Raw genomic sequence first — 288,358 nt, forward strand, 5'->3', positions numbered from 1 at the left:
TGTTGTTTAAAGTGATGAGAATAAAGCTTCACTGGTGGATAGGAGTGCACTAATCAATTAAGTGGATAAGATGTATATGACTGCTCTTAAAGAGTGGCAGCTTAATAGCAACATAGATTTCTGGCAATTATGTTAATTACTTCATTAAATTTACAGAGGTTTGTTGCAGACATTGCATTACCATCGTGGCTAACAGGAAAGGAGGACGCAGTGAAATAAATATAATTAGATCTGACAGTAAGCACAGTGTTCGATCCCGATTTTAATATGCTGCTAAAAGTACAGCACTGTTTTCTGAATTCTTGCCCAACATCATTATGGATTGTGAATTTAATAAGTATTAATTCGTCCAAAGATTTCCTTTCTGTGCTTTCAGTGTCATGCTAATGAGCAGGGGGAATGTGTAAACCTAATCCATAAAATAATTTTAGACAGTTAGAAACATGTCTATCTGGGGAGTAAAGCGATGAGATGGACAATCATGTCTGCATGGTATGTGGAAGGAAACTGGAGTAAACTCGTGCCAGGTGACATACTGTTAGTTTAAATTTCATCACTAGAACAGAAAATCTGAGGTAATCTTTTTAGAAACTGCGAAGAAGTAATGTGAAGTAATGAAAGCAGCCATGCTTGAAAAGGACCTAACATTATCATCTTGAGATGATTACTTTAAAATATCAAAAGAATGGAAAATTTTGTTTGTTTTTTTTTTGTTTGTTTGTTTTTTTTTTTTTAGACAACGAGGACTGTTTTCCTGGGGTGAGGGAGTAGCTCATGTTGCTATTTTGATGATAATTTTGTTTTCCATAGAAAATAATTTTTTTTTTTTTTTTTTTTAAAGCTATTATAAACCAAAGAGGTCTTTCTTTTTCAGAGTAGAGGAAACTGACTGAAGAAAGCAAACAGAATATCACATGCATGCCTTAGCTTACTGTCATAGATTCTGACCAACAGCAAAAATGAAAAGTTTGGTGCAAACTGCTCATTTTCCAACTAACTTTGTGCATCTCGAGATTTTGAGAAAACCAAGCTCATTATCTAGATAACAAGTTACAATGGGCAGTTATCATAAGAAAACAGAAAGGAAGATTTCTTAAAAATAATGAGATAAATGAACTTGTTCTCACTTGAACACAAACTTTATGATCTTGAGATAACCAAATGAATGAATGAATAACAGAGGTATAGCTATAATAGTGGCATTAACTTAAATAATTGCAGCTACTACCATAGACTGTAAAGATGGACAAAACCTCCGTGATGTCACCTATAAGTTTCTGAAGAGCAAAAGTGACGCTCGCTGGGCGGTTCCTACCATCGCCATCTTGGTAGCGTCACGTGTGTTGTTAGTCCTGGAAAATCCCAAAAAGGGCAAAGAGGTGGAGCTGAAGAAGGACTGTGAAGGTGGGGTTGGATGATTGACAATCAAGATTGACAAGAGCTAAGGATAGCTAACCAGCTAACGGAGGTAGGCGGGCTAACGCTAAGGTGCGCTGTTAGCCGGCTAAAAACCACGGTTGTACTGCCCTCTTCTATCTTTCCGTGCAATATGGATACCTGTCAATCAAAAAGACACATCCCTAATTATGCCGAATTTTAAGATTAAATAACATCCAAATGGACGCGTTAGAAAAAAAATTCACCCCCCTCACAGTTGTCATGAAGGTAAACCTGACCTATTAATCCTAAAATGTTTTTTATACCAGGATTTAAACATGTTTATTTCTGCTGTGAAGTTGGTCTTTTTAACATGGGAGTCTATGGGGATTTGCTGTGTTTTGGAGCCAGCCCCTAGAGGATGAAGGGTGAACTGCAAATTTTTTTGCACTTCGCTTAGGCTTCACATTTTAAAAGCAGAGGTTGCCACTTTGCGACTACCAGTCTGAGATTTTCAGTAACTGCTTTGAAATTAATCATCTAGACTGTGTGGTCTCAACCCAGCCGAAGGTGGGAGTAGAGGCTACATTGCTAATGCAGTATTAATCCTTAAAGGAAAAGAAAAAGAAAAAAAAAAAAACAGCAACGATGTTGGACATCCAAAAGACAAAAATGGAGAGAGCTCTTCTGCAGGGATTCATGTAATCTCTAGGATGGGCTGTCCCAATCTGGTTGGTGAGTCATGTCATTTTAATCTTTGCCAGATAAGATGTGATTCATAAAGATTTTTCTTTAGCATTGAAACTGGCGGAGAAACAAAAAACAAAAGGGTGTGTGAAACCCTTTATGGATTTTCTATTTTTATCAGCTCCATTCTTCTTTTCTTATACACATACTAAATGCGAATCAAAAACAACAATTCAAATTTGATAAATGAGCCGATCAGCAGGTTTAAACTCTGAAATTTGATGCTGTGAAGTAAATGCACAAGCCATTATATGAAAATTACTGACCGAGCATTAACATGTTAAACTGGATACTGAGTGCACAGTGACAGTAACTATCAACAACCTAACTTTAGACTTAAACATATACTGTTTTGTTTACTTTATGAGCTAAAGATCATGTAGCTGTTTTGTTTTTAGGCTGAAGTCGCGTTTTGTAATGTATTTAAACTGTCCACATATAACTTGGACTATTTAAACAGAATAAATTAAATATGTTATGTCACATCAAAAAGAATGACGTGAAAACACTTTATCAATCCCTAAAGGGAAATTATAATGTTGTAGTATGGTGTGATAGAGGTCATTATCAGTATTGTTCTATCAATTTATTCATTATCAGCATCCTCATTCCTTCATTCTTCGAGTAACCATTATTCTAATCTCATTCAATGCTCTGAGGAACTGCATTTCATATCCTCAGTAACTCAACTATTAAATATTTATTGAAGTTTTATAGTCTGCCTTACTGTGTTAAACCTAATTTTGCTAAAAAAATAGAAAACTTTTTTTTTTTAGAAAAAAGAAACAAAAAACTCTAGCCATTTGCAAGTTCTGTGGATTAATACAAAACACAAATGTGGAGGGGTAATGACTATTTCAAATCAGACCTCAGGGACTGTACTCAGCTCATTTAGTACTGGCTGAGCTGTGTAAATGGTCTGATTAAAGGTCCAGCATCCACCCAAAACTCCCATTGGGCTATATGTACCATAGGTCGCAAATATCAGCTACAGATAATATTATATGGATCAGAACGGTTGCAGAGTAATGAAAAAATATTAAAATCTGATATGACATAATATCTTGCTATTTTATCACTTGAGGTAAATGCCACTAAAATAAGCAAGCATTCTTGTACAAGATTTACTGCTTAATACCCCGTTCAGTCATAACATTAAAGTTACTCACATGTGAATTGCGCATATTATCTTTGCTAAGACACATTGAGTCACTTATTTGTTTTATTTTTATGTTTTTAATTTAATCTTTTATTTTTTTTTTTATATTCTTAACTTGTCCTGTCCAGCATTGTAGCAAATAGAATAATGGTCTGGCTGCTGTGTTGTGCCGAGGGGAGGTTTATGGGTATAAGACTCCTCTTGATAAAACATTGAGTCACTTACATGTTAGTCCTTATCTGTGCATGTCTGTGTGATTATGTACCTAAACTAATAGTTCAAGTTTGGATAATATCCTGAAAGTGAAAGTTCTGCCCAGGGGTTATGCAACAAAATTGGTCATGTTGACAGTAATTCCCTGTGAACAAATTCAGTAAGTAATAAAATAGTAAAGTTAAATTCTAAATTAGTAGATGTTAAAAGACATTTTTCCAATGAAAGTATAGACATGTGTAATGCTGATGGAGGTCTGACTTGGATGACCCCTATTGATCCCATTAGTTATGGTGCCATAGGCTCAGACTGCTGGGGTGTCCCATGATGCACTGAGCACTTCCTTCCACTTGTCTCTCGTTGCTCTGTATTTTCCATTTATAATCATTGGAAATTATTATTTTCATTAAAGGGGTTGTGAACCAAAAAAGTTTTTTTTTTTTTTTTTTTTTTTTACTTAATTGTGATAAAAAAACAAAACAAAACACCTATACTGTTGATAAAATTTGTAATTTTCTTTAAAAAACTGGATTTTGTGCAAAAAAATGGCTCATAACGCCTCCTACAGGGTGAAACCAGGTTTTGCATTTTGTGATTAAGAACGGTACTTGGCTCTTCTCTACTTCACAAGAAAACTTTAAAAGCCCCACAGCCCCCTCCTCGCCATCCACGGCGCCACACCGGGGCTAGGGGGTGCTACAGCCCCGTGATAAATCTGTGTAGCCCCATTAAGCCCCCCCAAGAAATTAGATTATAAAAAATATAATTATGAATTTATATATAATATTATAATAAAGGAATGTATTAGTTTAAAAACAGTTTGCGGAGATTCTCCGCTTGCATGTTTCTTCTGTGCACTGATTAAGAGGGGACAGAGGGCGGGCGGAAACTTTTTGTTGAAACTCACGCTAGGCTGAGGTTAGCTAGCATACAGTGTAATGGATCGTTTCGTCATAAAGAAAAAAAGAGTGCTGGTCGAAAATGAAGAACGAGATCCAGTCTCCCAGAGGGACAAAGAAGAAGGAGATTCAATAAATAAATTAACAGGTACGGAGTGTTGCACTTCTCGCTGTGGCTTTGGTATTATTATCTCCATTTTTTACCATGTTGTGGTCCGAATCATTAGATACAAATTGTTTGCACTTCTCGTTGCGCCTGCACTGTGTAGTATGTTAAATTTATCTCGCAATCAGTAATTTCTTAAGTTATGTTGTGATCCGAGGCAATAAAAGCAATGCATAGTTGATTTCATTAATTATGCATGTAGAATAAATGCGTTTGTTGCATTCTGTATGTGTTGCTTGTTTATCACATGGTCGCTGTCTGGTGCTGAATCTTGCACCTTTCCACGTGAAAACATTTTTGCCGTTGCTTTGTGGCTCGTTGTAGGCCTGGTTATTTTGCTGAATGTTCTTTGGCTAATTCAGTTAAATTGCTGTGTATCTTAGCCACTTTTATTGAAAAAATCGATAACCTATGTATAAAGTTACCTAAGTCATGGAAATCTGTTATTTTCTTAGCACCCCCACGTATTGGTCAAGTCCCTCATTAGCACCAGGAGAAAAAAAATCCTGGCGCCGTGCCTGCTCCTCGCCTTGCAGGCATGGAAAACCACGCCTACAAGCACATATGAAGGGATGTGATGTATGGTGTAGATTTGCTAGATTCAGACTTCTATTCTTTCACAGAGTTTCAGATTAAATATTTCTGCAATGGGATGGATTTGTGCCTTTAAGGGATGTAAAAGTAACACAGAACTTTATTCTTTACCTGCTGAACTCATTTAGCTACAGACAGCAGCTCAAATCGTAGCAGCAGCAACTTCCAGCAGCACTTCCTGCAGTTGCCACAACCTGCCGTGAGTTTCCACAGCTTTTCAGAGCTGCTGGCGCTGTTGACAAGTCAGCGTAACAACGCTAACGGCTCAGACTGATACGGTTCAGGACCATCTTGGTAGTGGCCGCTGAGCTGCTGTCTGTCAATCATTTCTGCCTGTGTATCCTGACCCTCCCATTTTTCGCTCCCTGATCACCCCACAGCTCCCACCCCAACCCTTGCAGTTTCAGGCATATTTCAAAATTTGGCCGTGGGTGGACTTGTGCAAAAAATAGGGGGTGCAATTACACTTTAACTTGTATTGCACTTTTCCTTTCTTACTATGTATTTCTGACTTAGATTCAAGATTCAAGATCTTTATTGTCATTATGCAAGCATAACGAAATTTTGAGGAGTCTCTAGGCTTAAGCACGCATAAACAAGAAAATAGAAATATAACACGCACATATAAAAAAGTAAAATGTGAAGATATAAAATATATAAAAGATACAAGAACACCTCTATATTTACTGAAAATGAGAAAGAATTCACATCGGACAGCAACATTTACAGGGTGGATAAAGTACAAGGTTGGAGGTCTGTGTGTGTCTGGGAAGGTGTGAATTTTCAATGTGTGTGGCTGTGGAGAATTGGGTGCATGTGTGTGTGGGGTGGGGACAGGGGGCTATTGCTTTCACAGCTTTGGGGAAGAAGCTGTTTCTGAGTCTTTTAGGATCCTTTAGGAGTATCGGCTCGAAACACTTCATGATGACTGGGGTGAAAGCGATGGTGCAGCAATCATTGAGGCAGGTAATGGCTGTTTTTTTTTTGGGGGGGGGGGGGGGGGTGGCAGGCACAATGATGGAGGACTTCAGACAGATAGGAACCATGTAAATCCTGGAATCCTGGAATATAATAGTATACCTGGTCCAATATATTAAAGTCTCCTGTCAGAAAGTGTATGAATTTGTGGAATTTGGGATGGACAGACTTTAATTCCATGTGTTTAAAGTACTCAGCCACTATCACAGCGTTCATGGATTAGCGTTCATCTGCCCAGTGATCTGGCAGTACAGCTCCTCCAGTGCTAACTTAACATTAGCTCGCGGTGGTATGTAGGCAGGTATGATCATGACCGAGCTGAGTTCTCTAACCAGTTTAAACGGTCTGCATTTTACTGTCAGATATTCCAGATTGGGGGAGCAGAAGGTTCCACTATCGTTCATAGCTGTACCCCACAAGCTGTGAATGTACAGTGTCAAACCTCTGCCTTTGGTCTTACCCAAAGCTGCAGTTTATTCGGCATGGGACTGAACTTTACATTCAATGTGTATATTGTTATTTCCTATAATGATTCCTGGCTTCCCCAGGCAATATGTTGAAGCATCCTCTGGCAAGACACTGAATCCCACATTACCTCTAGTGTGTTTATTGGGGTATCTATGTATTTGGATGATAGATAAATTGCTTAGTATTAACTAAGAAGTGCTGTACAAATGCATAGGTAAAAATTTAATTGGAGATGTTGTCCCTATTAAATATTTTGCCTGAAAATAATAAAGCTTTAGTTGATCCGTATTCCTACCAGGTCATTCAATACACTCTGCCTCAAACTGCTCATTTGTGTTTCATTTTGATTGACAGAACAAAGATTGAGCTCTACCAGTCACTGGCAGTGAACTTTAACACTGTCACAGATAGTCCTCCACAATGTGATGCAAATGCACGCCTACATTCCCTCACCCTAGTGGGCAAGTGTCAACACTTTCAGTGGGTATTGATCTTCTAGTGAGACTGGATTTAATATGCTTAGACTTGTCAGCAACTACAAGAGAAGAAGGCCTCTTCCTGGCTCTTCCTGCAGTGATCTGACAAACTTCTAGCCTTAAGAGTAACGGGGAGAATTTTGAAGAGGAGTTGTACATAAAATGGCACCAATGAGCTTACATTAATATGCCATTTTAAATATAAATATATTGATCTAACTTTTTCTATTACATAGTGATTCTGAAACCTAAGCTTTGGGTTTTGATCACATCAAGTCTCTTACTGCTGTGTGTGGTGTAATCAATTGTAATTGATAATTCTTGGATATAAAACTGAAAGCTCTTATAAGCTTAGATTTTTACAGTTTTTTTTTTCTATGTTGAGCTGGTCTTGATACAAAACTCGAGTTTTAGGTTAGATAGGCCTGTATTCATCTCTCAGTGGGGAAATTTGGTGTTGCAGACAGCTGTACATTGTATGCACAGTATGCACAGAACCACAATGGAAAAAACAAATGCATCTATATTTACATATTTACCATCCAAAATTAATAGTGCAATGAAGAAAAATATTTATATAAAGAAAAGCCATGTATTGAAAATAATGCAAGGTGACAGTTATTGACCACATAAATGAGTATAAATGTGAATATGTACAGTTATTATTATCAGATATTGCACAATGGTGAGCTTTGTTGTGGATGTGTGGATGATCAGCTCTGTTGGAGCAGGTCTGGTTATGGAGTCTGACAGCAGAGGAAAGGAAGGATCTGCGGTAACTCTCCATCATGCACTATGGGTGAAGAAGCCTGCTGCTGATAGTGCTTTCCAGGGCTCTAACAGTCACATGAAGGGGGTGGGAGGAATTGTCCATGATTGATGACAGCTTTGCCATCATCCCCCTTTCACACACCACTTCCACAGGCTTGAGACTGCAGCCCATTTCAGAGCCGGTCTTCTCCACCATTTTGTTCAGTTTCTTTCTCTCTGCTGCCATGATGCCATTGCTCCAGTAAGCCATACCATACAAGGTCCTCAGGAGGCTTTCCTGCACTCTGAAGAACCTCAGTCTTTGGCCCTTCCTAAGTGCCTCAATGTTGGTAGTCCATTCCAGAATGTTGTTCAGGTGAACACCCAGGTATCTGTACAAGTCCACCATCTCAATGTCTATACCCTAAATGTTTATTGGGGCAGAAAGGGAGATTTTATGCCAGCAGAGGTCGACCACCAGCTCTTTGGTTTTTCCGGCCTTAATCTGGAGGCAGTTCTCTTCACACCAGGCTACAAAGTTACGGTTAAGCAGTTTATTCAATCATAAATGAATCATGGCAGCAGCGTCGATGAATGGGTTTCGGTGGAAAATTTTCACTGGCAGACTAGGCTAAGTTGAGCATGTATTTTTAATCCTTTGGTCATATTTTGGGCATGTGTATGTTCAGGGTGGAGTATTGCACTCCAGGTGGACCTCATCCACTCTGGGACCCTGCCACAGAGGAGTTTTTTAACCACCTTAGTGACCTCAGCCCCAGAGATAGAAGAGCCCATCCCAGGGTGCCCCAACTCTGCTTCATTATTGAAAGACGTGTCAGTGGGTTTAAGGAGTTCTTCGAAATATTCCTTCCACTGAACCACAACTACCTGAGTTGAGGTCAGCAGTCCCCCCCATCCCCATTGTACACAGTGCTGATGGAGCACTGCTGATGGAGTAAAGCCACAGTTACCAAAATAAGAATGTTGTTGCTCTCTGCTTTTTTAGAATAATTGATTCCACAGTTAGCAGTTTATCTCTGCAATGCATAACCCTAAGTAGATCAGAAAGTGTTTGCTGCTGGTTGGTAAATCTTCTGAGTCTAAAAGCATTCCTTTTAATTTTGTAATTATTGATGACAATAACCAAACAACAAGCTCACAATGTTTTGCTACATGTTGAACTTATAGATCTGTTATTTTTTTGTGTGACCTTTTTGTATGATGAAGTAGGGCATCAATTCATGAAAAAAGGTGAAATATAGAAATCAAAGGTTTCTGCCCAACAGCAGTTAAGTATAGCTCGGCAGCATTGCATCCCTGTTGATGGTAAAGTCTCGGCTACAGCCATCAGTCTGGTAAAGGATCTGGTTATTATGCAAAAGCATTAAGATGAACTTGTTTTATGAATTGCAATACTTGTTATAACCTGTCAACCATGATTCCACTTTTTAATACAAATTATTGACCTAAATTAATTTGTTAAAAACTAATACTTTTTTGAAACCTTTTTGAGTTTTTGTCGACTAAAACTAGACTAAAACTATCAAACTTAGAAATGACTAAAATGTGACTAAAACTAATAAACATTTTCATCGTGAAGACTAAAGCTAAGACTAAAACTGAGATGCCTGCCATAAATAACACTGGGCTGGATGGTATTGAAAACACTGGAGAAATCATAGAACATGATTCTCACAGTGCTTCCAGACTATTCCAGGTGAGACATTAGGAAAGTGATCGCATCCTCAACCCCAATGTTTGGCTGGTAAGCAAGAGGTTCGGTTAAACATCTTACCAAAGGATGCAGGAGGTGGACGACCAGCCTCTCCAAGGTCTTTACTAGGTCAAATGTCAGGGCCACAGGTTGATAGTGATTGAAGACAGTGGTTCGAGATGACTTGGGCGGAGGGATTATACAGGATGTCTTCCACAACTGTGGAACCCTGTGCAGCCTGAAGCTCATGCTAGAGATGTGCTCAACAATCCCACACTGTTGCTTAGCGCAGGATTTGAGGAAGCTGGAGATGATGCCATCTGGACCCGCTGAGCATCTTGAACCTGGCCAGTTCTCTCTCTACCTGGGCTGTGGCACTCTGATGCTGTGATGCTGTCTAAAACATGACTGGGAGATATCATAGCAGTTATTTTTTTGTTAAAAAGTCATTTAGCTGATGAAAAACAGCTTTTTTTTTGGATAATCTTACTTAAAAATGGAAGATTTGAGATTGGTCTGTGGACTTGTCTACGCTGTCCCTTTATAGCAAAAGCTTGATTACAGCTGTTTTTAAAAGCACTGGGAAGATGCCTGAAATTAAAGACAAGTTCACAGTCTGTAAAAGATCTGGCTCCAGAGTCATTAGACCTTAAAAAAAAAAAAAAAAAACATGGGTAGGATGTCCAAACAGCAAGTGGACGAGTTCAGCTGACGTAAGATGTCCCCCAGAACTTTGCTGTTAATGGGATTAGCTTTGATTACAGCAAACATTCAGTGAGGCATTGGTTTAATGAGCTTCTGCAAGTCACAAAATTTATTTCCATCCAGTGTTGCATTAATTTTTCAACAAGATCTTGTGTTGTTGATGGAAGAGTGTAACCACTGTGCAAAGCCGTCTCCAGCACATCTCAGAGATTCCAGGGTCCAGGTCTGCACTCTGTGGTGGCCAATCCATGTGTTAACATGATGTCCCATGCTCTCAGAACCACTCTTTAACATTTTGAGCCCTATGTATCCTGACTTTGTCATCTTTTAATACTGCAGTGCCACTTGTAAAGAAAAAGCTGACCTCTTTCTTTGGGATCATAATGTTGCTGAACCTGGATCTGACCAACTGCAGCAACCCCAGATCATAGCACTGTCCCCACATGCCTGAACAGCAGGCACTAAGCATGATAGCTGCATCTGCCCTCTTTTTACCCTGATATTCCCATGACTCTGGAATATGATAAATCTGGACTCATCAGACCATATGACTTTCTTCCATTGCCCCAGAGCCTGTCTGTCTGTCTGTCTGTCTGTCTGTCTATCTACAGTATCTGTCCGTCCGTCCATCCATCCAAGTTATTGCTGCAGGTGGTGGGAAACTCAACAAGGGCACAGTGGGTGATGATTGCAGGCTACACAGATGAAGGTAAAAATCTCTACAGATTAAGCAAGCAGATGCATAGTTCTTGCTGTGTCAATGTGCTGTCAGCTCAGTGTGATGATAAATGTTTACAGCACTACATAAAGAGGAAATTACCTCTTTTTGCTAGGGGCCAGATCATTCATTTTCAGTCGTAGCAGGCCTATCATCAACCCTGTCGTAAATTAGTCTGCACCTTTCAGGAGGAAGAAAGGTGGGGAGGATTAGGAAGATCAATCTTTTAGACGGGCAGTTAAATTCATTATTTGGCTTCCTGCAGGACACGGGTTGCGGTAAGGAGTGACAAATCATCCCATGCTGTTATAAACATCACTATTCACGGGAACCCTGGAGTATGGTCGCTTTGGTATACTCGGTATGGAGATGACCAAAGTGACAGAAGGGAAGAGGGGATACTGAGTTAGTGAAGTTATTAAGGCTGCAGACCTCCACAGTTATTCATGAGGAGAGACCATAACAAGCCCACAGTGGCTTACCAAGCCAAAGATTTACAGTAAGCTTCAAAAAAATCCAGCCATATCCCCACAGAATCTATTATTTCAATTCCCTCTCCTCGATCAAGGCTGGAAGAAAGATGAAGTCTTTCTGAGGCATGGCATCCATGCATGCATCTGCTTTGTGTATCTGTCCAAAAATAATCTCAAATTGTTGCCTGTAATATCTCTTTTGTCATGTTGGAAGTTTACATTCATGTTCTAACATAAGGGAAGATTTACATTTTTAGTAAATATAGATCTAAACAGTTTACATGACATGATTTAAACCTTCAGTGATCACTGTTTGGCTGCATCATCTGGTTGCTAATCCAGTTAATCTTCTCATTGGCAAGTGTTCCAAGGATGTTTCTGTTATTTTAGGGGGAACGATTAGGCATTGTAGTATTAACAATGACTTAACCTCTTCAGAGGATTTCTTTAAATCCTGCCTCCAGAAGGCTTGGTGGAGAAAAAATGTCCATGGGAAACTCTGCTACTCTCCCTCACTGCAGAAAACACAATGGGAACCAAGATGTTCTGACTAATTATCCAGATATCATTCACTGAATAAATTATATTGTTAAAAAAAGAAAAGTAATTTCCTTTCTATTCTATTGTGGAAGCTTGAATTCCAGTTCAGCATTTACTGGGATGGTATGTATCACCTGGTATTCCTGTCAGCACATAAAAAACAACCTTTACCTGCTTAGTGAGGTTTTAATGAGGCAGAAGACTCCTGAAATCTCTTTTTAATTACCAGATGGGCCCATTTCCTCTTCTGTTTTCCGAGTCCAGGAAATCAATTTCTACATTAAGAGTGGTGTTACATTTATTCCATGGGCTGAGAAATGTCAAAAAATTTTGCAAATGTTGCACAAAGACCAATGCCATAAATTTGAACTGTTCCAAGCATCTTAAAAAGACTACATGGAGTTAGATTTCTATTTCTTGTGTGCTGAATATGCTAAGTTTGATGACTCATGCAGCTATTCCGCTGTCCTTTTGACATGTGCACAGTCCAGGGCCGGATTGGGATAAAAAGTCAGGCCGCCCTAATTCATATACTGCACACATATGCTTACATACAAGTACACACACGCATGCATGCATGTACACACACACACACACACACACACACACACACACACACACAAACTGGTCTATAGAGAGCAACACTCACACACAACAATAAGCCACCAGTCCAGTCCTTTTCTCTATCCTATTTTCATCAAAAGATTAACAATAGTCACAGCAGGACTCCATTATTCATCTTATGATAATATGTTAATCTGAAACATGACTGTGTCATTTTGTCAGCAAATAACTGAGATGCTAGTTTACCATAACCTCCCTCGGGAGCCCGGCCTGGATGTGGGACATGGAGGTGAGTGTCTGGTGGCTGGTCCTTTGCCCATTAGGCCCTGTCGGGCTCAGCCCAAAAGGGTAACATGGGCCCTCCACCTGTGGACTCACCACCTGCGGAAAGAGCCATAGGGGTTGGGTGCATTGTGAATTGGATGGTGGCCAAAGGCAGGGACCCTGGCAAACCAATCCTCAGCTGCAGAAAATAGCTCTAGAGACATGGAATGTCACCTCTCTGGTGGGGAAGGAGGCTGAGCTGGTGCACGAGGTTGAGCCGTTCCGACTAGATATAGTTGGACTCACCTTGACACATGGCTTAGGCTCTGGAACCAGTGTCCTCGAGAAGGGCTTGACCCTCTTTCATTCTGGAGTTGCTCCCAATAAGAGGTGCCAAGCAAGTGTGGGCATGCTCATTGCCCCCCAACTTCGTGCCTGTACGTTGGGGTTTACCCAGGTGGACGAGAGAGTTTGGAGATGCCATAGAGAATGATTTCTGGACAACTTCAAGGAGATTCTAATCCAACGGCTCAGGATGGGGAAGCAGTGCTCCACCAGCACTGTGTACAATGGGGATGGGGGGGACTGCTGACCTCAACTCTGGGTAGTTGTGGTTCAGTGGAAGGAATATTTCGAAGAACTCCTTAAACCCACTGACACGTCTTTCAATAATGAAGCAGAGTTGGGGCACCCTGGGATGGGCTCTTCTATCTCTGGGGCTGAGGTCACTAAGGTGGTTAAAAAACTCCTCTGTGGCAGGGTCCCAGAGTGGATGAGGTCCACCTGGAGTGCAATACTCCACCCTGAACATACACATGCCCAAAATATGACCAAAGGATTAAAAATACATGCTCAACTTAGCCTAGTCTGCCAGTGAAAATTTTCCACCGAAACCCATTCATCGACGCTGCTGCCATGATTCATTTATGATTGAATAAACTGCTTAACCGTAACTTTGTAGCCTGGTGTGAAGAGAACTGCCTCCAGATTAAGGCCGGACCACTGTCTTCAATCACTATCAACCTGTGGCCCTGACATTTGACCTAGTAAAGACCTTGGAGAGGCTGGTCGTCCACCTCCTGCATCCTTTGGTAAGATGTTTAACCGAACCTCTCGCTTACCAGCCAAACATTGGGGTTGAGGATGCGATCACTTTCCTAATGTCTCACCTGGAATAGTCTGGAAGCACTGTGAGAATCATGTTCTATGATTTCTCCAGTGTTTTCAATACCATCCAGCCCAGTGTTATTTATGGCAGGCATCTCAGTTTTAGTCTTAGCTTTAGTCTTCACGATGAAAATGTTTATTAGTTTTAGTCACATTTTAGTCATTTCTAAGTTTGATAGTTTTAGTCTAGTTTTAGTCGACAAAAACTCAAAAAGGTTTCAAAAAAGTATTAGTTTTTAACAAATTAATTTAGGTCAATAATTTGTATTAAAAAGTGGAATCATGGTTGACAGGTTATAACAAGTATTGCAATTCATAAAACAAGTTCATCTTAATGCTTTTGCATAATAACCAGATCCTTTACCAGACTGATGGCTGTAGCCGAGACTTTACCATCAACAGGGATGCAATGCTGCCGAGCTATACTTAACTGCTGTTGGGCAGAAACCTTTGATTTCTATATTTCACCTTTTTTCATGAATTGATGCCCTACTTCATCATACAAAAAGGTCACACAAAAAAATAACAGATCTATAAGTTCAACATGTAGCAAAACATTGTGAGCTTGTTGTTTGGTTATTGTCATCAATAATTACAAAATTAAAAGGAATGCTTTTAGACTCAGAAGATTTACCAACCAGCAGCAAACACTTTCTGATCTACTTAGGGTTATGCATTGCAGAGATAAACTGCTAACTGTGGAATCAATTATTCTAAAAAAGCAGAGAGCAACAACATTCTTATTTTGGTAACTGTGGCTTTACTCCATCAGCAGTGCTCCATCAGCACTGTGTACAATGGGGATGGGGGGGACTGCTGACCTCAACTCAGGTAGTTGTGGTTCAGTGGAAGGAATATTTCGAAGAACTCCTTAAACCCACTGACACGTCTTTCAATAATGAAGCAGAGTTGGGGCACCCTGGGATGGGCTCTTCTATCTCTGGGGCTGAGGTCACTAAGGTGGTTAAAAAACTCCTCTGTGGCAGGGTCCCAGAGTGGATGAGGTCCACCTGGAGTGCAATACTCCACCCTGAACATACACATGCCCAAAATATGACCAAAGGATTAAAAATACATGCTCAACTTAGCCTAGTCTGCCAGTGAAAATTTTCCACCGAAACCCATTCATCGACGCTGCTGCCATGATTCATTTATGATTGAATAAACTGCTTAACCGTAACTTTGTAGCCTGGTGTGAAGAGAACTGCCTCCAGATTAAGGCCGGACCACTGTCTTCAATCACTATCAACCTGTGGCCCTGACATTTGACCTAGTAAAGACCTTGGAGAGGCTGGTCGTCCACCTCCTGCATCCTTTGGTAAGATGTTTAACCGAACCTCTCGCTTACCAGCCAAACATTGGGGTTGAGGATGCGATCACTTTCCTAATGTCTCACCTGGAATAGTCTGGAAGCACTGTGAGAATCATGTTCTATGATTTCTCCAGTGTTTTCAATACCATCCAGCCCAGTGTTATTTATGGCAGGCATCTCAGTTTTAGTCTTAGCTTTAGTCTTCACGATGAAAATGTTTATTAGTTTTAGTCACATTTTAGTCATTTCTAAGTTTGATAGTTTTAGTCTAGTTTTAGTCGACAAAAACTCAAAAAGGTTTCAAAAAAGTATTAGTTTTTAACAAATTAATTTAGGTCAATAATTTGTATTAAAAAGTGGAATCATGGTTGACAGGTTATAACAAGTATTGCAATTCATAAAACAAGTTCATCTTAATGCTTTTGCATAATAACCAGATCCTTTACCAGACTGATGGCTGTAGCCGAGACTTTACCATCAACAGGGATGCAATGCTGCCGAGCTATACTTAACTGCTGTTGGGCAGAAACCTTTGATTTCTATATTTCACCTTTTTTCATGAATTGATGCCCTACTTCATCATACAAAAAGGTCACACAAAAAAATAACAGATCTATAAGTTCAACATGTAGCAAAACATTGTGAGCTTGTTGTTTGGTTATTGTCATCAATAATTACAAAATTAAAAGGAATGCTTTTAGACTCAGAAGATTTACCAACCAGCAGCAAACACTTTCTGATCTACTTAGGGTTATGCATTGCAGAGATAAACTGCTAACTGTGGAATCAATTATTCTAAAAAAGCAGAGAGCAACAACATTCTTATTTTGGTAACTGTGGCTTTACTCCATCAGCAGTGCTCCATCAGCACTGTGTACAATGGGGATGGGGGGGACTGCTGACCTCAACTCAGGTAGTTGTGGTTCAGTGGAAGGAATATTTCGAAGAACTCCTTAAACCCACTGACACGTCTTTCAATAATGAAGCAGAGTTGGGGCACCCTGGGATGGGCTCTTCTATCTCTGGGGCTGAGGTCAGTAAGGTGGTTAAAAAACTCCTCTGTGGCAGGGTCCCAGAGTGGATGAGGTCCACCTGGAGCTCCTTAAGCTCTGGATGCTGGAGGACTGTCTTGGCTGACACACTTCTGCAGCATCGCATGGACTTCAGGGACAGTGCCAGCAGACTGGGGTGGTGGTCCCTTTTTTCAAATAGGGGGATCGGAGGGTGTACTCCACGTACAGGGGGATCACTCTTCTCAGTCTCCCTGGTAAAGTCTATTCAGGGGTCCTGGAGAGGAGGGTCGGTCAGATAGTTGCATCTTGGATTGAAGAGGAGCAGTGTGGTTTTTGTTCCGATTGTGGAACATTGAAGCAGCTCTACACCCTATTTAGGGTCTTGGAGGGCTCATCAGAGTTTTTCGAACCAGTCTATATGTGCTTTGTGGACTTGGAGAAGGTATTTGACCGCGTCCCCTAGGAACTCCTGCCGGGGTGCTCCTGGAGTATTGAGTGCCAGATCCCTGTGTATTAGTGCTGTTCTGTTCATAACTTTTATGGACAGAACGTCTGGGTACAGCCAAGGTGTTAATCAAATTAAAGTTTGGGTGTGCCAGAGCTTCCTTCAGTTAAATGAAGACAAAACTGAAATAACAGTTTTTGGAGCCAAGGAAGAACGATTAAAAGTCAGCACTCAGCTTCAAACAGCAAAGTTAAAAACTAACAACCAAGCCAGAAATCTGGGAGTAGTCGTGGACTCAGACCTGAATTTTAGCAGCTATAGTAAGACAGTTGTGGAATCAGCCTATTATCACTTAAAGAACTTATCAAGGATTAAAGGACTGATGACTCAGCAGGATTTAAAAAAACTGCTCCATGCATTTATCTTTAGTAGATTGGACAACTATAATACTGTCCTCACATGTCTCCCTATAAAGTCCATCAAACAGCTGCAGTTAGTTCAGAGCGCTGCTGCTCCAGTCCTCACTAAGACCAGGAAAGTAGATCATATAACTCCAGGATCTTCTGGTTGTTTTTTGGTAAACACCTGGAGACTCAGGCTCTTAAAATCACCAACCAAGTTCGTAACCTGGGAGTGTTGATAGACTTAGATCTGACTTTCAGCAGCCACATCAAAGCTGTCACTAAGAAGCTTTTTACCAGCTCAGAAACATCAACAGAATTAAAAGTTTAGTCTCCCAGAAAGACCAAGAGAAACTCATCCATGCATTCATCTCCAGTAGACTGGATTACTGTAATGGTCTTTTAACAGGACTTCCTAAAAAGAGCATTAAACATCTGCAGCTCATCCAGAACGCTGCTGCTAGAGTTTTAACCAGGACTAAGAGATCTGAACACATCACACCAGCAGAGCTCTTAGATCCAAAGACTCTGGTCAAATAGTCCAGACCAGAGTCCAGACTAAACATGGAGAAGCAGCATTTAGCTGTTATGCTGCAAACAAATGGAACAAACTGCTAGTGGAGATTAAACTTTCCCCAAATGTAGACATTTTTAAATCCAGGTTAAAAATATTTCTTTTCTCATGCACCTATGCATGAAATCTGCACAGCAACTTTTTTAACTTATCTTGCTTTTAATCACTTTAATGTAATTTATTATTTTATTGTAATCATGTGTTGATGCCTTTTACTATTCTAACTATCTGTAATGTCTTTGTTTTAGGTAAAGCACTTTGAATTGTCCTGTACATGAAATGTGCTATACAAATAAACTGCCTTGCCTTTCCTTATGAACATCCAGATCACTCAGGTCATCAAGGTCAAATCTACTTTCTGTTCCCAGAGTCAGAACTATATGGAAAGCCGTTTTATTCAAAATTAAATAAATAGAAAAATAACTAAATTATTGAATATATATATATATATATATATATATATATATATATATATATAAATAAGTAAATATATATATAAATAAATATATAAAAATAAATATATATATAAATATATATAAATATATATATATATAGATATATATAAATATATATATATATATATATATATATATATATATATATATATATAATTTATTTAATTGGGATCATGAGGACACTTTTATTTTGGAGTAATTTTTGGGAGCAACATATAGTGCAGCACCACATTGTGCTGCGCCTATTTCGTGCTTCTGTTTTATTTCGGATCCTTATATTCAAATTAAGGGGCGGGGCTTCTAGACGTGGGCTGAATGTAGTAGGGGCAGAGCAGAGTGCCTCTAGAGAGAGAGTGGCGCCACCGGAAGCTCAAAACGCTTGCCGATCACGTGGTCCACGTAGCCTCCAAAAGTTCCAGGAAGTGCTTGGCGGCCAATACAAAATAATAAGAAAACTACGATAATCGGTAAATAATGATCAATGAAGGCTTTGCTTTGCAATATTTTTATAGTTGTGTTCATTGATATGAATCATGTTAACTAAACCTGTATGACATCAACAGCAATGTAAATCGTAATATTTTGTTTTTTTAACTTTATCTTTCAGACTGAGGCATACCAACAGGTGATGACAATGATTTACCAAGTGACTACACAATAAATCTAGGCTCACAGCATAATGATAACTGTTCTTACAGGAAATCTATATCCAATAAATAAAATTTAGATCCCAATTCATTTCAAATAAATGGGTCATCTATTCTTACTTATTACTATCTACTTGTGTGAATTGCTTTTAAGTCTTAAGACTTATTTTGACTGAGGCAGACTGATAACTACACAAGTCTGGACTTACAATATAATGTGTTATTACAGAAAATCCATGGCAAATAAATAAAATTTTGATTTCAATTCATGGAAAATACATGGCTTTCTATCACTATTTGTTAACTATCCCAAGACTTACTCCCTACATATACACAATAAATCAGACAAACACCCTTTGTTTTCCAAATGCATTTAATACCTAAAAGAATTCCTTTACAATAAAACTCGACTAGATCAGCATATCTAGCCATTTCTTTTCTCTGCTATCCTTAACCATGGTACAGTCTTAACCATGGTATGCTGTGCTGCATGGGGATGCTCCACTCGCTCAGAGAAAGGCGTGCATATGTATGGCTTCCCCAAAGACAGGGACAGAAGGAAAATATGGATCGCCAAAGTCAGCAGGATACATTTGACCACCATCAGGGACTGTAAAAACAAAAAAATATGTGAGGTAATCATATTAAAACAATGCATTTACACATTTTCAAAGACCATATCATTGGGAAGTTTAATATTTTTAAATTAAACACAGAGAACACATCACAGGGAGATTTATATGGTTGAGGTTGCAGAATGTAGAAAAAAAGACAGGAAACAACACTTAAAAGTGGCCAAACCAGGAAGGTGAAGAAGAACAGTATCCCAATTAACGTCAGGCAACCCCAGAACTGCTGAAAGTTCTTCAGGACAATGCTGCACGAGGGAAGAGTGATATACTTCCCTTAAGCATCTCTCTGCTTCTCTGCTCTCATCCTGCACACTGGGAGAGTGCTGAGTGCTGTCTAGTGCAGCAAATGCACTCAAGTACAATCAGCCACTTATTTTGTATATGTATATTTTGTTAAGTTCTTAAGGTTAACATGTTTGTTACATTTAACAGGTTAGGTTTTATAGTTGCAAAGATTGTAAACATATATACTAAGAGTATTGTGCTATCTAATACTGTGTATTCATTTTCATATCTTTGTCCATTATTCCACAGCCTTATAAATACATTAAAATTAAATAAAAATGTAACTACAATCGCTCTCCCTACACATTAACCTCGCTATCAACGGCGTTGGATCAATTTATATTGACGAACAGAATTTACATTCATCAGCCTGTGGCATCTGTTGCTATCAGTGTGCTAGCATAAACTTTTATCGGTTTATAATCTCTAAATATATTAATCTAGACGGGGACAATCCGTCGACATATTTAATTACTCCTGTCAAGTTGATTTCGATGCACAACTGATATGGAAATATGACTGTTAAAACACCTTACCTTGAAGAAGTGTAGCTCCGACAATCTGCTCCATTGAAATACATTGACCGTCGCTTAGCTTTTGCTAACTACCGGGAACTTTTGAGGGGCTTCATACGCCGCCATTGCTATGAAAAAACTGAACCATTGCAGTGAACGGAGATGGCGCCACTCTCTCTCTAGAGGCACTCTGCTCTGCCCCTACTACATTCAGCCCACGTCTAGAAGCCCCGCCCCTTAATTTGAATATAAGGATCCGAAATAAAACAGAAGCACGAAATAGGCGCAGCACAATGTGGTGCTGCACTATATGTTGCTCCCAAAAATTACTCCAAAATAAAAGTGTCCTCATGATCCCAATTAAATAAATTATATATATATATATATATATATATATATATTTATTTATATATATATATATATATATATATATTTATATATATATATATATATATTTATTTTTATATATTTATTTATATATATATTTACTTATTTATATATATATATATATATATATATATATATATATATATATATATATTCAATAATTTTGTTATTTTTCTATTTATTTAATTTTGAATAAAACGGCTTTCCATAGAACTAAACATGGAGAGGCAGCGTTCAACTTTAATGCTCCTCAAATGTGGAACAAACTCCCAGAAAACTGCAGGTCTGCTGAAACTCTCAGAAGTTTTAAATAAGGATTAAAAACTTTTTTATTTGTTTCCTTTTATCAGAACAACTTAATTTCCCACACTGGAAATATATTTTGTGCTTTTTATCTATGTTATTTTAGGTCTTTTAATCTATTCTTTTCCTGTTTTTATTTAATTTATTTTATTTCTTTTAAAGTTTGTTTTTAATGCACTTCCTTCTTGCACTCCGTAATGCTTTTAAAGCACTTTGAATTTTCTTGTACTTGAAATGTGCTTTATAAATAAAATTGCCTTGACTTGCCTTGAGTGGATTGGATTTGGTGGCCTCAGGATTGGGTCTCTGCTTTTGCAGATGATGTGGATCTGTTGACTTTGTCAAGCTATGATCTCCAGCTCTCTCTGAAGAGGTTCGCCGCTAGTGTGAAGCAGTCGAGATGGGAATCAGCACCTTCAAATCCAAGACCATGGTCCTCAGCCAGGCTCTCGGGTCTGTAATGTTTGTAATGTTTGATTAAAAAAATATCTAATGTATTGTGCTCACAAACTCCAGTATGTTGTGATAACATTAGAATCAATATGCAAATGATCACAAGCTCTTTTCTGTTGTGGAAATAAGATTTATTGAGCAAATTTTAAAAATACTAGAATTGATGACATGTAATGCACATTGTGTCTATGTATTTGTATTCGTGGAAGTATAAAGATGTGGTAGATATATACTGTCACTTAGTTACAAAATGTAGTAAGTACATTTAGCCTTTTAATTTCATTTCATTTCATTTAATTTAATTTCATTTAATCTTATATTTAGTGTGCCAAGTAGAATCACTAAAATGTACAAAATGTTTACAGTATACATTTAATATCAAATGTTGACTGTAAATAAAGACTTTTTAGATAAGTGAGAATACAGTATATTACCATAAAACTCCTTGTTTTTGTAATTTAAATAACCTTTAACTCTTGTATCTGATTACTTTATATTGTTAATTTTCATACATTTATTGCATGTGTGGACCTTCCACATACTCATTTAAATAAAGATGGCAGTCAGTAATCTAAACATCCCTCCTTGTTTGCTTCCTCCAGTCCAAACACAGTGGCACACTCACAGTGTGAAAGTTGCCCAGGGGAACTGCCTTGTATTTTATGCATTCACACAAACTTGTTGCTGGTCCTTTACAGCAGCTTCCTACATAATAGATGTGGAACGCAGCAGAGGGAATATAAACTAACCGTCACAATTGTACCAGCAACAGTCATCGGCAATAACAGCCTCATTGTATATATTAATTATGGCACACAGAGATTTAAATAATTCATGAATTTTGATATAATATTTTTAGGAATCGCCCTGGGAAAATCTGACCTCAAAAGATATTTTGGTTTAAAACTATTTCTTTTTTTGATTATTTAACAACCTGTTAGCCTCCCCAGAACTGGGCCCTGACAGCAGTGTTAAACCCCTCTACTGTTCAGGCTTTTCTACAGAAGCTTATACTACACTACTTACAAGAACTCTGGAAGATTTCATACTGATGTTCCTGCAAATGTGTTACTATGTTTGTCAACTGTTTCAGTTTGATACCCTGACTTGTATGCTTTGCATGTCCAAATTGTCCCTGTCAGTTATCCCTGCAAACTCACCTATGGTTTCTGTTCCAAGATTAACGTTTAGCTTACGAATAAACTTAAAAAAAAAAAAAAAACTCAGTTTCCTACCAAGCAAGCACATATCGTGAATAATCAAGGATATGGAAATTTCCGAGTATACCATATAGATCATTTGTATACAGTATGTTACAGTATAATGACTTTCCTGGTTTGACCTGAAATGGATTCCTTTTTCCACAGCATAAGTTATGTTTTAGGCAGCATACATTTGTCTGTCTGTTTATTAGCAACGTAACTCAAAAAGTTGTAGACAGATTTTGATTAAATTTTCAGGAAATCTTCGAAATTGAACAAGAAATAGCTGATTAGATCTGGATCACCTCCTGGAACCAAGATTTTCTTTTAACACTAACCGCCAACATTCCAATACCCCCTAGAACCGCCAGAGGGGTCATTTTGACACTCTGTTGAAGTAGCATAAAAAACGACTTTAAAACCCGCTTGTCTGTGTGCCAGTGGATGCAGCAACATGTCAAGAAAAAGGTGCCTTCATCAGCTGCTGTGGATGATGATGATAGTGGTGGATGTTCTGAATAAAGAGACCCAGTAAACCCAGTAAATCTGATATATATGAGCAAATTAACAGTGAAGATGCTAAGAGTTAGCAGTGAACAAGCTAGCTGTTTACAAAGTTATGATAAGGTGATGAAAACACACTAATAAAAATCTCTTTTAAAACCTCTTTTAACACATGGTTAACTGTGTTCACTGGTTAACTGGCTGTGTTCACGTTGAAGATCAGATCTTCAATTTAGCCCTTTAATGTCTTTCTGAACTAATTCATTTTACTGAAAGTGAAAACATTTTCTAACTGTGGCCAGAGATTGTCTCTCTCCTGGCCACTACGTGGCACTGTGCCAGTCTTGCCAACCACCCTGATTAATGGGCGGCGATGTGTGTCTTTTAAAGGCAAATGTGTTTGGCCAGCCAGGCTCTTTCCCTTCCATCTTCTGAGGTGGCTATGGTTTCGTGTGGCCAAGTCTTTTTTCTTGGCGTGCCAGTCGGTAAGGTGCCAGCCTTGTCCATGCAGCACGGCTGGCTGCTGGGGCTGTGGAAACTGACTGCTCTGCTGTGCTTACTGCTAAATGTCTGCTCCGATCACGACAAAAATTAAGCCCCAACATTAGAGGGTCTCCTCTACATGCTTTCCAGAGCTGTGCCCATGCCAATGAAGTGAGGCACCACATCTTGGGCTGCTTTTGGCCACCACTCCTTGTAGTACTGCTGGTGTTTTGGCTCTTTATAGCTTACTGCTCTGTGGTTCGGCCTGTACTCTGCTTGTTCGGGCTCTGACATACAGGGTGTGCAGAATTATTAGGCAAGTTGTATTTTTGAGGATTAATTTTATTATAGAACAACAACTATGTTCGCAATGAACACAAAAGACTCATAAATATCAAAGCTGAATATTCTTGGAAGTTGGAGTGGGGCTCTTTTTAGTTTTAGTATCTTAGGAGGATATCTGTGTGTGCAGGTGACTATTACTGTGCATAATTATTAGGCAACTTAACAAAAACCAAATATATACCCATTTCACTTATTTATTTTCACCAGGGAAACCAATATAACAACTCAAAATTTACAAATATATATTTCTGGCATTCAAAAACAAATCAGTGACCAATATAACCACCTTTCTTTGCGAGGACACTCAAAAGCCTGCCATCCATAGATTCTGTCAGTGTCTTGATCTGCTCACGATCAACATTGCGTGCAGCAGCAACCACAGCCTCCCAGACACTGTTCAGAGAGGTGTACTGTTTTTCCTCCCTGTAGATCTCACATTTGATGAGGGACCACAGGTTCTCTATGGGGTTAAGATCAGGTGAACATGGAGGCCATGTCATTATTTTTTCTTCTTTTAGACCTTTTCTGGCCAGCCACCAGTGATGCCACAGATTACTTGGAAAAGTAATCTGACCACTGATTACTGATTACTTCTTTAAAAAGTAATCTAGTTACTTTACTGATTACTAAGGTTTAGAAGTACCTACCATCATATACATTAATTCAAATGAATAACAATAAAATAAAGCAACATCTCTCGTTAAGCATAAGACAAATCTGCATTATGTTTTACGTTTACACATGAGAAAATAATGAAATAGTAACGGACTTATTAAAAAAAAAAAAAATCAATTCGGTTTGGAATAGGCTCTGATGAGGGAAGTGGAGAGGCGGACCTCCCATCATGCACCAGGGTAATAAGTTTCTATATCATATTTTTTTCTAAAGTCATGTGCAGTGAATGATTTGTGTTTGTCGATTTAAAAAAGGTCAAGTTTCAGCGAAGAAAGGTAGCTGCATGCTTACGAGTACATAAAATTTCTGTACCACCGTTAATGAGAAGGTGTGTTGAGTTAGATAAATACACTTTCGTCCACGGCGCTTGATTTCAAATCATATGTGAAAGGAGTGGGGAGTGCCGAAGTAACGCAGGACGAATATGAAGAGTAACGGTAATTTGATTACATTGTAGGACATCCTAACGCGTTAGATTATATTTTGTTAAAATATGTAGTCAGATTACTGTAACGCGTTACTTTGTAATGCGTTACTGGCATCTCTGCCAGCCACGCAGTGGAGAACTTGGATGCGTGTGATGGAGCATTGTCCTGCATGAAAATCATGTTTTTCTTGAACGATGCTGACTTCTTCCTGTACCACTGCTTGAAGAAGGTGTCTTCCAGAAACTGGCAGTGGGACTGGGAGTTGAGCTTGACTCCATCCTCAACCCGAAAAGGTCCCACAAGCTCATCTTTGATGATACCAGCCCATACCAGTATCCCACCTCCACCTTGCTGGCGTCTGAGTTGGAGTGGAGCTCTCTGCCCTGTACTGATGCAGCCACGGGCCCATCCATCTGGCCCATCAAGACTCACTCTCATTTCATCAGTCCATAAAACCTTAGAAAAATCAATCTTATGATATTTCTTGGCCCAGTCTTGTCGTTTTATCTTGTGTGTCTTGTTCAGTGGTGGTCGTTTTTCAGCCTTCCTTACCTTGGCCATGTCCCTGAGTATTGCACACCTTGTGCTTCTTGGCACTCCAGTGATGTTGCAGCTCTGAAATATGCCAAAACTGGTGGCCAATGGCATCTTGGCAGCTTCACGCTTGATTTTCCTCAGTCCATGGGCAGTTATTTTGCTCCTTGTTTTTTTAACACGCTTCTTGCGACCCTGTTGACTATTTTGAATGAAACGCTTGACTGTTCGATGATCACGCCTCAAAAGCTTGGCAATTTTAAGAGTGCTGCATCCCTCTGCAAGACATCTCACTATTTTTGACTTTTCAGAGTCTGTCAACTCTCTCTTCTGACCCATTTTGCCAAAGGAATGGAAGTTGAATAATAATTATGCACACCTGATATAGGGTGTTGATGTCATTAGACCACACCCCTTCTCATTACAGAGATGCACATCACCTGATATGCTTAATTGTTTGTAGGCTTTCAAGCCTGTACCGGTTGGAGTAGAACAACATGCATAAAGAGGATGATGTGATCAAAATACTCATTTGCCTAATAATTCTGCACACAGTGTAGGCTTGCGGCCGAATGGACCGCTGCGTGCGCAATGTCAACTTTGCTGCGCTGTTTAGAGCATGGACCAAATTTCATATTGTTGTAAATAATTGTTCATTTAATTTCCCTCGTGTTTTGTATTTATTTGTTTGCTTAATTGTTTACATTACTTCATACTGGCTTCTTATTTTCTGTTGCATGTTAATTAATTTGGATGTTTTTTGGTCCACAAATGTGTTGTCCTGTGGCTGTTTTTTAAATTGTCTTTCCCTTTCTTGTCAGGTGCTGTGGGCCCAAGGCGGCAGTTCAATCCCTGGTAATGGTGTTGCTTCATGACCTCCCCTTTCTGCTGTGTGTGTATGTGTGTGAGTCATAACACGGGTGAGTAGTGTGAGGACCCCTTCCCCCTTTTGGTTTTTTGGCACTGGCTTAGGGTAAGCCCCAGCCCTGATGTGCTTTCCCTCTCTTGCCTCAGCGCCAACTTTATTCCTGGACCCAGCATGAGTCTGTTTAGTTTTTTAATTTATACATTTTTGGTTAAATAAAAATGATATAGTTTTTTTTATATGAACATGTCCCTGGCCCGTGGTATATTTTAAGAACTTGTGACTTTCTTCAGAGTAGTTGGTTACCTTTTGTGCTGTACACACACACATCAACATTAACAGTGAATCAGCAGCTTTCTGCTTTCTTATCAACCTATCTGTTATTGGTCGTGAGCTAATAGTTGGATATTTTTTGGCTCAAATTTGTTAGAGGCACCTTCCATGCAGGTGTTTATAGACAATATACAGAAATAAACACTATTTATTCATATTTTTGTCCATGTACTAATAGAGTTGATTGTCTCTTTACCAGAGAATCCAATAACTCTGGACCAGACTGAATCATTAAAAAAACATTAAATCTTCAGTTAAACCTTGTTGAGATAACAGAAGAGAAGAGCAGGCAGCAGGCACATAGACACTGTTTCTACACTTTAACAGGAAATAGCTTTTATCTGGTCCTTCATTTCTAATGTCTATTATTTCTGTTTTATTTGTCCTTAAAACACAGATAAATGCTGCTCTAACATCCATCAATGTTCTGGGGTATAGATTTCTATTTTATTAACAAATTACACTTTTTGGAAGGATTTAACATATCTACTCTAACTGATTTCTGCTAACTAACTACATAGTCTTAATGGTTTTAAGGAATTACATGTTTGATATTTGCATTTAAGGGAGCTCAAACATTTGTGGTGTACGTGATCATATATGGGCCGGTCTGGGCCAGAATGCCAGGGCAAAATTTTGTGTCCCAGTCTGACCCTGCATTCAGTGTAGCAATATCCAAAACATTATAAAACACCACAAAAGGCCATCTTCTAGTTGCAGCTCGAGATGAATAATGGCTTGGCATCTTCTGAAGATGGTCTACTCTTAACTTGGTCCTGTTGTAGTTCGAGGAGCTGATCATTTCTCCTCCATCTGAGTCTTCCTCTTTCATTTATTGGAGCATGTCTGAAATGGAGTGAAGGATCAAGTGATCACCGTCTGGATCCAAGATTTTTTTAAGGATTCTTTACTAATGGGAGATATTGATAATTTTGCCATTACAGCTTCTAACTCATCAAATAATGCCCAGAATCCCAGGAAAAAAAAACATAGTTTACTTGGATCATGTTCTGTATTTGGTTATCCAGAAGGTTCAAAATATAGGTAGTACTGGGTGGGCTGTTGGGCCTTTTGGGGTTTTTCTCGGGTGATTGACCCTATGACTTGGCAGAGGTCTGTGCTCTGTGAGTGCTTCTAGTTTTCTTTCTTTTTCTCTTTTTTTTTTTCTTAATGAATTAAAAATAATTATATGATTTATGTTAATTTTAGAGTGCAAATTCTTAAAATCAGGATAGACCTATATTAACATCCCTTCCAGCACTGCAATTTACAATGAACCAGAGTTTATGATGGCAGTAAAATTACTCATCTAATTTCATGATGTGGCATCAGAGATTGGCAGCCATATTAACTATGAACTATGACCTAATTTATACAGTATTTTGTGCCACCATTTTTACTATGGTGTCTTTGTATGGACAAAGAACTCTGTGTGAAGATCTAAAACTGCAGTATAGGCTTTGTTTGATAAAAACTAGAGCATCATTTGGGATAAGTAACACCTTAAAAAGCATATAGAAGAAGACAGTACACATGTACACAATGCTGAAATATTTATTTATAATTTATTGTGGAGTTTTAGCAGCCAGGATAAACAACCTCCTGAGCCTCTTAGTCCTGCAGTGTATGTAGAGCAATCGGTCACTGTGGCTGCTTCTTTGGGCAACCACAGTGTCATGCAGGGGGTGACTACTGTTCCTGAGGATGGTCTGTATCTTGCTCCTAAAGCGCTTCTCCACAAGTCCTCCAACATAGTCCGTCTCCTTCTTTTTAGTCATTTCCCCTCTCTGGAGACAACTGACTGATAGAAGAGGTACAGCATTTCATTGAAGCTTCCTGAGAAAGAAGAGTCTGCTCTGACCTTTTTCATATGCTGCAACTACATGCACCAACCAGTCCAGGTTATGATCCAGATATTTATTAATCTGGACCACTTCAATGTCCTCCCCCTCATTTACCATAGGTAGGTGACCTGCCTCCTCCCAAAATCCAACATCTCCTTGGTTTTAGATGTATTAAGGATCAGTCCATTGCACCTGCACCAGTGTGTAAAGTCCAAGATGACCCTCCTGTATCCCCCCTTGTCCCCTTCATGCAATCCACCACAGCCGGCTCCCTGTCTGCTTGCAGAGGAACATTATCAACGAGCCACATCTCAGTGAAGTAATATACACTGTACTCTCAATAGAGCCAATCAGTCTTAACCAAAGCCTCCAACTCTTTACACTTATTAGGAAGACAGGTGACGTTTAGCATTATTATCAATGGCAAAAATGGCTCATAACGCCATCTCCTAGCCCTTAAGCTTGAAAAGGCATAGCACCCGCAGAAGGGTCTTTTCAACTCGAGCGGTATTAAGTGAATAATCCCAACAGTTTTCCCCCCTGGTCGAAAGTGAAGTAGTTTGGCACACAAGTATATTAATCACATTTCAAAGACCTTTGAAAGACACATTTATCCAGCACAAACACAGAGCTTTCTGGACTTGCTGCCAGCACGGTTGGTGCTTCAGCATACCGAAAGACTTTGAACAATTCCATGCTTCCAAATTTGTGGGAACAGTTTGGGAATGACTTTTTCCTGTTCCAACACGACTGTGCACCAGTACACAAAGCACAGTTCATAAAGACATGGATGAGCAAGTTTGGTACGGATGATCTTGGTTGGCCTGCAAAGACTCTTCACCTCAACTGATAGAGCACCATTGGGATGCAAAGAGAATGAAAGAGAAAAACACGGAGAGCTAATTTACATTAGCATAAAATACAGTGTAAACAAATGCTACATTAATCAACAATTGCCACGCAGCAGCAGTTTTCCCTTAGTCTCACTTTATAAATTAATTTGACAGTAATTTCAAAAGTTTATAAGGACAAACACAGTATTCACTTGGCCCAAACATCTTTGCATTTGTTGTTGTAAACTAACAGGCCACCAATTAACTCCACTAATACATCCATACAGTCACATAAATTAATTTAATGAGTACCGAGAAATCAAGATAAACTTTTCGGTTAATTTAAGCAAAATTACGATGCTTACCTGTCGAGGAGAAACTTTGCCAGCTCAGACTTCTCCACCTTTCAAAAGATTCTCCAATATTGATCCTCGTTTTATTCCGTTTTTGGTCGTTTGCTTTGTTAGCAGGATGCCGAGGCTTTTTAGGTTTTTCTGAAACTATTTCTGGTCTGCTTCTTTTACTAGCTTCTATACCTGCATGCTGCTGCTCTTTTGCCAACATAAAATACCCAAACGCCGCCTTGTTGTTGTTAGGCAACCGTGGGAAGTTGCATATGATTGGTTAAGGAACCAGGAAGTTGGAAAGAGCAACACAGTGCACCCAAGTTATTATGGCACAGCGCTCTTATTTTGAAGGAGAAAAACTTGACAAAAACATTGCTGATGTAGGAGACAGATTGTTTATAGGGAAGCTTCTTTTTATCCCTCGCAGCAAATGAGAAACTTTTTAAATTATTTTTAAGGAAAAAATCCTAATTATTCAGCCTTTAAGAATCAGATGTCTATTAAGTTCATATGAGAGTCAATGCAGGTGAGCCAATCAGCTGCTATGTATGTGGACACATGGCAAGTAGGCATAAATAGCTCATTCTGAGAGAATGAAAACACAACAGTTATTTTAGTAATTAGGTAGTTTTGATTGACCTTTGATTTTGTTGCACACTGCACCTTTAAGGAAGTACTTGTGCTCCAAAACATAATCAATTTACTTTTGTGCCAGATATTTACCAGAATACGGTCACATTATACAAGGCTATTTTGTTATATTGCTGGTGTTTAAAACAGTTCATTTGTGGCATCCTGCTGCTTATTGTCTTGTAATGGGACAAAGTTACACACTGAAAACCTTTATGGTTGACAAGGTTGGACTTGTTAGATTGCTCAGAGCACAGATTAACTACTCTTTCAGGTTAGAGTAGAGAACTGAACTGACCTGGACGTTCAGCTGTTTTGTTGCTGAGGCTGGGGCAGCTATTTCTGGACAGTCTCTTATGATTCATAAGAGGCGGTTTGGAGGGCTGACGTGTAAAGATGTGTCATTGCGCCAATTGTCACTCTGAGTTATCCTAAGCCCTCTGCAGCCTCTGAGCTCTTCTCTGACTAGGGAGATTATTTTAGCACAAAATATGAAGGAAGAATGAAGAGAAGGCACATAAGCACAATGAGGTGTTCTGACTTTTTTTTTTTGTTCATATTTCACACATTTCCCTCCTCACCAGGTAATGTCAAGCTGTGCAGCCAAAAGGCACTTATTAGAGTGTCACATTCTGTACTTTTCCAATCATTACACACTTTTCAACATGTGAGGTGAAAAGATATCTAAATGTTCAAATGGTGTGATTTCTATTTTGTGTCTAGCTTTATTCTTGAATATCCCAGGCTAAGTTCAGAGCATTTTTAGCCCAAGCAGTTAAGTTCTCATTAATACTTAAATTATATATCACGCCACAAACTGTACATATGTAAGATGCACACCTATCTGTAAATCATGATAAAACTATAGCACAAACCTTTAAACAGTAACTTGGCTGAAACTGAATTGTAGTCTTAACAGCTAAGTTTTCACAACTTACTACTCGGTTCCATCGAAGGTGAGCTGAGTTGAACTCTGTTCCATCAGGAGCTTTTCTGCCATGGCTGGATTCTCCAGGTCACTCAATCACGTGAATATTGCAACATTGCGTGATAGTTGGTGCACTTATGGGTATTTAAAGAAAGCCTCAAATCAGCTGAAACACTTAGTTTATTTAAATCAAGGTTGAGGACCCACCTGTTCTCTGCTGCATTTCACTAGTTTTTATTTAGAAATCCAGATCTGCATTTGGTTCTTTTACGCTGAAATCTTACCTTTATTTTGTTATCTGAGCTTTTTCCTGCTGTTTTTATGTAATCAGTTTTATCTTTTTTAATCTTTGTTTTTCTTTTTTTCTTTTTTTCCCCTGCACCTTGCTGTAATGTTTTTATGTTTTATGTAAAGCACTTTGAATTGTCTTGTAAATGAAATGTGCTATACATATAAATTTGCCTTGCCTTGCCTAAAGAGAACAATAAATCAGCAAAAGGTTATTTGTTCAGTCCGACTCTATCTCACATTCTTGCTTTTTATTTGATAATTTTTCCTTGTTTTTTGTGCATGTACCATGGGTGAGATCATTTTTCTTTTATAATTCTTGGTTCAAATTGTATTTAATGTTGTTTATTTTGGCTGTTTTGATGTGCTGTAATGGACATAATATGTCATTACATTAAAGTCTAGTTTGTAAAGACTCAGATCCTGATAACTTGCCAATCAAGTTACTCAGAATGATTTTTATGTAATGCAATATTAAAAAGGAAAATAATATATTGTTATCTATATTTCCCAGTGCCTGTTAATAGAAAGAGAATTCTTGCATTTCTTCTACTTGCAAGACTGCAGAGAGGGGGCTGTAAGAAGAATCCACAGGTAAGGCGTGCTTCAGTACTTAGACAAATGCTCACAAGACAAATGCCCACAACACTAATAGAAAAAGATGCAAATACTCACAAATTTAGAAGAAAAAAAATGTGAACATTCTGGTGCATGTCACATAAGACATATTGTAGGTCTAAGCATGTGAGAGGGATCATATCTCCCTGACAAATGAAATAGTGATCTTAACGATAACCATGATAATGAGATTATCAATTACTGTGATTGCGGCTGTCATTGCAACACCTAAAACAATAGGTGTGATATGTGATGAAGTGTGAAATAGGGTCTGAAAGACAAACCAAAGAAAGCCCTTTATGGTTTCCCAGGGGCGTTCTACAAAAAGTTTGAGACAAATAAGTTCCTTTTCTTTTAAACATGTTGAATGATTCTCTGGACTGGAAAGCTTTGCCTCAAACTTGCACTAAGGCATCAATATCTTGTTATTGAAGCCAGGTAAACATCCTTCTCTTTGAAGCTCATACCATCTTATTTCACTTCTAAATGTAGATTATAAGACATTAGCTAAGCTACTAACTCAAAGGCTAGAATAGAAATGTTCCTCCATACCAAACTGGCTTCTTAAAAAAATCACCACGCCAACCCCAATGTCTGCTGCCTTCTCAATATTCTTCTTTCTCCTACATCCACTGATGTAAGTGATGTGGGAATGGGATCTAAAAGACAGGGTTTTGGGAAAAAAGTTTAGTTGGGAAAAAATGTGACCGAACGTCTTTGCATCAACCAGGACAAAACTCCAGTGTTTCCTCGGGTAAAAACAAAGCCTCAAATCAGTTAAAATCAACATTTTGTTGAGGACTGGATCTAATAGCATTGATTTTACCTCTGAAGTGGTCTGTAAAGTCTTCACATGCAGTATATGATGCTGTCATGGAGGACTTATTAAAATCTGTGTTAATTAAAAGATCAATTGGGGTTATTCTTGTTTTCTGTAATAAGATTGAAATGATGAAATGTTCCGGCCTGTTTAACTGTTTCATCGTAGATTTTGAGTTGTTCTTTAAAAATTCCTAAATGAATACTTGATTTTGTTTTCCTTTATTTCCGCTCTGCTGTCCTGCAATTTCTTTTGAGGTATTGGATTTGTTCATTTATCCATTGTGGTGTGGGTTTGGATTTTATTATTTTAATTTTGAGTGGAGCTACAGCATCGATGACTTAAGTTTGCTGTTAAAATTATCTACAAATAAATCAGAGAGAAAACGGACTTTTAAAAGAGCCATGTTGAAAGTTGTGAGTTCTTTTGTTGAGTAACTGATTTAGAATTTGTAGGGACTATGGGTTTAGTACGAACACATGGAATGATAGGGGTGTCTGACTGAATGTGTTTGTCATGCCTGTTGGTGAGAAATACTGGTATATCATAGTGAGGAAGGGAGGGAATAACTGGCGATGTGTTCTGGCTGTGATGTCAATCAGAGAATAATTTGCAAAAGCAGAGTGTGAGTTTAATATTCATGGAAAAGAGTTGTGATCCTGTTTGATTTGGATGAATACCATCTGATTTAAAGAGATATGGTCTATGTAAAAGGATGTGAAGTTGTCGACGTACGGAATGTTAATGGAGTTGCAGAAACCTTTAAGCCAAGTGTGGAGCTGCTGGAGGCAGCTGAATGTGACATCTCCACAATGGGGGGAGAGCAGTGTTTGATGCTGTGGATGAGGTGGATGAAGTGTTGTTTAAGAGTCTCTGCTGTAATTTCAGGTCGTGTGTACCTGCATGGACAATAAATGTGGAAACAGAGGGGTGTTGATGGGAAAGAATGTGGGTGGAGTTAGTAATGTCATTAACAAGTGCACCGGGGTAACAGATTGTGGGGCACCTGTTGACTCGGACATGCCGGACCATAGATGATTCCACGATTAAGGCATGTGGGCTATGGCCATTGGACATGGTTCTGACAGCTGATGCACTCTGGACAGCAACCAAAGGTGACACTGGCGGCCCCCGCTGCAACAGCAGAAGTGGAGGAGGCGTCTTCGCCATGGAGGTTCCTGCTGCAGGCATGGAGCTGGGTGTCCTCATGGTGGAGAAACCTCTGCGGGTGCAGAGGAAAATGCAGTGGTTGTAGCCCCTTCAGAAGAACATTCCCAGGCAGAGCAATGTTGAGTTCCAAAGTGTTCACTCACTGCATCTCTCAGGAGTTGCTGACGTTTTGCTGAGGACAACCTGGTGAGAAAATACGTGGCATTTAAAGACACGAACATGGCTGTCTGCACAACCTCGTCCTGCCACACACGAAGTTTCTCATTAATTATGAAATAATGTAGTCAATTGTTCAGACAAATACATAGGTAATGTATACCTGATTGTCAACAGGTTTTGAAACAATACACTAGGCTTTTAAATCTTTTGCATATCATCCTGAGACTAGTGAACATCAGAGAGTAGAAAACTGACCTTTAAAGCAGTTTCATTTTTTGCTTTTTTCTTTTTTTTTTTTTTTCCTGCTTACAGGGCATTTTTTACAGGATTTTGCTAGGCTATTAGTTAGATGACCAATTTCCCTGTGTGTCAGTTAACGTGGTGAAAATAATTTGAAAGTGCTTCCTATGTAGAAAATAAATTTACTTTGGATATATGAAAGTATATTAATTCTAACCAAAAACATAATGAAGTTTGAAAGAAACTCCTCTTGACTTAGAAACCAACTTTTCCAGTGTTAATGTAATGCTGCAAAGCAGCCAATCAGGACAATTTTATCCGATCCTGTGATTGGTAGCTCTGCACTGACTTAAGTGGGTGTGTTGACAGAACTGAGCAGGCGTGTGTTACATTACACAGAGGAGACAACAGTGAAGGAGCAGATGAATGAAACGGAAAAATCTTGGGTTGTGTTTTACTTCTTGATATGTCCATTATGTACTTAATTTTTAAAATTCTACAAGAGCATATGGTCAATAGCCTGTTTCAATTTATTGAAGTGTGGTTGAGTAACGAAGAAGCCTGCCTTCTGCTGGGAATGTAAAAGATAATAAATAAATTAACTCTCTCAAAGCCCAGATTTTGAATTCTACAGTGCTATCAGGCTAAACTTTCCATCACCACTGTCACCCCTCATATGATTTGTATGGTGAGCAACAGTGCCTGATTAGTGCTGCATTTCATCAGTACCAAAAATATGTTCCCATCAACAATGACGCACTGCTTAAGGTTATAATGAAGGTATTTTTATGCATATTTACAACCCCAGATTATTCAGGAGGTTCAACATTTCCATTCGGGGCATGAAAACATCATTCCCCATCTGCAACAAGCTCCCATCATGATTATGTGCAGGGAAATGTTCATATTGCTCAGGATATTCAATTTAATGTTATTTTGTGGTCACACTAAGTTCTTTTTCCATAATAATATCCAAAGTACTTAGTTTAATTATGTATGCTGGGGCATTTGTGATTAGGGTATGAATATGCATATAAACTGCTTAACCCAAATATGACCTTAACTGGAGTATTAGCTGGTATCCACAGTATCCTTTCTGAGAGACTATGCTCGCTGGTGCGACATCACTTTCACTGGGATTTGTCAACCAGCCTGACTTTTAATAAGTCTACTTTAGTTGTTGAATACTGAAAACAGACCCATCATTTTCATAGTGCTCATTCCTCAGTGATGTCTTGATATTGGTGTTTACCATATTAAAGTCAGATTTGATTAGATTAATAATCTTCTGGTTACACATTAAGCACTTTCTTCATATAAAGTGGATCCAAAATGAATAAGGTACAAAAACCCCTTGTGAGCAGACGGTATAAATTAATCCAGAAATATACAGTAAATCCTACTAATAACACACTGGCAGGGGAAACAATAAGATAATGGATAATGGCAGATCATAAACAGGAAGCAAATAACTGTGATAAAGATCTTGCCATCAACAAAGGAAATCAAGCTAAACAAACAATGTAGAAAGTAATAAGAAACTGTGGTCTGATCGAATCATCTGTTTTGTTTAGGAAGGTTGTTCACTGAGTGTTGTTCGCTGAATGTAATGACCTACTGTAGCGTGTATTTAAATTACAGCCATGATAAAACTTCCTTCATTGTCCCTCTTTTAGAGCAGGTAAAACTGGACCTTCAGAAAAGAAAAGAAAAGAGCTATGTCTGTCCCACAGCTTTGTTTGGCTGAACTCTGTAAAGCTTCTTTTGATTGTTATTATATTATATTAATATTATACTCCCTCCAGTCAATAAATATGAAGGCATTAGGGTTCATTTAAGACATTATTTACCTATTTACCACTCTTTGCATAGTATTTTTGTTTTACATAATACATAATTCCACTATTGCAGAACCAGATCACATCTTAGTGTAATTATCGTCTGATTGTCATTGTTTATCAAACTCTCCTACCATCTTTACTTAACAACTTTCAATTATGTCAAGGCAAAGTGTTTGGGAAAAGGTTATAGGAGTCCTCTTTCTTCTTCTTTTTTTTTTTTCTAATCTGTTGCACCCTGACGTAGAAAAAAATGCAGAATATATATATATATATATATATATATATATATAGGAATGGTTGGGGATGTTTTCCTCCCAGCAGAGGCTAGGAACGTGGGTTGGTTCAATTTCACTTCACCTGTTATCTTTACCTTAGCAGTAAAGAGAGGCAGCAAAAGCCTTTGAAAGGTTCAGATAAACCCACATTAAGTCTTTCAGACCTCTATTAGGTCTCAATTTATTTATTTATTTATTTATTTATTACATAAAAGTGTGGGCTGCCTGGCTCTGGCTTTAACTTTTCAGAACTTATCTGTATCTTCTTCACAAACCTTTAACATCTTAAAACATCTGGAAGGTCCCAAAAGTAATTGTATTTCACTTAGTGTAGGCCTACTGGTCTTTTCCCTAAAGGGGGCCTTAAATAAATTCCCATCCCTGGTGGAGCAGAAATGTGGATCCCTTCAATCTTATCAGCGCCCGTGTTTGAGGGTTCCAGTCTTTGAGCTGTCACTTATGTTTTACTTTTTTTCAACCTAAGATGATGTGCTCTGTCTTGCGATGACAGGTGAATCTAGAACCGTGCGTGCCACGCATGCACCGCTGGAGCGCACCAACCGCATCGCGCCGCCCTCTCTTGCCCGCCAGCTGCCGCGAGTAGCAGAGGAGAGAGCAGACCGGAGCGCGGCGTCAGGAGTCACACAGCCTTTGGGATCCGGTGATGATTTCCACAGCTTGAAATGCCCCGCGCGATTCTCAAAGTTTGGCTCCCGTGACAGCAGAGATCAGGGAAAAACAATTCCCGTGGAGGCGAATCGGCTGCTACATAAATTTCCTGGCGGTGCCGCCTGCCTAAGCTGTGTTGACGATTACGAAGCGCTTCGGAACTGATGCTTGCGTCGGTCTAACCGTCGGGAGACAAGAAAGAGAAAAGAAGAGAAAGAAATATAGTTCATTTTCCTCCAGATCGCCGCTGCCACCAGCGCGTGGACCCTCGCGGCGTCTGCTGATGTGGAGGTGAGTGTATGTCATGTTGTGTGATGTTGGCTGGATTTGCAATGAGTTAAAGTGAAGGTTGCTGACGGATTCCCAGGTAAGACCACGTGGTTGACTGATAACTGCACGCCTGTTCCCGGTCTTATCGTGCGCTGCACACCCCGATGGAGACCGACTCATAACTTTCTGCGCCTTAGGTTGCAGCTTCCATCACCGCACGGGCGGCACAGCGTGTGTGTGGCAGGGAGTCTGATATCATCAACAATGTATTAGGCCGAAGTCACACTCAGAGAGCGTGCATCCAATTTCTATCTATCCAGCAACCTGGCAACAGCAGGCAACAGCATCTGTACCTGGCTTTATGCGGGTTAGAGGTGTTTATCTGAAGGAAACCTGACTCTCACCTTAAATTAATGTATAAAACCACATCAAAGCCTTATGCTCACTGATTTGTATTTAAATGACATGTAGTACTAGGCAAGTCTCCACGTCTGTATAGATTCCCAGTGAAAACAAGAAATAGGTGCAGACTTAGGCTACAGCAGAATATACAGGGCAAAAACAGTTTAATCAATTCTGACTAGCTTCAAAGTAAATAATTGGTTCCCTCCTGGAGAAGCTTTATGTTAAGTTCTTTATGAGGACTTCAGAAAAAGGTCTGCAGAAGAACATTGGAGGACTTTTCAAAGCTCTTCTTTGGATGTTGACTACTTCTTTTTTTCATTTTTTCAAGAAGATTCACACACTGTTTCAGTAAGATTGAGGTCTGGATGATGAGGGATTTTTCCCTTCCTTAAGAAAGATTTTTTGACAAGCACCCCTCCAGACCATTTCTGATGAGGCTTCAGTGAAGCTGGATCAACTGAAGGTTCAGATGGATTAAATAAACATGAACATCATGGCGAGATATACCAAGATTTCTTGTAGCCCTTTGCATGTCATTGGTGCAAACATACAATTTTTTTCTTGGTATTTTACACAGATGCAATTACAGAAATAAAAACATATGTTTAACATACTGATAGTAACAAAGCTAAAAAAAAGTCCACTTAAAACATTTTCTTTGTCAAGTTGTCTGTTATGGACAGACACATTTATTCATTCTTTTAGTGGACTCGCTTGTTTTGTGCTTGAATGATTCACAGTTTAGTTTAAGTGGCTGAACAAAAGAACACATTCTTCTGAAAATTTAAGGTACAAGGACTGAACTGAAAATGAATGAAAAAGCAGTAAATTACCAAAGCTGAGCTAGAACACCTGGAGAACTTTTGCTCTGGACTTCTTAAAAAGACTTTTACAAAGTCTGGCCAACAAGAAAGAACGAAAGAAGGGACGGCTTAGGAGTTTTGCACTTTTTATGTTTGGTAAAACACAGATTAAAAGAAGAATGAGCTGACGTTTTAAAATGAAATCTAAAAGATAAACACAAACTGCACACATGAGGGCTTTCTTTGTGTTTAAATAATTTAAACTTCTTTTATGATTTGTACTTGTGGTCAACAGCACCTCCACCACAACAAGCAAGACTTTTTTTCTTTCCAAACTGGATTATCTGCAACATGAAAATCATAGTATTTGAACATCTGAAAAGATTACACCTCATGGAGGCCACAGTCAAACTGTAACAGTGAGGCATCACCAAAGGCAGACATTGTCCTTTAAAAAAATGGCCACAGAATTACATCATCTGCTGGAGCTGCTCATGTCCTGCGGTGCGAATGACAGCTCCATGGCTCATCTGAAAGGCCTCTAGCAAAACAGCAGCTCATTACAAGTGCAGCAGCTCAGGCTGCCTCTGGCAGGAGGCTGCTGGCTCATTAGGGGTCACTGAGGGGCGAGTCTCACACTATGAGCCTCGCTTGTTACCAGAGCACGCCGTGAAACCACCACTATTTTGAATGAATTCATTTTTGCTGACAGATGAAAAGACAAACAAGAGTAAAAATAGATCTGTGCTTGCAGTTGCACTAATGATTTTATTTTTTGCTATATTCTCGAAAGCAGCAATTAGTGAGATTATAAGGATGTGTCTGATTCCCTCAGTAGAAAAAAGGAAGACGCTTTTGCGGCGCTATTACAAAAAGGCATTGATCGCTTGACTGACCTGAGCTTCAGTGTTCACCTGAAAGACATTTTGGCATTTCCAGGCAATACAGTCTTACAGTGCAAGTAATGTTAGAATTGCAACTCGCTGCAAAGAAAACTCACAAAGCAGAAAAGATGATGCCCAACCACGACCCATAAAAGAGCTTCAAGATTAATTCTAGTAATTCTAAACCTACCAATACAAAGGAATAATGTTTTTTTCTTCCAGAACAGATTTAATAATGACAATGATTTAATATAGTAATAAAGACATCCTTTAGCACAGGATGTTGTTGTTTATTTAACCCTTAAAACCCCAGTAGATCCCCGTCACCCCCTGGGGTTTTGCATTGTCAACAATTGCTCAAGAATGACAGTATTTAACTTTGTGAAGTTATTGGGATCAATGATGTACCCTTTAGGTGATCTATGGAAGTTTTCCAGTCATTTATATCATGTTCAGGAGGTTTACAATCCAGCTGCAAAATGTAGTGTTTATGAAGAGACTCTATATGGAAAATCCACAATTCGTGATCCACAATAACACAATTATGACATTTTTCACAATAAAAAAGATCATTATCACCACTATGCTGCTAAGAGACTTCTATTTTGACCCAGAAAGTATGATGAAGCCACTTCCTTTCAAACTTTCCACTAATTAAATAGCTTAAATTCATGGCAATGTCTAGTCAGGAGCAGCCAAAGTTTAACAAGTGATAAAAAAGTTCTATCCCTGTCTGAAAAGAACAAAAATAATGGCCCTCTATGGCTGGATTGGGGGAAAAAAAAACGAGCTTAGCTGGAGTTGGTTTTGTGAGGATAAACAATAAATATTAATATAAATACATTTAAATAGCAAACCTGCAGAAAAAATTGTAAATATGTAAACGATTTCTGTTTTCACTGCCCATATTTTTTTTCTTTAAAGCCAAGACTTGAGAGTTTTCTTGGTTGGCCTGTCCCATATACTGAGACCTACTCCCTTCCCCCTTTCATTTTTATATATTTGTATTTGCTCTGCATTGTTAGGTGTTTTTTTTTGTATTGCTGTATTGTGGTTCTTGTGTATGCACAGTTGTATGTTTGTATGTATGTACGTTATTTATTCCTGCTGGGGCCTCTTGGCCAGGTCATGTTTGCAAATGAGAACTGGTTCTCAAACATTTTTTTTTTACCTGGTTAAATAAAGGTTGTATGTATTATGGTGCCATATCTATTGAGACACTCATTTTCCATCATTTTAGCCTTGAAATCAGCATTTTGACATTAAAATAACAGATTGACCAAAAATATCAAAATCTAGCTTGAGGTTTTAAGGGTTAATGTTCAGCTAACACTTTCAGTTGCCGAACATCTGCAAAGTGCAACTGTGTCCATTGGAGATCTCATGATAACGTGATTTAAAGGGACGTTCTCGAGGAAAACACCATCGCAACTGAACAGGGCTGGAGTAAAAATCCAGCACACCCCGCTAGCCGCTTGGTCGCCTGGGTAGTAAATCGTGTGAACCCACAGTTCACACACACTCTCGTCAGGTTCATTGAACTTGGTCTCATAAGATGCTACTGCTGTGCCAGACTGCAGTGCCTTTAAGTAAAAATTGGCATCAATATTCAACAGTGAAAAGAATGCAAATCAAAGAAGCTGCGATTTTGTCTCAACTAAATAGTTTTTGGGTCTGTACCTTACTGAGCTGTTTTGCTGCCTAGACCTTATTAAACAGTCATGATTAATGAAATAAAGAGAAATAACAGTTACAAAATAAACAAAATTAAGCGAAAAAAAAAACAAAAAAACAGTGTCACAGGAGAATTTCAATTAAACCATATTCTCAAAGGCAAAACAAAGGGTTTGAATGGGAACTGAAGCCATGTCTCTACATTTCAAAAGCAGGTTTTGCTCAGGGTGTCAAAGATCTCTGCATCACCATCACTAGAGGACACTTTCTGCCTTTCCCACTCACAAACCTCTTTGTCTAAATGGCAGCATCTGAAGCTGTTGGAGTGAATTGGTTCATCACATACAGGAGCTGGCAGTAGTACAAGGCTGGGATGTTTTAAATAAATCAGGATATTTAGATTTGACAGTAGTTTTCAAACCCACCATTGCATAACTCTGAGAAGGGTTCAGATTTTCTTAGCTATTTCGAAAAACAAAACAGGACAAGCCTCCCATACATGATAGTTTTGTATTTGTACGGCCCATTCATAAATAATTAGCACTGGAATATAAGTTTGAGTATTATATAATGACAGTCTTGAATAAATTAACCTTTAAAGTACAGAAAATGTATAATGTACACTTTACAGGAGTTAGTTAGGGTGTTCAGCGCGTGATTGCACAAAGGGCAAAAATAACACAACCTTTGTATCTGAGGTTTGGACATAAAGGTCACGTTAGACCAACCATTTCCTGCAGGACTATGGCCCATTTCAGGACCATAGTCCTGCAGGTTTTTGACGTTTCCCTGCTACAACAGACCGGACTCAAAGTAATGAGTGATTGTGCAGAATAGGTTGTTGGATCCATTTAATTTGAGTCAGGTGTGTTGGAGCAGGGATACACTGAAAACCTGCAGGACAGTAACCTTCCTTTTTTTTTTTTGGCACCCCTGCATTGGACGATGACTACAAGCGCAAAATAATCTGGTAGAACTGACAAAAGGCCCACATATTTATTTATTTATTTATTTATTTATTATTAAGACTACACTCTTAGATAAACCTGAGTCATACTTTTACATTCTTGCATACTGTACAAGTAATTTAAATGAAGTAATTTTTCTGTAAAAGATGGAGGGAGTGTGTGCTCAAGCAGGACATGAAGCTAAAAAGCTTTAATCCTTCATAGTTTCTGAATGGAATTACACTTAGGCTTATTTCTGTTGCATTGACACATTTAATATAGACAATTTATGTTGTCAAGTTGAATGTATACAGCTCAGGAAGGCAATTAAAGTGTTAATGTTTTATGTTTAATGTTCGATAAATTCACGGTTGCTGTTTGTACTGCGAACATCCTATCAATATATTGTTTTCAGAATTATTTATCAGTTGAAATCCATTAAGGAGCAAAAAAAAGGTGGTGGTGGTGGTGGTGGTGTGGGGGGGCATTTCTTGATGTAAGAGGCAGTGAACTTTTCGCTGAGAGACCTTGGTGACTGCAACAGCATCCACTGAGGTATTCCCAGCAGCCACTCTCTTGAGTTATCCCTGAAAGGTTAGACAAATGCCACAAATAATTGTTGGTTTGTCTCTTGACTGCCGTTTCTCTCCATGTGCGTCTCATCATGTTTATTTTCCGATGTGGTGCAGGTCAGGAGTTTCTGGGCAGCTGGGATCTACCGGGTGGCCGTAAGGCTTTACTGTTGACGTGTAGGATGTGATGTGTAGGCTTCAGAGAGTAAAAACGCATCAGTAACAGCAGGGTGTGAGCTTTTGTCTATGTTCGGCAGCTGGCGACAGAGCTCCATACTCACTTCCTGCCTGGCCAAATGACTCAAAGGATGGCCTTTACAGTACTTGTAACACACTTGGCATTGATGCCAAGATTAGCACAGGAAGAAGATGAAACACTCCAGGCATGAATCCAGACTGTATATTCATACACCCAGAGATGCATTGATGTTGCTGTCAAGTGCTTAGCTGGTTCAGTAAGCACTGTGAAGCAAAGCTTGAATATCATGTTTAATAAGAGAGAGAAGAAGAAGGGTCTAGGGCTGTGGGTAGACTATTCAGCCCCATATGCTCAACATAAGGTTTCCCTCTACATCAGGATAACAGTCGGTTGTAGTCAGCCACCTAGTGTGTTTTAATTAAGTTCACCTTGGACACATATAGCTGTTGGTGAAGTTGGTGGAGTTACTTTTAAAGCCGGAGCTTTTTTCTTTCTTATAAGAAAGAAAGAAAGAAAAAAAGAACCATGATAATACATCAGGGATTCACTTCTTGCTTCAAATCTGTTGTAAAATAATTGGGTTTCAATTTGCAGCTTCTGCCATAAGTACATTTTCCTCCAATTTTACATCCATTTTCATTTGAAGAATCCATTTACAATGAAAGGTGCATTACTGTAACTACAGTCTCTCTAATAGCAACCAACATTTCTGACATCCACTGCAGGAATCTTACAAGCTTAGTTATAGTCATATTCCGGATTAACATAGGTCCAGTATTCTTTGTAGGGTTTATTAATTTCAGCTAGTTATCTGATATCTGAACTTTAAGAATATTTAGATCAACTCCACTAAGGAAGTCCAACTTTATTCGTGTGATCAGGACATGCCAGAAGTTGGACTGTTGTCTGTGCTCTGTGTTTTTTTTCTCTCAGTGTTTCAGTCATATGAAAAAATAGTCTGTGGTGAGGTTTGAGAATACAATGTGACCTCACAGTGTAGCTGTCACGTGATCCTTAATGACTATGGCACAAGAAAGACTAGACAATACAACTGAAGCTAGTGGATTTGCTAAACCATGGATGCTGTTAGTTCGAAACCTTGATTAGGTGCAGTGTAACATGAAAATGATTTTAGATGTAAAAATGATTAATTGTTCAGCCCTATTCTAGGTAGGGAACATTTGGCTCTGTTAAAACTCGACACCAGTGCTCTTTGTTTGACCACTTTAGATCTAGAATATAGACAGCCATCTTTGTCATGTTGAGCAAGTCTTCTGGTCATGTTGCAGTTAATGTTCAGCATATTTGACACAAAAAAACTGTATTAATGTCAGTGTGAACAAAGTAAGACTTTTGAAATTAATATAAACGTTTAAGCCTGAATGAAATAATATTGAATCGTAGTTCTCAAAACCAAACTTGTGATTGATTTGACACAGAGTGAAGCATTTCCAGACTCTATCGTGTAGTGATCTACCATCATTAAACATTAATAATGTTTAGATAAAATATTAATTTTAATAATTATCCATCCATCCATCCATCCATCCATTTTCTTCCGCTTATCTGGAGTCGGGTCGCGGGGGCAGCTGCCTAAGCAGGGAAACCCAGACTTCCCTCTCCCCGGCCACATTCACCAGCTCATCCGAAGGGATTCCGAGGCGTTCCCAGGCCAGCCGAGAGATGTAGTCTGTCCAGCGTGTCCTGGGTCTGCCCCGGGGCCTCCTTCCGGTGGGACGTGCCCAGAACACCTCACCAGGGAGGCGTCCAGGAGGCATCCTGACCAGATGCCCGAGCCACCTCATCTGGCTCCTCTCGATGTGGAGGAGAAGCGGCTCTACTCTGAGCCCCTCCCGGATCACCGAGCTTCTCACCCTATCTCTAAGGGAGAGCCCGGCCACCCTGCGGAGGAAACTCATTTCGGCCACTTGTATTCGAGATCTCGTTCTTTCGGTCATTACCCACAGCTCATGACCATAGGTGAGGGTAGGAACGTAGATCGTAGAATTTTAATAATTAATAAAATATATTCATTATTAATTTTCCTTGGAGCACCACTAAGTTTTTCTCTTAATGGAACTAGTTAAATAAATGTGGATAGTCTAAAATGCGAAATGTCACAGGAGTATTAACGGGAAACATAAATAAAAAACATGGTAAATGCAAGTGTGATGTTCAAACCAGACTCTTATGGTAAGGCAATGTAAGATGTGGAGCAAAAATGAAAACGGAAGTTAATTAACCTGTGGTGTTAATTAAACTAATGTTTAAAGAGGCTAAAAAGATTTCTGAATCCTATGGAGCTAAATGGCATCGTTTGTTTATGATGGAAGCTTAACTCAATTTCTGCAAAAGGGCAAATTAGTTTACTATTACTGATTCTGCAAGACGACTAACCGTTGAGCCCAGATGATACTGGTAGCACTCGTCCGTTTCCGTTTGGAATGAGTTGACCCACTTACGACTGTTTCTGATGGACATCTCCGGCGTGAAGAGGAAGCCTTGCCGGTGGTTGAGTCCTGACGAAAGCTCCAATGATGGCCAAAGGTCACTTGTGGTGGTCTGCAGATTTGGGTCTGAAGGATTCTCTCTGCTTATTCAGTCTTGTCCGAGATGCTGCTGGATCGGAGGTGTCAACAGAATGGTGGATAGTTAAAGATGTCATGCAGTAATATCAGAAAATCAAGAAAATCCAGCTTTGATGAGCAGAAATGGGAAAAACTTAGTAAACTGAATCTAAAGTGTGCAGGCTTGATTTAACCAGTTACTAAAGTAAAATAAAAGGAAAACATAAGAGAGTTTAACTAGTTACAAAGGAAAAAGTAGAAAAACGTAGACTTAGAACAAAAGACTTGTGCGGGGGGGCATATGATGGCATATGACAAGCTCTGCACAAGTCTGCTAACAAGCCATTTATTTAAATCAGGTGTGTTGAAGCAGGGAGACATCTAAGACCTGCAGGATAGTGGGCCTTGAGGACCAGGGTTGGGGACCTCTGGTTTAAAGGATGTCTGACTTTTACTCCTGGCAGAGAAGGAAAAAATGATCGGTATGACTGTGAACATCAGACCAGGTCATAAATACCTGAGTGGGGACGGGGGCTCACAAGCCAGGTTCTACTCCCCTTTGGGGAGAAGTTTCTTGTCTGTAAGAAAAATCCATCAGAGATGTTAATAGAAAATTAAAGCAAAATTCTTAATACGCCCCATCTGTTCCTTTGACGAAGAGACAAAAAAAGCTACAATCACTATTTAAGTGACATAAGAAGAAAAAGTGCAATGTATGATCTTCCACAGAGAAAGTTAGAAGCGACAGAATATCTTAAAAGTTCTCTCTCACAGTCCACAGTATTGCAATGTTGATCATACTTCAGAGTCCAATGTATGTATGCTGGAAGAGGGATGGATGTCAAACACTAACCATTGCTCCACTCAACCACACAGATTGCAACAGCAGTAGGTTGTACGGATATTTTAAATGACCAAACAATAAGTTCAGCATCTGGTTTTAGTGTCACCATGCACCAGCTTTAGTACAGACAAAAATAGGAAAGTGCATCACGACTGCAGCAGTTAAATGACTACCACTAGTTACCAAATTTATTTTCTGGAGTCCATATTAAGAGCACAAATTAAATAATAATCAATAATTTAGAATAATTGATGTAATAGTTTATACTTCACATATTTCTGAAAAACTGCCTGGGAGGTCTTCCTAAAAAGTCCCTAATGCTTTATGCAATGGGGGTCTGAATCCTGATCACAGGAAAAAAATTAGGACCTGGAGGCATGACATGAATTTCAGGGAACATTTAAGTTATGAAGCTGCAAGGTATAGATTTTAATGTCATGCACCTTAAAGTGTTATACAGTAAAGTTGCAGAGCTCCACATTTATGCCTCAGACTTTACATGTTTTTAAGTTTAGAGCCATTTTTCTTTGTTCTTGAATATAAAGAAAAATGCAGATGTTAGAGATTAACTTCTTACTGTGTTGCATCTATGCTGTAAAGGTCCCAAATTATACCCTTTTTTTTTAACAATTTCAGATGGGTGCCAGAGGTCCAACAACATTGTTTTCAAAGTGTATTACCCCAAATTCAGCCTTGGTCCTTAATTTTGGGTGAGATGTATCCACTACCTGGGGTAGTGGTTATTTCCCTTTGTTAGGTCACAAAGGGAAAGACTCCCCATTTGAGTGCACATTTGCTAAAAAGTGGAGCAAGTGAGAGAAGAGACAGAATTTTCTCATTTTTGGGCCTCATACACAGGCTATGAGGACACATATGACTGTTAGAAAACCTTTTGAAAGTGAGTTTTGCATAATATGAGACCTTTAAGAGTTCCCTTTTACCGCACTGTGTTCGATTTCTCTGCCCATTTTGACTTCATTTGAGAAGGGGCTCAAAATCGCATTCACGCTATGTTTTAGCTGAAAAGTTTTCACCAAATGCTCAAAAGAAGCTTTGATTTTCACAGTGAGTCTCAAATGTGGAAATCTGATGGCGGTTTAGTCTCCTTCTGTCAGGAGACAAACCGAACCACTCATGCAATAGTCAATACGAAGTAGTTCATTAAGACTGTGGTTGGGTAATAAATTTACATTTACATGATAGTGTAGTTAAAGAGGTTTCCATTATCAGTTTGGGTGATTGTTGTACCAATTTATTATTCCAAGCAGTTTTAAATTGTCTTTTTTTGTGAAAATGACGTATTTCATGAATTTAAATATATGCATATATTTTCCCTGGGGATTGTATTTAGAGTAATTTGCTTTGCACAGTAAGTTTATATAATACATAAATACCTCACAGTGCAGTAATTATTTTATGGAAAATTAGAGGGGGATGTGAGACCCCCCCATAGGATAAGAGTAGACATTTTCAAATGTGTTCACATGACGACAGATGTGCAACGGTTGTACTTTTTGATTTAGTAGCAATAAATACTAAAATTTAGTATGTCTGTCATTGTTAATTTTTTTTTTGTTGTTTGTTTTAAATGTACCCTTATGTTGTTTTCTGACCAGTGAGTAAAAAGCAGGAAAAAAAGGAGGACAATCTAAACTCAAAAGCTGAATTTGTAAGTTTTATTACACTAGATTCTTTTAGGTTATACTAACCTTCTAGCTGTAGGACTTAAATATTTCTAAATGGTAAATTAAACTGATAATGAATTGAATTAAACCAAGGAAGTGGATACATTGCTTTCCAAAGCCATCTGATGGGGACCTAGCTGCTTGTTCAGATGTAAACAGACTGCCAGCAGTTAACATGGCTGCAATCCATGGGTCATGAACCAGCGCCAAAAGCATTCTTCCATGTATCTTGGAAATGTCAGGGGCTTTGATGTAGCAGCAGGAAAGGGTGAACTATTTTACAGGAGCTAAAACGGGTCAAATACAAACACTCAGCACCACCTCTGTCCATAACGGGAATAAAACTGTGTATATAGCAGCCTTAAGTCTTCATGTGTTCTGATGTGGAATGATCCTACAGTTAATGAAGTGTGCTTTGCCTGCTTCATCTTTGTCTCCATGGACATTTTCTCCTCCTGTCTCTCCCCTCGTTGATTATTTAGCATAATTTGAACTCCCACCATTAGTGTCCAAGAATGGCTGCGCTCTCACATTTAGTTTAGCTGCTGATTTTAGATTCACACAGATTTTGTTTCTTTAAGTTTTAATTTAAACTGCGGAATATATGTATATATATATATATATATATATTAATTAGAGGATTTGTAAGTAATTAATCCAGATTAATAGCATTTTAATCACATAATATTTGCACTAAAAAGCAATGTTTTTTAATTTAAATGGATTTTAGTGAATGGCTGAATCAATAGACACAGACATTAATATTGTTAACTCAAGCTCTAGTAATGTCTGGAAAAATGCATTTAATTGCATTTCAGTTCAAAGAAAATATCGTGACCTTTATTTTTACATACTTTATATCTGGCTGTTGTCCAGTGTTAAAAATATTAACACAGTTTATATATATATATATATATATATATATATATATATATATATATATGTAGATATGTATGTATGTATATTAGGGTTGCAACTAATGACTATTCTGATATTCAATTTTATTGTCAACAACGTCAACTAATCGCCGCATCCCTAATGTATATACATATAGATATATATGATTATATGTAGGCCTATATATATATGTATATATGGTTATATTAGTGCTGGGCACGTTAATGCGTTAATCGCTCGTTAATGCAACGCTTAATTAATGGCGTTAATATTTTTAATAGCTTGTCAATGTTTTTGTTTTTTGTTTTTTTTTTGCCGGCCACTAGCTTTGATGACAGAAACATGGCGTCCCTGTCTACCTTCCCTGCTGCAGCGGTGCGTCTGATGTAATGAGGAGAGAGCGGGATTTTTAAAATAAAGAGACGTTTTCTGTCTGAAACTTAAGAAAGAAGAAGAAGAACCGACGTTTCTCTTTGTCTGTTAAAACCCATGCAGATGGCAGAACATTGTGATTTTTGGACGGGAAACTGCTCCCAAAAGACAACAAGAAACTTTTTATTTATTTATTTATTTTTAAATAAATGCGGCTTTAATTTATGCAAGACAGCAAAGGTAAGACATGTTTTCTGACTTTTACAAATGTAATGCATAAATCGGGTCTTCTTCTGCCTCTGGTTCGGTGAATCTTGGTCAAAGCAAGATGAAACTTCCAGCTGTGGAATCTGTGAGATGTGAGCTTTCAGTAGAGGAGTCGTTTGTTCATGTTCATGGGGAAACATCATCTGTGTTTACATGTGTGTTCGGACTTTGTGTACCTGGTTTTTAACTTGTTTTCTTAACTGTGTTTGTTGGTGATAGACATGGTTTTGCTGAGCTGGTAGCTGAGATTCTGGACTTTCTGTGGATACCACACATGTTTATAGTTACATCTACAGACCTGACGTTACACCCGGAAATGAGACGTTAACCCCTTAACTCCTGGTAGCGGAGGCTGAAAATGAAAGTTTAGAGAAATTATAGGCCAGAAATCTGGATAATGAAGCACTGAAGGTGAATGGATGTAAGTTATTGTGCATATTGTGAATATTTCTCTCTCATCTAGAAGCTGTGAGATTCTCATCCTGCTTTCTGTCTGTTCACCTGATGCTGATATTCATCACATATTGTTCCTTCTGTGTTTAGAAAGAAGCAGCTTCACAGCTTTAAATTCATCCTGCTGACTTTTTACCTTTTAGTTAGTAAATACTGAACATTTCATCCTTCTTTCTCATAAATATTTGATTTTATTAATATATATAAAGAAATATTTTAACTGTTGCTGTTTAAAGAGAAAACTGCTGCTAAACCTGTTTATGTGTTTAGTGCAGGGGTCTGCAGCCTTTCCAATCCAAAGAGCCATTTTTCCCTCAGCCAGCTAAATAAAACTACTTTAAAGACGCAAATGTTACGAGAAGCAACTTTATATATATATATTTTTTTAGGATATTTGTTATTTCTGAAGAACCACATTTTTATTTCCCTTTTTAGGTTTTAAAATAAATAAAAACATAAACCCTTTATAAACGGAGGATAGACAGACTTTCTTCTGTAAAGTAAAAGAAAAAAAAGTACCTGGTTTCCAATGTAATGAGAAGAAAGATAGATTTAAAAAAATATTTTAGCCAGTGTTTGTAAATCACAATTTACTGCATTTTCTTTATAAAGCCGTAGGCCTTCATTTAAAGGAAAGAGACATTTTGTGCGTAACAGTGCGATTAATCATGATTAATCGCAGCATGTCATGCGATTAATTGTGATTAAAAATTTTAATCGTTGCCCAGCACTAATATATATATATATATATATATATGTATATGTGTGTGTGTGTGTGTTTGTGTATATTGACATATAGCAGTGAAATATAGACCAAAGACAAGCTCTCTTTGGAGGGATGAAGTGATGGAGGGATGATTAAAATAGGTTGAATAACCACACCATGTTGCCATTCCTCTTTTTTTGTTTTCCCTTCTTCACACCAGCTGTTGATGAAGGCATGAAGCAGCTTTGATCAGTGAGAGTAGGTGTGATGAAGCTGACGTTACAGATGTGGACTTGAAGGCGACAGGAGACTTCTTTCTCGATGAATATACATATTCATTTTTCATAAAGGAGTTTTATTTCCTGGAGGCTTTATTTGGAAGATAAAGAAGTGTCAAGTTTTGGTGCAGCTTTATCTCTAAAATGCTTTACCACATCAGACGACACAATTAAGAGTGTCAGCAAAGGTTTAATTTATTTTGTACCAGTTCATCCCTTTAATAATTGGATGGATTTATCGCTGTAATAGAACAGAAAGCCACTAGTGTGTGCAGGTGTTAGCTGAGCCGTCAAATTCTAATAGACTTCAGGAAACAAAGAAACCTTTAGGAATAGTTAAATGGAGGCACCAGGATTCCCAATGAAAGACTAAAGATGAGGCTGGCTGTGTTGGTATTTACTCCCCTACCGTTCCACTCTAGTTAATGCTCCTCAGTGAGCTATTAAACTCTGAAAACTCAAAATGACTAAAATACAAAGTTTAACAGTCAGCATTTGTACAGAGCGCCTTGGGAAGGAAATTGGGAAGGCACAGTTGATGCACCTGCAACTGTAGCTGTTTATGGTCGTCATTCATTTATCGCTGCAACTTCAGGCAATGCAGGTGCTCTGACAGTAGCTCCAGGTCTGCAGATTACTGCTGGAGGAGTTGATTTTTTTGGTGGTCAGGAGCTCAGTCACAGAAAACTGATAGTAAAGTCAGCTTTCTTTTCAGAACTTTAATTATACAGTTATTTTAGATGGTGGTTTTGGTCTGAAAATATGATCAGTTTAGCTTTTTTACAAGTTGCATGAAAAAAAACATAAATGTGTTTAAACTTTAGTGTTGCTTGTGTTTATTATGACCTGTGCTAAATCTTACTTGACACACTGCATTTTGAGTGCAGCCTTGATGTGAAAAACACTTGTATTAGCTTGTACAGTCAAGGATATGCATTACAATAACATCTACAGTTTTTACATTTTACTTAAATCTCTTTAAGATCAGACCTATTTCTCCTCATTCATTTACCATTTGAGATACAGATCTTCACTGTCACCTCTGGATTTGATTACAGATCGCCTGTTAACAATTCAATTTGTCTAAAGATGCATATTGATTGATTGCATCTTTTAAATGATGATGTAAACTATTAAAATGCAGCCTAGCTGCTTTTTCAATATTAAATATCAGATTAGTGTGAATTTCCTTTGTGAGTTGGAAATCATGGTGTTAAAAGCTGCATCTTTTCAGTACCAGTGCTTCAGTGACCCACCTCAGAACTTCGCATTATGCCTCTTGCATAAGAGTCTGCCACTCTTACGTCCATCATGTGGCAGATACTCCACCCTCAAAAGCCCTCTATCTGGGTTTTTAGTTTGGCTGTAAAATGAGGGTATAGTAGTTTATGTAACATGTTTTTCATTGAGGTTCACGGCAGTTTTGGGGACTTCAGCAGCTCAGAAAACTGGGATTTCCTCTGAGTAAATCCGTAGATGGTAAATTTGACAGTTCCCACAGATTTGGTGATTTGGTGAAGTTGCAGACCTCAGTCAGGTCAGAATGAAAACAGCTAATATAGATTCACTGGTCACTTTATCAGGTCCACCTTGCTAGATCGAGGTTGGACTCCCTTTTCTCTTCAGACCTTCCTCATATCTCCATCACATTGTTTCACTAAGGCATTCCTCAGAGATTTGGCTCCATATTGACATGACAGCATCACACAGTTGCTGCAGATTTGTTGCACATCCATGTTGAGAATCAGCCCTTCCACCACTTCCCAAAGATGCTCTTTTGGACTGATATCTGGTGACTGTAGAGGTCATTGGAGTACAGTGAACACGTTGTCATGTTCAAGAAACCAGTTGGAGATGATTTGAGCTTTGTGACATGGTGCATTATCCTGCTGGAAGCAGCCATGAGAAGATGCTGCACTGTGGCCATAAAGGGATGGACATAGAGTTGGACAATATTTTTTTCTTTCTTAAAAAACTTAAACGTAATGCTTTTGCTTGTAAAGCTGTTTTTTTTCCACCATATTAAACGCATAGAGATAGCAACGCGACTGCATCCGTGATCTCTTTTCACCAGGATCCTTTGCCATGATACAGGATCCACAGTGCAAATTATTCCCCTGGAAGTGGTCGTCTCTTGACTGGTGTTTGTGGGCTGAAGCTGTCTCGTGTATTTCAGCACAGCAGCATTTCTCACAGGGGTTTATGTTTAGCTAAAATCCAGCTCATTTCAGTGATGGCTCACTTAGTCTGGTAGTGCTTTCCATTCTGGTTCTAGTTCCATTCGGGAATCTTAGAACCTCCTGCTGCTAACTACAGAGTCCCAAGGAGAGTATTTGCCATGCATATTAAAGAAATCCAGATTTTTCATAACAATAAATTGTCATCAACAGCAAATTCAAATTAATAAAAAAAATCGATTTATTGCCCAGCTCTATATGGACATGGTCAGATGAACAAGAAGGATGTGGTCTTTAAAATATGCTCAGTTGGTATTAAGGGGCCTAAAGTGTGCCAAAAAAATAGCCCCCACACCACTACACCACCAACAGTCTGAACTGTTGATGGAAGGCAGGATGGATCCATGTTTTAATGTTGTTTCCACCAAATTCTGACCCTACCATCTTAATATTGCAGCTGAAATGGAGACTTATTAGACCAGTAAACATTTTCCATCTTCTCTGTTTGAACTTTCATTTTATTCATTTTTTTTTAGTTGACAACAAAGGAACAATCCTTGATGGCACAACTGAAGTGTAAACAAAAAGAGTTGGAGATGTTGTGAAATCCAGAGAAAACATCTTTACACATAGAGGAATAATAAATCAATAAAAAAATAAATCAAAGTAGAGCAGTGTTTGTAGACAGAAAATCTTGCAACACATCACAATTGACAATACAGTCTATTTATTCTCCGAGGTATTTGCTAACACAAGTCCATCCTGGAATGAAGAAGTGCATTCTCAGCTGCAGGCTCACGTCTTGGTCAATGCTTTCTCCTTTTTCCAATAAATTATTATATTATATTATATTATATTATATTATATTATATTATATTATATTAATTTATTTATTGCAATTATTAAGAATTTCTTTAAGGTATCAATTTATTCTGGACTTAGTTTTGTTTTTTGAGCAGCTCCTAACAGAAATAGTGGTGGGTCAAAAGGAATATTTATTTTAAAAAACCTTTTCTATTTCTGCTTTTATATTTTTACAATAATAAAGGGCAGTCTAAGAAAATGTGTCGCATTCCCAACCTTTTAACATTTTCTCCCAAAAAATTGCAGTAAAGGCGTTTGTGGAGAAATGTAGAGATACGTAGAGGGGAATTAAAATATTTGGCTAATTTCTAGTTAAATTCTTTCCACATTTGCCTGTTGAGACCCTTGTGACAAGGTTCACAGAGATCTTCTTAAATGTCATTTTCCTTAATAGTGTTTATTCCAGTTCCCATTTTCCTTTGATGTACAGTGTATTTTTCTGTAGCATCTATCATAAGTCTTTTGGAATTTTCCATCTTCCATTGTCCAGTTTTGGTAAATCTGTGCAAATTTTAGCCTCAGTTTCTTGATCTTAGCTGACAGGAGTGGTGCCCACTGTGGTCTTCTGCTGCTGTAGCCCATCTGCAAAGACGGTATTCTGCATACCGTGTAGGATACATTCACGTTGTAATGTCTTATAACCATTGTTGTGCTAGTTATTGAAAAACAGTAACTAGTTACAGGGTACTAGTTACTTCATTCAAAAAGTAACTCATTGACTTTGTCGATTACTGACACCAAAACGTAATGTGTTACTCTTAAAAGTAACTTTTTAGTTACTTTTGTAAAAGAACATTCTTAAAAATTCTGCCATTAGTATTTTTATAACTGAAAGTGTTGTATGAAATATAAACAAACTTAAACACAAAGTAATTTTTCAACACTAATTTATTTGAGGCAGGCAAGCAGATTATTTAAAAAAATGAAAGAAAACAGGAAAAAAGAAATTTAACAGCTGCTCAAAAAAATAGAATCTATCTTGCATGCTGTGCCCCCATCTTTCTCCTAATTTTAATTGTATATATTTTATTTACATATTTTGTTCGTTTCCGGGCATTGTCACTGCATTGTCTCTCTGTCTAGTGAGGTATTGTGTGTGTGAGTGTGTGGATAGGGGGCTTGTCGGTTCGGATGCCCGAGGTAACCAAGGAAACGGGGCAGTTGACACTAGTTCCTGAAAAAAAGGACTGTTGCGTTCATGTTTCCTGCTCTGCATCCAGGGATTATTGCTTTGTGGACAGCTGGGAAGCCCAAGTAAGCAAGTACACTTAAGAAAAAAAGCCCCAAAACCTGCGACTGACTATATGTACAAGCGACTTCACATAAAAACAAGCCCAACAAGCAGACTTTGCAACCCTGCCCATGCCACTGTAAACAGGAAGGAGCTCACAGCTGCAGGCCTAAATGTAAGAATTTAGCAAATAATGGACAAACGTACCATAGAGTAAATGAGTTACTTTATTTAAAGATGAATGCATTCGAGTATTAGTTACTGATGCCATTACTAGTAATGTGTTACAACCCAAATTTTCACATCTCTGTAAATTGCAAAGTGCATAAATTGTAATTACAGAGTTTGTGTAAAGCACCCTAAGCAGCCCAAACTCCTACAACAATTGTGCCTTTCACTTTGGTAACACTGCATATCTATAGAGACTTTCTTCAGTCACTTTGTGGCGCTGTCCACATTGTTGTCATTTCAAACGTTCAAACCCACAGTACTCCCGAGCTTGTAAAGCTTTTGGTAAAACATGGAAGGAATGTCCAGGGATTAAAAAGAACTAGTTTTTGCATCACTATTTCTTAATATCAGGGAATAGTGATGCAAAAACTAGTCATTGTTGGGGAAAAAGATGTTTTGAGTCTCCTACTCATGTTTTACTTGGCAATTTACACTTATTAAACTTTAGTCTTACTGTAATTGAAGTCATAAAACACCTTTAAATTGCAGCATTGAGACCTTCTGCTCTATTTAACAAGCTTTTCCTGTCTGTTTAAACAATGTTATTACTGTTTGTATCAGAGGCACATATCTCCACTTGTATCTTAGATTTGTTGATGTCATATTTTCTCGGTTGCCAAGAAAAATCAATAAATGTCAGAGTTGACTTAATATACTATTATTTTGGCCACCTTCATCCATAGATACACACACATACAGACAGAAGTGACTCTCAGGTAAAAGAAGGGAAGGAACAAAAGTAATTCAGCTTCTTTTGTAAGCTTCATTTGTTGAAGTAAAATCTGCCTTCAGCCCTTAAATTGAGCTCATGAATTATTGAAGTCTGTCCCACTGCCTTGACCCCAAACTGTAATTAGTTCTCCCTAACACTTCACAAGCTGCAAGAGGGGGAAAGGTGAGCAAGGTTGAGAGGGTGGGAATTGCTCCTTTGGAAACCTGAATAGCGGAAGGTAGTTGGATAGAAAAAACCAATGAAGAAGTGCAGTTTGCAGAGGTTGTTAGTGCTACCTTGGCAAACAGAGCTAAGCTTTAGGGGATAAAGGGAAAGAAGTGATGGGACTTTGGGGATGGGGGTGCTTTTGAGAGAGTTAGTGAATAAATGAGAGTTAAAAAAAAGGTGGGGGAGGAGAAAGAGAGAGGACATATATGCGCAGGAGTGAGAGGACAAATAAAAACAAAGAGAAAACCTACTGGCTGTCTTTACAATGAGTGTTTTTCCCACTTTTCCGAGAGTCAATTATCTGCTCCTGCACATATCATGAAAATCATTTAGACTGTTGGTGAGGGCAGAGAATCAGCGGAGCTCTCCCACCGTACATAAACCATAAACAGGACTGAGCACAGGGATGCGCTCGCATGCTTTTAGCAGGTGAGTGTTTAGATATTTCATGATGTTGCTGCTGTGTGAGGCGATGCAGTTTGATTTGTCCTCTCCGCTTGCTGCTCCGTATGTGTTTATAGCCAGGCTGTCTTAGTGGAGGACTTTCAGGCTGTCTTCTCCTTATCGCCTTTGTGCTCCATCCTCTTTTCTTTTTCTTCATGTTTCCTTTATATGTCTCCCGTTGTGCTGCTAACAGCGAGGAGATGTCACCATGTCTGATCCTGGGAGAATAACTCATCTCAGACATATGGTGCTGTCCATGCTGCAGCAGTCAACCAGCTGTGCCACGCTGCAGTTTGCGATCTCGGGCTGTTTGATTTCCCAACTTCTCAGAACCTCACCAGTTGTGTGGTCTGTTCATGACACTAATTAGCGTGCCTCATAATTAGTCCAGTATTTAGCCTTTTAAATGTGACTGGAGGCATAAACATACAATTGTGTTATTGTGTCATGTTTGCATCCTCCATTTCAATGACGTGTCTTTATGTCCTTCCAGCTCAGTCCCCTTTCTATCCCCTCCCTGTTGGTTTAATTCAAACAGTGAGAAGTTTTGACAGAAGCGCTCCCTGTGCTGGGAGCAGAGGTTACCAAACAGGTAAGCCTCTCCTGTCCCATTTGAGCGCTTTAGCGATAGCAATGAATCGCCTTCCCAGCCCGCTTGGCTCTATTTCACGCTATTGTCTGCTGGCGGTGATTAACTGCCAGCGCTTGTGGCTCGGGTGATTTCTGCTTTGTGTCGAGAGCTTGGCTGCAGCCAGCGGACGGGACTGCGTGGAAGGGGGGCGGCTGCCAGGATTGGGAGGGTCAGGTGATCGGCTCCGAGGTGCAGGAGATTTATGACCCCCCAGAACAAAGCTGTGTCTGCTGAGGGACCATAAACCATAAATCAGGGAGAAGTGGGTCAGAGTGGGTCAGTGCTCATCTGCTCACTGCAGATCTGCTCTTTCTTTTCCTAAAGGTGCTCCTTTTTTTTTAAATTTTTTTTTCCTTTTTTCTTTGTGTTGACACTTTAAGTGACTTTTTCTAGCCTGCGCAGCCGGACAAGTGGACTTGTGGTGTCAATCTCTCAATTGATGTCTTCTTTCCTGCTGATTTGAAGCTGTCGATCACATCCACTAATGAATTCATGTCTTTCATTTAAAAACCCCATTAGCTTCTCTAAGTGAATCACCCCTAATCCTCCTATTATCTCCAGCAATGTTAACACTGTTGGCCTTTAGTCTGTGCTCATCTTAATCATCCTAATTACAAAATGTTTGTCTTTTTAAGAGGCTGAGGAGAATGAAATGGCATATTCCCATTCTGGCAGTGGCTTGTTACTGATTATGCAGAAAGAATTACACTCTCCTCCTTGTGATTCCAGTCTGTTTGATTCTGGTCGCTGGTTTGACTAGTTTTGTGATACGTCTTCCCGAGGGCAGTTGAAGCCAATGTGAAAAATTGATTTTCAGCTAAAGGATTAGCATTGGGGTTATAGCTATAGGCGTGCATTACTTTACAGTGATTTAGACAGCATCTGAACATCAAAGACGGCTAAGCAAGTTCTTTATTAGTATTAGTTGTGTATAAGGCTGATATTATATGAAAACATGCACAGGCGTGGAGCCGACTGTAGTCTTTACTGTCAAAGCAGTGGGCGCAGAGTATGAAAATAGCCATGAATAACTTGAAGCTGTGTTGTCGAAGTTCAGACAGCTTGAGTAAGGAGATAAATAATCTCTGCCAGGAAGGACTGATCTTAATTTATTTGTGTCTGTATTGTTGCACAAAGGGGCATTGCAGACTGCTGCTGGAAATCAAACAAATGCAAATGCAAGCTGTGGAATGAAAATGACTGCGAAACATCAGAAGTCTCTCAGCATGACTGCCATAACAGCGGGGATTTGTACTTGTGTTTACAACAACACTGATAATATTTTTTCCCTTTTAGTTTGAGCAGGAATTAAGCAGGAGTGTGATGCATGTGGTGTTAGTATTTTTCCCTTTTATAATGGCAATATCTGACAGGTTTACACTGCATTAGCCATGTGGGGGAATTGTCAAATGCATTTACAGTCTTGTGTAAAAGAATGCTCGCCCTGTTTCAATTCTATGCTGTATGTATTATGACATAACAAAGAACTGGTATCAACATGTTTTTTTTCCTCAACTGGTCTTAATATGAGGTCAGTTCAATCTAAAATGAGCAACAGCAACATGCGTCAGTATTTTAGGTTTGCTGATGCATGGCTATCTAACTACAGCATTTCATTCAGGTTAAGATCATGTTTCATGGTCTTTTGTGTAACCCAATTTTAGCCAGTTTTTACCTGTCTCACAGATGGCCTCACATGCTTCTAGAATACTAGAAAAAGAGATATTTATTAATAGTGTAAATCAGCTTTTTTTATTATTTACTTTCCTTTTTATTTTTCAGTGATGAAAGAAAAAAAAACTCTTCTTGGTTTCTAAGTCATAAAAAATAGTAGGATGTTTTTGCAATAAAAAGAAAGGCAGGTACAGAAGCCTAAAAGCACAAATTTGTGAACTGATACAGGTTTGTCAAGGCTAGTTTGCACCCATCAGTGCTGCTATATCTAACACAGCTGCACTTAATGGTTTTAACCTTGTCTGAATAGGCCTGAATCTAAATGGAAACTTACGACTTTTCAGATGAAAAAGCAAATAAAAAAATCTAATGTAGGTGCTAATTATCTATTTGTTCAATTTTTGTTCTGAAATCAGAAAACATAACAGGTTGTTATCCAATTTCTCACTTTGGTTTGGGAAATGAAAATAGAAAAAAAGTTTTTCTTTTCACTTCAGAGGAAAAAAAGAGAACTAGGAGTTTGTGGTCAACTCAGAGACTGTAAGAAGAATTCCCATTCCCACAGAATTTTATTCCCAACCTAGAGAAACCACTCCACCCTTTTCTGATAGAGTCTTGGATTTAGAGGTTCTAATTCTTATCCCAATCACTTCACACTTGGTTGCAAATCACTCCAGTGAAAGGTGCAGATCATGGTCTGATGAAGCCAGCAGGACCACATTTGCAAGACCCAATCCTGATAACACCAAACTGGACTTCCTAAACACCTCATCCTAGAAATTATATACATAAAACTTATGAACAAAATCTGTGACAAGGGCAGCCTTAGTGGTCCTATCCTCAACTATAGTCATGAGCTGTGGGAAGTGACCCAAAGAAGGACATTGCAAATACAAGTAGCAGGAATGAGCATCCTCTGCAGGGTGGCTGAGCTTTGCATTAGACATAGGGTGAGAAGCTTGGTAATCTGGTAGGGGCTCAGATTAGAGCCACTTCTCTGCATAAAGAGGAGATGGGATGACTTGGGCCATGGCTTGGGATGCCTTCTGGATGCCTCCTTAGTTAGGTTTTCCAGGCACTGCCCCTTTCGACCCAACCCTGGATAAGAGGTGGAAAATCGATGGATGGATGGATGGATGTTGTGCATGATTGACAAACATCACTAATCTCTTGTCCAAAGGACACTGTTTAAGAAGTTTTCTGAGCTGAGTCAAGAGGCTTTCATCTGATACCCTTCCAAACAAGCCAAACTCTTACTGTGTTTTTGTTATTGTACTAAAATTAACTATAACATTTAGCATGCTTACTGAGGCCTGTGGAGTCTGAAATATAGCTGTAAAGGCCTATTTAAAGTCCCTTTACATGTGCAATTAGGTATGTCTGTTGTCCTCATACTTTTATGCACCCTTTACATTGGCATGTTTGTTAGCCAATACATCCACCAAATGGAAAGGCTGAGTTCAGACTTGACCTCCAAGTTTCAGACAATAGGTTTAGGTTTATTCACTCATCAGGCATCATCCATAATCCAGAACAAAAATACAATCATTGAAGCTAATTTCATGTCAGCCAACTATGAATTCTGCTGAGACTGAATAGGCTGAGGCATTATATGCCTTGCCTACATTTAAATTAAAACTAAGTTTTATTTTACCACTCAAAACTTAAGAATAAAACAGAAAATTATTACTGCTTGTATCTCTGGAAAGTATTTTTTACAAACCCATTAAGAATCTCAGAAACTCAGATATGGTCTTGAGTTCAGTTGGTAATGAATTCCACAACTTTGCACTTTTGTAAGACAAGGCAGAAGCTTACTGTTCTGGCTGATGAAACCTCTGGTGACTGTATTGCTAATCTGTCTCAAAACAAATGAACTAAGTGGCTCTGGTGCTAAATTATTGATACATTTGAATTTTAATTTGATAAAGCACAAGTCACCAAAACTTGCAAAGTTTAGCAATTTATACTTCTTTTTTTAAATTTTGCAGTGGTGGTAGCGGATTAGTTTTTTGTCCATAAGTTGTATGTACAATGACCCAATGCACTTTGTGGCTTAGGGAGGGGCCTGGCCCATGGTGTCATGCAGTATGATACATGTGAAAATATCATAGCATGCATGTATAGGAGGGCGGCCTGGTCTAGGATACAGTGCCTGATTAGTTTAAAACAATTTAAATAGCTTCATGTTGTATTTTAGATTTTCTTAATGTGTTTATCAAATTTCAGTTGAGGGTCAAGGATTAACCCAATATATGAAAATCCTGTTACAGATTGTATGTTTTTTTATTTTGCAAATTATTTGGAAACTTCGTTCTACATTTTGTTTTCTAATAGAAAAACACACCGGTACCGTCTTATATTCAGCACTAACTCATTTTGAGTGAGTCACTCACTCATCTCAGCTGTACAGGAGGACAAAACATCCACTGCTTGCTCCGGGGACCTGGCGGGTGCATAAAAAACTGCATGGTCTGCATAAAGTTGGCAACTGGCATTGGGACAGATTAGGGGTAAGTCATTCATAAAGAGACTAAACAGCATGGGTCCCAGTATGGAGCCCTGTGGAATGCCCATTTGGACGTTTAAAAATGAAGACTTCTCCTGGGCCACTGTTCTCTATCCTAAAGATATGATGCAAATCAGCCCACTGCCTCACAAAAGATACTAAAGAATGACAGTTAAGATAATAGAATAGAATAGAAATACTTTATTAATCCCTTTGGAGAGTCCTCAGGGAAATTTGGGTACCAGCAGCAATACAACACCAACAGTAAAGCAGGACAAGCACAAGACACAATATATACAGGTACAAAGCAAAATAGAGGCAACAAGGTGCAAGAAAAGCACAAATAACAATAACAGCAGGCTGTGACCATTCTAAAAATATTTTAAAGTACTGCTCTGTTACGGCCACTGCCGATTGCTGGCAGCTGCAGCTTACTCTGACGCTGATTGGTGATCTTAGAGCACTGCCTGGATTGGCTGGAGCCGGCATACCTCCGTTTCCGCTCCTCTGGTTGGCCATGTCTGGACCTATCAGGCTGCAGTTTGTTAAGAGCTGAGGCTAAAAAGGCTGCAGCCGAGGCCAGTCTGGAGGGGAAGCTAGAATGGCGCAGGCCGCTTCCCCTCACCTTGTGCACTGTGTTCGTGTTGTAGGAGCGAGGCTGATTTGCGCAGGTGGCCTCGTCTCCGAGTGTGGCAGATAATTGGTGGCATGGTTTACTGGGTGTCCGCTGTGCTATTTGGTAGTCTGTTTGGTGTTTGTCTGTTCGAGTGTGCAGCAGGACATGTCCTGGCTGTTTGTGTGTTCCCAGTGGGGGACAGTAGAACAGACCGTTTAGTTTAGACTTACCTTTTGTTTTACACCCAGTTTCAGTTTTAGCTATGCCGCTTCCTAGCGTGTACTCTGCCTTCGTTATTGTTTGTTTTAAGTTGTGTTGGGCTAGGTTAGGGTTTTGTTTGTGACAGACGTCACATTAGTTTATGGAACTGCTGCTCTTTTGTTTGGTTTGGTTTTCACACCGAGTTCTGTATTTTCTACCACCTGACTCCTATCCAGGGATTTGTTCACGTTCTCAAAAAAAAAACCAGCAATTTGCTATTTCAATCGAATAACTGGATATAAAGCCACTGCTGTGGCTGTGGGTGGAGGAGCTGATAGGCTTCCAAATGGTCAACTAATTGTAAAGCTACAGCTTTCACTATCACTTTTGATAGTAGAGGCAGAATTGAAATGGGCTGGTAATTGTACATTGAGTCCTGACTTCCTGCTTTAAATATTGGTTTGATGACTGCTATTTCTAGCTAGAGGGAAATTTATAGGTTTTTATAGACAGATTGAAAAGATGTTTCAACGGTTTAATCAGAACGCTGCTCTATTTTTTTTATGAAAGCAACTATTAATATTATAAATATCATTTGATTTTGAATTTGAACATTTTCAATAATTTCTGTCACTTTTGCCTCATCAATGGTTTTAATATATATAAAATGCAGACATGCAGAGGCTGAAAAGCCAGACCAGATTAAATGCTCACTAGCCACAAAGTCTTTAGTTAAGTCCTCTACTGATTGTGCAAAATAAGAGTTTAATTTGTTTGCCATAATGGCAGTTAGAGATATATTTGCCATCTATACTAAGTTTCCGCATTCCTTTGTTTTTAGTTGTTTTATTAGTCAGATTATATAAATATTTTTTAGGGGCCACTGTGCTCTTCTTTCTGGTTCTTTAATTCCCTTTCTAATTGCAAAGTTTTGGATTTAGGAATAATCTATTTTATGTTAGTGTTATCAGATTCACAAAAGTATTGTAATATCTTTTTAGTACGTTTTCTAACTGTCAGATTCATGTTGTGGTGTGAGAGTCCTGTTATTAAATTATAAGTCCTTGTAATGCGTTCCGGTCTATCAGTAAAAGCCATGACTATGAGAGTTTTTGTCTGCCTAGTAGTCCTAGTAGGTCCGTTAATCATTTGTTGGTAGTTAAATTTAGTCATTATAATTTTAATTCCTGTCTACAAACTTTATTAGACTAATTAATAATGAAGTCACCATACCATATAGTCTCTATAAACCTCTATCAATTCTTACAAAGAAATGCATGAAATAATATGCCACAGTCTTTAGTCTTTCCTTTACTGGCTGCTACTTATCATTTATAGTTAAAACCATGTCAGTGGCAGGGGGAAAGATAAATTCCTCTGATTTAGTGGGAGGCGTTTAAACCTGCAAACTACGTCAGGTGAGTTGAGCATTTGACAAGACAGATGGTGCTTTAGTAAAATAATTCTGTTATTTATAATAGTTAAGTCATTTACTTCTAAAGAAATCAACAGGATTTTCTTAGTGTTTAGAAGGAGAAGTCCCCAAGTCCCATTATAACTTGTTTGGCTTTATACTGTTAGATGGTGATATTTTGAGACTTACAACAAACTGTGGTCTCTGTTCATTAGCCACCATTGACCATCACCATTACTTGATCATTACCTGGTCAAGCCCAGGGCAAGATATGCAAGATATGCCTCATCATATTTTATTTTTGTTTTGGTAGTTGAAATGTCTGTTTTTAATTTCTCATCATTTGCCCATTGGCACTTTGACAAATTTGTTCATATTTTGTTAGCAGTGCAAAAACTATTATGTTTTATTTAGCCTAGCTGTGCCCCTCCCCTGGCATAACTCTGTTATGTTTGGGAGCCACTAATTTCCACACTGTATAAAAAAAGTTTTTTTTTTTTTTTTTTGTGTGTGTGTCTGCTGTTTCTGACCTTTTTCCAAATACAGTTTACTAACACTCATTATGCAGAAATTTTGGCTTTTAGTGTCACCTCTGCTGAAATAAGCTACTCAAATGGCATAAACAGGGCCCTGGGGTCAGCCATTATTTGACTGGTTTATTCCTGTGGTCCTGTTTGGCTGTGAACATTAGTTGGGACTCAAGACCCAAGTGTAACACTAGTATTGCCTGTTATTATTATTATTATTATTATTATTAATAATAATAACAATAATGATAATATTATTATTATTATTAGCAGTAGTAGTAGTATTATTATTATTAATCGCAATTTCTAGTGTAATGCTAATTTTTTTATTATTTAAATAATTTATAATTTCAGTAATAAAAAGGAAAAAGAAACAATTAGGAAATGTCTATGCCTTTAAAAAAGATTTTATTTGACGTATTTTTGTTGATACATTTTTGTACATAAAAGGGTAAAGATTTCAATACAGGTTCAAGTTCTCAAACTTAAAAATAGAATACTTTTCCACAAATATTTCTCTGTCTTCTATGGTAGGTTTCTCAGACATATGTAATGATGCACAGCTTGAAAAATAACTTAAAATCCCCTTTTAATTGATTTTCCTTTTTCTCATTAAGAACATTTCCAGAGCTGTCCTCTGTACCTTTTTAGCAGTCTTGTCTCCTGCTGGGCTTTGGAGCAAGACATTTGATTGTGCTTTGAATTGAACATCACTTGTGCATCTGCTCTAGGGGGGTTAATGTACAGACACCATCAAGCATTATAATTTCTCCCCAGACAGCCTTGAATGAGCAGTAATGTCATATGCAGCAAATTTATGGTCTTGTGCTTGCTGGAAAATAAATCAGTGTGCCACACAGAGTAAGATTTTAAAATGATGGTATGAGGGAAGAGCTGCCAGAAGTCACTCATTAAAAGGATTTTAGGCATCTTTGCTCACAATAAAGATGAGCATTTGTGGAAAGACATCATGGTGCGTTGCCGATGAATTGAGACTACTTTATTCGCAACTTGTACTCAGCTGAAGATGTCAGATCAACAGGTCAGATGTAATGCACAGTACTGGGCTTTAATAACCCATAAAAAAGTAGGGAGATTAGAAAAAATGACCATCAAAGCCTCATTTTTAAGCATCATCCAACAATCAAGCTGTGACACAGTGCCAGACTTTATTACCTCAGACATTTACTTATTAAGTGAGAGAGAATGAAGCAGAAAAACAAGATGAAGTTTAATGCAACAGTTAAACATGTTCAATTCAGTTGCAGGAACACAAAATGAAAATCTCATTACTATATGATTTTCTTCCCCCAATGCTGCCGTCTTTCACTGAGTCTCTGCATTCTCTGTGATTTTTCAGCTGACATGCAACTGTGAGTCCGGACACGTGAAGCTGACGCTCCCGCTGAGGTTAATGGAATGCAGCAAGATAAATGATCAAGGTGAGGCTGATAGAACACACATATAAATACCATTTTTCTCTCTCTGCGCCATCCTGGCACTGGTCCAGTACTAGTGCTGCTTTGTTCTGTCAGTTGCCAAATTGGATTTGCTCAGTCGCACCACAAACCTCCACATTTAACCACTGTGGAAAAACACACAGCGGCCTGGAGAGCTTTCTGCAGCAGAAATTAAGAAAAGTAATAAAAGCTGAGAAAATTAAGAAAATGTCTTCATGAGTGCATGGTGGACTTGTCCTCAGCTCTCAGTTCTGTTGGTTGATTTTTTGACGTCTGTTCTCACAGAAAGACGGTGAGTTGGTAGCATGTATTTTTCTGTCAGTTGAGCTCCGTTCACCACTCTGAATGAAAGCCTGTCATTATATAAGTTATGTAACAAGAAACCAGTTTTTTAATGTGAAGGATACGTTTATAAATAGTCATTCTCGGAGTCCAAAGTAAATAAAAAAAATTCCACCACCAAAGCTGGTTGATTAGGAAGTTAAATCTCACGTATTTAATACAAGCTGTAAAAACCGCAAACTTGTTTAAAAGGGTGTCATATTTAAATATTTCCTGGTCAAAGCCAGTTGCTTGAGTGTTTTATTAATTTTAATGCATGCAACTGTGTTTAATAACCTGGTTGTAACTTTCCATGTCAGTGTCATGTGTGAATTAAACTCCTGTTGCTTTTCTGTAAAACATTTTGAGGTACAAATGTGACTAAGTTGGACACTGTATCAGGACTTTAAATTCAAAATTTTCATTAATCAATTTTTTTTCAGGGAAAAAAAATCCAAATTATAAAACCAACTAAATGTATTTATTTACACGTTCCTTTAAACAGAACAATATATAAAAATGCAACAGCAACAACAGCATTTTTTCAATATATTTTTTTCCAGCAAGGAACAAAGTAACTTTTGCTCCAAACACATTTAAATCTACTATTAGTCTACTTTAAACTTTAGCTTTATTGATTTTTTTTACATTACTTAAATGAAAAGTTTGCCTCATTTCATTGTCAACACCCTCCATCCTTTTTTCAATTCTTTTAAAAGGCCTCATTTATACTTGCCAACCACTTCTATATTTATCTTTTTAGTTCTACATGTCACTTCTTTTAATTTTGCTCCTCAGCTGCACTTGATTCAGTCAGAAGCGGATAAACGACACCAGACACACTAAAGTAAATGTGCAATTAATGGATGTATGCGAGATCATGGGTTTTCACAAAAATTAATTCTTTAATTTATCACTTGCCAAAATTGTCCAAAAAGTTTTCATTTGTACCCCTAAAATGAATTTTAATTCACATATGTTGGTTGGTGGGTGTTCCTTTAGAGCCCTGCGTAGCAGCAGATATGTATCACTTCTGATATAACCCAGTCAAGAACTCTTATAGCCATGTTAACAGGAGGACAGCAGCAGTGGTTTTTATTTTAAACCTCCCCCGTTTTCATCCACCACTGTCTGTCAGCTTGTTATGAATTTTAATGGCTGAACGACTTGTTTTAGAAAACTTTAGAGCTACTTGCAGAGTTTTGTGTAGCTATGACAGAGCAATTAGTGTGTTCAAGTTAGCTGTCATGTTTTTGTTTTTTTTAATCACAATTACACAACTGCGCTATGGTGTAATTAAACTGTATTTAAATCTCTATCACTATATACCTTTTTTATAAAAAAAAAAGGGATAATTACACATGCTTAATCCACTATGAATTGCTGTTGTTATATGGCATCATTATAAACACTGCAAGTTTGGATCCAAGATGTCTCGATCCAAATTCAAGTATCAGATCAGCTTTAAGGGTCACAGAATGACATTTTCTCACCAGCTATGTTTTTTAAGTCTGCTGGGATGAATTATGTTCATCGTACGGTGATTAGCACATGGATAATTAATAGGGGTGTAACGGTGTGCCAAAATCACGGTTTAGTATGTACCTTAGTTTTAAGGTCATGATTCGATTTCTGTTGGGGTACAGTAAGGGGACATTCAAAACATAAAACTGTTTAACTTTGATATTTAAAATGAAACCAAAAACAAACAAGAAAACTGCTTGCAGTAAATTATCCAATAAACAACATGACTACAGTTTTTATTCACTGTCATGTTGTGGTTTTGTATGGTGGTAAGAGAGCTTAATTATGGCAAACATTGTATGTTGCTGGACACCTGAATTTCCCCAGTTGGGGATGAATAAAGTATGTCTTCGCCTATCTTTAAAGATTCTTAAATAAATAAAAGGATGGCATAAATATAGATAAGCGTCAGGGAAAAAATTTATAAGAAGCAGAGTTGCTTGTTTCACTGCTGTAGTCTGGGCACAGTGAGTTCTAAGGCTTTATTTTATATATTTATTTTAAAGAATAAGATGCTACTTTAATTCTGCAATGTTAGACTAAGCTTAATTAGGATTGTCAAATATATATATATATATATATATACATATATATATATGTTAATGCCATTGTTTTCATATCCATCTATAGAAAATAACAATTTGTGCTAAACTTTCTTGAACTACTAAAAACTTTCTCTAAAAATATTTTAATTCATATTATGCAAGTTTATGATAACTGGACTGTACTTATAGCACATATGTTCACCACTGATATCACTTTTATACTACATGTTACATTCACCCCATCACACACACACTCCTACAGTACCTCGGTTGTCATTATACTAAGTGCTTTTTCTCTAACGCATGAATTCACATGTTGGGAGGCAACACGGGATTCAGTGTCTTACCTAAGGATGCTTGGGCATAAAGTCTAGAAAATCCATCCACTAATCTTCTGGTTGGTAGACAACTACTCTTCCATCTGAGCAACAGCTACAACAATTCAGTCAATTAAATATTCTTTCATGTACAATATGTGGTTTGCAACTGTGTGCAAGAAAAATAAGAGTATGGGTAGATGCACGATCTTTACTGAATCAGATAGGTGTGATGAAGGCATCACTGTAATGTATCTCACGTGGGCTGAGGGCAGACGTTTTCTACGTAACGTAAAAAAGCTTAATCAGTCTACTCATTCCTTTCTCACTAAGTATGTGGACAAGTGTACGTTGAAAATCAAAACACATATCAGTTGTTTTAATTGCTTTCTGCTTCTGCTCAAAGATTTTCAGCCTACAGATCAATAGTTAATTAACTTCTAGGCTGCTGCTTCACTCAGTACAGGACTGTATCTCACCATGTATTTATCTTGAGTGCATGCGAAACACACAGGGTTAAAGAGAAATATTGTAGATTACCAATATCAGGGAGCTTTTGTGAACATATAAATTTGTGTAACACAACTAGACATTGTGCAGACACAGAGGTAAGAAGAGGCACTTAAATCTTTTGTGGCCTCAAGTCTGTTGGACACAGCCAAAGTTAGAGAAGGTTATATGCAGTGTTTCTAGCAGACATGGCTGCACGTGTTGCAGTTGAGAAGTTGTCACCACTTCCAGCGTGAAAAAGTTTGCCATCTTCAAGTTTCAAAGTCATGAACAGATGTGTTCATTTAGATTTTTTTCTGAATTATTTGATTTAATTAATGCTGTAAAGTGAGGAGGCTCTCTGTTCTGCAGGTGTCCGACAGTAATGAGCTGATTGCATGGACTTTCTAAATGTGGCTTAAATGAGTTTTTTATCCACAGCAGAGAAAGCAAACAGCTCTCGGCTTTCCAAATACTCCCTGTCTGCCAGAATGAAAAACTTCCTCTCATCTTGAGAAATACTGGTTTTTACACCGTTAAAAAGAAGCCAGAGTAATATATTTTGAACAAAAAGCTTTTCTCTCTTCATTGATTAGCAATTTATTACGTCTCTGTGTTTCAGCTTCAGTGTTGAATTTTACTGTAGCGGCTTAATCACAGCTCACTCTGAGCTCAGTGAGTTTGGAAACCTTTATTTTCCTTCTGTCAGTCGTTGTAAACCCTGGTCCTAACTTACTGCCTTTTGGAAAGATCAGAATATTCTGTTTTTATTGGATGATATACATATTGAGTTGCTCATTTGTATTTTTTTCTAGTCTTGTTTTACCGTCTAATATCAGACTTCTCTTGTTTAAATACAAATCTGGGTATTTCTCTGCAAAATCATTACATAGTGCTCAGAGCAGCAGCGACATGTTAATGTATTTTATTATTTCTGGTTTAGGAAGATTTGTTTAAACTTAATATTTGATATTTTCACTGAGTGTTCTGGAAACTGAGTCAATAGCAGCGTCATATCTTGTCTCAGTGAAGGCTTTATTTTTAAGTTTTCTCCACACTGTGCCGAAAAATTCTGAACATGTGCCAGCAGTTTTTTTTTTTTTTTTCCAGACATGCATCAGCTCTGCTGGTTTTACATGATGGAGTTGCACAGCAACCATCTGCACAGATCTTATTCCTGGACTTCCTGTTACCTTTGTGTCCAGCGCGGGACAGTGTGAGCAGGTAGATCAGCAGCAGAATGAATGGGCGGCAGAGGCGGTGGCGAGGTGGACCAGAGAGATTAACTGGGGAATTGACACTGACAAATCTCATACATTAAGGCTTCCTGGGAGGCAGCTATCAGTAGAATAGGCAGCATGTACTGCAGCCGTAAATGGCGCTGGGCTTTCTTTAATACTCTGCGAGCAGCGCATCGTAAAGCTGAACCACCCTGTCGTGGAAAGCACGGACGATAAGAAAGCCAGGTGTGCTCAGAGACGTTTCATTTGACTAATGTGTTTACAACTAGAATAATGAATAGAGTGAAGAAGATGAGGGTAATTAATTTGAGCTGAGCTACCCAAATAACAAAGCAAATACGGGCAAAACTGTTTCATTTCCCTTTGGAACTCAAGCTTTCTTCCCCTCATTTGCCTGCTTTAATGAGATAAAGCGAAGCTCCTTTGATAAGGAGACCTAGTTACTGTTGTTAGTTGCCTTTTGATCTGTTCTGAGAGTGTGTGCCTAAATTTTTTTTGTGAAATGAAGGACACAAACAGCATTTAACTACATTTTCAGTGTCCACAGAGCCTGTAAAAACAAAACAAAAAAGAAAAAAAAATGTCTTTTTTACACAATAAAACATGTAATTCACAATCTTATCTTAATCAGATGCTATTAAGACACAAATCATCAAATTCACACTTTTTTCTGTGTGTTTCTGTTCAGAAAAGAGTCATCAGCAAACATCTCTTTGGCCCCAGCAGCAGCAGGACTTCATGTTGACTTAGTGTTATTCCCACAGACTTAACCCTGCTCAAGAGGTTCATGCCGTGTTCCCTCTATCTTTATTTATTTTCGGACGGTGAAGTTGTTTCCCTGAAAAAGTGCCAGTGCCCTTGCCGGTTGCTTAGCAACAAAGCGAGTCCATGGGACTTAACACCTCATGGAATCTTTTCACCTTCCTTGAAACCATCCTCTTCAGATGGAGGAGGGAACTTTATGTCATCGTTCTTAATAACAGGCTCCATTTTAGCTTCTGAAATCATCAAAATGAATTAGGGATGCCAGATTATGTGTGGGTGTGTGAGCTGTTCCTTGAATCATTTGTACAATCGGAAGAATTCCAAAAAAAATTAAAAAAAAATCCAAAAAACTCCTTGCTCTATGATGAATATGCATAAGTTTAGTTTGATGGCAGCAGATTCTTTTGTACTGAGCGGCACTGAACAGCAGCTTCTTGGTTGCAGCAATATTTCGAAGCCCATTTTTCACTCAGAGGAGTGAATTCATCACATTTCTTACTGTTAGCTGTTAAATATTCATGGCAGCATTGTGTTGTTAAAATAAGGCTCATTAGCACTTCCAGCCTCTTTTCAAGTTCCGCCTTTCTCTTGTCACTCTCAAAAGAGCAACACAAACATGTTATTCATCTCTCTCATCTTTGCTCAAAGTGGGTTAAAACTATGACTCTATTTTGAAATTAGATCATCTATTTAACATTATTATGATGTAATAATATTGAAGAACCATAAGGATATTGACCAAATGAATTTGGAAAATTCAGGGAATGTTTTCTGTGTGATGCGTAACTATATGGACATGAAATTCATCACACCAAACTCTTTGAACAAAAGGGGATTTTTGCATTTTTAGTGCAAAATTTTGATATTTTCTTTCAACTTCTAGATGCAAATCAAAAACCGCTGTGGAAAAGTGGTTAATGAGCTAATAAGGTTCATACCCAGTACTTTCATGTTGTGCTGCGAAGCATAAAGTAACTATAAAAAGAGAAAAATCTTACACTAATACACAAAAATGCTAATACGCTTGCTTTAGGTGGCATTCGCCTGTTTTGGAAATGATCCGTAACAGGGCATGACAACACATTTGTGGCTCATTGTCTTTCTTGATACTTTTCATGAGATTGTTTCAGATTTGCTTCACTAATTAAAAGAAACCCAGCCAGCATTTTCATGCGCCTTCGTCTACATTCATGTTTTTTCAAAACTGACCAAGCCCACTTAAAGTGAGGGTGTAAATCTTTTTTTTGTCAGATAAATCAGAAAATTTTAAAATTATGTCTTTTGGAATGGAAACCTGGTGTAATAACTGTAAACAGTAGTGCTGGGCAATGATTAAAATTTTTAAACGCAATTAATCGCATGACATGTTGCGATTAATCGCATTGTTAAGCTCAAAATGTCTCTTTCCTTTAAAAGAAGCCCTACAGCTTTATAAAGAAAATGTAGTAAATTGTGGTTTCCAAACACTACATCAGGGGTCTCCTTCCACAATACCTCAAAATATATGGCTAAAATATTTTTTTAAATCTAACCTAAAAATAAAAATTAAAATGTAGTTCTTCAAAAATAACAAACATCCTATGGTGACTCTTCATTAAAATATATATTATCTTGCCTTTATGAAAAGTCTCGTAACATTTGCATCTCTAAAGAAGTTTTATTTAGCTGGCTGAGGTAAAAATGGCTCTTTGGATTGGAAAGGCTGCAGACCCCTGCACTAAACACATAAACAGATTTAGCAGCAGTTTTCTCTTTAAACACCAACAGTTGAAATATTTCTTCATATATATTAATAAAATCAAATATTTATGACAAAGAAGGATGAAATGTTCAGGATTTACTAACTAAAAGGTAAAAAGTCAGCAGGATGAATTTAAAGCTGTGAAGCTGCTTCCTTCTAAACACAGAAGGAACAATATGTGATGAATATCAGCATCAGGTGAACAGACAGAAAGCAGGATTAGAATCTCACAGCTTCTAGATGTTGAGGAGAGAGAAATATTCACAATATGCACAATAACTTCCATCCATTCACCTTTAGCGCTTCATTATCCAGATTTCTGGCCTATAATTTCTCTAACTTTTCATTCTTAGCTTGACTGTTTAGTTCTCCGCTGCACCTGCAGCCTTCGCCACCAGGAGTTAAGGAGTTAACATCTTGTTTCTGGGTGTAGCGTCAGGTGTGTAAATGTAAATGTAAACATGTGTGGTATCCACAGAAAGTCCAGAATCTCAGCTACCAGCTCAGCAAAACCATTTCTATCACCACCAAACACTTATTTATGCTTTACGTTTGTAAAAGTCAGAAAACATGTTTTACCTTTGCTGTCTTGCATAAATTAAAGCCACATTTAAATAAATAAATAAATAGATAGATAAATAAATAAACAAACAAATGAATAAATAAATAGTTTCTCATTGTGTTTTGGGAGCAATTTCCCGTCCAAAAATCACGATGTTCTGCCATCTGCATGGGTTTTGACAAAGAGAAACGTCGGTTCTTCTTCTTCTTTCTTAAGTTCCAGACAGAAAACGTCTCTTTATTTTAAAAATGCCGCTCTCTCCTCATTACATCAGACACACCGCTGCAGCAGGGAACGGAGACATGGACGCCATGTTTCTGTCATCAAAACCAGCGGCCAGCAAAAAAAAAATAAAGAAAAAAAACAACGTGCGATTAAAAAAATTAATGGCGTTAATTAATCGTTGCGTTAATGCGCGATTAACGCGTTAATGTGCCCAGCGCTAGTAAACAGATAAATAATATTGTTTCAAAATGGATGGAAGAGTTCAAATCTCATCTATAATGACAGTGATAGTGGAAAACTGGATTAGTTTCAGAGATTTCTGATCAACTTTTAAAGGAAACTGAAAATCAAGTGAAACCTTTGCCACTTCTTACTACCTGTTGTGGGTCATTTGATTATGTATGTAAGACTTTTGTTCTAAAATCATTTTATTCATTTTATCATTATCATTTTATGTCATTTTATAGTTTTAGGCTACTGCTTGCAAATGCTGAAATGCATGTCAAATAAAGCTGTTTTTGGTGCGGATGGATTATTTTGACAGGATATCATCAAACTGATGTTGATAGATGCAAAAGTTTGAACAAATATATATTGTGATGTTTTTATAAATTGTACCAGTTTCAGTGTCTTTGAGAGTATCTTTTCTTTTCCATGTGTGACTGCATATTAACCACTGATTGAGAGAAGCTAACAGCCAATTCCATTGTAAGGAGACCTGTAGGTTGTATAAAGAAAAAAAAAAGACATTTAAATGTCCATATTTTTGGGGCTCCAGTGTCTTGATGATAGCCCTGAATCTGTCTCCTTATAAAACTTAGCAGAACCAGGTCTTTTGGTTGTTTGGACTGTAATTGTGTTGGTTATGAGTGGTTCGATCCACCGCTTGCTTCTTTGGACGTAGCCATCACCTCGCAAAACATATCTCCATGTCACATCTGACTTGAGTGTCCTCCATCTTTTCTCAGTTTTACCTGACGATATGGAGGGACCTGATCTTAGTTTTATGTCATGTTTGCGGCTATGTTGGTGCACCAAATTGCTCATATTGCTGCATCTGGCAATAGCTTCACTCAACAGCATTTGCACCAATTAGCTGCTGTTTGGTCCCTGATTGACCAGAGGTTGCTTATTTAAAGGGATGGAAGTTGTATTTTACACAGTGGCAGTATAATTTGAAAGTAAAACTGGTAATAGACAAGTCTGCAGATGTTTCTTTCTTCATTACTATTAATGACACTCTAACTCACGCTTGTTGTTTTTAACTCCTCCCCTTCAGGCTTGTACCACCATAGGTGACCTATTAATGTCCACTCAATCAACACTTTCATTTTTTCATAAACCAGTTAATCAAAGTTTAATGCAATCCCACTTCTGCACGTTTGTGTTTTTAGTGCAAAGTCATGTCTGAATTGATAGTTTTACTCATATGTTTCTTGCTTGAATCTAAAAGTGGAAATTATAGACCTATTCCTATGAAACGCAGTTATTTGTGACCTTCACACGTACATGCTCCAAAAGACCTGGAATGGATTGTGGCTTGTGGAAAGACATCATTAGTGGAGCAAAATGATTTCAGGGAGCCAAAAAGCTGCTGAAAGCAAGCAGTGGGCTGAACGCCTGGGCTCTCTCTCTCTCTTTCTCTCCATGGAGATGGCATTCAGGCTGCAGTGCCACACCAGAGTATTTCTCGGGTAATGTTCTGCCCCCAGCTTGTTGGAATCACACTGAGCCTGTGAGTCGCCCGATTAGCCTGTGCCCAGACCTGATATGCAGTAACCAGGGCCAGGCACCAAAAGATGAATGGAAAGAAATGGGGGGAAGGCTGGAAAGGACAAGAATAGAAAGAATATAGAATGCCAGAGTGTCCATAGTGTGCAGGAAAGGCTGCTAGCACTGGAGAGGTTGAATGCACTAAAACAGAATACATTTGAATGTGAATTATTGGAGCCCAAATTTTTTTCTAGTGACCTACAACTGTATAGTTTCTCCCCCAAAATATTGCCAACCCTCTAGATAGCTCCATTGTACATTAAAACTACTTTAGAAGGGGTAGGTGAATGTGGCAATAACTTACAAGAAAACAAAACATAAAAACTGAAAATTTCATTTCAGCTCCAGATGAGTGTGTCACATTTTCAACAGATTTTCTATGCAAAAGAAGTAATACAAGACTACACATTTAGTCTTTGAACTTCTTACCTAAAATCAGACTTCCTAGATTTTTTATTCTCAGGTTTAAGGAACGTCCCACATGTTTATTTGACTGAAACTTTATCACAGTTTGGTTTATACCATTTACAGAAGAGATGTGTATATCTGACATCAGATCTCACAAATGTCACTTCTGTTCTGAGAGTTAAATGTTTAAACAGACTGAATTAATTAAAGAAATTACTGTAGTTTTCCTCACCTTTTTATAACGTTAGGTATCATTTCATTGAGAGTTAGAGGCATTCTTATTTTGCTATCTTGCTATGGACTGCAGTCAGCCCAGTTTAACACTAGGATTCTGACTTTTCTTTTACCATTGTCATATCTATCTATCTATCTATCTATCTATCTATCTATCTATCTATCTATCTATCTATATATATATATATATATATATATATATATATATATATATATATATATATATATATGTATACACACACACACACAAACACAGGCACACATGGTAACAAAGAATAAGAAATAATTATATTATTGAACCTTCTCTGAAATTGTTTAGCTTTGGAATATACTGAATTTGTTGGAAAAAAAAAAAAACAAAGCACAGAAGATGCTACATTGAAAATATTTCTCAGTTTAATTGTGTAATGCTTGGAAGCCTTTAAAAAATGACCATTGGCTGACTTTTTTTTCTTTTTAACAACCTCAGCCAGACCATCCCCTAAAGGCTCCAAGGTAGAATATGTGAAACCCCCTCAATTCACAAAGGATCATATAGTGTTTCTTCAGTCACTTATATGTGTTGTTATTTGGGAATCTCATGGAATCCACCTGTTCTGCCGTTTCTTTGGTATGAGGATGGCTAATTAATTATTCTGGTAGTCTTAAAAGGGTTTACAGACCTTGTAGAAAGGAAGTACTGTGGTAAATAGGTAAGTTTTGAGGAACATAAGGCTGAAGAGTCACTCATGTCAGCTCACTTTGCTTATCACACTTTTCTACTAAATTGCTTATCAGCTTTTATGAAAGTTGGCTTCCATGTTGATGTGACCCTCTTAACACCTCCATCTTACCTTAATTCTATGCCATATTTTTCACTGTCACTCTGAAGCTTGTATTATCACCACAACATCTCTCTGGCTGCTTGAACCATTAATATCATTTATGGGCTGTGTGCACCATCAGACAGACAGGAAAAAACACAAAAAGCGTTACCACTGGGAACCAAAGGGAGATGCAGTGAAATGATCTGGCCTCCTCCAGAACAAGATGGCATTCAATCACTGAAGACAGTTCGACCCAGAGGAACATGAAAAATGGATCATGTTATTGAAAGAAATAAGGTGACATTCATAGGGCTTCACAAACAAGGTTTAACACAGCTCCCACAAAACCCTCCTACTGCTGCTGTCACCCATTAATTATGAATGTGCGCTCATAACATGGTTGATTACTGCCTTAAATTGTCACTGCCGCCATGGATCCACCGTGCTTTTCACAGAGAAATTATGACCTCGATGAAAAGGGTCACAATCAAGATGATTGATGGTGTTTGTTTTCCTGGAGTCCATCTATCTACTCTGGGTATGGGTGGGGTCTGTAGAAAGGATTTCATTTTACCACCATTTTGTGCAGTGAGCATGTACATTTAATGTGATTATCTTTACATTTTCTTCATTTGCCAGATGACTGCCTGATTTTTCTTTTGCTTTAGTCTTTTAATAGGGAATTCGCTTACCTGACCTAGATTGATGATCTTGTTTGGTGAGCATGACTTCTGCACTTGCATGCCTTTTCCAGCCACTGGCCTCCGCCTGCATGCTTCCTCACGCCTCATTGCCCTCTGGTGGTCCATGGCGTGGTGACTGGAGCGCTACTTCTCATCCCCCATATCCACCTGTGTGGGTGATTGAAACAAGAGTGAGATGTTGTCAGAGCCTCGGCCACCATGTAATCGAATTCCTCCTTGTTTCACAGAGTGCAACAAAGCATAGCACTGGGGAGAGGGTAAATATACTCAGCACTTGGAGACAAATCCAGGCCATGACTGCCGAACAATACACAGGTTATAACTTGGTATCGTTTATACACACAGTGCTACCATGAAGTAACAAGCAGGAGTGCCATGAAAAGGCCTCTTTTATAGCTTGGGATATTTAAAATGAAATTTATTTAGAAAAATATGGATAGAGTGCCCATGATAATTCTTAACATTTGCAGTTTGGAGAGGATGAGAACTCCAAACCATCTAAAAGTGATACCTTCCGAAAAAGAGTGATATGCTTAATCCTGACTGGTTATCAGGTGGAAAAAAAATATTTCTCTATTAGTAAAATAACTATTTAGGGGCTTTTCTGATTATATTTAAAACAGTTCAGGAACTGTTCAGTTTATCTTCTTATAAATTTTAACCTAAATATATAACTTTTTTTAAAATCCTGACATGTCACATTCACATCGTGCCAGAATTATTTTGACATGCTGATACGTAATTTTTTTCTTCTTCATTGGGCAGATACATAATGTGAAACAAAATATTTTGCGTCAAATAATAATTGTTTTCCCAAACCAAAACCTTTAAACTTCAACTAATAGCTTGGTGCCAAACAAAACAACTGTTTTGCATAGCTTAACCTGATTGGTTAGGTGGAGAGTTTGTGATTAAATCCTCTAAGAGCAATTTATCAGAAAAAAAAAAAAAAAAAAGTCCAATTTTACAGATGATTATTTGTAGACAATCGATGTTGTGTCTTGTCGATGAAAAATGTCATGGAAATGGTAATTCTGGCTGGATTATAGTTGTCTTTCAGTTGGAAGATTGATTGGTTTGATCCCAAACCTCTTCATGTGCCAGTGTTCTTTGGGGAGACCCTGAACCCCACATTGCCTCTGATATGTTTGGCATAAGTAATTACAATGAGAATAAGACTAAGCAAATATACAGGCATATACATTATACCTATGCAAGAAGTTCTATGGATATTGGGTAAATATATATATAAAAAAAACTTCTTTGTGAAGCATTTTGTAGAACCCAGATAAAGTTAACAGGGGCTATATGTGTGCAGAACATTTTGTCTCCTAGTTAGACAAAACCTTAAGGGATGGTAGTAAAACATCAAAGCTTATCTTCACTATAGCTGACCATGTAAAAATAACACGAGTTTGTTAAGAAGATGGAAAACTTTCCAAAAGATTTCATAGGAGATTTATAAGATTTATAAGTCAAGATTTATGGTCCAAAAACTGAAAAGCACGTCATTAGCTCCATTTCCATCAAAGTATTCTGCACTTTGTTCAAGCAACTATAGCAAATGTTGCTGTATAGTTAATATATTACATCACACCTTGGTTGTTTGTGTTTCCATTGTGGGCTAAAGCACACAGAAGATTGGTTAAATTAGAAGTTATAGAAGACATATAGGCAATGTGGCGCCCTCTATCAGGGTTGAGTTGAAATGTTTGTCTTTTTGTTTGTGCTTCTGTCAAATAGTTGAATATTTTTTTTTTTTTTTTTTTTTTTTTTTTTTGCATGTTAAATAACATAAAATTTGTTTTACAAAGACAAACAACTATTCCTGCATACATGAAATGGCAACCTCAAAGGATATTTGATACAGATGACAAACATCTAACTAAATCAGTTCAGTAGAATTTTATTTAAATATTGGATTAAAAAAAAACTGCAGCTGCAAATCAAATATACAGGATGTATTTTGGACTTTTGTTTAAAGTATGAAAGAAAAAGACCCTTTTCTGTGTAAATTTTTAAATCTAGTGTGTTCTTTGCATATTCTGAAGTTAGGAATTGTTGAGCTCCAGCCTTTGAAGGATATGTGTGATGGTGTTGCAGACCTCACTCCACTGAGGCGGGCTCCAGGTGGTGGCCTGCTCGCTCTGGGATAATCTAAGGAGATGGCTTCTCAGTGCAGGGTTTACTCCAGCTTTGGTGCTTAATGGGTTTGACTCCCTAGGACATTGTTTCTCTCTACAGATAATCATAGTTTAAGCTCTAGCAGACAACCTCTGACTGATTTTCTCCTCAGCCATCCTTGCATCGTTTAAATGACATAGCATTTTGAGATCTGCACTAATTTCTAGAAGAGAACAGATTATGGACTTCAATATGGACTTTTGGGACCTTTTCATAACTCCATAAGAACTTAGAATCTTCTCAAAGGTAAAGGGAATATTTTGAAATATTGATGTTAAACAGCCCTGCTACCTTGTTGCTGACTTCCTGGGTCAGAAAGTTCTTCGTTCATTGAGCTGTTCAGATTATAAGGATACTGCTAATGCTGCGCTTACGCCAAACAACTTTCACAGTCCCAGACTAAAAACTGAAGGTCTTTAGTAAAGCTTAGGTGTTTTACTTGAATCACAGCGTGCTCACGTCATCTCCATCGTTAAGTTTAAGGTGATCTGCGCTGTTTTGTATTAGTTTTTTCAGTCAGAGGGACGTAACACAATCAACAACCAATAGATCTATAGATAGAGAGATATATAGAGCTCTAACAAAAGCAGCAATGGGAAACCTGACAGGCAGAACAACAACAAAAATGGACAAACAAGAACTGGCGATGAAACGTCGTAGCTGGACCATCCAGAAAGAGGAGCGGATGGTGGAGCTGTGGGCAGATCAGCCGTGCCTTTTCGATATTAACTGTCCAGCATGTCACAAAAAAATGCTAAAAGAATCTTGTGAATAGTGACCCTGCAAGTTTCACAGTCTTTGTAAAATCTCAGTCTGAGACTTAGTTGTGACTAAAAACTCCAAGTACTTGTCCTTAGATGTGGGCAAGTGTGAGCTGTGAGTTTTCCAAGAGTCTTTTTTCCAAAGCTTTTCAGAGTCTTCTGATGTATGGCTAGCATTAGTCTAATTGGAAGCTCAAAGTGGAATATCCCTGTTAGTGAAATCTTTCTCTCTCCACCCATGACTTTGAATCATGCTGCATTCTCTACCTTGAAGGGGCAAGTTGAAACTTCTTTCCTCTTTTGCTTAATTATGAAGTGTAAATTCAAACTACTGAAAGACGTGCGTTCATAATGCTCCACTGGTACTTTCTTTAATGTTTCATAACCTAACTAATTCCACTTTCTTCTTTATAATCTTTTATAATCTTTCCCCATTCAGAATCAGGAATTATACTGATTTCACCATCGTTATTGAATGCAACATCAAAATTGGAACCAGTCATTACAATAGAAAAACAAACCAAACAAACAAACAAACAAACATAAAAAAAAAACATCTGGGAAACATTGAGAATATAGAATGTAGAAAAAGAAAAAAATAATAAAAAGAGAGAAGGTGGGATGACAGTGAGTCCCAGGATGTATGAAGCCTAAATGTGACACAGGCATTAAGACATTTTTTTGACTTGTCTATAAACTGCCAGCTGGATTTCAGTAGTGCAAAATGTAGGAATGACTCAAATGAGACACCCCCATAGGAAGAACTGTAGTCGAGTTTCTCATTTTATTAACTAAAAATAGGGCAGAATGATTAATAGTTTTCAAAATTGCTGTTTAAAACATTGCAATTAGCAAATCACAAAGGAAGGTGATTCATTTTCACATTACACGGCATGTGATCCAGGTTTTAAACCTGCTGCATCCATGGTTTTACAAATCCACCCCTTCAGTTGTAATTCCTGCCATCTTTCTTCTGCGATCAGGTGACAGCTATTCTCAGCTGTAAAGTCACATTGCATTTTTAAACCTCATCACAAGAAAATGAAAAAAAAATCATCTATCCAATTGAAATCAATCTGATCAGAGATTCCAGGTAACATGTTTACATGGACGCTGGATAAAGTCATCTGATTAGTTGTATTTATATAATGGACAGATTCAATACAATCAATTCCATTGACATATGCAATGCCTACCAGTTCAGAAAAAGAAAAAAACAAGACCCTTTGACTGTCAAAATGCCTCATAATCCTTAACTCTTTCAGTTTCTAACAAAGACGTTATATCCGCAAAAGTCCGCCGTTTTGTTTTGCTGCGTCTGTTTGAGCAGACGTTTTGGTCAGAAAGCTTCCACACTTTGCTTTTTATTTATAACCTCCACCAAGGCATACGCACGTTTATCTGTCTGTCTGCTTGCAACATAACTCAAAAAGTTCTGGACAGATCTTGGTTAGATTTTCAGAAAATGTCAGAAATGGAATAAGGAACAAGTAATTAAATTTAGTGTGTGATCCAGATCACTGCCTAGATTCAATAATTTTTCAAAGGATTCTTTATTATGGCGAGATAGGGATAATTTTGCCATTAGAGCTTCTAATTCAGAAATAATGCCCACAGTCACTGGCTAACAAGATAAAAAATAAATAAATAAATAAAAATAAAATAAAATGGCTTGGCAGAGGTCTGTGTTCTCAGTGCATCTAGTTTCCAATGAGCTCTTTAGAGGCTCAGCATCTGAGTGAGCTCATTTGTGTTGAAATATCAATTCATTGCCGGCTCTTCTAATACGTAGATTTGACGGCACGAAAAAAGTTCTGCAGTTCTGCATGTGCGACCATTATTTTTAACCTAAGTATTTTACATGCAACCCTTGTGGAGCTAATCGGACTTGGGAACAAGTCAAGAACAAGTACAAAACAACAAACAAAGCAGTCAGTGACAAGTATTTATTTCTTCATCAAAAGGATGCATCTGTCCCTATAAACTCTCCTTAGCGCGCCTCTTGTGATCTCATCAGATCTTCTAAAAACTGGCTGGCCATTTTCCAAGAGAACTGATTGGTCAGGAGGTGTTGCTTTTATATTTGTTGATTTCTTATCCAAAACATAACCTGTTTCAGAGAAGGTTAGCCGTTCGGCGAACGTTACCATGGTGGTTGACCCTGGGAAGGAGTGAACCAGCTTCGTTGTACAAAAAACCCCGGGTTAACCCTGAAATTACCTGGATAAGAGAAAATTCAGATTTGTCACACAGGCCTCAGATGTGGTAATCCTCCATCTCATGTGATAAATGAAATTCTGTGAGAACACAGAACAAATGCAGGAAATGGCTATTTTTTTCTAAATTGTTCAGGCCTGCTTAAAACTTGCTGTGATGAACAGTGCTGTAAAGATATAACTGAAAATGTAGCGTTTGCACTTTATTCTGGTATGTTGACCAAAATGTATCATGGCCATTTAATAAAGAGCCTAATCTTTACTGTATTGTATTTTTTAAAAAAGGGATAAACAAAGGTGTCATCAGCATCAGGTTATTGCACACTGTAATGTTGGATCGCACACTGACACTTCAGTTTTGGTAATGAAGAAACAAGAAACAAACCATTTTAATGTTGCAACGCAACTGTCTAAGACTGCGTACATACATCTATCTGAAGGCTGATGGTGGTTTTTCAAACAGCCATTAACACTAACTGCCACTTTCTAGAGAGAAAATTGTGACTTAATGAAGCAGAAGGAGAATTTTTTTTTCTCTTGGTATTTCTTTTAATCTTAGAACACAGTAGGCTGACTCACCAGCTGAGCAGATTGAGTAAACACCCTGTGACCCAACACCTCCCAGGGCCACAGTCACAGATAACTGTGTGATCATTTGATTAATTGCACATTTTGTGATAGTGTACAGTACTGTGCAAAAAAATCTTGAACCACCATCCATTTCTGATACATCACCAAGGAAATTGTGAATTACATTAAATACTGTCATTTTTAACAGTCTTGAAAGTCAATACTTTAGATGATTCAGGCTGAACCCTGTTAGAGAAATTTTATTTAATTCCTTTAACCCTTTAATGCTGTATGTATTTGGTATATACAGTTTCTGAGACCTTTTGCATCATTTTATAGTTAAAAACTGTTCAAAAACCTGTTGTGCACAATCAGATACATGCCTTCGGCCCCTGGTGGATATCTTTTCTGCTATGACGTTTGTTAATTATTTTTTTCACATTTTGTTAAAAAGCCAAACAAAGACTTCAGATTAAAAAACAAAATAATAAAAAAGAACAGAATTTTCTTGGCTTGGGCTTTAAAGGATATATTTCCCTAGACTTTGGGGATTTTCCAAAGCTGCTGTATGGATCTTGGCTGCTTTTTGTTCTCTGTAAAAACTATCCCACACTGCTTCACTAATGTTGAGATCTGTTCTCTGGGTAGGATTCATCACTCCATCAGACCTGTTGCCACTGACTTTCAGTCCATTTTGCACATCCCTGTTTCACTTCCTTAAGAATGGTTTATGAAAACTCCCCTTCCATGGAGAGCATTTCTGATGAGGCTTCAGAGAAGAGTAGATGTAACAATTGAAGGTCCAGATCTCTCTGGTCCTGTGTCAGGTCTTACTGGATAAGGGCATCACTTTTAGATACTATTCATCTACTGTGGAAAATTGTGTCCTTGTCAATACAACACTGATTCAATGTCCAAAGAGAAACTGAAAACTCAGAGAGACCTTAAGAAAGACCACTTTAAAAGGTCACAAGGATGTCTTTCTCCTTGGAAACCAAAAATAAAGAAATGAGAGGTAGCTCAAGATATGTGCACAGTCCTGTATGTGACTAAGATCCTATAAAATCTAAAATACAAATTTCCCTGAGTTGTTCCTGAGTTATCATTTTATTTCACATTTAGCTGCTGGTTGATGTGCATGGAAATTTTTTCTTTTGTGATGCCGCTTCCCTTTTGAAAAAGACTTTATTCATCTTTAAACTTTATGGGACACTTTATTTCCCTGGACTGTTTCCAGATTAACGGTCCAAAATCTGCCAGGTTGATTATGTTGTAGCCTCCCTCTGGTGGGGAATTCTCTACTGGGTTTCCTTAACTTTGTCAATATCCCTGTTATTCAAACACACCACTGAACTGCAGGCACACTGTTCCTCTCTCAGTACTCTCCCACCATGGGAAACTCTGTACCTGCTGCTTGGTGATAGATTTCAACTGTTACCTGCCATGTTGTGGTTTCATGTCACCTCTGAGGTGACAGGTGGCTCATCAGGCCTCAGATAAAGCTCTCACAGAGTCCACTCGCCTGCTCTAATTTATCTTAGGGATTTCTTGTGCTGCATATATTTTGTTCTTTGAGCAGCCAAGCATTAAATTGCTTTCCATCGGGAGCAGCTCGTACGCTGGGATCGCCAAAGCTGTGGCTGGTTTCCAATGAGATGGTTTGGCAGCAAAGCCAACACTGTAATTAGGGTCGCCCAGCTCTGGAACTGCTTGAGGGCCAAAGGGTCGTCATGGTTGCATAGCACATTTTGAAAGTCACCACTTAGCTGGAGGATGATAACACATGGTGATGGACTGCATAGATCATAAACTGACTAAGGTGTAATAAAATTGTTTTTTATTTCATACATTTTTGAATAAGTCTCATCAATATACATAATAAATATATATATATGTAGGAAGGTAAGAGAAATTTAGTACAAATTATGCCTTGAATAGTGAGTTGCAAGCGTTTTTCTATTGGGACATTAAAGTCCATCTCATCTTGACAGAAGCTGACATGAGCAACTTTTGCTATTTGAGCTTCAGCCCTGTAGAGTGCCTCCCAGATGTAGCCTGTGGAGTTTAATGCAGAATCGGCACAGTATTATTCTAACTGTACAAAGTTGTCCAAGAGTGTTGGTGGGGGTGAACGGCTTTTTAGAAGTATTTCTAATGTCTTGGGCCTTGTTTTCTGGTTAGTGGCATTGGCACCACTGACTGGCACGGTTCTGCTTCCTGCAAATCTAACAGCTCCAAGTTATTGTATTTTGCTTTTTCATTTGGCTTAAAATGATCCACAGTGTGGAGTGAGGTGGTGTTTGGCTTCGTGATTAACTCCATGAGGTTAGTAACTGCTCATTGAAATGTAAGGAAGCACAGGAGGGTGGTAAACGGCATGGAAATAATGATGGCAATATGACATTTCTGTTATTCACATCCAGCTGATTTCATACAGGTGAATGGAAACAAATCTTCAGGTTATGCAAAGCGTAATGATCAGGTTCAGCATGAATAGTTGCAATCAGGTAGTCACGTTTTAAATATGACGGGCATAGCTGAGACATATAATTTCTCTGTGGAAAAATGTAGCTTTGCATAACTTTCCAAGTAGATATAAGATGTTATCTAAGAGTGTGACTATAAGAAAGCCTAAATTTTATCACAAGCTAATTTAATTTAATATGGTAAACTTTTGGGCACACATGGTTCTGAGTTTGGTTAAAAACTTAGTGCAATGCATCTGTCACGGACAGTGCAATAATCCTCATCCATTTTATGCTGAGGCAAAAAAAAAAAAATTGTCTATTATATACTAGGTATCTTGCTCACATTTAGTAGAATATGGTTGGCTGAAAAGTAATTGTTCTTGTATGTTTATAGGCAAAATACATTTTACATTAAAGAGCCTCACTACAGAGGAGCTATAAAAGTTAGGATGTCAATAAGATGAAGGCAAACAAAATTTAACTGAAAAAGGCTGCTGTTGTCAGCATGTTGTGTTCTTCAGCTTCACATGACAGTGACATGAGTCTGATTGACATGAGACTAATAGATGTAGCTTAGTACTTTTGCAAGTGCGTCCAAAAATAATAAATATGTGCCAGTGTAAACCATGAACCCCTAGTTTCCTCCTTCTCAGCTAAACGACTACATCAAAAGTTTTTTTTTAATTTAATGCAGGAAAAGTGTGAGCGTTAAAACATATATATGTAATTTAATCCCCTTTTTAGGAGTAGAATAAAAATTATTTCCAGGCTCCAACTTCTTTTAAATTAGACTTACTGCCATTTTTATGCAAATTAACATAAATCTTCAGTTGTAACTTCACCCGCTGGTTTTTTTTAAAGTAAATTCTACCATTGCAAAATTTTGAAAAGTGCAAGAGGCTGACGGGCTGCTGGGGGTGTGGGGGTGAGGAGGGGGCATGCTGTAGGTGGGTCACAAATACAGGAAGTAGAATTCATTTAGTGACATGTGCAACAGGCATTTGACAAATTGAGAGGGATTTACCTTACATCTTCCATTTACTTCCTCTCAAAGGCTTCACATTTACTTAGACAGCAGCATGTTAGTGACACTCAGTGTTCTTATTACCTAAGTTTCCAAAACCTGTGCACTTTAATAGCACAGGTTTTGGACACTCAGGGCTTCCATTGGCAGATTTTCTCAGTGACAAGCCCTTAATGCCTGCTAATTCTCATCTTTACCACCAACCGACTTCTTGCATTTCTTTGCTTAATCAGCCACAGTGTGTGCTCAAAAAATATATAATATAATATAATATAATATTATATAATATAATGTAATATAATATAATATAATATAATATAATATAATATAATATAATATAATATAATATAATATAATATAAAATAATATAATATAATATAATATAAAATAATATAATATTATATAAAATAATATAATATTATATAATATAATATAGACAAAGTACTAATAGATTGTTGTTACGTCTTGTCTTACTTAAGTGAACTATATGACTGCCAATGATTATTTGCTTTTAATAGCAAAGCAGAAAGTGAGACCAAAAATAAAAATTGGACTCCCCACTTCTGAGGTGCAGTAAAGGCAGCATGATTTTTATCTTGAAGTTGGTTGGTGATATAGATGAAAAAGTTGCATATGAGCTAGACGTGCGTTGTTAAAATCCACAGCAAATCTGAACTGCTGACTAAATGAAATGTTTTTTTAAACATGGAAATTTCAGACACCAAATACATGCTTCTCTTGGTACTTTTGAGGAATGCAAAACCTTTATCTACCAGCAAAGTCTTTAAAGTTGAGCGTAGTCACTCAAAGACTATCTAGAAAGTGCCTTCAGTAGATTTCTGAGGGCTAATATGAGCTTCCTATCTAAGTAACTGGAGAAAGAACCATAAATGGAGCATCAGTGGTTACTGGACATATAATCCACATAGATCTAAACATCAGTCAGATCTAATATTTACATGTGATATTTTAAACCAAAACAGTTCTACTATTCATACATAAAACATGTATATGTACATTTGTGTGTTGTGATGCAGCCAAGGTGAACAACACCCTAAGGTTGTTATGAAATTCAAATCTTTTAGTAATTCTGTGCATCATACTCTCTACCTTGAAGATTATTTGAAGCTACACCTGTTTGAAGTTCGTGCAATCTCTGCCAAACACAATGCAAAGTGTTTCCAACTTCAGACTGATACTGCTGTGAATGTCTCCTGGTTTGGCAGACGATTGGCACCATTGATGGAAAACTGGAACATGCCTATCAGCACAACTCTGTTGTTACAATAGATTTCTATGTTTGATTTCTGTTCACGATTGTCTTACAGGCACGTCTCTCCTTTTATAATTTATAATCCTTATAACTGAACACCCCCCTCATACACATGATCCAACTGTGCGACATTAGATCTACTATTGTTCAGTTTCAGGCTCTTAAGAATTCTGTGTGCCTATGGGATTCTTTCTTCTCAGTGTAGATAGATAAGAACAGGAAATGGCCTTATTTAGTTCATTTTATTCACTTAAAGCTGCTGCCATTCTGCTGGTATGTGGCAAACAAGTTGGTTAGCAGCACCATTGCTAACATCATAATAAAAGGTAGTTCACTAGATCTTTGCAAGATTATTCGGCAGCTTTAGAATTTACCTCATGTGACTTTTATGTGACTTGAACACAGTAAAATATCAGGGTTATATTACAACCATTGTTCCTAGGGTGGAAAACAAGCCACGTTGCATCGCTCAGAGGTTCTATATATGATTTAGTGCATACTCTGCAAAATTCTATACAAATCCACTAAAAATAAAAGTGATTGATTGGACTTGCTGAGCAAACACTGCATCTACAAATGCATTAAGCTGCACCATCACAACCCGTTTAAATTAGATGAAAGATGCTTTTCAGAGATCTGTAGTTGTAAAGACATTGAACTTTAAAAATGTTGGAAGAACCAGAACACCGCAGTCCAGTTACCATGCTTGCTCTGTCAGTTCTTATTAAATTAAACACCCATTCTTTTTGAATGAGACAGACCATATGTAGAAAATTGTGATTAACTGAAGTTGTTTTTTCCTTCAGTATTTGAAAAATTAAACAATCAAAAAAGCAATCTCACAGCTTCACTTAGAATAAAAAATATATTGTATGTATGGTTCTGGATGGTAAACAGATGCTTACATAAACCACCCCATCCCAAGTGCCTGGCTTGAATTAAGCAGCATTGAGTTAGTCGCTATTTATTTCGCTTTCATACTCACACAGCTACACACCCACACACATATGTCCTTGTAATACACTGTGACAGTAATGGAAAATTTCATTGTCTGGGGAAACGAATAAACCAAAGACACTGCTTTGCATTATTGACAAGTTTATAAAGTTGGCAATTGTGTTATCTCAAGCTCCCAGAACTACTTATCTTCAACATATCTTAGACTATATGGACCATTTTACAGTCAAACTGTGTCCTTGTTGCTCTGCTGCCTGAAATCAAGCATTCAGAATCTGTTAATGGATGTCCTTTTAAAAGATGCTTAGTCCCTCTTGGGTTTTTGTTTTAAATCAAGGAAACCCACTCTATATTCTTTGGTTTGGGATTTGGCCATCTTTGATGTCATGTTGTAGAAATTTGAAAGGAAATTAGGACATTTGGAAGATGTATTGATTTACAAATGTGAATGAAGGATGACATGACTGAATCTCAGCTCAAAGCAAAATGTGACAGACTCCCTGGAAAGACTTCAGATGCAAATATCTTACATTTTTAAGCTTTTGGTTTTTCTTGGACCAAATTGTTGGGACTGTACATTACCAGGTTCAGTGCTGCAGATGCGAGGTGTTATTTATCGCCTCCATTTTTAATGAGAAGTCACCCTGGGAAGCAGATGGTACATTAGCTGTAATAAACAAGAGCTGACTTCAGTGGTTTTGCGAGGGAATGTTGAACTGGACCGTCAGGCCTCACTATTTCACACTGTACATTGTCAGAGGGTCAGAAGGTGTCTGATGTGTATTCGCTCACTTCATACAAACAGATCCCTTTTATAAGCCTGGACAGGTTCTTGTTGTTCCCAGTGAAGCATCGTATATTGATGTGTGGAGAACAAAAATTACTGTAAGCTCTGACCCCTTTGTTCGCGGAGCCAGCATTAAAGTTGCTGAGTGAGGACTTCACATTCAGCTGGGTTTTATTGTTGTGCTCAGCAGAAGTAATTCAAGTGCACACACACACACATACACACACACACACGAGATTCACTGAGTGTACATCAACACCCAGGCTTCCTCTGAGCTGTGTGCTCCGGAAATTAAGTTAACAAGTGGAGGAAATTTGAAGAAAAATCTTTATTTCCAAATTACAGATGGTCTCATTAATCCATAGCTTAATTAGAAAAACAAACAAACAAAAAAACAAATAAATAACAAGCAGCTGTGTGTCATATAAGTCAAAACTGAACAATTATCACAACCAACTACTGAAAAGTACATTTGTCAACAAATAAGACACTGGACTGGTGGCAGCTGCCACTTGAGTCTAAAGTCGATGCTTTTAGGAAATAAATAAGTTTTATCCAACCTTTGCTGAGCAGTAGATGCTTCATTCAAGCCTGGTGAGCCACAGGGCAGCTTGGAGGTCAACACAAGCTAATTTGGGAGGAAGTGGAATTAGGCATATGTAATTATTTTTACATTTTTTGAGTAGTTATAGTCATTAGAAATCAAATTGTTTAGGAAACCGTATCTCAATATCTGATTCTCTTGTTTTAACCAGCACCTGACAGTAATCTGTTACTGCCACAACAAGATGGCATCAATTTACCAAAAGCTGTTTGCCAGTCACCGTTAAAAGAAAAATGGAAATATGCTTCACTATTGCTAGGCTCTGGAGCAAAGTGTGTGGTGCTGTGAGATTAAATGTTAATTGAGTTCATATATAAGAAACATGCAGATCCAACACAACTGGCAAAATGTTTTATGTGGAGCTCTTTTACGAAAATACGTGAAAAATGAGGTCCAGTGGAACCTCGGATGCATAAAGTAGAGCCCAGTCAACATTTAAAGGAAGCACATTCAACCGTTTGTATCCACAATCTAATTATTTTGGTTACTATCCACAGCTCATGACCATAGGTGAGGATACGAATGGTGATCAACTGGAAAATCAAGAGCTTCGTCTTTTAGTTCAGCTCCTTTTTTTACTACGACTTAGGCAGATCTTGCATCACAGCGGATGCTACACCAATCCACCTGTCAATCTCCTGCTTCATTCTTCCCACACTCACGAAAAAGACCTGAGATACTGAAAAGCTGTCTCTCACCACAGATTTACAGACAGTGTTTAATGTGGAGTCTTATGTAACCATCACATGTCAACACACTCTATGTCTACAGACCAAAGCCATGCCAGAGTGGTATACAAGCCACCACTGAACACATGTGGGGGTATTTAAAGTAAGGTAAAATATTTCATTGCAATTTCAAATGGTATTTTTATTTGAAATTCCCAACCCTGGTTGGAAGGCAGTGGCTGGGTTGAAACGATTGTCATCTTGACACAACTAGGTATGTGTATGAAGAAAATAATCATGCATTGCAGCACAACTAATCCTTGCCTGATGAGGAAAAATTAAGCAAGTCAAGAGCTCTTCACTTGTCATGCAGTACGATAACAACAGCTTCAGGATAGCAGATTGTAGGGCTCTCTGCATGTCTTAGATGTCAAACTAATACCATTGTCAGAGGAGCAGAGTAGAGATCTTAAGTTACAGAGTTTCTCAGGAGATGAACCAAGAGTGGGGAAGGAAGAAAACAGTGGATCACCAGTGTGCTCGTTGAGAAGTATGAATGAATAAATTAAAAGTGATGGGTTTTCTGGAGATCTTCAGGGCAATGAGACATTATTGATTTCTAAGGAGAAAATGTATTCATAATGTGTCCTGGGATCTACCCTGTCTTTGGTATACTCCTCCTCACAGCCTAAGTGTGTCCATCTAGCTGTTGGAACAATGAGCATTTATCTAAACGGACAGCAGAAACATACCCCAGACATCTGTATCCCTCTGACAAAATGCAGGGAATCAGCATTTTGTTTTTTTTGAGCATCCAAAATGCAATTCATCTGTGAGAATGAATGCAGAGAATTGCAGTGAAGATGGTAATCTGTGTTTATGTTTGAGGGAAAGGGAACAATGAATTATTTTACAAAGCCGGGGCAAACAAGCTGTCCAGAGGTGTTTTCAAAAATGCCTGTTTCAAACATTATGGCTCATTGGTATTTTGGGTACAACCTGTAACATATCGGAAGAAGATTTGTGCCATTATACATTTTTTTCCCTTATAATAAGTGATGTGAATTAAGCTTATTATCTTTTTTTTTCTTTTCATTATTATCTGCTACAGCCTGCACACTGCTGGGTTTGTATGTGCGGCTGAATGTGTCCTTTAAACAGCTCAAGTTACTATTCTAAGAGACCTTGACATCAAGCAATAGTCATGCTAAGTTACCAGCTTTCTTCATTTTTGGGCTGACAGTGTGGGCTGAGGTGAGGTGGGGAGTGGTGGATTAAAGATCATATCAAAGGCAGCAAATGAGTATGGTGAGTCAGGAGCGATGGCAGAGATTGCACATGAAGCTCGAGTTAGTGGAGCTATGGAGTGCAGCCCCATAGTTGTCATAGAGAGTTCAGGTAGTCAGAAGACAACAATCAAGGGAATGCCTACTGTGGGACATGTGTTTACTTCTATGTTTAATTATACAAAATTGAAGATTTTAAGTAATACAAGGCCTTAGTTAAAGGTTCTATGTCGTCTCTGCAGTTTGTTTTGTACCTTAAAGCTTGACCACAACAATATCTAAAGTTTTTTTTTGTTTGTTTTGTTTTTCCTACAAACCATTTGCAGTGCTGGTTGTGAGTCAGTTCTTTCTACAGTCATTTTTTTTCTCTTTTGACCACTGAAGCTGTTACACCAAAAAAAAAAAGAAAAAAAAAAGAGTGATGTGTTGGAATCAGCTCATTGCTGGGTCAGAGCAAACAACCACTTATATCTGGGCTGGGGGCACTGTTATGGAGACTGACTTTGTTAGAATGAACTTTTTCCTTGCACCCCTGATACTTTACGAAAATTCAGAATGCACTGTAGGGAAGGTCACCAATGTTAGGAGAGATGTTTAAAGTGACAGAAAAATGTGACTCTGTAGTGGTTACCCAGACCAGTTCATTATAGAACTGGCTCTATTACCAGTCCTGAACCAGCACTGGAACCACTTTTGTTGAAAAGAGGTGTTAGTGAACCAGGTGCCATCTTTTAAAGCTAAGCCATGGTGTATTCATTAAGACCTAAAGAATGAGCACAAAGTCTGATATTTGTATTTGGTCCAGTCTGGTGTTTCTGATATTTTGGCTGAGCTGTTTTTTTTTTTGTTTTTTTTTTTCCTGTTGGCAAGGTGGTCCATGAAATGCAATCTGACATCCCAGAGCATCAGGTACTGCTGTTGTGCGTAGCTGCTGTCGCAATGTACACACGATGTCCTATAGTTTCAACTCCAATACTCCTGCCACAGCAATATTATTTACTTTACTAGCTGTTTAATTTTTTTCACTTTCCATTTTAATTGGTTTAGATTAGATATCAAAACTATTTGGGTGGGTTCAGTAAAAGATCATGGCTTCATCATGATAAAAACTTAGCACTGGATAAGGTCGTGGAAATAGACTTACATTAAATTGACTAAGCTTCCCTTTGTGCTGATTTATTACGCCAAGTAGTTTTGAGTGAGTGGCAGACCCGTCGCACAATCTGGAAATATCCATACAAACATGTATGTGGTCTTTGGGAGAACAGAAACAGAACAGAGGAGCAACCAAACTGCTTTAGGTTCCTCTGATGTGATATAAATGGATTTTAAGAAATCTTTGTCAACACAACTAAGAAGTTTGTAAAGTGACTAAATTATTTTTTTGGAATCTAGGAAGAAATCCCTTGTCGTGTTGTGTTTTAGACGGTGAGAAAATTTGTTCCCCTCGAATCCCCTTTCCCTTTATATCCAAGAATCGCTTAGCAAAGAGAAGATTAAGTGCACACATTAATCCAGGAGTCAGAGCAATCTTGTAATCCACTCAGTATGCTAATTGCCTGTTCTTTCTCCAGCAAAGGGGTTTACAGGCCATTAAATGGCACTGAGCAGTTGACAAAGGATAGCCAGCATGGCACCCCCCTCCCCCCAGCCTCCCTGCTCTTTCTATTTCTTACTTGGACAAGCTGTTGAACACCCACTCAGCAGGCTTTTACAGAAATAAAGGAATAATTCCTTTATTTATTTATTTATTTTAAGCGTGTCCCTGTGATTCCAGAACTTTCATTTATGTTGTGCCATTAACGTAGAAATAGCAAGAAATGCCTCATATCCTAATAGATCTGACCATAAAAATAGTGGTTGTAGAATAAACTTATTATCCTCTTGACTCTGACAGGAATGTTTTTTTCATATCTGACAGGGGTACAAGTAAATAATGAAAGATAGTTGAGTGCTATTGTCTACATTGTAGTCCCACCTAATCTAATGCACAACCCTCCTTTCTGCCATTTTGCCCGTACACAAGGGGATCCCTGCAAGGTAAAGTGCAATTCTTAGCGCACTTCTGCCTGTTCAGTCTCCCAAGTGGGCTTTGCAGCCCCTGCATGATGGATGTAGTTTCAGATTTGGCTTATCATACACTGATAAAACAGCCTCGTCAAAATACATTCACTGCAGTGTAAGCAGATAAAGGCAGTTGTAGATAATTAGAAGATTTGTGCTTTGCGTCATTTATGGTGCCAACTGCCAAGGAACGGGGCTATGACGGATGACTCAAACAAGACAATTCGGCATGAAGCCTGACTGCAAATGTTGCTGGTAATGACCAGAGTGTGTTTTTCAGATGCAGCTAATGAGCATGACCATTAGGTTTAAATGACATTTTAAAAACCTGGGGAGTAAGGAAATGAAGAAGTACCAACAGATAGACTGCTTGTCAGCAGCAAATATGGCAAGAGTATCTGCAGGATGCAGTACCCACTTCACATGGATGACCTCTATCCAGAGTGTTGAGACTGTCAGTCTTTCCACCGCTGCCAAGTGTGAGGATGAAGGCTTATTACTAAGGAACTGCCATAACTATTCACAACTTGAAACTCGGGGGGGTGGAGAGAGTTGACACTTTTATATAAGACAGACAATCGTTTCATGTGTAAATTATTTAAGTTTCCCAATGACTGTATTTGCAATGTTTTTGTTGTTTTTTTTAGTTTGGAGGCTTCAATAGAGGGACCAAAGAAATGACATCTTTGACATTGCAAATCACTTTTGTGCCGATATGATTTACTATTGAGCTACAAGATGCTTGGTGAATAAGGTGACAGGTCTTGTACAACAAAACATCAGATAAACATGCTATTTTTTAGGAATTAAAGTATTGCACAATAACATTGATTTACATCGATACATTGATTCAGTGATCAACAACCCCATACAATTAACCCAAAACTAAACCAGTTTGTCCACAGAATGTGGTACTTTATGGTCTATTTTTGTGAATATATCCTCTTCTTATTTGATATGAATGGAGTGATTGTGTTTAATTGGTGAGTCATATTGTCTCATCTCATTAGCTGGCTGCTGACTGAAATAAAAATCATATCAAGGTAGTATTTGTGATATCGGCGAACAATGAATCGCTGTCCAACAAATTGATATATTGTATTTTGATCAAACTTGTTATTTACATTCCAATAAGTATTAATAATAATACTAGTAATAGGTGTCAATAATTAATTATCTTATCTGTACTACTTGCTAAAGACATTGAATTAAAACAAGTGAAAAATTTTAATTTCTTTTACTTTTGTTCTTTGATAGACTATGACATTTGGAAATAAACCTTGTGAGCTGAGCTTCCATTCTCTGTACTTAGTCCTTACTTTTCAGTGACTGGGTTTCTGACTGTGATTTGCACTTGTATGTTTATATATAAAAAAAAAAAAACGAATTTGAAGGCTGATACCACTACTTGAAAAATCTCAAAATGTTCAGCTTGCCATCTCATGCTGTAGCTCAGCCACTGTGCCCAGAATAAGAATATAATCAAGGTACAGTTAAAGTGATTTTGATGTCTGTTTATATCACATTTAATGCAACCTTTTAAAAACCTTTTAAATTTTGCTATTCTCCGGACCCTCCTTTGTGACATTTTTGTTTTAAGGCACAAATCTAGCACCTTGCATGATATTTGGAATCTGATGAAAAATATTTGAAATGGCAGCAATTAAATTAGAAGTTGAAACTAACTGTGAGCTGATCAGGACTTTATGGTGTTTGCATTTTCTTTGTGACAGTCGTTTTCAGCAACTACAGCATGATTGCCCTGCTTAAGTCCCCCCCCAAAACTCAACAGAGTAAATCTACTACTGCTTTATATTATAGCATTGTGTAGTTTGAACACAACTGTTCTAACACTCGTCAGCAGAAAGAAGAGATTGATTGTGTTTGCAGTGCCAACAAATATTGGCCATGTGAACCTAATGTTTGATATATATGCAAACAAATGTTAGTGTAGTGAGTATGTATTATGTATTCTGCTGTGTGTAAGCCAGCCACAGCGAACAGTATGCTGCATTTCCGTCCTCATGTTGACAACTACAGTATTGTTTGCTCAGGTGTTGGCACAGTGATTAGAAATTTCATGTAAAACCCTTTACAAACCTAACTTGATTTCAAAGTTTATAATACAAACACTGAGATATAGAGGTGTTTCTGTTTGTTTTGCTCATGGAGCCCCGGTTAAAAGTTGTTTTCCAGGAAATGATGACCTTGTGGTATTCCCTGAAGGAGAGTCAGGTAAAAATGTTATGTTGCTCTGAAAATGTGGGGGAGTGAAGCTGTGATCAGGTGCAGATGAAATGATAAGGTACAATGGATGCATGTGGGTGGTTGTACCTCAGTTTGAGAATTTTCTTGGAAGCAATGGAGGTCACATTGGAAAACAGGCTGCTTGTTAACAATGAGCCCTTCCCAAAAAGAACCATAACAAAAATTAAAAGAAAAGCAGCTTATTGACCAAAACTTAGCTTAACTTCTTTTCCAAAGTCTGAGATTGTAGGGAAAAATGATTTTTGCACAAACAATTGTACTGTTTAGTCAACAAGAGCAAAGCTTTTCTGGGAATTATTAAGTAATTTAGAAAACAATGCCCAGGAAAAATTATGAGTAGTCTGTATCCTCGCTGCAGTACACAGCATTAAGATAGATCTGTTTGGAGAATCAGGTAAGAAACCTTGTAAGGAGTTTAGCTAGGATCTGCTGAGAAGAGAGCCACAGAAAAGTGAATTTTCACAATGTGAAACAACAAATTTCCCAGGGCATCACTTTCACATCAGTTTTTTACTTACTTCACTAAAGAACATCCTTGTCCTGCATCATTGCATGATCAGTGCACGTCCAAAATGTGGTTAGAATTTAGCCCAATATAAGCTGTTTCTCAGTTTATAGACTTTTTTTTATACAATGAATAGTTTTATTTCACAATTTTTAAATGATGTGTATTACACATTCACATCATTTACAAAATCCACACCTAATGATGGGTTTAGCACAAGGAAGGAGTCTCTTAGAAAAACTTAAATTTGATTGTTTACAGCCACACGAAAAAAAAAAAAAAAAAAAAAAATCAGCAAATGGCATTTTTGGAATTAATTAATTGGTTTTAAGTTAAAAGTGAATTTGGCAACTTCGTGCACCGTCTCTGGCTCCTCATGGCAGCGGGGGGTAATCGGCTGAATGGCTAACTTCAGTGTTCAGGAGCTGTGTAATGGTGTGTAAACTGTACAGTAATTCTGACATAAGAAACTGGTCTGTGCTCACTTTCTTCTAGAAAAGAGAAGAACAGGCAAGGCGACCATGCTATTTCACCTCATGTTCAAATTAAATGCACTAATTCAGATCCAGAATGTGCTACTTACAATATATATATATATATATATATATATATATATATATATATATATATATATATATACGGGAGAAAGGAAAAAATAAAGTGCAACTTAGAATGGATAACAATCTGCTCTCTGTAAAGCTCTTCTAGTAAACGGGGGCACAGAAACCAACTGAGCGAGGAGAACCTCGCTAAATAAGGTCATCTCCACACATCCTTTGATCCCTCCTTTCTTCATCTCAGAGGCAAGTGGCATATAACAGGATCTATCTTTGTGAACAGTTTTGAGCCCCCAAAATTACAAACAAACTAGAGGCGAGTGATCGATAGTGTGTGTCTCACAGAATGATGAACTGGCACTTCAGAGGGGGAAAATCAATGTCGTGTTCCCTCTCCTCTCTCTCTCTCTCTGTGTGTCTGAAACTCTCTTTACAATCCTTATGCTGCAGTGTTTAAGTGGGTTTCCTCAGAGTTGTGTTTCTTTCTGTGATTTAATGCTCCTTTGTTTCTTGTTCCTTTTTAGCTTGGAAGACCCCTGCCACTTTGATGAGTGAACGCACCCACTAATAATGGCACACAGGATACACAGTGGACGTAAGTGCTTCTATTTTGATTTACCATCCTTGTGGCCCTCCATTTCTGCTGCCCTTCTGACCCCTGACTGTTGATAAGTATAGCATAACATTCTTTAAACCATAGCAGGGCATTGAATGAAACTGTCAAAATGAAAAGATCTACTCACTGCAAAACATGCCTTAGACAATTTAATGCATGTTGTTTGTTTTCGTAGTGACACTTTTAGTTTTATGCAGCAGCCTTGGAGGGAAATACAAGTTTTACATCCTCAATAAAAAAAAGAACTTATTTATTCAAAATATAGAATTGAAAAAAGTTCCCAGGTCAGAAAATTGGATTTTAAAAGCTCTGTCTGAAAAATTTAGCTGTTGTACTCAGTCTGGACAATCCTTGAGGATGAAATTCACAACATAAGAAGAAGAATTCACTGGACAAATACTGGCTCAGACCTCAAGCCTCTTTTTTGGTGAAGCATCTGAGACCTTTTGTCCAGAAGCAAGTGCGACACTCTTGATTTGATAACTTTAGTAAAAATTGAGTATTTATCAAGTGATCCTTCCAGAGAATCAGAAGTTATAGCAGTACTTGATGATTAACTCAACAGTTGGGGATTTAACTGATTTTAAGGAGTTCATGTGTATTTGTCTAAGCTGAAAAGGGAAGGATTCTCAAAAACTATCAAAAACTATGCTGCCAACTCTACAGTATTAGATGAATGAATGAATGAATTAATGGTTTATTTCTGTTACAATCTACAGTACAAAACTTGAATTTTGTACATTCAGCTATATATATATATAATAACATAATAACCCCTTTAAATTATTATTCTTAATTATTTGACATCCCAATTATTTTACATTGCAATTCTTAATATTTTACCTTTTAATGTTTTTTTTTTTTTTTAACTCAATAGAGATCTACACAATTGTAGATCATCATCCAGTTCATTTCATAATATAACCAAATATGTAACACATAGCTTTCACAATGCCTCACTCAGCCCTCTTAAATTATATATTTTTTTCTCTTAATTTAAAAAATTGTTTTACAATACAATACAATACATTATACAATATCTAGGGACTTTAAGGTGCCAGACACTATAAAGAAGTTATTAGTTTCATGATAGTAAGCTTTAGTTATTATTCTGATAGCTATTTTCTGAAGTTTAATTATGGGGTCAATATGTTCTGTATTTCCCCAAACCTCAACACAATAAGATACATCACACACACACACATATATATATATATGTGTGTGTGTGTGTGTGTAAAAAATAAACTATACGCAGATATTTCTTATTCAAAAAGTCATTTACTCTGAAAACAATACCAATAGTTTTAGACAATTCCTGTTTTATTTATGTTATACTTGTCTTCCAACTGAATTTATGACCTAAACTTAATCTTAAAAATGTGGTTCCATATACTCATATACTGTAGTTTCAATTTCAACTCCATTTAGGACTAACTGAATTTCATAATTTGCCCTAACACCACCATATCATATTGCTGTAATTTAACTGAACAATATTTTACTTAACTGAACAGCAGGAAACAACACAAATACTGACTTTGTTTCAATATGTCGACATTCAAATGTTCTTAAGAGTAGTCATGAGTGTTTGTAGGATTTGTTCTTAGCTAAAAACAAATCAAAGAAAGTCACATTTGTGTGAATGCCACAATCTTTGTAAAATGTTTGTAAGTAGGACATAAGAATAAATTTGTTGTTAAGAATGGTTGATGAATAAGGGCCATTGCTTCTTGTCCTATCAGCAGAACAGTATTTTCACAGATCCAGTCAACATTTTCATCAACATTTACCTCAACATTTGCATATAATTCTGCATATTGCATTTATCTATAACATTTTAATAGTATTATAAAGGGGTTAACATACTGGGGTTCATGTACAGTCATGTGAATGACTTGTGAAGTTTGGCTTCATTAAGTCTTCAGTTCCAGCCAACAGTTCAACTGCTTGCTTTGTGCTAATCAGCAAATGTTTGATAAACTGAAGTGGCTGGGACTATAACTGCACCACCTATCAGTTTTTTTAGCATTACCATTAACTGTTAACATGCATTTCAACATGCTAGTGTTTAACTTGGATCACCTCTGCAGATACCATCGCTGTAGACTCTTTAATCTCCCTAAAAGTGCCCCAGAGACACATTTTTTTTTCATCCGGTTTCACGGTCTTTACATCACATTTCTCCATACTTGCATGTGTTAGGGTACATGTAATTTGCATAAGCTGGTGTGTTATGTGTTTGAGAGCACTCTGCGTTCAAATCTGTCAGCCTGTCTTGATCGTTACCTGCTTATATGATGTTGGTGAGCTTTCAAACAACCTCTGTTGGTGCTGGAAGGCAGCGCTGTCAGGTGTGGAGAACTCTTCCTGTCAGCCCTGCCTCATGAAATTTAGAGCTGCAAGATGAAGCCTGAGACAGCTATCCATGGGGTGTAGGCAGTGGGAGCAGAGACAGCCGAATCCATATAGATTTTTATCTACTGTATCCATCTATAGAAACTATTTGTCTTAGTTTCTTTGTCTTTGTTTGTCTCCTGGGGTGCAGCTTGGCTGCTGCGTGTCAGTAGCGAAATATTCACAATACGTGTGGGGAGTTTGACAAGTCGCTCTGACACCTCCATCCTCTCCACCCTCATTTTCATTTCCTCTCTGGTGCCGGCTCACAGCTCACAGCTCCACCAGCCTGCCATTCAGCAATGCACTGTATGCTCAGTACAGTCATGATGAAAAGAAGAAACTCAGAGCACATTCCCTTTACATTTTATACCTGAGAAATGGGATTTTAAAAATAGAAAGACTGCACATCCACAGGGAAATATTGGCCAAAAATATTTAGTTTGAGCTTTTATCATTATTCTTTGAAGGCTTTCGTGCTAAAATTGGCACTTGAGAGTATTTTCTTAAAAATTCCTTTTGAGTACTTTTTGTTTTTCATTTGTTTGGGGGTTTTTTTTTATATATTTTTGTGGCCTTTTCTAATTATATATAAATACTTTATAACTTTATAAATAAAGTTTGATTTGATTATTTGATTTGAGATGTAGCTTACTCATGAGAATTTAAAATTTAAAGTTTTTGGATCTGTCTTTAGATTCAAATGTAGTTACGGTGGACAGCAGGTATCGTGACATCTTATCTCAGCACCTGAATTTCAACATTTCCTTCTGAAAATATAAAAAAGAGAGTGATAATGAAAGATAAAAAATATGTTTGCTAAGCTCAGTTTCTTGGAAGAATTATTCCTGGAAAATGTCTGAATAAAAAATAATGCTACCCAGATACAAAGAAATAATGTGTATAGAGCTGTTTTCATGCACAACACATAACTTGTTTGCACTTTGCGGAGCGTGTACAGACAATTTGGTCCAGACTTGTGTTGTAGCCGCTATTCACACCTGAACTTCACAGTGGGAGATCATCTGGTAGATAGGAGTGCTCACAGCTGGCGATGTGAGGAAAGGTTGTGTGGGTAGAGTGCAGAAGATGTAGGACATGAAGTAAAACATATGCTCTGAATACCATTTAGCAACTGGAAAGCAAAAAATAGTTCAGCAGAGAAGAAGCTGCTACAACACAAAACGCTATTTTACACATGGTTTCTTTGTTATTTTCTAAACCTTGTTCTGCGTAGCTGGCTGGAAAATAAACAAAATGTCCTGAGTGATTGTTGCCAACCTTTCCAACAAGCCAACCATGTTTAAATGAGACATGGTTGAATGCACAGCATCTTTGGTAATGGTAACCAGATATCTGTTATTTGTATATCTGCTGTCTACATATATTATCATTTGATGTGTAAAATGCTGAAAAAGTAAAGCTGTAATAATATAGTGAAGTGATTGTTTCTGTATGAGGAATGTTTAGCTGTTTGCATTCCCACCATAGCATGAAGTTCTTAGCATGATGCAAGTGTTTCCAATTTCACGTTCTTGGGAATGTTTAAGAAAAACGCTGATGTTTTCATCGGATTTTCAGGTGGTTGATGTGTTTTCCAGTGTGTGTTCTCTGTGTCCACTAGTGGGAGTGTACTCGTCTGTGTGTTCACATGCAGATGTTACGATGTGTTGTCATGTAAACAGAATAAATAATGTCAGACTGTTAGTTTTTTATGCAGGAGCAAAGTTTGAGCCTGTTCTGACTTTAAATAACTTCTGTTATGTCTTGGCGGAGCAGAGTCACCCCATTAGCCATTTTCCTAAAAGTTTATTTTCAGTGAGAAAAAAGTGCAAATGCTTGGAAAATGTTGAGTTTGTCAAAACTACCATGTACATGTGGACATGGTCTGAGACAGTTGTCCTCCCTGGTGGAGTTGTATGATGTCACTGTGCAACATCCAAATAGCATTTCTGGTCTTTAGCATCTTCTTTCCTATTCTACAGTCATTTAGCAGATGCTTTTACTCAAAGCATCTTACATCTGAGAGTAAGAACAACACAAGCAAGAATTCAAACAAGATAGGACATTCTTTCCATCACTTGTAGTTTTGTATTTTCCTCTTCTTCACCATACAGCATCCCCTATATTCAGTCTTAAAACAGACAACTTCACCTCGACCCCATCCTTATGTAGCTCAGTTTTTAATAAATATAGAACTAAGGTGTGTAAACACTTCTTAACTTCTCATATGTCAAAAACAGCAAAGCAACTGGCTCTACAGGGGGTCTGTGTAAATCCATTCCTGTGAGACAGAACTGATCAGCATCTTTTTCTTCATAATTCACCATCTTCCTGCAACATAATGATGGGCCTCAGGGGAAAAAGGTAAACAGTAAAAAAGTTGCACATCCTCCCATTTTTGCTCAGTTTCTGGAGCCACCCTTGTAAGTCATTATCACAGAGCCGAGGCCTCTATTTCCAAACTCTGCAGGAATATCAATATGGATTTAGGAGTCTCCCTGAAGCAAGGTCCTCAGCTAATTAAATCTGTAATCACTTTGTACTGTAAAAACACAAGCAGAGGAGAGGGATGAGCGGAGGGGGGCTACGTGGCAGTTTAAATGAGGGCCAGTGGAATTTTATTTAACGAAGAGAGCTAATTAGGTCAGAGCTCTTTATCCTCATAAAGTAGAGAGGTTTCCTGTCATCTAGTCAGACAGCTTACAGTTCTTTGCCCTCAAACAGAGATGGACTCCCTGTGAGAGCGTAAAAGTGAGGAAAGAGGTGCTGAGATGAAGACGGAGCATTGCCACTGCTGTCAAGGCTGCACCAGATATTTTACAATGCCTTCATTGTTTGAAGTCTGTTGTACAATGAGAACGATAATGGGATTCAGAGGAGCTGAAAGTGAATTCAAACAGATGCAGGTGCTGCTGAGATGTCCATGAACTTCTTCCATTTTTCATCTCAAGGGAAGCAGGATGTGTTGTTTTTTTTTTTACCAATGCCAAGTGTGAACGTGAAAGTCACTCGTGACAAAATATCAACACACACTTTCTCAAACTCAATTCGTTTTAATGAGTAACAAGACAAGAAATTGGTGTAACATTTTAGCATTGTTGTCAATCATATCCTGGAAGAGTTGCTCTTTGTTAAATATCTTTTATGAATCTGATCAATAAAATAACAATAATAATAATTATAGTCCATGTTTTATGTTCTTGTACATGTTTTGATATGCATGGTTGCTCTCTTAAACAACTAACTAGAGATAAATATTACATACGTTTTTTGCATAATTGAAAATATGAATTCTCATAATATGAAGAGCTCCAAAAGAAATATTAAAGACAGCTTATAAAGATCACTTTCAAATCTGAATTATTGTTTATCTATATGTATAATTTTAAGTGATGTAGTTTAACAGATTGATGCAAAGAAATGATTGTGCTGTTATTATATCCTACATCCTGAAAATAAGGAGATGTCACTTTTGCCAAAAAAAAAAAAAAAAAAGATTAGAGACTGGCATAAAGAAGACAACTAAAATGAGGTCCTGGCACCTCTTGTGCCCTCATGTGGAAAGCTTAAATTTAGTTCTTCTTTATTAGTGAGGTTAAGCTAACACAAAAGCAGATAGCGAAACTGATTTTACATCCCAGCATGTAGTTAACTTGTCATGGCAATGATGAGTCCAGGGACGAAAAAAGCAGTCGAAGGTAGTGACACGTCTGTGATTCGTGTGGTGTTCAAACATTTGTTAATCATTCTGAGGCAGAAATGACCTTATTTTTAATTATATGTATGCACATTTATGATGACCACTGTGTGTATACTGCATTTGTTTGGAGTGTTGGTTCTGCATCTCTTCAGACATCAAACCTGTGTGTATGCATAATTCTATATGGAGGTGTTTGGTGGAAGCAGTGTAGTGATAAATGTGAGTATAAACGTGAACATAAACTCAACGGAAATTTGTGTTTGATTATATATTACCAGCTGGTGTTGTGTTATACATTGTTGGAAAACCTGATTAGTTGGGGTGTTAAATTTAATCGTTTCTATGATGCATCATGGTACGGACATCGACGATTCTACATCGATGGAGCAACAAAACATAATTGATTATAAGAGCGTGATGTATGTATTCTGCTGCTGCTTGCATGTGTGGCATGATCCAGCTGCTGCAGCAGCTCCACAGACTCAAGGCTGAATCCATTTTGAAACCTTCACATAGAAAAACTTTAAACTAAGCAAATATACATACATCAGTATCTCACTGGAAATACATTCATTGTCTCTGGGAAATTATATAAGATTACACATGAAAATGTGTAAAAGCCCATAAGTTAGCTTAAGACTAATGTCTATGGAAAATACCATTGGCAAGCTAGCGGTTAGCATGCAGAAACAAACTAAAGGCATTTAAACAACTTTGTCCATGAATAAATGTTTACCTTTGACAACATTCTCTGTGTTCGGTTACAAATTGACTAGAATATGTACAGACGAATGTTTTCTGGCCATGAAGTAGAACATGAGAAAGATTTTTTTAACTTCCATGTCTGAACTGACTACGGAAAGACTGAAGGGAAAAAACACACTGCTTTACTGCAAGAAATTTTGATGATGTCACATTATAGTAATGTTTCTTGATTTTGTAAAACGTGTATGAGATGTCATTTGTATTTTGTATGTGTTCCATGAATAAGTGTTTTTTACATTTTTAACATTGCGTGGGCTCTAGTGTCCTTTTATTGTTCAGCAGGTAGATGAGAAAGTGGGTCAGGAAGACAGTGCTGTTTTTAAGGATCCCCTGCTATGCTATGTGAGTTAACACCACACAAACAAGTGCATTCAGCAACAACAAAACCAGTTATTTACCTCGTCTTTTTGTCTGGTCTGTTTGCTACTGAAGCAACATTTCTGAGGGTTTAGTATCCGTGGTGGTCTGGTCTGTTGCCTCCACTATTCATGAAAACTCCAAAAAAAAAAAAAAAAACAGCTCGTAAACTTTCCGCTTCCAGAACAAGGTCGGGAGGCGGAGGAGAGATGAAACTGGCTGAAACTGCAACTAGCTTCAGGGTTAGCTGTCAACTTTGTGCTGCGTTTTGACTAATTGATTAGGCCATTAGCTAGTACACATCCCTATTATTGATCAATTGAAAATGTCTTATATTTGCGTTACTTTTTGCCTGTTACAAACATTCAAATTGTGAAGTGGATTGAGGTTTTCAGGTCTCCTTGTCAAACTTTAAAGGCAGGTCCAGCAAAGGATTGTATCAAAAAACTTTGGGAAAAGTTGCTTTGCTTGGATCAAAAACAACCAAGGCAAAGTATACTCTAGTCTGCATTGACCACTTTATTAAAGGTTCGTAAATCACTTTTCTTCATTTGGTTAGGGTCTTTGTTTGTTAGCTTCTGCCATGCTGTGGGTAAAGCTCATGGGGCAATAAAAGCCATAGCTGATATCATGTTTTAATTTTAAGATTGCTGTTGAGCTCAGTTTGGTCACACTGAGACACAAGTTGAGCTCTTTTTAATTTTGGCTGCTATTGTTTTTTGCTTCATTCACCATCATATCCTAGCAATCTTCTTCAAGGTGAACATGTCATAGACTGGGCTACTATAAAGGATTTAGGCCAAAACAGAGAGAAATAGCTGGTTGCAGTTGTTTACATCAAACACACAAAACAACGATGCTATAAAAACACCAAAATGCATACTTAATGTAGCAGAAATTATGCGTGATTTGTCATGAAAAGTCTTAATGCCAACTGTTTTCGCTCATCCACGCACAAAGAATTTATAGACTTCCAAGCTTTTCCATGTTTTCATCTGATTTTTCATTTGATGTAGAGCTTATTTCAACCATCTGGTTTGATAAATCCGGGAACAGAACTGATGGATTTTTCTCCAATTCAAATCTTAAATCTTTCTTGAATAACATAAGTATCTATACCATTGTGTAGTTTAGCTTTTTCTAAAGGTATAAGGTGTGTGAACTTGCATCTAAACTTTGAAAATACTTGGACGTCTAGCATTTTCCTTTCAAAACATAAAAGCGGATTCATACTCATAGTCAGTTAATGAGAGGCTGATGGAATTATTTCGTTGTTTTCTTCCACAAGCTAATAAAGACACTGAACCTACTGGACAAAATATGTACTGGAACTGAAGTGAACCATCAAAAGAACTCTGACCTTGTGAGTTTACTGGCCGATACCACCCCTGCTGCCACCTTCAGATTAGGAGGAGAAACTGCAACATGACACCAAACGCTTGAGTGTGAGAGCAAACTCACCAGCGTCAGCTATATCGTAACCAACGCCGCGAGAGTATAAATCTGCCTTTGGATATTTTGTTTATTTGGCCTATACTTCATTTGAGCCTGCAACGGTCATGATTGAAGCCCTGCCATTGTTCCCTACTGGCAGCGATAAAAAAACAGAGATCAAATTAATTTCCTCCATATTGTTGTAGCCCAGGCCATGATGGGTCAGTGTTACAGGACTGTCTTACCACCATAGGTAGAAGGTTTTAACAACACTTTAACAACAATAAACACAGATTAAAACCATGTCACCCCCTCTGTTGTGGCAAAATATAAGAACACTTTTGTAAAAATGTCACTTAAAGACAGATGAAGAAGAAGGGGACAGCATTGACAGGATGATTCTCATTGTTCTCATTCTTTTTCCTTTTCCCTTTCCCTTGGATTTTTAAACCCAATAAGTCACTGTGAATCTTTTGCTTTTGCACGTTTGAGGTGATGAGTCTTTGCTGCTTCCATCCTCTGTGTTGCTCACATTTCTCTCTGTCCCGAGGGACCTTTGGCTAAAGAGCCTGGACTGAAGAGGCAGGCAGGCCAAGCACAGTATGTCAGGGTTAGCCCTACCCCAGAGAAATATTCACAGTGACTAGATTTTCTTTCCGATGCTCCTCATATTCCCCAGATTCTATGCTCATTTTCACCTGATCCTCTGTCAGAGCCATTTTGTGGGAAAAAACTACTTTAACAGCACAAAAACTCGAACAAGGGCTAAAAGTTCAATAATTGCAAATGCAAGGTGGTCACAGTCCTAGCGCCAGGCAGTTTGCTGGTCTTACAGATTTCATTTCATTTTTAAATCTGGCTGATAATAGCATCCATTATTAGGGTTACTAAACGTGTCCATGTGATCTGATTGCAACTGTTATCATGAAGATGTCACATCACCAATGTTGCTGCAAAAGGAATGCATTGAGGAGAATCTCTCATCCCAGCCTGTCATATTCATCTCACAGCGATCTGAATTAATATTAGTGATTGGTGCCCCAGTCACGTTCTGTCCCGTCTTTTCATTCCAGCATCTGGATTTAATTGGTGCTACGCTGTAAAGCTACAGCTGTTCGGCCTGTTAGGACAATAAATTACCCCAATTAGCAGTTGAACAAAAGAGGCTGCTTGACACCACAGCACATTATCATGCCTGGAGATTGCAGTGCAAAGGAATGAGGCTTCTTTCAGACATGAGGTTGTACCCAAACACCAGCCCCCATCGTCTTACTGATCAAAGCACCAATCTAGTCCTGTGGATGAACAGAGCAGGGCGATATTGTTTTGTTTTTTTTTGGCTTGCATCAGTGGGTATCATTGGTCTCTGGAGCTGCGGGTGTATAAATTAAATAGAAAAAGTGTCAGTGTTTGAAATCAATGCTAGGTACGTTGTGTAATTGCTGGGTGGATGATTAATTGGTGTTTGCATCATGAGTTGTGGATACATCCAGGTTTTCTGGCAGCCTCCTGCCATATCGATGGCACCGGTAATGAAGGCAATAATGAGGGACGGTTCTGGAGGATGTGGAATGGGAGGAACAATAGGAACATCTGCGCCTCTCTATAGTTAGTGTAATTGAGACCATATTTCATTTTGCCGTGTGAAAGCTAGCTGTTGTATACTGCTGTCTTCTTTCCTTGAAAGATGAGACATTTATTTGCTGCTGTTTCACTTTCTGCAACCTTAGCAGCTCAGGTGGTCTACCTACTGAGTGAAATGTAGGCTAGCTGCTGCCTTCGTGGCGGCCTCCATCTTCCACATCTTGGTGTGAGCCGTGCCATCCCTTTGCACCACCACTTGCTGTGAATGTGCCATTAAACCAGCCAAAGTTTGACAAGAAAAATGAAGGGTGCTATTTCCTGTGGCCTCGAGTGTCTTTGTGAATAATGAGCATGTTGCCTGGAACCCTCTTGTCTCTCTGCCTCTCTGTCTCTCTGCTGTCAGTTTTACTCTTCCTCTTGAAGTTGATGAGAGAGTGGACGGGTCTGTAGAGTACCAATAGAAATATATCTGGGAAACCCAAAGGAAGAGGAGTAGCTGCCATGGGAAGTAGATTTTGTGAAATCCTTATGTGTGCATTAGAGAACATGCTATATATAAGGAAATATCTATGACTACATTTATTGTAAGCCTAATGAACTGGTCATGTTTCCCATCTTTTATTAATAGTATTCTAATGTTAAATTTGTCAGATCGTAGGGAAAATGCGGCTTTCACAAGCCGCAGAGAAGAAATGGGGCCACCAGTGCTGCTTCCTCACCCAGCCTCATTTTTCCAATTACTAGTGTGTGAGCAAACAGTCTGACACGACTGACCTTCTCCTTGGAGTGCTGTGGTCATGACTGGAAGGATCTCCCTGCTTATTATGACAGAAGTGTTATGGTAATGGAAGGAAAGTCTGCACTGCGGTGATAGCGCCACAGGAGTGGATAGCCTATTATCCGCCACTGTGTGGTGGTAGTAATGGTGAGACAGAGGGCATTCTATCTGTTATGGTGATGATGCATTTAGAACGGGTGGAGATATTATATATCAGTGGAAGATAATGGCAGGAGAGAGCCTCCTCTGGGTTATGGTCATAATGCTGAGAAAATTGTGAAAAGGTTTGCACAGAATACTGTATACAGTGTGCCAGTGTGGGTTTATGATGATAAATTAGGGGGAGTGTCAGGGTTTTTCTCCCTCTGTTGTAATATTGGTGGGGGGTGGGTGCAGCCTATGCATTCAAAGAGCGTGAATATCCAGGGAATGAAAGACAATGTGTGCACGTGTGCATATGACAAACAAGAGCCAGGCAGTAAAAAGAGAGCCTTAGTTAGCTGTCTGTTCAGCGCTTCACCGCCCCTCTGATGTATGTTTATGGCCCATCATCTCTAGCCAATTACCCTGCTTCAGTGTAGGAGCGCAGCGCCTCCTCATCACAGCCATCAGTGTGCAAGTGTGAAGAGAGACGGCGACAGTTAACATTGCTGGACATCCTTGGCAAAAGCGCTCTTTTTTCCTTAGGGGACCCTGGAGATTTGTTCTAAAAAGTAAGCCAGTGGGTAGCACGGTCCGTCGAGTTTACAGCTGCTTTGGGAATTGAAAGCTTGTTTATTGTCTGCATGTCCGTGGGTGGAACAGTATCTGTGCAAACTTTCTACATCTCATGTTTCCCCACGCACTTTTTGGCTCTGATCATTATGAGCAATATGGATCACTCCCAGGTTGACGTATCGAGGTGTACATGCATTTGGATGCTGTAAATGATGTGTGATCCTGTTGCATTGAAAACTGAACAGCTGTGAAATAACCTTGGCGTGTTGGATCCTTTTGTTTTCTAGGTACAGCTGAAGCAGACGTATTTGTGAATCCCCTCCATGCCAACCTGCAGACTCTGTCCCACAAATCCATCTGAATTTTACAAGGTACCCTTTTTATTTCTATTTCTTTTTTTTTCACCTATTTTTGCATGTGTAGCAAATCTGTTTTCTGCTACTCCAGAGCAGCTGCCTCAGTTTACTTTTACAAAAGAAATGTTCAGCTGAAGTAAAGTGACATTATAAAAGGTAAATGGCATCAAACTCAGAGCTCAGGCAGAATGAAGACCAATTTGCCTTTTTCAGAGAGTTGTTTGTCACACTCTCGACACCGACGAGGAGCCTGCCTTCATCTGAAGCAGCGCTTAAACTTTATATTTGGATTATTTTTCTTTGAAACTGAGAATGGAGCGTGGCAAGACAAGGATTTATAAATATAAATATATTTAGAGTGTTTTTTTTCTTTTTGGATCCACATTCAAACTGTGTGACAGATTGAAACTGCAAAGCTGTGTTTGTGTTGGCTAGACGATGGAGCGCTCCTGCCCAGAGGGTTTATCAGGGAGAGAAAATATTGACCGCCAACAGTTGCACTTTGGTGTTATTGCTTTTCACACTTGTGCGATACAGACAGCAGTCGCCAACACAACAATTGTAAACCCGCATCCATATTGACAGCCGCATTGCTCTTCTGTGCAGGGCTACATATCAAGCTTATGGTGTTTACTTTTTAGTTTATTTCATCAGAGTTCTTTCTGTGCAGGCAAACAGTGTAAAAGTGCTGGAACTCAGTGAGAAGAAAAGAATAATACTTAATGTTTAGGTGGCATGCAAAACCCAAAGGAGCCTTTAAATTTCCATCTGAATTAAAGCTACAGACTGAACAGCTGCTGAATGTGTGTGAAAGTGTGAGTGTCTCTCAATATGCTTGAACGTTTCACTCTCTGAACCAGCCTGTCTTATAATTAGGACACAGTTGAAGTCAATTCATTGCCTCTGTATGAGAGTATAGCTGTCAGCTATCAGCTATCACCACATGGCCCTGTGTTGTTTTAATTATAACCTCGCCAATATCATATTTCATTATTTACATGCCAGTAAAAGCAATAAACAGCGGCAGCATAATGAATTGTTTATGAAGTAATTTGGTGTTATGTTATTAGACTGTTGTGTATAGATGAACTTATTTTGTTTTTCTGAGTTAGATACTTTTGTATTATATCACACAAAATCAAATGTTAAATATGGGAAATAAAAAAGACGCTTTCATTAACTATATTACAAAACTTCATATTCAAAAAGTTTTCTCAAGTGTACCAAAATCTTAAATCTGTAATTAGATTATTTGTTTGATCTTATATTTAACAGACAGTCCAAAGTTTGCATTTAGAAAAGATAAAAAAAAAATCTAGAGTTTAACACCAGCAACACTTTCAGAAAAAGTTAATGCAGAGGCATCTTAACCCCACTTTTCAATGGTGGATAAGAATTGCGCCCATTCCAGCTGAATACAAGATTTAAGCTGCTCAGTAGTCAATTGTTCCATTTCTCTCTCTCATAATGCATTTTCAATAAGAGACTGATCTGGACTGTAGGCAAGCCAGTCAAGCACACACTTTGTGCCTACGATACTGTGCTTCTGAAAAATTGCCACTTACACTCAGAGACGAGTGCTATCATATGCTCTGATATATCATGTCTTTTAAGATCACAATAAGACACCTCTGCATTGACATGGATGCATCTGCATACCATCACAGATGCTGTTTTTTTGCATCTTTTTCTCATAACAGTGACGTAGAACCTAATCTCACTTCCCTGAAGGCAGCTAAAATGTGTACTCACCTGGCAACAGTGCATGTTTCCACTGTCTTTGTGTCCACCTGAGATGAGCTTGTGTCCAGAGAACTTGGCAGCATTAGCATAAAAAGCTGACTTTTAGCCTGCGTCTTGATACACCTTCTGACTGAGTTGAGCAAAAATGGTTTTTCAAGGTAGGGGGTCTGTTATTTTATTTTATTTTTTTTACTCCATGTCTAAATACAGTAAGAGCACTGTTACCACAACTTTTTGTTTTACAAATGTAGCACATTTTTAAGTGGTGGACTCCAGAGAATGAGACGTTAGACATTCTCAAACAGCAGGGACTTGAAACAGCTTATTCAAGGTGATCCACCACATTCTCATCTGTTGAAATGGCATGCGGGTAAATGTTAAAGATTCATGCTAACAGCTGTTTCTTCGACAGGACAGCAGGGCACAGAGCATGACTGTGTGCTTCGATTTTAAAATGGGGGAAGCCCTGCAGAGCTGGATTTCGAAGAATAATGTGTACAGTTAAGGCTACTGTATGAGGGAAGGGAATAAGCACAGGCTTGCCTTAATAAAAAAAAGTGTTAGAAGCACAGTCCTGGAGGTAGGAGAAAACATTCAAACTGTCTGCTGGAAAGAAATTCAACTTGATAACTCAATCTGTGGAACAGTTTGATAAAAACTGAGCCATTAAGAAACTAAAATTTATATGGAGTCTGATACAAAACCAGAGTAAAGCTTGTTCCAAATAGTAAAAAAGGTGCCGGATTAGGCCAAATTATTCATTTCCATAAACCACTTTTACTTGACATTTGCCTGCCTGTTGAATTGTGAAGCAGCACACTCACAAAGGTCTTGAAATATAAAGGTGCGCATGTGTTTCAGCTGACATGTCTGGGATATTTCACAATAGCTGCAGTAATAATGTATTCTATTTGCAGACAGTCATGCATTCAGCATTCAGTAGCACTGTAAGCACATAGTGTATTCACAGCAAAAGTGTTGCTACCATCATTTGCTCTCTCTCTTGAGCCCTCATGCACCCAGACTCTTGTTTATTCCTACATTTGTTCTGTCTCATTTGCACTCTCTCTGTACATATTATGTACTTTTTCCTCCTTTACTCTGTCGTTGAGGGAGGCACCATAGCAAAGGAAAGCTGGGTCATGCCTTCATTAGTGCTGCAGTGAAATGTATACATCATGCAAAAGTTTGTGTGCACTTCTCCCAGTAAGCGAAAACATATACATCAGGTAAACTATATGAGAGTAACATAACAGCTTTCTGTCCTCCACTACGACAGGTCATGGCCTCTTTGCAACAGCATAGTAGTGACCATTTAAATTATAATCTGACAGGTTGATTGCAAATTTACAGCCCACACAAAGGCTTCACCCCCACAAATAAAAGCAGACCTCTGTAGTGTACAACGTGGCAAGCTCCAGCCAGATACTGTTTTTTTTTTTTTTTTTTTTTTTTTATTTCTTTCATTGTCAGAATTGGACTCTAAATCACAGTGTTGGGGAAAAATTATTGGGAACAGCTGCTGCTAAAAAGAAAAAGAAGTGTTGTCACCAATCAGCAAAAAGTTGCACCTTACTCAAAGCTGTCTACCTTTCTAAACAATGTGATGACAAGCTATTCTTGCTGCAGAGCGCAATAATAAGCAGATGATCCCCCCTAGAAACAACAGCTGGATTTTGTTTTTTTTTTTTTTTTTTTTAGGTTAGGCTCAAATGCTGGCCGTCACTCCTCATTCTTCAGCAGCAGGCAGCCATAGCTGTCACTTTCTGGATGTGCTATGTTTTAGTGGCACTTATCAGCTGGGTAAACACATCACAATTCAAACAGTAAGTGTTACTATAAAATCTTTATTGTCAAATTAACTGATGAATGTTACTGACAAAAATAAATTAGTATTGTCATAGAATGTATAAAAGTTTTTTTTTTTACTATTATAGTATTATGAAGATGTTTTATAGTGCTATGGTAAATTGCATAGTTAATAAAATTTGTTCCATTGTATTTCTAGAAGAAACATCTGTTTGAAATGCAGCTGCCACACAGACACCATCAACTCTTCCACCTCTTACCTTCCTACATTTTTTATCTTCATTGTTTTGGTGTAGAGTTCAAGAAGTGTTTTCTTAAATAATTTCAGGCCATTTAGGTTCAGTTCCATAAGGCAGAACAGAAGGAATGTCAGTCTCACTGTAGAATTCAGAGACTGAAGCATTCCCACCATTTGATGTCACCACCCAGATTCCATTGCAACTTTAAACCACAATTTTGATCTGCAGTTAATTTTCCAGCATTAAAAAACTAACATCTCTTGAATCTTTTACATTTTACATCTACAGTCTGTGGTACAGACCAGTCATATTAGTTCAGATTTCTTATTAATAAAATTGGTTTCCAGTCATGTCTTGAGTCGGCAAGCAAAATTACCCAGATAGCTGGAGGTAGGGCGAAACGATATAGAAACAGAACATACTGATTAAATAAAAAGAATAATCACTGATCAATATCAGTAATTATTGATATTATTATTATTATTATTATTATTATCTAAAAATTTAAAAAATATATTTTAACTGCAGCCCTGCCCATTTTGTGCTATTGCTTAATGACCTACTTTTAATAAAGACCACAAAAACACTGAATTCATATTTAACTGCTTATCCAACCACCTTTTTAAGCATAACTGAAAGATAAAAAAAGAAAGAAAAAGAATTCACCTTAAGAGATGTGAGTAATGTCAGTAAATACTGACTGTGGCTAGGACTGTAACCATCATAACAAACACCACTTAACAAGAACAAAACAAACTGTAGGCAAAAATCAACTCAACCTTCAGCCTAGTTTCAATATGGGGTATTTTTTTCCTCACCCCTGACCTCCTTTTTTCGTAACAATTTCGTCTGCCTCTCCTTGCTGCCACATCTTTTGCAGAACATGTGCTCTCTGTTGCGGTTTGATAGGGGTGGGTCTTGGTGACAGAGTGTGCCTGGGTCTGCGTTTGTGATTGTTTGGGAGAAAGTAATGACCTTAGCATTAAGTTACAAATAGGCTATAATGAAAAGGGAAGAGAAACTGAGTTTTTCTACTTAACTTTTTATCAAACCAGTCTTATTTCTATCACACTACACATCTATTGATGGATATATATTGTTATTGAATTATCGCCCAGCCCTAGCTGAAGCTGTACTTTGGTTATTGGCTTATAGCTTATAATAGACATTAAAGCAATATTACATAAGTTTCCAACCTTAAAACCCTGTACTTCTGACTCACGTACAGTGACATTTATTATGAAGATTACTGGGGTCCTCATTACCATGCAACATCCCCAGGTTGAGGAACCACATTTGACACACTAGGAACTAGATATCAAGACACTGGCCATTTTGAACACAGACCATGGGTGTTTCAGCTAAGAAATACAAAGGAAGCAAAGAGACGAAAGAAAATGTGACAGAGGAAGATATGAGACATTGGACTGTCTTCATACTGGTTAGCGAGTGCTCAGAGAAGAGACAGGATGCAAGACGGATATTGAGTTGGCCTTTGTTAGTGGGAGCCACAATGTGAAAATCCTCCATAGCTGCGAAACTTTGATGATGTGAAATTGACTTCATATTGTAAGAGACCCACCACACTGACAGCTAGAACAGAAGGGTGCATGAAAAATGTAACAAAACAGTAATTTCTAGGGGTTTTGCATGGCCATCCAACTCTTCAGTCGTTTAGCCAGAGGTTTGATGAAACATCAAACTCCTGGATTCCATAGCACACCGTTATTTTGCATTATGGCTGCAGCATGGTCACTTGTGTTGATTGTGGTCACTCTGGACAATGATTTTGATTTCATCAGAAGCTGTACCAGATCAGAAAGAGGTCCTAAAAACTTTCTTCTCCAGAAACCTCACAGGGCAGAACCCAGGATTAAGTTAGGAAACCAGATCAAATTTCACCCTCTCAGATTTCAGTATATATCACACCAATACATTAATGAAACCAGTGGCTGCAGGCCAGAAAACTACCATTCAAAGAAACTAAACCATGAATGAAACACAAATTGTTATCACACTGCAAATTTTAAAGAACAACATTAATGTTTTTAAGATTTTTATGCAGGAGTTTTGGTCGTGAAGAGTGGAAGATGGAACAAAGCTGATGTGGTGACGGTGAAACAGACAGGTTGGAATTAAATAAATTTTGTCTCGACTTGGTTGCTTGAAAAATGCTAATATTTTGGTATGATCTGTTCCTGGCATAAAGCCCCCGACACTATAGCCACTAGGATCGTCAGGACGCACAAACTCCTCCACCACGGTAAGGTGGTGGCTAAGGGAGAAATTTCATGTGGTATGTGGTTTTGGTAAAACTGATCTGATATTTCTTTCTGAGGCAATATGATGAAGAGAATTTCAGTTCACTTACACATATGAAGTTCACTTCTCCAAATGGAAGATGTCATCTGTAATGGGCGAACTAGCGGTAAAAACTGTATAACACAGTTAAGGAAATGATTATACTACTAGGCCATACATTTAGTTTAGCTCCAAAATGCACTGGAAATCAATCAATCAAGATATTACATCAAAAACAAGAACTTTCCAGTACAGCAGTGAAGTACACATGTGCTTTGTAAAAAACATAAAAACTGACCAACTACTTCAAACATTGGTCAGCTGTTTTATGAGAAACTTGATATATATGAGTTTTTTATATTGTGGATACATACGTGCATATTAGTCAAGAAGGCTATCAAACTGATGAAATTGATACTATTTCAAGGTTTCAAATGTAATCTTTGTAATTGTCTTTTTCCATCTGAATTTCATTTAGATTCAGACTCACCAGAACCCCTTCATATTTGTGAAGCTTTTCATTTTCTAATTAAATTTGAACTCTACCAGGGGAAGACAGAGGCATACAGTACTGTGGAGTTTGGCAGCTTTTACTTACTCAATCATTTGCAATCCAAACTCCTTCCAACTATTAATTAGATTCATTTTTGTTTTTCTTGCTGGGATTAGAAATTAAATTATAGCCTTCTCTTGGAACTGATAGTTTTGCTAAATGCTATTTTGTCAGTCCTCAAGCATCTGATTTCTGGTGTTAAGTCTCACGAACCTGAGGGCTTCATATTTAATCATAATTCCACAAAAATAAATCCATCTTTAATAGGAATAAAATGCATTATATCTACAAATTTTGCCTTGTACACTCTTGTTGAGTATGTGTGAATCTAAAATAGTCTTGCTAAGAGGCAGGTTTAGACCAACAGTACAACAAAATATAACAATCACAAAATTAAGTAAAATTAAACTTTTTTTTTATGTGAATGAATAAGAATAGACTTTTCTTGGAGCAACTGTATATTACAGAGCTTATCCATGGATTTTTGGTCTAGATGGCACAGTCTTTAGTGTACACCCACTTGTTTTTTTTTTGCAAGCTGGTAACCCACTCAGCATTCTTCAATCCTCTATATGGTGTCAGAAGAAACTCGCACAGCAGACCCCACAGGAATGTCGATTCCCACCAATGCTTGTGGACTTGAAGTGGCTTCTTGCCCCAATGTCAGAAAAGAAAAGAGGAGTAGCAGAGCGAATTCAGGGAAGACTAGGGGCTTAATGTAGATCTGTCATCAGCTGGCTGCAGATCAAAAGAGCAGCATTGGCAGGCGGAGCACAGAATACACCGGAGCCTCCGATCTATGCCAAGCTCCAGCTTCTCTGAGGTAGACAAGCACAGAGGGGCTTGGCTCCAGGCAAGGAGTGTGTTTTTTCTGCCTTTCCTGTGTGGATGTGTGTATTTTTGGGCGGACGATGGAGAGGTGTGGGCACATAAACAATGTCTCAAGGCAAAGATCTGGCATGCGGAAATGTCACCAGAATCTGAGAAAAAGGAAAAGAAGAGAGAAATTGTGATGAACAGACACGTATGCTGTGAGATGTGGGATTTAGGGACGATGGAAAGCAGAGTATTTTTCTCCAAATGGGAGATTGGGCGGAATAAAACAATGGTACAAAGACAGAGTGATGCAAGCTTTCTTTATTGTTCACCTTTGCAGTATCAACATTCAGCTATTGAGGGGATTCAAGGACATATCTCAATAATGGCCTTCAGACACCCCCCTCCCATCTTTGTTGCAGTCATAATAGTTAAAAAATAATGTCTACTGAACATAAAAAAATCTTAAATAAAGAAAACCAGCTAAGTGGTGTTTTTGTCTAAATTGTCATGGCTGCTTGCAGCTAATGACCAGAAAGGCTGGTGGCACTAGGCCAGAACCATGGCTGATAATGGCCACTTGCTCAGTAAACCAGCTGGCAAACAGTGAATTCATAATATTTTTTAAAGCTACAGAAAATGAATACATTACAATTTTGATAATTCCACTCTCATACAACCTCTGTTGTTAAGTTTGCTTCTGTGCTTGCAGTTACAGCTGCAGCAGCCATGGATGCTAACAGCCCTTTAGATCGATAGTAAGGCTTGGCAATAGGGATCCCAAATTATATCTCAATATTTTTTGGTTAAATGATGATATACGGTATACATCTATTCCTTTTTTTTTTTTCTCCCTATAAAGGAATAATGAAAAGACAGTGAAGACACCTTCACCAGCCGAGCAGCAAGGCTCCCTCACATCCATATACATTTGCTGATTAACTTGCAAAGTATTTGCAATGCAGTAATTCTTAATTTGGGTCAAGAGTTTTCAGCAGCTGTATAAAGGGGTGATGTGTCAATCACAAACAAGCTGGTTCTAAGAGCACTTAGAACACAACTACAAAATGACATAGCAAATTATCTGGGATTAATGATTTCTTATTAAGATTTTCGCCTTTATTTCTTTGATTTGTTTGCAGTGCTTCTAGTTTCATTCTTTCATTTAAATGTTTGGTTAAAATATTACATAGTAAGTGTATTTACTAGCAGAAATACATAAAATAAGTTTTTTTTTTTCAAAACACTAAATAAAAATTTTATTACCAGCATACAAACCATTCATAATCGCTACATTAGGCTAAAATAGAAGCTCTGAGTGATACAAAATGAGGAGGTGTTTGGGAGTCTTCACATCACTAGTATAAAGCCATCCTGTTCTGCTGTTAGGATAAGGATAATGTTTTCAGCAATTTGGTAGATTCAGTAATGTCTCACTCTTTCTTTGTATGGTACAAAGGTAAATTAATTTATTGTAAATTACAGTACTTTATTAATAGCCAGAAAACCTTTCTTTATAGCAACAAAATATCTGCTGTGTTAAAGATTATTATTTCTCTTGCAGTAGTTTCAGCATGCATTCACACTAGCCCTTCTGCTTGGAAAGTCCAGTTTGTTTGGGAAGATGTGAATGTGCAACCAAACTCTGATTTACATCAAAAAAGCGAACACTGGTCCACCTAGAAGCATAGGTCTTGGTTTGTTTCAAGTGAACCAAATGTGGGAAGTAGACTACAGCACATGAAATTATTGATCCAATTCAGGGATTTGTGGATAAACACAGCCAGAACAAAGCTTTGAGAAATGACTTAATGCAGAGTGTGAACAAGATAAAAGCTCTGACAGAAATACAGTCAACTGAAGACTGCTAGGACCTGATGCAGGTCTGTGTTTTGCCCTGATGTAGTAAAACAGAAACTAGAGGTGTGCCATCACAGGTACCTAATGATTCCATTTGATTACGATTCAGGATGCTTTGATTAGATTATTAAATGATTTTAAGGATTTTCAAATCACCTTTTTTCCTTCACTCCATGGCTACTTCATGCATTTAAATCTATTCAGTATCCATTAATTCCAGTAACCAAATAAAATCATTCTTTTATTTATGTCAAACCATAACAGATATCCAACATATTTTCCCTGTATGTTCATAACTTTCCATGGAATCTACAGGAAAGATGTGTTAGCAATAGACAGGAGCAAAAACAGGTCTTCTGTCAGTTTCTGTCACATATACGTTGTCAGAATAGCTCCCCTTGGTTAATGAGCATGCATAGCACAGAAAACTGCAAATAACCTATCAATTCAGCACCACTGACCTCCCAGAAATTGCATCAGTATACAGTCAACTGTGACACCACATGTTAGTTTAGTGTATTTGAGCATTGCTCAAGTGCATCTATTGTATGACTAAACGTAAAGGGAAATGAGCTTAAAAACTCAGATGTAGTGTATGAAACTGTACTTATAATACCATTTTTTCTGGTAATCTTTTTGCAAGTAAAGTCAAACAGTCAGCACCGGTTCTTGTTCTCACTGGTTGCTTCTCCTCCTCTAACCTGGGCTGGGAACACATACACATATTTTATTTTGGCTTTAAACAGTTTACATATGGAGTAAGTCTGGTCCAAGCCTTGTTTGTTCTCATGTCTATAAAAACCAAAATGTTTCCAAATGCTCGCCTTCAAACCCAAAGAGTAAATCTCACTCTCAGTAACAGTGGCTGAAAGGCTGGTTGCCGCCTTCTGGTATTTCTGTTGTTTACTGTTTGCCACCCGGACACTTTAGGGGACGCACCGGTCTGGGTGGCACTTGTGATTTTTATGTTCCTGCCACGCTTAACAGCTGTGTTTCCATTATTTAAATATTCTGAAAAATAATTGATTTTGAACATTTACAAATCATAATTGAATCGGCATGTGTCACCTCACGATGAGTCAATAAAATAGTGAATCGGCCCACCCCTAACAGAAACTGCACCGCATTAACCCATAGATAAGCTAGCTTACTTGTTAGCTGTTTGCCTTGTCTTCTCCTTCGGTGAATCTTGATGCATTATTTCATACATGGAGGAAAAAACGTTAATCAAAAGGTTCAGTTTGTTCAAATGCAGTGCCAAAGCAACCTCTGATAGGAAGAATGGTCCAACCCCCAACTGAGCCAAGTTTCCAGTCGTACTGAGCCTAGCAGACTATTAGGTGTGAATACACCTTTAATGTTGTGATGCTGACTAAACAACACAATTATATATTCTGATTAGGTAAATGAAATAAACCCTTTGTCCACAAATGGATCTAAACTACACTGTTTAGAGCAATTTGAGACTGAAAGTCCTCATCTCAGTCAGCCTGTGTCCAAGACCTGCGCTCCTCCTGCACCTCTCTGTCTCTGACACTTCCTGTTTATTATTTAAAATGTGTTTTTCATGTCAGAATGTTGTATTATATATATTTCTATGATATGTCACTCTTAATAGCATTTTATATCAGACCAAGGCATGTATCACACTGCCAGCTATGATTCCAGTCATGGTGAATACAAAATGCATTTTTCATATGCAGTTTATATGTATGTATAACTTGCATGCAAGTGCTGCATGTAAACTCAAGAATATATCCTCTTAAGTAGTAGTTTTGGCTGAAATAGCAAAGCAACATAAATATTTTATGGTTTGCTTGTAGCGTTATCCAAAAACATCTTATTCCTGAATTCCTGGCCAGACTCAGCCACAGCCGCTGTGTGAACCAACGTATGTGTGTGTGTGTGTGTGTGTCAATGTATTTACAACCTGCTAGAGAATCTAATTAGCTTTTAAGATCATGTATGTTTAGTCAAATTTAATTTGATGCTCTTTTTTTTAAGTCTTTATATTATTTATAGCAAAGTGCATGAATGAACTGGTAAAGAACGCAGCCAGGCTGGAGTTACGTTGCAAACACAGATTTTCAGGCTGAAGAAAACCTGAGGCAAATTACAGAGGCGAGCAGAGGAAGAAAATCCTCTCTGACAACAAAGGTGCAAGCAGCACTCACTCTGTGTTTATCTCTCTAGCCTGAAGAGTTTGTAAAGACAGATATGCTGAAACCACAGCCTGACCTTGCTAATTTTACCCTAAAATGGTAGTTCAATGGTATAAGAGTGAGATTAGATGCACAATATAATTCCACTGTTTTTCTCTATGTTTGTTTAGTGTTAAAGGGTGTGTGAATGTCCATGACTGTGTGTGTTCTCACATACCCGAACTCAATGTCAAACCTATTTCCAAACCACTGATTCAGCTAGTTGTTGAGATATACCGTGGTGGCGCCAGTACTAACCTTTAGAGATTACGGTGACATTAAAAGCTGTGTATGGTGAGTGGGGGGACCCAACCTCTCTGCGCCCCATCTGATGCAAATGTCCTCTCTCACCTCTATCAACAAAAGTAATTATGGCAAACCGCTGTGACATCGAACTCTATGCGATTGGGGGGAAGAGTACCAACTGCAGGTGCTAGAAATAAACCAATCTTAGTAGGTAAGGAGGAGACAATTATCTTCCTGTGTGAAAAGGTGGAGTTAGGAGAGGAGCCCTTGACCCTGAAACCCCCAGCTCCTCAACCTGACTGATTGTGTGTGCCAGTATCCTTGAGAGACTTCATCAAGAGATTCGTACTACTGACAACATGCTCGAGGTCTAACGTGTGTATGTAGTTGTCTTTCTTAACAACCAGTTTTCATTAATATGTCAGCTAATATGTGTGTCTATATTTTTTCATGCATTTTCTACTCACTGCACAAATATGAAACTGGTATTGAGATTAGTCACAGCTGCAGTAGTCACAAGAAATCTGTTAATTAAGTGCCCGAGCTACCAAACATGTAAAGGGGCTCATTCATACACAGAGACTTAAGGATTATTGAATTTTGAGATGTATAGATATTGTGATACAAGCATTAATAAAAACTGTTTGGTGGTATTTATGTCTGGTTCTAAATTCATTATTTAAGGTCAAATTCAGATGGACAGTATGCAGGCACTTTTTTTAAAGAATGATTTTTTGCTTTGACCCTTTGCATCAGTTTTCATTGCATAGGGGACCCCTATGCCTTCACTTCCAGACATGTAGGATACTGCTCTACAGCTGCATAGCACTAGTTTATGCAGAGGCAGAACATAATGCAACAGCTGTGCTAATACTGAGGGGTGACAATGTCTTTCTATTGTCCTAGATTATGAGCAATTAACACAGATTCCATTGCAAAGTTAGGAGGGAGGAGATTTAGGCCCTGTTTACACAACAATGTTTCTACTCAAAACCCCAAAACTTTTTCCTTTGCGCATTTAGAAAAAATTGGACTTACACAACAGTGGAAGGAAAACTATCTCTGTGCAGACAGAAAACATAAATAGGACTGGAAGCGATGTAGTGTGCATGCCAGGCTTGGAGTTTGCAGTAAAACTTTGCAACAATACACTGCATGTTTGGCAGACATCCTCATTAGACTGGAAGACACAACACAACTACATAAGATGGCAACTTTGCATTCAAATTTGTGTAGAACGACAAACAAGTAATATTACTTTTTCATGTTCAAATCCTTAAAGTATCAGGAGAATATTCATTGGGAGTCATTCCAGGCAATTCTCATTAGCTTTCGTGAAGAAAGTTCACATTTTAAAACCAAGTGGTAAAAAGTCTGGATGACAGCCAGAGAATGTTGTTACAGGGGGTGCTTTTCTTCTCATGAGGGCGACATTTACTTATCCTTATTATAAAATTGATTTTCAGCCAAAGTCTTTTGACAGCTCAAGTTAACTTTCAGCCAGTCAGCTTTCGACCGAAGTGTAACATCAACTCTCTCTGTTTTGTTAGATTTTTTGGTAGACTGCATCTCTCTCTGATGAAAATATGTCCATTAGAGGAGGCTGAGAGCTACGCAAACAGGTGGCTCCACAAGAGAATAAAACATCCATGAAAAGTCCTTTTTATAGGTTTACCACTGACAGCATTTGCTGTTGCAATATAAACATAGATGTAACTATGCAAATTTTGACTTCAAACCAAGAGATAATGCCACACACTCAGAAAAACACAGTTTCTACTGTACAAACAACAACACTGCAAACAAAGTTTGCAAATATCTTTACTGTGGACAGGCTTTTCTACAAGATTGTAATGTCTCTGTGCCGATTCTTGGACAAACATCCCCCCATATAAATGTAGTTATAAATGTGTAAACTAATAAAATCCCACCTTTTACATAATGGAGCAAGCTACGATCCTCATCAAAGGCTTTTCTTCCTTTTTTATGCTTCAGTTATGTTGTTGTTGTTTTTTTTATTACTTTACCAGACAGAGGGTCTCTGCAGCTCCATAGCTGACCCTGCTATTCAGAGTCAGTGAGCTGTGGTGGCTCAGAGCAGCTATCGCTAACCTCTAACCCCCCGGCTACTGCTCCCTTTACCGAACAAGTCAAGTGGGCTTTGAGCCCAAAAGAGTTGAATAGTGTGAGTGTCATATGCTTCTGTACTGAGATCCCCAGCGCCTCAGGCTGAGCCCCAGCACGTTATCCAGCACACTTCTGAGACTATAGGTCACTTTCTAAGGTTGCTCTTAGAAAAATGTGCTATTTTTGAGTTTTTAGCAGCAACTGCATTAATCTGAAAGTGAAAGCATACAAAATATTTCCATTTTTCATTGGACATGAAAAATGACAGGCCGCTTTGAATTTACACGGCCTATTCAGCATCTACTGGCTATAGATTACACCCAGGGTTTCTGCTACATAAGTGATCATTGCACACCGCCATGGCAAAATAAAAGCCCCCATTATATATATTTTTTTTTCTTCCTTTTTTTTCAGATGTTACAAATGTAAATTATATTGAATGAATGGATCCACATGAACATAAAGTCTATATTTGCACACATTTACAGACCATAATAGGAGTGTGAAATTTTATCAGCTCTGCATAATTTATTTTGAAAAACGAACAATGGAGTCTCAATTTCCGGTCCGATTCTAATTTTTCAAAATTTAAAGTTGTGATAATTTTTTTTCCACTGCTTTCTCCTGCAGCAGTGGAAAAGGAAGGTGGTATGAGTAAATGTAACAATTCTGAATCCTAGATGGAAACTGCATACACATCACCATAGTGCCACCACAACCACTTTCCACTATGGTAGCAGGATATTTTACAGAAGAAAAGCTGTAAAAGTTAGAAGAGGGGCAGCAGCTCAGTGAATTCAAACACAGAAATCATATTGTGTGATATCCATCAGAGACTACTTCATTGCTGTAGCAGAGAACTGGCTTTTGAGAAATGGCATCAGCAATAACATCTATATGCATTGTTAGTCAACCACGTACCAGGTGTTTTTATGCTCATTAGCACTAATAGCACGGCAAAAGTTAAAATGCATAAAATTCTTAAAATCAGTCAATTTATAAAAAATCTGTATCTGACTGCTCATAATGAGAACTTGCTCAGACTTGTATGTTGTGTCTTTTCCAAGTTTCCTTATGTCTGAATTGGAGAATGCTTACTTTTCTGCTCAAATATAAGCGATAAATAGAAGCGATAATATTGACAGCAAACTTTGATTTAGGGTTACAGAATTAACAGCTTTTCTGTTTCTTGTATTTAAACCAGCTACATTTTGATTTCCATCTCAGATTAATGGTTGATTTATTTCAAACATTAACAGCTGTTGCATCTTTAAGCTGACATCCCTGCAAAAGCGCTCTTAGCTCATGATATACATTTAGCTTTAGCATGCTTAGCGTTTTGTGGATTTCAGGTGACCGGTCTGCAAATGTTGATTCAAATTTCTTGTTTTCACCAGTGATATTGGCGCCACACAATATGTGAAGTATCTTGTTTTTTGTTTTGTAATGTGAAACATATCTATATGCCTGTTCTTTTCTTTTTCCCCAGGTTTTTACACTTCATCACATTAGGTTCATGATGGCAGCTCATTGGCTGCTGTCCCTGTATGGCCTGGTCGTGGGGGGCAGCCTCTCCTGGCCTGTCTTGCCCTGGGGGACCTCCTGGGGAGCAGGGCCACTAGAGGCTCAACACCCAGAGGAGTTCGCTTCCCTCTGGATGTTGCTTGGGGTTCGCTGTCCTCTGGTCTGCCGGGGCATGGTGGGTGGGTTATGTTTGACGTGACTGTGTGATGGTGAGTGTTTGTGGGTACGGCACAGGGGGAGGGTGTGAATGTGGGGTTATATGGGGTGCAGATTGGAGTAGGTGGAAGGTGGGGGGGAGGGGGTCGATGGCGCCCTGGTTACCGGGGTGTGCGGCTGGAACATCGGGGTGTGTGCTGGCCTACGCCGGGTGGTTGTCTGGGGGGGCCTGTTCCTCCTTGGCATGGTGCGGACCCTCTGCCTTTGGTGAATGGGGCGGCCGCCTCTGGGCTCCTGGGGCCCTGGGCCCTTTGTTTGGGCTGCCCTGGGTGGCCGGTCCCTGGTGGGGACATGTGCCCCAAGACCGTGGGGGGCTCTTGCTGGGGTTCTCCTCTGCCGCCCTTCGGGTGGGGCTGGAGTCGTCTTCGTGGTGGAGTAGCTTGGGTTAGTGCTCTGGGGCTCTCTGGGCTGCCCTGGTCTGTCTCTGACCTCCGTAGAGGCGTGGTCGCATTTGCACGATCTCATTCACCACTCTTCATCACTGATCACTCCTTGTTTCTCATGCTCTGCATGCTGACACAGTCACTGAGTTGTCCAGTGGGTTTATACTAAGAGATAATTCTTCTTTTTATTTTTTCTGTGAGTGAGTATCTGGTGGCTGTTATGCTACTTTCATGATATGTCTTTTTGATTTGGTTATTATTTAAAAACTCTTAATGACTAGCAGCTCTGTTTTTTTTTTTTTTTTGTTGTTGTTTGTTTTTTTGTGTGTTTCTGTTTTTGTTTTTTGTAAAAGTTGTAGGAGATTTTCTGGTGTGTTTATGTACAGGTGTAACAGATTGTTGTCTGGTGATGGTGTGGATTGAAGAGTCGTTTCCTTCTGTCTGTGATGTTTTTGTCTCCTTTCTTCTTTCCCTTTTGCATCTTTTTGCTATTTTCCATCTTTTTCTGTCCCCTCCGGTCAGGTCCAGCAAGATTACATAGATTCCGTGATTCAAAGTAAATAAATAAATAAATGAATCAGATTATCAAGAGGAGCCCTACCTATAGGCCTCCCCTGTAATGTCTTTGTTTTATGTAAAGCACTTTGAATTGTCCTGTACATGAAATGTGCTATACAAATAAACTGCCTTGCCTTGCCCTTGGTAGAGCAAATTTGTTCAGCACAATACAGCAACCAGATTATAATTTTGCTTGCTATGATGCTGGACAGGACAGGTTAAAAAAAACAAAAAACCTTAGGTTCATGAGACTACTTTAGAGCCAATTCTACCATCTTCCCAGGATAGATCAAATGTGTGTGCCTTTAGCTTTACTCTACATGCAGCTGAAGTCTCATTGGATCTTTTCTCAACTTGTCTTGCCTATCCACACCACTAAATTGGGTTTGACTGAATCTTATCATGTTTTCGGCAGGTCAAAACAATCATTGAGTAAAACTATCCCTGTGCTAAGTTAACTCTGATTTAGAGTTCCCCAATGTAAACATATTTGCTATAATGTGTATGCATGGCATCTCGCCAGGTAATCTGGCTTCCTCCCACAGTACAAAGACATGTATGTAAGATTACTGTAAATTCTCCCTAGGAGTGAATGTAAGCGGTCGTTTGTCTCTATGTTGGTCCCGGCATGGACGGGCCACCTGATCAGGGTGTACCCTGTAGGGATCAACCAATATGAATTTTTTAGGGCCGATACCGATTTTTTTCTCATCAGCCTTGACCGATGGCTGATACGGGCTGCTGATTTTCTTGAGCCGATACTGCTTTTGTTCCCTCAATTTACATCATAAAAAAGACAATAATGCTACAAGTTTTGTTTTTTTAAAAAAGAAACATTTATTCAAAATAAAATTTTTAAAAATCTTATATTCCCCTTCAGTTTAGGAGCTGCAGGTTATAATGGAGGAATCAGAGACGCTCTGCATTTTCTCCCGTCAGCCTGTACCAGCTCCCGTAGGTAATGATCCAGCTGCGTGAACTGCTCCTCCTCCTCATCAGTCTCCTCAGAAGTTGGTCTGTGTGCCATGGATTTCCTATTAAATAACATAACATGTATGAGGTGAAAACACTGCAGTCTGAACGTTTAGAGAACCACCAATGAGTGAACAGCTGCTGTTCACACAACTGCACCTACGGAAATGCTCCCTGCTGACTTTACCTTCAGGTTAAATCTGGAGTGATGAATATATCTGTTCTAAATCTTTATTCTGTATACATTAGATGCGTTAGATAGACCTTTTCCTGTGCATATTCAATATTCGCTTGCCAAATAAAATCATGATGCCCTGCTAGTCCCCAACTTTTCCTAAAACTAGATTAATTTTTATTAAAACAAGTTTTAATAATTAGGATGTAAAGAACAGAAAAAACATAACCATATTTTGGCCACAGGTGGTTATTTTCATAACTCAGGATTTTGCGTTGTTCTGTTTTTAGTCTCCCGACGTTCTGGATCAGATAATGTGGACATATTCTGTAAAGGGTGGGATCGATGCTGTATTTTACATCATACTGTAGCTTTCAGTTACGGAAAGTTAACCGCTGACATCAGTTTAAAAAGATAGCTGGTATAATTGAAATGTCAGTATTACGAATGTGCATGACTACTCGAGTAAACAGTTAGTCGAAATGGCACACAAAGTTGACGGCATTTTTTAAAACTCAAGTTTTTGTTTATACGACAGTTATGTCTCATTGCACAGAGACATGGTGCTGTCTACAGCACTGTGTTGAAAGAACAGTGGGTCCCCTTTAAGTCCAGAGAGGGGGAGCAAGGTCGACACACAGCCCAGGTCAGATTGGGGCAGACGGAGCAGAACAAGTCGCCTGTTTAGTGGTGAATGTTTTGCTACAAGCTTTAGCAACAAACACCAGACAGCTCTTCTACAAAGTCTCATGTCTGCTTTGCCACTGCTACGTAAATTGAAGGGAGCTAAGCTCGAAGCTAGCTGCAGCTTTATCCAGGAGGAATCACCTTTCCTCGGCCTTCCCCACTCTGTTTGGAGGTGGAAGCAGGTAAATTTAACAGGCGTTTTTGTCTGAGTTTATGGATAGTGGAGACAACGGATCCGAGCTGTGCAGTTACTAAATCATTACAGAAATGCTTAACTTTAGAAAGTGAAAGACCAGACAAGGAAAAAACAGTATTTAGTTCATCGTATATAACAGCCGCCCCATAAACAAAGCCAGCCCAGGTTCAATTTTGACATTTCCCTGACCCACTTTCTCATTTACCTACTGGACCAGTGGTTTTCAAACTGGGGGTTGCGAGATTATTTTGAAAAATACATAGCCTACATTTAATAAATTTGGGTAAAAATTTCATAAGAATTTGGGATTTTTACCAGGGCTGTCAAAATAAACCATTAATGAAGAGATGAATCTTTGAATTTAGCACCTTAACTTTTAGCACATTAACTCATACACAACAAAGTTAATACACATGCCAGAGTCTGATTTTGGGCATGTAGGTGCCTTGTCACAGCGGTAAACTGCCAAAAACCACTTTATCCTCCTTATTTATGACGATTTTAACAGCTTTCTAGCCTTACATTTAAAGGATGGCTACAAGATGACTTATTTGATGCATCACAAAATTAATCACATCTATGTTGTCAAATGGGGGTGGGGGTCCACACAATGTTAAAAATAAAACAAACAAAACAAAAAACACTTATTTATGTAACACACACATTATACACAAAGATCTTATGTGTTTTACAGTTTCCCTTCAGAGACAAACTATTTCTCATTTCATTATTGATGATGTCATGATGATGTCGTAATTATCTATCAAAAAGTAATCAAATTTGATTGGCCTGACTGGTCAACATTAACATATCACCTAAGATGTCCATTTCTAGTCCCTATGTTTAGCTGTAAAGTGTCATAAGAGAAGTGAAATATTTCTTCTATTCAGTATGTCAGTGTAAAACAAACAGATTAAAAACTTGCAGTTTTAACTCTTCAGGATGTGTGGGCTGAGTGGGGGCGATCATCCATCCTGTGCAATTATTTATTGCACTGAGGGAGGAAAAGCATCACATTCATTATGTGAAAATATGGCCACCATGAAGAAGCCTCTTGAATTATAATGAAGAAGGCCGCTTGATAACCATGAATTCACCAATTAAGGTTCTCGTATAATGTGATTATATGCATTTAATCGACTAGTTTCTGCAACAGAAACACTTGCACTTTCTTTTGGTTTCAAGGAGCTTCCTGCTTGCAATTCAAGGAGAAATTAAGATAATTAAAGCCTTTGATGTTCTACATATAATCCGACGCGGAGCAATGTAGAGGAAATAGAGGGACGAAATTTGTAATGAAATTTAAGACTTTGTCCTCGATTCTCTCTTTTGCTCTCATTGTTTGAAATTATAGTTGGGGGAAAATAGCCTGTTATTTTTTCAATTTTTTTAGATTTAACAAATTTGCCAGCTTCACTTTTTAGCTATGTTGCTGAAGCAACCGCATCAGAAGAAACTCAACAGGAAGGTCCCTTTTCTGTTAAACTTTCTTTTATGATAAAATGTTTCTGAGAGCACTCACTGGCCCTCGTAAAGGATGCCATAAACAAATGTTGTTCTTAAAACAGAAAAAATAACCTAATACTAATGATATATATACAGTATATAAACCCTAGGTTTCACAGTGTGTTCTTGATACTCAGAATTCTTTTTGCTGATGTGACCTTATTTCCATTTCAACAAAGGACTTTAAAAACATGACTGTTATTTTAAAGCAGGAAGTAATATCTCCTTGAGATCGACGGAATGCACGTGCCTGCATTATGTATGATGTATGTATGAGAAAGAAAAAGGGTGAACATAGAATAAGGAGGAATAGCTCCCTGACTGAGCTTTTATCATCCTTAAATGTACCAAAATGAGTCTTGGGGAAAAGAAAGCCGTGTGGCTTTTGAAGAATTAATAAACCTGTCTCATTTGAATGTGTCTTGTGACTCGGACAGCCTGTGGAAGTCCCAGTTCCACACTTTCCTGACAGTGCCTTTGATGATGGTAGATAATGCGCAGCGACTCCCAGGGAGCGAGGCATCCAACAATGGGGTAGAGCCAATTGAGGCTGGCTTCGTTGATCCTGATGGAGCTTTATTATCTGGCCCCCTCTCCTTCAAAGAAGTGCATTAGGTATTGCTGAGACAAAGCTGTTGGGACAGTATATATGCCTCTTGTTTTGTGCTTGTAGGAAAGGAAATCTTGTGTTTTGACGAAGGTCACAGGTTTACTAATCAGGCGGTCTTCGCTTGACTCGGATCAGTTTGAGACTTTGGGGTATTGTATATATGGTATGATTTAAAGAAGCAGGTTCATCTTCTTAATGTTATTTTCCAGTAATATTTGAGGTGTAGCTTTATATTTAGTCCTGTTGATCTGATACCCCATAATTACAAATGGTGAGGGATGTAAGATTAATCTTAGGAAGTGACTCAGCTCATCCCGGATACACTTAGTTCCACGTCATAGTTCGCATCCACTTTGATCCAACCAGTTTTCCCACTTGTCATGTCTCTTTCATGTCTGAGGACGTAAGAGTGATCAGTGCTACTGTGATTTAATAAATAATAAATAAATAATAATAAAAAAAAAACACCTTTCAGAAAATTTGATGAAAGCCTGTGAGCTAGAGCATCAAAAATAGGATTTGACAAACAAAATAATTGGGCAGAGGTGCTACAGAAGCAGGTACGTACATATGAGCCTGTGCCAGGCAATTTTCTACTCGGCTACTCATATCCTACAGGAAATGACAAAAAAGCACTGGCTGCCTTTGGTGAGGACAATTTTGTGATTATGGGGTTGATAGCTACATTCTGCCATTTGATAGCAGCCACATCTGCTCTTTTTAAGACAAGTTTGGCCAGCTCATTTTGCTCCACTCACTAAAAGAGTCCCATGTCCTTTCATCCCACTCACTGTTTATGGTAATTACTGATTTCTGTGTTTGGAGTGGTACATAGCATACAGAGGACAAGATACAACATTAGGAACTGTGAAAGTAACAATTTCTTTGATGCAGCCAGGTTTTCAGTGAGGCATTTTTCTGTATTTACTGTTAACTATATATGTTGTGACAGGTTTTAGATTGATTTGGATCATGTCCTCCATCTACAGCTGATGATAACCTGTGATTTTATACAGATGTATGAAAAATAGGGCTGTCAAAAATAACACGTTAATAGCAATATCCAATTTATGTAATTATTTGCTTTAAAATGTTAATGCATGCACAGCATCGGTCATTTATGATGGCGCGACATGGAGATAAAATGGAACAAGCTGCTTAGCTCTATGGGTGCATTTTTGAGCGTCACACCCACACTTTTCCTGGTGAGAAGGTTCATCACCCCGCACTTTTTCCTCATTTCTTAAAAAGTAAAATTATTCACATAGTTTTGAACAAACGTCACTGTTCTGCCCAGCGCTGTCCTCCTGTCCCCCTCCCTCTCTTCTTGTGAATCTTGATGGCTGTCTGTGATCAGCTGATTGGCTTTTCTGTCGCTAGTACCGTCTTTTTTGTTGCGTTTGTGAATCGTTCAGCTCAGAAGGAGGAAACTAGCTGTTCATGGTTCACACTGTCACATATTTAACCCAAAAGTATTGTTTTTGGACGCGCTAGCTAAAGTAAGTTAAATTTATCAGTTTCATCAATCAAATCAATGTCACTGTCACATGAAGGTGACGAATCAAAAATGTTATTTTCAGTTTTTTAAATTAGATGTTGCCTTTATTTTATGTAACTTTCAGTATTAATGAGATTTGCTAGTGACACAGCTGTATAATTACTAGACATAGGACGTAATATAGTAATATAGATATCTAATGAAAATAAAACAGCAAAAGGAAGCAAGGGGACGTCTTTAAATCATTGGTGCTGTGCAGATGTTGGAGACACTGGTCTGATTATTCAGGGACCATAAATGCAGTGAGAGAAACTATGAACAGGTTCTGAGATACAATAATAATAAAGTAATAAAGTAGTTGACAGGTGGTAGAAAGGATTTATACTTCAGATATGCAGGGGCGGTTATAGAAAAGTTTAAAGGGGGGAACAAATGAGATATATTTTTTAAAGTCTTCATTTTATGTAATATTGAATTGATTATTACAACTAAAGTTATCATCTCATTTAAAAAAGAGCAAAGAAAAACCCAAGTGGACGTTGGTTTGCTCTTTTTGTTGATACAACACAGAAAAATTGGCGTATTTCAGGCATAGTTGCAAATGGTGATTAATGATGATTAATTCATTTGTAAGCTGTGATTAATGTGATTAAAAGTTTTAATCACTTGACAGCCCTAAAAAATGAGCACAAATGTTTTGAATGTGATGGACGATCTGAGTTCATCTCCTTGATTCAAATGAAAAGATCTTAAAAGCAGTTTTTTCTTATTGGCACATCTCTTCGGTTTCTTCTGCAGAAACTGAACTCGGCTTGGTTTCTTTTTCTTTTTCTGAGGTTAATTAAAGTATCTCCAGTTTATTTATTGATGTTGTCAGACTCATTATTTCTTGTTGTGGTGAGATGGTTCTTCGCATACATTTCACCCTCAAGTGAAACATACTTGTTACATCAAATCTTAAATTTGACAAGGAGCCCTGGGGAAAGCCAGACTGTGACCCTGTTTTAATATGCTGCCTCAGGCAATTTTTGTGCTGCAATAACATGCTCTCACACTGGTAACCTGACAACTGATGTGGAAGCAAAGAGGAAAAAGATGCAACACACCAACAAAATGCTGTGAATCCTTTATAGAAAGACAGGAGATATAAAAAGCTTTGAGGGAGTTTCTTAATTAACCCAACTAACTAATTTGTTAAAAAAAATCCTATCCAACCACATATGATTGACTACATCCATAGATCTATTCAGAAATTGTCTATTGAATTTAGCCTTCCCATTGCTTAATAATCTGGAAGTTGTTACCAAGTTAAACAGAGTAACAATGCTAAAAGACTGAATGATTGGAAACAGAAAGTCAGGCTAAACGAAAGAGAACCGTGAGCAGGATATCGACAGTGAAGGCAAAATTAGAATTGATTTGCAGAAAAATGGGGGTTGCCGTCTTGCAGAAGCAGCAGCTCCTGTGAATTCTTAATCCGGCAGTCTTTGAGGGAAATCTCTGTGGCAGAACCCCTCTCTCATTACTCTCCCAGACAGGCTTGCAATCTGTAGCAGATTGGAAGCTAGACAAGCATCAGGCTGTATTAAGATTCAACCTCTCTGTGAAGTTGGCAGACCATGGGCCTGACGGGTTCCTTGTAAACAGGCAGCTTAGAGGACATCTAGATATAGCACATTTAAAGAAAAAAGAAGGAAGGGAAGAAAAAAAGACATTCAACTTGACTTGAATATTTGTTGACATGGACGGCGGATGCATATTTGTTTCATACATTTATGTCCTCTGCATTAATTTTTTTCAGTCATTTCTTTGTTTTGGCATACTTGCTGTATTCTTACATTTAAAAAGACTCAGTGTGAAGGAGGTTTTGCTGCTTGTCCTAATGATGGGCAGCGACACAGGCCCAGATATTCAGCCTCTGTCCCCCACAGTGTTAATTGGACAGCAGGAACGTAACAGTAAACAGAATTCCCTCTGCAGGAGCTTTCGTGCAAGGCTGCAGGGATGCAGTGAAATCTAAACTGAAGTGACACAGACTGACTGAGCCAAGGGGAAAGGAAAATGAGCTTTTCCTGAGAAACGGGGAACCTTTGAATAGGCAGATTGACAGGTTGAGCAGTCGGAGGAGATGGAAAGCACTTGTTGCCGCTCGGACGCAAGGAGAGGTCAGATGCCAGGGCTGGCAGCTTTGCTGAAGTGGCAGCAGGTTTCTGCATGACATTCTTGTCAAATGTTTGGCAGCAGGATCTCTCACAACAACCGCAGCAGGAAGTTGACGGTTAATCTAATTTCACCGGCCTCAATCATACGCGTGGCCTCAGGGGTAGTTGTTGCGTCTCGATGTTAGAGGTTCTATAGACAGAAGTCTTGGTTTCACTGTGTGATTGTTGGGGAGGGGGGGTGGGGGGTGTTTGAGGAGAAGCCCTTTACAGTGAAACAAACAGGTATATAGCACAATGAAAGAAAATCACCCGTTATCTGGCTTGAATGTCACCGTGTTGATGCCACAGTGGAAATAGCTTTTTATCATCAAAACCCCACAAGCAATACAGCAAAGGGAACAAAGGAAAACCATGACATATGTCACTAAGAGCAGAATAAAGAAAATTGCTATCAGTGCTTGTGGCAGCCTGAGCACAGAAGATGTTTCAGCAGTGGGTCTCTGTGTTGGAGATATGGCTGCTTTAACAGGAAATGGTTATAAACAAGGAAAGCAGTACACCAGGACTTGTTGTGTTGCTTGTTATATTTTGTGGAGGGATTAATAACTCTTTAACTGATTACTCTACTATTTGGTAAAGCTCCTTTTCAGTGACTATAATGAATTTCTTTTTAATTTATGAAAGTAAACCTGCTGTTACCTCTGACACTTGATTTGTGTATGTAATCCCATTACTGTCTCAAGTTCTAAACCTTTAGCTGTTAATGTATTATTAATTTCTTTTTCAACCATTTGGATAATATTCTTCCAAGGAAATTTAAAAGTGCACATTGTTTTTTTTGTTTAGATTTTTTCTTAGTGTCAACTATAAAAGGTAAGTAAAATGTACAGTATGCTTTTAGTCAAATTGTTACTGGATTAAAGCCTTACACCTCTCTGAAAGATAAATTCACAGCAGCTGTTTTCAGGTACTGGAATTAGCGGTTTCACCCTCCTCTTCCATAACCTGTCTGAAAGTTCTTCCTTTCCACTCTTGCTTGTCATTCAGTGTATGCTCAGGGTGGAGGTCGAACTAAAAAGAAGATTCAATGCATTTATTTTGGCTTCTTAAGCTCGGCCTGAGCACAGTTATTATAAATTTTAAAAAGCAATGAACATTTAAACATGATGAACACAATTTGTCTTAACTGGATTATAATTGGACTACAATTAATTTAATTGAATTTTTTTATCTTCAAAAGTGCTGATAGATAGATAGACAGACAGACAGACAGACAGACCAAACCTTTATTAAGTTTTGTTAATTAACAACAGCTTTAGAAAATACATCACATATACACACACACACACGTATATATATATATATATATATATATATATATATATATATACACGCTGCACGGTGGTGTGGTTAGCACTGCAGCCTCACAGCAAGAAGGTCGCAGAGTTGTAGAGTTTGCATGTTCTTCCTGTGTATGCGTGGGTTATCTCCGGTTTTCCTCCCACCATCAAATGATATGCATATTAACATGTTGACATGCAAATGACCAGTTAACAGGTTAACACTCTAAAATTCTTCGTAGGAGTGAGTGTGTGTGTGAATGGTTTTTTGTCCCTATCTATGTTGACCCTGTGATAGACTGGTGACCTGTCCAGGGTGTACCCTGCCTCTCACCAATTAAAATGCTGGGATAGGCTCCAGTGCAAGGGGGATGTCAGAGCAGAGAAAGTTAGCTGTGAGACAGATCCTATTCAGTGGTGAATGTTTTTGCCACCAAGGAGGAATCACGTCTCCTGTAATAATAACAGTATATAGTTGTAGCAGCAATGGTATATGCTAATTATAATAACAATAACAACAATGATAATAATAAAAACATAATAGTAATAATAATAATATATGTACAGATATAAATTTTTCCTATATACCTATATTTAGCATGTGCAACGTATGCAAAGATACAAAGAAAAGATGCAAAGATGTTCTTATCGATAGTGGAGGCAACAGACCAGAGGAGCACGGTTACTAAACCCTCAGAAATGTTGCTTCTGGAGCAAAAGGACCGGATGGAAAGACGAGGAAAATAACTGGTTTTGTTGTTGCTGAACGTTCCTGTAGGCGGGTGTTTAGCTCATGTAGCATAGTAGCCACCATATAAATGCAGGTTCCATCCAACGTCTCCCTGAGACACTTTCTTATCTACCTGCTGAACAATAAACAACATTAGAGCCCACACCATGTTAAAAATATAACAATGTAATAAACAACTGTTTATGGAACACACAATGTACAAATAACATCTTATACACGTTCATTTCATTATTTATGACATCATGATGACATCACAACTAATCGACGAATCAATTTTGAATGGCCTGACTAAAATGGCCAACTCTAATATATACACACACACATATATATATATATACATATATATATATATATATATATATATATATATATATATATATATATAATTATTGAGAGTTTAGCAAATTATTGTGATATAGTTTTTTGGTATTATCGCCATGGCAGGACTGAGTTATACCTAAAGTCTGATGTGTAGAGGATGAAAATAATGGTAAAATTACCTTGTGGAGCCCCAGTGCTGTAAGACATAATCAGTTTGAGCAAATTCATTTGAATTAAAACTGATCCTCATTAGTCTAGTGTATATTCACTGCATAAATGCCAATTTATAAAAAAAACTATTAAATAAGCTGTCAATGAATCTATGAAGTGACCCTTCAAAAAGCTTTGTCACCTTTTTAGCTGATTGTGAGGCACTTAAGCAAAATTCTTTAGTCCAGGGATCACAATCTCCAGACCTCTTGGGTCAGTGCCCTGCAGGATTTATGTCTATCCTGCAACACGTCTGATTTAAATCAAATGGTTCTCCAACAGCTTGTTGTCAAGTTCTGCAGAAGCCTCTTATTGACCCATTAATTTGAGTCAGTGTTGCAGCAGGCAAGGATCTAAAACCTGCAGGACCCTGGCCCAATAGGTCGAGAGTTGGTGATTCCTGCTTCAGTCTCTTAGTCCAGCTGGAAATTGCCGACAACAGGCTGACATTTTCAAACAAAAAAGGAAAGTCGTAACAAAATAAAAAAAAAAATCCTGAAATTTAGCTCCTCACGGATGAATGTGGCTGACTAACATGTTAACACTTTTACAAGATGCTAATATGTCTGTTTCATCTTTTGAGGGAGTTCTACCACAAACCAGACCTTACAAAATGATCACAGTATATTTTTACCCAACACTGTCAAGTTAGATGGCATTACTTCAGCAACATGACCTGTTTAGATTTGCTGGAGCACACAGTAATAGCAAAAGTACTACGAGCCAGTTGCCACTCAGTTGTCATAATTGGGTCACATCTGCCCTCAGAGCAGGGCAGAGGAAGCACATAAACAAAGTAATTATGTTTTAGTTGAGTTGATAGTGTGCAATTCCAGCAGACCTGCCAGGGGATGTTTGATAAACAGGAAAGAGATGTCTGATGCAGGTTCATTTGATACAGCTCTGCCTCAGCCACTTTGGAATGGGCTGATAGCGGGAATGGATGCTGTCCTTATAATTTATTAAAGCCTCCATTATGTTGTGTTCTTGACAGGATGCACCTTAAAATTGTTACCGTGCCACAGTGACGGTGCTTGCAAGCTTATTTTTATTATGACAAACACTAAATATAAAACTGTTTACTCTGTCTTTCTTTCTTTGATTGTTCACAGTGCAGTGTTGAACAAATAATATAATTAAAACAAAACTCTTTCTAAGTGAATTAGTGACCTGCTGATGCACATATAAATTACATTAAAAGGAGGTGATTTTATCGTTCATTGAACGTACAGTTACATTTTTTATTTGATGTGCAAACACTAGAGAAAAATAGCCTAAACAGATTTGTATTAAATTACCTTTAACTGAAAGCATTGAACATATTTTCCATTTATCGTACAAACCACAGTGTTGAGCAATATAAGAATTAATATGCATAACTGATGTACTCGCAAAATCCCAGATTGGCATTTTAATGCTTCCATTATCTGCCGAGGGAGAGACAGCTCCCCTGTGCAACTGATCTTGCTAACTCGTGTATATCTATCAGTGCTAAGACTGAATGAAAAGCTGCAGGGGTAGAAAACAAATCATGAAAAGTGCTTAATTAGTAAATGAAAGATAGAAACTGTCTGTGCTCAAGATATTACTTAGAGAATCTACCACTGATATAGTGCGTCAAATCTGAATAGACTCTTTGCAGCAGTTAGTAACTTTAGTAGTCATCTGGGATCCAAATAGTTTTCCATTCATTCCAAGTCAAATGAGCTATAGCAACAGCATGGCCCACAACCGAGGCATTTAACAGCACAATTAAATTCCAATGGCCCCGTATCTATTGAGCAATTAACCTTTGGTAAACCAATTACTATTGAGTACGTGATGACAAAAGTAAAGTCCTAGAGGAATAATGCCCTGTTTTAATAGACGGTCTTATGCCATATAAAAGATGGAAATGTAGAGCCATTTTAGCACCCTATTAGCTTAGCTGGGCTGAAACACTGCCAGGTTGATTCAGCCTGAGTATTGATTAACTGGCACAGAACCGTCTCACCGACTGGCTTGGTGAGAAAGAGACAACAAAATGGATGAAAATGGATTGAGTGTACGGAAAAGTCAGGGCATCCAATCCGTTGAGAGCAGGTGTAATGGACAGGATGCAAGCCAAGTTCCTCTGATGGTCCACATGGAGCCTTTATCCCATCATCACCTCTCACCGGCTGTTCTGACAGCCATTGGACACCATCCTGATGCTGGGATGTTCTGGGTTTTCAAGGCAACTCATGTTAAGCCTCACAAATTAAATGCAGCCATCTATACATTTTCTTCCTCATAATAATTGTGGAATCTTGACATCTCCATGCACACCCTTTCTGTTCACACTGCATTGTGTAAATATAATAGTTTGGCTGCCATTAAAGCTTACTTAGTCATTTGAATGTTATTATAAATGACATGTTGATTTGTCACTAGAGCGTCATTTGTCATTTTAGTTGTGACTCCAACAATCTGGACAATTCCCAGCCCTTTATGGCCCTCATGGATATGAAGCAGCTGAGCTATAAATTTATCACTGGCAATGCCATTACCTTTAGCTTGACGGCCCTCAAGCAATGGCAGTGCAATAATAGAGAATAGATTTTATCCCATATGGGGCTGAGGCTTTCACTTCTGCCTTATTTGCTCCTTCCAGCCTCCAAGATAAAGGAGAAAATAAGGTAGCCACTGAAGTGTTATACCTACCTTAATGAAAGGTTTTAAACTGATACTGGTATTGACTCAGAGGCCCTGGGGACATGCCTCTATATCAAATGCAGTGTCATAAATGAAGATCAAGAGAGCTGGTAACTTTCCCTTATACTAACCCAAAGGAAAACCAATTCAAGCTCTGCACTAATGAGTCTTATAATTACATTTTCTGTTGCAAAACAAAGACTCTCTAGTGAAATCATAGAGGAGATGATGAAAAGCCTCAGATTACAAAAATATTGACTGTTATCATGGTCTCAGCATCTCTGACAGATATTATATCCTGTAAAGGGGCCAAAACAGTGGCTGATTTTGACCCTATGTTTTGACTTCTAGATCAATAATGATAATGCAGGTTCATCAATGGTTTATCCCAAGGGGGTCTGTGTGTACTTGTGATTCATTGTGTATGAGATGTCATCCAGAATATCATTTCCTGTGAACCACAGACACTTTGGTGATGATATGAGCTGTTAATGAAAAAAATCAGTGGAGCCTGTCAACTGTCATCATATCCAAATGAGGCAGAAAGAGGGGTGGGAGAAGGGTAACAGATAAAACGCAGTTTTCTCTTTTTACAAATATGAAGCCTAATTTGAATAATTGTTTAAAAAAGAACTTGTGATTTTATTTTTTTTTAAGAAGAAGAAGAAGAAGAATTGGTAAAAAGCCAAGTTAACACTAATGGGAAATCCCATTAGAATGTTAACGTGAAATTGCTAAAGCACAAATGTTTCTGCCATCAAAAATGATGACATCTAGTCAAGATTAGCAGACATTATTTTATTGCATGACATCATTTTCTGGTTCTTTTTTTTCTTGTGCACACATTTTCCAGCTTGTTTGCAAATGAGCTTTAGATCTGTGATGGTTAGATGATATTGGTCCAACAACCCTGCTTGTGTTAGAGGTCCTCTCAGTGGATACATTAAGGCAGTATACAGCACTTGGACTCTAAAACAGTGAAAAGGTCAATCTACCAGGCACTTAATATTGCCAGAGCATCAACCCTCAAAAATGCTCCCATTTGCTGCCAACTTTTAAGGCACAATTGTCTATAACTGTGCAATAGGTAAGAAAAGCCATACAGATGCTAGTAATTGTGGACAAGGTCTGAGAATCGGTCTTCAGAAATATCCATGAGTGTGTTTACTTCGGACCTGTCGTGTTCATGATCTTGTTCACATGAGCGCCTCTAGTGTTCAGGTCAATATTGCAGCACTAGCCCGCATTACCTTGCATCAATGCAAGCGGCTTACATGTCGAACGAACAATAGGAACATGCAATTTCATGGTCTTTCACAATGTCAGCCTTAAAATGACATTTTTACCTGTTTCTTTTTTGTAGATGATGCTGCTTATGTTCTTGGTTGAAAACCAGGAACTTAAAACCCAAAAGCCGATTTGTAAAGGATGTTGTCTTTTTGTTTGTCTCACCACTTCATTCAACAACAGCCTCCTCTACCATGATTACCTTGTATAAAGTCCATTTCTCATTCAGCTGTACTTTGTTCAAGCAGGAGCACACAAACAACATCAAACACGCTGAAGTAAGCCAATGGATGTGTAATACAGCACCGCGTTCATGTGAAATGTTGTGATAGTACTTCCAAGATGAATAACCAAAATGATTTGCTTCATTCATTGCCTGCCAAACTTATCAAAGTTATCACTTGTACCAACCAAACACAAATTGCTACCTTGCAACACATTCTATAGGCTGCCAGATATGCTTTATATGACTGATGTTGCTTTTTGAGAGCACCATCTCTTTTCGTAGATCAGATTTCACAAGATTTGGCAACACAAGTCCAGCAGAGTTCATTTCAGAACTGGATTGCAGTAAAATGAGAACACATGAAGAAAGTCAAATGATTCTCTGTTTTAAGGGGCTAAGTATGAAATTATTAGAAATATTGCAGTTATGTTATGTCGTCTTGGAAACATGAGTCATTATTAGGAGGACCATGTTCTGTAACTTGCAAATGAGAATACGTTGGCGTTGATAATCGCGGTCGTGGTAATCCTAAGAAGTGTTCACACTTAAAAAGTCATTACAGTCACACGTATCAGTGACTCACCTGATCATTGTGTGATCATTTAAACTCAGTTTGAGTTGTTTCAATCACAAGATCTGGCAACAATATTATTATGAGTATATTATGAATGCAATATCTTGTATTCAACTCATCACACTCCTTAATTGGAATATTATTCACTGTTCCAGATAATTATCAGATATTGACCAGTTAGAGGGTACTAGTCCACCAGCTAGACCGGAGACAGTGAAAAAAAGTGTGTTCTACATGTCATAATTATTGCTGCTTTATTAGCACAAACTCATTTGTTTCCTATTAAATATGTATTAGTGTCATCCCACTAATGAAGGTAAGGTCAAAACGCAGGTAAAAAATTCTAGAAGTCAGTGAATCTAAACGAGATGGAGGAATTCAGCGGAGTGAACGCTTGAATATTTAATAATAAGATTTAAGTGACTGCTTGATGCCTTGGAGTGCAGATATCATGGGATGATGGGTGTGCTTGTTAAAGGTTGCACAGAGTTGGTGGGCTCACCCTTGTCACAGGGCCTATCCTTCCATTTCTCCCTCTACCTCCCACCTTCTCTTTCTCACCGAATGGTCCTGAATCAAGTGCAGAGCCTTTGCTGTCGAGCTGTAGCCTGAGAACAGCATGACTCCTGTCCTCCCCACACCTCTTCACCCTCATTATCAGCTACCATCTGCCTGACCTTAGCCTCACATCACTCCTTTCCACCCAGCGAGCCCATCAACACTTCCCTCTCACTCTCCACTGGCACTGTGGCTCACAAGGCAGGCACAGCTGCCTTTTCTTTCCAAATCCCACATTTGTCCTTTTCAACGATGTTTTACACTCAGTAATTCATTTTTTTAAGTTCTTCTCACATGAACAAGCTTTGTTTTAGCCACTCCACCAGAAACACTGATCTTGAAAGTTGTATTGAGGGTTTCACCACAAAAGAAGACAGATAAGTGAATATGATATCAACCTCAAACTTCTTGAAAATAAAAATCTATCTTGTGAAAAGACTTCTGTAGTACTTCAACTTATTATAGACAAAGAAAATATTAAGTAACTCTCACAGACTTCTTTCAAAGTCACATTAATTTTAAATCTAGAATGGCCCAGGGTGGGTTTTGTGCTGTCCTGGGTGTGCCCCAATCAACCTAACTTTTTGTGTCAGTATAATTTTGATGACAGCCAGTTGTGCTATCCAGTGTTGGTTACTGTCTTCACGTTGTCTAAGACTTTCTCTGCTGAGAGAGCTTACAGCTAGCGCTGGGAGAGAGTGGTGGGCTTCATCCGCTCCTCCTGACAGATAAACAGGATTTTGTGCCTGGCACGCTAAAGATTGTCAGCTCCAATCTCTTGAGAGAATTACAACCGGCACTCAATGCCGGGACACCGGCTGAACAGACAGAGCATCAGCCCTTGTGTACAGATGAGTGGGAGATGCTGATTCCCTCGTTGAGTTTATTCATGGGTGATTGAGCCAAGGCTACAGTTCAATGTACCATCAGCTCTGTTTTTCTGCCAAAATGGTCTTTTCCTCAACACATTATAAAAAAAAAAAACAGAATGGAAATGTCACAAGATATGTGTAAAACCATTTTAATTGTAGTTTTTAGTTTAACAGAAAAGTGGGGGGGACGAGGCATTTGAGCTTATTTGAGCTTTTTACATTTTCATCTTTAATCTGTCCCATTGTTGCCTCTGAATTTGCACCACTAAAGCAGTAGAAGAACAAAGGATTTAATTGCATAACTAGCATCAATATTTATCAAATAGCCTCCACAGTTAGTATTGCTCTCTTCTAGCTTGTGAAACCCCAAATCCAGCTTATGACCTTTATGCTCTGAAAAGAGCCCCATAGGTCAGTTTGTTGTCTTTGTTAAATGTCAGCAGTTAGTGTCTCAAAGCAGTTGCTGACAGTTTAAGCTATGTTGGCTGGATAAAGGACACCTCTTTGTCATTGTGTTCTTCAACCAGGTTGGTGTTTCCTCTTATAAATATAGTTGCTGTTCGATGCTCTCTAAATCAATTGCAACCAGTTGGCTGAGGGGCTCTTTGGCACTGAGTGGCGTTACCTAGAGATAAGGGAACAGAGACGTGACAGGCCATATTAACCAGCCAGCTTTCCTCCTGATTGGATTATTACTGTGCGGCTCGCTTGCAGGAAGAAGCCTGGTGCCTGATTAAATTGTCTGTTGTTCTTTTGACAAGTCTTTAATGTCAATGTCTTACCAAAGATTTGTTTTGTTTTGTTTTTTTCTGTCTGAGGTTCACATAAAATTGGGCTAATTTTTCTTTGATGACGTGCCTCACTCACACAAGGTTAGATTGATGATAAATTATTGTAGAAGAGGTATGAGGGAAAAGGGCAGTGGACAGGGTTATGTGGATCAATGTCCATTCCTTTAGTCCACCCCAAAGCAAAGATGTTAATCTAATTTAATGTCTGATAGAGGGAGGGGGCACAAAAGAGAGGGAGAATAAATTACATTAGATTTCACAGGGGACGTGACTAAATAAGTAAGTTGCTGTAGCGTGGAATGACAGTTATCAGATTCTCACTGTTAATGGCACAAAGATTTGGTGGAAAGAGTTGTAGGTCCTGGTATTTACAGACATGAGATGCATAATATTAATGGTTATAATGGTAATATTAATGGTCTGTTGTGTTATTTGCTGTTTCTTTGAGACTGACCAGTAAATTATGTGAGGCATATCACTAAAGTCCTCTTTGGCCTCGTCCAATGGAAACATTAAAATGCTGAATAGAAGCGGCTGGAAATATCACTTTTCTGCATCCTTAAGTTTGTTCATTGGGGTTTTTATTTGTTTGGATTATATCACATTAAATTGCAAAGGTTTTAAACCATGAAACAAACCAAGACACTATATCTAGTATCATGAAATGAATGAATGAAAAATACTTTATTAATCCCAAAGGGAAATTCAATAATCAAAATCACACTGGCTTTTTAAAAATGCACATCAACCGTAGATGTGATTGCTACAATTCAGATTTGTGCTGTTTTGAACATCAGTGACACATCTCACAAGGTTTGAAAAAAAATCCTAGGGATTGCATCCCAAAATTGTCTGGTTTAGACTTAACCCTGTCATGACCATTTGCCTACAGATGTATGAAAAACAGTGCATAACTGTGAAGAACTCAAGATATATACATGATAAATCCAGTGTTGTCCAAAGTTCTTACCTTTTGCCTTCCACAAAGGCCTTCTTGATTACTAAACGTGTGACCACAAAATGGTTTTAAGTAACATTTTAGGAGTTTTAAAACATCAGTGAGAAAAATCAGACAGCATGTTTACATGACACCTGGACAAAAATAATTATTGTGACTGTCAACAAGCCTTAAAACACACATTAGTGAGTTAGTTCGACTGAGATCCTACTGAAGTCGTATAGAATTAAAACCAGAATAACATACTGATAATGGAGGTTGAATAACTCCTGCATGTGTATGTGCTTCTTGACTCAGCTGGGAATAGGTGCACCACTCATGCTCCAAATTCCATATTTTTGCATAATTTTGTAAAAACAATAACACATAGCTGTATAATAATACAGCAGATTTCCAAATAAATTGCGAGAGCATTAAAACGTGAAAGCTCTCATTTACATATTTTTCTGTTTGTAACTGAACTTGTCAAAAATTATTATTTAAAAGCAACCTGTGCAGTTTGTTTTGCCATTCATATGTGTATAATCTCCCACAGAGATAGTCCACACTGTCAGACATAGTTCAGTAAATATACCCTGTAGTGCATGTTGACAGGGACAGGGATAGTGGCCCAGTTACATGGCCAAGTTGAACTGTAGATTTCAACAGTACATGTAACCATACTGAGTAAAACGGTCCGAGCTTTCATGCATTCAGGTGGGTGTTAAATGAGAGGGATGACAGATGCGCCCACAACAACATTAACCATGTTTACTAATGTTATACTTTGTTAGTATGTAGGTCAAAGCTGCAGAACAAGTAAGGCCCGATATATACTTAATTTTGTTCCTGTGGAAAAATAAATTTTGACAGGTAAAATAAGAAACCACATATAATTTTTATAATCCCGTGAGCGTAAAATAGCAAACAGGGAAGGGCCGTCCAAGTGGAGTAAAGTGATTTTAAGTTTTAAGTGATCCCTTTTACAAACTCTGGCATACTTTGGCTCATCCCTTTTTGATCCCAGCCAAAGGTTCGCAAGCAGCTATTCTCAATGTCTTTCCGTAAAGCCTTTGGCTCACTCTCCTTTATTTTAGTTTCATGAGGAACCCTGAATAATCATCAATAAGTTTCACAATTTGAACCATTAGGACAAGCAAAAGTAACTTAAACGCTCAATAACACCTCTTACACAGTGGTTAAAGTGGGATTTGACAGGTAAAGCCCAGTGTCTCATGGTGCAGTAGGGAAAATGACGTACATGATTGCAAAAAACTACTGTATTGGCTTTATTTTCAACAGAAAAACACAGGCTAGATTAACAGGAAAAACACACACATAGCCATCTAACATGGCTAAGTAATAGGAGCCAATGAATAATTAAAACATTAAATAATCTGTCTAAAGTAATTGCTAACAATTTTAATCAAATAACACCGTTATTCTACTTAAAAACACTATTTTGACTCCATGAACGTTTTACTGGCTGATCTATCTTTTTCAAACCAAACCTTACCCGTAAAAGTAATAAGCGAGGCTTTTTATTTATCCTCCTCCATCTTTAATAATGAAATTACCAGATATTATCATTTACAAAATATTTTCGAACGGCTAAATAAATATTCTTGAACATAACAATTTTGCCAGTAACAGCCAAAGGTAGCCTAAAAAGCTTCTACCTTTAAGTTTGGATAGCCGTTATTCAGGGCCGGAGGGGAACCAATTTTCCGCCCCAGGAGTTTTATATTTAAGACCAACCAACCGCTTTTTAATGTGGCGTAAACTGGTTATAGAACATCTGTTTTACATACAATTCTGTAGTTTTTATTGTGAAAATAAAGACATTAAAAGGCTAATTTTCTATATTTGTGCACAAGATAACAAAAACAGTGACATGCTGTCATATGTTCCTTTATGAAATGGCCATGACCTGCAGCAGGTACAGAAGCTAAACACACAGAGCAGTAGAGAGAGACTGTCATCAGAATCAGAATCAGAATCAGAAATACTTTATTAATCCCTTGCAGGGAAATTCATGTTTTCAGTACAACCCATCCAAGACTAGACAAAACAACATATAACACAACAGGAACAGGCAGACTGACGGAGCAGCCGTTTCTACAGCGCTCCTTGATTTAGATATAGGTGAAAGGTAACATTAGGGGAGTAAGATGAAGCTGGAGAGGATAAAAAAGGCATCTCCACACTGGGCCTAAGGGCCCATTATTGAGATACAAAAACACTCCTCAGTACATAAAGAACAAAACTCAGACAATCACAACATCAGAAACACGTTGGGGGGGGGGGGTCTCCCATCACAGCAAGTCCGGATGCAGCTGACACGAGCGCAGTCCAGTCGACCCGCCGCCAGGGAGTGGAAGGAGCGGGGTAAGGAGCAGCCCCAGGCAGTGAATCACGGGGGAATGTATCTGTAGTTGTGTACTTGAGTGTGGTGCATGTATGTGTGTGCGTAGTAGTGGGCATATGAACTTTGTCCCAGTTCTCCCTCACAGTCTCTGCCACCTGATGATAGTGGGGCATCCTTGAGGGCTGATCCAGGTTGAAGTCCATCACCCGTGAAGAGGGTGAGGGGAGGGTGGGGGGACTGAGCGTCCATCAACAAAACATTCCAGGGAGCTTTCAACCAGCCATTCAAGGCCAGCACAGGGAGCCAAATTTGATAACAGCATTTGTTTTGGTTCAGGCCAGAGCTGTTTCGTCTGCCTTGAGTCTCTACAGTGGTCCCACTGGCGACTCCAATCATCCGAATTTTGGGTCAATTTCCATCCAGCCGAGCTGACAACTTCTCCAAGTTGGTGACCACCTCACGTACAAGCCCAGAAATCGCAACCAGTTTGCCATCCAGAACTGGAATAGCCTCCAGTTTACGATTCAGCTCCTGTACCGCCACAGCCTGATTGTTCATAGCTCGGCACACACCAGCACAGAAATCCGGCAGCTTGCCAGTGACTGCCGACAGTGTCCGAATTTTGCGATATGCCAGGAAACCGCCCGCTCCAAACAGCAGAAACCCAGTTATCATGAATCCGAATGTATAGATGTCCTCAGCGTCCTCGACAGAAAGAATCGACAGACACATGACTTTCCACACTCCCCAGGAATCCATCACATATCCAGCCGAAAACGTTCCGCCAGGGCAAGCAGGCTCCCCTACGCCTGTTTTCCGGTTCGAATAAATTTGGTCGATTGCATTTAGGGACCAACTGATCAGATCCATATCTCAAGATTTAAGTCACTGACGCATCTAAAAAAATAAAGCTGCTATGATTTGTTGAGCATCTCAGTGCTTATGAGAGAGCCACGCAGGTTATGCATGTGAAAATAATCTGTGATCCACGACGCTAATGTCAGTTTGAACTGAATAATTTATTTATATGACTAAGGTGGCGGAGCCCAGCTTCAGGGTGTTGGAGCTCAGCTAACTGATATAGATTAAAAATAAAATATTTAATCTACAAAAATAATTGGTAATTAAATGTTAGCGCCATTGGTTTAGTCTTGACCATGTTTCGATCATTATCTTGTTTCTATTTGTTTCATTTGTATTCAAACTGCTTGGATGAGTTGTTCTTGCAAGCTGAGAAAATATGAAAAACAGGTACATCTTAATTTAGGCTATTTGGGAAATTCAGCTATTTACATATACAGTGTTCCACTGTTTAATCATATTTTAAACAGTGAGACAGTCTGGAAAACAATTTCCTGTCCTCTAATCCCAGTCATCACAAAGCTGTGTGGATGTACAAAGAATTGATAAAGTCAAACAAATCCTGAATTTAAGCTGTCAGCCATCAGCAGCATCACACAACAACGTTTCAATATTTTGCAGGCTGCCGCTCCCATATGGTGTGTTACAGTTCCCCACTCGAAGATCCCACCATGCATATTATTGTGTGCTATTTTGAGAGACTCCCCACTATGCAACGCATATAGCGAAACGCGGGGATTTCACCAAACGTCTGTGCCCACCAGGGCCAGTTCCCCCTGCAGCAGCTGTGACTGATAAAGCGCATCCTCTCCGCAACAGAAAAAAAAAAAAGGAAGCAAAACTTGTAGTCTTCTCCCTCTTGACTCTTAACCCACAACGCCTGTCTTGTCCCCGAGGCGCGAACGTCCAACTTCCAAATGCCAACTCAGTCAAGAGTTACCGGCGCTATTTCCCTTGTGAAAAATGTCAGATGGATGGTGATTTTCTGCTTTATGATTTCACAGGAGTGGTGACCGTACCGTGTCAGGGAGATACTCTGCCCCAGTTTGATAAGTGGGGCATAATAATGAAAATGTCTATTTGAAAAACTATAGGAAAGACTCCTTTAAGCTTAGCCAGGTCAGTTTGAAACAGCAACGAGCAACATTTACCATGCTGTTAACATTCATTTATATGTTCTTTGTTTTTTTTTGAGCCAGTCTGTTAAAAATCTTAACATACATTCAGGAGCCTTCTTCCCACATGGTTGATTTTGGGTGTATTTGTTAGCCAGATGTAATGTAAGCCTGAGTAGGATGCAGATTCCCAATCTCAGCCCAAAATAAAACAAGGTGTGAAATCAAGTGGCGCTGCATCACTGTGGGTGTGCAAGAGGGGAATGTGAAAGGACGCTCAATGACATGCCGGACACATTTAACATCACTGCACTTGTTTAAAAAAAACACAAAAAAATAAATTGTATATTTTATGTTCACCTCCAGACCAGCAACATTAAGAAGAGTGAATTCTGTGATTTGACTGTGGGTTGAGGCGTACTGACAGAAGAGAAGCTACTTAAAGCAGTTACAGTGAGATTTCACTGTCATTTGTTGTATTTCTTTTTGAGACATGAATAGAGCAGAAAAAAGAGGCTTACAGGATATTTTTAGACTCTCTTTGATGGCTTATTAGCTGGACTGGAACGCTTTGACTGGCTTAAAATTAAATAAAAATACACCATGTTGATGGCAAAGGACCAAGGATACCTTAACATTTCTGTGATTATCTGCCACAGAATGGAAAATTATAGAATACATTTCTATAGTGTTTAAAAAAAAACACATCTCCATACAAGTCGTGATGTATACATTAGAAATATTACAGTAACATTTATGTAAGACAGATGCTTTTCTTTTGGAGAAAAGGAAGTTAAACTGAAACTTGTAAATATATTTTGATTCCTTTTTAATTGTCTGAGTTAGAGATCCAGTGACTCATTGCCATTGCTGAGTATTTGGCACAAATGGGACATGTGAAATCTGTTGAATTTCAAGCTAAACAGCATTTGACTTTTTCATCAGTCACATACATTGTCAGTGTTTATTTTGACAGCAAATTTAGTTTCGTTTCATTATGTTTAGTCATCAGGATCATTTGAGTTTCAGTCTACTTTTTGTCAAATGGATGAAATAATATTGTAAACAACATTTACAGTGGATTAAGGACGAGTAAGGGTAAGTAAGGGTGATGCATTCATTTAAAAGTTATGTTGAATTTCTGAAGTCATTATTGACACCTTGATGAAATCTATGGATTGAACTTAGCATGCCACCGTCATAATGTCACGTCTTCTGTGACTGTGACATATATCTGCTAAGCTTTTTGTCATAAAACCTATTACATTTTTAAAATGCAATTGTTGATTTTCATCTCTGATTAACTGATCCTTCACTTTCCTCATCAGTAACATTAGCATAACCCCTGTAGCATCTTTAGGTTGGCAACCCTGCAAAAGATCCTGTATGTAGACAGGTTCCAAGGCTAGCATGCTTTACAGCAAGGTATCAACATCCCCAGTAGCTACAAAAAAATGTGTGTTTAATTTTACATGCACTGTGCTGTTACAGTGAAGAGCTTCAACTTTATTAGCTACAACACTATAAAACACTGATGCTGTTTTCTAGGCTTGCAGCTAAGCATAATTCTAATTAATTAATCTAGCACTTATTTATTCAAGTTGTTAGGGTGATTATTATTTTTAATTGAGTGAATATAATAACCATAACTTCCATTGATCTCACCACTTTATGCACCTTATGCATTTTCTTATAAAAAATATATGTCAAAAATAGGCTAAATAAAATGACATGCAATTTTCTGAAAAAGAAAAGATGCAACAGCAAAAAAAAAAAAAAAGATTTATAGTATATTTAGCATCCAACATAAATGTAACCCAGTAATAATGTTACAAAGGTTTTATTATTGTGATTTTAGTGTAATACAAAGAATTTGAAATCATAACATCTGTCTTGCAATCCTCTTTGCTTGAAATGTCTGCAGGTGCAGATTTTAGGCTCTGGTCTGCTCATACACCTTGTGAGATCTCCCCTGAAGGTTTAGATGAATCAGGCAGCTGTTTTGTGTGTTGCACCGTCTTGTGACACCTCAGTTACAGCAGCAAGTACTAATTACCATGTATCTGCCACCTCCTGCCAACATAGACATTTCATTAAATGTCATAACAAAGAGTTAGCAAAAGTTGATTGTCTTTGCAAAGGGTGTCAATTTTAAATTTTTTCAGATATTTGACATAATTTTGCCATCTTAGGCTGCAGGACTTTACTGAATGCAATCTGCTTGTTCACTGAATTCACTTTATTTTCTGGTCACAATTTTGGTCTCATAAGAGTAGATTATATTGCATTCCACAATATCACCCAAATAAGTAATATTACTCTCAGCAACAGAGCAGCCAAATGTTTGTTTATCTATTAGCATTAACCTGAGTAACAAATGTTATGGGTTGCGGCAACATGAATTCATTAAATTTAGTATCAGACTGAGAACAGTTACCTAAATTTACCAGTAAAAGCTTTAGTGTGGCAGCGGGAAAGTCAGATCTGAGTCCATTAACACACCAAAGTTCTCTTTGTTACCAAACAAAATAATCTCAGTTTTGTCCTTATTCAGTTGAAGAAAATACTCTCAACCATTTGTTTATTTCCTCAAAACACTGGCACAATAAGTCTATTGGACTGCAGTCATCTGGTGACAGAGACACATAAAGTTTAGTATCGTCTGCATAACTGTGATAGTTAATGTTGACATTTTGAAATGATTGATCCAAAGGAAGCATAATTGAACAGAAGATAACCAAGAATTGACCCCAGGGGGATTGCACAAGTCACAGCCACTTGGATTCATAACTGCCAATTATATAACTCTGATCTTCATCTGAACCAATAAAGGACCGCCCCAGAAAGTCCAACCCAGTTTTTTAGCCTCTGCATCAGGATGATCTACAATATCAAAAGCAGCACTGAGATCTAGCAGAACCAGGACTGATACATGACCAGAATCAGTATTCAGCCTTTTGATGCTCATGTAACATCTTGACCAGCTGTTTCAGCGCTGTGATGAGGTCAGAAGCCCGAATGAAATTTACAAACGCGTTTGCTTTCATTCAAAAATGCTATGATACAATAAAAAAATGTTATAACCATAGCAAAAATGATTTAATTCAGCTTAAATAAAACATATATTAGTCTCCAAAAATATGTTTTGATATGAATCATAGCACTATCTTTCAAGTGCTAGCTAACATACCTGAGTTGCACTTTAAATTGGTATTAATAAGTCTACATTGAACATGTTTGAATGTAAAATCTCCCCTCAAACAGAGTTGGCTATTTCGTAACAAAAAATGGAAATCGGGGTGGTAATCTTTTATAAAGTATCCTAAAGTTAGCTGGTTTAAAATGATCCTTTAGGGACCTGTAGCTAAGCATGGATTTTTGAAGCTACAGGAAGCTGCTGATCCCCATTGTCCACAGTTTAGTGACCAGCAGCAGCTTTTGGCCAAAACCGTAATCAGAAGTTCGTGATTTAGCTTTTAGCCTTGAAATAGGAAAGGCTTCTGGTCACTCTCGTGGTGCGATACATTCTCACTTTCACTGGGCTCAGATTACTGGGTTATTAAGGCTTAACTAATATTGGATCATTGTGATGAACAAATGATGAAGATGATGATGGAGAATGCACACATTCCATGGCATTTCGAAAGTGATCAAGCTAAAGGGAGAAACCCAGAGATATCTTTGTGCAATTTTATGTAACGGTTGCACAACAGCTCGCTTTAACATTTATGATACTTTGCAGTGAAAGAAAGAAAAAGAAAACATTAGTTTTAATTTGTTTGGATTAGATTGATTTTATTCTTAAGCAAGAACTGGAGGTTAATAATCTAATGTCCATTGTGACATTTTGTCAAAACTATCTAGTTAGCATTAGCCTTAGGGACTAGAATGTTTAATGTTGCATGGCCACAGCCCCTCTCAGCGGCTCTGGGATCATAGGCTTCTATATATTAATTCCTGAATGTCAAACCTGCTTGATATCATCCGCCTGATGAGTTTTCAAGCAGAAATTTTCACGGGTGCAGGACTTGACCTGTTAAACCATCAAATTAAAAACTAGGCTTAACAGCAGTACCAACCAAGGTCTGCTTTTAAAGTCAGGAGATTGAATGTGGGGTAAATTTCCCCAAAACTCTAGTCTGAGACAAGCATTAGACACAATGTTCTTACCATCAGCTGCCCTAGAAAAATATTAAGAATGATGAGCAGTGAGATGATCAGAAAACTAAATTTGCTCCACTACTTACTACCACGTATTGCATACCTATCACTCTGTACATACTGAAATTTGCTACTTATTGCACTTCTGGTTAGATGTCAAAGTGCATTTCATTACTCTGTACACGATGTTGTGCAAGTTCATGCTTCTCATGAACTAGTTCAAAATACAGTTCATTCAGTTTACAATGAATAGTTCATATTCATAGTTCACCCTTTTATTTTTGAACTAGTTCAAAGTCCAGCTCATTTAATTTAAGTCAGAACTGAGAATGAAAGACTGAACTTGAAAAACCTGTAACTAACCAACTAACCTTGCTGGGAAGTCATACCTCTAAAGGCTGCAGGCAGTGTGATCTGGGGCATTGGGGCTGTTTTCAGGATGTCTTGCTCTTTACCTAATGGCCTTTTTTTTTAATGGCGAGATATCCTCTCAAACTGGACGGTTGCTTTAACTTCAAATGTCTCTTCCAAACAGAAGTCGATGAAGCTGATGCTCTCACTAGCTTTTTAAGTGCAGGCAGACATAACTTGCATATAAATGTTAGAGTTTTTACTGTTGAAATCTTTTGTGGACAGTAAGTAATATTCCCATAAGTAATCATAAGCACACAAAGCATGTGATGCACACGCTGCATCTGCAGCTTCTTTCATTTCATCTTCACTTGCCATTTCAGAGCGGGACTGCACCGACGCTACCGACAGTGTTATGCTGGAGTGCGCAATGCATGGTGGGTAATGTAGTGTGAAGTTGGTGTAGCGCCAGTGAAAATGTAGGCAGTGACTGTTGCAGGACCTCACAAAATCCGAACAAGTTCACGTAAATTTTTTTTTTATTTACAAACGCGTTGCATTCAGTTCAGCATTCACAAAAAAATTAATGTATTCAGTGAAGTGTCTGTACCTGTTCGTGTGTAATGACAATAAAGTTGAAAATAATACTATTTAGATTAATAATAAAGTTAATCTAATTTAAGTCTATCCATCTGCTGTGCCATTTGTTCCAACCTTAAAATCAGTTTTGCAGAACTTAGAGCTTACTAAAGAGTATTTCTCTGGTTTGTCTGATTTTATTGCATGATTGGATACTCAGTAAAGCCAAAAAAAAAAAAAAAACTTTGCATGCCATCCTCATTTATTCTTTTCCATGGACAGTTTGCTCAGTACACCTTTATAGTATTATTTCTTTTTTGGTAAGTGGAGCAGTCTATAGAAAGTACAGGTCAGATAACACAGTGTGAGGTACCCAATCATCCAGTAACAATGAATGAGATCTTGTCTAAAATATTTAGAAGAGTTCCCTCAAAACCTTTTGACCCTTCTTCCTGCCCATCCTCTTTTGTTATTGGGGGTCAGGTGAGGATGGAGCACCTTTACACAATTGCACATGCAGGCCACACAGACACAGAGTCGAGGTCATGAATATTTAAGCAGGGAAAGCACAACGCTTGGAGAACTCTAATCTCAATTCAATGGTCACCATGCATATTTAATTGGTTCTGCCCCTCTTGTTGGACAGCAGGAAAAGGATAACTGCTGGAAACTGGAGATTGAGAAAAGCAACTACCTCTCTCCACCTTGATGAATAAGTAAACAGATTCAAGCAGGCAGAGATGCAGTTGGTAGGCTTTGAGTCAATAACAAGTAGATTTGTTTTCTTCTGAAAGTAGTGTTGTTTACAAGCTACCGATTACCCCTCAAATTTGATCCATCTCTCAACGGTTTTCACTTGGCTTCGACATAGCTCAGCTCTTACAATCCGACCACATTCCGTTTTTCCTTTCCACTTGTCTGAGCAGCAGCCTGTGGAAGGTAGATTTCATGGTGAAATAAAGAAGAAATTAGCTTGTGCAAGCACTGAGCTTGAGTTTATGAGGCTCCTAAATATTTTCTACCTAAATTTGTGTCTATTTTAGAGCAGTCCCCCTACTATGGAGACAAAACTTCATTTTCATGAGCTGTTATTCATTGCAACCACTTGAATCTTGCACATTATTCAAGGTTAGCTTCAATTTAGAGCTTATTTACTCTTAACGCAGCCTTATATAAACTACTGGCAAACAAAATGCATGGTAATATGCAGCATCTGTGTAAATCTCTGCTCTAGTGGCTACTTCCGCAGTTTGTACACAGCACGCCAGAAGATAAAAAGTGCACTTTCTTTACATAACACATTGATAAGTGTTTTAGTTTTTACCAAATCCAATTCGTTCCATTGCCTGCATGTCATCAAACAAACAAAAAATAATGTTTACACAATGGCTTTGTTGTTCAACATACCAGCTTATTAAAATGGCATCTCATTATAGGCATTGAGCAGCCGCTGTACATGAAATTAATTGTATTTTTTTTTTAAGCACTTTCTCCTTATTATCATTCTGTCTTGCAAATGGATTCACTGAAAAAAGAAAGAAAAAAACCAATGCATATTCATTGTACAGGAAGCTTGGAAATTGTTCGGAAATGAGCCAAAGGTGGAGCCAGGCTTGTGGTGCCTACTTACGCAGAATAATAAACCAGAGCCTCAACTCTGGAGGTGAGAACGGCTGCGTCTGCGGAATATATTTGTGCTGAAAACACCACTCTTTCCTCCCGGAGAGACAAATGTGGTCCATGTCTATAAGAGTTTAAAATGAATTAGTATAATGTTTAACCAGACTCTGAGTCATAAATGTTAAAAAGACGTGCACATTTGAGCATTTAGGCTGTTTTGTGTTTGTCTTTCTGACATTGGCAGGTGAAGATTTGGATTCAAGGCATACTCTTGGCTACTTCTTTTACTCTAAAAACATTAATAATGCACACAGACAAGCTTTTAGGGGATTCTGATTTGCTCTTTCAAAAGGTATAAGGAAATCTGCAACATACTCTCCTGATAGAGTGGTCTGGTTGCACTTTAAAGAAATGAATAAGGATGCTTGTCTCCTTTTTTTTTTTTTTTTTTTTTTTTTGACATACTATTTTGGATGTGTAATGGGTTTTTTCAACTTCAGAAGGGCTCGCTTGATTTGAAAGCCTGCCTGAGGCAGATAACTAAACAAAAAGTTTTTCTTTTTGCCAAGTTATGGACTCTTACCTGAGGCAAGATGGAGCACTTCAAAGGCAAAGGGCACCCTTTGTCAGCATCTCAAACTGACAAAAACACATCCACCATAAGAGTAATTGCAAACAGAAAGACATGAAGACCCTTTTGGCTTCACATCCAAAAACAAGGGTCATGGTTTCACTGACCTCTCTGCTGATGCACTCGTGAAAATTAAAGCACATCCTTATAAATCTGTATCTGAACATAAGAAAACAAAAATAATAGTAATGTGATCCTTTGGGTGAATACAAACTCCAGATGAGCAACTACTCTTGACATTTTGCACCGTGTCATTAGTTATTTCATGAAAATAAACTACATCCTCATGATTCGGTAAAATCTTTAGAAGCAATAACTTGAAGTTAATCATTTTCTGTATGACATTATTGGTCTCTTCCATTGTTGTAGAGAAAATTCTTTTAAACATTGCTTAGTTTCACTGACATTTGCAGTTAATTATTTATGCTCAGCTCTCTGTTGTAGATTTGCTGATGTAATTTAGATTATTGGTCTGTTGCAGGATCATAGTTTGACCAAGCCTTGGCTGGACAGATGACCTCTGCATTTGACTCTAAAATATTAAGGTATTCATAAGAGTTCATCATCTACTCAGTGACTACATAGTGTCCAGGTGTTGTGGCTGCAATGCAAGCCCTCCACCACCCTGTTTGATAGTTAGTATGTTTGTTTTTTCCAAACATGCTGCTGAGGAATCCTTTTTAATTTTTTTTCCTTCACTGATGAATAATCTTTCTGTCATAAATTCCAAGGACTATAGCAATAAAATGTGTCCACAGCCTTAAAAGACAAACGATAAGCAACCATTGGAAAGTTTTGTATTGATATAAAGCAATACATTGAATTAAAAATAGTGCACTGCTATACATGGTGAAGGACACCATCTTATCAGTGGCAACATAGTAGATGAGTGTAAAAGCAGTAATTACAGAACTTTTTCCTGCCCCGCTGCTGAAAATGAAGGTATACTGTATCTGCAGGAGAGGTGAAGAGATTAATAACAATTACTGCACAGTATCAGGCTCTTGGACAGGTGCTTGAACGCTGAGCCCTCCACAGCTACTGTGATTTTGTGATTTGGAGCAGAAATTCCCCATTACCCACAATTTTGTAAGAAAAGAACTGCAGCAGTTAAACTAGAGTGACAAATTGCTCTGTCGCGGCATTATTAAAAGGTTACAGAATTGGAATCAGGTTTTATGAGGACCTGTGAGCTCATTTCTGTCCCCACAAATGCCACAGTGTTTTGCATAACCAAGGTTATAAAATAATAGGCTGATGATGGAAAACTCAAGGTCTGGGCAGTGACCGCAGGAATTTGCTGAACACTCTGCAGTGTTGCCGCTGCACAAACACGGTCGTTAAGGTTGAGTAAGTACAGACGCAAGTCCCAGAATAACTCATTAATACACAGCATGTGCTCTTGGAGACTCATGGGAGGCCAAACACAGTCTACACAGGCAGGCTAGATGTACAAACAATAGGCTGCACTATTTTAGTTTTTGCAGACAAACATACAGTAGTATAAAAAATAAAGCCAGAATGTCTCGCCAGATTCTTAATGTAATCACAGCATTAAGTCAAGCTTATTTTTCACATATGTTTCTGTGACATCAACGATTTTCTTGAAAGGCCCTTTTCATCCATGAAAGGTTTGTTTTTGATTACCAAAGGCGAAGCTCAGCAGGGGCTGCCGAGTCAGGGGTATTGGAGATAAATGTCTTTTAGTGATTGGCCTTCCCACACATCCTTCATCAAATATTCATGATGGAGACAAGGGAGAATCCGAGGATGCAGGGATATGGGATATTCTCCCATCAGTCAAGCACTGTGGTAAATAGTCAATGGATCAGTGGCGAGCCGCCTCTATGAGAAGTTTGTTTTTGAAACTGGGGAGGCTAACAGGAAATGGATTTCTCCACTGAGGTATTGTGCTGTTCATCTCAATTTTTACTTGTTTCTTCTCTCCCATGCTTGTGGGAGGAAAGCATGCTTGTGATCTCTGGGGTTGTGAAGGTTGCTTTTGAAGTATAAACCTTTACAGATTACAGATGTCTGGATTTAAATGGTGAACACTACTTCACTCCACTGAATGTTGTGAACACAGTCATAGAGCCTGATTTCTTCTACTTTGAGATGCTTTGCTTGCAGAATTTATAAAAGCTGTGATAATTGATTTTGACATTAACACTGTTATGATTCTCACCTTCACAACTATTAAAGAGGTGTTAAATTTCCCCGAAATGTTTAATATTCAGTTATTTCAATTCAAGCTTAATGTCAGTACCCCCCCCCCCCCCCCCCCATAACATTAGTGTTTCGAAATGATTTATGTGCTGATTAAAAATTTGAGTTCCCATCTAGTTTGAAGAAGAGTTTTAGGTGATCAAAAAAGTTGAAGAGAAATTCCTTAGTTACAAATTAAATCTGAAGTAGTTCTACAGTAGCACTGCAGGAAATAATGAGAAAACTGCAGGAGTACTACTGCATACTACTCCCATAACCTGTACAATTATTAGGTCCATGTAATATAGAAGTGTTTGCACTTCTAATTAAATTAAAACAAACTCCACTGTGATTACTCAATTAATGCAGATTATTTAAAGCAGTATAAAAGCTGCCATCCAAAGCCCACCTGTTCAACGGGTCTTAGTCTTTAAAATAAAATCTGAAGCATGAATAAAGCATGGACAAAAGGCATTCTTGTGTGCTTGGCTCTTTTATGTGAAGCTTAAACTGCTTCTTCAAAAAGTAGGAACTATATCCTCAGTTCTTTACAGGCATTGAATCCACTGTTTCGTTGCCACTTACAAAGTATTATTTATTGTTTACTGTTTGCAACACTTGACCTTTTGTCATTTTTAAATTTTACTGTGTATTCTGTGTAAGTCCAACAAGCGTATTTAACCCATCACACAATCAGTTTTTTCCTTGATTCTCCTGTCTTGTATTCATCTTTCATTCATCATTGTCAGATTCGGATATATAAAAAGATTTTTTTCAAAATGCCACACTTGGAATGGCAAAGAAAGCGTTGATTTTATATATATATTTTATATATTTATTTATATATATATATATATATATATATATATATATATATATATATATATAGATAGATAGAGAGAGAGAGAGAGAGAGAGAGAGAGAGAGAGAGAGAGAGAGAGAGAGATAGATAGATAGATAGATAGATAGATAGATAGATAGATAGATAGATAGATAGATAGATAGATAGATAGATAGATAATTTTTTTTATTATTTTTTCGTATTGACCCAAACTTGACTTTCCAATTGTAAACACTTCTTTAAAATAGAAGCCTTTTTGTATGAATTAGAAGAACGAGAACCAAGGTTTTAGATGCAGAGAGGTGATTGTAAAAGCATTTTTTAAAAAGTTTTAAAAAGTCTGTGATAAACCCATAAAATCTAATATTGATCCAGAAACAGGACTGTGTTATACTTTGTCACCAGCTTTGGTCGTATGAAGTTGAAACAGGAAGTGTATCTGACACTAGAAACTATAGCCAAGACCAATTTGGAAAGGGGACAAATGTAAGATTACTCAACAGCTGGTGGGGTTATTAGCAGCTACTGATCCAGACAGCGGTAAGCTGGTACATTGAAATCTATTTATAAAGTGACCCCAAGAACTCAGAAAACACAGCACTAGCCACTGTTTCAGCTGCTCACTACTACAAACTAGCAGCCTGTCAGATAGCACTGAAAACTTTACCATGTTTTCACCTTTGTGTTTAAACCAGCCACCTATGAATTTATACTTCATCTGTATTCAGACCTTTTTGGTAGTTAATTCTGAAGTTATGCATTTGCTGCTATATATTCTTTTTGTTAACACCTGAATTGTGTTGAAAGCTGAAAGAGTCAGGTTCATCTATTATGCTAATAACCACCCATGTTACTAGCTGATGCTGTAGGGTTGATGGGCTAAATTTGTACCTAAATAGCGGCTTTCTTCTAAACCCCAAAATTTCAATTACCAACAGAGATTTTTCTGTGGCCAGGAAATTAGTTAGTTTAAGTAAACATATAGCCTTCACACTTCTTGGTATTCTGGGCAAAAACGTGATGGGAGGACCATGGGCTGCACTGTTCCTGTGAGTTACTGCTTATAGGTTATGGCTATGGATTTTGGGAGTCCCAGCTGCAAGCCCATTACAATGCAATTTAAATTTTATTTACTGCATAAAAAAATATATGAGCCCTTTGTGTCAAGAGATAATGTAGGACTGATGGACCACCTTCATACACTGCCATGATGTGACAACAGTTACAGTTTAGTATTCCATTTAGCACCTTAGGAAGATTGTCGGAGATGTAGACTTTGTAACACTGAATGAATACAATTCCAGTTTTCACTTCAAGGATGCATTTTTTCAATGACGCTAATGATTTTTGGCATGCATTGAAGTACAAGGCTGCACCTCTACATTTACCTGAGTGATTAAATTCCGAACCCAGCTGTATGCGCTCGCATTCAGCTCTTTGGCTGTCTGTCCTCAGCTTGACCAAAAACCTCATTCCCTAAGAGCACTTTAGTGTATGCGCTGTCATACCGGGTGAAACTGGGCCATCTCATTGTGTCTCCAGTGCTCATTTCAACAAGGAAAAGCCTCCTTGTGCTTCTTCCTCGCTTTCTCTAAATGTGTAGTGGGAAGATAGTGCATTCTCGTGTTATCTGCCACCGGCCTCTTGCCCCTTTAACCATTTTCTCATTCTACAGATTTGACCAGGAGGTGACCTTGGCTTTTTAAGTGCTTTTAAGGCAGAGCCAAGTCTTCTCAACCATTCTACTGTCTCTCAAATGGAGAGAGAAAGAGAGAAATGAAGTGGGAGAAGGAATTTCTTTTAGGCCCATTATTCAGTGGTCATTTTTTCTTTTTGGGTTGTTTGTTTTCTCACTTGCCTGTAGCCACTGTTCAGCTTTTTTTTTTTTTTTTTTTTTTTTTTTTTTTTTTATAGAGTTGCAAAGATGACAGGATGTTTTCAGCTAATTCACGTGGGTGTGTGTTTCTAATATAGTAAATGGCCTCAGGGGAGCAGCAGAAGAACATATGTTTATGACACACAACAGAGGGCAGTCGGGGAGTAGCAGTTTGTGAAAAGACACAGTCCATTAGCCTATTGTGATTTAACAAAAAACTAATTGAATATTTTTGCCCTGGAGAGTAGTTCACAATTTTCAAATACAAATCATCTTGTGTCTCGGCTGTAGTGAAATTTTTTTATTACAGGTCACATCTTCAAAACATCACACAACGGATGGGGTAGAATTTTTGACCATATGCATATGTCTACAAATTCATCAGGGGAGTACAATTGCCAAGTGTGTGTGTTTCCAGAGAAAATGTGCAGGCATTATCACAGCTCTCAAACAGCATCTATCCCAAGTGCACCCCTGGCAGAGAGTTAATCTGGGTCAAAGTGCTAACTGCTTAGAAGGGCCTGGGAGAGGCCAATTCAAATCGTGTCTTACATCTCCTCATTTTCATTATGAACACCACAGCTGGTGCAAAGCTTTTCACATGTCCTCTTAACCTTAAATGTGAACATCTAGACAACATCCTAACTATACTGCAGTTTAATAAAGCCTCAGTGACCGCTATGTCATTGATCTCCATCACGTTGAGACTTAGCAACTCTGATCACCAATGCAGAGTCCAAGAGCTTCTCTGTGATGAAAAGAGCAGTGTTTGAGTTTCCACCCAATTTGCACATTACGCTCTTTGATTGTCTTGGCCTCTCTTTCACAATGCTGATGAGCTCTCCAAATGGCATTTGTCCATTCGAAGCTATGAAATTGGCAGGGCCTTCTCCCGTCCAGTCAAATAAGTAGAAATCAGATGGAAAGAGGAATATTGTAACCTGATCTGAGGCAGCTCTTTACAATCGTATTTCAGCTGAACTGCACAATTCTAACAGAAAGCGCACCATAGCTGTTTGTTCTGGGTGTTTTGATGCTTGATTGCTCTGAAGCTTGCATCAACAACTCGTTCTTGCTTAATATTTCATGAGATAATATTCCGGTAGCTTGCACCACCTGTGCCAGTACTGACGAATTCAAAGCATTTGTTGATGTCTCCAACACATCCTGGAACTAGAACAAGGCTCTGTCCTTTCACTGTGTGAATGTATAAAGGCAAGGACAAAGGGACCATTAGGAATTCACAAAAAGCCTGTTTGGCAGTGGTTGGAAATATTCTTTTATCAAGGCACCTGAATGTCTGAGATCTTTCCGGCTTTTTAAGCTCCAAGGTTTGTCTTGCACAATTCCTTATGGGAAACAGCTGGAAGCGCCATTGTCACTGCTTGTTTTCCCTACGAGGGCCACAAAGAAGGAAGCAGTGGCAGTCGGCTGTGGCAGTGTGAAGAGAAAGGGGTAGACTTGGACAGTGTCTCTGTGGGGACTGCGTCACAGTCAACACACACTCACACACTCTTCCCTCCTCCTCATTGGCACCTCCTCCTCCCATTAGAGTGTGGGAGCTCAAGCTGTTGACAGCGGTGACAGGCCCTAGTGCTGGGAGACAATGGAAGGGAGGGCAGTGCTGCTGCTGCTGCTGCTGCAGTGGGGTGGTACATCTGTTTGGATGCTCAGCACAGCCGCCTGGCCTCAGGAGACTGATGCAGCCAGGACTGGTAAAGCACACCACGTCTGGGACTGCTTCCTGATCTGAAGGCTACTTGGCAGCTCGCAGCGTGAAGGAAAGTTTGTGCTGTTGCCTCATAACACGATGAGTCCCTTTGGAAGATTACCTTTCCGGAGATGACAGGTTATCAACTTCAAACATGACTGGCTGCTGTGACACAAAAGGGTTTATGGGGATTACATGTTGGGTCTCACAGTAACTGCTTTCAGTTTTTAATTTAGCAAACTCTTTGCTGATAAAGGTCCTCACTGTCAATTCCTAATTGCAATCCATAATTAGGAAAATGTCTGTGTTTCTAAGGGGTGTGGATTTCTGGGAAGGGTCTCCACATCTTTGTAGATAGCAGATTTCTTTGTCAGGCATGCTGTAAGAATTTAGTAATTAGTTAACAGTTTGACCAGTTTGAATTATTAACAAAACAGCCTCTCATAATAAAGGAATTCATTATTCTAGCCCACACCACAATTTTGTTATCAACGAGGGCCTCTGTTACTCTCGGCTTTTTATCAAGAAAGAAAATCCATTGAAAGTGGCTGAAGGCCTGACACAAAGCAACTGCTGAATCCCTGCAAATCTGCAGGCTTAATTGATTATTTGTGCCGAGCTGTATATCTGCAAGGTGCAGGATTCCCAGGAGAAATAATGTAAAACAGATAACAAGATGAAATGTGAGAGAATTGCTTTCTGCTGCCCATTTTATTAATCTTTTCCCCTTTTCTTATTCACAATGAGTTTCCCATTTAGGTTTTCCCATTACTGACACGCAACTTCACTTTCTGAAAAATGGGGCGTAAATCAAAAGTTCAGTGTTGATTTAAGCTGGTAAGAAAATTGTTTGTTAGGAGGTTATTTTGATTTCTGAATAACGCATTAAGGGGCTCACAGCTGTGTGTACCTGAGACTCAGTGAAGAGAATTTCATATTTTCGAATCTCATCTTCATTATTCCGCTCCTCTCTGTTCCCTGCGGGTGTTTAGATCAATGAATTCATTAAGCTGACACTGTACAAACGTTTCTGAAAAAAAGTCTATCAATTTTGTTTTCAAATTCAGGCTGCAGGTGTTCTCCAGGGTATTCTCACATCGGGATTCAACTTCTGTGGAAATGACTTTATGAGAACGACCTTTGGAAGATGGGATGTGAAATTACAGTGGATTATATGACTCATGTTTGCAGCATGCCGGCACCATTCAGCTCAGTTCTATACTTTATTTACTTTGGGTCTTCACTGCCTTCACGGCACTCAACAAAACAAGAGGCCTGCTACCACTCTGCAGCAACTGAGCCATTACAAATGGAGAGGGAATGGCACAGCTTTTGTTTTGTTTAGTTTCATATGTGTCATATTGGAAGCCTAGCATAGGGTTACACATCAGGCCAGACCACATAATTGCTTTTCCCGCACAGGGGAGCTCCTTGTTTTCCATTTGAAGTCTGCATCCATTAGATTTCCCCATTAGAGGAGGAGGGTGTAACAGGGGAAAAGAAGACAATTCCTGAATCACTCATCACTGCCAGATGAACATGGAAGGACATTGATGTGACTAGAGATATTTTTTTAAGGTTTTTTTTAATCTTACACGAAAACATGACCAAACTGGGAGAAAACCACATGGTATTATACAATTGAAATTAGCTGATAAAAACTTGGTTTCTTCATTCTAGTGTGCTGCTCCTGTGTCCGATCCCCAATGCCCATATTGAGCTTAAAAGAAAGCATTTAAGTATTCTACTTGGAATACACTGCAGAAGTCACCTAAATCTCTAGGAAATGCTCCCATTAAATTAATTTAGACAAGCTTTAAATGTGTTAAGCCGATACATTTATTTATGATCATTGTTTGACGAGTTCTGTCTTCTTTTAGCCTTTTGTGACTATGGTGTTAAATTATATGAGTACTTGGCATCATATAGGACACACACACACACACACACACACATATATACATATATATATAACAAATATCTACATCCCATGGAAGAAAGTCTGTCTATCCACTTTTTGCAAAAAATTTTATGTTTTTCTTTATTTTAAAACCTAAAAGTAGAAATAAAATGTGGTTCTTCACAAATTTCCTATAGTAGATAGTTATAAAAAATTCTAAGTTAAACTTTATCAAAAGGTCTTGTAACATTTAGAGCTCTAAAAAAGTTTTATTTAGCTGGCTGAGGGAAAAATGGCTCCTTGGATTAGAAAGGTTGCAGACCCTTGCACTCAATAAACAGATTTTGCAGCACTTTTCTCTTTAAACAAAGAGAAAGCAGGATTAGAATCTCACAGCTTCTAAATTCTGAGGAGAGATAAATATTCATCATATGCACAATAACTTCCATCCATGCACCTTTAGTGCCTCATTATCTAGATTTTTTGGAATAAATTGTCTAACTTTGCATTCTTAGCTTGACTTAACCTCTTGCGTCTGCACCCTACGCTACTGGGAATTAAGGGTGTAACATCAGGTCTGTAAATGTAACTATAACATGTGTGGTATCCACAGAAAGTCCAGAATCTCAGCTACCAGCTCAATAAAACCATTTCTATGACCACCAAACACCTTTAACACAACAAACAATTCAAAGACCAGGTTAACACAAATTTTGCTCCCCATGTTCACCAGACAGCATGAACATGGACAAACAACTTTTCTGCATCTCACAGACTCCAAAGCTGGAAGTTTATCACGTTATAACCAAGATTTACTGAACCAGCAGCCATTTATGTTTCATGTTTGTAAAACATGGTCATATAATGTGTCCTACCCTTCCTGTCTTGCCTCAAAACGTATATCCACCCAGATAAAACTGCATTTAGTTAAAACACACACACACAAAAACACTATGTTTCTCATTGTGCTGTGGGAGAAGTTTCCTGTCCAAAATCACAATTTTCTGCCCAGTTGCATGTGTTTGATTGGACAAAGAAGAATGAGGAAAAAGTTAACGTGCCCATCTAGATGGAGAGAGAGAGATAGAGAGATATAGAGTGTATATGTAAAATGTATATATATATATATATATATATATATATATATATATATATATATATACACATACATATATGATACGTGTTGGGGGAGAAAGCTTTTCAGATCATTACAATGCTGGCATGGGTGGTTTGGAATATATGTTGGATTGTTTAAACAATTATTTATTTTTAACTGTAAATTTCTCAAGTATTTATAAGTGGTCAGTATCTGACTACTGATAATAGATGTTTCATACATGTATATCATTCCAAACAGTCTTCACATAAATCTCAATTCCCTTGTTTATCATTTTCACTTCCCTCAGGAACTGGTTTGTCTGCACAATAACATAACTCAGCTTGCTTTGATGTCAAGAACTGATGTGCAGAAGATTTTCAGCTGAAAGCTATTTCCAAACCTCAAGGCGCCAGTGTGATACAACCAGGTGATATTTTCCCTGAAGGATTATTGGAGGCTGTCTGGGTATATTTTCTTATCTCATCCACAAGCAACTTATCACAAAGGATTCTACCGGAGCTATAGCTAGAACGGTTATACAAAAGCCGAGTGTATTGAAATCATAAATTGCAGGTTATTGGAAATTTTCATCAAAGCTGAACATTTAGTCACTACAATGATAAACTAATTGAATTTCTGAGGTCTTTTGTTTTGCATGCTTGGCTTTTGTCTGAGTTTTGTTCCCAGAGAGTCCCTTTTTGTCTGTCTAACAGGATTTTAACCTCTAACTGACTGCATAGTATTCACAATGAGCTTTGGAGTGACAGTTTAGGAGTTAAAGGCTCATGGTGGTGGAAAGCAGAAAAGAGGCAGTGTCCTGGTTTATTTGGTCCAACACACACACACACACACACACACACACATACACAAAATGTGCATAATGGATATTTAACTGCTCTAGCCTGCTGCTGGAAGTGTGCTCTGTTCTGAAATGATGTTGGAACCATGTGAGGGACTGTGTTCTTGCCAGGATGACACACCCATTAAAACACACATTGTTGATTTCACTGCTGCAGCTCCCCTCTGGATTCAGGCCACAAGAATGAACACAACACACAGAAAAACCTAATGGATGGTCATAGTTACCTCACACCATCATCTGTAGGTCTGTATACTGCTTTCTAGTGTACTTCAAGACTATAAAGTGGATTGCAAATTAGCATCATAATGTTGTAGGTGTTGTGCTGTGCAACTCAGCCACAGTTAAATCTAAGGTAGCAGAAGCACACATGTTTCCCAGCTGTGCCTTTGGCAGTTTGAGTACCTCATCCCCTTCTTGTCCGTACTGAATTATTAAAATAACAGAGGTGCCTTTCGTTGTCTTGTTTCATTAAGATGGACAGTCAAGACTCCAGCTGTTGAGATCAGCTTCCTTCCCAACATGAAACACAGAAGTTGTCTTTTTGCATTTTTTCCCATGAGATACATAAAGAAATTTCTTTTGGTTTAACTCAGGCATCTTAGCTTATTTTTATGCAAAAAATAAAGAGGCTGCTGCAGAGTTATACACTAGGTAGGATAAGGCACGTGCTGAGGAGGAAAGAGAGCTACCTGAGCTGTGGTGTCAGGAGGACTCTGTTAGTTGTAGCCATCAGTGGAGATTCCTCCTGAGCAGTCCTAATGATTTTGCTCATCATCGTGCTGCACTACAGCAGAATGCTGCAGTTTACCGGAGACATGCCACACATACAGTGGAGACAATGCAATGTATTATGCTCTCTTTGTATTCTGGTTTTTCTTTTCTTTCTGCATGTTTCATTGTGTACATTATAATGCAGATGATTCGACAGTCTCACATTCAGTAAAGAAAAGACCACATTTTGCACGTAGTTCGATTATATGGAATATTCATTATTCAACACAAATTGTCAAAAACACTTGTAGTCAAACACTGAACTACAAACATTTCTGTTATTAACCCAGTCACACCATCTTACTGGGCTCCTAACTGCATTAAACTACTAAAACATGCTTGTTGACACACTGGAACTAGTAATGCTTGTTTATTCTGTTATATCACACTAGCAAAAACAAAATGTCATATTTACTAGAGTGACCATGTATATTAAACCCCACTGAGTTTGGAGTTGCACAAAAAAGGCTGACGTGGTTGGATATGTTAAATTCAGTTTTCAAGTGTGCACAAAGAGGTATTGACAAGTCAAATCCCTGCTGAAGCTGACTCCCAACACAAGTGATCAATGCTTGCGGTCATTGAACTCAACTTATAGGTAGTTTGTATTCTATTAGGCATCTCAGGGGCTTTGCAGCAGTGGAACAAAAGCACATGCTGATGCCTAATTGCTGCAAGGAAAATACCAACTCTACAGTTATGTCTGAAGGTTGTAGCATCTGCTGCTGCTGTTAATTCGCTTTACTCCTTCAGCTGATGTAAAGTTGCTAGGAGAATTTTGCCAGTGTTGTGGTGCTTGAGGTTGTTGTGTGAATTTGTACTAAAAGCTTCCACCATGGCGCCATTAGATGGCCATAGCTTTTCTTTAGATTACTTTTGTAGGAGATAGATAAACTCTGCATGTGCTACAGATCTAAATCTTCACATTTTCAGTATTGATGAAGCCTTCTTTGAACACCATAATATAAACATGATGATGCTCAGAAATTGAATATCATCAACTTCTCTGAGTAAGTATTGATTGTGTCTGGTAGTACAGCTGACAGATACTATGGCCATCCTACTATTGACTCCTTACTGTTCCTGTTTCACTTTCATTAATAGCAGCTTTTAATTGATCTTGGCTTTGAAAAACTGTGTAAGAAATCAAGTAGAACATCTTGTGAGCACAAGTCTATTATATCTTGCTATCCTCTATCAAAATTATACAATACTGTAGGGAGAATATGGATTAGCAGACCAAAGAAGTGAATCTGGTCTGCTTGATAACAGGGGGTCATGGTTCACTTGCAAGTGAATTTTGGTATGTGCTGCTTGCATTGTGAAAGCAAATGGACCGTTCCATTAACTGGAGAGAGAAAGTGATGTAGAAGGCTTCATAGGGAAGGATAACTCACTACCTCTCCTGCTGTTCATACTATACAGATTCTTGCGAAAACTGCTCTGCGTTTGAACACCAAAGTAAAAACAGAAACCCAGAGGCTGCATATACTTGGTATTGCTGTATTGTTTACATGAAAAATAATTTCTGTTGGCTAATTGATGAGCCTGATTTCCTTCTTCTTTCTTATTGGTCAGTGGTCATTGCGGGTAATATCTCCCCTAGTGAGCAGTTGTTGTAACCGTGTGACGTTGTCCAGGTGGTTTGGTCCGCATGAGTTACATGCAGTGTGAAAGTAAACCAAACAAACGGAAGGTGCAAAATATTTTGGTATGTCACACCTAATCAAAGTAAGTCCCTGTGCCTTTCTGTAAAACTGCAAAGATTTGTTGGCTGCATAGTGGTGTGGTGCAGTATGCATGTTCTCTCTGGTACTTAGGCTTCCTCCCACCATCCAAAGACATGCATCTTAGGTTAATTGATCACTCTAATTTCTCCCTAGGATTGTGTGAGAGCTTGAAGGGTTGATTGTCTCCCTGTGTTGGCTGTGCGATGGACTGGTGAGCTGTCCAGGTTTTACCCTGCGTCTCGCCTGCTAATTGCTGGGATAGGCTCCAGGGCAGGTGCTCCAAAGGCAGTGTAGTGCTACAGGCCAAGTTCACACAGCAGCAGACAGACTGGGTAGCTGAATTTAAATGCAAGCACATTAGATAAAGTAAAGAAAATTAACACTGAAAAATAAGCATCGTTTGGCTGCTATTAAATTATACTGAAAACTGAAAAGCTGCGTGCAGGATTTGTCAAATTAAAATAATTTTTATTTAAAGTGTTATAATAACCTCAATTTATTTGATTTGTTAACTTTGGTTCTGTGGGTTAAGGTTAGGGTTCAGTTGATCATTTAAAGGTTTGATTAAATGGAAAATCCTAACTTTTTTTTGTGACAGAAATGCATAACAAGCTTTTTATGAAAATAGAAATCAAAAGAAGTTGTTTAACACACCAACACAGCATTGTGATTGCTAAATTAAGTTAAAATAGAAGCGTTGAGTGATGCTAGATGTAGAGTCATTAAGCAGCTTGGAGAGTCGGCTCTTCTAAGGGAGCTGAATCTTTGAAGAGACAGACCTTCTATCATGATAAATTAAGCTAATCGTTTTTCAGTGAAAATTTATTCCATGACATGCATTGGCTGTGTTCTTATTATTTTTTGGCTGTTGGAAAACCTGATTGGCCGTTAGTTGGTTGAACAAGCTGTTGTGGTGACAGTAACAAATTGCTTGTTTGGAGGGTAACTAGTGACCAGAAGGGTGAATTGCTAATGTACAATGTTACTAGCTACCACAAAAAAGAAATCTTAGGACTCTTAACATGTTAATGTTATTTACTAGTCCCAACCATAGACTGTATAAGATGAACGGAGCCTCTGTGACGTCACCCATAGGCTTCTGAAGAGCTGAATTGCAGCTCATTGGGCGGTTCCCACCGTCGCCATCTTGGCAGCGTCACGCGTGTCGTCATTCCCGGAACATCCATAAATGGGCAAAGAAGTGAAGCTGAGAGGGGGACTGTGACTGTGGGGGTGGATGATTGACACCCATCAAACTCTGAGCTGCCTGTAGCTAAGAGCTAAATGAGCTAACCCAGCGCTAATAGTAGCTAACCAGCTAACGGAGGTAGGCAGGCTAAAGCCAAGGCGCACTGTTAGCCAGCTAAAAACCACGGTTGTGCTGCACTCTCCCTTCTTGCTGCAGATATTGGATACCTGTCAATCCAAAGGACACGCCCCTAATTATGCCGAATTTCAAGATTAGATAACATCCAAATGGATGAGTTAGAAAAAAAATCCCCCCCCCCCCCTCACAGTTGTCATGAAGGTAAACTTGACCTATTAATCTTAAAATACTTTTTTTTGTGTGCCAGGCTTTAAACATGTTTATTAAGTTGTTCTTTGTAACACGGGAGTCTATGGGGATTGACTCTGTTTTGGAGCCAGCCCCTGGCAGATGAGGGGTGAACTGCAATTTTTTTCACTTCCACAAAGGCTTCACATTTTACTGGCTGAGGTTGGCGCTTGCTCCCAACACAAAATACTCACATACTTGCAACTGTCTTTAACAAGCCAGAAATGCCTATTATGTATCTGACCAATAGTTAGCTAACTAGCCACTAGCTAGTGGTCAGATATGCAGATGACAGGGTAGATGCCTTTTTTCTACCTTCACTGCACAAATATATCTACCTTATATGTCAAGATTTACAGAACTTTGCTTACTTAAATTGCAGGAAAATAAGAGGAAGAAGAATTGGATTATGTTTTCTGCAGAGTCAGGTTGAAATGCAGCACTACAGATGTTGGAGGGGCTACAGCCAGCTCAGGGAATCTGATTAATGCTCAGTGGCTTGAAGAGTCAAGTTAGCAAATGTTTCAGAACTGTATGTGAAAATATTTATTGGAGCAATACATTTTGTGAACTGACAACTCTGCACAGTTAAAGTTTGAGGGCTGCATATCTAGTTGGATCTTGTTGAAATTAAAAGATCAGCTATAATACATCAGTCAGAGTCAGTGTGTGTTTGTGATAAAATTAGTTCGGTTTTGTTTACCCTGTTAGTGTGGGTCATTTGAGTATGTCTGAGGCGTGTAAGTCAGCATCCTCTGTGGACAAATCCTCGGTGTCTTGAAGCATTGCTCATTTTATCATTATTTTGAAAATTAATTTTCTGTTCTTGGCCATTAATTTTTGGTTGGTTGACTAACAAAAATTCCTGTCATATGATATCTCAAGATGAACATTTGTCTTTGCTTTACAAAGACTTTGGTTTGGCTTCATTTGACAGGTCACAAAGCAGACTGACATCTAGGAGTAATGGTTATATATCTAAAAAAAAGGGGGAATATTTCTGTGTTTATTCCCATTTGCTTCCATCACTGCTCAGTTTTTTGCCCATTTCATGATCTTAACTGATTAAAAGACATGAACATATTCTCTAGAAAAATTATGATTAAGATACTTTGATGGTAACGTTAATTAATATTTCATAAACCGTTTCTGGAGAGCTCTCCCAAATCATCCCAATGTTGGTTGTTGTCCTGATGTATATAATCAATACTTTTGTGAAGCACCAGCATATGAATCACCCATGACATTGATGACAGGAAGTTGTACATTTAAACTGCCTCTGCATGGATCTTTGTTAGCCTCTACTGGCAAGTGTCCTTTTCTACATCAGTCTACGTTTAACATTTGTTAAATGTGGAAGTGAATATAACAAAAGGACTGACATAACGTGTTCTGATATTTGAAAAAAAAAAAGTTTATTTGATGCTTGATTTGATAAAAATAGATGGGCTGGTTAATCAAAGAAATATTAAATAATATCTAGAAAATGTGTGTATTATGTCCAGCAGTCCAAATTAATACCTATATTATGTTTATAGTGTTTATCTGTCATCTAGCTGTAGCTCAGGAGGAAGAGCAGTCGTCTTTCAACCGGAAGGTAGGCGGATCGATTCCAGGCTTCCACTGACTACTTGTCCTTGGGCAAGACACTTAACCCCACGTTGCCTCTTGATGTGCCTGTCGGGGTGTGACTGGGTGAATGTGATAAGTAGTGTAAAGCGCTTTGAGTGGTCAAACTGACTGGAAAAGCGCTATATAAGTACAAGTCCATTTACCATTTTACAACAAATTTGAATTTCCAGACTTAGTAGAAGATTTATGTTTTTTAAAAAGGCAATCTAAGACAGTACGAACAGTGACTAATCGTTTAAAATGGAAATGATGTTGCTGCACTTAGGCCTGTCGCGATAAGCAATAAGTCAATTAATTGAACGATAAGAAAATAAGAGCACGATAAGTTTGCCGGCCGCGATAATTTTTTTTCGTCCCCCCTTTACCATAGACTGTGTATGACAATAGGTTTCACTATGGAGTATTTCGACTAAACGCTCTGGTTTCTTGCGGAGTGATCTCTCTAGTGCCACACTTGACTGCAGCATGTTGCAGCACGAGCCGGTAAGCCGCATTTGTTTTGCACGGCTGCCAACACGCAATGGCCGTGAGACTTGCGTATTTAAGTGGCTTCTCACGCTCTCGCGCTAAACCTCCGATTCTCATGCTGAAATATGTAAATAATAGATGCAAGCATCTCCTCTTTTATTGTTTCGCTGCTTCCCACATGTAAGCAGAACACACACATTCTAGCTTACGACGTCAGTACAAAGCCCCCACTTCCTGGTCTACCGTAATAACCCCTGTAATCCGCAGGCACATTACGCAAATAGAATCAGCCTATATACTACCGTATATGACAAAATACACATTAAGAGCAATGCCGGCTAATCGAGAGGTTTGGGAGGATTCCCAGTGGGCCGCATAACTTTTGGGCCGGTGTCCCGGCGTATGTGAATGTGGTATCCCAGCTAACTGCTGGGTTGTAGTTACTTATAAGGCCAACAGAGGGCAGAATGACTTTGTTTCACAAGCAGTAGATTTTGAAGAGCAGAAGAAGAACACGGGTTTTTGTTCGATGTAAAGTGCTGAAGTTTGGTTCGTCATTAAAACCGGCATGCTTGTCTACTTGTCTGGAGTTTATTTGAAGATGCAACAGTGAAAAAGGCGCTTTTATTTATTTAGTTTATTGACCTTTGAAAATGTGTACTTGCATTATTACGGCATATGTCACTATATTAGTTGAGAATGGTCTCAAAATGACACATTAGCGCTCTGCGCAATATTATCGTTTATCGCGATAATTTCTGAGAAAATTTATCGTACAGCTAAATTTGTTATCGTGACAGGCCTAGCTGCACTGATTAAATTCCAGATTATTAGTGGAGAATCACTGAAAATCTGCTTTGCACAACCTTTGATTGGCACATCCATATCCTCCACCCCCTGATGTGCCTTCAGGTTCTTTATCATGTGAAGTACTAAGCAGTTTGTTGGGTATTTACAATGACTATTATCCTTCCCTTTCCATCTATAATATCTGGTTAGATATTTGTTCAGGAATAATTACAATGCTCAGTGATAATGATCACACCATACGTGGTTGTATGATTCCACAATTAATTTTCCATTAATCTGTGCACTCTTTGCATCCCAGGATCCAGAGATTCAACCCAAACAGGACTAAGAAGTCTTTTTCTTATGTATGTCTCCTGTAGATCCCAGTGGTAGTGTATACAGAATGAGGCTGGTGTGGAAATCCCTGGACAAGATGAGATGTCTGAGGAAACGCTCTACGATTCCCTTCCTCGGCTTCCTCATCACATTCCTTCTCTTCTTGAACCTCTACATTGAAGATGGCTATGTCCTGGTTAGTAAACAACATTGCATATTATAACTGCTACTTATTCCACAAATCAAGCTCAAATATTTGAAATAAACACTGGTCTTTAATAAGTATTTGAATGAATTGCAAACTATATTGTCACTCAAGTTCCTTGAATTTTTGAAATCCTTTGGAAACAATATCAGTAGGCTGCATATTGCTGTACTTTCATGAGCCATTAGCACAGGGGTGTCCAAAGTCTGTCCTTGAGGGCTACTGCCCTGCAGCACACCTGAATTGGATTGATAGATCAACATGCTTGGTCAACACTTGACAAGCTGTTGAGAAGAACAATTTAGTTTCAATCACGTGTGTGGTATAAGGAAAATATCTATAACTTGTAGGACTGTGGCCCTTGAGGAGCAGAGCTGGACACTCCAGCTTTATTTTATGTCTAGCTGTAGCTGATTGTGCTGAATAGCAGGCAAGCAGATGAAGTCATGCACCTTATTTTTGTTCATTACCTTAATGTTTATGGTGTGAAATCCAAAATACTTCCAAACACTGTTTCTCAGTTTGGTGTTGTAATTTTCAGTTTTACTTGCTAGTTTTCTCCACTTTTGTTGCAACATAACAAACATAACTAAAACATATTTCAGGGTCAATTATGTCAAGGTGTTAAAACACCTTTTGCTGAATTAAAAAACAAACTAGTTTCAACAATGTGACAATCCTCTACACCAGGGCTATTCAGTTTGGACCAATGAGGCCCACAGTCCTGCAAGTTTTCAATGTTTGTCAGATCAAACACACCTGGCTCAAATGAAATGGATACAAAAGCCCATGAAGTTCTGCACAATGTCTCATTAATTTAAGTCAGGTGTGTTGGAGCAGAGAAACATTGAAAAACCAGCAGATTGCAGCCCTCGTAGGACCGAACTAAGTAACCCTGCTCTACACAGCCAGTGGTCTTAAGTACTTACAGCTTGTCATTTTTTTTCTTTTTTTTTCAAATGGTTCCCTGTTTCCCCATAAGCATATGTCAAACTTTGAAAATTTGCAGCCCTGTTGTGCCAGTTTTCTTGCATTTTTTTAGGAAGCATTCTCCAAATTACAGCTAAATATCTATTCCTTTTTGGTGTCTGAACAACAAATCTGATCAAGTATGCAACTGAATCCAAATGTGTTTTATTTTTGTTCACTGCTCCAGTCTTTTCCCTTTTATAATAACTTGTTTTTAACATCAAGGAGACATTTAAATTTTTATAACCTGTACCCATGTTGAACTCATCCAGATGATTTATCTTTTATTCACGATGTCATCTGAATTTGGTGATCCCAGTTCATTATCTGTTTGTTATTTCAATTATTAAGAAGTAGTTTGCATTTTGAGCTCACTGGTGCTTTTCTCAAGGCCATCTGCTCAACTATGCCAATAGGCTTTAAGTTTCTTGTTAAAAAAAAAAAACATTAACTCAGCCATATCTAAACAACTATTTTCTCATATTTGTATAAATATTTGAGAAATGGTTTAAAAAGAGAAAAACATTAATCCTTTTTTCTAAAAGAAAATGCATTTACTTGTTTCTTTACTGGCATGTTTGATGATTTAGTTTTTTTTCTTATGTTTTGTGGTCTATAACTTGTTTTTCATATTATGTTCTAGGAAAGTGATAAAAGGCAACTCAGGGAAACATCAGTCCATCCTCAAAGCTCAGAGCGATATGTTCACACCTTCAGAGACCTCAGTAATTTCTCTGGAACCATTAATGTCACATACCGCTACCTTGCTGGAACCCCGCTGAACCGCAAGAGTAAGTTTAGGGTTTTTTTGCATTTGTGTTTTACTCTAAATTAAAAAAAAATTTAAACAAAAATTACACTGACTTGCTTGGAAGTATTTTTACAATGGGGTTTTAAAGTAAAAAGTTAAACTGTTCCACAGTTTAACAGTTTTCCTTATGATAAAACACTTTGAACAACCCTTTCCATTAGTTAATTTTCACACGTAAAATTCATAAACCAATATTTTATTCACAGTACAACATATTGACAAATGTTGAATGTCAGGTAAAGCTAAACTTAAGTTTGGTAACAATAGTATATTGAAACAGTCCCTATGGGGGGGACTTTTCAAATGTGAAAGCTCAAGAAACAGTCCGCAATTTTACTGTCAAAATACTATTCTCAATGTCAGGAACTTGCACACTTCATTTATCATTCTGCAAATATCCCACCTGATATAGTTGTAAAATAAAGTGTTCATATTGTGTTCACAGAGTATCTCACTATTGGACTGTCGTCAGTCAAAAGGAAAAGAGGGAATTACCTCCTGGAGACGATCAAATCCATCTTCGATCAGTCCAGTTATGATGAACTGAAGGAGATTGTGGTGGTGGTCCATCTGGCAGACTTTGATCTGGTCTGGTGTGAGAACCTGGTCCAGGAAATTACCCGGAAGTTCGCTCACCACATCATAGCTGGAAGACTCCTGGTCATCCAGGCTCCAGAGGAGTACTATCCATCTCTGGACGGGCTGAAAAGGAACTACAATGACCCGGAGGATCGGGTCCGATTCCGCTCCAAGCAGAACGTGGACTACGCATTTCTCCTTAACTTCTGTACGAACCTCTCACACTTCTACGTGATGTTGGAAGATGATGTGCGCTGCTCCAGGAACTTCCTGACAGCACTGAAGAAAGTAATCACCTCTAGAGAAGGTTCCTACTGGGTGACTCTGGAGTTCTCTAAACTGGGCTACATCGGGAAGCTGTACCACTCCAGAGACCTGCCACGTCTGGCTCATTTCCTCCTCATGTTCTACCAGGAAATGCCCTGCGACTGGCTCCTCATTCACTTCAGGGGTCTGCTGGCCCAGAAGGACGTGATCCGCTTCAAACCCTCACTGTTCCAACACATGGGCTACTACTCCTCTTATAAAGGAGCAGAGAACAAGCTGAAGGATGATGATTTTGAGGAAGACTCCATAGACATTCCTGACAACCCTCCTGCCAGTCTTTACACAAACATCAACGTCTTTGAAAACTACGATGCCACCAAGGCGTACAGCACAGTGGACGAATACTTTTGGGGGAAGCCTCCCTCCACTGGAGATTTCTTTGTCATAGTCTTTAACAAGTCAACCAAACTTAGCAAAATTAAAATTGCTACTGGGTCTGATGACCGGCAGAATGACTTTCTTCACCACGGGGCTCTGGAAGTCGGAGAGAAATTAGTTGGGACTAAAAAGGGAAAACAATGCTCATCCTACATCACATTGGGGGAATTTAAAAATGGCAACATTGAGGTTCAAGATGTCGACCACAAGATTGCCTTTGACATTGAGTGTGTGCGCATTGTAGTGACAGCCAGTCAGAAAGAATGGCTCATTATTAGAAGTATAAGCTTATGGACTACACAACCCCCTAGCCAATGAGGACTGCACTCAAAGACTCTTAGTATGCCACAGAGGCAAATAATTGTATTATTATTTAGTATGTTTTTCCAGGTTTATTTATTCATTTTTGTAACTATTTATTATTGCTCATTTTGCCAAATCAATGTTTTTTCTTTTGTTTTTATACCTAAATTTTTAAACCTATACTGGACTATTATCACAGTCATTCTCAAACTGTTCAGCTGATCTCACAGTTTTCATTAGCAACCATTCCATAATTTATTCATTATGCTCCATAGACTTTACCTGATAGCAATTCCCATCATAGGACTGGGCAAAAATTCAGTATTAGTTTATGATTCTGAACATTATCATGATATATTATTGTGTTATACATAGAACAAGTTTTCTTTCCCAAAACCAAATTAGGTTTACAGTATTCTATGTTTTTGGTGGCACCATGGTGTGGTGGTAGCCTCTGTCACCTCACAGCAAGAAGGCTCCTAGTTAGAATCTCAGCTGAAGCCTACTTGAGTGGAGTTTCCATAAACTCCATGTACATAAGGAGGGTTTCTTTAGGAACTCCAGCCTTCTCCCACAGTTCAAAAACATACAGATGAGGTTCACTGATGGAAAGTTGTTTGTCTCTGTATTGAAGTGGTACCTCTTACCCCGTGAGAGCTGATACTGACCAAGATAAAACAGATATAGATAATACATTTTTCTATTGTAATCAAATTCCATAAACAGGACAGTGCAAACTTACAGTTGGTAGACAACTGATCTTCCACCTGAGCTACAGCTGCCCTAGAACTGAAATAGTCAGTTAAAGAAGTAATGTAGTTAAAGTGTTACTGAAGTCAAAGATTAGTGGACATGAAGGGACTTGTGACTATTTGTGACTTGAAACACAATTCAGTTCAATTCAGTTCAACATTTCACTTGTTTCACATTGTTGCTGTTGCCATGGAAAACAAGAGTAGCAATGCTTGAAAATTATTCTGTAACTTTATCATCTTTAGATAATAAGTTAACTTTTTAATTATCTCAAGATAGGAAAGGGTTGTTTTCTCTGCATCAGTCTGTTGTGGTAACAAAGGAGCTTAGCCAAAAGATCTACTTTCCTACACACACCTATGGTCACAATCTTTGGTTAGTGACTGAAAGCTTGAGATTACAAATACATGTATTCCTGATACCCCTTTGCAAGAAGAGCCAGATGAGGTGACTCGGACATCTGAGTAGGATGCCTCCTGGGATGTTTTCTGGGCATCTCCCACCAGGACGAGGTCCTAGGGAATGCCCAGAACATGCTGGAGGGACAATGGACCTCATTCACCAATATCCTCTTACGAATCTTCTTACATTTGTTACTGAGTGTTACTGAGAAGTTTTTTACGAAAACCCTCCATCAGATTCATGAACACATGTTCGTAGACTGCGGAATTGTTCTGATTTTCCCTCTTAGATTAGTGAATATCTCTCCCAAATTCACAGGACAGACCAGCTGGGCCTGCTGTGCATAGGCGAGGAAAAATTATAATATAGTATATATTATAATATATAATAAAGATAATATAAAAATGGCTTTATACACAAACGGATCATTAATTACTCCTGAACTCATACAGCAGCCTGCAGTCTGGTCTCATGAGTGCCTCAAGATGCACATCCTAGCGGTGTCATGGCTAAACAGGAAAGTGGTACACTGTAGATTAAAATTTCATTACACAGACAGTACCCTCTACAGTTTATAAAGCTAATTTCCACCTGCTGTGGCATCATTTTAAGATGCGGTTCACCTACAGAGCGAGTAGTCCATCTGATAAATCCTCCAGGTGAGTCTGACAGGTGTTATTAACCAGGAAATAACTTTAAATTCTTAATAAAGGTAATTATTATAATAAAAAGATACTGTTATAGTAAATTTTAATTATTAAACACCCCATTCAGCTGGTGGATCTGGGAGTCACAGGTGACTGGGACATTTGTGGAATGATGTTCTTGTGGTTGAGGGAACAGATCGGGCATGTGTGCAGCCTTTTGCGCTGAGGTTGTTAGGAAGAGCAACAACAGAATTAGATCCATCTTGACGGCAACTGGATTTTGAATGAATGAAATGGATGAAAATTTGTTTAAAATCTGACAAAAACATTTTATAGTTGTATTTTAATGAACAGAACAGCAGAAAACACAAATGCTAATTTTGTTCAAACGTGTTGGCATTCAGATGTTCATAAGAATGTTACTGAATGTTTGTAGGATGTTGGTGAATACTACAGTTTATGTAAAATGTTCATAAGGATTTAAGAGCACATTTGTTTGTAAGAACGGTTGGTGAATGAGGCCTGGGAACACCTTAGGATTCCCCGGGGAAGCTTGAAAAAGTTCCTGGGGAGAGAGGAGTCTGAGCCTCTGCTTAGTGCCCAGAATGGTACAGAATGGATGGATGCATGGATGGTTATCTAAAGATAAGTGTTTTGTTTACTCTGGATAATGGGTTACATTTTTAAAAGTACTATATAACAGAGTACTTTATTTGATAGATTTAAGGAAAGCCATCACCAGAATAGCCCATACACACCTTAAATTATTGTCCTTGATTCTACCCAAATGTGACAGTAAACAATTAAAGTTAAGTGCAGACATAAATCACTCATTTTCGAGCTCACCTTGATCAAGATTTATCACATGAGATAACAGAATTATTAATCCATGATCTCAACATTACAGATTGTAAGAAAAAAATTCTTGCAAGCATGGCAGCTCTCATGTAATGTTTGTCTACACATTACAACTACGAAATATGCTTATCAGCCACAGAAAGATGTCCACTTCTAATTAACTGTTTCTTTCTGTGAGATGTTTTAATAGCTTGCTTCACTTTTTGGAAACAAAAGAAATTTGGTGGCTATGAATCGGCTTCGGGCAAGTTTTCCGAACATCGAGCAGCTGATGAAGTGTGTTAATTTGAGGTTTTATTTATTTAGTAAGGCTGAAATTAAAAAAGGCATAAAAATAATGCCAATCTCAATCATTAATTATTTAAAGTTAAATGACAAGATTTTTTTTTATTTCTTTTTTTTTTACTTTTTAGTGTTAAACATTAAATACATTATAAAAACAACAAGTACAACAATGTATGATTGTGCATACATTTATCATATCTTTCAGTTTGTCATTGTTTAATCATGGTTCTTTAACATCATCATATTCAGTCCAGTCATATCACCCCGCCTCGCCATGGTGACAGAAGTCATTAGTGGATGATGAAATCAGCTATTATTAATGAATGTTTCTAAAGGCTTTTCAGAAAGGTGATTTAAAATGAGTAATGAATCCAAATCTCATTTAGGGAATATCTACATCTGATTCATTGGATTTTGTTAAATTTGTTCAGTATTGTGGACATGTAATAGTTTCTAAATACCGGAGGAGAATACCAATAAAAGGAATTATTTTCAAATTTTCCTTGAAAGCACTAATTAATTAAAATAACTGTTTTCATGTATTTTTTATTGATATTGACCTTGCAGAAGTGTAGCCCCAGCGTTTTTCTTATCTCTTACACATGTTTCTCTTTTGAAACTCACTAGGAGGCATGAGAGGTCATTGTTGCCCTGAATTTTCATCATATCACACCAAACTTTCCCTTTTCAAAGTATTTTTTCTCTGTTTTCATTACATTCTTGGCTGTGGTTGTGACTCAGTTTAGCTCTCTATAACTGTATGTTCTGCTAGGCCTGCTGACAGGAAACCAATGTTTGTTTTCACCCATCTTCTCCAAGAGCTGAGATTAGACCGCACAGTGAAAAATGGGCCAGGTCTGCTCCTACGTCCTTTTTTTTTTTTTTTTTTTTTTCCCCTTCTTCAACACAAGCCCCTCTAGTAAATTGGTCTTTGTTTGCCTCACTCTCTACACCAGCAAAACAACATCTTCCCTGGAGCTACAGGATCTCAATTCGTTCCTTCCCCGATGCTGCACTCTCACAGCACCACTGCTGCAGCTCCGACTCTGTTGCCCCTCTGTATTCTTTGTTCTCGGTTTACATGCTCCGCAGCTGCTTCTGAGAAACTCACTCATCTCTCCTCTGAAGATGCTTTATAAAATCTCCACCTGGCTGTGCAGTGTGTTGTTACACAGCTGAGAATGACCCATTAACTTAGCCAACGCAGGGTTGCTCAAAGCATTAAAAATAACTTAATCATTCACCGTGTTGTAATCAGTCTGTTTATAAGCATCGTTTAGCACATACCTCTCTATCCTGAAATGTCTCAAGGATGGATAGAAGAAGTAAATGTTAACATTACAGTGGTGTTATTAAATATGCAGCACCAGTTTAGTGGAGCCTTGTACTGCTGCTGCGACAACCACCTGTTCTATGTTCCCTCGGGGTCTTGTTCAGTGCTTCAGATGAAGACCTTCCACAGATTGGCTTGTATCCCCACCACAAAATCATTCCATGCCCTCCACCTTACGAATAGGCTTATTATTTTCTCTCAGCATTTACCTCAGAATGCTGCTATTCATTATAGTGAATAACTGCATGACCTACATGAATCAGTTCTTTGGAGGAGTGTGTTGTTAGAATGGATGATGCTCAGAAACCCAATCTACATTGTGCCACACGTAGCGTTTTTCATGACAGCGTTGCCAGTTCTTCTGTGTCCGACTGGCTTATGAGCTATAAGCGTACAGCAGCATCACGGAGCAGTCACTGTAGCTGTTGTGCAAGTGGAATTGATCGTTTTGATGCGGCTCGAATCCGAGCAGAGCAGCTGTGTTGCGAGGCTGATATTTCTCCAGGAAAATCTGCTGTCTGATCTTTATTTGAAATAAGATGCCAGTCAAAAGTAGCTGCACACTGCAGATTTATGGACAGATTTACATCTCGGGGATAACAACAAAAGCTGCATAAATTCCTCAAGTGGATGTCAGCGAACTGCTGCGCGCAGCATTCTTTTGCTACTGGCAGCATGTTTGGAAACCTCAGTCCATGCATAGCCTTGGGTGGGCTGTGTTAGCAGGATCACTTAAACATTTCATGTAATATTTAAAAATTGTTCTTTTCATGTGTAATTGTTGAGAATTAATCAACATTAACTAGACCTCTGTGAGAAAAGGGCAGGAAATTGTGAAAACACAACGGCGTAAGCTGGTTATTTATTGGCTGTTAAGAGTCCCGGCCCTCAAATTTCTGTGCAAGTGATGAGTGTGAACATGATGTGTGGCTCCTGAGATGTTTGAAATGTGAGCTGTCTTCCAGGTGAGCATGTACAAAGTGCATGACCAAAAGAATTTTCAGTGGATAAAACTTTTTATACATCAGGATCAATGATTTACTGTTCAGCTTCTAATAAAATTATACGTTTGTACGTAGAAGCCTACTGATCATACCTTACAACAGGTTAATGTGCTGTGTATTGTTCAGTGGGGCGAGTGTGTCCCGATGTTGTTTCTGTATCCGTTCTACTCTCCATTGTTCTCTAACTGGTACTGTATTGTAAGATGACATATATTTTTTTACACGTATCATTTCAAATGTTGTATATATTGTATTAAAATTTAATTAGATTAAACTGATAAATGATAACTTTGTGGTGTGTTGAATGCTGTGATCCAGCTGAAATGACACACTGGAGAACAACATATTGAACATGTATTTGCAAAGAGGAAAAAACTCTCCACACGATCTTAAATCGTAAATATTGTCCTGTCTGTCTTTTCCTGGAAAATGCGTTGTTTCAGTGTTAAAAGTGTTGATAAGTACGAGTAGAACATGAAGTTATGATGTACGTTCTGAATAAAAACAAAGAAAAAAGAAAAAGAGAGAGAGATTACTGGCATTTGAAGTTCCTTTAAACTTAGAACGAGAGCAAACATGCTTGACTCAGATCATGCTGTAGCCAAAAGCTAAAAGCATACATTATTCATTTAAATATTCATATGCCTTCTGCTTTTTTAAACTGCATACTTAATGAAGGTGTGGTGATGATACTTCAGGGGAATACTGTACTGTTTAAAGCTGCATGCACTTTGTGTATTTGTCAAAGGGGGTCATATATTTTCTTAAAGTGCGCTGTCAGACATCCACAGCAGGGTTTGTTTGTAAGGTAGTTTATTGAATATTTGATATGACCTGTGGAAACTGACCCATGAAGGTCAGAGTGGTGGGTGTCTATTTAACCTGTGCTCTGTGGAATTTATCAGAACTCGCAAAGTCTTCCTGAATGCAATTTACATACTGTATATGTGCCTCACAGTTTAAGGTAGAGTAGGAGATCCTGGAAAAACAGTTTGAACAAGCTACAGTTTGAAAATACACACTTCAAAAGTCCAAACAAGCCACACCTCCAACACACAGAAACGTGCACTGCTTGTTCCCAACGGTTCACGAGCACTGGACAGCATCGATTCGCTAATCTTCGCTAACGTTGTCCTCATGGTGATGTGTTTATTTTAGCTGGGCTGGTAAACCGCACACACTACCAGACTCACTACCAGACTCACTACCAGACTCACCTCGAAAAATTCAAACACATTTGAAATAGTGTGACTGCAGTCAAACTGTCTGTTCTCCTCACATATTTGCCAACCCCATCAAACTGTTTTTGCGCTAACTTGTCATGCTGACTGCCAGCAACTAGTCCCAACTAGTCCCGACTACACACTACTGGAAATTGAGGGGAAATTCTGGCACCTTTTTTTACTTAACAAACTTAGCCTGGTAAAAACAACATAATTATGATAACATAATGCTGGAAACCACTGAATATTATCCAAAAGTCATGAAATCAAGTAGTAGAGCTCTTGCTCGGCTATCCTTCAGGTTTTTTTTTTCTTGGAAGTAGCCTTTTCCAAAACATTTTTTTTCGACTTAATATAGGCACCCTTTCTGCCATAATGTCCCTTATGTTTAAGTGTATACTGTAATTTGATGTAGTAAGTTAGCCAAGCTCTGGCTCTCGCTTCATTGCCTCTGTAAGGGCATCAAGCCTCTGAGAGTGTGCAACTCATGCACAAAGAGTGGCACACCCAGAGGGGTTGTCCATTACACAGCAAACTAAAAGTTCTTATTTTGTGTAATAAATTGGCTGCAGTTTGGATATGAAGGGGATTTTAATCAATATAGTAAAAATGGTTCTGAAAAACATCTCCTACCCTACCTTTAAAGCAGTACATAAAATAACAGCACAGTCTCAACAAAACAGTTGTGACTGGTATGTTTGTCTTCAAGAAAAATTATGTTACACATGTACAGAGCTCATCTGGAATGACATACTTCCTACTCAAAACCACCCAAAATATCCTACCATCTCTTGTGAATAAACACAGTGCTTTAATTAGTAAGAGATACATTGGTCGTATTCACACCTAATAGTCCACTGGACTCTGTTAAGTTGTGAAGTGGGGTCCCATACGGGGTCCCAGCATTTAGACAATCTAACTTTGCTTTCACCCTCCACTTAATTAAACTTGAGGCCCATTTATGTTCAAAGCAGAAGATGGATATGCACCATTTTCTTCCTTTTCCTGTGTTCTTCACATGGGGGGCTTCCAGATCCATCACTTGATGCAGCACATGGAACAATACCACCTGAAACCACAGAGGCAGTGTCAGCAGTATAGCTAACATGCAGCCAGCGAAAGGAACAAACAAGTGAAGAAGAAAAGGAACAGAAAGAAAAAGATGACGAGGAAGGCAGGCGCTTTCGAATAAAGCCTGTGTGAGTGTTTGAAGAATGACTGTGTGTGTGTGGGGTGGTTGCAAACAACTTTATAGTGGTGCATTACTGCCACCAACTGGTGTCTGAAACTGACGTCAGAATGCAGAAATCGACTCTAAACTCAGCACCCCCCCCCCCCCCCCCCCCCCTCCCTCCCCTCCCCCCCAGACTACAATTGCATCCAAAGAATATGAAACCTCATGGAAGCTAAAAATGGCTTCCATGATAGAGATGGTTTCATTGTAGAAGAAATGTATTTGATCATTAAACATGATCTTTTTCTAACCATAAGCAAGGGATGTTGCATCCTAAAGGCAACCAGGAGGTGATAAAGTTTCATAATAATACATGGTGTTTTTCATATTTGTGGCAAACTAAATGGTATCCATGACTGTGAGGGTTATGTTGTATAAAACATGTAGTTGAGCTCAAGCCATGGTCATGTTTTAATTCTACCAAAGTAACGTCTCTGAAATTAACTGGCACTATGCAAACTAAATTTAGACAGTTATCTTAAGGCATTTCCAAAAGACACTGTCCAATCCAATTATTAACCAATTCCATCCAATTCACTCTAATCCAATAAAATAAAAAAAATCAAATCCATAAATCCAACTAGGAAATGAGAAAGCTGTTTTACGAAAGTATCTTGGTGATGCTGGCATAATTTATTTCGGTTTGGATCTCTTATCTCACAAAGGTTGGAAGTTTAAAGTACAGAATTTTGTTAATACATCAACCCACCTCCTTCCTCCCTTATGAGGACTTTCAGCTCTGTAGACTTAGATCTTCATGCTGCTTAAAGGAGCGTCTTGCTGTGTTCTGTATAATGATAGAGAACAATATGCTTATTCTGATTATTACATATTTGACAAAGAAATAGCTTTTTTTCTTCTTAACATGCAAAATTAAATACTGTATGTGCTACATAAATCCATAAAATCTATAAGAGAGAATATAGCATGAACATAGCTCCATTACTAACAAACTGTGTCAATTATGACTGATGAGCTTCAAGATCATGGAAAAAAAAAATGAAAGTCCGCAGGACTGTTTAAAACTTTATTCTCTCCTTTAAACCATCTCTTTTCACAGTCCTGCGAAACTTATCAGTAATAACTGGCACAGTTTGTCTCGTTCTCTGGAGAATTATGAGCATAGCATGATACATTTCTCTTTCAAAGCCAACAGTCTTCTAACTTTACAATTTATTTAAGTATTCATATTTTTGATGCCCTGGGAATAAGAACAGGCTGAATTAACTGGCAGCAGCTTTGCCTGCAGGTACCATGTTTTCCTCACTGTATTTAATTACTGAACATAAATATGCAGTTTACCAAACTACAAAGACCTCACGATTTTGTTGTGTGTGCTAATATCAGTGACATTATAATCCAGTATAATGTCATTGTACGTTACTTTAAATAATGAGTAGTTCATATGACACAATTAAGTACATTTTGACATATTTTGTTAATTTTTTTTAATGCACTCTAAAAGGTACATCAGTTCAACACCAAAACCCATCAGGAGCAATTTGGGGTCCAATGTCTTGCTCAGGGACACCTTGACATGAGCTCCACAGGCCAAGAATTGAAACGGCAACCCTCAGGCCACAAGACGACCACTTTACCCACTCCGCGAGACAAACTTGCTCCGTAACATGGATTGCCCCAGAATCCAAAGGAAGTGTAGTCAGGTGGATGAACCCTAATGACACTCCCAGTGGTCTGGGGGGGTAAACGGTACAGTTTACCCAGGACCCACTGCATGGTGGGTGCCCTTGAGATTTATGGAATGAATTATTTTTCTTGTTTGATTTAAAATTTTATAATTAATATCATAATCAAACTTAGGTTGCCTGAATGAAGGTGCAGAGAAAATGAATTTTGCGTTCAGAATAATGATGGATGTTCTTTGAGGACCCTATCACCCCTCTAAAATTGTGCAAAATGGTTTAGTCCACACCTGCAACAGTCTGTTCAATAGAGTTTCACAAAGCACCAGATAGACAGCCAGAGGAGAAAGCTATGTATTTTCCAAAGAAAGTGAAGTCTGAGTACCACAACAGGGAAAGAAAAAACATAGGATATGAAAATGAAGTGAGGGGCAGCAGCTTCTTTTCAATTTCTTAGAGAAAAGAGATGAGCAGCACCTGAACTAACACACAGAGCTGATATCAGCAGCACTTGTCTGTAAGCAGATTGTTAGGATTAATTTAGGGACAGCACAAACTGATTAACAACAGAAAGTCATTGAAGTTGTTACAGCAAATTTACAGATGTCATGATTTAAAAAAATAGTTAAACTTTGTTTATTTTAGCCATTTCCTTGTGATCAATCACAGTATATTTGGTATCAATAGGCTTTTTGTCATTTCAGGATTGGGAAAATGCCACTGGCATCATGTTATCCAAAAAAACTGAATGCAGACCCCAAAGTAATTCTGATAACAAATGATCTACTATCATTTTTACATTAATAAAATAATAGAAGGAGAATTTTAGCCCAACTTTAGGCCACATTGACGATGAATGAGTCAGAGTCTGATTATCACCTGCAGATGGTACTTTTATGTAAGATTTAATACTATATAAAAATAGCTAACCTAGAAAAAGGACTTTCTTATAATTACCATTGAATTACTTTATTTAGTGCATTAACTAGGAAATAATGGACATATATCAGAAAGCTGTCTAGCCTGCATGTGTATAAGATAGAGTAGAAGAAGTTTACAGTAAGACAGGAGGTATAATACTATGAGTTGTTTGTTGTTGTAACCAAGCAAGTAACATATTGCATAGCAATATATTGAACCATTCAGTGCCACTTTAATATTTTAACATCAGTATTAGCAAAGCTTTACATCATGAACCACATGGTCCTCAGTTTCAGAAGCAGGTCCATCAGTGTCAGTCAACAAAGTACGGCCACTAGTGTTGCTCAGCTGAGATCACAGCACCTCATTACAGGCTATGATACAATAGGCTGTAATACGATGTTACAATGGTAAACTGTATGGATACGGCGATGTGTTCTAGCTACAGAGCAGTTTCTGAAAGTATATAACAAGAAATAAAAGACTGATTTAACATTGTGTATTGATGAGAGTGTCATCAGGATATGACAGAACTTTAACAATTCCATTTATTCATATATTCAAGTTCTGAGAATGCTCTCACTGTGTAAATTGTGTATTCATTCAGATTTTAATAGGATTGCATTGTTGCAGACAGCCTATGTTTCACAGCGTGCTTTAGGTGTGAGGACACCCGGCAGCAAGCAGGTTTACTGGAGTCAGTTACCATGGTGACATAGTCACGGTTTGACTTACCGCTCTTTCTGTAACCTAAAACGCAGAATTTCCCTTAACTTGTGGTCAATAAGCTCAGTTTCAGCATAATCTGCTTTCTGGAACAGGCCCCTGTGCTTACCCCTCAACCAAGTTCACCATCTTTGTGATCCCTCAAAAGCATCTGTGTTGTCCAAGGCCATAAAATGACCATGAAATCTTTCTCACATGTCTGCACATTGCTGCATCTTTTCAACCAGTACCAGAGCTACATGAATGCTCTGCTTGAGGCTGGCCTAAGGAAAAGAATTTTACCTAGGTAATGAATGTCAATCATTTCACGAGTGTAAATCTGCAGATGTGGTATATAACACTATTGGGACTGCTGCAGATGAACACTTGTCCTCTTAGTCCTGCATGACTATCAGTTATCAGAAGCACCAAATTTTCTTTCCACCTGCAAAAAAAAAAAAAAAAGGTCCAGCAGCATCATGGTCTGAAGCCCCCTTGGTGAGCGACAGGGACGTTCAGATTAATCTTTGAATTCTTTCAATTAACAACTCAGTGATTGAATATTAAAAGCAAATAAAACTCAAAGCAAAGATTTCAAACAAGTTTTGGGGAGAAATGGTATTAAAAGGTTTCAGGACATCTTTCATAAAGGTCACTCTTGATAATGGAGTCGAGCCCTTACACTGAAGAGCCAGTGTTCTTTCAGAATCCTTCATCTCTTTGTCATTGTCCTCCCTACCTCTCTTCATTTTCTTTCCTTCAAAGTCTTCCAGAACTAAGTGGAAAACAAATGTACATGACAACCTGGTTCCCGCAAAGCCAAAACTAATGCACACCGTGAATGGGCAAGAATTGCAAGTAAAAAAAAAACCATAACATACATATATATATATATATATTTATATATATACACACTACTGTTCAAAAGTTTGGGGTCACTTTGCCATGGGATTCAATAGGGAAGTGACCCCAAACTTTTGAACGGAAGTGTATATATATATATATATATATATATATATATATAGAAGAGAGAGAAGTCCTTGATACTTTGCTGATATGAATTGTGCTGATTTACTCATTTGTCTTCTGATCTATCCTGCTCTCATGCCTTTAGCAAATCAGTCCCTGTTGAGGGATTTTATTTCTCACACCATCATTCTCTGTCTTCAAGTAGCCGTGTGTGTGCAACAAATCAAAGAAGCAATGGTCCCAACATATTTGATTTTCTTTTGAGGGTGGGCCCCTCATGTCTTATGGTGCAGACACAGTCCACCATCAGGCACTCACCAGCACTGCATCAGATCTTGTCAGTAGCTTTTGATCGGGTCTGTTTTGTGCTGTGTGTTTTATGAAGTGTTTGAATTTCAGACCTGTACGTGCCAGGTGCTTAGGCAAAAGTAAGGAAGAGAAAATAAAGGACACAAAGATAATATGTTACAAAAGCTGAAAATAAGATTGTGGAGCAGGCAAACATAAAATAGAAAGAGTTAAAAGTACCGATTTTTAAAGGAAGATGAAAGCAGGGAAACATGAAGCCATCACAAGAAGACGAATGACTTGTAATAACCCGGCTAGCATCCTGTGATTCTGTGTCTGCCAGTGATGGAGGGGCCCCTCTGTGTTCAGGTGCACCCGATTTGATGAAAAGCCAGTCACAATGGATACCAAGACACCTGAGCCAGCCTGTGCCATTGGCTACTGAACCAGTTTCCTGATGAGAAAGGAAAGGGACGTATTCTTAACTGCCAACGCTGGGATGAAAATGGCCGAGGGTGAGGATGAAAGCGCATCAGGCATTCAATCATTATTTGTTTCCAGATGGCCAGAGAAGTAAAGCTGTTGAAAGAGGGACAGAGCGGACATGGTAGAAAGGGATGATGTATAACTATGCAGTTCATGGATTTAATTATATGGTTTTAGCCACACTTTTATGAAAATGGTGCAGACGGCTTAAGAAATTCTTTTAATTTGAAAGCATGATTTTGAACATTAACCATGAACCGACTCAGCAGAACACTGTGCTTCTCTTTAACAACCCCCCATGGCAATTATAGGTTCTTCTTGAGGAACAGAGATAAAAGGAATGGTGCTGGAAGCAAAGTTGGAGCTGGCTCCTGCCTCAAAGAGGATAGTCCCGACAGAGAATGAGAGTTTAATCGCTCCCAATTGCCTCGCCTCACAAAGGTGTGACACCCCCCCTACTCTCTACCTCCCCCAGCTTCCGCCACAACCCTCCCATCTGTCTTTTTTTGCTGCCAGCAAACAAATCTCACCGCAGGGAGATGTGCTGCTTCTTTTCCTCCATCTTCTCTCTCCTCCCCCCAAGCCTTTGCTTTCAGCTTTGTAATGCTTTCATCCAACTGGGAGCAGAGAAAGGAGTAATCAAAACAATTACCCAAGTCTGACTTTGTTTCATTGGAGACTTTTTTTCATATGAGTCTTCCACCAGAATGAAACGGGTTGCGTCTTGGGGACTTTTTGTGGAACATCACACAGGTAGCAGCTGTCACAAAACAAGAGAAGCTTCAACGGAGTGCGAGCGTTACGAGCAGGTGTATCACATGGCTCTTTCAACAAGAGATTTGCAAACCAATTACTTAAATGAGTGCAAAATAGACAAGAAGTTAAAACACTATTCATTTCAAAGCAGACGCTTTGATGTTTCCACATGAGGAACGTACAGTGAGCTGGATCACAGTGCAGAACACTAATCGGAACAGTGTGCATCGCCTTCTGGGATTTTTTGGTTTTCTCAAAAGCTTAAAGAAGTTTACCTCAGAGTGTCCCGTGATCAGCCAAAGTGCTGGAAAAAAGCCAATGTCTTGGCAAATCAACAGAGCCTTGACTTGGATAAGACAAAATGAGCTCAGCCAAAGAAATATGTTGCCCAGCCCTCCCCACTGCAAACTGTGCATATCTATCCCCTGCAGTAGCTCTCATACACTCGGGCATGTCGTACAAAATTGTAAAGGCCTTAATTAAAGATTAATGTCAAGGTTTTTTTCACATGCACTGCTTAGATAAGTCATTTCCCAGGGCGCGTTGCTGAAAAACGTCCATGCTGGACACCAGATTTTCAACATTCAACATTCAGAACAAAAGCCCTCTGCTCACTGGCCAGCATGATCCGTTCAGCTGAAGGACAAGCAATAACAGCTTTGCTGGTGCTTATATGCAATGCAACCAGCTTGACTGAGAGTAAGGAAAGGTTGAGTCATTATCCCAGGCAGAAGTGACATGATCAGCCAGTGGAAGGCCCATTACACCAATCAACTGTCCCACCATCTCTAAACAATTACTGACATTTGTTTTATTTGTACTGACTGTGTTTAATGTCACAGCATGTTGAGTAATCTGTCTGCTGGAAATCAACTTTATATTTTCACAGTATAAGGCAAAAGTGAGGAGCCACTGCAGGGCCATGCAGAGACCTTTGGAGGGGCAGGTGCTCCAGTTAAAAAGGGACAAGTGGAGAACAAATTTGAAACACTAAACAGAAACTGACCTTACAATTTAACTGGTTGAAATGCAGCAACCCATGAAGAATGGAACATGGAATAACAACATACCAAATTGTCTGCATTTCATATCTTTATTAGATGGCAGTGCAAAGCAAAAGTAGTTATGTTTTACATGATGGGTACGTTGAACACCTTCTGTGGATTTGGTTGGTGAGGAAGCTGTGGTGGGGGGTCCGGGGGCATGCTCCTCTAAAAGAAAATCATGGAGATTTTATATTTAAAAACATTAATCTAGTCATTGATAAAAAACAATTCAAGCAGTTACAGGCCAGTATAAAAGAATAATAAAGTGTCTAACACATCTAACAGATGAAATGACAGCTCTTGTCCTTTCACCGTGACTTTGTCTTTTAATTTGAGCCAAGACCAGTTCCAGCTGCACTTTATACCCGCATCCAGCTGTTTGACCACCACAGCATTTTTTTTTCATAAAACACTCATTCTGGAAATACAATGTAGTGTTAGGCTTAACTTAAGTATTTAGAGAAGTGGTTGTTCACACTTAGTTTAGACGTTATGTTATATGGATATTTGTTCACTTGAAAAATCTGATTTCAAAAACACATTTATGCAAAGTGTAGAAAAGGAGTGGTTCACAAGTTCAGAGAAATAAAGCATAGGCCTACTCATACCCACAGAGTAAAACTGTAAATTGTTTTAACCATAACATTAGTCCTAAATAGATAGTTGGATTTCAGATTGAAAGGTAAATGTATTTAGTTACAATATAATAGGTGAATAAGTAACATAAAGAAAGGTACCATAATAGTATGAATACTCAGCATCCACATCAATTTCTGATGGAGACTTGTCCGCTTAGTCCTGCATGACTATCAGTAATCAGAAGCACCAAATTTTCTTTCTCCACCTGCAAAAAAAAAAAAAAAAAAAAAAAAGTTTCAGCAGCATCATGGTCTGAAGCCCCCTTGGTGAGCAACAGGGATGTACAGATTAATCTTTGAATTCTTTCAATTAACAACTCAGTGATTGAATATTAAAAGCAAATAAAACACAAAGCAAAGATTTCAAACAAGTTTTGGGGAGAAATGGTATTAAAAGGTTTCAGGACATCTTTCATAAAGGTCACTCTTGATAATGGAGTCGAGCCCTTACACTGAAGAGCCAGTGTTCTTTCAGAAACCTTCATCTCTTTGTCATTGTCCTCCCTACCTCTCTTCATTTTCTTTCCTCAAAGTCTTCCAGAACTAAATGGAAAACAAATGTACATGACAACCTGGTCCCCACAAAGCGAAAACTAATGCACACCATGAATGGGCAAGAATTGCAAGTGAAAAAAAAAAAAACACAAAGAAAAACATTTATATATATTTATATACATATATACATTTATATATATATATATATATATATATATATATATTCAAATGACTAAGAATACTTATTTGATAGAGTACTTCAGTGTTTTTAGGCTTAACAATAAAGGATCCTAGCCAAATCCATTGATCTGAAATAGGACATAAGTAGTTTTTTCAAAGAAAAAGTTGGTTGATTGGTGAACTGGTTCACATACGCATCAAGGACAGATAACTTCAAACTGACAAAAGAGTGACTTGGGCACTTTTAATACTGGGCTCTTCATATAGAAACAAAAAGAAACCTGACATACTTTTCCCCTCAGCACACTGTAGGTTAAGTAGTGGCTATAACTTATGAGAAGTGTGTTCAGAGTCAGATACACACACACATACAGGATGCTCACTTCATTTCTTCAGCTTGTTTACCTGTAAAAGCTGTAGGAAAATCTCTACTGTGTTTCTGTACAGTTGGTTTTGTGGTGTTAGTTTGGATTCAAGGGTTGTTGCCTTCCATCTGTTGTATCTTTGTCTCCTCTTTCTTTTTTCTACTTTCCTTTATTACTTCTCGTCACTATTCTCCTTTTATTCTGTCCCCTCTGGTCAGGTCCAGCAAGATTATGAAAATTACATTATCCAAAATAAATAAATAAGACTAAAATAACTAAATAAATAAATCAGATGATCAAGAGGGGCCTTATACCCATAAAGCTTCACTTGGCAAAGCAAATTTATTTGGCTCAACACAGCAGCCAGACCATCATTCTGCCTGCTACGATGCTGGACAGGACAAGTTTAAAAAATGAATTAATAAAAAAATACACAATTCACAAGCAAATATTGCTGCAAAACCTTCTCACCAGACCAGCAGCTATTTATTCCCCCCCTCAGTTGCTAGACTCCAGCTGCTTCGCTGCAGGAGGGCATGTCTGGGCACATCAGAGCAGTTAGTGCACATCTCTGTTGATCATGTGACCTACCGAAAGGAGATCTATTTTGGGCCAAACCAACAGAATTTACCACAACACACACACACACAAAAAGTGGACAAATCCCATCATAGAAATCACTGAACTCCTAAGAGCAACGCTTTCCTTCACAAATGTTTGTAGAAACAGTCTTCATGCCTCAGTGCTTCATTGTTATACACCTGTGGCCATGGAAGTGATTGAAACACCTGATTTCAATTATTTGAATGGGTGAATGAATATTTTTGACAAAATAGTGTAGCTGCAAAGGGTGGGCCAACATCATATTGAACTCATTTGATTAAGAAGGGGATATCTTTAAGTTCATACGAGGGTCAAGACAGGTGAGCCAATGCTTTTTTGACAATATAGTGTAAATTAAATGACACAAGGACTGGGGTGAAAATCAATGGCAACAGGTGTAATGGCATGATAAATCCCCCCCCAGTGGCCAGACCTAAACATTATTGTGGCAGTGCGGGAATATCTCCAACATATATCTTTGCCGACATCCAAAGTCCTTCAAGGAGTCTGGTGAACTATTCCTGAAGACTACTTAATAAGATTATAAGACAACTTGTCCAAGAAGGTTCATGCTGTGTGGTAAACCAAATATTCACCTTCAAACTTGTAAGAATTGTACAAACTGTCCTTCCACTGTATTGCTTTATTATTTTCCTGACAGTATATGAAAAACCAACATATGGCTTAAGACTTTTGCACAATACAGTAACTACAAGCGGTCATGTAGATGCTTGTCAGAAACATGTGCTTTAGCAATTTCAAACTGATGTAGATGAGCTTTGACTGGCTCCAGCTGACTGCCACAACACCGCTGTAACAAGACTTGTTGTTTTTCATCTAATAACGGATCCTTTCTCCATCTCAAGGTTGTTTCTGCCATGAAATAAGTCCACAGAGAGTGGCACGAGGCTTCCATGTTTACAATCAATATAATAAGGCTTGTGGTGGCAGAGCCTTGTGGAGGTGTGAAAAAGGGATACTTTGATGGTCTGAAAGCCCTGTAATACACTTCTGTCTGCACACCTCCACTGCAGCATTTTCAGAATAACAATTCTTCAAATAACAATTCTGAGAGAGCCTCTCATAGATGAAAAACAAGAACACTCTCCAATATCCTGCAAGCCGTGCAAGCCAGGGGATAAAAGGAACATGTAGTCTAATACAGTATACATGCTTTGAGGAGGTGTATCTGATCATTTCATTACTCCCTCAAAGACAAAATGAATGTATCATAACAAGGGATGCTTCGTGAAAGCCAATTTCTGGCCCTAGATTCAGAGTGATTGTAGTTTCAGACTTTTCTGCAGTTACATTCTTGTTAGCTTTCTGGGGGAGAAATTAGTTTGCCCTCTGCAGTAGTGACTTTGCCTGGTAGCACTGACGGGATTTCCAGCAATGAGACAGTGTCAGTCCTCATACGGGTGGTGCAGAAAGGACGGTTAAAGATTGCTCGTTAAAAGACTAACCAAACCTGACAAGCTGTTTTTCTGTTTGAAAACAAGAGATAAGTTAGAGTCAATGAAGTCCATTGTTTTCATTTGTACCTCTGAGGACATTATTGCTGTTTCAACAGAGGCAATTACTAAACAAATAAAAGGCAAACTTTGTTTAATTAGCTTAAGAAAAGTAACAAGAGACCTTATTGAAATCTGATAGAGTTCGGCATTGTTATTTATTGCTATTTGCACATCCAAGGATTTTCCTCATCAAAGCAATTACGAAAAGCTGAACATTTCTTTAGAAATAAATTACCACTCATAAATAGTCAACATTTAAAAAGCAATATTCTAATCTTATTTGACCACTCAAAATACTTTTCTTTCACCACCTCCTAGAAAATAAGTGCTTTTCTTTTGCCTTGTTTACATTTTGACATCAATGGACACATTGGAGGCGGTGTGGGGTTTGGTGTCTTCACAAGGACTCTTCAATATGTTGTCTGGAGAAGCCAGGAATCAAGCCACTTGACTGTTGTGGGACTTCACATAATCTGAACAAGTTCACGTTCAAGTTCATGATTTGCAAATACATTTTGTTCTCTGGAACTTGTTTGTGCACTACACTGCTAATCAGCCAATCACATGTCAGCAACTCAATGCATTTAGTTATGTAAACATGGTCAAGATGACTTGCTGAAGTTCCAGTTGTCTCGCAATTCCGAGCGGTCAAGACAAGGTGACGTCTTAAATCTAAACTAAATGGACAACAACAATGCACTACAAGTTGTACTGGGTGCAGCCATCTTTAAATCTGAAATCTTGGGGGTCCTCTGAAACTTCCGAGTTTGCCGTTTAGAAAAACAAGATCACTTCATTATTTCCAGCAAAAATTCCTCAGAATTCCGAGTTCCAAGGAAAGCTGGCACGTACGATTAAACTGAGCATCAGAATGAGGAATAAAGGGGATTCAAGTGACTTTGAATGTGCCATGGTGGTTTCAGAGACCGCTGATCTACTTTCATTCATTGATAGGGTTGAATGATCGGAAAAAGAGAAAATATCCAGTGAGCGGCAGATGTCAAAACGCTTTGTTGATGTCAGAAGTCAGAGGAAAATGGGCAGACTGGTTGGAGATGATAGAAAGGCAACAGCATATCAAATAAGCACTGGTTCCAACCAAGGTGCGCAGAATACTGAACATCATCACTGAACACACAACACATTCAACCTTGATGCAGATGGGCTACAGCAGCTGAAAAGTTGTGTTAACGCAACTATTTGTGTTAATTTATTTAGAATACCAGAGGAAGATTTAATTCATTCATTGCTAATGCTTCTTCATTTTTACTATTTTTAATCTGGAAAAGGAACTTTTTAGGCAACCTGGGGCTTTTAAAGATAATAATAATAATAATAATAGTAATAATAATAATAATAAACTTGATTTATTCAGTACTTCCTAAGACCTGCTTAAAAGAGTTTTTCAATAAAAAACAAAACAACTAAAATAGCTTCTGACAGTTAGTCTTCAGGCTCTCAATCACCAAACCAACAGGAAGAACCAGCAGCGAAGAGAAACTCCCTGCTGTGTCTTCTGAAGTCAACAGCAGCTGGGCAAACAAAACAGCACACAGACACACCACTAAGATTGCGTCCACCTGCCGGACAAGATGTGCAGTCTAAACTTGCTCATGAGGACAGCTCCCCAACACAGAAGAGGGAAACTAGAAGACCAGGCAGATAGAAAACAAAAACAACAGTGTGTGCATTGTTTTTCCTGTGAGGTCATACAGAGTTGCTGTCTCTTAAATCATGATCATCAGTTGATCTTCGGGCTCTCCACTCCTCGTTGCCATGTAGTGAAATTATTAGTTTTGCAGAAATGGAGATGACAAATGAGAGATCAAGTACGACATCTTAACTTAGCAGTTTGCTCTTTGTTGTCACGACTGCCTCCCTTCTCATGCACACATTTGCAATGCTGTCAATCAAACAGCCAATTAGAGCGAGCATTCTCCGTCACATCTGATGGTACTTTAATCTGTGAAACTGGCTAAAAAGAAAGAAATCAATAGAGTCAGAAAATGTAGATTATACATTATGCACCAAAATCACACTAGTCGGGCTGCTACTGTAGGGTGGATGGATTGCTTTGTTTCTTTGTCTCTAATCAGTGCAGTACCACTCATACCTGTTGGATCAAGTCAATGCCTCTTGAAACACTAAGAGTCTGATCTACTAAAGCAAACATGTGCAAACTTGATAGCACATGCAAAACATGTAGTTGATTTACTAACCGGCGCTCCGAGAATTGCTTCTGTTCAGTGGGCAAAATAGTACAATCCATTTAGTGTGTTGCCCTTGATGAACATAAAATGTGAGTGTTTCTTCCTAAACACAAAATATTGGGAGGAGCAAATGCAAATAAATCAACATAGTACACGCAATGTGATTTACTAAACATGAAACTGATTGCACTGGCTGTTTTTGTGTCTATATTTAGGATGTCTAAAAGGCAGAATTTAACTGGCACAACTTTACGCAGAAGTGGCTGCAGTTATTGTTGCAAGCAGCAGGCGTAGACACCTCAAAGGCGACACAGAGACCACATCTTTTCTGATCGTGAGGCAAAGAGCATTGAAACATGGACTGTTGCTGCTGCGCTCTGGGTCTGCTGGTATTCAGAGCTCTCACCACCACCTGTACCCCTTCTTCGGTCCCTCCCTTAAGGACATTAATTATGGGATTGGAGTCCAAATACAGCACTGACCAGCTGCCGAGTGTGTGCTGCCGTGCACCCCCATTAGCACACATCTAGTGCACAATGAAAGGTGCCACAGGAAGCACATTCATTTGATCAATATGTGTTGGGCTTTAAGTTTTAATTCATCAGTAAAAGCTATTGTTTTGTCACATAACTTGCTCTGCATTCAGCTCTAGCTTGTCTTACTTGGTATTCCAGTCATCTGCTCTTCACAGTGATGGAGCTGCACCAGTTACTAAATATTGGTCAGAGGCATCTCCTGCCGGCCCCCACCTGTTAAAAGCTATATGTTTTTTAACTTTGTCTTATATCTTGTCACCTCCTCTTAACCTCATCTGGTGTTCTTGTGGTTTTGACGACTGCATTTACTGTTTATCAAATACTTCTCCATAATAAAGTCCTTCTGGATACATTTCGATTTCTTTGCTGGAGCTCAGGAATATCTTTATTTGCCTTGTCCACTAACATCTGCATCTCCATCAGGTCGGATTTCATTTTGCGTTTGCGGCCTTGCTGCTCTGCTTGTAAACTCTCCATGGTGAAACGCATACTAAATCCTCATCTGAATACTGCTGTTTGCACCTGTTATCAATTGCACCAAAATTCTTAGGTGAACACTCACAAAAAAACCAAAACAAAACAAAGCAAAAACAAAATAAAAAATAAAAAAATCTTTTTGCGTGTGGATGCAATTTTGTGCTAAACTATGATCTTAGTAAATCAGAGTCTAAAATCAATACATTTTTCCTACAATTCATTGTTTTATTTACTAGATCTACTCCTTCTGTTCATGCTGATTAGCATTATCTCCGCCAAAGTAGAGGTCATGTATTCGGCAGCGTTGATTTATCTGTCTGTCTGTCTGTTAGCAACATAACTTCAAATTTTATAGACAGATTTTGATAAAATTTTCATGTTTTTTTTTCAAATATGCCTACCTCTGGGTCTAAAGAGACCATGATGGCCACAGTTGTATTTGTAGAAAATTACCCTTTTACAGAGGTTAAGGGCTTATGATTAATTTAACTTCTGCATCACAAGAGCCCGCTATACAAGAGGCAGCATGAGATGCATGCAGCACAGAGGATTTTGCATCCACTATGAAGCACCAATCCTAACATGTAGCATACAAAAATCACAGGGGAGAAACTCAGCTGAAAGACTCTTAACAAGCACTGGCATACAAAAAGAAACGGTTCAAATCTCAAGCAGTTACATGGGCATGCAACAAAACATTAGAACAGCACATAAACAAGGTGTCATACGAAAGCCGAGACCGCTGTCTCATCAATGTGTAACAAAGACTCTGCAAGCCAAACAGCCAAAATCATAAATTATGTCTTACATTTGTTGTTATGTGGTCAAAAGTTTTATTCCAGCTCAAAAAACTTTGCTATGGATTTTGATTCAATTTTCAGGAAATCTCAGACATGGAAAAACAAACAAGTGATTATATTTTCGGGGTGATCGGGCTCATCGCCTGGATCATGGAATTTTTTTTTTTGCCATTTAAGGTTCTAACTCAAAAATAGTGCCCACAATTACATGATGGCATCATGGTAGATGTTAAATACACTAACAGCTAATCCAGATTACAGTTAACCCAGATTTCCACCATTAGAATAAGTGTAAATTGTAAATAAGACATGGCATTTATCCTGATGATGGAAATAGATAATGATTTTAGCTTGAAGTATACATAAGAGTGTCTGCATGGAGTTAAATTTTCTATTGTGTTCTAGGTGGATTTTCCTAGACACAATAACACAGAGTTTGATACTTCTTTCTTTAGGGCCAAAGATTATACATACAGCCCTTGTAGTTGTGAACATAAACATATTTAATATGGGGAAAGTCATTTTGGAGAAGAGGCTTAAATTAGGTCTTGTGATGAAGAAGTTCAGTTTATCAGTTTTTAAGTTTTATGTTAATAATCACTTGTGTCTGCTGTTTATAGTCCTTGAAACTGGAAAATTATGGGTTAAATGTGATGTTCAAAGACTGAAAATTGACGTCCCGTGATATCTTTATAAATGTTTGATCTCATCAAATAAAGTAGGTGGCAAAACAATATGTTTTGATGAGCACCAGAGAGCCCAGTTTAAAAAAAAACCCAATTGTTAATTTAAAAAAAGTAGTAACCAAGTTTACTGACATGATTACGGCTAGTTATAAACAGAAACATTTTCTTTGTAAGATGTATTTGCATCATTGATAAATTACCCTCTCCACTTTACAGCATTAACAGCACAATTTGCAGTGTTCTTGGTAACTTATTTTGGTCATTATAGAAATGAACAATCCATGTCCATCACCTTCAGAACTGCCACTTCATCAGCACTTTGGTGCAACTAGTTAAAGCATTTGAAAAGACAATGAATCTTGAAATGAATATTACAAGGGTTGATTAATATATTTCTGAATCAGTGTGAAACTAAATATTTACTGTCAAATCAAAATATATATATATAAAACAGTATTTGCCTTTCCTTTGAAGAATTAAGCAATCCTCTCCAGTGGGATAAAAAACAAAAGAGGAAGATCTTTGACTAGCCTTGCACTGCATATGACGTAAACTGTTCTTAAATTAAATATCTACTTATAGGGAAGCTCCTAGTTGTACTGCTAGCTTACTTTATTATCAGTTATGTACATCCTCTTGGTTACTCTCCATTACAAATTTCTAAAAAAGCTCAACTGAATCTTAAGTGTTCGGTGCTGTTTCTATCTGCTGACCAGGTGACCGGGCACCACTGTTTTCCAACTGACATTGAAAGGCTTACTTGTGACAATAAACAGAACAGACATGTCTCCCCCTTCACTGCAATCACTGAATTCCTCTGTAATGCCACCCATATGTGAGGCCTAATTACTTTCTGAGCCGCCCCCCTGCAACAAGGTCGCACTAGTGATTCCACCGTCCTATCCATACAATCAGATTTCTTACAAAGGGAGCTAATCTCATTCCTTCACAAGCCATTATCTTGATCAGACTGGCTTTTTACGCAATTTGCACCGCTGTCCAGATGAGAGAATGACTTTCTTGTAGCAGGAATGAACACGCTCATCAGCACCCTACTGAGAAGCTTCAAACTGTCAGCCAACATCCACCAACTCCAAATTGGAGTTAAATTGAAGAGGCGTCCGGCTGGAGAAAGGCCAAGACAAGCGGGCCCGAGCACTGCAGCAGCGGCAGATGTCGATGAAGGTTTTTAATGGAGTTGAATTAATTCACACAGGGTGTAATTCGTCCTATGGATGTGGAAGGTGTACTAAACCTGGACTTTTTCAGGGTCATGGGAGTTGTTGCATTGATAGACATCTGCTGATGAAGCCAGCAAATTTGCAAAACCTGACAGGTTTGTTTGGATGTTGAGATCATGATAAATTGCTTTCCTCCAATGTGAGCCTTTTGAATCCATATGTGCAACCTCACATATGTTTGCACATTACTTTGCCTCCTGAAGCAAATAATTGCTGATGAACTCTTTCCAAACATGAATCCATGTCATCGGAAATCCACGTGCTGTACTTTTGGGGTATAAAAGTAAAGTGAAAGTGAAAAACCTTTAACAGGTATTGTAGCTGTGTATGGTTCTTCCACATGTTTGTTAAATAAATGATCAATATGTCTCGTTTCTTCAGACTTCAATCATCTAATCTAATGAACAATAATGGTATAAGATTTAAAAGCATTGCTACAACAAAAAAATTATCCAATAATCATGTGAAAAGCTTTGTGACGTGTTCATGTCCAAGGTCCACTTTGCAAGTCTTTACCTTTATGTAATTTTTTTTTTTTGTAAATTGGATTATAAAGATAAAATACTGACTTTTTTTACCCTTCCACTTTCTTTTCCCTTTTCCATTGCCTTATTCTTAGTCAAAACATTAAAGGGTAAAGTTACCCTTTAAATTCTAAATAAATATATCACCAATTTGCAAATAGTATTTTATTTTTATGGAAGCAAACATTAACTTCACTGCAATAAACTAATATTTTGTGGCTGACATCTACCTATAATTAATTTGAATTTAATTAAATTTAAATCCGATCAAACCTCATTTTTAGGTCAATGCAGTTTAATTTTAAAACTCAGCTAAATTTATTTAATTTAAATTCATTTTGATCTAAAAATTCTTCAAAAGAATTCAATTCAGGCCAATTTAGTTTAATTCAGTTCAGTTTGGTGCAATTAATTTAAATTAGTTTCTGTTTAATCTCAATCCAGTTCAGCTAAATCCATTCCAGTTCTTTTCAACTTCAGTCAATTCAGTTAATTTCAGTTTAATTAAGTTCAGGTCAACACATTTTAATTCATTCACTTCAGTTATGTTAAATTTTGTTCAGTAAATCTTATATAATTTCCATTAAATTTCATACAATTCAGTCAAATTCATTTTGCAACTCCAAGTCAGTTTAAAACCAGACAACCACCAGTTTAGTTGTGTCAGTCTCATTAAATCTTGCTGATGTTATTGCTTCTTTCTGCTGGTGTTCCCCACAGCAAGAAGATATCCACAGTCTTAATCCGACCTACAGCACAGAGCACTGATTAATTTGACATTTGTTTGGCTGTGAGAAACTGGCAATGATTCATTTGTCTTGAATTTCTGGGTGAGTTTATTCACCTGTCAATCATTTTATCTCACGAGGGAAATAGAATCCAGTGTTGTTTGTCGACTGTTGATATTTGCATGCAAACAAGTGATGCTGGATAGATTGCTACAGAAAGCAGCACATCATTATTTGAAGCCATGTAAGTTTGCTGCATATATCCTAATAAACCATCTCATTAGTGGGTACAGACTAATTTGTGGAGAGAAGTTATTCATGACTGTAAGATTTTGAGGTTGCAGCCATCACATATATGTGTCTGAAGCTGTACATCCAGACTGACGGGAGGCCAGTCCACAGCAAAGTTCCTGCAGAGGAAATTAATTGAGTTCTCACGTTTTAGGAATTGTCTATTAAAACAATGTACTAATTCTGTAATGAGAAATATATTTAGGGAAAGCACAACAAGAAAATTACATTTCAAGAAAGAAAAAGTTTATTTTTGAAACATTGACTATTTCCTTCTCTTTCCTCTAGTCAACAAGTCCAAGTTAATTCAGCTAAGCACTGCCACCTGCTGGTTGTTGGTCTACAATCACACACTTAAAAAGGATAAATAAAGACCAGATCTTTCTTTTTAAGGATCTTTCCAAAAATATTCAGGTTGATTCCTTCTGGGATAAATAATGCAAACATCAAATCCAACTTGAATGTAATTTCTGCAATTAGTACTGTAAAGAAATGAAGTCCTATATTTTTTTAAACCTTTTAAATAGTTTTTTATTGTATAAAATCCAAAGTACAATTAGATTTATGTCTGTGTTGGACTGGCAACTTGTCCAGGGCTGGGGCACCAAAACGGGGGGTAAAGGAGAAGGATTCTAGGGGCTCATGATTGACAGGGGGCCCAGAAGGGGCAATCAATGCAATTGTAATACTAACAAAATTATCTAATACTCATTGATAAACTTACAATCATGCAAACATTTTAGTTACAATGCATTGGTATCACTAAGTTTCTTTGTTTTGGAAACAAACCCCCTATCCCTAGTGAATGAATGAATGAATGAATGAATGAATGAATATTTAAATGAATAAATGAATGAATGAGATTTAAAGACCTTAAACTCTTCAATTAACTGAGACTGCAGTTGAAAAATTGATTGATTTGTTGACCTCCTTTTTCTGTTGTAGAATAACTGTTTTTTTCTCTCTCTTAAAAGCAATTTAATTGGGAAACCATGTAAAAAAAAGGTCTCTGTGGGCCAACATCTTCCCAATCAAGGACTTAACAAGAGACATCATTCATCTGCGGGTAGATCGGCTCTTTCACTGAGATTAGTTTAGTTCTAAATATAATCAAGGATCCTCACTGCAATATTCTTCCTCAATGCCTTTTGAAAAGTGTAGCTGGACTTGTTTGTTCAAACCAGAATGAAGATTAGCAAAGAGTCTTAACAATAAATATTTAATTCGATCTGTCTCTGATTATATGCCGGTAGAAAGTGAAGCCTATGCGGAAGTGAAAAAAATTGCAGTTCACCCTTCATCCGCTATGGGCCAGCTCCAAAACAGAGTCAATCCCCATAGACTCCCATGTTAAAAAGGCCAACTTCACCACAGAAATAAACATGTTTAAAGCCTGGTACAAAATACCATTTTAAGATTAATAGGTCAAGTTTACCTTTATGACAACTGTGAGGAGGGTGGATTTTTTTTCTAACTCATCTGTTTGGGTGTTATTTAATCTTGAAATTCGGCATAATTAGGGGCGTGTCCTTTCGATTGACATGAATCCAATATCCGCAGCAAGAAGGGAGAGTGTAGCACAAATGCGGTTTTTAGCCGGCTAACAGTGCGCCGTATCGTTAGCCCACCTACCTTCATTAGCCGGTTAGCTCACATTAGATCCGAGTTGGCCCAGTTACCTCTTAGCTACAGGCAGCTCGGGGTTTGATAGACGTCAATCATCCACCTTCACACTCCCCCTCTCAGCTCCGTCACTTTGTCCATTTTTGTACTTTCCAGGAGCAATGGCAAGCGTGACACTCCCAAGATGGCGACGGTAGAAACAGCCCAACAAGCTTCACTTTTGCTCTTCAGAAACCTTCGGGTGACATCACGGAGGCTCTGTCCATCTTTTATATACAGTCTATGGTCTGGACAAAACTACATTATTGAACTGGATAAGAAAAACTCTGTAGGAGCTCAGATGTTAAAACCTCAACCCTTTTGACCCTCAGCTGTTATCAGAGCGGCCCAAGACATAAGCAAACCAAGCTGCTGCTTTGGGTCTCCATTAGTGATGGTAAGTTCGACTCTTTTCACTAACCCAGGTCTTTTACTCTCGAACAGTAAAGTGAACGAATCTTGAACGAATCATGTCATTCATTTTTACAGCAGGTGGCTTTGTAAAAAATTTCGCGATTCTCAAGCAGTAAATACTGAAGGCAACAAAACTACTGGTAATGCCACAAGCAATTCAAACCATGTGAAAACGTAGGGAAGCAAATACACACCACAATAAAGTGATTTGTGTCCTACATCCTCCCTGCCATTGTTTAACAGCGCAACAGTGACTCGGTAGCTATCACGTGACAAATGAACAAGAGACCAAGCCGAGAGCGAACGTACTGCTTAGCTTGAGCTGTGAACGAACGAAGGAAGACCCGTTCAGAGACCAAGTTGCCTGTCACGTGACAGAGAGAAGCACTAGAGAGACCAATCCGAGAGCGAACGTACTGCTCGTCAAACAGCCTGAATGATGAACGAGAACGAGACCGAGAACGAGAACGTGCAGCCTGACTTGCTGCTCGCCACACAGCCTGAGCAGCCTGGCTGTCACGTGACAAAAGAACGAGGACCTGAGGACGGACCTGAGCGAGTCCTGAACGAATCATTTCTGTTTCCTGTCCTGACCTACTGACTGAGTTTATGCAGCTGCCTGCCATGTGGCGAGAGGAGGTACCGCATGAAAATGAACGAATCGCTCACTGAGAGGACCCGTTACTCCCGAGTCATATAAAGGATTAGTTCATACTGAACGAATCGTTCGTGACCGACACATCACTAGTCTCCATGCCACCAGGGGGCCCCCCAAGTGTGCTTGAAATGTCACGATATCTTAATGAAAAAACAAACAAACAAAAACAAACCAAACAAACAAACAAAAAAAAAAAAAACTAATCAAGGAAAACACATATATTATTGAATAATTTATTAAAAACTGTAATAAACAAAAACTCAATTTTATATTATTTTAATCATATTTGTGCATCAACCATGAAAATTTCATGGCTAGCAAGCAGATAATATTAGTTTAATTAGTTGCTGCTGCGTCTGTTGTATGATGCATACACATATTTCTGTGTAGCAGAGCTTTGCAGCGTCTTTGAGATTCACTAACACTTAAAGTCGAGGACAAGTTGGCTACAGTTTTAAGATATTTTCAGCGGAGCGTTGCATTTTTACACACTTTTGTAGCTCTGTTCCAGATTTTCACAAACAAAAATAACTAAACTGGTAAACTTGTTTACTCTAAATGTGTGTCTGCTGATGTTTTCTTTTACTTTTAAGTATAAATTCAGGGGGGGGGGGAAAGGTGCAAATTAATACTAGAACATTTTCCTGAATTTGCAACCCCATTAAAGTTAAAACCCAGAACCAGAGTGACTCCACTATGATGTAAGTGAACTCCAAACTAAATAATGCAAATGAATGGATGTGTTATATTTACAGTGTATGAAATGATCAAGCACCAGTAAAAGTTAAGCACTGGTGGTATTGAGGTGGTCAATGGGGGCCTCCAAAATCCAACTCTAATTAGGCCCCCAAAAAGCCACAGGTTGGCCCTGCTATCATAATTATAACATCAGATTGCTGTTTGCCACTTGAGTTTGATCCATTTTGCAGCTTTTAGAAGCTGAATTGCCTGGAATTATAAAGAATTAAATTTTGCTGTTATAATTCACACTGGATCAAAGAGTGCTCTCATTTCAGAGCCTCCCTCTTCTTTAGAGTCCTTGTACCTGTTTTTTCTTTTCTTCTTTTAGAAGCTCTGCTTCTGCCTGAAGGGAAGATGGTATTCTGTGACTCTATGAATCAGGCCATTAGACTAGTTGAGCAACAGCACCACCCACTGCCAGGGATGAGCATCTGCACTGTTTCCAGTTACTGATGTGAAACAAGTGAAAACCGGAGGTTCTTTCATGCTGCAAAGTTTGACATTTTCATTCAGCACCTTAACTACCAGATCCAGTGAAATAAAACCTTCTGTGAGTGTTTAGCTACAGAGACATTGTGAAACTCAGGGGGTAAATATCTTCTGCAAGTGGATAAAAAACTTGAAAATGAAGGACTGCAGATAATTTTATTCTCTCAGCCTATTGAGTTTGGAGTAACTTTTTTTGTTTGTTTGTTTGTTTGTTTTCTTGTTGGTTTGTTTGTTTTTTTGTTTTTGCTTCTTCTTCTTTCTTGTGCTATTAATTTACAAGATTTCATCCGGAACCTTAAAACTTCAATATTAAAGGGCTCAACTTAAAAATCCAATAACATCATATCTACTGGTGCAGTTAGATTACTTGCTGGTGTTTTAAGCTATCGTTCTCTGAATCTTCACCTCAGTACAGAGGAGGTGAACATCATTTTCTCTTCCGATGCATGAAAAGTTGAAGTAATTATGTCTTAAATTTACATTTTGACCTTTTGCCGCCAGACACGTATTTCCACAGAATCTGATCAGGGTGAGGTTATAACTTGTATTTATCTTTGGCAAGGCACTCGTTTGCTGCAGCACAGTCATTGTTCATGTTTATTTATCTTACAGAGACCATGCACAAGGTGAGGGATTCATTTTCATTAGGGGTTTTCACCTGCTGTCAAATCCTCATCAATCTCTTAAAAAAACTTTCAATACATTTTAACTTCATCTAAGTTCTATAAAAATGCTTTAAGATGTCCTTCTCATTTACTGGATCCCTCATGCAGGGCTTCATATTCAATATTTGCACTCTGCATATCTATGTGAGGAATGCTACTATTACCTGAGACTGAATGTGGACAGAATGACTGAGCTTTTGATTAAAAGACGACTACAAAGAAAAGCAAAGACAGATATGAGCATTAAGAAAAATAGGATTCACTGGAAGTTAAATAAACTGTACCAAGAATAGACATGTCTTAATAGTTTTTACCAGATCATGATATATGATGTAGTGGAGTATTTATTATTTATGTTAGTAGGAGTAGTTGTTATTATCATAACACCTAATTTATTACAGCTACTTGCACAACTTTATATTAAATATTGTTCAGTATGTTTCATTTCTATGTACTGTCTTGTCAAGTTTTTCTGTTAAACAATGAGAAAAAAAAATAGATTAGATAGATAGATAATAGAAATAGATAGATAAAGACATTTTGGCCTTTAAAATTCATATTAAGCCTTTCATGCATTACTTCCTAAGAAAACAGTCTTGCATTTTTCCCATACTTCTGTAGACATGTTCTGTGATGCTTTATTATGTAATAGTCATATTGGGCTCTTTATCTATTTTATTTGTTGTTTTTTTTTTTTTTTTTCTTCTTTCTTTTCTTTGAAAATATTTATAACATAATTAGGACTGTTAAAATTAACACGTTTCTGCAAACAGATTAATTTGTGAAATTAACGTGATCATTTTCTAAAAGCATTAACACACTTGCAAGATGAGTCATTTAAAAATATCACACAGTTATTCGCTCAGTCAAAGCTGACATACTGGTCCACACTCCTTACCAGTTGGTGGCAGTAATGCACCAAATTGCTGCATATCAATCACCAAGAAAACAGGAAGGAGTCGTTGCCTCTTCTTACCGCATAATTGTGACCCCAGCGGAACAGAAGCACCTGTTGGCCCTTAAGACGAGAAGTTTGAGAAAAAGTAAAGATGGATCAATCAATAAAAACGCTGTCATTTGCAGCCAGATCAGAACAGAGTTTTTGTTCCTGTAGTTTGAAGTATCATCTAAACGGCAAGCATACATTTGTTATGGCTGTAACACATAGATTGTGGCAAGTTACAAGCCTGATGTCTAAATTTTGTGATCTGATAAATCGTAATTAATCCACAGTTATCCTACAATTAATGAGATGAAAACTTTAAATTGACAGACCTAAAATATATATTATTATATTTTAATATATTTATATAAATAAATACTCCATAGACATAGCTGTATTGTTCTCTTTTCCTGTTTATCACTGAGGCAAATTTGGTAATTGTGTGTAAATGTATAAAATCATGTAATATATTAATTTATTCTTCAGTGAGTCACAGTGTGTTGGATGACTCACTAATATCTAGTGACTGTTCAGTATAGTAACATGCATTAAAAGGTTAATTATAAAGTTTTTTAAAGGTTTTTTTTTATCACAATTAGACAATAAATTCTGATTTTATTACTTAAATTTGCAGGAAAAGTTTCTTTTTTTTTTTCCTGTCATAAAGACATCCAGAAGAAAATATTCCATGAAATATGTTTTCCACATTCCTTTACCAGCCACTTTTTAAAGCTCACCTTCTTAGTACCAACCGGATTGGATCCTTTCACCATCTGAACTGCTTTAATTCTTGGTGGCATAGATTCAATAAGGTGTTGTAAAACATTCCTCAGAGATTTTCCTCCATATTAACATGACGACATCACACAGCTGCTGCAGATTTGTCAGCCGCACATCCATGATGAGAATCTCTTGTTCCACCTCATCCCAAAGATGCACTAGTGGATTGAGATCTGGTTACTGTGGAGGCCATCGGAGTACAGTGAACTCTTGTTCAAGAAACCAGTTGGAGATGATTTAAGCTTTGTGACATGGTGCATTATCCTGCTGGAAGTAGCCATCAGAAGATGCTACACTGCAGTCATAAAGAGATGAACACGGTCAGCAACTATACTCAGGTTGGTTCTGCTCAATTGGTAAAGGACCCAAAATGTGCCAACACATAGCACCCACACCATTACACCATTGTCACCAACCTGAACCGTTGATACAAGGCAGGATGGATCCATGCTCCACGTTTCCACCAAATTCTGAATGTTGCAGCTGGAGACTCATCAGACCAGGTAACATATGTCCATCGTTTTCCAACATTTTTATTTATTGTCCAGTTTTAGACTATAGTAGCTTCAGTTTCCTGTTCTTAACTGACAGGAGAGGCAGGTCTTTTGCTGCTGTAGCACAAGTGCTTCAAGATTACAACTTCTGATCACTGGATATTTTCTCTTTTTATCAGTTTCCAACATTAGGCTTTATTTATGTTTTTATTTATTTATTTATTTTCGTCTTTTTAAACTAGTAAATCTCAGCAGAGAGCAAAAACATAGTATGCATCATGTATCCCTCAGTAAATTTTGATCAATGTATTTAAACAGTGACGTGTTATTTAAACAAGCATGTATTAAGTTTGTTTTGCTTTATTTCTTTATGAAGTTTATTACTTTACAATTTAACTACACCTTACCCAAATCAAGGTGAAAATTTAGCTTTTATTGGGTAATATTTTCTGGTTTTGTCCTTCAGTGACAATTTCCAACATATTACTGTTCTCTTCATGTTTTAGATGGTTGCAGTAGAGCTGAAAACAAACTGTCACATCACACTAGCTGTGTATTATGAATCCTTTAATCATATCTGGAAACAGAACAGAGTCACTGTGCAGTGATGAAATAAAGAAAATACAGTTTGTCAGAGATGCACAGTTTGCATGATGCTTAGGATTTTATTCTCAGCAGCAGCAGAATAAAGACAGGCCTCAGTGCTGGACATACAATCAAAGGGTCTGGTTGGATAAAAACAACAGGAAAAGAAACACTGCAGCTACAAGGATAAAAAAGAAGAAAAAAAACACACACCATCACATAAAGTATATGGTCTTATCAAAAAAAAAACATCCTCTTGTCTCTGGGACGTCAGTAAACTGAACTTCGCTTTAAGATGTACGGCCTCCGTGACTTGGTGTTGTGCCCGGTTTGCCTCTTTAGTATGTAGGGTGATTTTCGTTTCAGCGGCGCATCGCTGTTCTCCTCTGAATACTCTACAGAGTCTTGGAGTAGCTGTGAAGGGGCAGAGGGAGGGACACGGTGGCAGGTGAGTGGCAGGCAAACACATGTTTTGTTGCTGAGCAGCAAGGTAACGGGTAGCTGTGATTAAAGGAGAGCGCCACCATGCACGGCAAAAACAGGTGCTATAGTCTGCAGACGCTATGTGAAGATGGGAAATAAGACGATGATGGAGGAGGAGAAAGAGATGAAGAGGATGGTGGGAGGCTTAATGAGGTGTGTTTGCTACAGGAGAGGGTGCGTGGGCTGCTGTGTGCCTGTGAAGTGTGTGTCAGTGCTGCAGAGGATATGTGTTTAGGGGATTTTATACTAGCTGAGACATGCTGTTAGTGGCTTAGCTGGATTATAGTTGTTTTTTTTGTTTTTTTTTGCATTTTTTGTTTTAAATTTTTCATTTTAATTTGAATTTTTTCTTTTTGTTTGGTGCTTGTGTGGGGTTTTTCTTCTTTTCGCTCCCCTCCAAATAAATGGAATCTAGGTAAATGATTAGTAATTAACGGTTCTGCAATTTTTATTTGCATTTTTGCAAATTTGAATCACTGTATCTGCACCTGAATAAATGATGAATAATTAATTTAAAACACTTTTCACACACATTTTCTATGAAACAGGTCAAGTCCTTCTAAAAGAAACAAAAGATGCTAACTTATTTTTATTTTGCAGACTTGCATTAAAATAAAGAAAATACTAGGTAAAAACAACCAAACTTAAAAAAAAAAAATCTCATCTGCATGGTTGTGAGTTTTTACTCTAATCTGAAGGGATTTTCTGAGATTTTACTCCTTCGTTAGAGAATAATCAGCTCATATTTAAATCCAAGAAATCAGTTCCATTTTAAATAAAAGGTTTTTGTTTTCCTTCTTTTCCATTCTGAAAACCTTTGAAAGAAACCATCGATTAGAACCAGTTCATGCTGAAAGTGTCATTTTGTTCAATGCACGCCACATGCTGTCAACTATAAGAGAGAGAGGTTGTCCAAAAAGACAGATATCATTACTTTTTTGGGAAAATGTGCATCTTTTCTTCGGCTCTTGAAATGCAAAACATACTTTTTTTTCTGTTTTTTCATGGATTGCATGATTTGTTTTCCACCACTGTGTCTTAGTGTGTGTCTGAGTGCGTGTGTGTGTGTGTGCTGCTCACCCTCTCCTCCCGGCTCTGCAGCGTTCGGCAGATGTGCTGCAGGCTGTAGAGCTCCTCCAGCAGCAGGAGGCTCCCCTCCCTCAGCTCGCCCTCTTCCTCCTCCTCTTCACTGCTCCACGCCCCCTGCCGCAGGCCGTCCACCAGCCTACACAGGTTGGTCAGCGTCACGTGCCAGTAGGGGGCGCTCTGCTTACTTTGTTTCATCTGAAGGAAAAACAAAGAAAAAAGGGAAATTAAACAGATGAGACATGGAGAACTCACAACAGGAACCAATGAGGTGAAGAATGAGAGACCAAAGAAGATTAAATCACAGACGATTCAAGAGAAACTCTTCGGTCTTCATGTTTATTGTATTAAACTGTTGAATTTGCAGATTTGGCTTTTAAATCAAGATAAAAATAGGTTGTTCACAAAGTCAAGGGCACAGCTTAATGCAAGCTGATCCAATATCCCTGCTGTAACTGGTGACCACGTTGCCTGTTATTATCCTTATCGAAATCACACTGCGGAGAAGGTTATTTGATAATGAGTGTGTAATCTGCTCAGTTCATGACCCCACGTCCACAAACTGAATGTACCTTTTCATTTTTCTGCCTCAGCCAGCAGTGTTGCAGAGCAAGGACGGACTCAGAAGGCTGCAAGTAACTGTAAATGTCAGCTTTCAAACACGGAGAATAGAAACTAATATATTGGGGTTTTTATTCATTCAAATTAGCTAAATCTGGCAACATACAAACAAAATTTGACCCACAAAGTTTTTTTCTAGATGTGCAGAACAACAAACAAACAAACAAAAAAATTCCAACTCAAACAAACCAAACATAAAAAGTCATATATTTGGGGTTTATTATTATTATTATTATTATTATTATTATTATTTTAGTTTTGTACTTAATAATTGCACCATTTCTGGTTTCAACCATTAACAGACTAAATAAAATCTCAGTAAGAAGTCAGTTAGCTTATTAAGATCACTAAGAACCAAATCATTGTTGAAAGAGAAATGCTCTTACATTAAAATCATGAAAAAAAGAAATATCAACAAGATATTTTATCTCACTTCCAAAACTAAGTTTGCTCACTTTGCTTCTGGGGTTCTGATATTTTTAAAGATGGTTAAAATATTGATGCAGGTTTCTTTCTTTTTTAGTAAGCAAAGCTGCTGCTTCTTAGAGTTTAAAAAAAAATGAAAAACTTGGACCAAGTAAAGTCACATGAATGATTACGGGTCTTAATCTGAGTCTTAATGCTGAAACTTTTCCGCTTTTTCAAATATCTGAACAACAAGTCATGTAAAGCTGCAGCTTAGCCTCCAACAGCCCAACAATGCGAACAAGTCATGATAGGGGTCAGCTCAAAACCAGCCAGACAAACAGATGAACCCTGAGTTGTGTAAAAAATAGATCTCTCTCTCTCCAATGAGTGACAAAGTGAAGTCGATCAGCAGGTCATGCAATTTAAATGAATCGTGTATATTGTTCAAATGGAGACTGACAGCATCCTCTATAATACTTGTCTTCCCAGTCTCTAGAGCACTCCTTTAGTCATCCAGCAAGTTCTAATCACAATCATCACCCCTGAGCAACCTCCGAGCATCAGCGGCAATGAATCACACGGCTGATTTGTCACCGTCACGTCTAAATGCGAGCACCCCGGTTATTTATCAAGCAGACAGAGGGGGAAGATGCATCGTTATGCTGCTGTCAGGTCCATCTGAATCCCATTATGCTCGACCATCCGACGATGGATGCCTCCAGGTCCACTTTCCCTAACTTCCCTCAGCTTTGCACGTCCTTCATCAAGCATCAGCAGATGAATGCTAAAACAGTCTAAATGTTACAAGTGCCTCATCTTTTCTTACCCTCTCATCTCAGTGGACGTGTTCATATCTGCCGCAAATCTGATTAGATTTGTTTGTTTGTTTGTTTTTTTGTGCACATTTTATCTGAAAAAAATAAAGAGGCTCGTTCTACTTAAATCAAAATAAAGTCAGCTTAAATTCAAGCTTCAGTGGACACAAAACAACCTCTCCTACTTGATGATCTCCCATTCACTAAACCAAAGGTGGCTGCAACGTAGGGTCCAGATTTCATGAAAGAACACCTGGGAAGTCAGTGTGTTTAAATGTAAGTGGGATCACCAAAGGACCCGGAAGGCTGAAACCTTTTTAACACTTTCTCTGATGTTATGAGAGCTAAATAAATGAATAAAAGCTCTTACCTTAGAAGTGAGGAGACTGCTGAGAAGCTCCTCTGCTAGTGATCGCTTCTCCTGCTCAACATCTGGACAGGAAAAATGAGGAAAAGCATAATCTAGTTAAATGAGATTTTTAATGAAATATCTTTAAGATGTAATGATCTTATAAATCTAGCACTGCCTGTTGACTCATCTGGGGTTTTTGATTCTTCCAAACAAGCCTGCAAATTAAGTTTAAGTATATTAAATTTCATTTGAAGACAATGTGAGCCCACATTTTTTATTTGATGGAAGCCAACTCGAACCTTAAAGCAGGCGTTGATCCACTGGAAGACTGAGATGCTCAGTGAGGCTCAATCTGAGTTGCCACACTTCATGACATCGTTGATTGATGCAGTTTCTGAACTATCTTCCTAAACTCCAACATTTAACAAATGTTTTTTCGGTCTGCTGGACCAAAACATAGCCTGTTAAATCACTTTTTTTTTTTAAATCATTGGTTAAAAATCAAAATTTCAAGAATTCTTTAAATTGCAAATTCCCATTTAAAGTAATTTCCTTAAAATAAATGACAACTGATGCTGTTTGAATTATCTACAGCATCATCACAAAAGGATGCACCTGTTGCGCAGAGCAAGTCGAGACCAAGACAAATGGGACAGACTCAGTGTTGTGGCTTTTCCCCTCTTTAATTATGATAAATGAAGCCATTGAAAGATGCAGATGGAAAGAATCCTGTTGCTTACCTGTTCCCAGTGCGCCACATGTGAAACAGAGAAGAAGCATACATGCCAACTGTGCCTGCATCTTGATAAGAAAAAATAAAAACAAATGAAATCAAATCAAAAAAGTGGGTTCCACACTGAAGAGGACCTGAGGTGGAATCTAGTCCATATGTTTAAGGGTCAGGAATTTACAGTGATGCTGCTGCGTCCTCTTTTTCTTTCTGTTCTTCTCTTCAAGATCCCAAAACGCTTTTGCAGATCCTGGTTGGGTATGAAGTGCAGTTGGCTCCATTCCCTCAGTATATAAGAGCCAATGTGATGTCAGAGGATCAGTCTCTTAACCCCCACACCCACCCATCTCTTCTCCTCTTCCTCATCTACATCCCTCTACCTTCCCACCCACTGACACCACCCCCCTGCTTTCACTCATTTCCCTCCATCATCTTTGCCATCCCGTCACCGTCTCATCAGACGTCACTTTAGCATCACGAGGCGGAAGGTTTCTTTTGCATCACAGTTTGGCAGATTTGATTTGTCTCCCCTCACGAATGCACTCAGTCAGAGGTTTGCTTTGCACTTGTCTCTCGGTGATGGGTATCAAGGGTGATGTGGGAGGATGCACAAATCAGACTCAGTTTCTGTGTCACGCATAAAGAAATAAAAATAAGCTTGTTTTTGCTAAATATTGTTTTGGTCTTAGTTCAGCAGGTTATTGGTTTGGCTGGAAAACTAAAGACATGAAGGAAAGTGATGAATAGAATTTAATCAATATTAAACCTTTCTTATGACATATCTATAAACTGTCTGTGTCTAAAACTGGGTGAACTTTATGGTCACTGTCTTTTCTGTACATTGATGTAAACCTTGAACTGAACTGGAAATCTGGGACATCTTACATGATCATGTCAGATATATTTTATTTTCGACTGTATTTGTAACTATGGTGCTTCCAGTGTTTGGTTGGCTCCTAAAGTTTGGTCTTTGGAAACTTTTTTTAAAGCCACATCAGTTATTTTTTTTTTTTTTTTTTTTAGTTTGTTACAATCAAAGGCCATCAGGTGTAAATCACAATCTTGCAGAAACACTTTATTTCAGAAAGTAACAAGTAAAAAAGTAATAAGTTGGACGGCCCCTGTCCTCTTTATCCTGCAGGACACGGGGTCCAGGGTTCCAAAAAGAATTTTAAAATTTGATTTATCTGACTAAAGATTAGTTTTCCACTTTGCCTCGAACCGTTTTTAAATGTTTTGGGTCAGAGAAGAAGTCAGAGTTTCTGGATTGTGCTCACATATGGCTTCTTCTTTGCGTGATAGAGCTTTAACCAGTATTTGTGGATTGCACAATGAGCTGTGTTCCCAGTGGTGACACTCCTCTACTTGTTTGGGATTTGTGCCAAGAACTGTTACAGCCTTTATTTTTTGATACTGTTCCAACTTTTGTGAGATGTGTTGCTCCCATCAAATTCAAAATGAGCTAATATTTTCCATGAAATAGAAATATCTGTTTCAACATCTAACATGTTGTTATTTTCTGTTAATAAAATGTAGGTTTATGAAATTTGCAGCTCGTTGAATTCTGATTTCCTTCTCATTTTTAGGGAGCTGGAATTGTAGAATATATAAAGTGTTATGTGGGATGCCACAGGCATGATCACAGCAGGCTTGCCAGTGCATAAATAAAGTCTAAAAAATAAAATAACAGAGCATATCATCCATGCTTGAACGCATTTGATACCACAAAGGGGGGATGAATACTGTAAAATCAACACAGTGCTGCTCATCATCAGCCCCATAAACAGTAATTGACTCATTTTAGAAGTAAATAGCTCAATTGGAACAAACTCAGACTCACGGTTTAAGCATGGAAAACGTTTAACTGAGCTAAAACAGGCTGCATTCCTCTGATATCTGAATTTCATCTTTGTCATTTGAATCCAGCAGGCAGGGAAGGTTAATAGCTCCCAACAGGACACATTTCCATCTGAGTGGGACACTGTAAACATATCTCAACGTTCATTGTAACTTCTTCGTTGCTTGTTTGCACGATATGATGATAAAGATCAGTGTGCAGAGCTGCAGGCGTTTACATTACCTCGTGACCTGCATATTTAGAAATGGCTATTTCTATTAAAGCTATATTTAAGCACATGGCAGGATGTTTAGATCATGTTTTCCCTCATGTTGTCTCCCTAAATATTTAACAGTGCATATTTTATCGGTGGTTTGTGTGCATTAAGACAGCGGCCCACTTTTCTCCCTCAGTCAGCGGGAGTTCCTGCAGGTGGAAGGGGGCAGAGTTTCCCCAGTTTCTCAGGAAACACCTCCCTCTGCTTTGGATGGGGCGGACAGAGTTGCTGCCGGGACGCTATTAAACTTTTCTGAAACGCTCCAGTTAAGTGCCCGACGTCCTGCCATGCTGGGACTAATGTAAGACTTTCATTTTCCTTTTTTTTCTGGATCGTTGGAACGGTTTTTCTTGCGTCCCCGAGTCATGGCTCCGTTTGGAAAAAACTTCCTGAAAGCTCGGCTGAAAAACAGGTAATTTGACGAGATGCGTGTAAGGTTTCAAGAAACCGTGTTATACTTGGACCGAGCGTTGGACAGCAAACTGTGTGGTTGAGATGTTTGAGATTGGGACATTTTACGCACAATACAGCGCGCGCTGGAGTTTGGAGCACAAGCAACAAAGTGGATTAAGTTATTCACGCATTTCTGGACTAGTTTTAGAATAATACTGAAGAATAATGATAAGTACAAGTCTTTAAATGTACATTTTTAGACAATTTAAGTATTCAAGTGTTAAATATGTATTGCTTTTGTCTCAGGGTTAGGAACATTAGTGCAGCACATAAGTTTTTTCCTTCTTTTTTTTAACCAGTATGAACCCAAATTATGAAATCCCAACACCTGTGTTGCCACTTAAAGGATAATACGTGTGAAAATGTATGAGGACTCAACATTAGTGACATTTTGTAAGCCATTGTGCAAGCAGTGGCACATATTCAAGTGATCCAATTTCTCAGTGTGGCCCTCAGTGGTGGTTCTCATAAACTCCACAGTGCATCAACAAAGGTGTTCATTTATTTAGTTGTTTCATCTGGGCCAGTGGAGTCACATAACATCCATGCATCAGTCTGAGAGAGATCCTATCATCAAGACTGAAATAATTTGCTGTAGTAATTTTCTTAAGTGCCTCACTTGGTCTTTTGATGTATCTCTGGCTGCAGCTGGGCTCCAGCCAAGCTCCCAAAAAGGTGGGAAAATTAGGTTTACTTAGCAAGAAGCTGCCTCCTGTTGTTGCTGCAGAAATTCCTTTCAGTTTGTTGACTGCAGCCTTTTGTTGTGCAGAGTTTGTACACAGTTACTCTTTTAGTGTAACTAGGTCATGATCCAATTCCTTACAGGATTCGTGCTCACAAGAACAGAATCAAGAAAGTTGAAATATTTTCATTAGCTCTCAATATAAAGAGTTTTGTTTACCACCAAACTCAGCAAAAATAAAAGTAATAAAAAAGTTTGGATTAAGTTTAGATATAGGCTTAAAACTATTTGATAAATCAATATAAAACCTCTGACAGTGGAGCCATCAGCAGACTGGGTGTATGTTCACATCAAACAGAGCTGAGTAGGACCTTTGATAAAACTTCAAACAGTCAGACTGAAGTTGTCTCAAGTGGATGTCTTTGTGTGTGTGTATGTGTGTATGTGTGTGTGTGTGTGTGTGTGTGTGTGTGTGTGTGTGTGTGTGTGTGTGTGTGTGTGTGTGTTGCACAGTAATTACCATTGTGGCACCTATAATTATGTCAAGTGTTTAGATCTGTAGATGTCAAACGTTTGATTACCCAGACTGGCTCGTACTCGCACTGAAGCCCTGAGTTGGCTGTTTGCTGAGGATTGACAAGACGTGGAGTTGCCACTGAAACAATAAAACTTTCTCAGCATGAAACTTAAACATAGTGATGATCCCAGTTGGCACTATTCGATTGAATACTTTACTTTCAAGCTCATAATGCATCATCCAAGTCTTGTAACTGAGTATTTGAACACACCAGAAAGAAAACTTCCAGCTAGCGGCTAGGACATACACTGAATGCCTGTGCAGGAAAACTTTGCTTTTCAGTGATTAGTTTTTTTATGTTATACTAAAGGAAAAGTGGATGATTACTTAGATAAATAACAAGTAAACACAGAGCAGCATGTACTCTATCCTTTTCAGTCATGTCAGATAGAGTCGGTCTCTCTTGAGTCACAGTTACTAGTTGGTCTTTAATTTTTCCACTCCACATGGCCATGTGGTTGTGAAAGGTTTGCTGGTTTTGAATAAATGTCCATGTTAAACAACCGCTCAGGGTGAAGGTTATGTTCACTGGATGGGATGCAAAATTCCCAATCGAATTAGCCTAAAGAACAGACCAATATTGTACATAAATGGTCATGGGATGCACACAATGAAAATATAACAGAAACAGATACTGACTGGTGTACCATATGGCCCAACAGTGGATACTCAGCTTGGTGTGTAAGATGACTTATACAGAATCAGATTTAAAAAATCCTACAGTGGTGATGGATCTGTCACACTGAGATGACAAAAAGAGAAAGAGACATTCACTGATGGCCAGTTGTTGGCTTGGTGTATGTGGGCCTTACAGATTTATTGCTAGAACATTTAATTTACTTAACTTTAAGTTTACAATCAAATTTATGCCAACTTTACCTTAAAAGTGCAACGTGTAACAAAATAAAACATCAATGACAGAAAAGATTTAAACAGAATTAAAACCTATGTTTCTATTGGTGTCTATCACTTCCAATGAGCCACTAATATGTACTTTCTGTGGGTTCACATATATGGCAGCTGCCATATTTGAACTGCCATTTTACTACGGTGTCTTTGGATGGACAAAACTTGTGTGTGAAGTGAGAACTGTCTGAGCTTTAAAGCTGCTGTTGATAGGTGCTAGAGCACAGTTAGGGGTCACTAACACCTTAAAAGGTGCATAGATCCACTGGATCCACTCATAGATGTTTATGTCTGGAATAATTTTGGCCACATATGGCCACCATCCGTTCACAACTGAGCTTGGTATTTGAAGTACTTTCTATTAGAGATGCACTCATCTGCTTTCTTGAGTTTCCAATCCGATTCTGATATCTGAAATTTGGATATCGGCCGATACCAAATCAGTTTACATGAATATTATTATGATTCTTGTCATTATTGCTGTTGTTGGTATTGTGTAATGTTTCTCTTAAATAAACAAAAAAGGAATATGAAGGCCTGGCAACACTGCCAATGATTTTACCACATTACTTTTCTATATCACCCTCTAGACATTGGTCTTGTTATACTTGTATGCTTTAGTGGTCATACTGTATGACTGTTCCTGCAATTTGAAGCACCCACACAACTTAATAAGTTGACTAATAATGATTTATTCCAATGTAGCATATTAAAAACATCATTTATCTGAACTGATTTAAAATCAAGCTTAATCTTCTACTATTAACATTGCTTAAAGGAACAGGTTGAAACTCTTGCTAATATCCAGTGGTCAAGTTGCAGCCAATTTCAAATCTTGTTAGTGCAGTTATCCAGTGACACTGACAACCTGATCTACAAATACAGAACAAAATATGCAATTTTTAGTCGTATTAGAAGTAAAAACTGTTTATTTTGAGTAAACCCAACCAAGTGAACACTGGACTTTATTTCATTGTTGCATATAGCTGTGAATGTCTCCTATATATCTTAAAGACGCACTAACTTTTGCAGATTTTCTTAGTGAGGTGGCCCCATATCAACAGCTTATTCATAAGCATCCATCTTGCATCCTACCCGTACTGTGAGCTCTTTCCAGCCAATAGAAGACAGTTGTCCTCTTGTTCTGCCCTTTTCTCTCTTTCTTCTCTTCTCTTCCACCAATAATGTCCTGTTACGTTTCTTTGCTGAATCAGCCAAGAAACTGTGTGAAACTCAGCTGTAATGTACCTGTAGCAGTATCCAGGAAGCAAAAGTTGTGCATTTTCTCTGTTGGGCTCCAGAAATGCACAAAATAAATAACACTGTACCATCAAACGAGTCAGAAACATAGAATTTTATGGTTGGCAAGTAACATAGTGTGACTTTAAAAAGCTCAAGTGAAGTCTGTATTTTATGTTAAAATCCCAAAAAACATAAAATTAACAGGTCAATAAGTGGTTTGGACGTTTATAATGGAGGCATTTGAGGACAAAAACCCAGCAATCTTAAAGCGTATTTTAGTGGTACGATAAATGATAGTGTGTTGGTGCTTTTCATTCCTCTGTAGCTGTCAACTCCCAATCAGGCCGGTTCTATTTATATTATCAGTCCTGTTTAAATCTGTGCTAAATGTGACCATTTAATTGGCATCTGCAAATAGAGCTGGGCAGTCACTTAACGCTCACTTATGAACCATATACAGCTCAACTTTAGCCTAGATGTCTGTGGATGATTAACATGTCTTTCAGATGTCTTTTTAACCAAAAAAAGAAGAAAAAAAAAAAAAAGAAAACAACGCTGAAGAGGAATGTGCGGACCTGGAAACAATGCTACAGATTTCCCTACATTCTTTATGATCACTTCTCTCCGTCTGCTTGTGTGTTGTGATGATAATATGGCTGTTCTCTCTTGTTGAAGGACCCACAACACTAACAGATGTAAATGGTTCAGTCTCTGATAGTAAAAAGAGTTCAGTTCATTTAGCCAAACAATTATATACTTATAGAAACAGGTTTGAATAGGATAATCAATGTTTCTGTCATATATATTTAAACACTGTCATTTAAGTGGTTGCCAGTCTGTGAGATATGTGGCCTCCTGATATAAACCACAAATACAACATTACAGCATCCTGCACGGGGACAATTAGTCGCTGAAATTGCTTAGTTTGTTTAAATTATCAGACAGGAGCAAACAGTAAACAAAAGATGCTGTTTTTGCATAAAGATATGAAAGTAATTCATTTTTAATGTGAGCAAAAGCTAATTTAGTGACACAGACCTGCTGGAGGAAGGAAAAATAATAGGGGTGGGTAGATTCACAGAGGAAACGAAGAGAAGGAAAGGGGTGTTGTGTCTCTGCTCTCAGATGCCTATCAGAGCACGAGTCATTCCAGAGACAAACATATCCAGATAGACAGGTGATGTTATTTCCTCAACAATCCCTCATCCTCTTACAGATAAGAACAAGAGGAAGCACCTTGTTTTTCTCCTGCATTTTGTTTCCTTTATACAGATTAAACAAAAACATGATGCAGATACTTCACTTTCTCTGTCTGATATGCTCTATGTATGATTTTGTGAGGACACATCGGCTTAGTTTTAGTCATTTTTGTTGTAACTTTATTAATGGGCCTTGTTCTTTTTTATTACCTGCTCAACATATATGTAAGGTCAAGCTGTATGTTTAAAAATAGCTCCTGTGATTGGTTTAGTGTATGCCAGTGAAAGGTTTTCGATTTGCAAGTTTATTGCACGGCTTGATATAATTTTACTATATAGAGTACAATGCAAAGGTCTGTAATGTGGTCCTTCATGTCCCACATCAGACTGCAGTCCTTTAATAAATTTTAAGGGCTTAATTTACCCAAATTCCTACAGAAAAATGTATAACTTACCAATATTTATACTTGAAATAATTTTCTTGACTTAGTTTTTCAGTAGGAAGCAGTTTCTGGTATTCTGTGTTTGCGCCATTACTTTGCGATGCAATGTCACTCTGTTAATCACAGGCTCCAACTTAAAAATGTCATGACAATAACTAGATTGCTTACCTTAAAATTTAATTTGGAAAGCCACAAATCTCTAAGGATGAATGTTTCTGACCCCAATAGCTTTCCGGTGGTGCTGCCATGAGGCTGACATTTGTAGATTTATCCAAATTGTCTGCTACTGAGTGAATGACATTTGACAAACATTTTTCTCATCCTCAGTGAATTTCATCATGTTTGTTAATGTCTTAGTTTTCCTTTCCATCCTGTCATCAAGTCAGTAAAATCTCTGAGTTTTCCATCAGCCTCAACTCTACTTGGTGGGCATCATAAACAAAATAGTTGACACTTTGTGGCTTTAGGTGGCATAAATAATGGAAGTGGGCATGTATCAAGTAGTGAGGGGGTACATATAATTAATGATAAAGGTGTCCAATGGAATGGAAAAACAAGTAAGCCATTTATTAATCAAGATTATCTTTTTGTTTTTTTTTGTTTTTTTGAGTAAAACTTCTTTAAAAACGGTTGCAAGTTGTTCAAAATGCTGCCAAGTTTCTGACAAAATCCTCACGTGACTCTAATTTTGATGCAACTGCTTTGGCTTCTGGTTTATTTCAAAGATTTAAGATTTTTTTTTACTAGCTTGGAGAGCTCTTCACAGACAGGCACCAGGTTATATCAGAGAGCTTCTGCACCATATCTCCCTGGCAGGTCCCTGAGGTCCTGTGACCAGAGCCTGCTGATGGTAACCCTTACTGAGCTGAAAACAACAGGAGACAGAGCTTTTTGTTCTGTGGCCCCTAAAATCTGGAACTCTCTTCCTTTGGACTTGAGATTCGCAGACTCAGTGGTCACTTTAAAAATCCAGTTCAAAACGTATCTTTTTAAATCTACTTTTTATTAATTTCTATTGTTTTTATGCATTGTTGGCTCTTGTGAAGCACTTTGTGATTTTGTATCTTAAAGGGTGCTAAAAAATAATGTTTAACTTGCTTTATTTAACTGATAATGTGCTGATTTGAATTGAGTTGATTACTAATTGTTTTTATTTTCTTATAAGAGCACAACCCCCTTCATACAAGTAAAACACTTTCATGTAATATTTCTAGAAATCACAGATAATTTAAACTAAAAGCTTCTGCAAAGTGTGTCTGAGCCTGTACTTATCCACTTGTAAACAAAGTGGAGGTTGGAGAGGTGAAGGTGGATTAACTTTGTTCTTGGAGACTTTTTTTTTTATCTAAGTGTGAAACCGCTGGCTTTTCCTTTAATTTTGCCTTTAGCTTTCCAGTTCCAGTCTTTTGTAAGTTCCTCGAGAGACCACATGCAACCTTTCAAATCCATGCACATTTCAACAATTCTTCCAATCAAAACAACCAAATAGGTTGTTTATTAATTCTTTAAATATGACACTAATGGTGGCTTCTTCCGAACTAAGGCCCCAACAAGCAGAAGAAGGGAAATATGTGCAAAGTCATTCTCAAGTGTTTCCTTAAATTAGCCACAAAGTCATCATGAGGAAGTAGTGGTTGGTATATTTACAAGTAATGTTGTGAACCATGCGTCTTAGTGGGATGGTGATCTAAAACAGCATATAAAATAAAACCACAAAGCTAGGGTAAGAAAATGATTCATAGTTAGGGCTGAATTGGGTATTATATGCAATATGACTGTCACCTCCACTGGCACAATTCTATGACAAAACTTCAGTATGTTTAATTCCAGCAGTCACATTACTTGTTAATGTTAAGAACATAATAGTAATAACTAAAAAACCATTATTTCTGTTCTGCAGTTTTCACATTAACCTTTTAAATCTGACCATGTTGCCAGTGATAGAAAGAGACATGCATAATTCAAATTATGATTCCTCAACCAATCATGCTATTAACGTACTACCAACAGATTCCAAAAACTGAGACGTGGGATTTTCCCTTTAAATACTTAATATCATGTGATCACTTCTGTGAGGGTAGGGGTGGAGGAGTTAAGCAGAACATGAAATCTGCACTTTTTTTATGTCAGCAACATGATTGGATTTAAAGGGACACTGTGTAACATTTTCTGTTGTTTACTGTCTAAAATCGATGTCTGCATATATATATATATATATATATATATATATATATATATATATGTGTGTGTGTGTGTGTGAGTGTGTGTGTGAGGCCAGTTTTCCCATTGAGAGCTGCTCCCTCTGTGAGAACCATTCTTCCTTCTAAATACAGAGGAATTATATCTGTCAGTAAATTTCTGTCCACCAGATGTTTTCCCCATGACCAATTATGATCCAGAAGGAACTTCTTCACCTGAGTGTGTTAAGTTAGAAACACAGTAATTCTTTTACTGGTTAACACATACTTCTTTTTTTGTTTCGTAGTGGTCACATATGTATACTCTTATTGTGAAAGGGGGGAAGTCCAGTTTCTGGTATGGTGACGTAAACGGAAGTAGGCGAACTGTGTTGCTGTGAATATGGTGGCGGTGAATAAAGTTAATGTTGAATTTCTGTGTGTAACAGAGTAAACACTCTGTTAACTATCGGATGACATACTTTCATCAGTGTTGTCGAGGCTTTTTGAGACACGGCGGCTACCATTGTTGCAATATGTGTTTGAGAAAGTGAAATGCGAGAATGCACTATGTGTTAAAAATGCGATACAGGACTCAAACGTTAGATGGCAGTAATTCTTACACAGTGTCCCTTAACTGGGCTAATGCACCAACTCTGGACTTCTTGGGCCAGTGTCTGGCAAATATGAGATGTGTTCCTGCTTTAACACACCTGAGATAAACTAACAGATCATTCAAAGGCTTGTGCAGCTTGTGTTGAGGAGAATCATTTCAGCTGAATCAGGTGTGTTGCACCAGGAAAACATCTAAAACCAGCAGGGCATTGGCACTGGAGGTCCAGAGTTCGTGATCCCTGGGCTAATGGAGATCATTTTACACTTCATGGACAGTTTGTCTCATAACTATGGAAGCCCATTTCCGTCACTCTGACGAAAAAAAAAAAACCATTGTATCTCATTATTATGAGATAGTATCTCAAAATAATGAGATACTTAAGTCATAATTATCAGAATCAGAATCAGAAATACTTTATTAATCCCTTGCAGGGAAATTCATGTTTTCAGTACAACCCATCCAAACAGGAACAGGCAGACTGACGGAGCAGCCGTTTCTACAGCGCTCCTTGATTATGAGATACTATCTCATTATTATGAGATACTATCTCATAATATTGAGATAGTTAAGTCATAATTATGAGATAGTATCTCATTATTATGAGATACTATCTCATAATAATGAGATAGTTAAGTCATAATTATGAGATACTATCTCATTATTATGAGATAGTATCTCATTATTATGAGATACTATCTCATAATAATGAGATAGTTAAGTCATAATTATGAGATAGTATCTCATTATTATGAGATAGTATCTCATAATAATGAGATAGTTAAGTCATAATTATGAGATACTATCTCATTATTATCAGATTCAGATTCAGATTCAGATAACCTTTATTTGTCCCACAGCGGGGAAATTGCAGCGCAACAGCAGCAGAAGACACGCAATAGACAACAAATGGTACAATTTAAGAGGATAATAAAAAGAAATGTAAGTACTTAAACATAATAAAACTAAGTGAAATAGTTAAATAAATGACTAAATGTAATAAAAAACCTGTACACAGTACAGGGGGTGTGTCTGGGGATGTATATACAAGGTAATGGGTAGTGCAAAAACAGCAGTGAAAAATGGACAGTAAGATAAATGATATGTTATTGCACAAGTCCGTATAGTTCGTTATATTCTTCAGTCTAGCGGGCATTAAGTTTGTTGTGAAGCCTGACAGCAGCAGGCAGGAAAGATCTGCGGTACCTCTCCTTCACGCAGCGAGGATGAAGCAGCCGCTCACTGAAGGAACTGCTCAGAGCTGTCAGGGTGTGCTGGAGGGGGTGGGATGGGCTGTTCAACATGGATGACAGCTTAGCAGTCATCCTCTCATTTCCCACTACCTCTACTGAGTCCAGGGGGCATCCCAGGACAGAACTGGCCCTCCTCACCAGTCTGTCCATTTTCCTCCTGTCTCTGTCCATTATGCTGCTGGTCCAGCAGACTATCCCATAGAAGATGGCTGAGGCCACCACAGAGTCATAAAAGGTCCTGAGGAGTGGGCGCTGCACTCCGAAGGACCTCAGCCTCTTGAGCAGGAACAGTCTGCTGTTGCCCTTCTTGACCAGGGCGTTGGTGTTGTCCGACCAGTCCAGACGGTCATTCAGGTGAACACCCAGGTACTTGTAGGACCTCACCAGGTCGATGTCCATTCCCTGGATGTTCACTGGTACAGGTGGAGAGTTGTTATGCCTGCGGAAATCCACCACCAGCTCCTTGGTTTTGCTGGTATTGATCTGGAGGTTATTCCGCAGGCTCCAGTCCACAAAGTCCTGAATAAGTCCTCTGTACTCCCTGTCGTCTCCATCTGTAATGAGGCCAACAACAGCAGAGTCATCAGAGTACTTTTGCAGATGGCATGATGGTGTGTTATGTGCGAAGTCCGCAGTGTAGAGGGTGAACAGGAAAGGAGCCAGAACCGTTCCCTGCGGTGCACCCGTGCTGCAGAGAAGCCGGTCCGACTCAGAGCCCTGCACCCTCACAAATTGTGGTCTGTGGGTAAGGTAGTCATGGATTGTCCATAACGAACACCTTGTTCAGACATAAGAGTGTCCACATGTGCACTTGGCACCAGGACACTCTAGGCCGCAGTTCGATGATCGACTTTGTAGTCGTGTCGTCGGACTTGCGGCCGCATGTCCTGGACACTCGGGTGAAGAGAGGGGCGGAGCTGTCAACTGATCACCACCTGGTGGTGAGTTGGCTCAGATGGTGGGGGAGGATGCCGGTCAGGCCTGGCAGGCCCAAGCGTGTTGTGAGGGTCTGCTGGGAACGTCTGGCAGAGTCCCCTGTCAGAAGGAGTTTCAACTCCCATCTCCGGCAGAGCTTCAACCAAGTCCCGGGTGAGGCGGGGGACATTGAGTCTGAATGGGCTGTGTTCCGTGCCTCTATTGTCGAGGCGGCCAGCCGCAGCTGTGGCCGTAAGGTCGTCGGTGCCTGTCGTGGCGGTAACCCCCGAACTCGTTGGTGGACACCGACAGTAAGGGATGCCGTCAAGCTGAAGAAGGAGTCCTATCGGGCCTTTTTGGCCTGTGGGACTCCAGAGGCAGCTGATGGGTATCGGCGGGCTAAGCGGAGCGCGGCTTCGGCGGTCGCTAAGGCAAAAGCTCGGGCGTGGGAGGAGTTTGGAGAGGCCATGGAGAATGACTTCCGGACGGCTTCGAGGAGATTCTGGTCCACCATCCGGCGGCTCAGGAGGGGAAAGCAGTGCTCCGTCAACACTGTGTACAGTGGGGATGGGGGGCTGCTGACCTCGACTCGAGACGTTGTGAGGCGGTGGAGGGAATACTTCGAAGACCTCCTCAATCCCACCAACACGTCTTCTGATGAGGAAGCAGAGTCTGGGGTAGCTGGTGCTGGCTCGCCTATCTCTGGGGCTGAGGTCGCTGAGGTGGTTAAAAATCTCCTTGGTGGCAAGGCCCCGGGGGTGGATGAGGTCCGCCCAGAGTTCCTTAAGGCTCTGGATTCCGTAGGGCTGTCTTGGTTGACACGCCTCTGCGGCATCGCGTGGACATCGGGGGCAGTCCCCCTGGACTGGCAGACTGGGGTGGTGGTACCCCTCTTCAAAAAGGGGGACCGGAGGGTGTGCTCCAACTACAGGGGGATCACACTCCTCAGCCCCCCCGGTAAGGTCTATTCAGGGGTGCTGCAGAGGAGGGTCCGTCGGATAGTCGAACCTCGAATTGAGGAGGAGCAGTGTGGTTTTCGTCCCGGTCGTGGAACAGTGGACCAGCTCTACACCCTCTTTGGGGTCCTCGAGGGGGCATGGGAGTTTGCCCAACCAATCTACATGTGTTTTGTGGATTTGGAGAAGGCATTTGACCGTGTTCCCCGGGGACTCCTGTGGGGGGTACTCCGGGAGTATGGAGTGCCGGACTCGCTTGTAAGAGCTGTCCGGTCCCTGTACGACCGGTGTCAGAGCTTGGTCCGCATTGCCGGCAGTAAATCAGAATCGTTTCCAGTGCGGGTTGGACTCCGCCAAGGCTGTCCTTTGTCACCGATTCTGTTCATAACTTTTATGGATAGAATTTCTAGGCGCAGCCGAGGTGTCGAGGGGATCCGGTTCGGTGGCCTCAGGATTGGGTCTCTGCTCTTTGCAGATGACGTGGTTCTGTTGGCTTCATCGGAACGTGATCTTCAGCTCGCACTGGAGCGATTCGGAGCCGAGTGTGAAGCGGCTGGGATGAGAATCAGCACCTCCAAATCCGAGACCATGGTCCTCAGCCGGAAAAGGGTGGAGTGCTCTCTCCGGGTCTGCGATGGGGTCCTGCCCCAAGTGGAGGAGTTTACATATCTCGGGGTCTTGTTCACGAGTGAGGGAAGGATGGAACGAGAGATCGACAGGCGGATCGGTGCGGCGTCCGCAGTGATGCGGGCTCTGCATCGGTCTGTCGTGGTGAAGAGAGAGCTGAGCCGAAAGGCAAAGCTCTCGATTTACCGGTCGATCTACGTTCCTACCCTCACCTATGGTCATGAGCTGTGGGTAATGACCGAAAGAACGAGATCTCGAATACAAGCGGCCGAAATGAGTTTCCTCCGCAGGGTGGCCGGGCTCTCCCTTAGAGATAGGGTGAGAAGCTCGGTGATCCGGGAGGGGCTCAGAGTAGAGCCGCTTCTCCTCCACATCGAGAGGAGCCAGATGAGGTGGCTCGGGCATCTGGTTAGGATGCCTCCTGGACGCCTCCCTGGTGAGGTGTTCCGGGCACGTCCCACCGGAAGGAGGCCCCGGGGCAGACCCAGGACACGCTGGACAGACTACATCTCTCGGCTGGCCTGGGAACGCCTCGGGATCCCTTCGGATGAGCTGGTGAATGTGGCCGGGGAGAGGGAAGTCTGGGTTTCCCTGCTTAGGCAGCTGCCCCCGCGACCCGACTCCGGATAAGCGGAAGAGAATGGATGGATGGATGGATGGGTAAGGTAGTCCAGAATCCAGGAGGTGAGGTGATGGTCCACCCCAGCCAGCTGCAGCTTGTCCACCAACAACCTGGGCTGGATGGTGTTGAATGCACTGGAGAAATCAAAGAACATCATCCTCACAGTGCTTCCAGCCTTCTCCAGGTGAGAGAGAGAGGTGTGGAGGAGGTAGAGGATGGCATCATCCACCCCGATGTCAGGTTGGTAGGCGAACTGCAGCGGGTCCATGAAGGAGCTCACCATCGGACGCAGATGTGCGAGGACCAGTCTCTCCAGCGCCTTCATCAGGTGAGACGTCAGAGCTACTGGCCTGTAGCCGTTGAGCTCCTTTGAGTGCGATGTTTTTGGCACGGGCACGATGCAGGATGTCTTCCACAACTTTGGCACTTTCCCCAGTTTCAGGCTCAGGTTGAACATGTACCCAAAGATCCCACACAGCTGGTCTGTGCAGGACTTCAGGAGCCTGGAGCTGATGCCGTCCGGACCTGCAGCTTTCCTAGCCCTGGTCTTCTTAAGGGCCTCCCTCACCTGGTATGTAGTGAAGGACAGACCAGAGCAGGGGGGTGTTGATGGGGGAGGGGCACACGGGACAGAGTGTGAAGTGAAGGTGTGTGAGCCAAAGATTGTAAGAGAGGGAGAGGGGGGTAAGGCGGAGCTGCAGGCAGTAGAAGCTGATGGGGTTTGCAGCAGAGGAGACTGGGTCGATGGAAGAGCGGGTGCCTGATCAAACCTATTGAAAAATAAGTTCAGGTCATTTGCCCTGCCCTGGTCTCCCACCCGTTGGGACTTTGGCTCCTTGTAGCCCGAGATGGTCTTCAGTCCCTTCCAGACATCACGGATGTTGTTGTGCTGCAGCTGGTACTCCATCTTCCTCCTGTAACTGTCCTTCCCCCTCCTGATCGTCCTCCTCAACTCCCTCTGCACAAATTTCAGCTCCTCTTTGTTCCTGGACTGAAAGGCTCTCTTCTTCTCCTTCAGGAGAGCCTTGATGTCTGGGGTGATCCAGGGCTTACTGTTGGAGAAGCTCCGTACAGTCCTGGTTGGTACGGTGTTTTCTACACAGAAATTAATATAGTCTGTCAGGCAGTCGGTGAGGCTGTCGATGTCTTCCCCATGGGCATCACTGAAGACACCCCACAGCGTTGTGTGAAAACAGTCCTTCAGGGCCTCCTCGGCTTCTTCGGACCATTTCTTAACGGTGCGGGTGACAGCAGGCTGCCTGTGAACAAAAGGTTTATACACAGGCAGGAGGTGCACAAGGTTGTGATCGGCACGGCCCAGGGGAGGAAGAGGGAGTGAATGATATGCCTCCTTGGTGTTGGCGTAAAACAGGTCCAGTGTTTTATTGTCTCTGGTGCAGCATGTGACATACTGGGTGAATTTGGGCAGTGAGGAGGAGGGTGGAGTAACATGATTGAAATCTCCAGAGATGAGAAGGAGGGCATCAGGGTGCTGTGTCTGCAGCCTGCTCACTGCTGAGAGCAGGACATCACAGGCTGCATCTGCGTTAGCAGAGGGGGGGATGTACACCACCACAGCGAGGGCATGAGTGAACTCCCTCGGCAGGTAGTGGGGCCTCATGCTCACAGCCAACAGTTCAATGTCCTTACAGCAGTGCTGCTCCTTAACAGTGATGTGCCCAGGGTTACACCATCTATCATTTGCAAACACTGCCAGCCCTCCTCCTTTCCTCTTACCGCTCTCCTTGCTTCTGTCTGCCCGTAGTAGCGTGAATCCGTCCAATTCCACAGCCGTGTCCGGAGCCAGCGCAGTTAGCCACGTCTCAGTAAACAGCAGGAGGCTGCTCTCCCGGTACTCACGCCGGTGCCGTCAGCGCCGCCAGCTCGTCCATCTTGTTGGTTAGAGATCTTACGTTCCCCATGATGATGGACGGGAGAACGGGCCGGTAACGTCTCCTCCTAGCGCGGCGCTCGGCTCCGGCCCGGCGTCCCCGTCTCCTCCTCTTCAGTTCGGGGGGAACATCGGGCCGCTCCACAGATAGCACCGGCGCGCTGCGCAGGGCTAACAGCTGATCCCTGCTGTAAACAATGGAGCCATGACTCCGCGTGCGGTCTCCGGACACAGCCGTGAAAAGGGCAAAAACCAGAAGAGCCACCAGCGCTAACTCCGCAAGTTTTGTGTGCATGACGAAGAGGAGTTAAAAGCACACAAGAGCAAAAATAAGAGCAAAGAGAAAGAAATAATTTAAAAGTAGGAAAAGTAAGAAAAAGCTCAACGGTGAGCAGGAGCTGCTGTTGCAGGCTGCCACTCGCGCGGCGCCATCTTGTTAGGACAATTATGAGATACTATCTCATAATTATGACTTAAGTATCTCATTATTATGAGATAGTATCTCATAATAATGAGATAGTATCTCATAATTATGACTTAACTATCTCATTATTATGAGATAGTATCTCATAATAATGAGATAGTATCTCATAATTATGAGATACTAAGTCATAATTATGAGATAGTATCTCATAATAATGAAATACTATCTCATAATAATGAGATAGTATCTCATTATTATGAGATACTTAAGTCATAATTATGAGATACTATGTTTTTTTTTTTTCATCAGAGTGACGGAAATGGGCTTCCATACATAACCACTAGGGGTTGCATGTTCTTTCACTGTGATTTTATAATATTTTTGCTGCATAATCAAATACCCCACTGACATTTTTTTAAGAGAACATCTTGATTTTACATCACAACGAAATACCAATAGATCGAGAGCTATATTACTCAGATTTCAAAGATTATAGATATGTACAAGAGCTAAATTGTCACATTTGAATCTGGCAAATGGATTTGAGAAGAAATGAATCATTTTATCACCACCTGTTGGAAAAATCTTCATCACCTGGGTATATATATATATATATATATATATATATATATATATATATATGTATATGTATATATTGCCATTGACATTTTATCTGATCTCTACTGATCTGAAACAATTGAAAGCTGTTATTCCGTTTGCTATGACTTGTTCAAACACCAGCATGCCGTCCTCTGTGGTAACTTGTAGTTGGCAAATTTATGACACAAGAGAGAATTACAAAGCTGTTATTATGAGCGTTACAATTGAGAGGGTCATTCCACCACAATGAAGATGTAGCGTAATCATTCGACACAAACTTGCAGCAAGATTCCTATAATTTAGAAGTGGTTTCCTCCCACGTGTCTGATGTCTACCTGTGGCTCTCTGCTTCTAAGTTCAACCTGAGGTCAAGCCTGTCCGCTCAGGTTTCTTGAGTTCATTCAAGCATGAGATGTTGAGCTCTAAACTTGTCCTGTATTGCCACTATTCTGCTCCTGTCCTCACCATGGGAAGAAGTTTTTATAGTTTTTGTTATGTTGCAACACCATTGTAGCCTAATTCTATTTCCACGGTAGATTTGAGTTCATTACATCAGTGTTAGCCTAATCTTTATTTTATCAACCAAAGTTGTTACCTATGAAGGTACCCTCATTTGTCCTGTCTAGAGCCAGATCCCCAAATAACATCAAAAGTGACAACCCTTATGAAAATGGTTGTGATGCAATCAGCAGGGTGAAATTCTTGCGTATGTTCTGTCAAGGTAGACTGATAACGCCTAATGAAAATGTTTTTTCTCTGGAAACTTTTTGTTTTGTTTTGTTTTTAAACAGCAGTATTTACTCATGAAATTAATCTTTTAGTTTCCATGAAAATAAAGTGATGTTTGTTTTTATGTCTTGTACAGTATCAGGCTACTGAAACACTAGTGTATGCCCATACAATGACAACAAAACAATGTAGGTGTTGACGCTATGTCTTTGTGTTTTATCTTTTGGATATTTTATCATTACCTGGAAATGAAAATGAAATGAAAGTGTTGATGACTGAGGTGGAATGGTGGCTGGTGCGCCTGTTGAACCTCGATAGCTTCCTTTCATACAGGAAATATGTAAATATGCTGAAGCAATTGTTATGTGCTAGCTGTTTCACACTAACTTCTAACAATTTTAGCCTGGAGCAGGTTAAAAATAAGATGCTAAAGTACACAAAAAATCCTGGAATAAAACATATGGAGTTTCTCTTTTTTAAATCCAGTCTACAAGCTCTTCATGATTGCCAAATTTGCATTGGTGTAGCTCAATGTTAAGCTAAAGTAACCAGCTCCAAAACATCACAAAACATAAGCTTTAATAAAGTGTGAAATTACAAGGAGCCACATCAATAATCTAAAATTAATACATTGTTGTCCAGTAGCATAACTACCTTTTCACATCCATGTTACTCTAGTTCCTAGTTAGCTTGTAGCAATCTTGATTGGTACGCTTGCCATGAAAGTATTCGTCATGAATGATTCTTTAATTTATATTTTTCCTTCTTTTTTATTGTCAGTTAGTAATATTTTGGTCTCCAAAACACTGACAATTTTTATTATTACGAAAGCAATAGCCATAAATGATTCTTTATCATTTTTTCTTCGTGTCATTTGAATCAAAGTTACTGTTTTGTCATTTTTACATTAAAGCTACTCTAGGTTAGCAAGTTGCAATCTGGAGTAGCTATTTTGGTATACATGTTACAAAAGTGATGGTGATATTTTCATTTCTATTTTGTCTCATTTAAATCAGTGATATAATCTCCAAAATGCTGACAGTAGCAGAACTGCTTCTTTTACATCTAAGCTACTCTAGTTGTTAGCTAGTAGCAATCTTGAGGAGACATTTTGGAAAGCAGCTTTTAAAAGAAATGGTCATGAATGATGCACTAAATTCTGTTTCTTCTTCATCTCAGTTAAATCAGTGAAATTTTGGTCTACACAAAGCTGCCATGTCTCATTTTAAACTAGTGGACAGCCACAAAAACACATTTGTTAACACTTTCTTCCCATTAGACTGGAGCTGAAAACCGACCAAGAGTGACCGATATGGAATCCATTATTCTCCTTCCTCCCTCTATCCATTAAACGGTGGTGGCAGGATGTTGCCTGAGAGCTAGTGATTGTGGCCCAGTACAAACACAGGTGTTTCCCTGCTTTGCTGTACCCTTTTCCTGTACAGCTGAAGGCTTGGGTCACCCTTACTGAAATACACAATTCTCTCTAGTCTGTTTATTCACCTTTTTGTTCATAAATTACCATTAAAATATGTTTCTCACATGTTTAGGTTTGTTGGAAATATTTGCTTCAGTGTATTTACCATATCTGGAACAGCTACACTGTTTTTCAGCCAATTCTTATACAGCTTGGCTGGATTCACCAAAGTTAAATTCTTGTTGAATTTCTGACAGTGTTTTAACAAATACTGCCAAATCTAAGCAGCACAAACATGAGGTAATGCAGAGCTGTTGTGTTAGATTGCGTTACGCTGCACAGGTGTGGCTAATTGTATGTGTGCCCACTGTTTTTTTTAATGCGCAGCAGTGACTTTTAGGGATACTAATGGTAGGTGCTGTTGGAATGTTTTGGCTTTAAGGTGTCATGGTTGTTGTCTTGAAATGCCACAGGCGTGTTGAATTTGTGTGGCCTACGAATGGCTCAGGTATTTGCTTTGCCTCACTTCTCTCAAAAGCTTTGAATAACCATTAACCAACATTGTATCACATTCCAGGGACCTCAGTCAACAGCAGGATACACAATGCTCCAGTTATGCATTTTTATGCTGTGTGGGAACCAAAACACAGTGGAATCAGTTTGTAAAATCTACAAACTGTGAGATAATATTGATTTTAGGTTCTCCCTTTTGAAAAATACTGTTCTAACCAGTAATGTCTTACTTGGGTTGGTGTAGGGTGGTATTTATATAATCTTCTTAGCATGTGTATTTTTGTCGTCTCTCTTTCCTCCCAATGATCAGTGCTTAATATGAGCTGTCAGGCAAGATTACCTCAATAGATAAAGACTGCAGCTACATGGTGTAATGTTCCCATCTGAAGCTGTTGCTACATACCGAATGGAGAAGTAATATCTAATATTTTATATCCAGTATGAGAGCAGCTACAGTATCTGGTTTGAATCGTTTGGGACTTTTAAATCAGTATTTTAAAAGAAAAACAAACTTAAAAGAAAAAAAAGGTGTATAGAGAAACAGAGAATCCCACCTAAGTGATATCAGTGTTTGGCCCTGTGGTTGCAACCATTTATGTCATAATGTCATAATGTCAGCAAGTCCCCTGATTGGCCACATTTGCACTTCCTTAGTGATGCCATCTGGTTTTGTTATTTGAAACTATTGTAAGTGGAACTTAGCATTATTCAGAATTTCAGATTTTTTTTTTATTTATTGCTGTTAACAGATTAACAAAATATTACCTGGTGGCCTGTGAAACCACAGACCAACATTCCTTCAGCCCACAAAATCAGCCTCCACTTCAGGATTAGAGGAGCAGCTGAAGTTTTAGTCTCTTGGTGATATCATATGAATAATCTTTTTTTGGTTTATTTGGAGCCATAATTGCAGGAATGTTATATGACACTTAATTTTGCTTTGAGTGTAGGCTTTAACTCTAAACACGAGTAATTCACTGAGACAGAAACTTGGCAGTTTTCTGCAGTACATTAGAGTTAACTCAATAAATCACATAAATTGCAGAATATTTAAAGATGTTATCTTTGATATAAACAATAACATGACACATCATTCTTTTTCCTAAAATCAAATTGAAATGTCTGGCAGTGTTATCTACATATTTGATTACTTGTGGCTGTCCGCATTGCCGGTTCCTATCATTTAATGACTGGATATTAGGTCCTGGATATTACCGGCGCTCCATTAAGCATGTAAAAAAAAGGATATCTACAACCCATCAGTGGTCAATTTTTGAACAAGTTTTACGGTCCAGACGAAAAGTTAATGAGGGCCTCAGGGTTAAATAGCTCAGAACCATCAAGTGATCATCTCTGATGAGTAAGACGATGAGTAACAGTCTAATAGAATCAAGCCAGGGAGCACAAAATGAGTGAATGTAGTTTTCTACTCATTGACCTAATGGAAAATCATTAAAGTCGAATGTTGTCATAAAAACACAGAATTTTAAGAAGTGAATGGACTAAAAGCATGAACATGATAGTGTATGTGTCATACTCAAGGATGCAACTCTATAATTGCTTACGCAAGAGGGTATATGAGTTACTTTGTGGAAAAGTTTATATGAAATTACTACTTCTACTTAAATTTTATGGCTACCTTTGGGGGGTTTGGAGGTAAAGACATTGTAATGTCACTGTTGAAGGTTCAGTTTCAGCTAATGACTCTTTTTATGTCATCTCTCCTTTTTGTCCTCCTCTCTCGCTCTTCCTTTGAAATAAAGGCAAGCAAAAGCCAATCCAGTTCATTGAGATTGCACTTCAGCACGTAAGATATGGAAAACCTGTGCGTGCAGGGACTGTCAGCATTTGATGTGGGTTGGATTGTATGCAATGTGTTGATATACTGCTCATTAACAGTTTGTTTCTGCTTTTCCAAAATCAAATGCAACTCACTTGATTCTGAACTAATTTTAAGAAATCTAGTTTCATATAAATATTAGAAATTGGAACATATTTATGTAGTCAGTAGTTAAATTCAGTTACCACGGGCATGTGAGTTTCTCAAAACATGTTGAATTCTGTCCCAGTTTGTTTCTTGTTAAGACAATGAAACTCCAGGAAAGAGGAGGGCATCGACACACAAATACTGTTTATCTCAATCACCATTTCATTAATTAACTTTAAATGGCCAACAGTGTTCATTACAGCCTACATGTCCCAAAGAAGGGTCATAGTGGCACCAGATGTACTGTAACTTCGGGGCTTCACTAGTATGAGAAATTTTTCCCTGTATCAAAGTGTTTGTTAGAGGAATTTCCCATTTGTTGGAATCTGACCAGCAGTTGTTGGAAAAAGCCTGAAATGTGGTGGAGCAGTTGTTTACAGATGTCATTGTTACCATGTCAAAAGCTTTGTTAAAATAGCCAAAGATCTTCTCGATTGTTTTTTTTTATGCGCTTTTGTAATAAGGAAGCATGTTTGTTTGCAGTACGGTTGTAACAATGTGCTGAAAACACATGCCGAGTCAATCATCAAAAACATGTGTTGCATCTAATGATTTCTTGAGCAACAGTGTAAAGCTACATAACAGGAAAATGGATGTAAATTAAGACTTACGAATGTTTTCTATAGCCATAATTGTGAGCTTTGTTTTTCTGTCTCTCATCCAGGACAAAAGATGCAGAGCCAGTGGTTGGAAAGGAGATTCAAGTTACTGTCTGCAATGAAGAGAAGGTTGTCTGTGGAGTAACAAAGCACACAACGTGTGCAGATATGATTCAGGCATTACTGGAGGATCACAAGTCTATCCCTGAGAGCAAGCGACTCCTTCACGGAGAGCCAAAAGACTTTTGTCTTGTGGAGAGGTGGAGGGGATTTGAAAGAGCCTTGCCCCCTCTCACCAGAATCCTGAGACTCTGGTATGCTTGGGGTGACCAGAGACCCTTTATACAGTTCGATCTAGTAAAAACCAGTGATTTTGTGGCTCAGCCCACCAAAAAGGGGCCAAAGTCTAAAGGGGCCAAGCCAAAGCGGTGGGAGCATGGTTGCAGTCAGTATGCCAAGCCTCTACCAGCAGAGAAGCAAAAGCGCATGGTGAAGAAAGCTTTCCGAAAGCTTGAGAAAATACACAAGGAGAGCAGGAGCTCCCCGGGCGCTGAAGAGATCGATCGGATGGTGCAGCTTATCCTCAACCAGGACCACACAATCAGAGAGCAGATCCAGCGGATGAAGGAGCTGGATTTGGAGATTGATCGGTTTGAGCTGGAAGGGCAGAGGGAAACTGAGTCTGAGGGTTCACTGGATCAGGCTTGTGGTCCAAATTTGGCAGTACACAGTGACGAGCAGCTGCAGGAGTTGCTGTACACCAGTGATGGGGTTGCACAGCTGGAGATGCAGGTTCAGAAGCACCAGGAGCTTATCCTCAAACTTTCCCAGGATATCAACATTGAGCTACAGAGGGCTAACTGCCATCTGGACCAAGATGAGGACAGTGAGCAGAAAGGAGCAGCAGCTGCTTCCTGGTTCCCCTCTGATACTGATCAAGCACTCTATAATGCTGAACTTGCAAGGCTTCAAGATGAACTGAAGCACAGCATATTCAATGGAGTAGCACTTCAAAACCAAGTTGCAGAAATGGACAAGCAGCTTAAGTACTATGACGGCACACTGGTTGCCAAGGACCAGGAGTGCTGGCAGCTGGCTTCCCAGCTGAACTCACTGCAAATCATGGACAGCCTGGAGGAAAAGAAGCCCATACCTGTCCCTCTGAAAACTGAGGCTCAGTGCAGCGTGTCGCAGACTGTGAAACTCAAACATAGTCTGTCCCCTCTAGATGTTACAGACACAGACTCAGACACCGGGATTAGCTCTACACACAGTCAGGACTCACTGTCACCTTGTCTCGACTTCCCTCCCCCACTGGACACAGACGTTTAAAGAATCCAGTTAATCCTGCAATTTACTGTTTCACAGGCCCAAGTTGTGCTTCTCACATCATTATCTCTTTGCTTGTGTTGGGTTATTTTATTATCAGATATATTTATTGTATTTTTTTTTTTAAGAAAAATAGCTAGATGATCACTGAAAGTTATTTGTTGTACAGAAGCACAATTTTTTTAACCTACTTTGGACAATTCTGAAGACAAACTCAATTCAACATCCAGGTGCTGTTAAATTATATCTGGGTGTCTGAAAGGTCAATAGATGCACAACTTTGAGGGCAAAACTAAATAATATATGCAAGACACAAACAGGCAAACTACAAATATGGCAAGATGGTGGATCACTGAAGCACTGTCTGAAAATGGAAAATGACAACAAGCAGGAAACAAGTTGTAACCATTCAGGAAGAAGATAAACAATCACCATTAAAACCTCTGCTTGAATTTTGGCAATTAAATCTTGCTGGTCAGCCATGGCTGTAATCAGTCACCTGTAACTTGCAGCATCACGTGGTTATTATTAGTAGTGCCCAAATGCATTGCATGTTGCAAATGTTACATACACGTTGATGTAAAGTGATTGTAGCGGTTTTTATTCAACATTTTATATGTTTTGTTTTTTTTTTTGTTTGTTTTTCACCTACTAATCACCTTTAAAAGTGCCTTACTTGTCATGCAACCTGAGCTGAAACAACATTTTGACCGGAGCCTACTCCAACTGTACTTTTGTGTGAATTGTAGTTGAATAGACAACTTGTCAACTTGTTAAGCCTTAAAGTCAAATAACTTTTTAAACATTAATAACAGGCACTATACCTTAGCACTGTAAAGCCTCTTTGTTCTCTTTGCCACAAGACCACACACATGCAGCATATCTAAAAATAACAAAGATGATAAACTTCCTCTTGCATTATGGTATCATTTCCTTTTACCTCATTGGATAGTACTCCTGAAGTCCACCATCCGGTCTACATCCAGTTCCTCCTACTGGGTGCTGGAAATAAGGTGCCTGGGACCAACAAGTCCTACCCTCTACTCTGACCCTTCCACCCTTGGTTTACATCATCCCTCATTTGAATCCTTGTTCAAGTCTTGCCCTTTATTTCATGCTTTTACACATTCTGCTGTTTTTTTTAATGTGTACATTTTAACTTTAACCAGCATATGCAAAATTTTATTGTATTCTTTATGTGTGTGTTGTTTCACACTGTTTTCTCTCCACTGATGTTTAATACTAAAAGAAAGAAAAAGGAAAAAAATCATTGTTGGTTTCAGTTCAGCAGACAGGTCTTAGTAGCAAATTGTACTTTTTTGCGAGCTCAACCAAATTTTATTTCTGCCTCTGAAATAAATGTGTCTACATTGAAAATGGGTGTTTATGCTAGCCATATTTCTCATTTTCAAATATAAAGTAGTTTTTAAAACTCAAAGAACAATTTCCTTTTATGTACAAGATTTTATCTAAGAGAAAAATGGCTTTTCCCCTTATCCCAGTCCCATGAGTTAAAGGTGAATGTATACTTTTTGCCCTTCCTTAAAGTTCTCAAACTGATTGTGAAGCTGCACTTACATTTCATAATAATGTTTTATATTAAAACAAATACATAAACAAATTGGATGTAAAATTAGTTAAAACCGACCTATTTGTGAAGCCTTCTTCTTGATCATGCTGTATGTATGCTATATGCACTGTAAATAAGATGTGCACAACTTTTAAAAACAATTTGATAAAAGTGTTTGGACAAAAGCTAATATTTATTTATCACACATTTCTATTTCGCTGATGATATTTTACTAAGACTATTTCAGAAGCATAAATCTACTGAATCAAAGTCGCTAGCAAAAACATCACTGTACCCCATGCTAACTTTCATAATAAAGACTAATACTGTCAGAAATTAAAACAAAACATTGTTACAGTTTGTTGGTGTCATTCCTTCCTTGTTTGAGACAATGATAGTATAAAAAGTTCAAATGGGAAAAAGGAGCATTAGTTTATCAGAAACAAGGGTGAAATTTATGGATTCTACAAAGCGCTGAGTCACCAGCAAGAAATGACAAGTCTACCTACGAGCCCCCATCAGTCCCTGCACCATATAATCACACGTGATGGTCTCCAGGAAAGCACAAACAACAGCAAACGCACTCCTCATGTCAAGGTACCACGGACAGACTAACACTTTGTACTCCAGGCAGAGTGCGCCAAGTGAGTGGAAAAGCAGAGGATATCTATTTCACACACTAATTACTACCCCCCCATGCCTCTTTCACTGCCTCAAGCTACTTTGTAACCAAGCATGAAAGGGAGCTCACAATGCGAACAATCTCACACTGGTGCCCCACACCTGTTGATAGAATGAGGGATTGTTATGGCATTTCTAATATGATCTGTCTCACCAACATGCACCAAGCTGGGAATAGACGTCCTCTGGAATTTATTGTGATTTAACAAACATGAAACAGATTGCACTGGCTGTTTTTGCGTCTATATTTAGCATGTCTAAAAGGCAGGTATTACTGGCACAACTTTACGCAGAAATGGCTGCAGTTATATTTGCGAGAAGCAGGCCTAGACACCACGAAAGAAAGTGCATCTTTTCTGATTGTGTTTCTGGAATGCTAGAAGCAAAGATTATTGAAACATGTGGCTGTGTTGCTTTGTTGAATGCTAAGTTACGCAGGATGGGTTGTTGCTGCTGCTGCATTGTGTCTGCTGTCATCGAGAGTGATCAGCACCACCTGTACCCCTTCTTCAATCCCTCTCTTATGGGCATTAATGACCATCGTCAACCCAGATACTGACCAGCTGAGTGTAGCCAAGTGTGCGCTGCAATGCACCACCATTAGCACACAGAGCGCGCACCTAATGCACAATGAAAGATGCCACAGGAAGCACATTCATTTGATCAATATGTCTTGGGCTTAAAGTTTTAATTCATCAATAAAAGCTATTGTTTAGTCACACAACTTGCTCTACAATCAGCTCTAGCGTGTCTCACCCGGTATTCCAGTCATCTACTCTTCACAGTGATGGAGCTGCACCAGTTGTTAAACATTGGTTAGAGGCATCTCCTGTCGGCCCCCACCTGTCTTATTTGCCAAGGTTTTATTGTATGCTATTTGCTTTTGAACTTCATCTTATATCTTGTCACCTCCTCTTAACGTCATCTGGTGTTCTTGTAGTTTTGCCAACTGCATTTTTTTGTTTAGCAAATATGCTTCCATATTAAAATCCATCTGGTGACATTTAGATTTCTTTGCTGGAGCTCATCAATATTTAAAATGTATTTGCCTTGTCCACTAATATCGATAGCTCCATCAGGTCAAATTTCATTTTGCGTTTGCAACCTTTTTGCTCTGCTTCTAAATTCTCCATGACAACAACACATGCTAAATCCTCACTTGATTACTGCTGTTTGTGCTTGTTACCAATTGCACCAAAATTCTTAGTTGATTACCTGCAAATCATAAAAAACAATACGTGCAATCTATTTGCATTCTCAATTTATTGTGCATTCTTTATCAGAAATCTTATTAAATCAGGTCCACTGTCTTTGGCTGCAGACAGCTGCTCCTGGGTTCCAGGGTTACTCCTTCCTTTCCCTCGGCAGAAGGATAATGAGACCCGCATGGTTTGGCCTTAATTCTGGTGCTAACTGAGTTAGTAGTCCTGATCATTATATTATTGCTGTTTGTTCTTTACAATAGGGTCATGAGAGGGTTTTGAAGAGTCAGAAGCGACTTAGTTACACTATTTAAGTTTTTGACCGTGTTTCTGACTCATTTTGATGGCACACTGACATTTATTGTTGTACATTTCAGGATGCTATGTCACTTTACAGCTCTTCAGGGCACCGCATCACATGATAGCAACTGAATATCAACACGCCGGCCGTTTTGAATGTGCACTGTGGCTGATTTATTGAAGAAACACAAGGACATCATTGAAGGAAGCAAAGAAAAAGAGAGAAAGGGAGAGACTAAGAGATGAGATAAGAGTCAACATCAGACTGACTTTTACTAGCTGAAGAGAGCTCAGAGAAGAGGTAGGAAGATGGAGGCTAAATTAGCCCAGAAAAATTCTGTTCAGTAGTTCCATTGTACAACTTTAAGAGAAGTGTCAGTAGGTTGAACTGTGGGTGTGGGTGGAACTCATTAACATGTTCACAAACTTCCACTTATTGAATGAGGGAGAAGTGGGAAAGTAAATCTCCATGTTGTTTTGTTGAATATGGAAATTTCAACTTCAATTTTTGCACTGGCAGATTTCAGATATCAAAGGTTTTTCCCGGGTTTTAAGTTGGAGCGCATAGCTGGCTAGTTTTTTAGCTGTGTTTACATGACCATATTGTGTGTAATATCACAAAAGTGTTTTACATGCAGTTGTCACCACTACATAATTATTTCATGTCACTACCCATGCACACAAATCATTGTCCACTGGCTGAAACAAGTCAAATATGAATGTTTTCAGACATGCAGTTTTTCCACTTTAATTGTTAAACCTAACCATGATATTTTTTCTTTTTTAAAATCCCACAAACACAAAAAGGCATGTGTTACATGAGTAACCTTTTGTCTTCCTAGTAGTACAGGATGTCAAAAAACAAAAAGCTGCGGATGCTGTGCCAAAGGCAGAACTTGACACAGAGAGTTGGAATATTCATAAAAAGGAAATTGCAAAGATTTTAACATCATCACTGTGGCAAAGATCCATTTAGCTTGTGCTCTGGGAGATGAAGTACACATAACCTCAAACATCTCAAGGCCAATTTTCTGATACTTTTTAATGCATTTCTTTGATGCATTCAGTGCTTCAAGTACCAGAAGCAGCAAGTGAGGCTTGCAACATGAAACAACCCCTTCCACGTTTTTTTGTAGTTAAGGTGCACTTTTCCATGTGGGCATTATTTTGTCACATTATCCCAGAACTATTGAGACATAGCTAAGTTTTTACAAACGTTAGTCTGGCCATCATGTGTCACTACTTTATCTTTCTTGGAATTAAACCATGCTTTCCAACTTGGTACAGTGTGCTACAGTGTGTTACATGCTTAAACCATCACCACAGATGGCTTCACAATGGTTGCTTCTCTATGGTCCTCGCCAACCTTCTCAGACTCATCCTTCATAGCACGACCTCCTCAGATTATTGTAGCTGTTCAAAATGGCTTAATGACATGATAAAGTGATAAACATATTGTAAGATCTTTGCAGACCGTTTTGTAGCTTTCATGCATGTTATGAGCATTTCTGATGCTCATAGAAAGCTCTCTTGTCTTTACAAAACAATCAGCCCTTTTTCTGCAGCAAAATCATCAATAGTTAATTTGGTTCATGTGAACACTGAAAATGGAATATGTGTGTCTAATTTAAAGCCATTAAAACTGCTAATAATTGCAGGCATTTAACTTTCATGTCTATATTTTTTTAGTTACCTTGTTCATTTTGTTACAAAATTCAGTTAACATTTATTTTCACAATTTATGATTGTGGGTTTACTTAAGTTGGGGACACTCATTTTTGCGTATCCTTAGAACCACATATCCAATCACAAGCAGGCAATAAATCCATTGCTACAGTAAATGGCTGCTGAGGAGCTGCAGCTGAGCTAGTGGCTGCATACTGTCAACTGTCATCCACTACATCTCCTTTAGTACCAGAGTGTTCTCCTTAGCATGCATTGCATAACTCTCTCACATAATGTACTAGCATAGCCTGCTAGCTGTTCTTATGGGTTGGGGAAAAGGGGGAAATGATAAGGAAAAAGGAAAAAGTAGATCAGAAAAAAAATCCAGTTTGATCCTTTAGGATTTGTGGGAAAAAGGCACAGGGAGACCTTCAGGACAAATTTGTTTCACCTCATCTTTGCAAAAACATGTTGAGACACCTGTAGCTTTCAACTAAATGATTTTGAGTCTAGTTTTCAAGACATCAAGAACCTGCCTGCACCTTTTCTCACACTAGTTGTTGCTGAGGCACCATAAGAAGTTCAACAAAGCTCAGAGTGTAAATTTCCAGTCCTTGGCAGGTTGTTAAAGCCTGCACTTAAGCTGAGACAGACCATTGTAACTCTCCAGCTCTCAGTGTTACAGAGTCTTGGGAATACTTATCTTTGTGGTAAATACTTTTAAGAGTGCAGCATTTGCACTTCGATAAAATAAGTATTTTAATTAAAATAGTCTTGCAACACAAAGCAAAAAGACAGGGGCTCAGTTTAGTTACAACCAGGCAATTTGAGCAAACTGTAATGGGCTGAAGACGAGAGCTCACATCATATACATCTTAGAGAATTTCTCTAAACAGCCAGTAAATTTAAACAGTGAGATAAGTAAGAAGATGAGCTGTTTCGGTGTACTCAAGTGTGTCGTGGCTATAGTTTGTATTATGTTTGGGCCGCTTTCACCATCAATTAACATCAAGTCAAATTGGTAATTAACACCTGCTTGTCTTTTTTTATCAGCTTGACAGCACTTGCAATAAATATTTAGTCTAACCCTAAATATGTTGTGTCTGGATGAGAGCCGGCCCAAAGCATAAGCGACCTAAACAGCCACTTGGGGCCCCCTATACCACTAAGAAGCATCCAAGTGCACTTCAAATGTCAAAATATCTGGAAAAAAATATATATTATTGAATAATTTAAAGAAAATGTTAATACACACAAAACCTTTTTCATCATGGTTGTGTCAACCATGAAAATTAAACGGTTGACACAGAAATAACGCCGGTTTTATCACTCCCTTTTGAACCCTAATACCTCTGTTGTATACACTGTTGCCAACTCCTCAGTAAGAAAAGTAGCTATTGGCTTTCGTAAAAGTCACTAAATGACGTCATCTTCTAATTTGCATAATCCACCTGGTACAGTTGTAATGGCTGCTGCCGAGGCAAGGAATGTCGTTAAGGAGCAAAATTGATGAAAAGACAACCTAAAAATGTTTAGAACAGCAAGAAATAATGATAATAAAAAATAAAATTAATTATAAAGTTGATATTTTCTTTGTTTTCTAATTTAGTTTCATTTAGTGCAGTTTGTTTTTTTTAATTAGGATTCTGCAACGACAGGTTACAGCACTTAAATTTTTAGGTGATGATTTCTGTTACTTAAAGAGCAGAAAAAGTTCAGTATGCTACACAAAATATTAGTTTTCTGAATTTGGTACCCCTGTAATGTCTAATCAAAACTTCTTTAGAGCCCCATAAAAGCTTGAGACAGCTCTAACAAACCAAATAAATAAGTAAGATTAACTAATTATATCAGCAAATCTGTGTATTGTTTACAATTTTATGGACACACTGATGACCAAAAGCCTTGGAAAGGCTTTGGAAAGTTGGTTACACAAATGTAGCAACAAGTGTATTTACAGCTTAATTAAATAGATCCAGTCAGCTGCGGTGATGTGCAGAGTTAAGAGGTTAAAGAAGAGGACCATTTCCTGCTAATCTGCCAGTCAGATCCTCTTTCACAAAGTGATACTGTAAATGAAACACTTTTCATAAAATGTTTGTGAATGAGCTGACTACAGTTTCACATTGCTGTGAGTGGCGTGAATGCTTGTTAAACTGGATGCTCAGTGACTTGCAGAGCAGCAAGATGGTCTGTCAAGCATGAAGACGCATTCTTTTTTGTCTTGACACGTCATGTTTTTCAGGATAACTATAATCTTGTGCATGTGCCAAAAGTCCGCTGTGCATTTGTTTCCCACGTTGTTCCTGAGAGTAGATGCAGTTTGATTATGCAAAAAGAAAAACATGAGTTGTTCCACCGGTTTGCACCTCTTTCTCACAAGAGACTAACTCAGAACCTGTCTGAGTTTGGATGAAGACTAAATGAAATGAGATTGCTTCAATGGATGATGTTCATGCAGTGGCCCTGCAGTCGATCCCACGAATGGTTCCAGGTCATATGAGTCAGGACTTGTCGAAGTTCTTCAAGGGCCTTTAACTTTATTGCCTCAATCAAAGTACTTTTGGAGTGCCACCCTAACCAAGAAGCATGAATCACCTGATAAAAGATCCCAAGAAGCAATAAACTGCCACTGCCATGTAGCAACAAGACAGCAAACAGGATGAGCAAGTGTTAAAGTGGGTTTGTGTGTGCACATGTGTCTATTTGTTGGCTGCTTCATTTTTAAAAATTTCTTATTGCACAACTATAAAGTGTTTACTAATTCAAATTCAGTTTGCCGTATACATTAACGCTTTCTGTGCAAACACACACTTCAAATGCTCACTAGCTAATCCTCCCACTGCACATAAGCACATTATGTTTTGGCATGGCTGTTAATTTTCCTCTTTATTAGAGCTGCCGTGCTGGTGGGGGCTGTTTGCTTTTCTACAGGTGTTCTCTGATGATGCTTGCTCTTCCATTACACAGCCTCTCATTAAAAGAAGGTGGAGACGCTCTTCGCTGCTTAGACAGTCAGGTGGAAACAAGAAAGATGTTTTCAGTTTTGTAAGGAGCCAAGAAAGGAACCAGGACTACATAAAGATCAGAAAGGGTTCACTCTGTTTATGTAGCATTAGATTTTACGTCAGTTAATAGAAAGAAGGGTCTTCATCAGGATGTCATTCAGCTGAAGAATATCCAACCCTTTACTGACATGGTCCTACAATTTAAGTACCTTTGTTTTAAATAAATGGGATTGATGTTTTCCAGCTGCTTTAAGTTTTCTCTGAAAAGGACTTACCAGGCCTGTCTGTGACATGAAAGACAAATAGCTGGGAAATAAATCTAACAAATAAAAAAAACTCTTAGTGTAACAACACAGAAGCATGAATCATGGTAGTTCTTGACATCTGGCCTAAACTAGGTCAATTCTCACAGAAATTACATATCAACTAATTACATTTTTTAAGTTCAGTCACAATTCTTCTCACAAATAAAATAATTGAAAATAAATAAACACTTTGGCAATGCAACACAGTACAGACTATTGAATCCATTTTTTGGGAAAAATCTTTTTCTTCTCCTGAAATTCAGGTGTTTTGAGGGTCTTTACTTTCCTAACATTGTAATGGTTTTGCTTTGATGATGCCGATACATAATCTGAATATAATTTTTCAAAATTTTAATTATGTACCACCATCACATGGTGTGTTGTTAGAGAGGTTGTGACAAGGTCCCACAACACAATTTATATATATTTTAATAATGTAAATTATTTGAAAAACAGAGTCAGGACACCTTCAAGTGACAACCAGCAAAGTTTGAATATGTTTAAAAGTCTGGTCTGGAGTATACTCAAAGTCACATTTCTTTGGTGTTAATTCAATTCAGCTTAATTTAAACCGTATCACAAAAGGTTTCTTGATGGCAAAGTGACATTCATTGTGTACATTGATGGAGTCGTTGTTGCCCAGCAGCATCCCGAGGCTGAATAACCACATTTCTTCTGAGATGCTGCATTACTTTACGGCTGAGTTTTGCTTAATGCACCACATTACACGCCAGCAACAACACACTGGCTGTTTTGAACACGCAGAGTGGTTGATTCATCAAAGAAATGCAAGAAGACATTATCGGAGGAAGAGGAAAATTAGAGAGAGAAAGGGGCAGAGCAAGAGATAAGACATGAATCAGCATTGGACTGATTTTTACTAACTGGAAAGAGCTCAGACAACAGATAAGATGGAAGATGGATGCTGAAGTAGCTGAAATTAAGGGTGCCTCAGTGATGTAAATCTGCCGAAGGTCAGAAGTGCTTCTTTAATAATATGTGTTAAAGTCATCTTTATAACAAGGTATAATTTATAAGGATGGGGAATGAATAACAGCTAAATGTGTGTGTCACTCTAGCATGTACAACACGTCCAAACTGTTCTCAGTCAATCGGTTTAGGGTCTATATTTAAAGCAAATCATTCCATCTTTGCTCCCAAATTCTGGAGGTACTCTGTGATGATCCTGGCTTTGTAGGGAAGAGCGTTGTCATCCTGGAGGATGGAGTTAGGTCCCAGATTCATCTATGACTGACACACACCTGGCAGCACTTGATTCTCAAAACAAGAGAGAATACAAATTTTTAGGGCTCTGCTTAAATGATGCTCACTCCACAGATAAATTAGCCTTACAAGTTATACCTTGTGAAGGTGAATGATTGGGATTTCCAACAATGTATAATACATTAAAGGGGGAGAAATAATCTACTAAACACTAATTTCCTTACTTTTTGTGCTAAGTTTAATTATATAGTGCCAGTTCGGGAGAAAGTCTCAATGCACTTTTTTTCTTACAGTTCAATCCAGTTCAAACCAGTTATGATCCAATTAAAATAAATCTATTGTATGATCCACATTAGTCCAAATATTATAGCGTTCATATAAAACCAGTTCATGAGGAAATAAATGACTAGCTAGGAAATCATCAGATTGCATAAAATCTTCTCTTTAATATATTGCCTCATTCTGAGCATATACAGGGTGGTAGGTGACAGTAGAGAGGAAAAAATCTATTTTAACAGGAAGAAAAACCTCCAACACAGCCAGACTTAGGACACACAGCACAAAGGATTACCTTTAAAGATTTGGGCGCCTTTAAACTGAGTCTTTTTATAATATTTGACTTTTCATTTTGAAACTGCTATATTCTGGGCTGTGGATTTATTTGTCAGGGTCAGACAACAGTTGTGTTAAATTGATTAGCATTGTTAGGCCTGGCTTTTACAGTTGTTATTTACTGACTTGCTACTTATTTTCTCCTGGAGTTAAGTGAACCAAAAGACAATAAGTGTTTAACCACATTTAAGAGAGGTAACAACTGAGCAGGACATTAAAAGGTTCGAATATATTCAAAGTAGATTGTTTGTTAATCAAAGTTTTGTCATGGATAACCAATTTTTCAGGACGCCTGACTCCATCGTTAAATAAAATATTGGTACTTGCACCACTGAGTGTTAAAATTATTGAGGAGAAATTTTGGTTTATACATAAGAACTGCACAATTACATGAGGAAAAAGTGTGTTTCAGATATATTATCTTTCAGATAATTAATTGGGAAAACAATTCAGTTCAGACTTGTAGCTTCAAGTCAACTGGAGCAAAATAACTGCAGAATTTTCCTTTCTCCCATCAACTACACATTCATGCTAATACTCTTTTGACTTCCTGTCACTGCATCTTTCCAGAGAAAGGAGACTTTGAAGAATTAGTTTGACTGAGAAAAAGGTTTGAAGTTGCAGACGACTGACGACAATATATTGTGTAAGATCTGCTGTGCCTTTGATGGTGGGCAAGAGGCTCCTGTATTTCCTGTGCCATGTGGATGCTAGATGACAGCAATAATCTAGACACACTTCCCCTCCAGAGCTAGCTCTTTGAAGAATCCAGTCTGTGAGATTATGATGTGCAGCTTACTTCCTGACGGGGGTCTGTTATTGTTGCAAACCCAGCCAAACATATGTATACAGTATGTACTGTTCACACACTTACGCATGCATTAATGGCAAACATCTTGCACAAACAGAAAAAAAAAGAAAAAAGAAATGCATGTCCCTTTTCACAACCCACAGCAGCTGTCTCTTTTGTTTCTTGTTGCCATGGTAACTGAGCAAAGACTCAGCTTCCTGGCAGTTTTCCAATTCTGTGTCCCCTTAAAGGTGCAAAAGTCCTGATTAAAAAACATCTCATTTCCTTGTGTTACTGCATTTTCTGTTGTCAGTTTCTACAGGCTTTTTTTGCCCTCAATACAATCATGAAGAGGCAAATATTTCTACTATTTGAAAATGAAAAGAAAAGCCTTTCAATTTATCTTAACATTATCTGAATAGACAATCAACTGAATTATTTTAAAAGCAAAGTCTGTTTTTTTTCTGTACTTTATCTTGACAGGCACTGAATTTACAGCAAACATTTAAAACATTCCTTTGTCCCTGCGTGTAAACTGAAGCAGGGCCTGACCAGGCCTTGTGGGTTGGGGTCTCTTTTCAGCCACTTGTACTCATGGGCAGTGGCTTCCTGTGATGTTTCCTGTCAAAAAAGGCTTTCAGGGCAATAGTTTCTGTCTCATGTCAAACACATAAGCTGAGCTGACTATGGCATGAGCTGAAGAGTATTCTTCACAAATAGCCATAGTTTTTTTCTTCTATTTTATGGCTTGTTATTGTGTAGGTGTTTATACATGCTGTGGGAAAAAGCAATAAATGTCCTTCTTTTATGACCACAATGTATCATCTTCTGATGGCTACTTGCAGCAGGATAATGCACCATGTCACAAAGCTGAAACTCACATGCAGTTTCTCGATCATGAAATTGAGTTTATTGTACTTAAACAGCCTCCACAGTCACAAGATCTCAATCCAACAGAGCAGTTTTAGGATGTTGGGGATCCAGAGATTCTCATCATGGATATACAGCCGGCAAATCTGCAGCAACTGTGTGATGCTGTCATGTCAATATGAAGCTAAATCAGAGGAATGTTTCCAACACCTTGTTGAATCTATGCCACCAAGAATAAAGGCAGCTCTGAAGGCAATTATCTTTAGTCCCAGAAAAGAAAAGAGTTTTTCATTAGTACAACCCACATAGTCATCTCTGCTGCTCATCCCACACTTCCAATTTCCTCATTTTTTTAAAACTGCAATAAATAAGCTATCCAGAGGTATAATATTTATTGCATTGAACATTGTTGGGAAAAAAAATCAAGCCAAACACAAATTTCCTTATTTTTTGTCCTGGGTTACTTGGTGAGTTACTAAAATATAACCTTTACCAGCATTAAATCATACATGCAAAAATATATTCTATGGGACCCAGTGCTACGCTGGTGATGCGCTGGTAGCAGAGAGTGAAGGAAGTGAGGAAAATGGTGTGTTTGTGCACAGAAAGGTCAGCATTCACAGTGTGGCTGAATGTGTTCTGGAAGGAAACATTGTAAATCAGCATTTCAATAAGAGCCACATACAGAAAACAGAGTAGCCTATTCAGATGGACACAGAAAATTTTCATCCAGAACACAAGACACAGCAGTCACGAGTTTCATTTCAAAGCAAAAGAAACATATTGTGAAAAAAACAGATCCACTGCTCCCTCCTGCTTCTTCATTCAACACACTCCTTTTGAGTGGTTAAAACAGCCACATGTTGTTGAATGTCTCTGAGAGATCTGGCTCAGACTAAACTGTGAGGATCCACAGCAGTAAAAGTGTAATCCACATAAAATGTTATGACTAATCCCATTAACCTTGGTCCCAAAAAAGGTACCTTAAACCAATATTTTTATATTAAAAAAACCATGAGGTTTTGAATCTCTGCCTCAGTTTTGCAGTAGATTTCTTTATATTTATCACACTTCACCAGCGATTATACGTACAAGGCATGAAATGTATTTTAAAGCTTGTCTTAAAGTTTTGGTTTGCAAACTCATTTCTAAAAGAGAAACTGTAATTTTGACCACAAACAAGATGAGAAAAAACAGTCTTGTACATACAAATTCAGGATTTTACTCTTGTGGGTGTCAGGTGATTGACAGGAAGAAAAGTTTAAGGTGCTGCAACACTGATATGAAACTTTAAACAAAACGAATCATTCATGTTGAGTGGGATGATGATCTCTTAAGGTTGTATTATTGACAAAGAAAAAAAACAAACAATTGAATATAACTGCAGAAATACTGTGCAGAAAAAAATGATGGTTAACCTTCACATTGACCTTACCATGACATTTTATATTATGCCTTCTGCATGACATGAATCAGATTACCAATCACATGTTTGGGCCGCACCCCAGTGTCATAAACAGAACTGTCTTTATCTGTGCTGCACATCATGGCCTCATTAGGCTAATTTAGAAATGTCTCAAAGGCAATCAGGAGATCTGAGTAGTACTGAACAGGATATAAATGTCAAACATGTAAGGATAGTTGAGTCAAAATTTAATCTGATTTTATAAATGATCCTGTCATTAGGCCACAGTGAAGTGTTGATGATCCACTGGAAGATGAAAATTAGATTTTTGTTGATTGTCGTCATGGTGAGACTTTAGGTGTGATCTGTTTTGTCTGTTTTTTCTCACATTGTTCTTGATATTTGTGTAATTTTACCAAAAGGAATCAGTCCCAAGTGTAAGTTTGCTTCACATTTTTGTAATCTAAAACCCATACACATTTATTGATTATTCAAACAATGTCCTGTGTCACTTACATCAGCACAAATAATGGTTTTACTAAACACAATATCTGATTTTCAAAAAGGCCATGACATGATCATAATTATGCTACAAAAAACATTATCACAGCGAAGTCACTTAATTCCATTTCATTGACCAATACATAAATAAATAAAAACAATAGCTGCATTTCCATTAGAGTTTTTCGCAAAATAAAAGCGATATTTCTAAAATTTCGACAAAGTGCAATTGCAATTTGCAGGTGTTTCCATTGATGATCCAATGTTTAAACTTCTCCAAGCTTCTGTTTGCAGAGAGGCACCATGCAACATGTAGCCGCTCCATTTAACCTCCCATCCTACCATTTTATGATGAGTTTGTGGCCTGTTAAACAATATGCTTGTATAAGCTTTGTGTAATTTGTGCCACTTGTTGGGGCATATTATGACTCATATTGAAGTACAGACAAATAATAGATAAGACTGTTTCAGCTGGAGGACTTGTCTCGGCTGGAGCTGTCCCTGGGTATGTCCCCATTTTCACCTGTGCATTGGGAACAGACTGCAAGGTCAAGCAGAGCCCACTTATTATTTTGATCACATTGTGCTTGATTTGGTAACATCTCCCTAAAGGTCTTTTCATGCTAACTTGAGTGGAGATGAAGTAGAGCGGGAATGCTGAGCATTAAAATAGCAAAGATTAAGGAATTATTACTAATGCTGTAGTGGAAAATAATTGGTGAGCAGCAAGACTTTGGGTTGAATGATAGCATTAGCATGCTAAGGCAGTTAACTATGCTCTCTTACAGAAGCCCACGCAGATAAAGTGGTTCTTGTACTACGTTCTACTCCACATGAAATCTGTATTTCATACATGTATTATCGATTACAGACACCTTCTCAAGGCATATCTTCAGATTAATTTTAAATTCCACAGTAACAGGATGTTGTTTAGGATAGTAATCCCTAATAAAATATTTTCCAACAATACAAGTTTTGCTTATAGTTTGCTAATAGTTACACCAAACACAATAAGATTTTCAATAGTTTAGTCATGAATTGGACTCATATGACTAAAATGTTTGAGATCAACAAGGCCATTAGGATTTACCACCTTAAAAAAAATTATCTTTATGGTTGTGCAAAATTTCATGGCAAATTAATAGGACAGTACAGATTAAAGGTTTACAGTAAATGGATCAATGACATTAATTTGATGTGTTCTAAATGTTCAAAGAATATTGACAAGACAATGAAATCATAGGAAAGCTACAAAAAAAGGACTGAATGCACAAAGCAATGTAAAAAAAAAAAAAAAAAGACAGAGAGAGAGGAAAACTCAAGTGACTGAAAAAAAATTTAACAGGGCACTTCAACTCAAAATAACTTTATAGTCCACATGGGCACATTAAGGAATGATTGTCATAATTGTGTTAAATAAGTGTCATGACCTTTATAGTCTCAGTACTTTTAATAGATAATCCCTGACTTCCTGGACTCTGCAGGAATGTTCATTTTTCTTCCTTTCTAAACTCATTGAAGTCATCACTGTTTCCATTAGCTTTGACCCACACATTAACTCTCTCCAGGGAGATGTGGTATGTTGTAAACACTAGCCCCTGACGGACCAGTGAGGTCACCAGCTTTCTTCTGACTATCCCTAGTCAAAACCTCCCATCTTAATTATCACTTTGCTCAAGCCATTTCACAGTGGAGATGAGCAACCCCTGCAGACAGTAAACAAACAAGTTGGCTACTTACATGAAGCATCATCACAGAAGTTGATTGCACCATGAAAAATTGTCTGTCGACAGTAAACAGCAATTACTGCACTCATAGTTTGTTTTATCTATTTCGCACATATAATTCACAGCTCCTTTTACACAAAAAAATCATTTATATGAATGTATATAAAGATGAGTTTCTGGGACCTTTCTGAGTTGTTTACCACTTCTTTATTTAGAGTAAATTAGCCTCATTTGGACAAACAATTCCAAAAATGAGAAAGAAAAGAATCTCTGCCGGTCAATGCAAAGCCTGCAGACTGAAATGTTGTTTCATTTAACAGTCAATTGGTAAACAGTAGGGGTTAAAACATAACTCCTTCACTCTTTATAGCCCAAACCAAGAAGAAAATAGGAGAATAAGAATTAGGCCTTGTAGCAAATGTAAATAATAATAATACTAATAATAATATGAAAAAATCATTTTTGTATATTTACAGTTTTTTACTGTGATATGACAAAGTGATTATAGTGCAAAAGGTGTCCACCAGGGGGCAGAAAACAAGTGACAAGATTCTGTACAATAGAGTTTTGAGAAAATATTTTACCATAAGTTATGATACATAAGACATAAAGGGTTAATTATGCTCAAAAAGCTCCTTACATGTCCTGAAATTGTAATTATTACCAGAAAGATAGGGTAGCACTCAGAGAGAGCAAGAGATCGGTTAGCAGTCATCAAATCTAAGCTCCTGTGAGGGACTTTGCTCAGGAAAATAGTTCAACTTTAAAGCCAAGTTATCAGAAATACATGTTAATTGTCTAAAAAAAAGTTTTGTCTTTTTTGTTTTGTTTTTTTAATGCGGGCAATCAAGTTGATTATATCATTTATGAGATTCATAAAGCAACACTACATAATTTTCCAGTCTTAAAACCTTGTACTGTGAGTGAGTTAAGATTCCTTTTTATTGCACACTGAACTTCACATTTACACCAGTATTTCTTTACTATCATTTCTTTAATAGTTTACAGTTTCCTTCTGCTTCACAACACCACCTTACACACCAGCAACTGGATATCAGCACACTGGCTGTTTTGAATATCAGCATGGTTAGTTTAGCAAAAACAAAACAAACAAAAAAAAAAATAGAGGATATTATTGGAGGAGGAAAAGAAAAGTGAGAGAAAGTGATAAAAGAAGAGATAAGACAAGTCAACATATCTTTTACTGGCTGGAGAAAGCTCAGAAAGGAGGCAGGAAGAAAAAATGATGCTGAATTAGTCATTGTTAGGGGCCACCACAGTGAGAAATTTAGCCAAAATTCTTTAGTGTGACTTCAAATATATTAAACTTCTTTTAAGCATTTTTTTTTAGATAATCTAGCATTTTTGTGTATAACTGAGGTTGTAAATTAGAAGTTTGACCACAATATAAAAGGCTCATATATCAATTCTGTGAACAACAATTTGTCAATATCAATTTCTGCCATGATATGATCAGGGCTCAAAACTATTATCAATAGATATCTGTTTTCATATTGATTCTCAGATTCTTTTGCTTACTTTTAAAGTTTATAGTGTAGTGGCACTTAGCTACTCAGCCAGTCAAAAGTTTGGATTCACCGCCCCATTAAAAAGTCATTAGTTGGTGTGTTCAAACTTTTGACTAAAGCTGTATAAAACCTCAAACAAGCACCAAGATAAGCTGGACTGCAAGTATCGCTGAGGTGTTGTTTAAAGTGTAGAGGGGATCGGGCTTTCACTGTGGGGGCTAAACCTCACCCATATTTAGAGTTGAAAACAAATAATTTAGTAGTATACTCTGACTATTGCAGTAGAACAGTGGAACAGCTATTAACAACATCATTGGTTGTCCACTGTTATTGATGTCGTCCTCCCAGCCATTTAAGATGCACCCTCATGGACGATGGATGGACATGTTTTCTCCATTTATGCATTTCTAACTCGCTTGTAATGCTGCAAGCTGGGTAGCTTCTGTTTCAATCATGTATGATGGGACAGTAACCGTCTAGCTGAACTTTTTAAGACTGATTATTATCCATGTGATAAAGCAACATGCACTGTAATAAAGCTCTAGAACAGTTACAGCTTTTTTACTATCACGTTGACTTTGCATGCATACTGTGCTATAATAACTTAAATACACAACCCGAACCTGTTACAACAGCTACACAGAACACATTTGGAAATCTGTATTTTTGTCATGTTAAATTAAATTTTGGTCATCAGAACAAAGCAAATGTAAACAATTACACAATTACCTAATCAATGTACTAATTTTGGAGTGACGCTATTGGCTTTTTTTGTCATTGAATTAATGTATTGATGTTTATTTAGATTGTCTATCTAAAAGAGACAAAACGTAAGGCCATGGGAGGTTTATATTGTCACAATTAAAAATTTAAAATGTTATCAAGCAATTTAGTTTGTGTTGCAATCATAAGATGCTACACCACCTGACAAGAGCCACACATGTCCTCCAGTGTTGGCTCCTCTCTTGCAAAATCAAAGTGCTGTTGAGGCAGTCTGCCACCCATGTGGTCTCACCTCTCACTCACATTGTTTTTGCTCTGCTTGTCTTGGCTGGAATGCGCTCTGATGCTGCAGCACTTTGGGACATGATGTCAGGGCGGACGTAGGGAGCACCTGTTTTACGCACTAAGGCAGGGAGCGCGTCAGTAGGTTCATGACCCTCATTGGCTCTTCTGTGGAAGCATCTGGACTTGGGGACAGTCCAGCCTCTTGTTCATACACTAAAATCATATAAGTGAAAATTATGGAAACTGCCAGATGCTTTTAATACACACAAACACACATATGCTGCAGACACACACCCTCTGTAATCACAGGAAGCTGGCAACACTGGTGCTTTGATTCCAACAGGAAACTCCCTCCATTGTTCTTGCATGGTTGCTAACCAACACCCAAAGGCTGGCCCCAAATTTAAAAGACATTTTTACAACATTCTTCATTGCTGTGACAGATTTCTGTGATTTAATACAGACTTTGCCACTAAAGTACACTGTTTATTACTGGTTCTTACCCTTTAAGCAGAAAAGACAGTTTTGTATTTCACTCTATTTGGGATCAGAGATATGAGAATATGTTTGTTTTTTTGTTTTTCTTTGGGGTGGGGGGGGGTCCAATGGAAATGTAAGTCACCACAAAGTTTCTTTCAGTTTCATTTCCCAATAATTCATTGTAATTGTAAGAATTTTTTTTAATGGGCCCATTTAGCTGAAAATTAAAGTAGTAGTGTTTCCTTTTTAATTCCTTCCTTATCTTTTAGCACACCACCAAGCCTGTGTGCCCACGCAGGCAACTATACCCATATGTCAAAATCACATTCCTATTACACTGCTGGAAGCCTCTTCATACACACTAAGTGGGTGAGTGTGTTTCATGGAGATTGGGCTCATGAAATGTTTAAATCTCCCCTGCCGCCTCCAGATGACTTAAGAGGTTAACTAGATGGAAATGACACATTTTTCACTCTTTAGTTGTTAAAGAAAAATAATAATAATTTAAAAAATGGCGGCACACACTACAGCTGCGGCAAACTGCTCTCCCAGCCAGTGTCTTGAAAACAGAAATAAGTTCATCTACAGTCGACACAAACTCCTTCGGATAGGACAGGATGTTGAGCAGAAGGAATCAACTGAGATTACTGACACACATAACATCCCGGCGGACATGGCGAGAACCCCCAGGTCTTCGTAGATCACCATGCCCAAGGAGAGGAGGCGAAGGTGGCATCAAAAGAGAAAGCAGAAGCGGGGCTGCAGGACTGGAGTGTTAACCCCACTCCAGAGACAGTCACACAAACCACCGCTTCCTAGCATTTTCCTCACAAATGCACGATCCCTCGCCAACAAGATGGACGATCTGAGGCTTTGTTAAGGACAGTTAATCACAAAATCATGGCTTCACTCATTCACTCTGGACTCGGCTATCGAGCTTGCCAACTACATAGCCCTTTGACAGGACAGAGCAAAGGACTCCGGTAAAAGCAGAGGAGGGGGTGTGTGCATGTACATAAACAACAGCTGGTGTAATGACACAGGGGACAATCACTGCTCCGTGGACCTGGAGTTTGTGATGGTTAAATGCAGGCCTGTGTATCTTCCAAGGGAGCTAACGGTGGTGTTTGTGTTATTTACATTCCACCTGATAAAAATGCTAACTGACTATTACACAGCAGCATTAGCAAACAGCAGAACAGACACCCCGACGCAGCACACATGCAGTGGGTTTTAATCATGTGGGCTTAAAACAAGTGCTCCCTAAGCTTCACCAGCAGGTCAAATGTGCCACCACAGGAGCTAATACACTGGACAAGGTGTACTCCAACATAAAGCTGGGCTGTAAGGTTAAACAGTTAGCTCACCTTGGCCAGTCAGACCACATGTCCCTGCTTATGATCCCTGTATATATCCCGCTCCAGAAAACTGCTCCCAAAACCAGAAAGACAGTAACAACTTGGTCTGATGATGCCTCTGAGCAGCTGTAGGCCTGCTTTGACAGAACTGGGAACACTGTGGAGATGTTCACATTATGCTACATCAAAAACTGCACAGATAATGTCACAGTGGACAAGATCGTTCAGGTGTACCCCAGCAGGAAGCCCTGGATGACCCAGGAGGTTCAGCAGCTACTTAAAAAAAGGAGCACCACCTTCAGGTCTGGTGACAGTGCACTGTACAGTGCTGCCAAAGTCAATCTAAAAAGAGCCATCAGAGAGGCCAAGCTGGACTACAGGAAGAAGATCGAGGAACACCTGAAGAGTAACAAGAGCAGCCAGGTGTGGCGAGGGGTCCAGCACCTCACGAAATACAAGGCCGACATCAGAGCTGCTGAAGGAGGTGCCTCACCGGCAGAGGAGTTCAACAACTTATTTTCCAGATTTGCTCTCTCTCTCTCTCTCTCTCTCTCTCTCTCTCTCTCTCTATATATATATATATATATATATATATATATATATATATATATTCAACTTTTTTATTTTTTTATACTAATGAATAAACATATCAGCAAGCTGATGAAAATGTGGATTTATTTGTATTTCTAAGGACACTTTCACATGTAGCAACAGTCTTACTTTCTGTTACTAATTTTACACAACTGTAACATGTTCAAAAACGCTTGTAAAGAAATAGAAAGCGGTGGAAGGTGGAGTTGGACATAAATCTTTCATTCCAGGACCCATCCAGAATCAAAATCACTTTATTGTCATTGTACAAGTACAACAAAATTGAAGGAGGCATTCCTTTAAGGTGGTTGATTTAAAAAAAGAGCATACCAGACAATTAAAAACACTGTAATAAGTTAGATTCAAGATACATCCCATACATTCACACAGGTATACACACCCACATGTATTGCACAGTACCCAAAACCTGAGGCGATTGTTTTTAAAATGCATTGAGTGCTTGTACTGCTTTTGCATATAGAAACGGCTCTTTAGTCTGTCCAATAAAACGCCTGCCAGAGGGCAGTGGTTTAAACAACTCACAGCCGGGGTGCAATGGGTCCCTGAGGATGTTCTGTGCCTTTTTAGGCATCGGGCTCTGTACAGGTCTTCCATTGAGAGTAGGGGGAAGCCAATGATTTTCTGTGCTGTATTAACGACCCTCTGGAGAGCCTCCCTGTCTGCAGCTGAGCAGCTGGAGAACCACACACACAGGATGCTTTCAATCGAAACAATGGTATCACTCTGAGCCGTAGCGCTGTTGTGCTGGCTGTCAACAGCTCTAGCAGGCTCTGGCAAGCAGTGGTTACTCGCAGCAGGTTGTGGCAGCTGTCAGACGTTCCGCTGCAAGATGCCACTGCCAAGATCTGAGCTGCTGTCTATCGTCAGATGAGGATGAGCAGGTAAAGAACAAAGTCCGGTGTTACCTTACCACCCCTCAAAAGCACCAATCCATTTTCTCAAAAGCTCTGGAAAGTCAAGAATTCTGAAACTAGTGAAGCTTCATCAGATAACAAGTTTACATCCATACATATACGTCAGTGGGCGTAGTTTCTATGCCTGCAAGGCAAAGACCTGCCTTTTTTGTATTTGAAGACAGGCGGCTGTGAGGCTTTCTAAATATTTTCATATGTAGCAGTGGTTCCCAACCTGTTGTCCTTGAGGAACCCCTTCTCGCAAGTACTGAAACAGTCATGGACCCACTGCCCCACCCTATGCTGAAACCATGCTTGAAATTATGATTTCAAAAAGGATATTTTCACTATAAATAATGTATTAGAGTCCTGTCCTTCAATGAAGCCAAAGTTAAATGAAAATATAGCCTTACTTTTTTTTACTTAAAACAGGGACAGTGTGTGGACATTAATCACAATGGCTCTGAAGATTCAAAGCCTCAGGGACCCTGTGCTTGTTGCAAGACCCCCTTGGGGGTCCCAGACACCAGGTTGGAAACCAGTGATGTAAAGAAGCACCAAGTTCACCTCTACGTCAAGAAAAACTAAATTCGATTTTACCCTGTAGGGGGCATTTTAAGTCATTTTTGATCCACAAAATCCTTTGTTTTTTTAAGAAATTTAAAAATTACAAATCTTTAAAACCGTATAAGTAGTTTTCATCACACATAAGTAATAATTGTTTACAGCTCAAAAAACAAATTTTAGGATTCATTACCCCTTTAAAAAGTCATTTTCTTACAGTGTACAGCATTTTGATGTCAGACATGTTTTGGTAAACTATTTCCTCCCCATGTGATAAAGACAGTGGTCCAGTTATGGTCCAGGTAAAACTCTACCTTAGTTTGGCTCAACTGTGCATGTAACCATACTCTCTCAATAATAAATAGCAAGTATGTCAAAGTTACAGACCTGTTTTCATCTTTTAACTTTCTTTTTTATTTGTTTTCCAACTAACCTGTCTGCACAGATTTACTGTGGTCCTTGTTTATGTTTTTATGATTGACACTGACAATATCCAATGATAGCCAGATTTGTGCAGTCAGAGTGGTTTGAAATGGGAATCTGTATTTTTAAGGCCCTCAAAATGTGGTATGGAGGAGAAAAATCAAGCACCTGAAAGGTATTTTTTGAACAAAATGGTTCTTCAGGGACTCTCCACATTCTCTGTTATTCTTCACTCCACAATGACTCAGCTTTGGTTTCTCGAAACACCACGAGCAGCATGCCATCTATTCATTCATATTCATGACAGATGTTTGCACACATCCCTTTTAGAGAGATTGAATTACAGCTTGTTTCTCTTGAACGTGATTAAAAGTTGATGCTGAAATTGGATTTATGCTAAAAGATTTCATCACAAATTTTCACACAGGATAGGGAAAAACAATGACATTTGTACAACACTAAGAGTAAACCACCACTTTCATAGATAAACCAGTGCCTGATTTGTGTGCATTGTAGCCTCATCCAGAGCCAAATTAACACTAAATTTGTTTATTTTCTATCTTTCTATCTCTGGTATGCAGGATTGTTCTTCCAAATATTAAAAGAAAACTAAAAAGAATAACATCTGTCCGACGCCTTCAGACCCTGCTTGGTGCCAGAGCAGGTTGTGTGATAGTTTTGTCTAAAACGGTCTCTGTTCCTGATCTTATGAAGGCTGAGAAGTGTCTGGTATGTGGTTCATGGTCACATCTATAGGGGTAAAATGGGGGGGTCTTGTTTTGACACTGTGGGATAGCTCACTTTGTTCTTACTTATCTCTTCCTTCTGATGCTAACCCCTACGTGCTGTTTCCTTGTAATGTCTCGGTGTTAGCTAAACCATAAAAAAAGAAAAGTTAAAAAAAAATTATTTTAAGGGGTAGCAGAGTTCAATATAAGATAGGGATTTGTGAAAGAGGTGTGCTGCATTGTAATGGTTTGTTAAGTTGCATTATTCTGAGAGTTGATATTAGATTTGCCCTGGGGTTATTTCTACATCTGACATCAAGAAACGCAACACAACAAAACTGTTAATAATCCAGATAACAGAAGCAATTTTCTTTTAAAACAATGAGCAGCCAAATGCTATTGGATAATATTAGAGCAGGGGTCTCCACCTCCGGTCCTCGTGAACAACTGTCCTGCAGGTTTTAGATATCTCCTACAACACACCTCTGCACAAGCCTGTTAATGATTTGAGTCAGGTGTGTTGCATCAGGATAGAATCCAAAACCTGACCAGACCAGAGTTGGAGATCCCTGGTTTAGAGTATCTTTTATCATCTGCCAATCTATGTTTCAAACATAGAGTTGTAAATATCTCAGAAATAGTCTTTTCTTTTATCAGCCAACATGAGTAAAACAACAAAGAAAAAAAAGAAAAAAGAAAGAGGAACAATAAAAAGTAAATGTCCAACATGGTTTGTTATTAGGTCCTTAGTCCACATGTATATGTACATGCACATGTCCACATATGTACAGCTCACTAAGTTAGTGAGATAGAAGAGGGGATCATGATTACTTCATGCTATCTACATTATTTAGAATCTGTGGGGGGAAAAGACAAATTGTGTGGTACTGCCACCTACTTTACAACCCCACAACAGCCTTCATCTCAGCAAAATCTCCCACTCTGGGAGAAAATGAATGAACACATTGTTGGTTACGTCCAGAAGAAGATGCTAACTGTTGGTTCTACTGATGGTAAAATTGATTAATTTTACTGAATTGAGTCTAAATGAGTCCCTCACCAAAGTGAATTAGGTTTTTCAGTCAATTAAGTCACGGAGTCAGTTACCCAGCAAGTACATAGAAATCTACAGCTTCACTTGCTCCGATTTCTGACTGATTTATACCGCTAAAATGACTTATTAAAACTGGAAAATAATCCATTTTATTGTGGAAAAAGGAGTGAAAGATCAACAGATCTCAAAGGTGAAACATTAAAAAACACGCACAACAGGTTTTTTAAAATAATTCAGATTTTTTTTCCCCCATTATGGCAAAAATCTATTTACTAATCTCAATCAATAATGAAATGAAAGGGGACTATGGACAGAACTCAACAGCAAGTTTCAGTTGAGTTCTGCACTTTTATTACATTATCAGTATATATATATATAAAAAACTCACTATACTCATAAAATTACAGGCATGGAGGAGATGTAATTAGAAACACATTTACTGTTAAACCAAGAGCAAACCAGATCTCTCCTCTTCTTCTTCTTCTTCTTCTTCTTCTTCTTCTTCTTCTTCTTCTTCTTCTTCTTCTTCTTCTTCTTCTTCTTCTTCTTCTTCTTCTTCTTCTTCTTCTTCTTCTTCTTCTTCTTCTTCTTCTTCTTCTTCTTCTTCTTCTTCTTCTTCTTCTTCTTCTTCTTCTTCTTCTTCTTCTTCTTCTTCTTCTTCTTCTTCTTCTTCAAGCTGGCAAAAAACAAATTGATGCATTACTGCCACCAAGGGGTCTGGAGTTTGAATCCAGAATGTTTCCAAGAGTGCAAGTTGTCAAAACATTAGTTTGTCATGCAGCCCCGTCATGTTGCCCCCCCAGTTTAAGAACCACTGCCTAAAACTGACTAATGCTCTGTCTCTCTCCGCAGAGAAAATTAAAATACTTGTACTGCAGTTCATAGCATTTTCTCCTGTAGAGATAAAGACCAATTTGCTACACTTTAGTCAGGATTACCAGTTGGCCTGCAGGTTTTAGACATTTCACACAGTCTGTGTTTGTGGTCCAGGAGGTCCCTGATGAAAATACAACTACCTCGGAGTGGTTCTGGACAACAAGCTCAACTGGTTCAGTACAGAGCCAGAGGCAGCTGTACTTCCTGAGGAGGCACTGATCATTCAACATCTGCAATACGCTCCTGAGGAAATTTTAGATCTGCAGTGTCCTGTGCCATAGTTTGCCGGGGTAGCACCATGTCAAAGAGGGTTTCTTTTAGGCTGGAGAAGCTGATCAGATGGGATGCTCTGTGGTCGGCACTTGCTCCCAGAGCAACACAAACAGGCTGTAAGAAACTCCTTTGTCACCCATGAAATTAAACTGTACAATTCTGCAGTGGGGAGAGAAATGGCACTCATTCAGACACTATTCAAACAAGAACCTTATTTAAATGGGTCAAGCAATTCCATCATGTCAACAACATAACCTGTACCTTTTTTACTATTTTATTATATATCATATTGTATGGAAATTGGCCCAGACAGGGTAAGAAGACATTCTTAACACTGATTATAGCCCCACTTACAAAGAGCAGCCGCTAGTCGTTAAGGATTAATGATCTGCTTATTTGTGATGCAGAGATTGAAATGATATTTATTTCTAGTGTTTAGCTATGATTTTTTGAGCTGGAACAGACATGTGAATTCTAACAATGTTTTGCAACACAATTCTGTATAAATATGATTTAGTCTGGGCGTCTATGTGTGCTGTTGCACCTTTCCCTTAGAAAACAAACTGTTAAAGAAAATCAATAATCCTCTTACACGACTGAAACTACAAGAACTTAAGATTTCTTGTTTTTTTCACCTCTTTGGTGGCAAACATATTTCTTTTGATCTGTGAGTGTACAGTCTTTGTTTTTAGTCTAAGGTGAGTGTGAAACAGGCCACATATTGTTTCAATACTGAAACTGTCAAAACCTTGCACATATCCATTACGGTCCTTACCTTTCCTTTTATCTTGTGAGCATTCCCCCCCTCTGTCCCCTCCCTACCATACAGTACCTGGGTGTTTTGTTTCTCAGGGAGTCCATGTGATTTACTTTGCCAAGCTCAAGATTGTATTTCAGCCTGAGGCTTTGGAGTGGCCATACGTCTTGAGAGACTGAGAATTGGCTCCATGGGAAGAAGGCTAAACAAGTACCCACCTACCGGTTCTCCTTCTAATCCTATTGAATGCCAGTAAGAGGTGAGAAACTCTATCGCACATAAAAAGACAGAGGCCTTGTTTTACACACTCCACTCAGAGAGCCCAGCCTCACACAGCTGGTCGACAACAGGAATTAATGGATTTGTAGCATTCTGCAGCAATGTTTAGACTTAACACTTTAAGATTTGCCTGAGAGGTTTACATCAAGAATGGGGAGAGCTTGGCCTTTGCTGGCTGCACTGAACTGGTAGTTCTAGCAGATGCATTTTTAATGGCCTGATACATTTGTAAAGGCTTGATTCATATTAAGTTTTAAACTGTTTTCCAGTACAGTCCTACATTTTCATTTATTTTGGGATAAACTATGCTATGTCATCCAACTGAAGTGGGTTTTGTTTTCTTATTGTGCTGAACTTTTTGCACTTTTTTATGTACACGTGTTAAACAGGGAAACATCTGCATGATAACTTATCTGCAGATTATATTCTTTCACACTAATTTGACAATATTATCTCTCATTGCAGAACCTGCAGGAAATGGAGAGGCTACAAACAAGTGCAAGAAACTAAAGTGATTATGGAGAATGATGAGATGTCTGATCATGCTATATGGATGGTCAAAGCAGGCAGAAGCAGAAGATTGTCCACCACAGCATGTGACAATCACAACTACAGCCAGTTAATTTACCAACTGAATTGCACGTCTTTCAAATGGGAAGAAACCCAATGACAGTGTGTCTGTAGAAAAGACCACAGGCTGTAGCAGGTATTCTGGACATCACAAGAATAGGTTTCTGCATTTTTTTCAAGAAATATATGTTATTTAGAATGCAAATTTTCTGCTGTTTGCCTTCAAGAGTCTCCTGTGGATGTGGTTTTGTGATTTGAGAAGCACCCCTAACTCATCTGTCAGTGTGAACAGAGAACTTTTTGGTCCTCAGAGGTGACCAGTTCGTAAAACTACAGCCCCGGCTCCAAAATGTGAGTGTGCTACGTAAAATGTAAATAGAAGCAGAATGCAATGATTAGCTAATTTCATAAACCCATATTTTATTTCCAGTAGAACATAAACAGTACGCATGCTGAAACAGACGTTTTACCATTTCAAGGGAATTTCTAAGGTCATTTTGAATTTGATGGCAGCAACGCCTTTCCAAAAAGTTCAAACAAGGGCAACAAAAGCCCAGAGAAGTAATTGGCACCATTTGAAAAACCAGTCCATATTCTGCACAGATGTGTCTGTACACTATACTGGCTACTTGGTTATGGCGCTCCATGTATTCTTTGCCTACCAGTATCTTACACCCTGCTGCGAGGTGCTGGATTGTTTCAGGGGCCTCTTTGCACAGCCTGCACCTAGTCCGGCCTGGTGTGGTAGATCTGGGCCTCGATTTGGGCCTCTGGTACTCAAGACTGACTACTGTGCTGCCATGATTAGCGGCTCTGTGCTGTCCTTAAATCCAGCCCTCTATCCATTGGTAGGATTTGTTCAAATCCGACACTTCAGCTATCTGTTGGTGGTATATTCCATGCGGGGCCTTATTCTCCCATGATTGTTCCTCCATTTCATTCTCCTTCAGGTTCCACAGCCTGAACTTTATCCCTTGGGGCCATCTCACTAGTCCTTGGAAACTTTTGGAAAATGACATGAAAGCACGTATAGTTTACTTCTTACTGGAGAAGACCATGACGGAGCTGAAGTAGGACACCAGGGAGCCTGGAAGGGAGAAGGGAAGAGTCCATACAGTGTGTAGGTTATGTCCGACAGGGAGTGACTGTGGTGCTGGGGTATATAAGGGCTGACGGTTGAAAGGGAGACAGGTGTGGCTGATCTGGGATAGGTGTGAGCAATGAGGGGAGTGATTACTGAGGAAAGGCAGGAAAGGCATGGGCAGACCAGGTGAGGGCGTGACAAATATAGACCTTAAAAAAAATCTAATTTGTGCCCCCCTTCTCCTGGCCAGTACCCCTGGCTGGCCCCCTGTCAAACATTTCTAGACCCGCCCTGGCATTGCTGAAGTATAAATCCTTTCTAAAACCTGTCAGCTACTTTGTCAAAGAAAAGTCCTCCTCTGATTAATATCTTAGAACCTGTTCATAATTTATCTCATCACATAAATGATCAGCCCTGTGTCTCCAACATCTGCACAACAGCAATGATTTAGAGGAGACGTCTCCTTGTTTACTTTTGCTGTTTCACAGAAACGTGAACCTGATTCATCTTCGTAGATGTGTACATGATTTTACAGCTGTGTCACTAGCAAAACTCATTGATACTGAAAAGTAATATGAAAATAAGGCAAAAAATATCTAATTGAAATAGTCTGTTATCAACATTTTCCAATCTACAGCTTCACATGATAGTGACTTGGATCTGACTGATATGAGACTGGTACATTTTGCTTATTATTACTAGCACATCCAAACACAATAATCTGAGGTGAATATGTGGTGGTATGAACTATGCACCACTAGTTTGCCTCCTGATCACTGACAGCCAGTGTGATGATTCACAGAACAGGAGAGGGAGGAGGTGGAGAAGACAATGCAGACAGGAGCGACATTAGTACAGAACTGTGGGGAAATTTATATTAAAAAAATGCAGGGGTTGAACCCTCTCACTGGGAAAAGTGTGGGAGATGATGGTATGTTAATTCTGTTAAATATTTTAATGCAATTATTTACATTAATTGGTTACTGCAGTTACACATTATTTTCAACAGCCTTATATATATATATATATATATATATATATATGTACATAAAATGTAGTGCTGTCAAATTATTAAAATTTTTATCCAAATTAATCACACCTTAGAAATTAATTGATCATGATTAATTACCATTCGCGACTATGTCTGAAATTTGCCAGTTTTTACTGTATTGTATCAACAGAAAGAGCCAATCGTTACAAATAATTAATGTTGACTGACCTTCATTTGGCTTAAAATCAATAAACTGTTGATAAAAAAAATTAAATATACCATTTTTTTTAGATGTTTTCCTTCACTTTTTTACAAATAGGATGATCAATTTAGTTGTAATAATTAGTTAAATATTTAATAAAATCTAAACATATAAAGGTCTTATTTGCAACCCCCTTTTCCTGACCAGTGCCCCTCTCTGGCCCCCCATTAAAACTTTTCTATAACCCCCCTTGCATATCTGAAGTATCAGTCCTTTCTACCACCGGTCAGCAACTTTGTTATAGAAGGATCCTGCCGAAAACAATACTTGAAGGTTAACATGTGCTGGTGTGAACCATGAGCTGCTAGTTTCCTCCTTCTCAGTTGAACCATAAACACATGCAACAAGAGAGATGGTACTCGCAACAGAAAACCTTTCAGCTCATCACTGACAGCCAGTGTCATGATTCACGGAACAACAGGAGAAGGAGGGAGAGAACGTACGAAAAAAGTGCGAGTGTGGAACCGTCGCACCCCAAAAAGTCTGGGTCAAAGCCCATAGGTCCATAACTGAGAATTAACAGATGCATTGGGCTTGTCATGGCGCATATGGATGCTTCATCTCCAAATATTCCATCAAATTAGAAGTCGAGGCTGATGTTCTAACTTACTTTTTTTCAGAGTGAGGCTACACCGATTTTGCTTTGTTGCAGGACCTCAAGTAATTTGAATGAGTTCACATTCACGTTCTTTATTTACAAATGCATTGCGTTCAGTTCAGTGATCACAGAAAAATTAATGTGATTTAATGAACACGTTCATTTGAGTGCATTCATACAGAACACTGCTTGGAATCGGACTACCAGCATTTTTATTATTTTTCCTCCGCTTTGTGTGACCGATGTGTGATGTCTTCTCTGATTATTTGGAGCTGGTCAGGTGTAGGTAACATCATGTTTATTCTGCACCAGTAAAAGACAGAAAGGAATGTCACCTCGCGCAGACAACAGCACATGTTCACTCTCATGGGAATCCTCCGCTACTTTGAGGGTTACCCATTTTTCACAAACAAAACATTTATAGTACTTAACTGTACAATACACAGAGTGACTGTATAGTGGATCTGATGTCATATAAATAAAATAAAATAGAATTAAATTAGTTACGCTTTTTCTTTCAGCTTACCAGAATTACTACAATTATAAACAAAAAATATTATAAAATCTCTATCAATTTTATCACTGAACTGTTACCCTTTTTCCCAGCATTTTTCATTTTAAAACATTTATCAACTTCAAAATACAAGGCGAATAAATAACCACAAGAACATTTCATCTTAAAACAATCAAACTTCATACTGTAACATACCTGCATCAGTAAAAGACAGAGAGAAATGTCACCCCACGCAGACAACAGCACATGCTAACTCTGGAAACGTGGCACATGTTAATGTTAGCTAGCCTAACCCACATTTTTCACCAGCAATAAAACATACAAAACTCAAGTCATTACTTAACAAAACCATGGCGAAATTACTCTGAAACACATAATATAAAACTACAAGGAAGCCAACTTTATTTCAGTGCACTTTTCAGTGAGTTTATATTAACATTGTCCACAGACATTCATCTGCACCTTACCTCATGGGAATCCTACGCTACTTTGAGGATTACCCATAATTCATTGCTGTCACTATTATGCTAAGGGATGCAGGTACATTTTACAACAGCAGGTGGCATTGTTTTCCCCCATTTAGCAGGATTTAACCTGAACCTATTTAACTATGTTACATTTGCACAGTGACAAACACTCCTGCCTTTACAGTTGGCAACAGGTTGGAAGCGTTTTGGGGGCTAATACAAAGACTCGTCAAAAAATGCCCCGGAAATGCAATGTGATCGGCAGACTGGCCATTTCACTTTTTCAATTGCTGTCAGTTGAGTCCAACAGCACGTAAATCCCAGTCCTAAGTGGAAGCCTACACATAGATCTTTTTCCATACACAAGGCCTTAAATTGTTGCTGATTTGGGGTGGGAAAAAAGAGAAATGTTTTTTAGTCCAATATTAACTGATTAAAAAACAAGTATGTAGATGAAGTGATGGGATCTGAGCCTGACTGCCAAACTTTAACACTCAGTAAAGTCTTTTTTTTATCAGCTAGTGATAAAAAAAGACTTTACAATAATTATGTTAACTGGCAACAGGTTAATAACATGACTGGGGTATAAAAGAAGCATTTCAAAGAGAATTTAAAAAGAGAAGCCAATTAGATGTAATGGTGGGCAGAGTTTCACCAGTCTGTCAAGACCTGTGTCAAAAAATTGGAACAATTAACAAAAACAAAACAAAAAAAAAGTTCCTCAACATAAAATTGTTAAGACTTTTAAGATTTTATCATTCGTGTCTATTATCATCAGAAGATTCGGTCAATCAGAAAGAATGTCCGCATGGGACGAAGCTGAAGTTCAAAACCGAATGCTTGTAATCTTTGGGCTCTCACATCATCTTTAATATCCCATTAAATTTATTGTGTCTCGTCTCCTAACTCTTCCACAATTCCCTTTGATTCTTATTCTCACTGCATGTCCTTTAACTTCTTAAATTGACATTTTACCTTAACCTAAATCTTGGCTATCAGTAAAATTAGTTTATCATGACATTTTAGGTAAAACTGATATGAAATCAAGTCAAGAGGGAACAAAGAAAACTCTGCCTGCTGATCAGGTGATCATGTGGAAAATGACTAAATGGACCAAAAATGACACTAAATCTGTGCTGCTCTGCTTATCTTTAGCAGCCATTTTGACTTAGATGGCCCAGAAGTCTTGGCCACTGGGATTTTATAAGGTGTAAATAGTGTGGCTGAACATCCCCACCTCTGCTGAGAGGCACTGGGATCTGATTTTCTTTTTCCAACATATTTGCTCACGCTTTAAAAAACAGCTCATCTTTCTAATTAGTCATCTGTGTAATCTCAGTTGTGAAATTGTCTCTGTGAGAGTAGCTCTCAACTGCGATGACTCTGTTCGTGCTACTCAAGGATATAAAAAGCTTGATGCAGTGTGTCTTCATAATGCACGACTGGCGCACTAAAACGGTATCCAGGAGCTTATTACTTCCAGATTATTAGCAACCTGAGAAAGTGCATGCAGTTCTCGTTCGAGTAAATTGATATTAAGTGGTGGAATTAACCCAGCGTCATCGTGACAAATTAGTTTTGGCTTTTTCTTTTGTTCAGCTACATTATCTACAAATGATCAACTCCGGAGAAGAAGAAAATATGTTGGGTGAAGATATGAAATGGGTATTCCCTGTGAAGCACATGAACAGTTTTGTGTGCTGTGCCACATTTGCTTGTGCATCAAGTAGACTGCAGGTGTACAAGCTCAGACAAACTCAAGGTTTGTGATTTGCCTGTAGGGAGATTAACAAATCAGCTTTACCAACGATTCCAGCGAAGAGAATGTTCCCCGGTTTCACTTTTACTAACAGCAAATTTCAAGTCTTTAAAAGTTGACCCCTCTCCTGAGTGACATGTGCCTTGTCAAATTTTTACAATTCCAATCAGTGTGTTGTACACACAGTTTCAGTCAGTGGGTGTTTTCACACTCAGAACCTGCAATTTGTTGCTAAACTAAGCTGCGACTCAAAGACCAACACTGTGAGCATTCAGCACCAATGGCCCTGTAATTATATACATTTCCAAGCTGTTAGCTAAACTGCATTCCTCTGTTTTCAGAACAAACGTTGACCTTTTGACAATTAAAAAACAAGCAAACACACATTCTCCCCAGTGTACAATCTTTTTTCTTCTTCTGTGGTTTTGGGCTCAGCATATTTCAGGGCTTGAAAAGTCTTTAGGAGCTATAAATACACAAAACAACAACAGCACAGCTTTGGAAAGCTGAGTCAATGCAAAAAAAAAAAAATGACTGAAATATGACTGAAAGCAAGCAAATGGGGAAATAAACGAGTTTTAAATTAATGCAGGTGTTCATCCAACCATCACTAGCTTCAGGTTCACATGAGTGCACCTTTCTGTCGTTGTTAACCTGAGGCTGTTCATGCAGTAAATCAGAGTCTGAAGTACAGGGTGTCTTTCTTTCTTTCTTTCTGTTTTAAGCAATTTTAAAGATGAAGATGTTTTTCTTGTTATTTGAGGCTTGTTGAATAATTACTTTATATATTATTGATGTAAATGCTGTGTTTTACAGTTTAAAGGTGCTGTTACTGTCAATTTACAGTAGAAAACAGACGTCACACAAGATTTTAAGCTGTTTTGACTTTACCTCTGTGAATGTGACTAAACATCAAACTAATTATTTGATTTGGATCAGTATATCAATTCAATCATTTATGAATAGCAAATATTGATTTTTCCTAAATTACATTTTGCCATTTTTCTTTAATTTTATGCGCTTATAAAAACCTGTTGAAAGTGTCACACTGGGGATGGGCAGGTGTAAATGGTCTTATAAATGCAGATTTTTAAGAAGAACCTCCATTATTCTTCTCACCACACGATTCTGCTGCAGCTATAATAGTTCCTGGCAGTTTATAGCAGGTTAAACAACATAGCTGCAGGCAGAGCGTCTCTCTGCTGGCTGTATGCACGGCTCACTTTAAGCAATAATTCACCTTTAAACCCTCTGACACTTAAAAGCAGCTTTTATAGACATGCCTTGGATTCAGCATGTCAGTGTAAACCTGTAATGAAACACATTCAATTCCTACCTTGTATATACTCATATTTGTGTTTAAATGTATTTAGTTGTTTGTTTTTTTTCTGGGTGATTTTATACCTTTTATCCTGAGGCAATCACAAACAGTAAAAGACATAAAAATGAATTTCGTGTATTTAATTAAAATAGATCAAATTGTCAAACGAAAAACACAATTTACCCAGTTCCAGTACCTATTCTGCTTTTCTGGCTAAGTCCTAGTTCACAGTGAAGACTATGTCTATAACATGGAGTCAATTTAAATTCAACACAGTGACTCAAATCAGGCAGTAATTTTACAGCAAATATCTGCTGGTCTCTGCTCCCACATTTGTGTCCATGTTTATGAGGGCTCTGAGTAACTTGGTGCAGCAATCAGCCGTGTGTTTTGACAGATATTAGATTCATTAAAGTGCACAGATGTGAGTTATGCAAAGCGTTTCTGCTCATTTATTTAATTATTTGCTAAGTAGCAAAGGCAGGAGAGGAAACACTTTATGTGATTACATTGTGATTTTCAGCGTGCGTCAAGGCTGAAAGCAAGTTAGTGCACAGTTTGGCCACTGCCATTGCTGAAGGGGTCTGTGTCACATTTATTCTGTCCATTCAAAGATACACTGTGAATTTGTACCTAATAATATCTTTATCTCAAATCAGAATAGGGCTATCCAAGGTGGAATGGTTACTCTTTGGATATGACCACTGAGTTTTCCTTTCCTAATCTCGCTCTCCTCCAATCTGAAGAAAAAAGTTGCCAGAAAATAAAAAATATGTTTTAAAAAATGTCAGAATGTTTCATGTGGACTGAGAGCAAAAACAACACGTGACACTTTCATTCTTCAGTACAGTCAGGTAACTACATCTCTGTCATATGTAAAAAGTCCCGTTAACAAGATTACCACCAGCACAACCGAGGTTACATCTGCCATTGGCATGCAAACAAAGGACATAATGGCACATGTGAGCCAATCAGAGGCTGGTTATCCTTTCTACACATAAGTATCACAGCCTGATTATCTGAAAGTCATCACCCTGAAAGAGACATTTTCCTGAAAGTTTGTTTTTAATTCCCCAAATTTGCAAACACATAAAGAGGTCTGTTTTAGCTATCTATAACTTGCTACGCAGTGGGCCCAAGGAGGGTGAAATTAGTCCTCTGGCCAGTCCAGCACTTCGGTAAGACCTGACATATAATACGAGTGTTCATTTTCCATATGAGTATATACATATATATATATATATATATATATATATATATATATATATAGAGAGAGAGAGAGAGAGAGAGAGAGAGAGAGAGAGAGAGAGAGAGTTAGGCATTGAGCCTCTTTTTAAAAGCATTGACAGTCTCTGCAGGTTGTTCCACAGATGAGGAACATAATAGCGGAATGAGGTCCCACCAAGTTTTAGTCCTGATTTTAGGGAAAACTAAAAGGCAGGTACCAGAGGACCTTAGGGTCTGCAAGCGCTCATAATTTAAAATCAGGTGAGATAAATATGAAGACCCAATGCTATTAGACATTTATAAAGAACTAACAGAACCTTAAAGTCAGTCCTGGGGTGATGTGTTCCCACCCTGTGGTCCTCGTCAGCACACGTGCCGCTGAGGTCTGAAAGTTTAGAATATTTTTTGGGGATGACCAGAGAGCAGTGCATTGCACTAATCCAATCTAGTAGAAATAATAAATGTATTGCAACAACAACTATTTAAAATGTAACTTATGCAAGTTTGAAAATGAACTGATCTTAATGATGTTTATTATTCTAAACAACTGGTTGTTTACAACATTAATTCTAGTGGGTTTTACAGTTAACTCCTCTGCTGGTGTAGTTGGATTTCTGGCTCAAGCCTTTAATATTCAACTGAGATATGATGAAAACAACGAGGTCAGCCAGAGGATTTTAAGATGAGATATAAACCACATAAACCACTTTAACCCTCCTTGCCATCTCCTTTCAATAGCTGCTTCTGAATAATATCCAAGAGGTTCATAAAGCAGCTCCATAAATCTGTCACAGAGTGACGTGAAAGTGAGCTACTAAAGCAGTTGTGCAATAGTCTCCATATTTACACTATGCTGCTTTTTTTATGTTCAAATACTTTAGCTTGTCTGCTCCAGCTGAAAGAGAACCCAATAAATCTGTTTTGAACCTGAGCTCTGTGGGTTATTACAAACTAAATGAACAAAGCTATCAGACTAATGAAAACAAAATAAATTTCAAATTCCATGTTACAGAGTATATCTTAATTAATTACTAGCCTGCATTTTGTACACCTGTGCAGTTGTGATATTTGCACCAATCCAAAGATTTCATAATAACCACAACTTTAAAAACCCAGAATTACTCAGGTTTCCCCTCAACCCTAAAACGGGTGTTTTTTCTGTCACAGAAATCTGTTTTCTACTTTTTGAGCAGATGTAGACTAATCTTTCAACAGAAGCTAACAACCTGATCAATGAAAAATGATGGACTGGATTCTTCATAAAGAACCCCAAAGATTTTATGCTTATACAAGGTGGGTTTGGTTACTATGGAGATGTTATAAAACAGCAGAGTGTGTTACTGGATATTGTGAAATCTGCAGTAGCATGTAATTACTCTTTTGTTCACAAACGAGCCAGCTCCAAGAGCCAATTCTGTGTGAAAAAGTGGAGTTGACTCATGTTGGGGAGCCGGAGCTTAAAAAGGGGCCGGGCTTTTTATTAATGGACACACCATGTGGCCAATAACATGCAAGGAAACACTAGGATCATACCATTACTTGAAAGAAGGAACAGGGGCAGAGAACAGGGAGAATAGTGGTACAGGACATGTACCCAGAGTGAGACGGGCAGATTGTTGTGAAAAAAGTGGAGAAATTACTGAATCTGAAGTGTCATAATGTTAAGACTTTGACTTTGACAACATATTTTTGTTGTTGTGATTCTGTGTTCCGTTTTTCATTTGTTTTAAAATATTAGATTGTATTTGTATTTTTAAACAGAAATGCATCAAAATAAGGAAAAAAACTTGCTAACAGTTATACAAAGCATACAGAATTGTTAAATTATTCTAAAATACAAGGTCGGACTGATACTAAATGAGTCATGTGGGAGGCGAAAGAGGGATTTTCCATCACTAGATGTAAGCTAGTGACGAAGGTGTATAGGTGTCTACCTTTCTTACTCTGTAGATGACTAAGATGATCAGAAAATGTTGAATTTCTTAATCAAAACGTTACATTAAAATTGTTGCACATGTAAACCCTCCCACTGTTGCTCCATGTGGGTGTACATTAGCTTATGGTTTCTGTGGTTTGCCACAGAAGTATGCACGTTTTCATTGTAGTAAAGGAACATGAGTGTGTTAGGTAACTTACTGGTGTCTCTCTGGGCAATAAAGGATTCATTGACAAAAAGGAACACAGACCATTCATTGCTGCTTTTCGGTTTTGGACAATTAAAAAAATAAGACTACAGAATATTATCAAGTTCTTCCTTTAAATTTTCCTGTTTTAGATGCACATAATTTAATCTTTAAAAGTGCTTTTAGACTTCTGATTGAGATTTAAACCTGCCAACTCCCTTTATGGACATAAAAAAGTACTTGAATCATATGCATGTCTGATAGTAACTTAAATGATGTGTCTTGTTTTGTATTTTATTTATTTTCCTATTTTTTTTTTTACTTGTTCAAAATAAATCTGTCAATTAATATCTCACTGTCACTCTCAAAGGACTAAGAACTTGATGAAAAAGTTGAAAATAAATCATGTATTGTTCCTTGTTTTGGTGTTTTTTTTCTGTGCCTGTGGTATTGCATGCAGATGGTGACCCGCTGCAGATCCATACTTACTAACATTCTTTTTACATTTGTAATAAAAGTTTCTCTCCTGTTGTCTTTGTCTTGCCAATGTGGCTCTCATGTGGAAATGAATGAATATCTCTGTTTTAGAAGAAGAAACACGGCCCCATCGGTTTATCGGTTTGACCTGTACTACTTCTATTTTTACTCCATCATGTGTGTAGATTGTAGTTGTGCTGTTCTGTATTTTGACCCAACACTGTTCCCATACCTGGCTCTCATCTCGTGTGAGTTAACACAATCTGTAGGTCTGTATAATGTAATGTGTTCATCCACACATGACTCATAGCCTTTACTGCTGCCTGCAGGAATAAACAGTTAAATGATTCATCTTGACTCCTCATCAATGAAACTACAATATGACTTTATGTCTTCTAACTGAGATGGGTTTACATGGTATCACAACATCTCAGATATTAAATTACAAGCTCAATATATAAATTTTATTACCATCTGTTAAAACATCACATATGTTTGTCTTAATGGGTCATAGTATCTTCTCTGTTTAAAGTTTGAGGGCTAATCTTGTTCTTCATGTGACAACAGAGTTGAAGTTTACTTGACTGAATGTTTGCAAATCTTCTTGTCATCAGAAGTGATTCTCCTCCATCGCATAGTTTCCCTTTTACAAATGTGTATTAATATCAAAGTACTTGGATACTGTATTTAAAAGTTTATTTAGAAAAGGTTTATCATGTTGATACCAGCATGCTATAGGGCAAAGCAGGGGGCAGAAAACATGTATCAGATTGTTTATAACAGAGCAAAGATTTTACCGTATGGTGATGCAATAGATCTTAGAAACTGTATGTATCAAATAGGATATGTTAGCCGTTAAAGGGTTAAAGATACATGTTGAAATTCTATGTGTTAATGGTTTTTTAAAAAAGCAAAATTATATTTTATTTAGGTAACTGGGCTGTAGGACCACTGGCTTTTCATTTTAGGATTCAGACATCCCTGCCGGACAGTGATAAATGTCCACACTTCTATTCTCCAAACAAAGCAAACCTATAAATCTTCACAAATAATGGCTTCCATCAGTGACAGCAGACTCAACTCTGCAAGGTCCCTTCCCTTCTACAACTATTCATGGTCCACATAATATTGCCTGATGAAGTATTTTATGTCACGCAGTCAGCAGTATGTTAGTAGATCAAGATTACTAAATCCTGTTGAAAAGAACAAATGAATAATCTTTAATTAAGGTATAATATTAAGAAGTAAGATCAATGGAACTGATTGTGTTCTACACCCCCAAGACCAAAAATTACAGTTTAAATGGAGCTTTTAAAAGATTTCTGCAAATCACTTAAATAGAGACAAAATAAATCACATTTGCTTCATTTGACTTGTTTGAATTTTTATGTATTGTCTACAGTTTTGAAATAAGAACAAAAATTGATAAATTATTGGAGAAACTGACTAAATTAATCTACTTTTCTAAAATACTGTTCTGTGTCTCACCTGCTTTCCGTAGCTTTGACTAACCCTTTCTGTGCGTGCAATTTAAATGTCATTTCTGGAAACACTCCAAAGAGACATCTAATCTCTCACCTCTCACTCGGTTTGTGGTACCACGCATACTGCAGGTTTCTGCATACCTCACATTCCACAGACCTCAAAAACCTTTTAAGTATTTAACTCAAACATCTTTCCTGGCTAAATTTTACCTTGCTTGGTTATCTCAACTGCAATTTCGGTGAAGAAAAATATACATATTCACTTCCAGACACATTTAGTGGTCTCCACTGTAATGGAACATTTTGGTTGAGTGCACAAGGACACTTGCTGTTGTGATGTCAAGGACAACAAGTCCTTGTATATACTGCAGACCCATTCAGCATATCTGTGTTTTTTTGTTTTTTTTATTTACTCTTCTGTAGTGTGAGAGCATTTTGTGGGTTTTGAAAAGCATATTCATCAATCCATTTGGCAACAAAGCTCATTCCTTAGAAACTGACAAGAAGCTCTGGTTGCGGTGGGAGGCTATTCAAGTATTCCTACCCACACATCCTCCCCTGGGCCTGCATACTGTTGTGGCAGCTAAATCTATCTCTATGGCTTACATAAGCCAAGCCATGGCCATGGTGCCAAGTCCCAACAAAACCTGAGGGGGAACCCTGTGTTTGAATGAGATTTCAAAGAGGAGACGGTGAATATGTTTGACCTTTTGCGAGGCGAGCATCAAGCCTGCCTCCTGAGCTCTCCGGGGCATTAACCTTATCTTAGAGGCACATAATAGTCTATCGACTGGTGCCCATATCTATTCTGTAGCTCAAAGTTCAATGTCTGTTGAAGTCTTTTTCTCGGGAATACTTTTTGGTTAAGTCATCACTCAACAAAACCTTAATTAACACCAGAACTGATTCCCCACCTTTGCTAACCATTGAGTTGATACTTTGATACCACTGATACCTCGTTTATTCTTACATTTGGCAACTCTTAAATCATCCCAAATAAATTAATATAATCTTTCTTTTGCAATCCAGAGTTGATTTTATTAGAAAATGAGCAATACAGCATTACATGATCAGTTTGATTGGAAGCTAATGTTAACAAAGGCTTGAAAACCTTTTAAATAAGATATAGTTAGCTCAGTCAGCAGTTTAAGGGATGGAGTGAGCCACCCGCAGTCCCCTGTAGGTCCTCTGTAAGTGCTGTCATAAAGTTGCACACTGATCGCTTTAGCAGGCAAGGGAAGATCAGAGATCACTGTAAGTGCTTTTAGATTGTCGGTACAAGTTCTTCTGACAATAACAAGATTGGTAGACCCACACACCCTGTTTAGTAAATTTCAAGGTGGAACTCGTGTTGCTCTGGTTGAGGTTTCAGTTTCTCTAAGGAAAGATTTTTTGTTTGTTTGTTTTACCAATTATGTTGCTTGGGTTTTTTGTTGTTTTAGGAACAAAATATTGGGGAAAATGTTGTTACTGGAAATCATTTCATTGTAATTTAGGAAGATGTAAAGGATCCATGCTTGTTTCCATGTTTTTGCAGCTGGTAAAGCAAATAAAATCCACTTTAGCTCCTCACCCCAGTTGTCTTTCAATCCAACAGGAAAAAGCAAATAAATGAAAAAAAAAAAAAAAAACGTGCGTAAACATTAACATAATCTTTTTTTTTTTTTGTTAATTTGTTCTTTTTTCCTGTTACAATTAGCCCACTAATGTAATTAATTTAATAGATAAAATTACAACATTAAAGAATCTCACACTGAAGAGACGATTGCTGTCTTTGCCATGAAGTAAAGACAACATTAATGAAACATGCATTAATGACATTTACATGCTTTTTTCACAGAAATGCATTCAACTACTGTAGTGCTAATGATCAATAATGCTTGAATGTTATTGGAAGAGCTGACAGATCGTCTCCGGAATCTCCTGCTGAATCTTAATATGCTGCTTTTTGTATTTGCAGAGGAGGGCCCTCTGAGACCAGTGCTGCAGCTGAGGTCCTGCTAGCCTGGCACAGATTCATGCATGTGAAAAGAGACGTTTTAAGTGGTCATCTATCATACTGAAAATTTTAATTTCAAGTGCATCACCTGCAACAGTGCAAATACAGACAGAAAATCAAATGAGAGAAATGGGGAATTTATAATAGCAATGGGTGAGAAACGTTACTTTTCTCCTCAGGCCTTAACACACTCCTCCAGATAAAGACAGATCATGATTACATATGCAGTATAGCTGCGTCAATCTTATCACCTGCCGCTGCTTCCTGAACCACAGCTTTATCCCGCCTTTAATATTAGATTTGTTTATAATGTTTTTGTGCTGGACAACAACTCAGATCAAGAGATTCTTTAGAATTATTACATGTTTTCATGTCAAAACTTGAAGTAATATTGCATAACTTTCTGACTATAAAACTCTGTGCTCCTGACTAGTTTTGATAGCACACTGACATTCATTATGAACATTCCTTGTGCTGTTGCCCTGCAGTGTTCCCAACCCTCAGAAGGGGCACTTCATACCCTTGCATTCCTCCCTGGAGCATCGTGTACCAGCTGCATATTGCTTAACGCCACATCACACAGTAGTAACAGGATATCAGTATTAACGGAGGAAGTGAGGAAAAGCAAGAGAGAAAGCGATACAGTAAAATTTAAGACAAAAGTCAACATCAGAATGACTCTTCTTTGCAGGAGAGAGCTCAGAGAAGAGAAAGGATGCAAGACAGATTCCATATCCATTGTTAGGGGCGCCAAATTACTAAAGTCTGCCAAAGTCCAGTAGTGGGGCTTTAAAGTAAAAGTGAAAGCCATTAAATTCAATATGTTAAGTGTTAGATTGTTGCTATGTTAGCTTAATTATAGTAAATAATTCCTAGAGAAACATTTAGCAAAAAAGCTTATTTAAAATTAATGAAGAAGTTTTAATTAAGTTGAAGTGTTATATCCTATCCAAGTCCTATTTATCTCATTTTACAGCCTTTGATTTAAACAGACATTTACGTTTATACTAGGGCTGTAAAAAATAACACGTCAACTGCGGTAACTAATCCTCCTGTAATTAATTGTCTTAATATTTTTACACAATTAACGCATGCATGGCATGCCCCATACATCCTTCATTTCTCTATTATGACAGGGGGACGTGGAGAGGTAAGATGGAAAAGATGAGTCACACTTGATAAACTTAACATATCTAATTTAAAGGAACTCAGCATAAACTGTTCCCGTAGTTCTTTTAAAACTTATCCTGCACCAATGTTTGCACCAACGTGTCTGCTCTAGTGGATTTCTCAGTGTTTGTGGAGCAGCTGCTTCCTCCCTTTCCTCCTCCTCCTCCTCTCATATTGTTTTCTGAATACATGACGGCTGTTGGTGATCAGCTAATCGGCATTTCTCTCTTATTGCGTTTCTTTATCATTTAGGTGAGAAGGAGGAAACTAGTGGTTCATGGTTCACACCGTCACATATTTATCTCAAAGTGGTGTTTTGGCAGGACCTTCTCTAACAGCTGCTGAGGCCCTGCTAGCCAGCCTCAGAGTCTACCACACATGGCTGGTGGTAGACAGGGATAATACTTCAGCTATGCAGGGAAGTATAGGCTCCCCCTTCAAAACCTCTGATGGGGGGCTGGGCAGGAGCTCTGACTAAGAAAAGGGGGGCACAAGTGAGACCAGGTCTAGATTTTATAAAATATTGAACTGATTATTACAACTAAAGTGATCATCTAATATAAAAAAGTGAAGAAAAACTTGTAAAACAAGCAGCCAATGATCTATTTTATCAATAGGTGTTTACTGTGGGTGATGCTGCTGTAGGACTTTTATCACTACTGCACAAACACTTACACTTCTTCATCAGCTTTGGCTGTTTAACTTAAGTCGTCACATCTGCCGGTTTAATGACAGAAATTTTCTCCATGGAGACAGCTGAGATGATGATATAAGAGTTCTGAATTATGATCTAGAAAATTTTAGAGATGATTTACAACAACATATAGAAGTACATTACATGCTGAATTTACTGACCTTTGGACATCTGATATTTATTCAAGGGAAGGTCAGTTAACAGTAAATATTTGCAGCATTGGCTCTTTCTTTGAATGCAATACAGTAAAAACGGGCAAATTACAGGCTTAGTCCCAAATGTTGATTAATCATTATCAATTTGAAAGCTGTGATTAATTTGGTTAAAAATTTTATTCATTAATAGCACTAGTTTATGCATATTAACAGTCTTGTGTAACTATGTATGGACCCTTTACTGGTGCACATAATAAAAGATTTTCCTTTGTTTCACACTTGTACAATTGAAAGCCAGTAAAAGTTGTATTTATTTTTTTAAGATCCAGTCACCTTATTTTGGTATTAATGCTTTAAAACTAATCCTATACGTCCTTTGACAGAAGACAAAGTCATAAGATTCTTATGAATCTTAGGTATGATTTGTGACTTTGTCAAACTAACAAGAATCCCACCAATTACCATTTCATCACTGACTGTATTCTAAGCAGCACTGTATCTCCCAACAGTGGTAGAGGAGATGACTTATTAATTCTTGACACCTTCAGATTGGTAACAACGATGTTGGTAAGACACTTGATCATTCCCACGTCAAAGGCAGTTGAAGTTTTTTAAATTAAATAACTTGCTATTGGACTTTTGTTCGAGTAAAACTGAATACTAAGCAATATTTCTTCCTCTACAGTGTAATAAGTCACAGTCAATATGTCAGAATACCTGTTCTGCCTATCATTTGATATATCGACAACTTATATTGAATCAAAAAAGTGTTGACACAGCAATAAACAAGTTCAACCTAATCTTCAGTATGAGCAGACTGCAGCCTTGATTAGTTTCTTTTCAATGGTTATGTTGTGAGATATTGCTCAAAAATGTAATTTGTTCTAAAGTCAACTGTTGAGTATCTCTGTTACTAAATAACATTATGATGCTTTTTTTTTGGGTCCTTGTGTGTTGTGTGTGTTTAAGGTAGATGCCAGGATTAAGATTACGTATCACACATAAAGCTTCAATATTAATATAAAGAATTAGAGAGAAATACCCACCAGTGCCGGAAGAAACCTGATCTCAACATTTGTTCTGTAACAAGAGAGAAAGCAAATATAGGCTACATATTGAAAATGGGTACCCCTTGTTAGAGGCATGAAGGATGTTAGTTATTGTTGTGTGACATGAGATACAACCTTCCTCTTGTAGAAACAGAGTTCATAAGCATTACAGAAATGTAAGCATCTTTAAGGGTTGATGAGGTGATACTTTGACACCACTGAGCTGCAGGGAGTGTTCACAGACAAAGAAAGGGTTGCATAGTATACTTAAATTTGCTCTTCTCACAATTATTGGAGATTATTAGTCTCCCACAACACTGCGCTGCAGGACACTGTGGGACGCTGCGGGACACTGCAGGATGCTGCAGGGCAGGTTAGTGACGCTGATGTTGTAGGTGACGTAGTTTAGGTGAGACGGCAGATTCAAACCACGCAGCTCAAACATTTTATTTAATTTAATTGTGTTTTCGCCAATCTAATCAAAATACTCTTGAAAGCAGGAAAATAGTATCTCTTTAGGTACACTCTAGGCCACAAAGGGGAGGATTTGGCCAGCCTGAGAGATTTTATAGATGGTTGCTACGACAGAATCATCATGGGGAAGCCAAACCAAGCAGAGGAAACTGATCAGAAAGGCAGAGTCTGCTGTCGGCTCTAAACTTGTCACCCTGGAGGAGGTGGTGGAGGAGAGAATGCTGGCAAAACTGCTGGCAATCAGGGACAACCCCTCCCACCCCCTCCATAACACACTGGACAAGCTAAAGAGCAGTTTTAGCAGCAGACTGATCCAACCCCGCTGCTCTAAGGAACGGTACAGGAGATCGTTCCTTCCTGCTGCAATAAGACTCCATAACTCATCTACCTCTGCCAGAGACACGATCACACAACTGGACTAAGTCAACCACTGTACTTACTGCAACCTATAGTTGTCGCTCTGATATACAATTATATAATATTTGTATCCTTTGCACATCATTCAACATTCTGTATTATCTTTGCACTTCCTTTATATACATAGTCATATTTACATATCAATATCTGATAGCTATTTTCATTATTACTTTATCTTGCCACTGCACTTTATCTGCCAATTCACTCTTGTATTCGTATTTTTTTTCTCTAATTTATTCCACTTTGGATTTTTTATGTTATTACTGGACTACTGTAACAACGCAATTTCCCTTCGGGGATAAATAAAGTTGTCTGTCTGTCTGTCATTTACCCCATCCACCTCATCCAAGGTCAAATGGCAGCGAAATGAGGATTCACCTGGAACTATCTCAGCACTGGGAAAGGACTCAACGGATTTTCCTTTTCGCCATAGATAACAAGCTTCATAGTTTGGATGTGCATTTGAGTCTGGTGGAGATTCTCCACAGAGTTCCAGGCGCTATGTGACTCGCTGGAATTCAGCCAGACGCAACCTGGGCTCTCATAAGACCTGAGCATTGCCACAGACAGATGGACTCCATGCCACGCCGCATTGCTACAGTAATTCAGGCAAAAGGAGCCCCAACTAAAAGCTAAATGCTGCACATGCTCATACTTTTCATGTTCATACTTTTCAGTTGGCCAATATTTCTAGAAATCCTCTTTTTTGTATCAGTCTTAAGTAATATTCCAATTTTCTGGGATACTGAATTTGGGATTTTCATTAGTTGTCAGTTATAATGATCAAAATTAACAGAAATAAACATTTAAATATGTCAGTCTGTGAGTTTCATTTCTTGAATGGAATTACTAAAATAAATCAACTTTTTCATGATATTCTAATTTTATCACGAGCACATGTAGTGGTTGTGGGTTCTTGGTGGTTTCCCGTGGTGCGGAACTGGCTGCTCTGTGGTGGGGGCAAGCTTTTGATCCGGCCCTGTCGGGGGCTGTGGGGGCCTGCGGTTGGGATTGCCTTGTGGCGGTGGGGTGAGGCAACTGGTGGTGCCCGGGTCAGTGGGCGTCGAACCTGGGGAGGGTGGGTTGTTATGAGGTGGGCTGGGTGGTCCGTTGGGGGTCTGGGCCTGCCTAGATATGCTGCCATAGTGTGTGTTGGTGCATGCTCTGGTGCCTGGTCTGGGGGCAGGAGGGGTGTAGGGGTTTGAAGGGGGCTGAGTGGGTTCGGGGGATTGTAGGGGGATGTGCTGGGGTGTGAGACTGGGAGGTTTGTCTGTTGTGTGTGTGTGTGTGTGTGTTTATGGTGTGTGTGTGTGTGTGTGTGTGTGTGTGTGTGTGTGTGTGTGTGTGTGTGTGTGTGTGTGTGTGTGTGTGTGTGTGTGTGTGTGTGCTTACATCCCCGGACCCCCCTCCTTTCCGGCTCTAGGGACTTTGTGTGTATACAGTATATGCCAGAATGAGTGGGAGTGTGCAAACATAAAGGTGTGTATTTGGGGAGGGGAGGGATCACATGCACTTGTGGGGGAGACCTGGGTGGGCCCGGGGGTGGTGTGCCGTGGGTCTGGGCTCTCCCACTGTCCTACTCCCCCTCCTCTCAGCATCACCCAAATCCTACAGCAGCATCACCCAAAGTAAACACCTGTTGATAAACTATATTAATGGCTGTTTGTCTTACACGTTTTTCTTCACTTTTTTTTACATTACATGATCACTTTAGTTGTAATAATCAGTTCAATATTTCATAAAATCTAGACCTAAAAAGAAATTTTGTGCCCTCTTTTTCTTTGTTAATGCCCTTGCATTGCCCCCCATCAGAACTTTTCTAGACCTGCCCCTGCTTATCTGAAGTATAAACCCTGTCTACCACCAGCCAACTACTCTGTGATAAAAGGGTCCTGCCAAAAACAATACTTTGGGGTAAATATGTGATGGTGTTTCTTCCTTTTCAGCTGAATTATAAATGAATGCAACAAGAGAAAAAAGATGATCAGCTGATCACCGACAGCTGTCATGATTCACGGAACAACATGAGAAGAGAGGGAGGAAGCAGACGACCAGAGATTACTAGAGCAGACACGTTGGTGCAAAACGCAGGATAAAAAAAAAGTGTGGGTAAAATGC

General features: G+C 38.5%; 3 protein-coding genes across 7 annotated transcripts; 2 read left to right on the forward strand and 1 right to left on the reverse strand.

Moving 5' to 3' along the window:
* Positions 1-37,375: 37,375 nt before the first annotated feature.
* On the forward strand, positions 37,376-179,520 carry mgat4c (mgat4 family member C). Of its 3 annotated transcripts, XM_041998118.1 has the most exons (8): positions 37,376-37,716; positions 66,068-66,149; positions 98,539-98,609; positions 105,772-105,834; positions 110,650-110,733; positions 175,146-175,297; positions 176,919-177,066; positions 177,532-179,520. In XM_041998118.1, exons 6-8 carry the CDS (start codon positions 175,169-175,171, stop codon positions 178,686-178,688), a joined length of 1,434 nt encoding a protein of 477 aa, XP_041854052.1. In that variant the 5' UTR covers positions 37,376-37,716; positions 66,068-66,149; positions 98,539-98,609; positions 105,772-105,834; positions 110,650-110,733; positions 175,146-175,168; the 3' UTR covers positions 178,689-179,520. The 3 variants fall into 3 exon arrangements, with proteins under 3 accessions (XP_041854052.1, XP_041854051.1, XP_041854053.1); XM_041998117.1 differs by lacking the exon at positions 105,772-105,834; XM_041998119.1 differs by lacking the exons at positions 37,376-37,716; positions 66,068-66,149; positions 98,539-98,609; positions 105,772-105,834; positions 110,650-110,733 and having other exon boundaries at positions 175,227-175,301.
* A 32,395-nt stretch (positions 179,521-211,915) lies between these two features.
* nts (neurotensin) lies at positions 211,916-216,752 on the reverse strand. Its single transcript, XM_041997462.1, has 4 exons — positions 216,454-216,752; positions 215,732-215,793; positions 213,512-213,715; positions 211,916-212,362 (listed from the first exon to the last, which is right to left on the reverse strand). Exons 1-4 carry the CDS (start codon positions 216,512-216,514, stop codon positions 212,219-212,221), a joined length of 471 nt encoding a protein of 156 aa, XP_041853396.1. The 5' UTR covers positions 216,515-216,752; the 3' UTR covers positions 211,916-212,218.
* Positions 216,753-218,781: 2,029 nt separating this feature from the next.
* Positions 218,782-242,909, forward strand: rassf9 (Ras association domain family member 9). 3 transcript variants are annotated; one of them, XM_041997459.1, is made up of 2 exons: positions 218,782-218,969; positions 239,448-242,909. In XM_041997459.1, exons 1-2 carry the CDS (start codon positions 218,923-218,925, stop codon positions 240,712-240,714), a joined length of 1,314 nt encoding a protein of 437 aa, XP_041853393.1. In that variant the 5' UTR covers positions 218,782-218,922; the 3' UTR covers positions 240,715-242,909. The 3 variants fall into 3 exon arrangements, with proteins under 3 accessions (XP_041853393.1, XP_041853395.1, XP_041853394.1); XM_041997461.1 differs by lacking the exon at positions 218,782-218,969 and adding an exon at positions 236,651-236,694; XM_041997460.1 differs by lacking the exon at positions 218,782-218,969 and adding an exon at positions 236,705-236,791.
* The last annotated feature ends 45,449 nt before the right edge of the window (positions 242,910-288,358 follow it).

This window comes from Melanotaenia boesemani, chromosome 10 (genome assembly GCF_017639745.1).
Source record: "Melanotaenia boesemani isolate fMelBoe1 chromosome 10, fMelBoe1.pri, whole genome shotgun sequence".
NCBI lineage: Eukaryota > Metazoa > Chordata > Actinopteri > Atheriniformes > Melanotaeniidae > Melanotaenia > Melanotaenia boesemani.

Coding starts and splice junctions, on each gene's coding strand:
- mgat4c (XM_041998118.1), top strand. CDS start 175,169: ATGAGGCTGGTGTGGAAATCCCTGGACAAGATGAGATGTCTGAGGAAA. Junction 175,298..176,918: donor TTGAAGATGGCTATGTCCTG/GTTAGTAAACAA, acceptor ATTATGTTCTAG/GAAAGTGATAAAAGGCAACT. Junction 177,067..177,531: donor AACCCCGCTGAACCGCAAGA/GTAAGTTTAGGG, acceptor TTGTGTTCACAG/AGTATCTCACTATTGGACTG.
- nts (XM_041997462.1), bottom strand. CDS start 216,514: ATGCAGGCACAGTTGGCATGTATGCTTCTTCTCTGTTTCACATGTGGC. Junction 215,794..216,453: donor ATGTGGCGCACTGGGAACAG/GTAAGCAACAGG, acceptor TTTCCTGTCCAG/ATGTTGAGCAGGAGAAGCGA. Junction 212,363..213,511: donor TGCAGAGCCGGGAGGAGAGG/GTGAGCAGCACA, acceptor GCCCCTTCACAG/CTACTCCAAGACTCTGTAGA.
- rassf9 (XM_041997459.1), top strand. CDS start 218,923: ATGGCTCCGTTTGGAAAAAACTTCCTGAAAGCTCGGCTGAAAAACAG. Junction 218,970..239,447: donor AAAGCTCGGCTGAAAAACAG/GTAATTTGACGA, acceptor TCTCTCATCCAG/GACAAAAGATGCAGAGCCAG.